This window comes from Tiliqua scincoides, chromosome 4, assembly GCF_035046505.1.
Source record: "Tiliqua scincoides isolate rTilSci1 chromosome 4, rTilSci1.hap2, whole genome shotgun sequence".
Taxonomy (NCBI): Eukaryota; Metazoa; Chordata; class Lepidosauria; order Squamata; family Scincidae; genus Tiliqua; species Tiliqua scincoides.
This window is the reverse complement of record NC_089824.1, coordinates 168420396-168645976: the sequence shown is the minus strand read 5'-3', so window position 1 is coordinate 168645976 and position 225581 is coordinate 168420396. Positions and strand designations below refer to the sequence as shown.

Here is a 225581-nt window from a genome sequence, read left to right as displayed (position 1 = left end):
AGCTGCCTTTGTCTTCATGCCTTGCAGTTCAAGGCTTAACAGTGAGATTGATCGGAGAAAATCTTGACATTCCAACTGCTTCCTGGATGTATTCTCCTGCAGAGCTGTTTGTCACGTTTTAGAAGATATTTCTTACCTAGCTAGGTATTTCATGAGTGTTAATGAAGTGCTGATTTTCTGTCTCTTACTTCTATCAGTGATGGACTGATTTCTTTTGAAGGGGGAAGGGGGAGTGGCAAAGTGAGCCACCTTAATATTGAGCACATGTGGTGTTTCTCAATTTCCACTCCAAAGTGGACTTGCCAAAGGTTTTCATTTTCTCAAATGCTTGGTGGTCATAATTTTGATTTTGCCCCTTTGAAGACCACAAAACACTTCTGACATGGTAACAGGCTAAAAATAAAAATCTCTGGTATTAAGAAGACTTGCACAAGTGGTGGCTGGTAAAATTAGATTTGCATTATTTTTTCCTCATCTGCTGCATCAAGGTTTCTAGAAGTATTATTTTCTACAGCTTCAAACCAGAAATACAATAGTAGTAGCAGACTCTTTCCATAGCGCTGGAAGACAAATAAAGAGATTTGACTCGCTGGAATACACCCAGGGTTCTGATGGGTGGAAGAAATGATTCTCCCTTCCATCAGGAAAATCTTCGGAGGCTGCCATGACAAAACCAACCTTTCTTCAATCTGTTCCAATCACAAGATGGCCATGATAGCAGAACTTGAATCTTACCCTCAGATGAGGAAAGGAGATCTATTCATCTGGGAACAGAAAAGTTTTTCCTCAGTTTTTCAAACAGGGTAAGAAAGGTATTTAAATGCCAGCTCAAGGGCATGGCAATACATTCTTACCTTCACACTCCTCAGTTGTGGAGCGATAAGACATTAAGGAAAATATATCTGCCCGCCACCTCTCCATTAGAAATACAACTTTTCTGGCCAAATCACACTTGAACTTGTATCATAATAGACATTCCCTGAGGAACCAGCAGGCGAGAATTGTCACTCAGTACTTCACTCAAACTTTCGTTGGATATTTTTCAACTCCCTTGAGTTTACCAGTGGATGCTGGCTTAGGCCCTGGGTGTTGACCTCACTTTGTGAGAGAAGCTTTCATCTGTTGCAACAGAGCAAGTTTGCCAGGCTTCCTTGGAGAGTTATCAATCACTTCTGAAATCCTTCTTTCCTTCACTTGGATGTTGAATACATTGTGTACTTGAACTCAACTTAGCATTGTGCTCTCTCACAGTGGTGATGGGCCAGGGGCTCGGTTTATATGTCATTCTGAGTCAGCAGAATTGGAGAAAGCAGCACAAGAGTGGACTAGTGTGAACGAATGGGCCAAAACAAATCTATCTCCTGAACCTTCTGCTCTGCCCCTGGTTTGGAGAAGTCCTCTGCTCTCATGAACTGGGTTATATTGGACGTGAACTTTGTTCACTTCTGTGCAGTGAAGCTGCTGAGTATTGCATCAGAGTAGGGAGTTGTACTGTAATTCTGTATGGGTGTTACAATGGTTCTGTGAAATGTCTTGTGCATTATTTTTGGGGGGCGGGGCAGGAGGGGGTGTGTGTAAGTGTGTGTGAGAGATTTGAAGAGGGTGAGGGCATATTTTAAGTTAACCTACCTCATGGTCCAAGGTGTGTGTTGCTTTTTTTTGGTTTGTTTTAATGTTAATGAAACTTGAATTGGTCTTGGGAATGCACATTCTCACGGACCCCGTTTCTGAGCTTGCAGCCCCAACAGCCAGCTAGAGCCAGGGTGAGAGCAGCTGGGGCTCTGTGCTTTGCCTTCACTGTTCATTATTCCATTCAAACCAAGGCTGCTTGTTCGTCAACCAGCTGCACTGTTTTCGTTGGCGCTTTTTTAATGTTACAGCTGATACTAATTGAATCGTGGTATCCTTTGCAGTCTTCTCTTGACCCAGCATTCTGGACCGTGTTGGGAGAAGGCTGGGCAAATCTGGATTCGGCAGAGGAGCCATCTTCTACGGGTGATGAAATCGGCACAAACTCCTTCCATTAGCCCCTTCAAATGACCACCTAAACTAGCTTGTCTGGTGTTTAGGCAAGACTGTAGTCACCTATGAATGTGAGATTTTTAAAAATATTTTTTTGCCTGCAAAAATCTAGGCACAGATTGTGAATTAGCTGCACACAGTTTGCCTAAGCCTTCCTTTGTTCATTCTTGTAGGAAGTCCGTGTAGAACAAAGCATATGAAAGTGAATATAATGTCTGAATCAGTCTGTCATGGAGGGCATTCTTCTCTGTTACACCTTATTGACCCTATTGCCATATGGTTCCATGAGCCCCAATACTGTTTTTGTGCTTTTAGGAATGGGATTAATATTTCCTCATATTGAAGAAACTCCCTTTTGACTCCTGATCCTATGGGTGTGTCAGAAATGGCTGATCTCTAGAATTGAAATAAGGTGCAGTCCAGGGGAGCCTTTTAATTGGAATTCTTAAATACAGTTTGCCCTCTCAAGGGCAATACTTTAAGCACACAGTGCAATGGGTCAAAAATAACAAAGCAGGAAGTTCCATCTGTTTGCAGTGGACCTTGGAATGAACATGCATGTTCATCAAGGGAACATTGTAGTGTGACTCAAAAGGAGATTTGCACTATCCATGTACTTCATCCAGCAGCACTGGAAAAGTCCCGCCTTGTTAGCGGTGTCCCCAAAGCTTGCAGCTTCAGTTCAGTTCAGAGAGATGTCTCAGTCCAGCTTTTTGCAGATATATGCCTTTAGGGCCCCTTGGGGTAGGAAATTATATGTTATGCTGACCTGTACTAGAATGCAGGGATAAACTCCAGTGAGAGTCCTGATGCACATAAATACCATAGTATTGGTACTATACTGAGACACTGGTCATCTCCTCTGCCAATTGGTCTGTATATATAACACATTGCTTCAAATAGCAGGTGCCTTTTCTTGCCCTGAAATGTCTTTTACAAAAAAGGCCAGTGCTTGTTTGGGGCTTCTGTGGGGCCTGTATCATCTGGCAAAACGGTGTGTGTGTTTGTGTGTGAGTGTGTAGTGCATGTGTGTATACAAGATAAGGTGTGTTAATATTTTATACCTCTGTGTAAATAATGTAAGTTATTTAAGGCTCCCGATGTACATGGTTTTCCAATGAATGTGTGTGTTCCTCCTCTTAATAAATAAGCTTATTAAAATGAAATTTGAGAATCAATCTTTTTTTATAAAAAAAAAGTTCACTAGTAATAAGATATATGCAAGAAAATAGAATGACAGTTAAGCTATTTAAGGCAGTGGTTCTCACACATTTAGCACCGGGACCCACTTTTTTAGAATGTGAATCTGTCAGGACCCACTGTCATGGGTCCTGGAAGTGATGTCATGAGCGGAAGTGACATCATCAAGCAGGAAAATTTTAACCATTCTAGGCTGCAATCCTACCCACACTTATCCAGGAATCTGTACCATTTACTATCATTGTTAAAAGAATATACATAGTAACTTGTTCAAAGTACAGATCTGTAACATTTCCCCAGATGCACATACCATGGCAGCATCAAGTCTAATATATTAAAAATAAAATATTGAAGTGAATGGGGACCCACCTGAAATTGGCTCATGACCCACCTAGTGGGTCCCAACCCACACTGTATTAAGGAATTGGGTTTTGATGCAGTTTGAGCAATTGACTTCAGATCTAAGGGTTGGCGGGGCGGGAGGAGAAAGAGTAGAATTTGGATATAATAAGGATCAAAATAGCTTCCTTTATAAACTAATTTTACCTCTTCTGTACTTGAGGCTGAGACAAAACAACTGGTGGCTTGCAAGAAATTAAACATGAGAACTCATATAATGCATTCTATTGAAGATAAAAATATTAAAAGATATAACACTTCAGATTTGAGTCAGGGTCAGCAGTTACACATAAATCACAGGATCTCCAGTGGCAAATCTCATACAAATAAGTTAATATCAAGAACAGAGTGTGATGCTGATGACATTGCACATATTCCTCTTACGGTACCATAATGAGAACAGAAATGCAGACAGGAATTAAAGATGCAATATTTGGTGCTTGGAAGTGGCACTGAAATAAGCAATAGATGGGAAGGCAGAAGTGTGCAAGAGGCAGGGGTTGTGTTCATTCTACCACTGCATCACACAAACACAAAATGCTATTAAGCATAAACTTGGCATCCTGAGAATATCTGTTTTTGTTTTTAGAGAACAAGTTTGTAGCCCTTAAGCCTGGGGCTTATTAAAGACTAATCCACATGTGGGCAATACAAGTGAAATCTGAGAAGCCACATGCCACATTTTTCCAGCAGTTAGGGAAACTTAACTTCAGTGTCCTGTATGCTTTTTACTTTCCTATAACAGAAGCAGAATGATAAACAAATTTGTTTAGCTTGCATAATTTATAACCAGTAGTTGCAGAATTCAGACTTATCTGCCTGCATAATTTTTAATCTTGAGAGTGTGGCATGTACCCAGCCTTGGCAGGAGTCTGCATCCAGACAGAGTGTGAATTGATGAAAAATGTATTGGGCCGGCAAGTAAACAGAGTTGCTCTGCCACGGTCAATGTGTTAGAGGCCGCAATCCTAACCAATTTTCCTGCACTGACATAAGGGCAATGCAATTCCTAGGTAAGGGAATAAACAGTGCCTTACCTTGAGGAGGCCTCCATGACAGCCCCCCAACTGCTGGATGCAGCACATGCCCCACTAGTTGGTTAGGATTGCACCCAAAGTTGCCTAAATTGACACTTCCAGAACTATCCTCATCACAGATCATTGCATCCGGAAAAAGGCTTTGAAAAGTCAGGGTTGAGAGTGTATGGGGTGATCTGACATACTGGTCTCAGAAACCCAGTTCACCATTCCAGAAAGCATTTCACCTTATCTCCAACTTATGTGAACAGACTTAAGAGGTATACCAAGATGCCAATTTCTGGTAGGGTTCCTTGTGCCTTGGATAATGGTTATAAGAAGCAGAAATTTGCTGATGAAAATTTTTCACAATGTAGGAACAAAGGAAAGTCACCTGCTGGACTTCTGCATGCCATGCAAATGTTCAGAGTACGGGAGGCCTGGTAGAAAAAGTAAGAAACCCTAACCAAGTACCAAACCTCAAGTGTATGCTGGGGTAGCCAGAAAATACTAGCAAACAGCTGCAGTAAGGGTATGGTTTAAATTGCTTGCGCTGAGTGAGAGAGGGTTCAGTAGGAAATGTCTATTGAATTCAAAATTAGAATGGTCAGAAACACAGGTCTGCTCCCAGACAGATGGAGCTAAGGTTTATGTAACACTGCAGGCCTGGGTCCTGCTGTGCTCTGAAGCTTCCCTGTGTGAGCATACCCATCCTGCTCCTTGCACTGGAGGTCAGTACAGAGCTGCTGTTTCCTTGTAGCAAACAAAGTGCTCTCCCCTACATTAAGAATACCTAGCAGTCTGGTGAACAGGAGGAATAGGTACCTCAACAGTATTGCAACACTCATGCAGAGAGAAACTTTACCCCTAACATGAAGTGATGAGAATTAGATATATAAACAATAGATCATGTTTTGTTTTGCCCATGAAATGGGGCCACTTCGTAGTATAAGTTTCCATTAAAACTGAAAATAAGGACTTTGGTTCAGATACAGAACCAAAGAGGTGGCAAGAGTTGTCAGTTAACAGCAGTCTCGGCAAGGTACAGTCCACTCGTAGTCATTCCCACGTCACCAATGCAGCAGTGCTAAAATAGTGACAGTTGCATCCTATGGTGGGGGACAGTCCAGGAGGTCTCCTCTGGGTGAGAGAACAATTGTGCCTTTAGTCAGGGATAAGCCTCCACAGCACGCAGGGGTATGTTCTACTCTAGTAAAATAGCTGTTCCAGGGTCTATGTGGACCCGTGCTGTGGGATAAGGTCCAGAAAGGGGAATAAGGCACAGGCAGCGCCAGCACCACTGATTCCACACCCTCCTGGGCCGAATCCACCCATGCCCTGCTTTGCCCCTGTTCTGCCCTCCCAGCTCTCCTGACTTGCCTGCTCCAGCAAGCAGTGGGAAAAGTACACAAGCAGATGGGAAGTCACAGGCCTTCTCAGCCACATGCTGAATGGCCTGCCATGGGAGTGCCTTTTGTGACTGATGCTTTATAACTGTCAATGCTAGTACAGGTAGTGCACATAAGATTGGGGCCTTAAACTGTGCCTAGGGAGACTTCTGTATTCTGATCTTGCCTGATCTGTGGACTGTTTGCTGCAACACACAACTTTATGTAAGAATACAGAACTCTAGCATACACCAGCTGGGAGGGCACATACATGCATACACATTCCATTTCCACAAGGGAAAGAAAATTCACAAGGTCAGGCTTGACTCCTTTCTGAGAAGCCCTAGAGAGGTCTCTAAGTTAAATGTACTTTTATAAAATACAAGCACTCCAAGCTGTTTCCAACACAGAGATGAATAAACAGGGAAATTCTATTAAGTGTGATGGGAACACCCTTGGGGGCTGGGGATAAGACTAGGCCCTCAGTTTGGCTGTACTTGTCGTAAGAGGTGACTAAACAGCCACCGGGTAGATGGGACTCATTAGCCTGGGAAGGCAGCTCATCTGAGAGAAGGAAAACTCTGATCCCAAACCTCCACTGCCTTGTGGCTACATCCAGTTATGGAAAAGGCTTCAGGAGTCAACCTCGAGGCAAAATCTGGAGCTGGAGTCCCTGAGGCAGTTCATGGCTGAACACAGTCACATTCTGGCAACTCCTGCAACGCTGCTGGAACCAACCGTATTGGCCTCTGCCTTTCCATTGGACCATTTCAACGACGTGGAGAGGGGGGATTTGCTGCATGGGTAACAGCCTATCCTCCATACCTACTTTACCCAGGCTTCACACACTGGAGAGGACACTCTGTTCCAGAACCACCATTCAGAGCGCGATATCATAGTCTTCCGAGACTGAAGGATGCCAACAACGTGGCGATGGGATCATGTTGTCTTCTGTACTCCGCAAAGTCCAGAGCACAAGAAACCCAACTATCATGACAAGTCTTTCACATCTGTTCATTATAGGAACAGTCTAAGTGAGCATCACACGTAGCTTTCAGCATTAGACCTGATGTGTTCTCTTCCAAATAGCAGAAAAAGCAGGCTGAAGAATATGAAGGCTTGGAAGCAAGAAACTAGGTAGCCAGCCCACTGGCAGTGCCAAGTTCTGTTAGGTGGATCAGTTCAGTAGTCCTCTAGACCTGAGTAATGATTTCTCCATTCTCTGGCACGTAGACTTGCACAGGGATTCCTTCGGGAGAGCGTTTCAGGATATGGACACGAGGTACCTGCGGGATTCAAAAGAGAACCTTTTAAATGAACTTTTATACTAGAGCACCATTCCACGCCTGATGGCACTACCACTAAGCAAATTCTAAAAAGGACTTGCTAAGGGTGACAGCCCTAACTGCCCTTGTTGCAACAAAACGGGATCAGTATGCCTGACTATAAAATCAATTCTACTCTCATCACTAAGCAAGGTTTCCAGGATCATCTCTGCTGCTGCTCCCATTCAGTACTATTAGACTAAAGCTGTTTAACATGTCCTTCATATTTCTGGCCTGGACAACTTCTGATTCAATCACTGAGCTAAAACCTTTACTGTTTGTACCTTTTATTCACGTTCATTCAGTTCCTTGTTGAAGCACCAGAGTTTTTGCTGGTTACAGTTTCACAGCTCAGCTTCCAGGCAAGGGGAGGAATCCAAGGGCAAGCTGCAGCTTGCATGGTGCGGGCGTCTGCTGCAGGCAAGGGAGACGGCCTAGAAAGGAGAGAACTGTGCACCCTATTGTGCAACAGTTTCTCACATCTACAGTACACAGATCTTTAAGTTGAAAACTGGATTTGCGTCATGCAAAATTTGTTTTGCTAAGTAGATTTCCTAAGGAGTTCAGGTTGTTTAAAACAGCAGACCCAGGTTCCAGAAAGAACTGCCCTCAGAACAAAGGTGTAGTTCAGCCATTTTCAACCACTATGCCGTGGCACACTGGTGTGCCGCAAGTGGTCCACAGCTGTGCCATAGGAAATTGGGGGAAGGTCATTTATTAATAGGGCCAATGGGAGATGTGAGGCCCCCACTGGCAGCATGGTGGGCCTTGTCAATTGTCAAAAACCTGGTGGTGTGCCTTGACCATTTTAGTGCCTTGTCAGTGTGCCGTGAGATGGAAAAGGTTGAAAACCACTGGTGTAGTTCATAGCACAAAAATCTCCACAAAAGCCACAACGAAGGACTTTACAAGTTGGAAAGCTGAGACTAACAGGAAAGGAGTCTCAAGAGAAGGGATGTGGATGTGCACCAGATGTCTAATCAGAGAACCTGGATCATTTTCCTTTTTGATGGAGATTTCAAACAAATCTACATTTGCTCTTTGAGGGCCTTCTCGGTGGTGGCCCCCGAACTGTGGAATACCCTCCCCTTAGAACTGAGAACTGCTCCCTCGTTGCTAACGTTTTGGCGTGAACTGAAGACCTTTTTATTTCAAAAAGCTTTTAATTGTTGACAGGCTGGCTGGCGTTCTTGCTTTTTATATGAAAATCCACGGGGTTTGTTTGTTTTTAGTTTTTTTAAATTATTGTAAATTGTTTTTTAATGTATTTTTAAGGTGTTTGTAAGCCGCCTTGTGTGCCCGCTGGGCAAAAAGGCGGGGTATAAATTAATAAAATAATAATAATAATTTGAGCAAAATTCTGCTACCCAGAAGGGTCCTACTCATGAGTAATCCTGGAATGGTACAAATGTGCATCTGGCAATTAAATCAGGAGGTGGAAGAAAACGGCTGGTGCAGAAGGACATCCCCTTCCTACATATGTATGCTCTTCTCCAGAGCTGCTTGCTTTTTAAAGAGCAGCACCAGGACTCCATTCCAGGTACTAACAATGTACCATGGAACTAGCCTGAGGTCTGTTCTGGATGTTTGACTGCCAATACAATGCTTTTTTGAGGAGGGCAAAATGTTCCCAGAAAGGACCTTGCTTAATTGTACCCTTTCATAACCTGTTGGTTCCCTGATCAGCTGCTGCCTCTGCACCATTTTTTCTAACAATGGTGGTGAAATTGATAGGGGCCTGGCTTAGACTACAAGCTTTTATCACTTGCCTTCAATACAAGATGCATTACAGCGTTGTGTGCTCCAGCTAAGTTTGTAATCTAAACAGGTAAAGAACTTTTTCTCCTTCTCCATTGACTTGGTCTGGCAACAACGGCAAGAAAATCTCACTGGTGGCCTAGCCCTGCCACCATGAATGCTGCCATAGCAGCATGCCAGGACACTTAAACAAATCATTTCCAGGGCACCTGACATCCAGACAAAGGTCTTAAGTGGTCTCACAAAACTAGAAGTCACAGGCTCCCTAGTGCCAATAGCCCCAAAAGGATTAGGATTGGCACTCACATGCTAAATTTAAGGATTAGACAGAGGCTCACATGCTCATTCGTCTATGGCAAAAATGTCTATTCTATTATGGCTGGCACATTAACCTGCTAGTTAACGCTTCATCACAAGCAGCTGGTTATTTAAAGGAACTCAAGGGTGATGCAGGAGGATGGAAGGAGCTGACTCCCCTCTCTCCCCCCCCCCGTCCTCCTGGCCTTGATCTTTACCTGAGTTTGCTGCCCCATTGAACATGAAGTGCGTGGCTCTCTGCCTGGCCCACTGCGCATGCGGAAAGCCCCTTGCCTGTCCAGAGAATGTGGCCGTGCATTGCGCAACCGGGTCCGTTCGTGCCATGATTTTAGCTCTTCTGTCACCACTGACTTGGAGAGTGCCCGAGGTCCCATAGAGGGACAGTCTTTCAAGGATGGGGTGCGCATCACCCTGCCGTGGGACACAATTGACCTGTGAAACCTCACAGGCACCACCTCTTCCTTGTAGGCAAAGTGAGCAGCATTGCCAGGGAGCAAAGATGACCTGCTGTGGCAAAGCTCCCTCCCAGCAGGCAGGAGGCTCTCAGACACGTACTCCATGACAGGGAAGTAGACTGGAGGGGACAGCGGCTTCTGAGGGCACTGGCACTGGTATTCCGCTTCATGCCCCTTGCAGATCTGAGTCTGGAATGGCAGCAAGGCTTCTTCCCTGGGCTGCAAGGCCACTGGCTTCGCAAAGGAGATGTCAGGGCTGCTGCTGCCAGCAGATGTGGTGTAGGAGATGCTGGAAACATCTGAGTTGCTGTCTTCTGAGGCAGAGTGATAGAGAGCTTTGTTGACTGGGTTGGGCTTGGGTGCAGAGAAGCAGTACTCAGGGACAGTGACTGTGTAGTAGGTGGGGCGCCGCCTTGGCAATGCACTTCTTCCACGAGACTCTAAGCCTTCCCTGGATGAGCACACCCTGTGAGACAGAAGGATCTAGTTAGACTCCAAACATTAGGAGCTCTCATGCAAAAGTAAAAAGTTTGGCACAATTGTCCCAAAATCTAATTCAGCTAAGGCCCAAATTCTTACCAACTTTCCAGCACTGGCATAGCTGTACCAATGAGACATGTGCTGCATCCTGCAGTTGGGTAGCACTCACAGAGGTCTCCTCAAAGTAAGGGAATGTTTGTTTCCTTGCCTTGGAACTGCATTGCCCTTATGTCGGTGCTGGAAAGTGGGTTAGGATTGCACCCTAAATAGAATAAGAAGAATACCAAGCAATGGGGCATGAATGTCAGAGCAGGCAATCAACTGAATTCTGCCCACTCTGACCAGCACTTCCTAATCCCATTGAGTGCCAGTTTGTAAGAGGTGCATTTTAAAGAAGAGCTGGGTATTGTTTCAAATGATTTTCCTCTTTCTGGAAAAGCACATTTGAAGTCTACAGGTCAAAAGATGCTCAGACAAAATCTAGCAGGCTATGTGTTAGAAGCAGAACAATAACAGGTACATTACTGGTAATTTCATATGTTAGGAGGAAGAAAATTATCTAAGAATGTATGAGGTTGTAGGTTCACACAGTGGATTAAAAACATGTCAGTGATAAGCTCTGTAATTTATCTGTGTAGTCAGTAAATTAGGATTACCCCAATAAACAATGCTCTAACCCAGTTCAGAAAACAAAAACAACTGGTAGCCACAAGGAAGTAATAGTCATGCACCACTGCTCCCATTCTAGTATGCCTTTACGATAATGGAGCTATACAACTTGTTACCCACAAAGTTAAACACAGGTCAGCAGCTGCAGATGCTTGCCCACCAGAAGTTAGACAAGCTGTTTCCGTTGCCTACCTGAGGCTGCAAGTGGGTGGGTGAGTGTTTGGTTGTACGTGTGTGTCAGACATTTGGCTGGCCACAATATGTGCTGAATGAGTTATATTCCTATTGGTGGATAATACCTTGCGCAGCTTCCATGCCACCTCCAGTTTATTCATCTCCTTCCATTCTTTGTCAATAGTCTCTCCACTTTCTTATGATATAGTTCATGGCCATGCATACTGGTGCTCTGCCTGCCACTTGTGGACAGTCACTTTTCACAGAGTCCAGTCTTTATGCACTCAAATGAGAGAGACATTTTGTGCTCAAGTCAGGGTTCTGTTTTTGCCAGCAACCCACCCTAAGGGATACTGCTGTTAATTAAGACAAAATGTTCTACACTAGTGACCCACATTCTCCAGAAAATAAAAAAACCTGTACAACTTGTACAGATATACAAAAGGCATGTTGCCACGTAGTAGTTTATTTTGCATCATTTAACCTGCTGCCAACAGAGAGGGAAAAGTAACAGGTAAGGCACAGAACTCCCAACCCTCAGTAAATCCTGTTCACATCTCCCTTGGCTTTTGACATTTCCACACCTATTTGCCAGCCTAGCTTCATTGCCACGAGGACTAAAATCTTTGAAATAGATGTTTTTAAAACAAAAGCTGAGGCTTTCAGGATGCCTCGTTCTGTCTAATATAAAATCCTGCATTTGTGAAACATGACCATATAAGTACAAGACTGTGACACAGCCTTGGTCATTGAGCTGCAATATCATGGTGCTTGTATTGAAAATCCAAGTCCAGAACAGGAAACAACAGGGCAAAGTCACCCAGGTGGATACACCTGTTATTGTTATGCTCGTTTAGTACCTTACAAGTTGAGATTGTCCTCTCCTTCCCATGAACTCTGGTGTTGGTGGGGCACTGGAACCAGCCTGTTTCCTGACTTCCAGCTTCTGAGGAGGAGCAAAGTGACATGGAGATGTCCTCTGAGCAGCAACAGGGCTAGGTGCAGGCTGAGGCATCAGGTCTGGACTGCTGTAAAGAAACACAACAATGTAACAAATAAGAAGCCTATAATTCCAACTGCCAATGCCATCACCCTTTCCTGAAAATCAACAAGTGAGAGACGCTAGGGACCAGAGAATTCCCCTCCCTGTATCTGTAAGAGATGAAAAAGAGCAAAGGAAAAGAACGTAAGACTCAAGTACCAGTATGTCAACCAGCTGTTCAGGTTAAGTTAACTAGACTGCTAAAGCTCTATGCAGCATTTTTCAAACTCTCTAGGAGAGTCTGCACTACTGTAAGTCCTTGCAGGGGTCAGGTGAGGAAGTGGGGCGGGGGGAAGGCAGCGACGCGATCCCCAGGATCGCGCTGATCTGAAGGGCTGCAGGGACTGGGATGTACTCACCAGTCCCTGCAGCAGCCTGTCGTAGGTGTGGAGAGCCTTGCGCGAGTATCTGCAGGGCTCCCCAGGTCCTCAGAAGTGAAAGTGGAGCGATCGCACTCCACTTCCGGTTTTGCAGAAGTGGAGTGCGATTGCTCCACTTTCACTTCTGAGGAACTGGGGAGCCTGCAGGTGCTCGAGCAGGGCTCCCCGCACCCCCGACCGGCTGCTGCAGGGACTGGTGAGTACATCCCAGTCCCTGCAGCCCTCCTGAGTGGCAGGATCCTGGGGATTGCGTCGCTGCCTCCCCCCACCCCTTAAGGGGAAAGAGGCCAGGGCCCTCAGGCTGGGGCGTCACAACGCCCCAGTCTGAAAATCACTGCTCTATGCCAATGGTTCCCAGAGGATATCTTGCACACGTGACACTAAAGTACTACTTACACTTATTATTTCTGTGGTGCAATTGAGAAATCTGTTGGTTGGAGTGTCATTTAATCTAAAATTGCTCTCCTCCATTTTCTGCCCCATTTTAAAATCATTCAGATTTGCACTGAAATAGCAGCAGGGATGCTCCAAGGCAGTTTATGTTCTCCTTTAAAATGTCCAAACTACAATGTGAATCTCTCTAATCTGAGTCACAGGAAGTGGTGCAGAGAAGCACATGTTTCTTTCTGAGTCTTCCATGTGCAGCAGTATCCAAAACTGAGACCGCTGCATGCCAGTAAAGGTGCAGTGAAGGTGTGCCCAGAGCCTATCATTCCACCCAGGGGCCGTCGCTTCAGCGCAGCTGGCTGGTACAAAGGTTGGAGGCAATCTGCAGCGCCAAAGAGAGGCCCCCCGGTGGATTGGTAAGCTCCGTCACCCAGGGGAAGGTTCATGGCAGATGCAGGATCAGGCTCGCAGGGCAGGGTTTGGCACCCACTGTCCTAGTGTGTGCCCTGATGGCGCCAGGAGGTGATCTCCTGCCTCTTGCAGAATCAAGTTCAAATGGGCCAGTTAGGCAAGCTTCCTACTATAAAGCAGGACCATGCAATCACTAACCCTTCATGTATGAGTTAGGGCACAATCCTAACCAGGTCTACTCAGAAGTAAATCCTATTTTTTCAATGGGGCTTAGGAAAGTGTGGTTAGGATTGCAGTCTTAGTTAATCCAGGTTCATTTCCCCTGGAAACAAGCGAGTCCTGCAAAGAATAGTAACCAGCGAAGTAAGAGTTCGGTTTCTGTCAGTAGAACCTAATAACATACTTTGCATCACTATAGCACTTTTCCCATGTGCTCAGAGTCTGGCACGTACTTTAAGCTCAGTGAACATCACACAGTCCAGTGTTATCATCATATTCCAGACTACATGGCTAAAACTAAGAGTTTATGACTGAGCTGAGGATTTGAATTCATGACTTTAAGCCAGCTCACAACAAACAGCTGAACTGGTGTTCATATTTTTTTTGCATGCAGTTTACCCTTTGCATGAACTTGCCTCCTGACCCAAAGTTAGTCTTTGAGATCAGACAGATATAGCCCAAGGACAGTGAGAAAACACAGGTGGCAGTGACCTAGCAAATGGCTCTGACCTTGGCACACTTTTGGGCTCAGCAGACTTCTTGGGTTTTTCATAGGGTTTATCCAAGCTGGTTTCTTTCCAGGGACTGTTCTGGATGGGTGAGCTCTCCACCTCAGCAGCTGGGTAGTGGGTTTGTGCATCCAGCAGGCCAGGATGAGGAGGTTGTGCTGAACAACTGTTTGGGGACTGGAGCCGAGGAATAGTTGTCAGCTTGGATGGAAGAGGAGGGGTCTGAGGTACCTGGGGTTCTTTCAAAAGAGAAAAGTATTACACCTCCACAACCTGTACAGCAGAGCAGTGGCGGACCTGCCCTTGAGGTGCCCTGGGGCAAAAGTTCATGAAGCCCGCCCCCCCAAATGAAGCTGCACCCCCACTCCACTCACCTGGAGTGACACGGAGCCTCACACAACTCCAGGACCGGCCGGAGAAGCTGTGTGAGGCTTCCCTGCAGTCTTAAACTGTGCTTCCAGTAAACCAGAAGCACAGTTTCTGACCGCGTCGGGAGCCTCATTATGGCTTCCCACAAGGTTCTGGAGGCGCACGAGTTCTGCACCTGGGGCATTTGCCCCATCCAGGGAATGGGAGGTCTGCTACTGCAGCAGAATCAGTGAGTGGTATTTTAGTTCCAAGGTTTGTTCACCATCCACTAGATCACTTATTACACATGAGCTCCCTTCTCCTCTCTAAGTTCAGCCAAAACAGGATGTTTGAATTCTAGCAGTTTTCCAAGGTCACAGGCACCCTTGTATTTAATCCTCAGTGTTTGCCTAAATCTTTTGATCATGTAGACAAAATCTATTAATTACTCCCTCCCTTCCCTCTCTCCAAGCTTGGCTGAATGCCAAACGAGATGGTAAATTGGAGAGCTGTCTCTTTGTCTCTTTACAAACCAGTTGTGGAGGACAGGGATTAACCCTCTTCCCCCAGCATTTGATTTGCAGCATGAAAATGACATGGGGGGAGGGTTAACTCTCCAGTGCCAGGTTTCTGATGCAGTTCTCCTCTGCCTCAGATGTTGGTTTAAAAGAGGGAGAAACAATCACAGCTTTCCAACTTCTTTTCTAGTTTAGCCCTCAGGTACAGATGGTTAACAGCTTTCAGGCTGACCTTAAGCTGGCCAAGTTGAACTGCTGAACCTACTGCTGGTTGATTGGAATCTGAAAACTACGGTGATACTTGGGCCCAATTGGCTATGCCTCCACCAAAAGACAAGCAATTTGATTATCCACAGTGGAATATCCCAGCTCCTATAAGATACAAATCTATTTTGGAAGAAGCCCTTTCATTTTTTCTTTTTTAAATAAGCACACTTCTCTCTGAGCCTCATGCTAGTGAGACTGCCTTGAAAGTACGCTTCAGTTTAATCAGAAGCATCAGTGTGCTCTACAGAACAGGTGGGCTTAAAAGAGCAACTCATTTGGAGGCTTAGATTGCAGAGCCAGGCAGTGGCGTAGCTAATGATCACGTAGTCAGTGCCAAGCTCAAAATGTTGCTCCGGAAGTGATGTCACAACTGGAAGTGACATCACACCCAGGCTTTTTAAAAAGTGAAAATTGGGAGGAACCCACCTCCTCCCCCTAGCAGCTCACCACCCGCTTGCTCTGCTGCCTCCCCCAGTCAGTGGCATAGATAAGGCATCTATCTACAACCTGGAGTCAAAGAACATTTTGTAGCCCCCCCCCCCCCCGCATGACAAAATCAAATTTAATTAAGCAAATAAATAAAATGTTATTGATTCCATGCTGTATCATAAAAACATCTCATTGGCGCTCAGAACAAACAGTTTCATAGGTCAGTTTGGAGTTAAGCAAATCCATTTTTTGTTCCACAAGGCAGTTTTCATTTTCTGGTTAATTGGCCATAACTTTCGATAGAAAACAGATATTTCAGTGCTGTTTGTTTCATTGCATTCTGCATTGAATTACCTTTCCAATGATATATAACATGATGGTATTATTCATACATACCAAGATTTTCACAATTTTGGTCACTAGTGTCAAGCTCAGCTTGTTGCCCCACCTAAAGCTTGATGCCCAGTGCAACTGCCACCCCCTGCACCCCATTAGCTATGCCACTGTAGCCAGGAAATCTACTACAGTTTCAGGGTGTTACAAAAGTTCACAGAGTGCTGACCTGCAGGGAAAGGAGGATCACTCACAACAAAATGATTAAACCAAAAGGGTGACATAGAGATCTCCAGGCTATCCCTAAGAGAGAAGTTCCACACATTGTGCACGTGAAGAAAAGGCACAAGCCTTTTGATGATGATGATGGTGTTATGTAGCTTACCTTCTTCTACCAGGGCAGCATCTGACAGGGAGCTCTCATCAGAAGCAACTAACCCTACGGAGGAAATGCAAGGAGGCTCTGATAAGGGCCAACAACCACACACTTCATTTAACAGATTTTTCAAGCATTTACTGGAACAGACTGATGTTCCCTAGAAATATGCACTCAGAAACCCTACTGAGCATCTCAGATGGGGGAAAAAAGCTACCCCTTTCTTAGTAATGAGACAGTTCCCACAGCCTCAAACCACAGCATTCAAGGTATTCAAGAACACACACTGACCTTCCTCAAAGATATGTTCCTTGATGTTGTGAATGAATAGTTAGCTGGGGGCTTGGGACTTGCACTTGAGATCACCTCTTCCCACACAGCCACAATACTTAATTATGAATGAAAATGTACAAATTCCCTGCATTCTTGGCATGCAGCACAGATGATTCATGCTAGCCATCATCCAACACAGAGGTAAGAGCCAGTAGCAGCCCAAACTTATCTAAAACCTAGCTCGGCTACACAGTGGCTCTGGTGCAGCTATTGTTGTATCTCATGGGGATCTTCAGGTGCTTGAGGTCTCCTCAAGGTAAAGACATTTGTTCCCTTATCCCAGGATAAGCCCCAGCAGCTGCTCTGGGTCAACCCAGAGCTACGCCAGACATATTCGCTGGTACAAGTTCGCACTGACCTGGGAAGGTGGTTCAGGCCCAGGAAGGGGATGAGGATTCAGCATATGTCACCACCGCTGAGCCTGACCCCCTCCCAGGCCAGATCATAAGAACAGCCCCGCTGGATCAGACCATAGGCCCATCTAGTCCAGCTTCCTGTATCTTACAGCGGCCCACCAAATGCCCCAGGGAGCACACCAGATAACAAGAGACCTCATCCTGGTGCCCTCCCTTGAATCTGGCATTCTGACATAGCCCATTTCCAAAATCAGGAGGTTGCATATACACATCATGGCTTGTAACCCATAATGGATTTTTCCTCCAGAAACTTGTCCAATCCCCTTTTAAAGGCATCCAGGCCAGATGCCATCACCACATCCTGTGGCAAGGAGTTCCACAGATCAACCACATGCTGAGTAAAGAAATATTTTCTTTTATCTGTCCTAACTCTCCCAAAACTCAATTTTAGCGGATGTCCCCTGGTTCTGGTGTTATGTGAGAGTGTAAAGAGCACCTCTCTATCCACTCTATCATTCCTCCTCAGGCGCCTATTTTCTAGGCTGAAGAGGTGCAAACGCCATAGCCTTTCCTCATACGGAAAGTGGCCCAGCCCAGTAATCATCTTAGGGTGCAATCCTAACCAACTTTCCAGCACTGGCATAGCTGTGCCTGTGGGGCATGTGCTGCATCTTGCAGTTGGGGGGGGGGCAAACATGGAGGCCTCCTCAAAGTACGGCAATGTTTGTTAACGTACCTCGGAGCTGCATTGCCCTTATGTCAGAGCTGGAAAATGGGTTAGGATTGTGCCCATAGTCACTCTCTTTTGCACCTTTTCCATTTCCACCATGTCCTTTTGAGATGAAGCGACCAGAACTGGATGCAATACTCCAGGTGTGGTCTTACCATCGATTTGTACATTATAATATTAGCCGTTTTGTTCTCAAACCTTTTCTAATGATCCAGGGCCCAATCCTATCCAACTTTCCAGTGCTGAAGCAGCTGTGCCAACATGGCGCACGTTGCATCCTGCAGTGCTGAGGTACTCACTCAAGGTAAGGAAATGCTTGTTTCCTTACATTGGGGCAGGAAATATGGCTGCATTGGCGGCAGAAGGTTGGATAGGATCGGGCCTCCACTCTCCTCCCCACTCCCATGACTGCCCTGTTCCACCTACACTCTCCCCTGTTCTGCCCATCCCTGCCTCCCTGCACCTCCTATGCAGGCTTACCTGCTTCAGTGGGTCTCTGTGGGTCCGCTGACACATGAGAGGCCACTGTGGCCTCCCTGTCAGCAAGCCCACTGCATGTGTTGGCAGAGGTTGTTTTGCAACTACTGTAAAGCAACCTCTGCCAGTGCAAAACTAGTTACGCTATTTAGGAGGAGGATAGGATTGGGCTGTAAGCGTCCTTAGCTCTGTGTTGGATTGTAAACTACCAAGTTTATTTTACTGCTAATATAAGATAATTCTGTGTGAAAACTTGGGGCGGGTACAGATTTTATGCAAACTTATTTAGCAGATTTGAGACCTCGTGCACAAATCTCCTGGAGATGTTCTCATTACAAGGGTAGGGACCAGATCTGGCTGTGCACCACGGCTCTTTGGGTGTGGAGAGGGGGAAGAAGGTCTAAATCTGTAGTAAAGGAAGAAAAGATTCAGAGCTACCTACTTCCTTGGCCTTACTAAGAGTTAATCTGGCACTAACAGATCTTTGCGTCATCCACTGCAGGTTTGTACAGGCTTTCGCCTGCAGCTGGTTCTCCCTGTTCTTTCTTGAGCTGTCTTTGGCAACTGCTTAACAGAGAATTGCAGTCTCTGTAGAGTATTAGAACAGGAAAAACCCATAAAAAGTCAACTTCCTGTCTTGGGATGAGTTCCAACTAAACCACGCCTGTCAAAAGTTCATCGGACCAAATTCTTGCAATATCCAGGAACAGGTATTTAACCCCAACCTCTGCCTCATTTCCATGCTATTTACACACACACACAAATCTGATATCTGCTCCTTCAGTGTAAATGCATATTTAAAACACTGGTCCTGTTCCATAGTGCCTACCCAGGATAGTCTCACCATTCTTCTCTTACCTTTATCCTTTATTACCATAACCACATCTCTCCCTCCTCGAGCCTTCTGTCCCTAGGCAAAATGGGCCCAGTTTTCCAGGCCCTGCTTTCAATATCTTGCACTTTAAGCCCCCTCTGAGGTATTTTAGAGCCTTTCAACCCAGTCATTTGACCAGTTAGGACACTGGTCTTGGACCTTTTCTGGGCCATGACCCCCAATAAATAAATAAATACAGTATAAGCTGGGGACCCACCATTGGTTCCACCCACTCCCTTCCCCCATCACCGCCCACTCCCCACCCCCTGTACTGTTCACTGTAACCAAATATTCTTGTTACAGGAAACAGAAAAAGTTACCATGAAGCCTGGCACAAGTGAAAACTATTTTAGCACAATTGCCAAAAACTTGAGCAGGATACAATCTCCTGACTCCTAAAGATGCCTCCCCCTTTATCTGGTGGTGTTCTGGTCCAGTGGTCTTCAAGCTTTTTCATTCCTGCATATTGCTGCGACCCCACAACTAAGGCTTCATAACCTCATAGAGGTCCTGTTAGCTCTGGGTTCTGAGTGAAACAGAAACACAGCTGACGAATTGGTCCAGGAGCAGGTGCAGGCTGCTGAGTTAGCAAAATCAACAAGCACCTGTGACAGACACACCCTGGGTGTTACCAAGCCTGCAATGATTGGCTGATCTAACTACTTAAGGGTTAGTATGCTGAACCTCCAGTGTAGTAGTAGGGGTGTAATTGGAGATAACTGAGAAACTGCTGCCGGTGACTGTGGAGGTTGGATAGTTGTGTGTATATGTGTGATTACTGACTGTGGACTGGACCTTGACTTTGTATTGTGGGAAACTGATTGGGATTTGTTATCATTGGACTGACTGATCTTCGTGCTGACTGGGACTGTTTATTGACTACTCTGTTTGTGATATCCCTTGCTCAAAATATAACTGCTGCTTGAAAGTACTCTGCTGTATATGCTGTTTCTTGCAACCTGCTCACATTGGGACAAAATAGGGACCCTACAACATCAAACATTAACAGGTCCCATCCTCAAGGTTGAAGAACAGTGAGATAGGAGATCTGTACTTAGATACACTCAGCTCACCTTCTAAGGCTGGAGCGCTGGCTGTCAGTGGTGATGAATGCCTCCTGGCTGCCAGGCGGTACTCACTGAGGGCTAGCTCCAAATCCTTCAGCTTCTTTTCCTCCTTCAGCACCGCACTTTTCCGGCGCTTCCGAACCTGCTTGGCAAGGTTCTCTTCCCGGGACAGACACCGTGCAGCCTCAGCAATCTGCAGCTGCAGAGCCAAATCTCTTTCCAGAGTGCTCAGAGGGTCCTGTGGGGGAGGGGAGCACAGATATTATTCCAAGCTATGTACCAGAAAACTGTAACATTCAAGAAACAACATTCTAATTGGCACGCATTAGTATTGGAAGCCCAGGAGGTGGTCTTGTTTTGCATGGGATGGAAACATATAATGAACACACTTCTCCAAAGACTGATACTCAGATTAACCCAGACTACAAACTCCTTCCCCAATGAATTTTAATCTTCCTTTCACACTCACAGTCCAGATTATTAAAGAACAATAAAGAGGTGGGAGATTTCCCACTCTTTTGAGGCATGCATATAGCAGTGTGGGGATGCTAATCCAGTTTAGTGATTTAGGAGCCCTGAGCCAGAGGTGGTAATTATTCTGGATTTCAGTAATCTATAGTTAGAAGAGAATATTCTTTTGTGTGTGCTGTAGGACTCTGAAGACCTGGGCTCAGTTCCCAGCCCTGTCCAGAGTCCAGGATTCTGGATATGAGGAAACCTGTTCACAGACAAGCAGGGACATTCTCTGTCTCCAGTATAATGGCTTCCTAGCTGGGGAAGAGGGACAAAGAAGTCTCTCTCAGAGCACTAAGCAACATCTCAGTGAAGATGAAGGTTAAAGACCAAGCTTTCCAGTATTAGAGTCATGTGTGCAAGAGAAGCCATGGTCAGCAAAGAACAACACCAGTCAGCACCCACACCCTATGCCACCCACTGTGGGCACAGTGAGAAAGAATAAGGGAACCACACCTATGCCACCTCCTATGAAGATTATTATTAAAACAGACCACAGCAAGGAGAGAGAGAAATTGCATAACCTAAAAGGCAATGGATCCCACGCCTTGGATGGAAATGAGGCTCTGCTTTGTTTGTTTGCTTGGGGCTTGAAGCTTCCACATTCCTTTGCTTTTTCTAACACGGACTTAAACCTGAACCACCCTCATGTCCCCCAAAGCCCTCTTTGTGCTGACAACACCTTTCCAATGTTTTATCTTCACAGCTACCAACCTCCTGTGCAAGGTACATCTTCTCTACACACAAGACTGTGTTTTGTTTTTCTAGATTACTTTAATCTGGTTTCAGAATGGGGTTGGGCTTATTGTGTGTTTTTTTTAATCATATAAAGGCTGGCTGCCTCCTAAAAAAAGTAATTACAGCCAGTGGTGTCACTAGGGTTCACGCATTACCCCCCATGCAGTGGGTGGGGCAATACCCCAGGTGGTGGGTGTGATGATGTACCATCACTCCGCCCCCACTGGTTTTTTGTCTGTACCTTTTGATAGAACATGGCTCTCCAAACCCTGGCCCGGGGGCCAGATGCAGCCCACAACCAGCCTCAATCCGGCCCGCAGCCAGCCTCTTGTATCCTGAAAGCCTCTGGCCCACTTGGCTGAACATGACTGGAACTGTGCTCTGATTGCATCTGGAGGGTATTCTAAGGGCCAGAGAGTTTGAATGGATGAGCCCATTCATTCATTCACTCATCTAAGTTCCATCTCTAATTTATTTATATAAATTTTATATTTAAATTTTTTTTTCCAGCCCTCAACACCGTGCTAGATATTTGATGCGGCCCGCTGGTCAAAATGTTTGGAGACCCCTGTGACAGAACAAGGACAGAACACATTCTGCATGAAATTACACATTGATTTATATATAACATGAAGGTATTGTTCCTCCAAATTGTGATTTTAGTGATATTGGCCACTAGTGGTGTCACACACCCCTCAGGGTGTCAACTCACTTATTGCAGCAGTTCTCAAACTTTTAGCACTGGGACCCACTTTTAAGAATGACAATCTGTCCAAGACCCACCAGAAGTGATGTCATGGTGGAAGTGACATCATCAGGCAAATTAAAATAAATAAATATAAATAATTAAAGTAAAACAAATAATTAAAAAAGCAGAAGCCAGCCCTGGTCCACCAAGTGAATTCCTCTGTAGCCTGCCTGTAATAACACCCCCCTCCCCCCCCAAAAAAAAATCAGTAAAGTTCTCAGCCCTACCCAGTGCCCAGTTCAATTTAAGAACTTCTGTTTAAACCATATCACTGTCAGGATCCATCTGGCTTTGCAAGTCTCAAAAAAGTTCACCTTATCAGCTGAAGCCTCTTTTTTGATCCTTTTTACTGGGGTGGGGGGGAGGCTGCCTTCTGGAGCATATGTTGAGCTCCAGTTCCATCAGATCAGGACCATTCTGGGTTTCACATTTCCCTTTTCCTGGCCTGACCACCAGCTAAGGCACGTTTGCTTACTCGCGAGTAAACACAACCATGAGCCTTAGTTTCGCTTTCCATAGGGCTCAATAATTCATCTGCTTAGAGCAGCCATTTTCAACCACTGTGCCATGGCACACTGGTGTGCTGCAAGTGGTCCACAGGTGTGCCACAGGAATTTGGGGGAAGGTCATTTATTAATAGGGCCAATGGGAGATGTGAGCCTCCACCAGCAGCATGGTATGCCTTGTCAATTGTCAAAAACCTGGTGGTGTGCCTTGATCATTTTAGTACCTTGTCAGTGTGCCGTGAGATGAAAAAGGTTGAAAATCACTGGCTTAGAGGGAGGGACTTTCTTCTCAGGTGTTTTTGGGGGCTTCACTCATTGAATCAGGACCATTCTGGTGTCGCTGGATTCCTCTCAGCCTGCCCTTTCCAATGGACTAAGGCAAGCTCGCCTACTCATGAGTAGACGTGTGATACAGCTCAGTTTCACTTTCCCTAGGGCTCCATGCATATTTGTTCTCCGGTTTTTTGGCCATAACGTTTGATAGAAAGGAGATATTTCACTCTGGTTTTTTGCATTGCATTCTGCTGGAAATTCCACATCCAACGGTATATAACATGACAGTATTACTCCTAACCACCGCAATTTTAGCATGTCACCCCCTGGTGCGTGTCACACCCCCGCACCCCCTAGCTGCTTGCAGCTTTTATGTCAATAACTTCAGAAACAAATTACTGGTGGAAAATTACAAATGCATACCTGCTCCCCACTAGGGGCAATATGCATCTCGCCCTCAATCCTTTGCCTAAAGAAATCTTCTACACTAGTGGTTCTCAAACTTCTAACACGAAGACCCACTTTTTTGAATGAAAATCTGTCAGGACCCACTGGAAGTGACATCATCAAGCAGGGAAATTTTTAACAATCCTAGGCTGCAATCCTACCTATACTTACCCAGGAGTAAATCCCATTGACTATCATTGTTAAAACCATATACAGAGTAGCCTGTTAAAAGCAAAGATCTATAATATTTCCTCATACGCAGTCACATACCAGGGTAGTATCAAGTCTGATATATTAAAAATACAATATTGAAATGAATGGGCTGAATGAATGAAATGAAATGAATGAAATCAGCTCGTAACCCACCTAGTGGGTCCTGACCCACAGTTTGAGAAACACTGTTCTACACAGCAGGGATCTAAGTTCTGTGGCTCTATAGCTCAGACTATAAAAACTCTTAGTCTCGGAAGACACCACTTTGATCCCTTGTAGTGTGGTTCAATGAAGATGTGATGGGTATAGGGAGTCCAACAGAGAACGGTCAATAACTCAGATGGTTCTGCACTACAGCCCCTTCACAGTTGTCAGAATGGTGGGCAACTATGATGACTGACATAGCCCCAGAATTATCAGCAATGCATACAAAGCTGCCTTTAACCCACTCGTATTACCAGTCTGCCTAGCTCAGCATTGGCTTCATTGACCTACAGCAATTCTCCCAGGATTTCAGACACAGACACGACCTGGCCTTGGGCTGATCCTGGGACCCTCCAAATGCAAAGCATGTGCCACTGAGCTAACGCTCGCTTTCTGCAAGTGCCTCTCTATCCCATTTGAGAAACATCTGTGCTTGGCAGCAAGGGTTGTCATCACAGGAACACTAACAACTACCACAAGCAGAATTTGGTGCAGATGTGGAGGGAGATGGCAGGGGCAAGATACCAAGTAGACCTTACAGAATTTCACACCCAATCTACCTGAGCTAAATTCCAAACTATGTAGTCATTATACTGTACCTGCATAGAGTTTTCTAGATAGAAAAAGGACCAAGGCTTTCACAGCTGCCAAGGAATCCCTGGCAAAGTCTTCAGCTGTGGCAGAATGCGAGTATAATCACAGCATTCAAACTAGGTATCAAACCAGCTCTAGAAATTCTGATGCCTGCATCCTTCATTCTCAGCCATAAGGGTTACAAATTTACAGTACTGTAAATTACAGTATCCCCAATGCACTATGGCTGTGAACACACAAGAGCATGCAGGACTATACTGCATTAGTTATACTGTCTGTGCTTTTGCACAATTCTGCAGGTAACTTTGCAGATACAGTCACAGCAATTCTGCACCTTCAGAAGAGGTCTTGAGGTATCCCACTACCCCTCCTTTTCTCCAGGTTCAGACTACAGATTCCCACCCATTGCTCACATTAGCACTATTCTACAAACGACCCTACAGTGTTCCTCTCACCAGCTGCCATCCACTAAATATCTTTTAGATCCTGTGGGATTCCATCTTATGCTCCATCTTGTGAAACTTTCCAAAGAACCATTTGCTATTCTTGCATTGTCTTGTAGGTATTGTAGAGCCCAAGAAAAGTTGGTTTCCTCCTGACATGACAAGCCACAGTTGGGCAGCTGCACTGAGACTCATGGAGCAGGTTCGTTTGTTCATTCATAAGAAACATAAGAACAGCCCCACTGGATCAGGCCATAGGCCCATCTAGTTCAGCTTCCTGTATCTCACAGCGACCCAATAAATGCCCCAGGGAGCACATCCTGGTGCCCTCCCTTGCATCTGGCCTTCTGACATAGCCCATTTCTAAAAACAGGAGGTTGCACGTACACATCATGGCTTGTAACCCATAATAGATTTTTCCTCCAGAAACTTGCCCGATCCCCTTTTAAAGGCATCCAGGTCAGATGCCATCACCACATCCTGCGGCAAGGAGTTCCACAGACTGACTACACGCTGAGTAAAGAAATATTTTCTTTTGTCAGTCCTAACCCTCCCAACATTCAATTTTAGTGGATGTCCCCTGGTTCTGGTATTATGTGAGAGTGTAAAGAGCATCCCTCTATCCACTTTATCCTTCCCATGCATAATTTTGTATGTCTCAATCATGTCCCCCCTCAGGCGTCTCTTTTCTAGGCTGAAGAGACCCAAACGCCGAAGCCTTTCTACATAAGGAAGGTGTCCCAGACCAGTAATCATCTTAGTTGCTTTCTTTTGCACCTTTTCCATTTCCACTATGTCCTTTTTGTGATGTGGCGACCAGAACTGGACACAGTACTCCAGGTGTGGCCTTACCATCGATTTGTGCAACGGCATTATAATATTTTCTTCTCAATACCTTTTCTAATGATCCCAAGCATAGAATTGGCCTTCTTTACTGCCGCCGCACATTCGGCTGACACTTTCATTGACCACCGCCACCCCAAGATCTCTCTCCTGATCTGTCAGAGACACCTCAGAACCCATTAGCCTATATGTGAAGTTTTGATTTTTTGCCCCAATATGTATGACTTTACACTTACTTACATTGAAACGCATCTGCCATTTTGCTGCCCATTCTGCCAGTTTGGAGAGATCCTTCTGGAGCTCCTCACAATCACTTCTGGTCTTCACCACTTGGAAAAGTTTGGCGTCATCTGCAAACTTTGCCACCTCACTGCTCAACCCTGTCTCCAGGTCATTTATGAAGAGCTTGAAAAGCACCGGTCCCAGGACAGATCCTTGGGGCACACTGCTTTTCACCTCTCTCCATTGTGAAAATTGCCCATTGACACCCACTCTCTGTTTCCTGGTCTTCAACCAGGTCTCAATCCAGGTTAGACCTGTCCTCTAATTCCCTAACTGGAGTTTTTCAGTAGACTTTGGTGAGGGACCATGTGGAACGCCTTCTGAAAGTCCAGATATATAATGTCCATGGGTTCTCCTGCATCCACATGCCTGTTGACCTTTTCAAAGAATTCTAAAAGGTTCATGAGGCAAGACTTACCCTTACAGAAGACATGCTGATTCTCCCTCAGCAAGGCTTGTTCATCTATGTGTTTTGAGATTCTATCTTTGATGAGGCATTCCACCATCTTACCCGGTATAGATATTAGGCTGACCGGCCTATAGTTTCCTGGGTCCCCCCTCTTTCCCTTTTTAAAGATTGGAATGACATTTGCTATTCTCCAACCTTCTGGCACTGTGGCCTTTTTAAGGGACAAGTTGCATGTTTTAGTCAAGAGATCAGCAACTTCATTCTTTAATTCCTTAATAACTCTTGGGTGGATGCCATCAGGGCCTGGTGACTTATTGATCTTTAATTTATCATGCGGTCTGAAACATCTTCTCTTTCAACCTCTGTCTGACTTAATTCCTTGGTCAGGAGGGGCCGTTCGGGCAGCAGTATTTGCCCGAGGTCTTCTGCCACGAAGACAGATGCAAAGAACTCATTTAATTTCTCTGCCATCTCTAAGTCTCCTTTTATCTCCCCTTTCCCTCCCTCACCATCCAGAGGGCCAACCGCTTCTCTGGCGGGTTTCCTACTTCTTACATATTTGAAGAAGTTTTTATTATTCCCCTTAATGTTGCTGGCCATGCGTTCCTCATAGTCTCGCTTGGCCTCCCGTACCACCTTCTTACATTTCTTTTGCCGCAGTTCATGTTCCTTTTTATTCTCCACATTAGGACAAGAAGCTTTATGGAAGGAAGGACATTTATGGAAGGAAGCTTTCTTGCCCTTTACAGCCTGTCTAACTTGGCTGGTTAGCCATGTGGGCACCCTCCTGGACTTAGTGGAGCCCTTCTTCTATTGCGGTATACACTTGCGCTGCGCCTGTATTACTGTTGTTTTGAGCAGCCTCCATGCACTCTGGAGAGATTGGACTCTTTTTACCTCAACCCTTTCAACCTCCTTCTAACCAGCCTCTTCATTTGAGGGAAGTCAAGGGTTTTTGTGAGAGATTTGCCCAGTATTCTTCCCCCGACGTGCATGTCGAAACAGATTCATTCATTCATTCATTCATTCAAAATAGTTAATTCCACCATGCCAGGTTTTGTTTTTTTTTAGAACTGCATATGGCAGTTAACATTTAAAACAGTTACAGTAAACATAGCATAAAATAAAGCTCAACTCCAGCATAACTCATCAAGCACATGGAACAAACTACAGCCTCTAGATAACTGGAGACTTCATTTTTGCCCACACAATCAACACAGGACAAGGGGCACCTCAGGCCCACAGCAGAATTCCTTACCACTCCTCTTAAGAGAATGGCCTTCTCATCCAACCTGAAAGCAGCACCAATTCGTCGGCGGACTTTTGGAGGCTTCTCCCCTTGTTTCAAAGGATACTCTGAGGAAAGCATGCCTGTCAGTTCCTGTCAAAGAAAAGTCAAGTGGAAGATTCAGTTCTCAGACTGTAGCCTAACTGTAGACTGTAGCCAGACTGTAGAACAAACCACCAGTAAGCTAACTGCTCAAGGTGACTTGTGGCCACATCTAGTTCAACTGTTTAGTAGAAATCATCAGACAATTTTTTTTTTGCAAGTATATCCTGCTACATGCCTGAAAAATGGATCTCAAGAAACCTTACAAAATATCTATTCATAATAATCTATCTCATTTCTTAGGGGGGCTGGGTTTTTTGTTGGTTTTGCAGTTTCTCATATTTTGTCAATATTCCATGATCTTGGGTTATCCTCATGCACAGAAGATTGCCATGGATAGATGAGATGCAGAATAAAATGGCTGAGTTCATTCCAGCCTTCTTTCCACTGGCATTGTCACTAGATTTCATTGTCCTTTCTTCATATCTGTGTGCCTTCCAAGCCTGTAGACCACTTTATTTTTGTGAACACCCCTTCCATTTCCTTCAGCAGCAGTGTCAAAATAAGCCCATCCCAAAACACTCCTGGCTTTTCTCTTATTCCAGCCCACAAAGGTTCTGCAGCAGTGCATGGATCTCGTGTTCCTAGCAGGGTGTGGCAACTCTAAAGCTCTCCTGACACCTTACCGCCTCACGCAAACACAGCTTCCTGAGCTCCTGTACGCAGGCCTCCAGCCGCTCCTCCAGCACCTTCTGCTGTTTCCTCATCGCTTGGGTCAGGTCCTTCATTGGAGGCATGGGGCTGTCTGGTCCTGGCCAGAGGCAAGACAGACACCAAATGACGTGTTAGTCAGTTGCTGTGGGAGGCGAGGGAAACAGTGATGCTTAATGAGCCAGACAGGGATGCCCTGTGGCAACTTTCTGGAGCCAGCTGCAGGTCTTACAGAAGTATCTCAAAAGACCCATGTCATTAACAATTACCATAAAACTGATGTGGAACTTCAAAGGAGAAGCCGTCTGGACAGCTCATCAGGTGGGGTATGGAATGTATACAGCACCAAGGACTGATTAGCCCCCATTCCACAGGCCGCAAGGCAGCTCAAGGTCATCGCAGATCAGATAAAGCAGAGACCCAGTGGTGATATTCTGGACTGTTCCATTTGTTAGACCTGCTACTCTGCCCATAGACCGGAAAAAAGAGACAAGCTTTGATCTTTGTAAGCCTTAAGCCAGAATTTCCAGAAGATCTTAGTTCTCACTTGGGAGCCATCTGCACAGGGATTCTCCCACAGATCAGATGAACAAAAACAGTTCATTGAATCTTCACAAGTCACACAGAGGCTTGGTCTCAACTCACACTGGCCCATGATCGCTCACTGTAAATGGAAGCAACAGTCCTGTTGCACATATGACTCAAAGTGCAAGTTTGATGCAGGATCCTCTGATACCATATTGTATTTCTGCACTAAATTACTAACTTGGGGGCAGTCCCTATTCAGATGTGCAATACGATATTTAAATAAGCACCTGGAATTGCAGAATAACTCATTTATAGGAGGTAGGTCATTAATATGGAACTCCCTTAATTAAGAATCTTGCACTTTAACAGCCTGCTTACTAGCGAGCGCTTGCTTTCATTTCGGTGTAAACCTTTTAGTGCAGTGAGACAAAATTAGCTCCCCCCTTCCAAAAAAAAGCAAGGAAGTGGGCGATGCAGCTAGAGTTAAGCACATAAGAAAAGTCCTGCTGGATCAGGCCAAGGGCCCATATAATACAGCTTCCTGTATTCCACAGTGGCTCACTAGATGCTACAGGGAGTACACAAGACAACAAAATATTTGTATTCTGTACTTCCTTGAACCTGGCATTCAGAGATAATGTTGACATTGAATAGTCTATAGCTCTAAGAGTGTATACTGATATAGGCTCACTACACTTGAGCTTTCTGTTGCTGCTTTGACCCAAGAGGAAGGTGGATCGAGAAGTACTTAATATCTGGGAAGCAGGAATGGTGTAGCATGGGGGGGGACGAGAGTGCAGTGGTGCAATCTCAATGACAACTGCACTAGTCTGCTCTGACACCCCCCCCCCACACACACACACTTCAGCTCTTGCTTGAAGCTGCCATGGATCTTGTGTGACAGCACAAACCTGGTGGACAAACCTGGGAGGATCTGGACGTCCAGTCCTCACTCCTTGTCAGCATGCACAGGTGCTTTAGAAACAGTAAGGGGCATTTCATGTGACATCTTTCCCTATGTCCAGTGAATCTCATGGCAGGCACAAGCATATAAATTGTCACCACTGGAGTGCAGCTTATTTACTCTTGCCACAGGTATGTTGTTCAGAACTTTGGGCATTTTTTAATGGCAATGTACTTTATAACTAAGGGCCCAATCCTATCCAAATTTCCAGTGCCGGTGCAGCTGTGCCAATGGGGTGTGCAATGCATCCTGTGTTGGGGAGGCAGAGGCCTCCTCAAGGTATGGGAACAGTTGTTCCCTAACCTCTGGGCTGTATTGTGGCTGCACTGATGCTGGAAAGTTCAATAGGCAAAAGTAGAGAAAGCTGGGCCCTAACTAAAGGATCAGCAGCAGTCATATAGAAAGAAAGTCACTTATGAAGAAGTCCTGGGTTTCTAGTGAAATACGTCCCCCCCCTCCCCAGGCCATTGGCTCATTGCAGTAAGGATGCAATTCCTCATTGCAACAACCTGCCTGTATTTTAAGGCTGTCTGGTGGAATCTTTGAATAGCTCTCTTCTGGTGGATGACCAATTATATTGCGAGTAAAGGGCATGATATTTTAAAGGCCCTATGACAAAGATGAGGCTACACCCCACCAGTCCTGAGAAATTAGGCAACACTGTTGATATCACTTCCTCTGACTAGGGGACCTATGCAAGATTGCAGTCTGATTCTGAAATCTTAGACATCTCTGTGTGAACACTCCATGTTGCATCATCGTCCAGATGGAAGGAAGCAGCACTGAAGCGAAGCCATCACAGTGCTAATCAGACAGGAGGTTCTTTTCACAGCTGCACTTTGATCTCACTGCCCACAAGTCTCAGCTGCTGTGACTGCTAGCAGCCTAATCTTCTGATTCCAGTCTCGGGTCACTCATAGGCCTAGGGCAGAAGGCAGACCCCCAACAGAGCCATCATTCTTCTTCAAGCTTGTTGACATAGGCATCAATCCAGGAGACAAAGCCAGCATTCCATTGGTACAAGCAGGAATTACCCCAATTACTCACTCACCTGACTGCACTATGATCCCACTGTCTGTGTCACTAGTCTCATCCTTGGTCTTCATGGCCAAGCTCTGGATGCTGGAGGATGACTGTATGACCACACCTGGGAAATGCTGTAGTGTCTCCTGTTTATACAAACAAGGGAAGGAAGACCGAGGTCTGCTTTACAAGTGCCTAAACCCCAGTTCACACAAGATCCTAAAACAGAGTCTCCACAGGATCAGAAGCCTCAATGTGACTATAGCAGCTAGAAGTCCTGAGATTTCTACACTGACTCCCTTATTTGTCTTGGCTGCAAGCAGCAACCATGTGCTACTAAAAGGCAAGAGAGATGGCAGATGGCAACAGCAGTATTGAGCAAGGACTGAGAGGCGTCTCTTTCTCCATAAATTGCTGTAGCACCTGTCAGAACCTACAGCTGCTACAATCATCCAGGAGCAAACATGCTCTCCACCACGTAGAAGAAGCTCTATTAGGGCTTCTGTGGGAACTGGGCCTTTGGGAACTAAATGCACAAATTCCCAGACCAATGCTTTACAATCCATGCTGGTCTCCCACCTGTCCAGCAAAGAGGGAAGACAAGCTGTGCTGTCCACATAATCCAAGAAGCAATAGCAGACCGAGCCACTCTAACTCATACCCTCTTTTGGGAAGATGACGACCAAGTTCTGATTTGATACTAAAGCATCTAAATTAAAGTTGGAAAATCTTCCATGCAGAAATCCCCGTAGATACAGAATTTTAAACATAAGCCTCTACTAGAACCAGGATGGTACAGTGCAGTGGTTCTCACACATTTAGCACCGGGACCCACTTTTTAGAATGAGAATCTGTCAGGACCCAGCAGAAGTGATGCCATGATTGGAAGTGACATCATCAAGCATGAAAATTTTTAACAATCCTAGGCTGCAATCCTACCCACACATACCCAGGAGTATGTCCCATTTACTATCGTTGTTAAAAGAATATACAAAGTAGCTTGTTAAAAGTACAGGTCTGTAACATTTCCCCAAATGCAGTCACATACCATGGTAGCATCAAGTCTAATATATTAAAAATAAAATATTGAAATGAATGGGGACCCACCTGAAATTGGCTCACAACCCACCTAGTGGGTCCCGACCCACAATTTGAGAAACACTGGTATAGTGGTTCTGAACTTACACCTGGAAGATCCAGGTTCAAATCCACTTTCAGCCATGAAGTTTCTTGGGTGACTGTCGGCCAGTCACTGCTATCTGTCAACCTAACCTACCTCACAGGGTTGTTCTGAGGACAAAAGGAGGAAAGGAACTAAGTACACTACCCTGAGCTCGTTGGAGGAAGGGTGGTATCAAAATGTGAAAAATTAATCCATAAATGTTGCATAGTCATAGATCTTCACCTGTAAACTTATTGCAACAGCTAATACTCCTTTGATGCACTCAAAGTATGACATGAATTAATCTGGAATACACATTTAACTGGAATATAAACGTAGTTCAAAATACGGCACAGAATTTGAACTACAATTCTTCACATTTACTGTATATAGCACTTTTAGCATTTAAACAACTTTATTATCCATTATCTTATAATCATTACAACAACCTGTAAGGTAGGTCAATGTTCTTATCCTATATTGCAGATGGAAGGAGTGATGAGCCTGAGAAAGAGTGGGTTGCCCAAGGCCATTTAGTGAGTTTGTGGCAGGAAGCAACCAAGGATTTCACAATTTATAGCCCTATCTCTTAGCCAGGACTTTCTACCATGTCTTTACATCTAAACCAGAAACCAAACTTCTGGTTTGGGGAAAGTTGTGGGGACAGATACACATCTGGCCTCAGGACAAGTCTTGTTTCTGTCATATAACTCTGACAGCAAATATTCATGCTGTCACAGTGAAATGTAATTTACGAGGGCTCCCAGAAAACAGCTTAAGGGGTAGTTTTGAGTAGCTTCCTTCCAAGATTCTGCAGCTTAGTGTTCCAATTTTGACAAATTCCATCTACCCACTCCTCTGCCTTCTTTATTTCAGTTAGGTCAAAGGAAGGTCTTTGAGAGCCTCCCCTTAATAATGGCAAGATGGGCCAAGGAAACAAATAACCAGTCCTGGCAATGCTACAAAGGAGCTCATCCATGCACGGCTACACCCCCACTTCCAGGGACAAAACTGACAGTTGTTTCAGATCCCAGAGCCAGGGTGTGTCACCCAGATGCAGGGGTGTCGCTTGGTAAGGACGTTCTTGCTGCTTCCCCTAAAGCTAGGGTGGCTCCGAACCTTCCTCCTGCAGCTGAGCTTGTGTTTGCACAGCACTTCCCTGCCCCCACCTGGATGAGTCAGTCTGAAAGTCATGCTGAGTTTCTGTCTGGGGCTTATCCTGGGATGACCAGTCTCCCAGGAAACAGAAAGCAGAGGGAGCCAGATGGACAAGGTTCACTGCCCTGGTGCTGAGCAAAGGTGTGCTGTATGGCCTAGGGTGACATCACTTCGACTGGTCTAGATCCCAAACAGGCTCATCCCAAACAGGCACAGGCAGGTGTGTGTGAGCTTGTCCCTCTGCCTGCCATAATAAGCCCACATAGCACTGAGATTAGCAGCATGGCTGAAACAGAAGAGTACTTTCTCTCCAGCTGCACAATCCCACAATTGTGCAATTATTGGCAGTGCAGTTACTGCTGCCTGTGCAAGGAGCATACTCTGGTGGGTAGAATGTCAGGCTCTGTAAGGCTCTAAGTGAAAGCCCAGAGATCAGACACTCACTCCCCACAAGCAGATCTACCAGCCAGAGAAGTCAGGGGGAATGGCAGGCAAGCCAAGCTGGAATATTGACAATATACAATCTATACTTCTGGCCTGGAAAATCAGGTGATATTGGAGGGCCAATCCAATGACACCAGCAAATATAAGGATACTATATGGCTGACTTTCTCAGTCTGAGCAACTTATCTCTGGGGCAGGCTGCCCAATTGTCCCCCTCCACACAAAACTACTACTGTAAGTCCATCTCTGTGCTGTCTGCCAAAAACCTGACTTTGACTTGCACACCTCTCAGATTGGAGAACCTGAAATGGAAACATTACACATGTTTTTCTTACAACGGTCTGTCATGGTAAAAGAAGTACATGTACATTTTGTTCCTCTGTTGTAAGCCATCTTGGAAGTCACATGACTATGGCATCACAAAGTGAACTCTGCCTAGATCCATCCACATTTTCACTGGGCCAGAAATGAGTGGGTGAACTGACCCTAACAATAGTTACAGTGAAAACAGTTACAGTGAAAACAGAGTGTCCTCCTCGTGAACGTTACCAAAATGATGCTCCCTTAATATGTTCCAGGAATCTTATGTTCATTATATACCAGTGACTATTTCGTCTCTAGCAAAAACAGAACAGATGTGAATTTGGGGTACCCAAAATATTTATACTGTACTTAGATCTTCTTATGAGAAAACACGGGGAAAATTCCTGTACACACAGAAAGTGGGAATAGCACAGAGGGAAGGCCCTAGTTCCTAAACAGCCCCTAATGTCTATCTGCTGGCGATTTCAGCATCTGTTTGTAGTTTTAATCAAGTAATTGGTAGAAGGGTGTGAAGTTTTTTGTGCTAGGCGTAGGCTACAAGCAAGACCTGGTTAGAGCTAGACGAGCCTGCTGCTCCAATAACAGAGACAAGTCTCGGCAGGAGGATTTAGTTCACCAACGTCACTCGCTGATTTCCCACAAGCCTACACTGTCCCTCTCAGGATGATATGATATCCCTGTCCAAAATAATTAGGCCACTTAAAAGTTGCATTTAAAATGTCACCCACGATTTTGTTCTTCTAGTTTTGGGTATCAGCAGTCACACATTCTGTCACACAGCAGTTTCATTCTGTAGAAAAAGAATCAGAATTCTTGTCAGTTTTTGAGAAGATTCCATAATCTAAGACCTGGATTAGATTTACCTGTGATAAAGAGCCAATTACCTGTGGTAAAGGCCATTACCACAAAAAAGGCATTCTGTGAAAATAAGCTAGCTATGTTCAATATGGCATGACAGCTGGATTCTATCCTTCTGTATTCCCACTTGGGCCTTTAGTTTGGGAGTAGACTATACACAGCAGTTCCATTTCACAAGGGACAGCACAGGCCCTCCTATGCATTTTTGGTTTTATTTTATAATAACCCAGCAAATATCTTTTTTGTTTCAAAGATCCACAGAAAGACCAGTTTCAAGATGACCAATGTTTTATCCCATCTGAGTTTGAAACCTTATCTCTCTCTCTAGTTGTGTCAAATTCAAGCCCTTAAGCTTGAGCCAAAAAGCACTACATAACAGTTTCCAAAATGGAACTAATTTCTAAAGGGTGTGTCTACACAGAGATGGACACAGGGCTTGAATGCAAGTCCAAACAACAGAATGGGGCAATTGCAAAGTCAGACCAGTTGGAACAGTACGGAAGGAAGGAAGGAAGGAAGGAAGGATATACAAAGTCCCTTGGTATCTCCATTTTTTAGGTTTTGTTTGCTTCACTGAGAGAGGGACAAACTAAGGATTTCAGAAGATTCATTCTTGAATATCCCACATTATTGTAAAATGATGAATGCATTTGCCATTTCTGTTTAAAGCAGGATCTCCAATTGTGGATCTTCCAATGTTATGTCTAGTTTGGCTTCTGGTGGTGAAGGATGAAAATGGCTGCACAAGATGGCCAATAATTCTTTGCCAGTCAGAGTCATGAAGGCTAAAAGAACCTTTTAGTTAAACCAATCAGTTATACATTTATTATACAGCTATGATATCACCACTACACTACACAGAATGGAAACAAATGGCAAAGCAGAAGCAAAAGCAGACATAGCAGGAAATTTGCAAAATTTCCATGCAGTATAGAGGGATGAATAAAGTAGTGCAATGATGCCTCAATTTCCCATCTGCTGCATGACACTGATCCTGTCAATTTATGTCATATGGGCAATGACTAGGGAGCAAAGCTATAGGAAGCCGAAGTGAAAATTCAGCGATACGCATCAGGACACTGATACTGAAAGTGGACGAAATTCAGTAGAGTTGCTGCCTTCGTTGGGAAGTTTGCCGCTGAGAATGGGTGCTGGGTTTGGGTCTTCTGAAGACAGTGATTGTTTAGTTCAATGTTTTTAATTGTATAATTGTTAAATTTTATTCCTTGTGTACTGATATTTTCAAGTGCACAGTTTTATATTTTATGTACTGGTCAGTGACCGCAATAAAAGATTCAATTCAATTCACTATTTCTACTTATTATACCTGAAATTGACCTTCCTGTCCCCATAAGGGAGCAGCTGTAGTGGGTCAACATCCCAAAAGGGCAGCAGAGTCATTCTAGATTAGTAATCATTTCTGCTTTGTTATTGTTGTTTTCTGTCTTCTTCTTTCCCAACTGTCAAGTAAACAAAGAACTTGGCTCATTGGACTATGACACCAGCCTGATGTCCTAGAGTAGGAAATTCAAAGGCGTCAGGTGACCCTAATCCAACAAGTAAATACAGGCAACATACATAGATTATAAAAATGAAGTATGGTTGGGGAAGAAAGATTCCACTTCTCAGTACTTGAAAACCTTGATTAGTTTTGGTCCCAGGCACAGATTGCATAGTTGCCATCAAATGGCCTTCACTGGGCCAGAACAACTGGGTTGGGGTATGACTCTCTTCTGTTTTGAAAGAATAACCCCTTTCTGGACCACATTGCCAACTCCTGGCACCCTGACACTGAGATGACTCCTAAAAACAAGAAAATCAAGTAGACGAATTTGCCACAAGTTCATGAACGTATCTTGGTAAACATGCAATAATGTTTGAGGAGGAACCATGGATGTGTAAACACCCAAAGACACCTGTGGACATATGCAGGGAAGCCATCATGGGCTACAGTTCCTCAGCACATTAGTCACTGTACATTTACAAATATGCAGTCCAGTTGTGGATGAGGTGGATGGAAGGAAGGGCCTAGGTGACAGGTTGCAGGGGGGTTCTGTGGCTGTGGCACATGGGTGAGAACTCCCCCCTTCCACAGGGCTCTGAGTGTTTTCTAGGCTCTTTGTGGTGGGGGGGGGGCAGACATGCATTATCATTGCTGAAAGTGGTGAGTGCCGCAAATTTAGACCCAACCTCCTATTGGCTCCAAAATGCAGCCCTTACAGAAGCAGGGGACAGTGTCAGGCACAGGCATGGGGTAGCGCATGACGGGCGATGTTTTCAAGTCACCATGTCACCTGGTCCCAGGTGCCAGGAGGCTCTAGGATGCCACTGAAGGAGTCTTCCTTTCAATCGTTAGGGGTCTTCACCAGGAGATAAGAATGTCTGAAGAGATTGCCTGAATCAGGCTAAGAGCTCATATAGTCCAGCTTCCTGTATCTCACAGTAGCTCGCCAGATGCCTCTGGGAACACAGAGACAACAAGATACCTGTATGTTGTTGCCACTCCTTTGCAGCTGGCATTCAGAGACAGCTATCTCAAAAACGTAGAGGTTGCACTCAGTCATCATAACTTGTAACCTGTAATGGACTTTTCCTCCATAAATTTGTCCAATCCCCTTTTAAAGGCTTCTAGGTCAGGTGCCATCACAATGTCCAGTGGCAAGGAGTTCTGCATATTAATTACAAGTTTAATTAATAAGCGGCAGTTATGTGGCAAAGCTGCATGTTGTACGAAGTATGAACTGGATCTTAAGAGACTGTCAGCCCAATCCTAACTTACTTTCCAGTGCCGATGCAGTCATGCCAACGGGGTGCTCATCACATCCTGCGATGAGGAGGGGCTGCCATGGTTGCCTCCTCAAGGTAATGGAATGTCTATTTGCTTACCTCAAGGCTGCATTGTGCCTACATCAGCACTGGAAAGTTGGTTAGGACTGAGTTGTTTGTGCACTTGGCACTAAGTGCAAGGACATCAGAGGGTGAGGAATGATCTTGGTATGCTTTACTGGGCAGGAACTGATAAGCCATGTATTCCATCCCTCCAAGGCATAGATAAAACACAGACCAAAGTGTAATAAAACAAAGCAGCACTCCAAAGGAATCTGGATTCAAGGAGGAATTTAGCTTCTCAGGTGTAAAGGCACAAAACACAGGATCAAACCTCCATTTTTATTGTGAAGCTGAACCTCTTATGGGGATAGCTAACAGGTTATTGGTTAAGGAGCAATACAATACAAACACACACTGTCCGCTTCTCTTCTGCTGTGAATACCCCTCACTGGGCAGAGGGTACACAGGCAATGCAAAGCAAGAAGCAAGAATGCTGAGCCTCCCTGATTACTGAACACAATAATCAATTACCAAACCCAGCCAAACTCTGTAGACTTCTACAAGTCATGATGGGATGCCATGTGCCTTTGACTTGAAATGGCTTGAAATCCATGCCTGCCCCACCCTCAGACATCTATTACCAGAGACAGAAGTATCATATACAGAAAGTAAATTCCTTTGCCCAAAGATACATTGCCACAACTTTTGCCCATGGCATAGAGAGCTCCGAAGGACTGGCTCAGGTCACTGAAAATAAAACCTAAGAGTGTAAGGTTACACTGGAGGTAAACATAACATCTGCCCAAGTCAGAAAGCCACAGTTCCTAAATCTGTCCCTGTTTCACAGGCTCTGGCCAAGAAAAATGGGTGCCAATGCTATCACTTACATATGGTGGGTTATAATCTCCCATATGCACAAGATGTGTATTTGAGGATCTGAAGGGCAAAACTACCCAAATGTGTCACTAGCCCAAACATGCTTCATTTTCATTAGTAAATGGCAATCAGATCAGGTTTCTCATAGCTTGGGAGAACTACAAATGATACAGGGCCTCTAACCCATCCCCCCAAAGTTCTGATAAAGGCCCTCCCCCAAGGCTGCTATTTGCAAAAGGAAACATCCTACTCCTACTCCTTCTTTTCCCATTCGTGTATTTCAGTGTTTCTCAAACTGTGACTTGGGACTCACTGTAATGGAAGATCCGAAGATCATCAGGTGGATGATGTGGTGTTGACAGCGATTCCATGTTTTGACAGCTGGCTGACAGCTCTGAGAAGGGCAGGGCTGGCTCCACAGCTGTAATCAATCAAGGCCAATGGAGACTCTGATGGATACCTGAGCTTCATTTGACCTTGATGGGATTTTGAATGGACATGGACTGAAGAGATGGCTCACCTGAGTCTAATTTGGACTTAACAAGGGGCTAACAAGGTAGCTCACAGGTGAACTGCATTTTGGATTATGAGACATTCAAGGATAAAAGGCAGCTTCAGAAGGAGACAGAGCTACCCTGACCCAGAGGGAAATGTTACCTGACCCATACCTATGGGAGAAGGGGACTGCCAGGATCCTGCTGGAGGACACAGAAGAGAGGACTGCCAGGATCCTGCTGGAGGAGACACTCTGTTGGAGAGGACACTGCTAGAGAGGAGGGACTCTGCTTCAGAAGACTGGACTGTGCTTTGGAGATTGGATTGGACTTGGCCTGGAGACTTTAGACCTTTACACACCTTTAGACCTTTACTCCTTTAAGTGGAGTTTTGGGGAGAGAGAGCCTCTGGACAAGAGGACTTGCGTGAGTGTATGTGTTTGTAGCAATAAATTCTTGTTAATTGCTCAACTGATAAGGAATTCTGGTCATTTCTTTGCACACCACAGCTGTTTTTGGTAAAGGAGGCTGTTAATTAGCCAAAAAGTGGGCATTATAAGGGAGTTGGAATATTTGAATGGGACACCCACTAGGTGGGTTGTGAGCCAATTTTAGCTGGGTCCCCACTTAATTCAGTATTTTTTAATATATTAGACTTGTTTCTGCCATGGTATGTGACTGCATTTGGGGAAATGTTACAGATTTGTACTTTGAACAAGCTACCATGTATATGCTTTTAACAATGATAGTCAATGGGACTTGCTCCTGGGTAAGTGTGGGTAGAATTACAGCCTAGAATTGTTAAAAATTTCCCTGCTTCCAGTCATGACATCACTTCCACTGGTTCCTGACAAATTCTCAATCTAAAAAGTGAATCCTGGTACTAAAAGTGTGAGAACCATTGGTGTATTTGAAAGTAAAGACAGATACCTGTACATCTATTTACATGCTAGGGCTATACACTCCTAACCTGGTCCTTCCTGAAAGTTCCAACCTCATAAATAAGTCTGAGCATGCTTATGAGAGAGAGGCATAAACTGTTGAACAACCAGCAATGGATGCAGTCTTAAATTGTGTTAACACTTGAAAGCAAAAATAAGCAGTGCTGTTAGTAAAATTCCAAAAAGCCAGCATTCCTTCTTGCTCTCTTGACTCTGCATTCACCTATCCTAACACTCCTCACCATCACCCTCCCATTTCTGCTTCCTACACTGGGATATTGCTCCCTTACTGACTGGTCTTCCAGAAGGTAACATATTATAATTTTATAATTACATATTGGTAATATTTTTTCAGGCCCAACCACAAAGACACAAAATCTTAAGCTGGCTTTTGAGTTATCCAGAAAGCTGGGTGTTAGGAAATGTTTTTAAAGTGGGGGGTCTGGTGTGATGGTCCCAAAAGACCTGTAATGTTAAAAAAAAAAAAAAAAAAAGCCTTAAGATGGTGTCAGAATGAATCATGCAGTCTTGAGCTGACAGACTCACCAGGTGTTAAACATGATGTCTGGATGCACCCAAAACCTCTAGGGTGAAGATGACTCCAGAATGGTTGTAACCCATTTCTACAAGGTGTAAAACACAGCATTTTACTCTATTCTAGACTAGAGGGCAACATGCAGGCTCGGGTTCTTATAAGTAATGAATGGAATCTTGTGAGAACCAAGAGATTACCTTGCTTTCATTTCTAGCACTCTTGGTTGCAAAGGAAAGTTTGGGTATGGCAAAAGTTTTCAGCTTGGTCCTCAGTGCCAAACAAGTTTATCACCCTTGGATTAGAATCGTGCTGCTTATTTGTTAGCCAAGAAAAAATTGCTCAAGGCAGCCAATGGAGAGTCGCATAGCCCTTTCTCCATGCTTTTCCAAGAGAACAACTAGTTTCCCTGGGCACAGAGCCCAGTTTTTATTTAACTTCTGTGCATGTACTTAATATCTCAGATACCAAGTTAGGAAGCACGCTATGGATGTCAGCCTGGGAAGGATGTAGGACTGGAATAGGAAGCCTTGCAATTGGTGGACCTACCCCTCAAAGCTGTTCTCCCTCAGGTTCTCCATTTCAATTTCAGTCCAACTTTCAAGTATAACTGCTAGCAAGCTCTAAGCAAGTCCCAGTAAAATCTGGAAGGTTTCTGTTTCATTAAAAGCATACTGAATCCTTAAAATCATTATCAAGTTTGTCCCCAAGCTCTCACTCTGTACTCATACCACAGACTTGGCTTTGCAGTTTATGATGAACCAAAACCAATTTGGAGCATTTACACTTCAGTCATGATGCAGTGAGTAGTGTGAAATGACACCTCTTCAAGGAACAGAAATGGCAACAGAGACGTAAGGGACGAAACTACACATTACATGCAAACTTAAACCCTGGCACCCAAATGGCTGTTCTTAAAAAAGGAAAGCAGGGTTCAGAGAAGAGAGAGAGAGCAACTGAGAAGAGAGTAGTAGCAGGAGAAAGAGGTGCTTAATCTCTTTCTGGTCTGACGTTCTTACACACCAAATCCTCACTCCAGGCAGTTCACCCACCCAAGCGAGAGAATCCATGTAAAACAGTCCAGAATCAGAGCTCTCTTACACATGTTTGTGTAATAGCCCTCCAGTGCTAAAGCAAAGAAGGGCACTATAGCGGTATGGGAGCCAATTCCTCAGGGCACAGTCCTATGCAGCTGCAGTGTCGGTTTGAATCCTGGAACCACGTAGGCAAGCCTAATTGAATGAGGCTTTCCCACCCAATTGTTGGTCTTGCTCTTGGCATCAGCACACAATTAGCTCAACCTCTGCAGCAGTTTCAAGTGGATTTCCAGCAACCACTATGCAGCCAATGGTTATGTGAATCAGTCTAAGCGTCCCTTATATTTCTGCACTGTTCCCACTTGAATAGTTGAACACAAGAACAGCTGGCCCTGCCTCCTCAGAGAAAGCAAATTTAGCATTGGAGCCAGACTTCCAAAGTGTGGGTGGTATATCTGCAGTCTTGAAAAATAAATCTCTCCTATGAATTTCTGGCCCAGCTACTCAGCCTGCCAAAGCTCCCTCCAGGGTGTGTCTGCAGCCAGCACAGCTTTCTGACCTACTGACATATTCCGAGTCTTTCCAGACGACAATAACAAAACGATTTGCTTTGACATATTAAAGTGCTATAATAGCACTAATTGGACTCAGTACGAGCAGGGCCAATATCCTGACCCTGCACAACGGATGGGGGCTTAGAGGGAACCCTTGCTGGGGAGCAGGAAGGGTTGGTGATTGTGATGCAAGGAAAAGAACACAGTCACTGCTTTTGTTTTTTTCTGAACACCCAAAATCAGCACTCCAGTGCTAAAGCAAAGGAGGGCACAGCTTAGAGACAGATTGCAATGGGTAATTATGGAAGGTTAAACAAATTGGCAGGGCTTTACAGTGGAGCACGGCTCCACTGTATGAATGGAATTTCATGCGTGGGGGGGTGGGGATGGAATGAACTCAGAAGGCTGCATTTGAAACCATGTAGTACTTTTGACCTTTAGTTTAAAATACAAACTACATAATAAGGCAATACAACAATACATTTATTTCTATATCAAATGTGATTTAAAGAGCTGGGTTAATTTGTACTGTCTTTCTCTCATGCAGCTTTGATAACTGGAGAACCTTTATGGCTTTAGATTAGGTTCAGATTTAAGGAGTTACATAACATAACACCAGAACCAGGGGATATCCACTAAAATTGAGTGTTGGGAGGGTTAGGACTGACAAAAGAAAATATTTCTTTACTCAGCATGTGGTTGGTCTGTGGAACTCCTTACCACAGGATGTGGTGATGGCGACCAGCCTAGATGCCTTTAAAAGGGGATTGGACAAGTTTCTGGAGGAAAAATCCATTACGGGGTACAAGCCATGATGTGTATGTGCAACCTCCTGATGGGCTATGTCAGAATGCTAGATGCAAGGGAGGGCACCAGGATGAGGTCTCTTGTTATCTGGTGTGCTCCCTGGGGCATTTGGTGGGCCGCTGTGAGATACAGGAAGCTGGACTAGATGGGCCTATGGCCTGATCCAGTGGGGCTGTTCTTATGTTCTTATGAGTTTACTATGGTACCTTGCAACAACTATTCTTGTTGAACAAATTTCTTCATCCGCTCTCACACTACTAGCAGTTGGAAGAGCCCTTTTCTCAAAGTCTTCTTTGTTTCCTCTCTATATTGTCAACACAGTTCCCAGGCAACATGCCCATATTTTCCCCTGCCTTAAATAATTTCCAGTACTGGTGGTATGTACATATGTATAAACAACTCTATGTCTTAAAGTAACAGGTTGTTTTTCATTCATTACCCCTTTTGTAAAGCTCTACTGGTCAGTTTTTATAGCTATCTTTCTAGTAATACTGTAATTCTAGTTCTTGCTGGGGAAATGGTTTGTTCTTTTAATCAGGTGTTCTGTGCTTGGTTCTGAGCTGATTCACTCCTCTCTTATAAATCCAAATGGTCTTTCTGTGAATCCATAACGGGCTACTCAACAAAAATACTTGTGAATCTGAGACATCTTTGCAGCAGTTACTTGTATTTCTATATACTTAAGAAATACATAAAAAGCCCTGCTGGATCAGGCCAAGGGCCCATCTAGTCCAGCTTCCTATATCCCACAGCAGCCTACCAGTTGTCCTAGCACTCAAGACATCAGGATACCTGTGTATCTTGTTGCCACTCCCCTGCTTTTAGCACTTGCCACACATCTGATTCTCCTAGGCCTGCCTCTTAGACTCACTCTGAGCCTTCCTTTCACTTGACTCTCCCCAAGACACAGTAGTTGCTTATTTACAGTTTTAAAAAGACAGAATTGGACCCACTATCCTCCCCCCACTTCCTTTCCCTTTGAGGATCAGGAGGTGCAACAAAAGCTTAGGTGGCTGGATGGAAAGGCGAGCAAGAAGGAATTTAACTGATGCTCTCCCCAGACAGAAGGCAAAATGGGAGGGAGTTCAAGTTTCCTCGGGTTTTCATGGCACTGCACATTCCAGATGGGCAGAAGTGCACATGCTCCTTATGGAAAAGACAGAGTCAGGAAGGGCAGCTTTATCTCTAACCTGTCTTCCAGACAGGGCAATCCTGCCTGCGGAACTCCGAATGATACATTTGGAAGAGCCAAGCAGTGTGAAAACGACATGGGAGGGGGGAGTTGAATTTACTGAGAGTGTTCAAGACAGGCAGAGGAGCAAATGAACCTAGAGCCTCAGGTTGAGGAAAAAGGCACTTTACAGGGTGGGAATTCCTGTGGGGGGAATTTACCTCTCTCTGTGGAGGGGATTTACCTCTCTCTCTTATACACTCACACGAGAATGCATGCACACAAACAATTAAAGTCCACACAGAGCACTCCCAAACTATACAAAAAGAAGCATACATTAGGAGAAACACACCTTCCCAGTTACAAAGCACTGAAATCATTATCTGCATTATCCCTGCAACCAGGACCAATGCAAGACTTCCCAGCACATGAGGTAGTGTAGACAAATGCTGCCTCCCCTTTACTTGATGATGGACAAGCCTCTGCTCCTCTAACTCCCTGGATTGGTAAAGGAAGAGTGGGCAGATCAGAAGAGGAGGTTTGGAGGAGAGCACTGAGCTACAGCATTGGAGTCCACTCTCCTACCATTTTTTTTCTTCTGCTCCATTTCCCCTCTTCCTGTTCCATTCCAGGGGACAGAGGAATGGAGGCAACTGAGTGGGGGTGGGTGCCCCCATCAATCTGTTGCCTTAGGCAACAGCCTCAGCCAGCCTTATGATGGGCCACAGAACTGTCTGCCACAGAAGCATCATTCAAGAAAGACATGTCAATGATCATCCTTCCCCCATGACTCCTGATTAACAGCTACATATTATTGCGTAATAAAATGATCACCTGGAAAAATCCTCAGGGCACCCAATTCAAGACCATGAGTCAGAACGCCACTTCTGGCCCCACCAAAATTGGGAGAATGTGCAAACAACTTCCTGAACAATTAAAAAAAGTAACACGCTGAGTGAGCTCTTTTTCATCTGTCTTTTCGCCAGTGAGGCAGAAATAAGACTGCCAACTGGTTGAATTATGATTATTATTTTTAATTAACTGTGCTGCTTTAATTGACTAATTGAACAATTAAGAGATTGCTATCTCAGCACTAAATCAAAAGTATTACCACCTTTCCCCAGGACTCTCCCATATACCCCAAACCCTGGAAGCTCTTTTTTCCCCCATAGTGAAGGAAGAATTCCTCTCATGCCCATCTAGGCACTCCCACCACAGCACACCCTCCAACTGTACCAAGGAAGCTCTATTCTCAATATGTGCATCAGATACTGATGTGTAACTCTGTCTTAACATACATTTTAATTTAAATTCAAAACTGAAGCATTTATTCATGTAATTTTTATTTGACTTGCATGATATTAGTGGATTCACATGGAGCCGAACAAGGACAATGTTGTCCCAGCAAATGCTCCCACAGTGGAGAGAGATAGCAGGGAACTAAACCAAATTCCAGAAAACAGTAATTCTTGCCTCCCATCAATGAGACCTGTACACTTCCTTCACTGCAGAGAAGCCCATGTGGCCACACTAATGTCACAAGAATCAACTGGATATCGATTGCAACAGGAAAATGAGGTTCAATTCCATAAGGCTCACTGCGCTATTTTGAACTGCTTTGTCCATCAGAAACAATGTTCAGTTATTCCACCCCACTAAGCGGCTGTGCATTCAGATTCCGTCATGTTCAAGAGCATACTTTCTCTACTTTAAAACAGTGGTCTCCGAACATTTTGGCCAGAGGGCGAAATATCTGGCGAAATATCAAATATCTGGCGAGGGCCAGAAAAATAATTTAAATATAGAATTTAAATAAATAAATTAGAGATGGAACTTAGATGAGTGAATAAATGAATGAATGAATGGGCTCATTCATTAATAATAATAATAATAATAATAATAATAATAATAACAACAACAACTAGGTATTTATATACCGCCTTTCTGGTCATCAGATTACTCCTCTGACTTTATTCAAGGTGGTTTATATAGGCAGGCGTTTCTAAATTCCTCAAGGGGATTTTTGTAATCACAGAGGTTCTTTCTTTCAAGAACCAACAACATTTCAGAATGGATCTTCCTGGTTTGGTCTCACTTCTGGCCTCCAGTTCTCCCACGCAGACTGACAAGCAGTTCCATCTCTCAAATGGAGGGCAGCCAAGATGCTTCTTGCTCACACCAAGAGCAGGTGGAATCACTCAGCTCGGATTGTCAGCTGCTTCAAGGTCTTGCCATTCTCAGCCATTCAAGGAGCTGCCAGTGTCCTCGAACTGGCGACTTTCTGATGTTATCTTTGGACTAACGGAGGCTCTACCCTCTAGACCAGACCTCCTGCCCATTCAACCTCTCTGGCCCTCAGAACAACCTCCAGACACAATCAGAACACAGTTCTGGTCATGTTCAGTTGAGTGGGCCAGAAGCTTTTAGGGGACAAGAGGTTGGCTGCGGGCCAGAAAGAGGCTTGCTACGGACCGCATCTAGCCCCCGGGCCGGGGTTTGGAGACCCCTGCTTTAAAACACACAGCAACATAATCCTGGCACATATAACACAACCACAGCAAGGTTATCTTCTGACCTCAAGGTTAGCCCTGCCCAGTTTCATAATGTGGAGATGGAGATATTGCCACATAAAGCCAGGACTAGTAAAATGTTGGAAGCAATTGTGTCTGGTGAAGTGGTGCACTGGGAAGAAAGAGGTCACCACTGATGACCTAATGCCCAGTGGGTGTTGCAAATTGGTGGGAGAGGCAGGAAGGGGCTAAATCAGTACTATGTAGGCACACAGCAGCTGTCTGGTTTGTAACTCCCAGCATGCACCACTGGTATTATGGCCAGCACTTGTGCGGGAAGCTGATAGCCAGTCAGCAAATATATGTCTACACAGCATTGATACAGGTGCCTACACTTCTGCCACTGACTCATGACACCAAGGTTGACTCAAGACCTTCTGGCACCTGAGGCAGTATGCCAAATGCTGCTTCCCCACCCCCTTACCTGGTGATGTGCAATTCTCTCCTGAATTGGAAAAGAAAGATGGGAATGCAGTGGAAGAGGAAGTGTGAAGGAGAGTGTCAGGGATGCTTTCTCCTACTCTTCTCCTCTCATCCAATTTCCAATTCTTCTCCAACCCTCTCTTCCTTTTCTAATCCAGTGAGTGGGAGAAGGAACAGCAGGGAGCCAAGTGGGCAGACAAAGGTGGATGCCCCTGTCAGTCTGCTGCCTGCCTCAGTTAACCTCATGGATCCGTAAAGTGGGTGGGTTGTGGGTCCTCAACGGAGGTGGGTTCGGCCGCAGTGGCAGCCACTGAATTCTAATCCCCTTCCCTGGCTCGATCTTCCTTCATGGTTCAATGTGGTCTTGCGCCAGTGATATCACTGGTGCAAGTCTGATCCAGTCAGCTGGCAGGGGCTTATTCTGGGGGAAAGGAACAAATGTTTGCTTCCTCACAGAGGCCCTCGTGGGATTCTGTTGGCACCACTGCATCGCTGTGCAGAGTTAGGTAGGACTGGGCCATTGCAAGGACCATTGCATTGGGCCAGTGCCACTGCAAGGAAATTATGTATTGTGCAGTGGTGCCAACTGAATCCCACGAGAGCGTTTTGGCCTCAGGGAGCCACATATATTTGGCAATTGTAATTTTGATTCTGAAATTATGCCACAATATACAGTATTTACAAGGAGGTTAGAAAATTAATATATTCTTCAAGTTGTTTTTATTTCTGTGCACGTTATTGTTTGTAATTTTTCTGAACAATACAAACTTAGAAGAAAGAATACCTTATATTTCTTGTCCCCTCCTTTCTAAACAATAGGGTTATTTCCAACATATATATATCTCAGTCACTAGATCCCAATTAAATCTTTCCCTACACTGTTAATGCACTGTCTTTCTATGATGAATTATTCTTTCAAATGAGGCAGATAGACTTAATTGTGAGGTATGCCATAAAGTCGCAGATTCCCAAATTTGCAGGTCCCGACATTCCTACACCCAGAAAGTTCCTGTAAAGTTCCCGTCAGGGACCTTAGAATGCTCCTTCTTCTCCATTTCATGAAAATCCTAAATAGGGAAAATGGTTTTGGCTTGTGTTGGTCTTTCTCCCATTCCTCCCCCCCGTTCTATTCTGCCTTCATTCTCTGGGCTGCCTTCTCACCCTGTAGCCATCAGTCCAGGAAGGCTCCCTCTGGTGCCATCCTACCGAAACAAAAATGGAGAGGACAGGGATTGCGTGGCCTAGCACAAACCTGCTTCTCAGATTCAAGGTATCCTATACAAAACTCACTTCTGCCACCGGACAACTGCTTGAAGATTATATCTGGCAATCACATATGCTGAGAAGTCATGCCTGACCACAGCAAAAAGCTTGTGTGTGTGACACAGCCTTGCTTTCTGTTGTATTAACTAGTCTTTTTATTTTGGTTTTTTGGTGCATTAAAAAACATTGTAAGCCACCCAGAGTCTCCACTCTGAAGGGCGGGATATAAATGTCTCAACTAAATAGGTAATAAATATATTGGTTTTATGTAGTTTCCTGCACAGAAGTAACTTCCATATAGGGAATCCATGCACATGAAATGGGCCATGTAGAGACAAGCAATCACAGCTCCATATTTCATCTACAACAAAGTATTAATGGATTCATCACAACAATTAACTTATTCCGTTCCATTTTTAATTTTCTTTGGAACATCAGGAAGCTGAAAACCCACATATTAATAAAATGAAAGATGATATAACAAATTTGGTTTTGTCCATCTTTCATAAGGAACAGCCCTCCCTCTTCTTTGGAATCAAAATCCACCTAGGTTCCCTTACCTGCCGGACCGGGTCCCTGATCCAGAGTGATATCAGAAGAAAAATTGGTGGAAGGAAGCTATGCCAGGCTTGTTTCAGCTTTCCAATATCCAAGTAGCTGCTGCCGCCAGATTTTGCATTGAGTTCACACTTCCGACCCCTTCCAGGCACCGTCTTACTCTGCCTGTGCCCAAGAAACTGTGTTACTTGTTTTGACTTGAGTCAGAGGGGAGGGGCAGGTGAGCAATACCTTCTCAGCCCCAGAAGAATCAGCACAGCCAAATCCTTCCAGGCAGAGAAGAACAAGCTCACACATGGCATCAAAGGAGGAGGGACTAAAGAAAAAAACCTCTTGCAAAAGACAGCCAGGAATCCCCCAGTAACTGATCCTCAGCAAACAGACGAAGCAGGCAGATTGTTGCTGTCAGGAGATCCAAGCCAATGCACATATTGCAGGCTAACAATGAATGAGGATATTTGCTCCACTCATAACTTAGTACATGCAAACACTGTAGACTTTTGAGTTCTGCCTCGATTAGTGAAACTTCTTTACTACTTAGATACCAACACTAAGATGTTGACAAAATGATGCCAACACCCATTGCTGCTACTATGAGGGCAAATCAGCTGTAAGAGAAAGTGAACTGCAGCACAGAGAAGCAGTGCTTATCCTTTTCATTGCCTGTTTCTTTTCCATAGTAATGGCTTCCTCCTCCCTACAAACCATTTAGTCCCCATGGAGTTCCAGACACGTTATACTCACAAGTACACATTGGGAACCCTAATGGAGTGGGGGAAGTGATCTGTCAAAGTGTGAAAGGGGTGAGCAGGGAAAGAGTTAAACATCCAACTTGAAATCTGTGCTCAGCTGTGAAGCTTCCTGGATTATCTTGGGCCAGGCACTAACTTTCAGCCTCGCCTATCTCACAGGATTGTTGTAAAAACTAAAGGAGGGAGCGAGCCATGTACACCATCCTGAGCTCCTTGGAGGAAGGGTGGCATAAAAATATGAATAAATACATGAATCGCCCCTCCCTTCTGTTTCCACTTTCTCCCAAAGCTGTTTTTCCCAACAGATTTTGCCATGCGCATTTGCATACACTGCACAATTCCACCCAGACAAGTGCAGTATAGCTTTGCATCTACTATGAATGGTTTAAATTACCTCTTTTTCTCAAGAGAATAAATTGGAGTGGGGGGCGACATCCCTTCTCAAATGCCACTTCTATGTATGTGGTTGAGAAAAACAGCAATGGAGAGTGGCAGCCCCAGAACATAACATCAAAATATTGGGTGGGGGTGGTTTCAAATTTTGCCACAGTGGGTCCCCTCTTCTCAAAAAAGCCCAAGCTTCTACTTGCATATGAATAATAGAACTAGATAGTAGAAATGTAACCAGCAAGGTAAAAGGTTTACAATCCCTCATTCAGCCTTTGTGTAATGGAAAGTCACAGAACAGGGATGAGGTAAAGTAGTGTGCACAGTTGGGGGAGTGAGGAAAAAGCAGGATGCTGTTTCCTGGATTCACTGGATTGGGATTGTTCTCCTAATAATCCAGACCAAAGGGTGTGGAGGCCAAGCCAAACATCCTCATAGTCAGGAGCCTTTAATCCAGTCCCTGCCATAAACACCTTGTGGCAGGGCTGTGTTGATGTCTGTGCCTTCTGTTCTCTGAGCTCTTCAGCCTTGCTCATCACCCAATGACTCAGAGCAACATTGTCTATGTCTATATGATATGCAAGAACAAATCTAGACTACAGCACCATCAAAGCCTTGCTTTGGCTTCCAGATACTGGCGCAATGCAAGGTGTGACAACTACTGTCAGAGACAGTCAAGCTGTTCAAAACATGTTGTCCCTTACACGTGTCGCAAGGGTTAGCAGCACAAGAGTCATGAGGGTGGAAGTGTGCCTCTAAGACCATTCCATCGACCTAGAGCGGTGGTTCCCAAAGTGTGAGCCTTGGCTCCCCAGGGAGCCGCAGAATCCTCACAAAAAACCAGCTGCCCTATACAACGTATGGGAATGTGGCCCTGGGGTGCTGCAGCCAATGGCCCAGTAGGTCAAGGAAGCCACCAGTCAAAAAAGCTTGGAAACCACTGCACTAGAGCAGTCACTGTAGCACCATCTTGGGGGCACCACTTCTACTACCACCACTAGAACGGTCGCTCAAGGGCCAGAAATGTGCCTTCCCTATATTCTTTATCGCACCTGGTGAAAACATATTTATTTGCTCAGGTCTTTTAGATGTTGATTGAATTTTCTAACTACTTCTGTGTTGTAATTCATTAGAAGATTCTTCGGTTTTTATTCATATATTGTTGTTCTATTCTATTGCACAGTCAGAGGGCCATCTAAGTAATGGTGTCATAAATAGTGAACATATGTGTGCATAGAGTCCCTTCCCATAATGACACTTTCCCTGCACCCAAAAACCACCATCTCCTCCACTTGAAATGCAGCTAACATCAATGCCAATAAAGAACCAGAAAATCAGATAAATATTCAAGATGGACTATGGCGGGGTGCATTAGCTGTATTGTTCAGGCAGTAACCTGGCTATATGACTTAGCTGAGAGCACAATCCTATGCCTATCTACTCAGAAGTAAGTCCCATTATAGTCAATGGAGCTTACTCCCAGGAAAGTGTGCATAGGATTGTAGCCTGAGGGCGCAATTCAGAGGTACCCTTGGATCAGCGCAAATCCTTTGCGCTGGCCCAAGAGGGCTGCCTCCTCAGGAGGAAGCCAGACCAGTGCACGGAGGTGCGCCAGCCTGTGGAGGCTGACACAAGCCTCCATGCTGGCTTCCGTGGCCGATGCAAGCCTCTGGGGTGGGTAGGGAGGAGGCAGGAGGGAGGTGTTCCAGGGTGGGGTGAGGGTGGGCAGTGGGTGGCCCCAGGGCAGGTGGGGAGTAGGAGGCAGGGCTGGGATCCAGCACTTATGCTGGATCCCAACCCTCGTTCCTGGGGAGTTCGGAGAGACTTGAAGCTGCTCTGCTCTCTTCGAACTTGTGCCACCCAGGAGGTGGCACAAGTCCGAGGAGACCCATAGGGGCAAGGGTGCCTTACCTGGAGGTAAGGCAAAAAGTTTCCCCTTGCCTCTGGTTGAGCAGCCTTGGGCCCCTATCCTGCGCTGGATACAGCGCAAGCCTCTTGGCCTGCCTGTCCCAGCGCAGGGTAGGCTTGTGCCCCAAGATGCAAACAGGTGCAAACAGAAGTACATTTGCTCTGACTTTCATGCACTCCACTAGGATTGTGGAGGATAAGCCAAGAAGACTGTCACCCCACTGGTTCCCATTTAGTCTTCCTTACTAGCTCCACACAGAAGCTGGCTGCAGCCTCTGATAAAATGGAGAACACGAAACCTGGGCAACTGCCCAGATGAGAGGCACTGGCTCTGTCCTAGTTCACTTTTAAGACACCTGTTCCAGTTGTGTCATTCTGCTAGAATAGGGCCTAGAAAATCAATTATTTCCTGTATGGCCTAGAACCACTCCTCCTGGTGCAGCTGTTTCCTCATTCTTTGTCCATCAAACATCAGAAACACAAACTGTGACACTGGTGTAGACGTCCCTCCCTGCGCTTTGCAAACAAGTAGATACCACAGTCAGGGCTGCTTGTTTTTCATATTCTGTACTTTAACCACAGTTACACATGCCCCAGTCACGTCCAGCTGGACTGCTGCTGCCACCCACTCTGCATGCCAGAGCTTCTGAAAAGTGTCTGGAAACTTCAGCTGGTGCAAAATGAGGCAGTGAGGCTGCTGGTGGGAGGACAGATTTGACTATATTACACCAGTACCATGTCAGCTGCCCTGGCTCTTCATTTGTTTCTGGGCCCAATTAAAGGCGCAGGTTCTTACCTTTAAAACCCTAAATAGCTGGGGATTAGAATATCTGAAGAACTGTCTTCTCTCGCCTCAACCTGTCCAGATGATGCAGTCACCAGGAGGCACCCTCTGCCTAGTGAAATATGGAGGCCAGGAAAGTGGGATTGAGCCTTCTCAGCAGCTGTGCCTAACGGAATTCACTCCCCAGGAGATCCACCACATTGGATATGCTCCAAAGGCGAAGACCATTCAATAAAATGTGAATCTTGACCCCTAGAAGACCCAAATTCAAACTTCTGCCCATCTGTGAACTCATTGGATGTCCTTGAGCAAATGCCTACATTCAGATCCAACTTCCTATCTGTGAAACAGGAATATCCTGCCTCGTACCCGTTGTCCAAGAGATTAAGCTAGTGATTGCAAAAGCCTTTCCATTTAGATACTGTATACATTAATGTATGTAATTTATTTTACTCATGTATGTAATTTATATCACTCATCAAAAAACTGCTCCTACTTGGTCCACCCTGGGCAAATAATTTGCACTTCAAGCAAGCACCCACACCAGATATGCACCACAGCACAAAAATCTCAGCTCTGAAAACCTTTTCTCTCTGGTGGTGCTTTGATCTGTTATGTGCAACAGAAGAAAAACTGAAAGATGATATTTATTCAGGTGAACAAATCCTCAGAGCTCCTTCTATACCACATTGCTGTGGTAATTTTCCCTTCAACTCTTGGTTGGTTGGCAACCTTCAGTCTCGAAAGACTATGGTATAAGCCTACAGCACCTGGTATTCCCAAGTGGTCTCCCATCCAAGTACTAACCAGGCCTGACCCTGCTTAGCTTCCGAGATCAGACAAGATCGGGCACGTGCAGGATAACAGTTGCTGCAATCAACCACATATATGTTATTATTCACCAAGCAGAGTATTATCTATGTTATACAGCAACTGGAAAAGAATTGTTAAAGGCAGTTGGCTTTTTCATTATAAAGCCTGAACATGTTATTCAGCATAAGAACATAAGAAGAGCCCCGCTGGATCAGGACATAGGCCCATCTAGTCCAGCTTCCTGTATCTCACAGTGGCCCATCATTCAGAGAGCACACAAGACAACAAGAGACCTGCATCCTGGTGCCCTTCCTTGCACCTGGCATTCTGATGTAACCCACTTCTAAAATTAGGAGGTTGCACATACGCATCATGACTTGTAACCCGTGATGGACTTTTCCTCCAGAAATTTGTCCAATCCCCTTTTAAAGGCATCTAGGCCAGATGCCATCACCACATCCTGTGGCAAGGAGTTCCGCAGACTAAATACACACTGAGTAAAGAAATATTTTCTCTTGTCTGTCCTAACTCTCCCAACATTAAATTTTAGTGGATGTCCCCTGGTTCTGGTGTTGTGAGAGAGGGAAAAGAGTATCTTTCTATCCACTCTATCCATCCCCTGCATAATTTTGTATGTCTCAATCATGTCCCCCCTCAGGCACCTTTTTTCTAGACTGAAGAGCCTCAAACACTGTAGCCTGTACAAGAGGGATGGGCTTCACTTGAACAAGAATGGAACCAGACTGCTAGCATGTAACATTAAAAAGGTGGCAGAGCAGCTTTTAAACTGACCCCTGGGGGAAAGCCGACAGGAGCCAAGGGGCATCCAGTTCGGGACTCCTTATTCCTATGGATGAGTATGCGGAGGTTAGAGAACAAGGTAGTGACAGAGTAGGAGAAGGAATTGGGAATGGAAGTGTGATGGGATGCAACAGACAGTTCAGCACAATGAGAGGTTGCAGGGATAAAGGAGTTAATAAGCAGCCCACCTTGGGGGATTCTATGTACAAGTACTTTTATGCAAATACTGAAGTCTCCAAGTGAAGATGGGAGAACTGGAATATTTGATGACTAAGGAAAACATTGATGTAGTGGGCATAAAGGAAACTTGGTGGAATGCAGAGAATCAGTGGGATACTGCAATTCCAGGCTATAAACTCTATAGGAGGGACAAGGAGGGGTGTGTTGGAGATGGGGTGGCTGTTTATGTTAAAGAAGGGGTAGAATCCAACAAAGTAGAGACTGAAGGCTGGTCCGACTCCACCATAGAATCATAAAACCAAGACAATTAGCCCTGCCAGTATAAAGTCTGACATGGAGAATGTACATCACGGGGAAGGGTGGTGCAGGAAAGGACCATTGCTCAGATGAACTCATGCTCTGCACAGCCAAATTTCACAAATTTCGAATGAGCAACATCAAATTGCTGTGTGTGTATGAAAAGAACACCACTCAGCCCAATCCAAAACTGCTCTGGAAGGGGGGGGGGGTGAAGGGTGCCAGCTGGTCTGCCATGTATCCAGAACAGGGTTGGGGCTACCTGTGGCTCAGAGCAAGGGGAATGTATTTTCCTTACCCCAGGTAACGGCGCACCAGCCCCAATGGGGCTACTCGGATCTGCGCCACCTAAAGAAGTGACTGACAGATTACTTATGCCTTTTCCCAGCAACGATTTTAAGCTTTCTTAGATCACCCACATTCAGATAGTAGGTGGAAGAATAAAAGCCCAGCATTTGCCTATGGCAAGAATCATCATCTTTTTGTCAGACATAATTTGAATGTTTGGTAGTGCTCAGAAATGTGTTATTGCCTGGATCCACTCCTGTATTTGTAGATTAATTGCTAAAGGTAACCTTCACTCATTTTTCCAACTTAAGAGTCCACTCCTATGCATTACTCAGAAGTAAGTCCCATTATCATCAATGGAGTTCACTCCCTCGTAGGCATGGATAGGATTGCAGCCTAAATGTTTTACATGCACACCTAAAAATGTGGAATATAAGGGCTAAGGATCCAAAACATATTCAGGCAAGAAAAAGAATTACCTGAAATAATAATAAGAAGTACCATTTTGGACCCTTTTTGTCCATTTGGGGAAATGACACAGCAGCTGCTCTTGCTGTGTTCTACTATGCAGAGACCAGCAACCAGTCCGAGATATTGATCTGTTGCTTCATGGTCTTACCACAATTAAAAATATTAACTGAACAAAGCAATGGAGCAAATATTTTCAAATTCCAATAGCTTAGTTCCCTGAAACTTTGTATTTAGTACTGTTGGAAGAAAAGACAGGCAAAGTGATGGGGGGGGGAGAGAAAACTTCACCTTGTTAAAATATTTGCTGGTAATGCAGATGGTTATAGACAAAGGAGCCCTGCCAGGAAAATGTGGCAAGTGCCCTAGCAAGATAGGACCTCTGCCTCTAATCTTCATTGTTTCACTTATCCAACGCTGACATTTCCCACTTACCATGTATTCCAGGGTGCATTCAGGAACAATGCCTATGATCTAACCAACTACTGACCAAACAAAATCAAGGTCTTCTGAAAACCATTTAGATAAGATTCAGCTCTCACTTAAGGATCCTTCTCTAGATCTCTGATCCACACAAGGAACAATGATTGCATAACAAACAAGTGAGAAACCTTGCTTTTAAGTTAATAGTAACTGTGCACTCAGGAGTGCATAGCACATGGTGCCAAATCACCAAATATTGTAGTGTATTTTCCCATAATTATATTTTAAGTGGCGTCACTAGAGGGCGCTGGTATGCAGCATCTTCTACTTAGCCAGCAAGAAGGAAATGGAGATAATTAAGTGCTTCTTATTATTCCCAGATAGGTGGTAAGCTTTTTCTCCAGTAAGTACACTAGTTCAGCTTATCTTTTAACCTTTTTCTCAACCTGGCAAATCCCCCCCCAGCTTTCTACTGTTGTTCACTGACTAGTATTTTTCCCTTGCATTTTTCTATCCATTATTTTGATTCTTCCATCTTTCTTGTATTTTTTAATTTTTTACTTGCCTGGTACAAGTTCACTTGGGGAGGGGGGAGCAGTTTTGCAATGCCTCTCCGACTGTCAGAGTTCACTGTGATCCACCAGGTTGCTTTGTTCACTTCTCTTGTCAACATGGGCACATGCACCCATCAGGACTGCTTGCGCCAAGAAGAAATAACTGTTTCAGCTTTCCCTACAACCCTTTCTCAACCCCAAATTGTGTTCTCACTGAACAAAGAGGCAACAATCATTTTGAATGCCAATTAGCAACTACTGGCATGTGCTCAACCAAATCCTGCTGAATAGTACATGGCCCAAGCTAGCTGAGATTTTGGTTTATCTCCAAACAGTGGCCTTTTCTTTAATGCTTTGGCCCCTCATTCCTGAGAACTGGGCTGGCTTCTACGCCAACTGTGCCTCCCTCCTGCTTCAGCTGCCCCTTGCCAAAAGAAACACTGTACAAAATAACCTGTGTTACACTGCGCCTTCCGGATAGTCTTTCCCAGCCATGCTACAAGGAGGAAGTTTATCATAAATACTCCAATCATCCCACTTGGCTTGAGTCCCAAAGAGCCAGGGTCTATCTCCCTTCTCCCAGGCTCTGTCATAGACAGCCACACAGGAGGGAACTTCGTAACACTGAAGGGATTCATCCCACTCTCTCCGTTAGCTGCCACACGTGCCCTCGGAAAAGAAAGAACACTGAAGGGACAAATGCCCTTTTAGTGCCCCCTGCATGCAGGCCATCCATCATTCCTTCAAAGCCAGGAGAAGAGGCCAACTCCCCTGCTCCAAAAAAGATAAAGCCCATCACAGTTGTACATTCCTCCCCCTTCCCATCCTGTAGAGAACCTGACACATTCCATCTACAACCTAAGTCAATAGTAGAGGTTTTGATGTGTGGTTGTTCCCCATGCAATGGGTTTTAAAAAAAAAGCTGGAATGGAAGGGAGTAGGGCAGATTTCCAGGCTAATAATGTGACTGTATGGATCACTACCCAAGTGGCTGCCAAACTTCGCCACCAAAGCTGTCCATTTATACTGTTAAGCCAGTGCTATAGTGGGAAAGGCTTTCGCATATCCATGGTACAAAATGGAAAAATTAGGTTAGGGTTACTCTAAAGCATGTAGACCGAGTGGCCATGAACCTCCAAACCATGCTCCCTGCAGTGTGGAGCTCAGATGATGATGATGATGATGATGATGATGATGATGATGATGATAATAAATTTTATTTATATCCCGCCCTTCTCCCCGAAAGGGACCCAGGGCGGCTTACAACATGTTAAAAACAGATTAAAAACGTAATTTAATAGCGAATAAAAACGTATTAAAACACATTAACAGATACCATAAAAACAGCTACCAGGAAGTTTGGCAATGACATGATGATGTCATCACCAAATGTCCAGAGACAGCATTGCGACACAGTTACAGCACTGTGCAGCTACAGAAGGGGGCTGCATACTGGCCACAGACCCCTCACAGGGAATATTAGTTATGGAAGAGACAAGGTGAAGAAGGCCATAGTGCAGAAGAGAGAAAGCTGAGCTTTGATCTGAGAGATTCAGACTTGTCTCACCTGTGCCACAGATTCTTTGTGGGACATTGGCAAGTCACTAACTCACAGATTCAGTGCCATGACTTTCCTATCAAACTCGTTAAACCAGCTGAATCTTGTGAGGAGAGTGGGGTACCAATTTTCAAAATAAATAAAATCCCAAATGCACAGTGGCTTGTTCAGCACAGTGGTTCTCACACATTTAGCACCAGGACCTATTTTTCAGAATGATAATCTGTCAGGACCCACCGGAAGTGATACAATGACCGGAAGCGACATCATCAAGCAGGAAAATTTTTAACAATCCTATACTACAATCCTACCCACACTTACCCAGGAGTAAGTGTCATAGACGATCATTGTTAAAAAATATACCTAGTAGCTTGTTAAAAGTACAAGTCTGTAACATTTCCCCAAATGCACTCGCACACCATGGTGGCATCAAGTCTAATATATTAAAAATAAAATATTGAAATGAATGGGGACCCACCTGAAATGGGGTCGCAACCCACCTAGTGGGTCCTGACCCACAGTTTGAGAAACACTGCCTTAGCAGGTACAGCATGCACCTCAGCGAGTAAGGCTAGCTGGGATTATAACATTACTTCATAAACAGGTATACAGTGTGTTTATGTCATATAATGAACTTATCTGTAGTAGATGAGGCAATTTACTCTTGTACATAGAACAAGCTTTCTGGGTTCTTTGGGCCACACCAAAACAGTGCAAGTGCATTTCCTGCCACACTGATGCTTGATGTGCATGGTAGAAAGTGCATGATTTTCACGCATCATGTTTGTAATAATGAATTAACTCATTAACAATGCAATATTGTAAATGTTTACTCACAAGTTAACTCCACTGTGTTCAATGGCCTTTATTCCTGGGTAAATGTGCATATGGATGGTCTGTTAAAGGCTTGTTTTAAGTTGTACCGTGCCGGTAAAAGCTTAGACTAGAAAGCAACAACTTGATGCATTGGTGCAATGCTACAAAACATGACAGTACTCCATTGTTGCAAGGACAATGTACCACTGACACAGGCAAATAGACCAAGCAATACATCAATGGCACAGGTCATAGAATCACAACACTAGAAGATACATCAAAAGTGACATGATGCAAGGAAAGGTAGTTTGAAAATGTGAAAGTACCCTGAAATTTAAAGTGATTCTTTTCCCACTCACTGAAAGTAATTTTGGATGTTAGACTAAGGGCCAAATTAAGCAGATACTTAGTGTAAAGGAAAACAGGAGAACTAAACACTGCATCTCTGACCCAATTTTATGAAGAAAGCACACAGAAGGAATGTGTGTGATTCCTGTGAGAGACCTCATGACTGGATAGCTTTCTTTCCTTTCTTCCAGATGTGCACAGCCTTCTTGTAGTAACGCTTCAATAAGAAAATTGCACTTTGTACATACTCACAGATACTCTTTTGCACATGTTCTTGAGCCTCGAACCTAGCTGTGACATGCAACTATGGCCTAAATTAAGGGTGCAATCCTGAACCACCCTTGCGCTGGCCCAGATGTGTTGCAAAAGTGCTGTAAGGCTGAATCTGGTGCCATTGTGCTGACAGCAGTGAGTTTGCACCAGCCAAGTGAGGATGGTGCAAGGGTCTGGGGAGGGCAGGGGCAGATTGGAACGGGGGTGTTCTGAGCCAGGGGTAGGGAGGGCAAGTGGCAGGCAGGCCCATGGGCTGCCCAGGGCCAGGCAGGGAGGTGGGGCCAGGATCCGGCACTTAGGCCAAATCCTAACCCTACTGCTGGGCAACCCAGTGCAGCACTAGGCTGCTCAGATCTGCATCACCAACTTAGGTGGTACAGATCCAAGAAGCCCCATTGGGGCTGCAGGCACATTACCTATGGTAAGGGGAATTAATTCCCCTTGCTTGGGCTGAGCAGGAGCCAGCCCCAACCCCGCACTGGAAACAGCACAGGCCGGCCAGCCAGCCTGTTCCAGGACAGGTTAGAATTGAACAGTAAGATGCTTTGCTGTGTAAAATGAACGCATTGCTCTAAAAAGGCCTTCACCTTTTTGCTTGCTTTAATGTACCTGTTTTCACAGCCACCAGCTGAAGATCTGACCCTCACAATCTTAATTCCCTTGAAAGACAGAAGCCTGTAGAACTTAAGCAAATACAAGTCCTTGAAAAGAATTAACCCAACGAAGGTGTTTCTTGCGTCCCCACTACCCTTTATTCTCTTTCCTGTTCTTAAAGCAAGGGCCCAAATAAATCCCTGGCTCACAATCTTGCTTCTGTTCAATAGGAGCCAAAGACAGAACAACGGATGTAAAAATGGAGGCAATTTGGGACAAATGTTTAATCAATTCTGGCATATCACAGCTGGCTGGGTTTGTTTGTTTATATAAATCTCAGCTTGCGTTTTTCTCCAAAATCCAGAAAATGTTTGACTGATTGCTGGGCTACATTGGAAATGTTTTTGGTTGTTCAGGTCCTGAAACTCTGGAAGTGGTAGGAACTCTTGAGTTTGCAGCAAAGTAGCTGAAATCCCAGCTTTTGTCTGTGCCTTCCTTGAACTCCTGTGCCAGTCAAAAGAGTTCAGAGACCACAGATCACAGCCGCACATAACTCCCAGCTCATTCAGAAGTGATCTCTTACTTAGGAGGAGGAATCCCTAACATAAACATGCATGCACACATCTAGCTTGGTTGGCTGAAAGCCTTCCTTTCACAGTTGCAACAGGTTTTGCTCAGTTTTCCACTTACCTATTAAAGTGATTCTGTTTCCTAAAGTTTCTCAGTTGCGCTCGGGAGTGAGCCTTTGGCTGTGTCCATGCTTCTGGTGCTCTTGCGAAATTCCCCACACCACCTCCTTGAGGTCTTTCATTGAACCTAGGCATCAGCAACATCCCAAATGTTAACAGATCTGAAGACATCTGTCCCTGGGGCATACCAATTCCTCAGTGAAAACAGGGGGAGGAAGGAATGCCTTGTCCCAATCCTTTTCAAACATCTGTGTTAAATTCCCTAAGATGGCACACTGAAATGTGGAATAAAACCACCACGCAGTCCAAAGTTGTTCTCATGTGGCTATTTTAGATTAAGTTCCCACTCCCAAGGAACAGCCTTCCCTTGGGTCCCCTTTTCCTTAGCCTAGTTGTTCTCAGCCCTCCTGGTTAGGAAAGAGTCCTTTGGCTGAATCAAAGAATTCCTTCCCAGTCCCACACAATGACCCCCCTGTGGCAGCTTTTCTGCTGCGAGACCCAGGGCAAACGGGTGGAAGAATGGCATCAGAGGGAGCGTGGGCCTTTCTTGCCATCAGGAAAGTGTGCATGGCAGCTGGCTATTAATGTCGTATTAGTGATGGATTAGCAGGATTCTGCCAGCGAGGCCAAACACACAATGGCAGGCTAATGAGCAAGTGAAGGGATGGGGGATGCTTCTGCGCTACCTGGAGTCCAGGACAGATGAGATTACAGCAGACTTGAAACCTCAAAACACGGACAAGGGCCGTGGCACACTGGTGTGCCGCGAATTGTCTGCAGGTGTGTCACAGGAGTTTGGGGGAGAGTCATTTATTAGTAGGGCCATTGGCGTATATGAGCCCCCCACCAACAGAATGGTGTGCCTTGTTCAGAAATCGACAGTGTGCCTTGACCATTTTAGTGCCTTGTCAGTGTGCCACAAGATGAGAAAGGTTGACAATCACTGGCTCAGACCTTTGCTCTGTGACCTCAAAGTACAATACTTTAGTTCACCTTTCCCAGTGAATGATTGAGGGCATCAACCAAGTATGCCTCATTTATTTTATTTATTTTTCACATTTTTATACCACCCTTCCTCCAAGGAGCTCAGGGCAGGTGTACATAATTGCTCCCCACCTTTTTTCTTCACAACAACCCTGTGAGGTTGGTGAGACAGAGAGATGGTGACTGGCCCAAGAGGTCACCCAGGAAGCTTCATGGCTAAGCAGGGATTTGCCATGATTTTCCAGGTCTAAGTCCAACACCAGAACCGCTATTCAACATCCTGGCTCCATTGCTCCACAGTTCATTTTCACTGGCAACAGAGTAACTGTCTCTATGAACAGCAACCAGGAAAGATGCAATTTTGAGTCCTGTCTTGCAAAAATAACATTTTTTGTTGTCATGGTAAAATCTTTACTGAGAGAACTTCACGGCATAATTTTTGCACGGAAAGGTATTTGTATCAGTGTAAAAAAAAATTCTGATTTTCAAGCAGTTTCTTTGACATTGCTTTTTCCACATGAGGTCTATAAGACTGAGCAAACTTACCTGGGTATTCAAAGAACACCCATACAAGAGTTATTGACATCTTCTTCACCCTTTCTGCTTCATTTTACTAATTTGGTTCCCTCCTTTCAGTTATGCATTTTTCCCTTCACTCTGTCACCTCTCTCTGTTGCATAAGATAGAGGACTGTGGTGGGCGCTACGGATGCTGTGGGTGGAGAAATTTGCTTTGTTTCAGACTGGGCAGCAAGTGTTCAATTTACCCTGGAAAAGCAAGTGTACATTTTGGGAGCGGTTTGGGAAGGGTTATCATAGTCAGGCCAAGTATGGCTCCAAGGGCCCACTGAAAGGACACCCAGCCAACCTTAAAGCCCCTATGATTCATTGCTGCTGCATGGAAAGCCTCCCACTGGAGCCTGGTGGATGCCAGTAGGTCGAACTCTCTTCTTAATGGTCACCCACCATTGCCTGCTAAATCTGGGCACAACAAAGATGTTTACCAGGCTCTGGTGAGCAGCGGTGGCCACAAAGGCTCCTCCTTCAGCATTGCCCACAGCAGCATTAAGCCCTTGGGTGTTTTCCTTTTACCTTTCTTAGGTGACTGGACACCATCAGGAGGGAGTAATCCAGTATCTCCCTCCAGTTATCTAGGCCCTGTAATTAGTTGCATTTCTGTTTTCACAAAGGTGTTTGCTGGTGGCAGTCCTTGCTATAAAAACACTGTGGAATCAGAGGCATGCAGTTGGACGTGTCCCCTTCTCTCCAATCGGTGTATTGCTCCTTTATAGACAGGCTGATTCATGTGACTACATGATTATTAGGGTTGCCATCATTTTTTTTCTGGTAGGGCTCTTGTGCTTCTAATATGATGAAGCTGTTTGTATTTTTGCTTTTGAAAATAGTCGCAATTTAACAGTATCCAGTTACCTCCTGCAGCTAACACTTTGCTGTGGGCAACAGCCAGAATGAGATCAACAGAAGCCATTGCAGACCAGATTCCTTCCTTCCCAAGGGAAGCTTTGCAGCTTCTGAAAAAGCTGCTGCTGGGGCCTTCTGCTCTGTGGTTTTCTGGGACTTCTGAATTTCCTCCTTTCCTCACTTGCAGCCAGGAAGAGCTGCATAGCAACCTGTTGCCAAGGTTCTCCCAACCCCCAGCAGCAGCTTTTTTCCACTGCTGAGCCTGCATGGCTTCCCTTGCGCTTCCCACCCAAATTATTTATAACAATGCTTATGGTGTTTATAATTTTTGTAGCGCCTTTTCATACTCAGTAACGTTGGCTCAAGTTTAAACTGTATTCTGCCGATTTTTACCAAGGACAAAGGACATGACTGTGGAAAAGAAAAAAAGAAACATACGTTAAAGTGAATGGGAGGAAGTGCATTTTACTTTGTACCCCAACAGCCTTTGTTACATTGCAAAAAAAAAAAAGTTTAAAGCATTGTTCTTTGTCAATGTTCGCAGCAGGCACTATATTCAAAATACACTCAGCCAAGATACACTGAGCCCAGCACCCCTTGGAGTTCAGCCAGCTGGGTCTTCCAGGCGGCCGCCTGGCTCACCCACCCCTAAGGACAGCCCTGCACTCATGCAAGAAAGAAATTCAACAGGCGAAACTTTCCCCATCATTGAATCGCCATACCAGGAAAAGCTTTATCTGACTTTATTTATCTAACTTCTGCCTGTCCTGCAGCTGCTATAGATACAGGATTTCCCATCAGCCTGCTTGTATTTTTCTCTTCCCCCCCCTTTCCTCATTTAGCTTAATTCCCTTTCTTTGGGGTTCTTAATAAGCTGGTTACATTTTGACTCTGCTTGCCTAGCCCATGCTCATGGGTAATTCAGTGGGTTGTCAGGTCTGATTGCTCTCACAAACGTTCCCATGGTTTTGATTTCTAATAAAAACCCATTGGTTTTAATGTTTGGGGGGGGGGATTTCCCATATAGTTCCCTTCTGCCTGGTCTCTGTAACCTGAGATGATGGAGACAGATAAAAACTATAAGATTCTCTTCCCCCCCCCCCCATTCAGCTGCTGATAAAGGGAAAATGGAGAGCAGGAAGGGGTGTTTGAACACCAACCACTAGACGCTACTCCCCTTGGTCATCCTGCTTTTCCCCAGTATAATCCCTGACACCCTGCCAAAAACCAGGGACAACTAGATATTTCTACTAGAAGGCAGATGTTCAGGCTGGCTGCCAGTCAGAGAGGAGACCCCTTCCACAAAACACACACACACACACACACACACACACACACACACACACACACACACACACAGGAGACCAGCCAAGAGGAGGGTGCCTTTTCATTTATTGTTTTTTGCCTTTTTTTTTTTTTAAGAAGCTTGGTTCTTGTGCAGATGTTATTTTGTATGGTTTTTCTAGAGGTAAATGTTCTATGGGATAGTGCAGTGGGCAGGGAAGGGAGAGAATTCATTACTTGGGGCAGGGGCAAAATGTGAGTTCTCACCATTGTTTTGGGGATTGGGTGTTCTTGGAACTTGTCAACACAACTCTGGGGGAGGGAGAGAACTGGGTGAGGGATTTGTGTCTGTGGAAAGGAACGAACAACTGGGAGCTGAACCCACACGTACAATTTTAAAAACGCATACACTATTTAAATAAACCCACTTTTTAAAAAGAGGTATACCTTTGCAAATTTGCAGGCAGTCCCCTGCTGCTTCAAAATGCAACAAAAAAAATTCTGTCTTTCATACATACATGTGAAAAAACTCTGATACAGACCCTGAACCAACAAACTCATATCCACAGTTGTTGATTCTCCAAAATCAGATGCATTGCCCTTCTTTCTCTGCTAGTGAATCCTAGTACAAGACTGCTTCTTTTTCCGCTTCTTAATCCTATTTATGGAGCATAAAGTCTTTGAAGGATTTGTGCAATGGTCTGAACAATTGAAGTTAGCTCCAACAGTAACCTCTGCAATAGGTTTTATAGTGATAGGCAGCCCAATTCTAACCTGCACCAATGCAGCGAGGCCGCACTGCACCCTATGCATGAAGTGAGCAGGCTAGAGGTCTCATCAACATAAGGGGACATTTGAATCCAGCCTCAGCCACAGGTCTACTTAGACCTCCACCAGCAATCCTCTTGGCACAAGTCCTAATGGAGCCATGTCAGCAGATCTTGCCCAGGAAGGGGGATAGGATACAGCACGCATTGGCTCTGAGCAAAATGTGGTGCCCTCCTTTACTGAGCGTTGGTTGTTTCCTCTCCTCTCATGTCACAGTGGTAGTCAAAAGTTTGTGGTTTTGCTGTCAGGGTACAGCAAGGTTGCCCTGTCTGTGTACCTCATGGGAAAATGCTCTTGTAGATGCCCGCAGGTGCCCAAGATGAATCACAAATGGAGCGTGGGCTTATGTTCAGTTGACCACATCCTTTTCTAGAGGCTGGCAGAGTAAGAAATAGTCCCAGGACATTTCCTGACTTCATTTGAACTGATCAAGCCACACATTTGCAAAAAAATTAAATAAAACCGGGAGACTGAGAACCTTTCTGCCTTTACATGCTATAACTCTTCAACATGCATGACACCGTGATGGTGCTCCAAGGAAAGCAGAGTCTCATATCCTTGCTGCAAAATGGTGAGTTTAATTTTGACCATACGTTTTCCCTGCCCCGGGTTATAGCAGTTTGGGAAGGCATTTTAAGTTGCGGAATTGGCACGGGGGCAAAGAGATGAAGATCCCCACGATTCAGTGGCATCACTAAGGTTTGCATCAACCAGTGCAGCAGGCCAGTGTGTCACCCCCATGATGGACCACCGACCATGCAGTGGATGTGGCAACATGCAGTGGGCATGGCAACATGGATGTGCCAACATGCAGTGGGCATGGCAACACATCATCATCCTGCCCCCACTGGTTTTTTTGGCTATAACATTTGATAGAATAGAAATATTTCAACACAGTTTGTTCATTGCATTCTGCAAGAAATTACACAGCAAATGATGGTATTATTCCTGAAAACCATGATTTTAACCATTTTGGCCAGTAGCAGTGACACTCCCCCTGTGCTTGTCACCCAGTGTGGCCAGAACCCCCCTAGCAACACCACTGCCACCATTGCATCCTTGATCCAAATTCTCCATACCACCACCACCAAAGGTGGTGAAAAAAAGAAAACAGACATTGGGAGTTTCAGTCAGAGAACGTCCATGTCAGATGTTGGAAGCTCAAGTGCTAGTTGGAAGCTCAAGTGCTTTCTATTTCTCACTGGTTTCGGCAAAAACAATTAAGAGTCTTGGGGCACCTTTGGTTGACTGTGGCCTACAAGTGTTTATTCTCAGTTGGCAATATATAGCTACAAAGAATAAATTTTTAAAAAATGGTAGTGGGACCAAATGAGAAATTGTTGGGTCAGGTCTGTGTGGATCTGGGCCATGGAAAGGCCAATGGCCTTGCTGCTGGTGCTCCAGTAGCATGTGCCTCTGGAAGCTGTGAGAGTGTCTTTTGCGACTGCCATAAGGCAGTTGCTGCCAGAACACTCGTTTCCAATAGGATTGGGCTGTAACTTATTTCCAATACCGCAAGCAAGTTTTCATGCAACAGGCTCACAAGGAGGAATTTTCTTCAAAGCACAATTTGATAAAAATATTCTTGTTTTATGTCTACTGATAGGAACATGAGGATGGAACTAAAGCAGGGCTTTTCAAACTGGGGTGTCACAACACCCAGCCTGTGGGCCCTGGCCTCTGCCCCCTTAAGGGGCAGGGGCAGCAAGGAGGCAGGGAGGAGGCAGCGGCGCGATCCTCAGGATGACGCTGCTCAGGGGGCTGCAGGGTCTTGGCTGGACTTACCAGAGCCTCCTGTAGCCTCTTGGGGGTGTGGGGAGCCCTGCGCGACTGTCTAGAAGGCTCCCTGATGCTTTAGAAGTGAAAGTGGAGCGATCGCGCCCTGCCTCCCCCCTGCCCCCACTGCCTCCCCCCGCCCCTGAAAGAACTTAGTGTGATTTCCAAACTCCCAGAGAGTTTGAAAACCACTGCACTTGAGTAATCTGGAGAACTGCAGTTCTCAAAAGGGACTTCGGACATATGTATCTCTTCCAGTCTGCAGATGAGCTGATTGTGCTCTATAATAGTTTTAAGTGACTCATATTCCAATTCTATGCCACACCAAAGTAGTGATGCCATGGAGGCATGCACTGCATCCAGTTGTGGGGGAGGGATGATCAGGAGGCTTCCTCAAAGTAATAGAATTTTTGTTCCCTTACCTTAAAGTAAGCCCTTTGTTGCCCTATGGGTCAACTCAAATCTATGCCAGCTTTTTAGGTGGCGCATGTCCAGGTAGGTGTGATTAGGCTGGGCAGGAGGTATAAAATATCAGCAGCTCTACTGCCACCAAGATCCACTCCCTGCCCTCCCCCAACACTCCTCCCAGTGGCCCCAATCCTCCCCCTCTCCAACCCATTACTCTCCATTCCTGCCCACCACCTTCCCCCTGCATCAATTTACCAGTGCTGCAGGATCTAAGAGTGCCACTGCCAAATGGTCAGCAGCACTTGCCATTTATGGTAATGGCCCAGTGGCATGTGAAAATGCATTCCATTTTTTGATACTGCAAATGCTGCTGCACTGTCAGAACACAGATTCAGGTAGTGCAGTTGGGGGATTGAATTGGGCTCTTAGCCTTTTTTTTCCCTTGGAAACATTTTCCTCTGAAGCTTTCAGTGTGGGGGGCCAAAATCCTTCACACATTCCAGAGCAACTGCCTTGGCACGTGAAATACCTCGCTCTGCATGAGTTGTCGACACTGAATCATTTACCATGGCAAATGACAGTCCTCAGGCCTCCTTATATGGCTAGCAAGGGTGAGCATAACTCAGGTCATTCCTAGACCACCTTGCCTCCCATGGGCAGAGGTTTCCCATACATCATGCAGTGATCCAGGGAAATGAAATCAGCAATCCCCACAACATGCCAGAGGCCTCTGCACATCTCCACATGTTCAAAGCGTAGCCTCCTGTGCCTGTCAACAGTTTCCCACGAGTCCCTATTCTAGTTTTCTGCTTCCCTGCCTCCAAAGCATTCACATTTGTGCATTTATGTGTCACTTTCCTCTCTATGACTATGGCACCAGAATTTGTTTCATTATTCTTATGTGGAAGAGAGGGGGCAATGTTGAGATCAGTACAATTGTGGCCCATTTGCATGGATTACAGGGCTGAAGCATCCTTTTTCTCATCTCATCACACATGCCTATTAAATAAAATTCAGCACTGGGCCTTCCTCACAATGCCTGTAAGTGGTACTCTGTACTAATACAGTACATACTTATGGTGCCTGCTTCTCCAATGCTTCTTCTCCAGATCCTTCCTTCTTCTCGCAGGAATTACATATAATAAAGGAATTACATATAACAATTCAGGAATTACATATAACAAAGCCACCAACATAAAGACTGAATAGCTGAGGTTTAACAGGTCCATGTTGCACACACCCACATTGTGGACCCACTAAGATTAACATTTGAAGTGCGTTTGAACCTTTGAAAGCAAACCAAAAACTCTCTTCCATATTATAGAAATATTCTGCAAAGAGAAGGGATGACAGAAAGGTCTTTAACAAGCTTTCCCATAAAAACATTACTGTGTAAAGCAATCCTAGGATTCACCAAGAGAACGTAAAGACTAATCAGTGTATTGATACACTGGATTTTTTTGGATTTCAGTCAACTTCATTGAATACCTGAAGTGAAATCCACAGTAGATAGTCATACCCACATACATACACATGTGTGTCAAATCCCCAGGATTTTCTCCACTGTACATTAATCTCAAGCTCTGATGATTCATGCACAGACACAGAAGCAGGCCTATGGCCATTCCTGCCAGCTTTCTTGCAACTTTCAGAATGCAAGCTGGGAATTTGAAGGAGGTCAGTATTTTTTTCCTGGAGAGGAACATGTCTTTTCTCCCTAAAACCACAAGCAAGGGAAGGTCTACCTGATAAAGAGAGATCAGGTTTAGCATTAGATTGCAGCATTAGGGAAATCCAATAAAAACTGCATGGCAAGGTCAGGTGATCCTTTTCAACTTCGGGAGGTATGAAAGAGGAGAGAGAAAAGAAGCAATTTTTAAGTTGTTTTGTGCCAAACTACATGAGTACATGCCAACCAGAAGAACTCCTTTTCCCTCTAATTACAACCAGAACCGGGATGCACAAGAAAGGGGTAATTCATTTTTTCCCCCTTTGCACTGTTAATAATCTGAAAATCGTTCTCCTAAAGCAGGGATCTGCCCCTGAAGTGGCAATTTGGCTTTTCAAACAAATTGTCACTTCAATGGATTCTCAAAATCAGACAGCTTAAATTGCTGTCTGATTTAAATTGCTGTTCTCAGCCTAAAAATATACTGCAACAAATCAAACCAGCTCTCCTGTTCTCTGGGTTGCAAACTGACCACCTTGTGCAGGGGAGGGGGAGCCTGTGCAACTCTTTGCAACTTACTGAGACCACAATAAGTTCTATCTCCACACTAAAGAAGCCCATGCAGAAACCCACTGATGAACTATTTCATGTACAAATAGTACAAATAGTCATGAACTATTTCAACTCATACCATCTTCCCTGGCTGTTTATATTCTGTTGTGCAAGGAAGCTAGAACACACCTGAATGCTGTTTTCTGGAAATTCAGAAACTGCAAAAAGCAAGCTACCACATGTTGAATTGACTCTAGTGTGGGTAATTGTAGTTTTAGTCTCTGTTTTAATTGATTGGTATTGGTTCATTTGAGAAATACCTGTTTTGTTGTTTCTTGGATTACGTAATTCCAAGATTTCATTCATTCTGACTTGGGCAGTGTGTTCTTTTTAGCTCATGGGATGCAACAGGCTCTGGCAGTTCTCTGGGGAAGAAATCAGTTGATGATAAATTAGGGCTGCAATCCTATGCGCACTTACCTGGGAGTAAGCCCCATTGACTGCAATATGATTTCTGAGTAGATACTCATAGGATTGGGCTGTAGATCTTAGCAAGCTGAACATTCTCCCAAGAACTTCCTACATCAGTGGTTCTCACAAATTTAAGCACCAGGACCCACTGTTTAGAATGAGAATCTGTCAGGACCCACCAGAAGTGATGTCATGACTGGAAGTGACATCATCAAGCAAGAAAATTTTTAAAAATCCTAGGCTGCAATCCTATCCATGCTTACCCAGAAGTAAGTCCCATTTACTATCATTGTTAAAAGAATATACATAGTAGCTTGTTAAAAGTGCAGGTCTGTAACATTTCCCCAAATGCAGTCACATACCATGGGAACATTTTCTATTAGACGTAAACTATTGAAATGAATGGGGACCCACCTAAAATTGGCTCGTGACCCACCTAGTGGGTTCCAACCCACAGTTTGAGAAATATTGTCCTGCATATAGGTCTGTGGTATGTCCTTGAATTTTTTTCTCAACATATGCAATAAATTACACCTAATTCTGGAACTGACCTAACTGGTTAATCTAAGTGGCAAACACAATGTAATCAATGCACTTTGGAAAAGGATATCCCAGATTTGTTGGAGTCCACTTAACTTGAAAATTGAATGATTTTAGGATTTCAAACTTGTGCATGATAATACAGTACAAACCTGCAAACGCCTTGCATCTTAATGTGATACCGAAGTTAATATTTTAGAAATTTCTTGACCAGTTACCAGACCCCAAGGAAACAGGGTTTAGCTTGTTGAGTACCATAAATCCCTGTTCAAATCAACAATAACAATAACAATATAGAAAAGATTTACAAATAGAAATTGAGAGGCTTTGGCAGAAGACCAAAGTGATTCCAGTGGTGATTGGCGCTCTCTGTGCTATTCCAAAACCCCTTGAAGAGCAACTGCAAAAAGCAGCATTACTAGGAACAGCTTACATTTTGCGATGGTATTTATAGGATAAAAACCAGGCATCCTGGTTCCTTGGGGAAGGACTCAATGTCTGGATAAAACAAACCAGCCAAAACACCTGACTGTGCAAACATATAATAATATGTTTTTTGTGTTTGTAAAAGCTTGCTGTATTATTTCTTGCCTATCCCAATTTCTACGTATTATAAGAAATACTGTGAAGGAAAAATACAGAAGAAAATTGTACTAAGGAGGCAGCATTTACATTTTTTTCAAAGTGATTTTTCACACTTTAGGGGTGAGTCCCATTATAGTCAATGAGGCTTACTCCCAGGGAAGAGTAGCTGGGACTGCAGCCCAGCAGCCCAATCCTATCCACACTTACCTGGGAGTAAGCCCCATTGGTTATCATGAGACATGCCTCTAAGTAGGCATGCCTAGGATTGGGCTCTCGGTCATTAAAATCAGTAGGGCGCTCAGTATTCGACTTCCAGCCTAATCCTATCCACACTTTCCTGGGAGTAAGCCCCATTGACTGCAGTGGAACTTACTTCTGAGTAGACATGCATAGGATTGGGCTCTCGGACGCGGAAACGAAGGTACGACCATCCTCGCAGGGGCGCAGTCCTGCGAGGGGCCAGGCGGAGAGGAGCCGGCCGGATGCCTCCTTGCCCGGGGCAGCGCTCAGCAGGCGCAGGCGCCGCTTTGCTCCCCCGCGGTGCTTCCAGCAGGCATGCAGCGGCTGGAGCGCCAGGGGCGCGCTGGTGGAGGACAGCCTGGATCAAAGGGGGACCAAGGCTTGTGCAAACGGATCGTGCCCCCTGATCAGTCCCAGCGAGTCTGTGTCCCCCCCCCCCAGCATAGCAAGCCTTCAGGATGTGTGTGCCTCCAAAACATCTGGGGATTCCAGCCATCTGCTGATGTGGGTGCCCCAAAGCTGGTCACAAGCATCTTCCAGGGCAACCTGCTTTGCTCGTTTGGAAGCCCCCCCCCCACCTTAGGAGCTTCTGTTTCTCCTCTGGACACCAGAATGAACGACACACACACCCTCCCACCAACCCCTACTTCAGACAGACTGACCAGATACCGTGAGATTATAATTCTTGATCATAATAGGAATGTTCTCTGTAGTTTCGCCTGCTGCTGCTAACTGGGCAAAGAGGCACCTTTTAAGAGGTGTGTTCTTACATGTAGCATGGAGAAACTGTCCGCCTTCAACCCAGCGTGGTGTCTTTTTCACTGGCTGCTTGCTGGTGTCTCTTTTGTATTTTGTTTTTTAGATTGTGAACTCTTTGGGGTCAGGGACCCATTTGATTCATTTTACTATTTAAACCGCTTTATGAACACATCTTGTTGAAAAGCAGTACAGTTTATAAGCATTCTTATTAATAACAATGATAGGAAGAGCCAACATCCAAGGATCAAAAGGCCACGTCAGTGAACGCTTGGCCGCCACAAGCCAGTTATCTCTGTGGTGACTTTGCTGACACCTCCTGCTTAAAATCCCAAAAGTCAGAAGGATCGTGAGGCCCCGCTTTCACGGTCTGTATTCATACTGAAAATCAAGATCAAGTGAGCTTTTGCCCTTCTGCTCCGTGGGAGGTTTCCGTCCTCCCTGAGCTCGCCTTAGGACACCTGTGTTACAGTTTGACAGGTGTACCGCCCCAGTCCCAATAACAATGATAAATAGATTTTCTGATTTACTTTTTTACTTTTTAACTTAGAAACTGTACCATGACATCATATGGCTTTTTCTCACTTTCCCTTGAATTGATCATGAGAACTGATTTCAGGTTTATGCCGCCTTTAAAGTCGGCACCCAATAGAACTGCCAATAACTTCTCCATAAATGGCTCAATTAAAAGAGAATTCTGCTCCTTAGGGGATTCCTTTGAAAATCCATATTTTTTCTGCAATTTCTCTCCATATTCATCTAAATTCAATATTGCTTGACTTTTCTGAAGTACAATTTTTGTTATAAGTAACCTTGTCTTGTTCCTTTGCCACAGTGTGGTTTATTATTTGGTTCCCACTTCAAGAGATTCCTTCAATTTTGTAAAGGTTTCATCCCCCATTTGGTTTTATTTTCTGTACAAAAGCACTATGTTTTCCAATTATTTTTCCTTGCTTCTATACTATCATATAGTTTAGCAAAAACCAAGTGAAGTTGGAATTGGTTCATGAAAATCTTAATTTTATTGGGTTTCAGGCAAATACTGCATTTCACTCAATAGGAAGTCAGGATAGTTCTTTCATCAGTGCATTTTCTTGGTTTCTGAAAGTATGTATGTGCTTGGTTATCATAATTAGGGTTACTACTAGTAACTTACCAGGTCTCAGGGTTTGACTTGACATTTCAGGGTATTATTATACTGCAGTGTTCTTCATCCTGTAGGTCGTGACCACAATAGGGTCACAAAGCTTCATGGGGGGAGGGGTTGCAGCAACCTTTCAAAGCCTGTGCAAGAGAGGGCTTAGATCCAATCTAATAGTGGTACTGCCTAATCAAAACTGAGTTCTTGATATAATCCTTCATAGCCTCTGCTCACTGTCTTGCCCTGCAGTACCTAAGGCTGGCCCTGCTCAGGTTGCTACCTTACAGGGTTGTTGTGAAGACACAAGAGGTAGGGGGAAACAGGGAGTAGAGGTTGATTAGGTCCTGGGAGAGGGGTGGAATCAGAGGTGGGTCCCCAGTATTTATTTATTTATTTATTGGGGGGCACGAAAAAGGTTGAAGACCACTGCTATACTGCAATCCTATGCATCCTTACTTCGAAGTAAACCCCACTGATTTAATTGGGACTTAAATTCCTGGCAAGTATGTACAAGACTGTATCCTAACAGCACAATCCTATGCATGCCTACTCAATGAATTCAAAGGGATTTACTCCCAGGTAAGTGTGTACAGGATTGCAGCCTAACCCTCTATTTTGGGGTCTCTGGGGAATAAAGTTAAAATCTGAAATGAGGAACCAGAAGGAAAGGGGCCAGCTGTCTGCCCCAAGGCCCATTCTTAGTCTTCTCTCTCTAGCCTAAAGTTTAAACCACTCTTTTTCCAGCATGTGCTTTCTGACTTGGAGGAGCCCATCTAAACATACAGGAGAGATGCATTTGTCTCTAGTTGATTTTTTTCTTTCCTAAAGCAGCAAAGGGGGAAGGAAGGGGAGCACTTTGAGTCAGCAGCACTGAAGGGTAGGATTGAATTTTCTTCCCTAGCACCACAGGCCATCACCCTCATCCAAATGGGGCTCCCACTGCTGCTTTTAGCAAAAGAAAAAGACCCCCCCAAGGAAGCAATAATGCATGCCACGTTTGGCCCTCACTATCCTCCAAAGGGGGGGGGCACCAATTCAGGCATACTGCATCTATTTGAAAATATGAGGAAAAGAGGATAATAATTGTGCATTGAAGCTCAGCTAGAAGGAGAGGCATGAGATTTATTTTTTTTTAAGTCCAACTGCACTTGGTAAATCCAGAAGAATGTGCTTGTGTTAAATTCAAAGCAATACGTACAAATGGAACTGTAAATCAAGTCCCTCTCAGTAACAGATTGTATTTCAGAATTAGTCAACTCTGGTTCTGTGAATTTTTTCCCTCCCTGAACCATAAGCAAGAAGAAAACTATTTTAAAGGAAACCAAACAAGCAAGCCAGACTATCGTAGTATGGTTTTAAAAAAATTAGCACGGAAAATAGCCTTCTTTGCTCTTAGTATAACAAAATGACTCCAACTTTACTTTTATGCCAGTATGATAGCCAGTAACCTGGGTGACTGAGATGTTATTGTATGGTGTTTTATGGTTTCTGTAGTAGAGATGTGCCATGTTGTTCTACATTTTTAACATTCTTGCCGGATATTATTGTGAAGGTTTGCTTTCTGTTTTTGTAATTAATATCATATAGTTCATGGCTGAGACAAATAAACCTCAAATTCTACTAATTGGCTGTGATTTTAAATTTTTACTAAGACCTAAACTCAGAAATATAAAATGTGGCGATTGCTAAAAAAAAAATATGGTGGTCAACTGTTAAATGCCTCACTTTAGAACAGGGGTCTCCAAACCCTGGCCCGGGGGCCACGTGCAGCCCGCAGCAAGCCTCTATCCAGCCCACAACCAGCCTCTGATCCCCTGAGAGCCTCTGGCCCAGTTGAGCAAACACAACCAGAGCTGTGCTTGTAGGATGGGGAAATGGGGGTCCATTTAAGTGTGTGCTTTATTTCTTGGTCTGTGTTGGTGCTTGGAGAAGTCCTGGACATTTGAGCCCATTCATTTATTCATTCATCTAAGTTCCATCTCTAAAGTATTTATTTAAATTTTATATTTAATTCTTTTTCCAGCCCTCGACACTGTGCCAGATGTTTGCTGTAGCCCTTCGACTGAAAAGTTTAGAGACCCCTGCTTTAGAACACTGGCCATGTGCATGTTTGCACTTTAGTGCATTGAATTATGCTTTAATTATAGGGGGAAATGTGGGGAGCCATGATGAAATCCACAAGTCCCACCCACCCCCAATTTAACCTAAATCAGGCCCCCATCCCCATTGCCTAAAACGAGTAGCTTAGGGAGCTGGTGCAAAAGGTGAGCTGCTGGAGCTGCTTTGGTTCTCTTGTGATTTGAGTGTGGGCACTGAGTATGATTCTCATAATGACTGCATGACATTGGAAACAGACAGATGAAAGCTTCTTCACCAGAGAGCTGAAGGTGAAAGGACAGAGGCATCCTTGCTTACAGTATACACACTATTGTCTCTGCTCACATGTGGTTTTCAAAACCTTGCAAAATCTATGTGACTAGACACTACAAAGGGGAAAAAATCAATGTCCACACACACAGTGGAAAGCAACAGGTGCATCACATCTTTTAAAGTTAGTATCAAGTTTCAAAATGTACAGGAAATGTTTATTCAATGTTACAACTTGTGTCACTGCTGTTATACTTCATTACAAGTATTATCCTTTAGATGTACATTTAATTGCTGAATAGTTTAAATGTGCAATTTCAAACATGTCTACCAAAGCCTTGACTTCACATAAGATTTTATTCAGCTGCAGAACAAGCCAATACAATCAGTCATTCTGCTTTTTGCAGACTGGGAAACTGATGGCCCAATCTTATCCAGGATTGGACTGTTCCACCGTCACCAAATGGCTGCCTATACTGTACACAGTGCTTCATCAGTGGCCATTTTGTACTGTACCCTTCCACCTCCTGCTGCCTCTGCCAGACAAGATAAGGCAGTGGCAGGAGCAGGGACAGGGCAAAACAGGGTACAGTGGGGAGGTGAAGGTGGATCCAGCAGCAATGGCACACATCAGATCACATCCCCTCTTTTAACAACCTTCCCACCGCTTTCTTCTCCTTGGATTTGCGCCAGTTAAAGAGCTGAGGCAGGTCTGAGAAGACCCATTGTGGAGTGGGAGACTTATGGAGGGGTAAGGGGAAATAATTTTCCTTTCCCCTCTGAAGACTCCCAATCCACCACCCTCTGATATAGCACACACTTTTTCAGTGTAGCTGCATCCACAGGGGGGAGGGGAGGATAGGATTGGGCTCAGTGGCGTAGCTAAACAAGTTGCTGCCCAGTGCAAAAACAATTCCGTAGCCCCCCTCCGCAGCAATGACATCAAATTTAATTAATTAAATTGGGTCTTTTTACTTGTTAAAGTGAGTGAGAAATGTTAGCTAACATTTTAAAATAACAAGCACTTGTTGAAAGTGCTTGTTGCACTTTTACAGCGCAATCTATTCATATCTACTCAGAAGTAAGTCCCATTGTATTCAATAGGGCTTACTCCCTGGTAAGTGAGGTAAGGTAGGAATTGGGATTGCAGCCTTACACAGTTTGAGAGGTGCAGGAGGGAGCTGGAGACAATCATAAGAGCCAGCAGCTGACCTTTCGGGAAGCGGAATTGAGGAATTATGTGATGAGGCCAAGCTACGTGCTGTTCAGTGCTCCTGCTGCAACTTGCCTTCCACGCTGCTGTGCCGTGCATGCTGCCCGCTTCAGGTTCCTGCACATGCGCAGGTAACCTATCACAGCCAACTCAGAGCCCAATCCTCTGCATGTCTACTTGGAAGCAAGCCCAGTCTAGTCAATGGGGCTTACTCCCAGTCCTCTGCATGTCAGAAGCAAGCCCTACTGGCTTAAATTGCCAATCGGGTGAGACAATTGGGCTGCTGCAGCCCTGCCAGGAACTCAGGAGGAGAGAGGAGGCTAGGGGAGGGCAAATAGAGAGAGGACGTGTGGAGAGCAGAGGAGAGTAGGAGGTGCAAGGGGGCGGAGCGATGAGCAGCTGGTCCTGCTGCACAAGGAGAACCCCCTCCTCAGTCTAGGGTCTCTGGGGGCTCCCCCTGCCTACCTAGCAGGGGCTCCACTCACACACACCCCATGTCCCAGCATCAGACAGCCCCCCCTCCTCCCAAGCACACTTCTTCCTCCCTCCCTAAACGCAGGCAGCAGGCAGGCACCCTCCCTCCCTCCTCTGCTCCCCACACTCGCTTGCCTTGGAAGCCAGATAGGGCTTCAGGGGGCAACGTGTCCAGCAGGACAGGCGGGGGAAATGATGAGGGAGGGAGGACTGGCAGGATGAGTGAAAGAGAGGTGCGCGTGTGCCTGAATGAGCACGTTGCTGCGACTGTTGCCCCTCCTCCCTTCGGAGTGCCTGGAACTGGCAGGGCTGCCAGCAGCAGCCCAATTGTTGCGCACAGGTGCTGTTGCCTGCAAGCTGTTGCCCCCTCAGCCATGTTGTTGCCCCCACCCACCTTTAGCCCGGTGCTTTTGCTACCCCCTGCACCTCCTTAGCTACGCTACTGATTGGGCTCTACATTTGGGAACATTATTTACCCCGACTTTCTCTGTGATTATTGCGTCCAGATCATGTTGTCTTTCAGCATAGGCTTGGCTTTTTTGCACAGGGGTAGTTTCATGTTGCAGGGACCCTGAAGTTCCATTATTTCCAAGCACGAAGGTGCTTAGTATTGCAGTCCTAGGGTATTCGTGGTCGAGGTGGTGCGAGGTTTGAAACAGATAGTTTTTGGACCATGACTTGCAACTCACATTTTTACCTACAACATCCCACGGCAGAAAGAAAAATTTTAAATGATGCAATGAAACTAACCATCTCTGAAATGAAACTAACCATCTCTGAAATACAAGTAGAGAAGATTCCTATTTTGGCTAGGAGATAAAAGTCATCTCACACACACACACATACATATTCAGAGCTACATATTTAATTTTTAATCAAGATTGAGGAAGTTCACTACGAGCAATCCTGGACTAAGGGAACACAAATGTTCTGAAAAGCAAACTTTTATACAGCTTCATAACAGCAACTGAGCAGTTTATCATTAATCTTTTATTGAATGTGCAAGATTTTTGAGGGTGACACTGCTTGCTTAGTATATTGCTTTTGCAAATATTTTTATACAACTAAGCAATCATTTTCAACCATTTTCCTTCTACTAGTTGTTCACATACATTATCAATGAGCAATCAGCAGCTATTCATCAAGCTTGCAAAACATGTATGAAATCTAAATGGGGTGGGGGAACGGGCAATGGGATAGAGCTAAAGCATTTTCCGTTCAGCAGTATGTATGATTCTAATTTCAACAATCTATTTTCAGATATGGAATGCTTCCATTTTAGCCAGCTGAAATAGCTTTATTTTATTTATTTATCTGAAAAATTTATATACCACCTTTCCCATGCCAAAGTAAATGCCCAAGGGGGCTTACAAAGTTTCATAACAAAAGTATAATGTATCAGAACAATAAGTAAAAAACATCAGAAACATTGATTTTAACTTTAAACACTAAAATAAACACATTTTAAACAAGGCAAAAGAAAGCAAACCCTTTATAATCATCCACATATTAAATTGTACTCCTGCTTATAGTAAAAATGAGTGACAATTTATGAAAATGGAGCAGGGTCTTTTTGTTTTGTTTTTGATATACACAAGCTCTTTTTTTGCTACAACAGGCATCAGATAGTCACAATCTCTATCTATACTCATTACTCAAGCAGATTTAATACAATTTCTAGCCATTCTCCTTCCCCTCCTACACATAACCAGTACAGCTCAGAAATCCCACTGGGCAGGCTCACCAATCCAGGCCAACAACACACACATCTTGGAGGCTTAAAAACCTGTCCCTTTGTTGTATGTGTCTTCCACTGGAGCAGAGCTGGCTGGTGTTAGCTTCTTCCTGTTGGCAAATAGGAGGCTTGACTCTGTAGATGTAAAAGACAGGGTTGAGCTTTGCGCATTTTCCCTGGTGCTACAGAGATCAGGGATATTCTTGGTGACCTGCTGTCGAAAATGCTGATCCATAAAAACATAGATGATCGGATTAATGCAGCTGTTTGTGAAGGCCAGGCAAGCACTGATGGTCATTCCCCACCTGAAAGTCATCGATGCCTGACAAGATAGAGTCACTTTCTGGATCATGATGAAGATGAGGAAAGCATTCAGGGCGTTGAAAGGCAGCCAAGAACAGAGGAATGCTCCTATGATGGCAAAGATGATTTTCAGGGCATTGTTTCTCCTCTTGCTTAAGCTGATATGGCCCTGAAGCTTGGAGAAGATAGAGCAATAGCAGAACAAGATGACTCCTAAGGGCAGTAGGAAGGTCAGGATGAGGAAAACCAAACTGTAAGCGATCGCGGGTTCCTCATCCTCACACAAAGACTTGCTGGTGTCTTCTGTGGGGATCAACTTTCTGTAGAACAGAGAGGGCATTCCCAGTAGAAAGGAGACCATCCAGATGCAACCGCAACTCACGCCTGTGATCTTCTTGGTTCCAATGGACCTGGAATCTTTTTGCTTTGTCACCACAAGAAAGCGTTCCACACTCATGCCCATCAGAAAAAGGATGCTGGAGCAACGGTTCACAGAAACGGTGTAGCTGCAGACCTTGCAGAGCCCTTCACCAAAGCACCAGTAGCCAAGGGCTTTTGATAGAGCCCAGAAAGGCAAGGTACATACGAAGACTAGGTCAGCCACAGCCAGGTTGAGAACAAAGGTGTCCACAAGCCTCTTGCTTCCTTGTTTTCGTGCCATTAGCAGGATCACAAACAGGTTTCCAAAGAAACCAATGAGGAAGTTCATGAAATAGAGGATGGGGATAAAGATATATGCAAAAGGTAGCTCTTGCAGGGGGCAGCTGTCATAATTCACGTATCCAGAACCATAATAGTCTGGAGATAATGTGATCCAGTTTTCAGTTGTCACTGATCCAGCCTCCATCTCAGCAGGTTTCTGTCCAAGACCTACCAAGGCGTCTTCAGCACTACTGTTGTACTAACTGGTCAAAGCACACTTGGTCTTATGACAGGTTGGGTAGTTTTTAAATTCAGTAGTGGTTTTCTTGTTGTTCTTAACTTTTTTTTAAAAAAGACCTGGGGTAACTTCCTCTTGTTTTCATGAAGGGTAGGAGGGAGGTGCCAAACAACAACTCAGCAGATCTGTGATCAACCTCGTTTTGAAAACCATGCAGGAGTGTAGAAAGTGCATAGTGGCATCCTTGGGTGTGGCTGGTGGGTTCAGGCATTCTTGGTGCTGGTTGTGCTGCTCTGCAGTGGTAGTTATAGTAGGATATTTGCACCCATGACACCTGCTTTTCCGTTGCAGAATGCTTTTTTTTAAACATACATATCTCAGGCCATAAACATTTGAATAAGGGGAAATGGCTTGTCCTTTCAGATAATACAGATGTCAAAACCTGTCTCTCAGGGTGGCTTCACCTGCGCTCTCAACTGCAAATGTTCTCTGCAATCACCAGAAAACATGGCCATCCTTCAACAAGAACTTCTGAATCCATTCCTCACCCTTTACACTTTCTCCAAAATGTTCCACGTATGTATAGGAAATTTCCCCCCCCCCCAGAAACCTGTGAGCATCAAGCATTCAAATTTACATTCTAGCAATTTAGCAATTGATTAACTCTTAGTCTCTTTATTAAAATATTATTAGTCTCTTTATTAAGATATTAGTTCTGTAAGAATGGAAAGGGCACTCTGTAACTCTAGTGAGCACAAAGTAGGTAGAGAGGCTGATGGCTGGCTGAATGATTTGCAATAGACCTGTGATGGTTTCTGGGTCTGAAATATTTTAACCATAGCAGTACAAAAGGCTTTAGAAAATTAGGCACTTGCCAAAATGTCCCCCTTGTACACAGCTATTAAAGGTACAGGAGGTCCCCTGTCTGGCACAGGAATGGTCAGTTCCCCTGCTGCAAGAGGCAGCAGGATTGTACTTGTCTTGATCACACCTAGATGCAAATTCACTAACAGACTGCAGTTTATTTTAGAACATGGACTCAGAACACAGTACAGAAGGAGATCAGTCAAGGAAACTCTTTTATAGTCTACTGACAGGTACACAAACAAACAGACAACACTAATATTATGCAAATTAACTGTTACTGCAGAGGGTTGACCTTGTCAGCCCCAGTGGATGGAAGGCGAGAGACCCCAAACTCACTTGCAAGCCCCTTTTCAGTCATCCAGCTACCCCCTCCCCCCTTCTATCTACTCTTGACCTGTCAGGAGTGAACAGGTGGGTGTAGAGAGGGGTTTCTCAAGGGTAGGGGCTTATTTGAAGGCTAGAATGCATTGGTCAATTACCATGTTGATTTTGGGTCGAGGTGTGCTCCTTTATCTCCTTGCCTCCTCTGATTTCCTCTATGACATGCCTTCCCATTTGCAGCTTTGTCTTGTTTCTGCATCCCTCTCAGCTCTTATCAGGTTGCTTTATTCAGCTCACAAGAAACTCACAAAGCAAAGCTACAAGCAGGCTAAGAAAGGATTACCAAAAAGCAGTGGCCAGGCTCTGGCTAGGTAAAGTTGCGGCCTCGATTTTGAGTTCTGACAAAGTGCTGAGGAGTTTACATCTCAAAAGCATTTAATGTTCTCAAAAAAGAACATTTTGGTGGCCATTGAGTGCGCACAGTGGGCCAAATGCAAGTTCTAAACTTCAAGAAAGGGAAATTATAGTCATATGAATTGGTTTTAGCTGCCAGAGCATAAAACTTCAGTCATGCTGTTAACTTCCACTTTTCAACTTACTCTGCTCTTGCGCATGAAATATTATACCAAAGATGAGTCAGTACTGCAAGAAGAGTGCTCACACAGATCCAGGGCACAGACCATAAAAGATAACATCTGCAAATGGTACTAGCTGCAGAACTCACTAAAGATAGAAAAAGAGGCACTGGGCAGGGAGTAGAGGCTTCTTAGCTACAATGCTTCCCACTCATGCACCTGCTGAGTCCCATAGTGCAATATTGATTGTAGAACTCTATATAAAACATACCTGGACTATTTCTTTTCTTTCATAAAAAAAAAGGACTGGTTCACAACTTTCACATAGCTGGTGACCTAATAGGCATGTGTACATTCCCTCCCCCCACCAGTGTTGAACTACAGGACAAAGAGAAGCTGTCCCCCAACTTTTGTGTTGGGTGCCCCTAAGCTCCTATTTTTAAATGGGTCGTGGGGACCATGCTTTGGCTAAAATGAAAGGACTCAAGGAATCTGTGGATTTCATTAAGAGGTCCTACCTTTCCTCCCCAAAATTCAAGCACTGTGCCACTGTGAATGAAAAATGTGTGATGGAGTCCCACAGCCCAATTCTATTTTTTCCCCCAGCTGATGTGATGCCCAAGTGGCTTATTGCTCCATCCTGCGAGGAGGGGGGAGGGCAGTTGCAGAGGTCTCCTCTGGCTAACATTTGGATAACATATGGGGATCATTTGTTCCCTTACCCAGACGTAAGCCTCCACAGTGTGGAAGGGTCCACTCAGACCTGCATTCACAAATTCACTGGCACAGGTCCATATGGACCCATCACAGAATTTGGTCTGGGAAGGGGGTTAGGATTTGGCAGCCAGCACCGCCACTGAACCCACAACCTTCCTGGACCAGATCCACTCTCCTGCCACCTCTGTTGCCACCCTGCTCTGCCTTGTCCCACCTCCCCTGGCATCCTACCTGCCTTGGTGATCCACAGTGCTCCACCAGCAAGTAGGGGAAGGCTCCAGCCTTCCCACTAACACTCTTGCAGCATGCTACTCTGTGTGCAGTTGAAGTCTTTTTTATGACTGCCATAAGGGAATTGCCAGCATGTTCCACTGTCAGCTGGCCCACATAGGATTGGTCCGCCAGTTTCCACAAACATTTTCCCATATGTTGCCACCTCTGCCCGGGATGATCTGTGCACAACATGCCCTCTCCTGCACCACTGATACCAGGTCTTGTGTATAGGTGAATTTCAGTATTGGTCCTGCTATAAAAATTGAAAAATCCTAGTGAGCAGGAACTGCAAAGTTTATCCCAGATTTATGTGGAAAACGGACTTATAACATCTCCATATGAATGGGACAAATAGTTCAGTTCATGAACTGTAACCTTCTTCACGTTAGCAATTTCTTTGTGGTTATGACTGATAGTTTCAAGTAACGTAAAACATCATCCATCATTTGCCTTCACATCAGCACATTTGCCAGTTTGCCAACCTAAGTTTGATACCATATCAAAAGTTCTTATCACACCATCATTTTCTGTTGGTTTTTCTTCATTAAAAATAACTCTCCCTCCCTCCCTCTCTCTGTGTATGTGTGTGTTTAATATTTCCTACTTGTTAAAAAAATTTCTGACCAATTTTTTTAAAACTGAACTAGCGACGAGAAATGTTTCTCAGTGCTATGCAAATGAATAAGGGCCCAATCCTATCCAACTTTCCAGCGCTGATGCAGCTGCAATGCAGCCCCGAGGCAAGGGAGCAAATTTCCCTTACTTTGTGGAAGCCTCCATAACTACCCTCCCACCACAGGGTGCAGCACACACCCTATTGGCACAGCTACAGGACTGGAAAGTTGGATAGGATTTGGTAACCAGTAAATGAATTCATTCATTCATTCACTGCCCAGTCCTAACCCCCTCCCCACATTATAGCATGCAGCTGTGCCAACAGAGGGGGTTGGTGGTGGTGGTGGTGGTGGTGGTGGTGGGGAGGATCAGTTAGCCTGCAGGTGGTATTTTTTACTTACCCTGCAGTATGCTGCCCGATTGCCCGTCTCCTCAGACCTGCACAAGCTATATAATAGAAACTGGGGGGGGGGGTGTTGAGGCAGGCAGAAAAGTGGGGAATAAGATCTGTTTATGCATGACTGCTGCCAGATCCACCCTTTCCCAATTCCTCCCCAACACACACCTGTTCCCCCTTCCTGCCCCAGCCTTCCCCCACTGGCAACTCTGCTGAAAAAAAAATCCTAAGATTGGGTTTCAGCTGAAAAGTCCTCAAAGTGGCTTACAGAAATAAAATTGCATAAAATAAAACCACTGGCTGATTACTTCCTCAACTGTAGCTGGGTGCAATGGCTGCAGATGGAAACAGATGGTTTACATCTTCATTCAATCACTACCAATGCTATGATTCAATTAAAATCAGACTGCAACTTATTTACTTGTTTAAAACACATATACCATCACTCTTCTTTCTGTGAAGAATGGGTACTCAAGGTGACATAATAAATACATACATACATACATACATACATACATACATACATACATACACACACAAATCATGTAAAATACATAATCCATAAAGATTCATAAAATCAAAACATCTTGACTACAAATTTTACTCACAGATGCTAAACTTCATCATAATTTAATTTAACTGGGGGCCCAAACCTATTCAACTTTCCAGCTCCGGTGTAGCCACATTGCAGCCCCATGGTAAGGGAACAAACATTCTCTTACCTTGAGGAGGCCTCTGTAACTGCCTCCCAACTGCAGGATGCAACATACACCTTGTTGGTATGGCTTCATGAGCCCTGGAAAGTTGGATAGGATTTGGACCTGGGGCTGCAATCCTATATACATTAACCTGGGAGTAAGTTCCATTGTACACAGTATACATGCTGAGTATGCATGCGTAGGATTGCATGTTAGTGCTATTTACAGAGAGGTGAGTATAGATGCTGTCAGACTTTGCTGAATAATCTAATTGTAGCAAATGGAGCAAGTACTAATCCTATTGAGGGAATGGAGTGTTCACAAGCAGAAGGGCCTTGAGCTAGCTTCCAGATGAACATTTATGCAATCAAGTATACTGTGCTCTTATTTTTATAGCTGCAGATGAATCAAGCGTGGCAGGCCCTGAATGTGGTCCCTTCCAATCCTCTGAAGTCGGCACTTGTAGCTCACTATCATTACCAATTCCAGCTCCATGTGGTGGGCCATTCTGCCCACCACTGCCCACCTTCAGGAGTACATCTGAATGTCCCACTAACTTTAATGCTTTCCCCTTCATGAAAGCAGAGGACGATCATCAACTCTTCATTTTATAAGAAACTGAGGCCAACAGAAAACATTGCCTGACACCAGCCTAAACAAATCTTCCTCATTGCAATTATACATATCACTACTAGACCACTCATGTTTCTCCATACCAGTTGTTAGCTTTGATAGTAGATTCATAGTATATATGCCACCTTTCTAAGCCATCAGGCAAGTTGACACTAGACCTAATCAAGGAATTAACATGCACAACTTTTGTCTAAAGAAGGACAAAAAGGAGAAACTCAGCTGAGGTTGGGGGGAACCTGCTAAAGACCGGGGTACGCTCAAAAGTGGTGATAGTTTCTTTGTAAACATGCACAGTGGTTAAATAGCAAATACTGTATTTTAAATAAAGCTATGCCCACACACAGCCTCAGTGCAGCTTGCAAGATGTCCATCCATCCTTGTATGACTGTCCCCTTCGAAGTCATGGTGGAATAGCAGAATCTGTTTGATAGTCCTTGCTTCTGACAATATCCTTCTGCCACATTCAGCCTGTAGTTAACATGAGCAGTAGCTCCTCAGGCCAGCGAGACAGGCCCATGGTTGCTTCCCTCAAAGACACTCTTCTCTCACTTAGAATCCTCCGTACAGTCTGTCAGGAAGCCATTCGGAAAGAAGCGGCATTGACAGCTCACCACTCATGTCTGCCTTGTTTCTGTTTCCGTTGACAGTTTAATCTTCCTCAAGCTTTCTTTGACAAGGATAAACTCAGGCCTGCCATCTTGCTCCCTTGTCATGACCAACTCTTGCTCATACTGTCAAGGAGAGGGAAACAAAATGTTGGACTTCTGACCATTCATTCTAGCAAAACTGGAAATTCTAACCAAATGCAGAAGTCAGCTGTAAACCAAAATGGCAAAGCCTTCAACTGAAGCTGAAAGTATTAAACACCACACCTGGACTGACACAGGATTTAGCAATCATTTGTAGGAGGGGAAGGGGACAAAATGAGCTGGCGGTGGCTGCCCTGTTTCATGCCATGGCAGACATTTTGGCGCCGCAACAATCCCGGTGCAATCGGCAGCTCAGGATTGGGCTGTAATTCTTTAACATTTCTGTTTACAGTTTTAATTCTTTCTGTGTGTGTGTGCGCACATGTACACAGATGCCAGTTAAACATAGTCATGCACCTGATGAAGTGGGGTCTAGGTCACAAAAGCTTCTGCTGTAATAAATGCATTTGGCTTTAAGGTATCACAACACTGTGGTTTTCCCCACAACAGAACTTCCAGGTTACCCACCTGGAAGTTGTTTCATTGTTATTTATTTATTTGATAGATTCAACACATAACAATATGGTACAGTGATATGGCAAAAATCCACAACCTCATTTTAAAAAAATGCTTCCAATTATTGAATTTGCCAGCATATCACAGCTAGGTCCAAAAGAATGGGAACCTGAAAGGATGAGCAGTGCTAGCAGAAAATGAAGTGATGGAAGGGAGAAGCAGTAAGTGGTGGGGTGAGGGAACTGAGATTAGGTGGATATTGTATTAGGAAGGCAATTTATCACAAGACACAGACAGCCATTGATGTGTTAGAAGAATGAATATGAACATCATGCCATCACTGAACCTTTTATGATAGCAGGATTGGGGTTCTGCTCTTGTAAATTAGCCATAGGATTGAGCCGTAAATCCATATTCATTCTCCTAACACATCAATGTGGATCTCAGTGGCACAAATTTGCACCAGGATCCTACGCTTTCTTTTTGAACCCATCCCTCCACTTTTCTCTCCTTGGACTTACACCAGTTATATAGCTGGTATAGGTTCAAGGAGACCCATAGGCCACCAGGAGGTCTATGCAGACGTAAGCAGTTAATAGTCTGGCAGGCCTCCTGATAGCCACCACTACCACTGGCTGCAGCACACACCCTGTTGTTACAGCTGCATTGTTGTAAATGGTGGGGGACAGGATTGGGCCATTACTGTAGTAGAACAAAGGTAAGCTGTGTGGTGTTACTGTGATGGATCAGAAGCTATTTAGGGAGTGGGTGAAACAGACCTCATCAAGTTTCTGCTGTCGTTTTCTCAGCTCTTCTTCCAGATCTGTCAGTGGCTTTTGCATCTCTTCCTGCTGTTTCAGCTGCCTGATTCTTCTGGCTTCTAGTACTCTTAGAAGCTCAGGCTTGTGTTCTGGAAATGTCCCCCTGCAGCACAACACAAAAGGAAGGGCCTCTGATTCTCCTCTCTTTGCTTCTTCTTCTGTTATGCTTCATTCCCCTCTTCCCACTCTCTCAAATTTTACTATTTCTGTCTTCACTAACTGCTAGGTAAGAGTCTCCGAAAATTTCCTGACAACATAAATGAATCATATTATGTGTGGAAACTCAGCTCCTCCTGCTTTTCTTAGGGAGGTTGACTAGGAATGACTGCAAGCTTTGATTTCAAGCTTTGATTCTGCCTTTCCCCAAAGCCTTCTTACCCAGTGCCCAGGCAAGCTGACTGAAAATCCCAGAAGATTTCTCTTTCATGTGCATATAGCAAAACTAGGCAGTTTTTCCTTCCTTCCTTTCATCCTTCCTTCCTTCCTGAGTCAGCAAGGATCCCATTGCACCTACCACACAGGGAGCTAGATTTGGGTATCTTCTAGATATGTCTTATTGGCCCATATCCAAGCCAAAAGACTTTAAACTGAGGCAGCAGGTCAGGTTTAGGGGTGAATTGCAAAGTTCTCAGCATGGCTACGTAAAAGGAGTGCCAGCTCCTTTGAACAACCTATTACACCCAAGTAAGAATAAATTTTTTTATATTAATAACTCTCACAACTCTCACTGAAGATTAGACTCACCCACCTCCTATGTGTGAAAAGCAACTCTCGATGCATTTCCTGGTGGGGTCTGGATTCCTTCACTGGGTTTGGCAGCTTCTTAGGCTCAATGAGGCCTTCAGTTGACTGGTAGGTCCCTCGCTCAAGGCTCGTGCTGTCTGCTTCTGAAACACATGAATGGTATAATAACAGAGAGGCTATTACAGTCTCCCACCTGATTTCTGCAGACTAGGAAGGGTCTGAGGTCTAGAAAGCTCCTTTGTAGAGTTTCTTCATGATCCTGGTTCACTCCGGCAGCAAACTATGGAAAGTTTCAGTTTTCTAAGCTGTTGCAGATACAGTTATGGTTTAGATGACCATATCTCTGTGGAAGGCTTCTAAAAACTGGGGTTTACTGAATGACTTAATTGCAATCAGGATGGGTGCCTTCAATCATCTTCAATTTTGGAGACTTAGGACAAGGGGATTTCTCTTTGTCGTGCAATTTTCACAGCAGATTAAACGGATGGTCCATCAAGAGCTTGGTTAGGTTTTCCACAAAATTATATACAGTATATTATAGTAGTTCCCAACCTGGGGTACATGTACCTCCAGGGGTACTTAACAGGACCTTAGGGGTACTCGAAAAAGAATTGAATAATGGCAGAAAAAGGTAGGTCTGTATTAGAATGCCTTGCAAGGCAGGCAAGAAAGTAGCTAGCTGACTGAGAAAGCCCTACCTAAATTGCTGGTTTCTGGTCCTCGAATTGTATATTATCAATGTGGATCAGTAGTTGAAAAAATAAATTTGAAAGAACAGCAACAATATTAATTACAACCATTTTGCTAATATGAAGGATACAATATATGTAAATGGCATGCCAAGGGGTCACAAGTGAAAAAGCATTGGGAACCACTGGTATATTATATAAGTGTGCCCCCCTGTGGTGAAACAACACATTCCATGAAATGTGCCTGAAATCCATAGTTCACCTCAATTTTCACATACTGGATACAATCATTAACCACAGAAGCTTTGCAGAACATTACACCTCTGTTTAATAGGTTGTAATAAATCACCATATACTGTATAATCGCCTTCAACAGATGGCGAACAAGGACAACCAGGGTCAAAGCAAAACAAAGCCATTCTGGTGTAGTGGATAGAATGTTGGACCTGTAACAGAAACATGAGTTCAAATGCTCCCTGAACCAGGAATCTCAGTAGGTGAACTTGGATTGTGAACTTTTCCTCAGCCTAATCTTCTCTGCATACACTACCCTGAAAGGTAGCGTACAAATTGTGATAAAGAAATACAAGGAGATCTCAAGTCCATTCAACACAAGGGGAAAAGGAAGATACTGATGTTTGGCATTTCCCTGGGACAAAACAGGAAGGCACTTACTAGTCATTATGGGGTGGAAAGTGTATATATTTGTATACAATACAGAGTTGCTTAGGGAGGCATAAGGCTGGGAGTACGGTTGTCATACTATTTCCTGTCAGAGAGCTTGTGCCTTTAACAGAAATTATTTATTTTTATGTCTATCCTGCTGTGGGAAATAATTTAAGAAGAGGAAGAGAACGTCCATTTTCATCCCACAGAAGATGAACTCCCCAAACATATTTCTGCATAATTTCTCCCAATCTTTATGCCCGCTCCCCTGCCTTTTCTTCAGGAGTGGAATATTCCTACCTGGGTTCTGCCTGGTCTTCTGGGTTCTGTATTCACCCTAGAGCAGAAAATGCTGAAATTAGGGAACAGACAACCATTTTAGGAAAGCAATGGATAAACAAAAACCTGAGATATCTATATGTCTAGCAGCCCAATCCTATCATTGGCTTAGGCAGACCAACTAACCCACACCATATCGCGCAACTCAGAGTAAGGGGATTTATTTCCCCCTACCCCATGTAGCACAGCAGCCACCCCATGAGGCTACTCAGATCTGCGCCAGTGAAATCGCTGGCACAGTTCCAAGCAGCCCAGAGTAACACCAGATGGAGGTTAGGATATGGCCTAGGTCACCCAGGCTGATTGCATTCCCCTCCTGGGCCCACCCACTGGTTCGCCCTCCCTCACCCCATAACACCCCTGTTCTGCCCTCCCACCATTCTCCCCAACCCCAACCCCCCCCCCACACACACACATCAGACACCCTTGGCTGCCGCAAACTTAGCCCCACCAGGCTGGGATCCAGCACAGGGAGGTCAGTGTGCATCTTCATGCCAACCTAGCCTGCTCGCAAGGAGGTGCAAATATGGCTTATGGAAAGATTGCAAAACTCCTGGGCTGGCATGAGGGACTTACACCAGCCCATCTCAGCATCAGGATTGTGCTCTAAATATTTCAACTGGTTGCCAGAGTAGATGGATTGAGAAATGGTTGGCATAATCCATCATCTTTCCCAGTGGCTGTCCTGGCCCCTGTGCCACCCCAGGCATTACTGGAAATGCCATCCCCCCAACCAGAAGGAACTGTGATGATGTAATGACATCACCATAATTGCTTCTGGTACAGTTCTGTTCCAGTATCTGTGGGGGTTCCACTCCCAGAGCCCTTGTGGATGCCAATGCCTGCAAATAAACAAATCCGCAGGTCAGGGCCCTGCCAGATCTCCGGACACAACTGGAGGCACCCTCCAGTCATGTCTGGAGGTGTTCTGAGGGCCAGAGAGGCAGCAGGTCTGGAAGGATTCCCTCCTTCCAGCTGTGTGCAGCATAGAGCTGGCCCAGCCCCTGACATAAGACTAAAGAAGTGGTATAAACCTGTTGAACTGTTACAGTTCGATCTTATACGCTAGGGCAGGGGTGTCCAAAGTTTTTGGCAGGAGGGCCACATTTTCTCTCTGACACTGTGTTGGGGGCCGGGGGGAAAAAAGAATTAATTTACATTTAAAATTTGAATAAATTTGCATAAGTTTATATAAATGAATATATTAAAGATGAACTTATATGAATGAATGAAGGTCTTGCAATAGCTCAAGTCGTATAAAAGGTCTTGCACAAAGCAAGGGTGGCCTTTCCTTTGCTGCCACTACTGCATCACAGACGTGAAACAGCAAGCAGTGGAGGGAGCCCTCATCCCTCAGCTCACACAAGAGGTAAAACAGTCTCCCTCACGCTGAGAGCAGTTGCATCGGGCCAGCTTGGGCTCCAACAAATCTCTGGAGGGCCAGAGGCTCATTGGAGATTGGGGCTCCCTGAGGGCTGCATTGAGAGGCCTCGAGGGCCGCAAGTGGCCCCAGGGCCGGGGTTTGGGCACCCCTGCGCTAGGGCCACCGCTGGAACTATTGCTCTGAGAGCGCTCTTTACAGCCATCTTTACAGACATCACAAATGGCCTGCCAGCAGCGTGTGGAGCCGTGTGCTAACAGGCTGCCGGGGGGGGGGCACTTGCATGTCTGTGGTGAGGCTCTGTGCAACATGTAGTGCTTTGCAAGCCAAGGTGAGGCTCCCTGTAAAACTTAGTGCTTTGCACCCCCTCTAACTACATTACTGGAGCCCACAGGAGTCAGCCATGCAGTGGGAAAGTGTGATCACTACAAACTGCCTCCTCCCTCTCCATGGGCTTCTCCAGCCAAGGCAAGAATCCCCTTGGGCTCCTCCTTCTGCCTTACCTCAGCCAAAGAAAAAAAGCCAAAGACCGTCCATCCTTCATCCAATGATCACTTAAGAAAAAGAGAGCCCACTCCCACCTCCGCTTGATGCAAAAGCAAAACATTAACCTTTCCCTGCCTTCTGGCTGGAACTTCCCTGCTGCTCATCCAGTCCAAATGATGGCCCCACAAGGTCTTTCACATCACAATACAAGTAAGCAAGTACAGAGACAGACAGACTCAAGTCTGCATGCGTGGGTACTGAGTGCTCAGTCAGTGGCCTCAACTTGAGTCAATGCCCAAGTCATCGACAGGTGACTTGAGTCTCCACAAGTCAGCAAAAAATGCTGATTTTTGTGACTCGGACTCGAGTCACCTGATTCAAGTTTCCATCCCTGCTTACATCCAGGTAAAAGAACATAGGACTGCAGCCTTAGTACCTTATTTATGTCAGTCAACAGAGCAATAAAGCATGCCCTCCAACTGACTGTAAAGTATAGAACAAAGAATAATGCTAATAATCAAATGTCTACCTGCTATTGGAAATCATCCATACAATAAAGTTCTCTTTGGGTTCTGGAGTCCTTATCTACCACAGACAGATTTATTTCCTTTATAAAAATTCAAGCTTTTCCACTGAAGGTTAACTCACAGGTTAACTCAAGTACTCACTAGTCTGTGCTATGCAGCTTCATGCACAACAATCTTTCTGTTCTGCTTTGACCATTCACAAGATCATCTCAATCTGACAAGGCTATTCTGGATCTGGCTGGCTCTTTCTGCAGAACTGAAAGATTAGGTTTTCCATCTCCTAGCAGATTTTCCTTTTAATCCACTGCTGATTAGCCCATTATCTATCAGGCTGATGTTCTGTCCCCCCAACCAAAGAAAACCATGCAAAAATATTGTCATGGCATAGATGAGGGGTGGTGTCAAAGACTGACCAGCTTGGGTGCTGGCCAAGGGATCACGAGAGCTGACCCCCCACCTTGCTGAGCTGACCTCTCAGCACTCAATCGCAATGGTAGTACTCAGTGCACCATCAGGGAATGGGCATGGGTGGCCCAGTGTAAATTTTTGCCCAAGACCTCAGCAACTTGGTGCTGGAACTGGCATAGATACCAGCAGATCCACCCTGTACCCAGACATGTAATGATATGAGAAGGGGCTAATGATACAAGGCCAAATCCTATCCAATTTTCCGGTGCTGGTGCAGCCACGCCAATGGGGCGTGCAGTGGGGAGGGGAGGCAGTCACAGAGGCCTGTGGGAACATTTGTTCCCTTACCTCGAGGCTGCATTAAGGTTGTACTGGTGCTGGAAAGTTGAATAGGATTGGGCCCACACTGAGGAGGGGCATCGCACATCAGAATACTGAGTTTCCACCCAGACTCTCTAGTTGTATTTCCTCTGGGTGGACTTGAGGAGCTCCCCAAGATAGGCAAATGAGACCTGCTGAAACCTGTTTCATGCATGGCTTTGATGGAACATTACTACACTAACATCTTTATTGGCCCAAATCCCAGAGTACAGACAAAGAGTACACACTAAGAGGCAGCAGGCTGAAGCCATCACTCCAGATAACAGTGGAATCCAGGCTTTGTATAGTACTAGGTTTCAGCATACAGTACACAGCCGCCTTGAGTCCCCTTTGGTGTGGGAGAAAGGCGGGATAAAAATCCTATAAATAAATAAACCATACAGTACATCCCTCAGATGGCATGATGCGCTGGTCCCCTTCCTCATTTGACATTGGTCTTTCACTAGAAGTTCAGGAATGGTGACTGCAGTTTCAGTTGCGCGCATTTTGCCTTCCACCCCAGTTGATCTCACCCAGGCCATTTATTGGATTTGAAACTTCAATTAGCATTGCTTTCCTATGCACTGAAGACAATCAGGAAAATGTGAGAGCCAAAGCTTCATCCTGCTTCATCTGTATGGGTGTGCAGGCTATGTTTTTTTCTGGTAGGTCTACTGGAACCCCTTGGCTTTGGGGTGCTTGGTTGGGCTACTATGGAGAGGGGGAAGAGGTCCAGTGGATCATTGTAAGAGTGAAAATGATGACTAGGCATAGAAACAGGATCAAGTATAATCTAGGAGCTTATCTCTGCAGGAGGCTGCTTTGCAGGGGCAAGAGCTTGTTCACCTGTAACAAGCCAGGTGCAGCATCTGAGGGGCTTATGCTCTTTGCACCACAACACAGCTTTGGGCAGAAGATTAGTCATTGTTGCAAGGGAGTTAATACCCAATACAGGTGACATCACAGGACACTATGCACAATGCTAAATACAGATGACACCTATACTATGCACAATCAGCTGTTAACCCTTTTTACCCTGAGGTAACCCTTTTTACCCAGGTTTAACCCTGTTTACCCACATCATTTTCTAGGTCAGAGGAGGCTACAATCTTTAGATATACTCCAAAATAATTGAGAAATTAGTCAGGTGCTGGAAAAGGTAAGGTTTGGAAAGGTAAGGTAAGGAAAAGTGACAGAGGGAGGACGGAATGGGAGCAGATTGGGCCCAAGAGGAGGTAGGAATGGCAGTGCAGGTCTCCGCTGCATCCTAACCCCCATTGTGAGCCTTCCAGCATTACACAGGGCTACTCAGTTCTGCACTAACTAAATAGCTGGCACAGATCCAAGTAGTACCATTGAGCAGACTGGGGAACTACATGGGGTAACAAATGTTCCGTTTCCTGGAGGAGACCTCCTGCCTGCTCAACTGCAGTGCTGACCACAGCTGACCACACAGGTGGTCCCGCACGGCAATGCTGCACAGGACTGGTCTGCCCCTTCCCAGCAGAGATGCATTCAGCACCAATGAATTTTAAAACTCTCCTTGCGAGTATTCACAAAATAATGCAAATATAGGAGGAACTTGTGTTGCACTGCATGTCATCACTGTTGCCTTGGGTGCCGTCCATTGAGTCCCTTTGACAGTTGCACAGTCACACTTTCCACAACAGAAGTACTGCTTGAAGGAAGAAACCTGTTTCTGCTGCAGCAACTGAATAATCATCACACATTCAGCACTCCAAAACTGAAAAAGCCATAACTGGTTTCTGTGAAGCTAGTGCTGCTTGAAACAGGACCTGTTATATTTATTTAAGGGCGCAATCCTATCCTGTGCTGGAACAGGCAAGCCAAGAGTCTTGCGCTGTCTCCTGCGCAGGATTGTGGCCATAAGCAGCTCATTAGAGGCAAGGGGAAACTTTTCCCCTTACCTCCAAGTAAGGGCCGCTGGCGCCTATGGGTCTCCTTGGACTTGCGCCACCTCTTGAGGTAGCAAAAGTCTGAGGAGAGTGGAGTGGCTTGAAGCCGCTCTGTTCTCCCCAGGAACGGGGTTGGGATCCGGCATAACTGCCGGATCCCAGCCCTGCCTCCCACTCCCCACCCACCTGCCCCTGGGGCTGCCCACTGCCCGCCCTCCCCCACTCAGGAACGCCTCCCTCCTGCCTCCTCCTTGCCTCCCCCCACTTACCTTTTTTTGTTGCGTTGGCCCAGCTGGGCTGATGCAACTCGAAAGGAGGAAGCCAGCACAGATGCTTGTGTTGGCCTCCTGCGCTTCTTTGAGGAGGCACAAACATGGTATGTTTGCAACCCTCCTGGGCTGGTGCAAAGGACTTGCGTCAGCCCCTGGGCGCCTTTGGATTGCACCCTAAGTCTTTCTTTCAACCTGCCCTGTCTTGCATGCTCCAGGTAGACAACAGTATTTATTTATTTGTTTACTGTATTTGTATCCCACCTTCCTCCTAAAGGGACCCAAGGGCGGCTTACAACATAGATAAAAACATAAACACAATTAAAACAAATTTAAAACTAGATGAAATTTATTTTATACTAGAAATACAATGAAAATCTTTCAATAGTCCATGTTACACACCATTCATCCAGCCATCACCTTAGCCTCAGCTAACTTAAAATAATGTGGGATTCATTGAGCTCAAATTTAATAGTACCCCCACCAGAAAAGCTCAGGGTCAAACTGTCAAGAGTTTCCAGAGGATAAGTATTCTACATAGGGTTGCCAAACTCTACTGAAACCCGACACGGTATAATGTTGGAAAATCCTGGGGGCCATGTTAAAATTTCCAGAACTGCTTTCAATAGTCACTTTTGGAGATTGGTGCTGATTCCTGGAGATTCCAGGATAAATCCTAGAATGTTGACAACCCTAATTCCTTAAGGTTGACAATCAGTTATGCTGACCTACAGACAGCCGTATTGTCATATAGACACTGTAAAGGGAGTAAGGCTGGGTAATGGGATTGACTGATCCATAGGATCAAATTATAACATGTCTTGGAGGCAAAACAGATCCAGTTCTTCAGAGCAGACAATGAATGAGAATGCTACTCACCCGTTTTGACTGGGAGGCCCCCATGGCCTCAACTTGGAGGAAGCAGTTTTCACTTTTCTTTCTCCTTGATGTTACCCTCAATGCTTAGAATGTTGTCTCTGAAACACATCAGTTGTGCTAGAAGAGTCTAGCACTGGGGCTCTGTCTCCTTTAGAACAACACCTGTGCCAAAGATCTCTGTGCCTCTGCAAGAACCAAGTCCTTCCTATTTGTTTTTCTTGGCAGAGCTGACCATAATGTGATTGCGGACGGACCCTGCTTCTTTTAGCAGGCTCTTCACAAAACCTATTAAAGCCTTTACTAATCCCTGAGTGTGTGGTTGCGGGGGTGGGGGTGGGAAAAGACAGGTGTCATGTGACATGTCCCTTTAAGAACCTTGGACCGTTTAAGCAGAGGATGTCATTTTCAGAGTCTGGAGCTCTGAAACACAGCCAAGAATGACACAGGTTCAGCAGGACATTGAGGATTTAATTATGTACCTTCTGGGCGATTGCAAAACAAAGTTATTTGGACTGCTATCTGATGTGTGCATATATTCTGGAAAATGTGATCCTGCTATCTTTAGATCACACGAATTTCTGCAAAATGTTGAAAAAATAAGCAAATTCTGTAAAAAAGAAAAGATCAGGTCTCGGTAGAGATCTTCTTTCTCAGATAGCTTCCTTGGTTTCTTTTTTTTTCCTACCAAAAAATTCAAAAAATTTAAATTTCTGGATTTAAAATTTAGATATTATGGTATGTTAAAATAAACACATGGCTCTTTTTATTTGTACTTTCAGGAAATCTTCTCACAGAGGTTCACCAAAGTCTGACCCTGAGTACAGAAGATGTGTAAGACTGGTAGCTAAGCATTAAGCCAATATGTGGTAATTTTTGGCACACGTACAAGTCATATTTTACCTCTTTACAATTCATGTTTTGTCACTCTCCAGGTCTCTTCAAGACAGGGTGGGATACAAAACTAAATACACATGTTCATAGTTAATCACGCACTATAAAAAATTGTTTTGCTTGAACTCCTTACCAACATGATGCCTGGTACATTCCACTATGCCAGGGGTGGGCAAACCCCAGCCCGGGAGCCATTTGCGACCCTCCAGTCCCCCAATCCAGCCTGCAGGGAGCCCCCAGTCTCCAATGAGCCTCTGGCCCATCCAAGACTGTTCGAGCCTATGCTGGCCCATGACTGTCAATCGCGACCGCCAGACGCAAGCTGCAGACCTAGTTAAAGCAAGGCCTTTTATAGTCTCCTTGTGTTTTCTGCTTTACCCTGGGCAGTATTTTAATCTTCCACCCAATGCCTCTGAACAACTTATGTCTCCATGCAGTGGCATAGCTAAGGGGTGCAGGGGGTAGCAGTTGCACTGGGCATCAAGCTTTAGGGGGGCAACAAGCTGAGCTTGACACTAGTGACCAAAACTGTGAAAATCTTGGTATGTATGAATAATACCATCATGTTATATATCATTGGAAAGGTAATTTAATGCAGAATGCAATGAAATAAACTGCACTGGAATATCAGTTTTCTATCAAACGTTATGGCCAATTAACCAGAAAATGAAAACACAACTGCCTTGTGGAACAAAAAGTGGATTTGCTTAACTCCAAACTGACCTATGAGACTGTTTGTTCTAAGTGCCAATGAGATTATTATGATGCAGCATGGAACTAATAACTTTTTATTTATTTACTTAATTAAATTTGATTTTGTCATGCAGGGGATTACAAAATGTTCTTTGACCCCAGGTTGTAGATAGATGCCTTAGCTATGCCACTGACTGGGGGGAAACAGCAGAGCAAGTGGGTGGTGAGCTGCTGGGAGGAGGACATGGGTTCCTCCCAATTTTCACTTTTTAAAAAGCCTGGGTGCGACGTCACTTCCAGTTGTGACATCACTTCCAGGGTAACATTCTGAGCTTGGCACCGGGCTATACAAGCATTAGCTACGCCACTGTCTCCATGTGTTTCTGGCTTGGTCTGTATGTTTTCACTGTGCAAGAGGTGTGTGGCAAACAGTTCATGGTTCTCATATGATTCTACATGCCTGTATTATAGTTCTCATGTGTATTATAAATAAGCACAGAAAATTCATTCAAGTTCTGTCTCCAATGTAAATTTAAGTAAAATTATGTAAATGTATTCAAATTTGAAATGTAAATGAATTCTCTCTTTCCCCGGTCCACTACACAGTGTCAGAGAGATGATGTAGCTCTCCTGCCAAAATGTTTGCCCACCCCTGCACTATGCAAACATCACATGTTAACAGTCACACTCGTTATCATGGGACCTCAGTGGTCCTGCTGCCAATTGACACAGGTGCAGGTAGTTTTATTTTTAAAGTAATACTGTTTCAAAAAAGCAGTGACAGTGATAACCAAGTAAGGGCTCAATCCTACCCAATTTTCCAGCATTGGTGAAGTCGCAATGCAGCCCCAAGGTAAGGGAACAAATATTCCCATACCTTCAGGAGGCCTCTGTGACTGCTGCCCCACCACATGATGCAGTGCATGCCCCATTGGCACAGCTGCACTGGCACTGGAAAATTGGATAGAATTGGGCCCTAACTTATTCTGGAGCAACGTAATTGAATTAGTGGAATAGTTCCCACTTCAGTAGACTGAGGCTGACATGTAGGGGTTAGCAGCTTTTTTTCTAACAAGACTCTTGTGCTTTTAACAGTTGCACAACGTGCAAAAATGAGATGGAGGTGGCTTTTCCCAGCATTCATTCTGCAGGGTTAGAAGGAGCTGTATTTGCTGCATTTTTGTCTACACGGTTGTTGTGATACAATCAAGGGACCTGAAAATGTGGCAGAACTACCAACAGTCAATAGTGCATACAGATCAATAGTGCCTCTTGGTGGCTGAGGCAGTAGACCAAATTCCACCCTTCCCTACCTGGTGATGCATCAATCTGTTCGTCCTGCCTGTGAATTGGGAAAGGAAGAAGGGAATGGAAGAGAAAGTAAGAAGGAGAGGAAATGGTGACCTAGATTGACACTCCTCCGCCACTTTCCTCTGGACTTCCTCTTCTAGGGTCCCCCTCTTCCTTTCCCAATCCAGGGAGCAAGAAGAGGAGAAGCAACAGCAGTGAGTGGGTGAACATAAGAACATAAGAACAGCCCCACTGGATCAGGCCATAGGCCCATCTAGTCCAGCTTCCTGTATCTCACAAGAGGTGGGCGTCCCAACCAACCTGACTGACTGTGGCAACAGCCATCTTGCAGATGGTGGTTTTCACTGAACAAAGGAGTCTTGAAATGACCAGTTTGCTAAACCTTTGTGGATAAGGTTGCTCACATCCTTCACAGCTTGAATTATATGTTAACATTTTCACTTTGGCCTGCTTCCTTCTGAGTGACCATGGAGAGAGTGGCTGTGGCAGTGAGCAGGAGAACCTGTTTGCCCCCACAGCCATTCTCAGTGGAGTAAAGCTGGCCACTTTGGAAGAAGTTACTGGCCTCACTCTGAGCGACTACACTGCAAGGGGGCAGGTTCTCTGCCACTTAGAGCATTGGCATACCTGGAAGGGTCAAAGGGGCAAACACCCTGGATGGCACCTTGCAACCCTTCCCCTTGTTGACATTTGTGTGTGTGTATATATGTTTTTGGTCCTTTTGGGGTCCATTTTTAAGGCCTTAGAAATTCTAGCCCATGGCTGCCCCAGTCTCAAGAAGGCCTCCTGAGGCCTACAAAATGCCAAAAAATGGCACTTGCGGTTTCCACAGAAAACTGTAAGTGCTGTTTCTTGGGTGGGGAATACAACATTTTGCAGTCCAGTTCCCCTGGGCAGCACTGGGGCCAGGTCCGCAAGAATGGCTCAGAATGAGGCTAGCTATAGTGTGGGTGACCTCACTCCAAGTGGCTTGGCTATGAATGGGGGGGCAGGACCTCAGGGACTGGTTTTGCCATGGCAGGGGAGCATTGCCACCCCCAGAAGAGTACCACGAGGGGTCACAGCATTCCTGTGACCCCACCTCAGCTATGCAACTGTGAGGATATGAACAGAATCCTGTTGAGTGTGAGGACATCCAGAAGAACACAAAAAGAGCCCTGCTAGATCAGGCCAACTGCCCGTGTAGTCCAGGTTCCTGTATCTCATAGTGGCCCACCAGATGCCTCAGGGAACACACAGTCAACAACACACCCATGCCTGTTGCCACTCCCTTGCATCTGGCACCAAGAGATAGGCTACCTCTAAAACCTCAAGGTTGCATATAGTCATCCACTTGCCCACATGATCCTTGCCCAGCATGGCTTATTAGATCTGCCCAGGGGGGGTCCAGGCATGGTGAACAGGAAAGATTGTCAATTAATCTTTAAGGAAGAGGGCGTTGTCAATGGCTTTGAAGTTGGTTGTGGTTTGTTCCCTTCTGAATTTCTTCCCAGATTCCACTGTGCTGGATAATTATCACTCTCAAATCTCCCATTTCTGGCCAAAGTAATTGAACAGGTAGTGGTGTCTCCACTCTGGGGTTTCCTAGATGAGACTGATAATCTGGACCCCTTTCAGTCTTACTCTAGGCCAGGTTCTGGCACAGAAACAGCTTTGGTTGCTCTGGACCTACTCTGGGAGTCAAACAGGGGGACCATGTCCCTGTTGGTCCTGCTAAGCCTCTCAGTGGCTTTCAAGGACAATGAGTTATTTCATTGTGTTACAGGGGCTCCAGTCCTTTCTGGCTGACAGATCCCAGGAGGTGATATTGGGGAACTCCTGCTCTTTCCTCAGGACTTTGGCCTGCAGTGGGAACTATTCTGTCCCCCATATTACTTAAAACCTACATGAAAATGCTGAGAGAGAATATCCGGGGGTTTGGTGTCACCAATATATGGATGACCATTCCACTTCTCTACTACACCAAAAGCTGGGCACGCTACAGAAATCCTGAATCATTGTCTGGTGTCCGTGGGGGGCTTGGTGAGGTCCTGTTAGTCCTAACAAGGGTCCTGTGACTCAGAATTGACCTAAATGGGGTTGTTTTCCCTCTGCAGGAGCGGGTTTGCAGTTTGGGCTTCTCCTGAACTCTCTGCTGATCCTTAGTAACAGTGGCCACATAAGCCTTTGCCCAGCCTAGGTTAGTGTGCAGCCTGCAGCCATACAAGAATCTATCAGACCCAACACAGTGGTCCATGCATGCACTGGTGACATTCGGGCTTGACTACTGTGATGGGTTCTATGTGGGGCTGCCTTTGAAGACTGACTGCCCAATCCTACCCACACTTTCCTGAGAGTAAGCCCCATTGACTTAATGGAACTTACACCTGAGCAGACATGCAGAGGCTTGGGCTCTCAGGCTGCAGTCCTATCCACACTTTCCTGGGAGTAAGCCCCATTGACTCTAATGGGACTTACTTCTGAGTAGACACGCAGAGGATTGGGCTCTCAGGCTGCAGCCCTATCCACACTTACCTGGGAGTAAGACCCATTGACTGTAATGGGACTTACTTCTGAGTAGACATGCCTAGGATTGGGCTCTCAGGCTGCAGCCCTATCCACACTTTCCTGGAAGTAAGCCCCATTGACTCTAATGGGACATACTCCTGAGTAGACATGCAGTGGCTGTAAGTAACCAGACAAGCCAGCCCAGACATCAGCATCCTTCTATTCCGGTATGCCTCAGCCAGAGCCAATGAATCGCTCGGCACTCGGCTGCTACTGTCTGAAATAGAGAAGCCCGCCCTTCTAGGAACTGGCAACCATAGAGCGCGCCTCAGCATCGGGGCTCCGCTGGCGCTGTCTGGCGGTTCCGCTGCCGCGCTGGCCGTTCGTTCATTTGGAGAGAGATGTGGTGACGGGGCCCTGAAGTGGGCCTTGCGGGCTGCCGTCATGGCTAACGGTGAGAGGGGGTGGGGGAGGTGAGAGGCGGCTGTGCTGCCTCAGGCTGGGCGGTTGTGGGGGGAGGGGGCGGGCTCTCGCGCTGGCTGTTCTTCACAGCGCTCCCCCACCCGGGCGGGGCCCTCGGAGGAGAGCCGGGGCTGTGCGAGGCGCTTTCCCCCCCCCCGCTTAGGGGGTGGTTGTGCGCGCGCAGGTGGTAGTGACTCCCCCCCTTTCTTTCAGTGTATTCGCTGGACGGGCTGCTGGTCTTCGGGCTGCTCTTCGTGTGCACCTGCGCCTACTTCCGAAAGGTGCCTCGGCTGAAGGTCTGGCTGCTCTCCGAGAAGAGGGGGATCTGGGGGGTCTTCTACAAAGGTAAGGCTGAGCCAGGTGCCCTGGCGGGGCGGGGCGGTGGCGTAGCTGGAGGGGGGCGGAGCAGCCAGTCTGGCGGGGAGCCTCAGCGTTGTGGGCGAGCGGCTCCTCCCTTTGGAGCTGTTCCTGGCGGGCTCTTTTTGCCCCCCCCCCGTAAAGTCTGGCTGCTCCACCCCCTCCTCCAGCTACACCATTGATGTGGGCAGAGCAAGGCAAGGGCTGACCAGCCTTGACCAGGGGCCACGAGAGAAGGACTTTGGCTGCCTGCTGGAAGGAGGTGAGTAGCTGGAAGCTGCTTCCAACCACACGACCACACCAGGAAAGTGTCTTCCCTCTGGATGCTCATAGTGTACGAAATGGGCCTTGAGAGCTGGCTTAGTGCCACCAGTGGTACTTGCAGTACCCCTGCCCCCCAGCAGCAAGACCAGGAACACAGCACAACAAGCAACAGTGTGAGGTGAGGCTCAGCGGGAAGAGCTCCCAAGCGTTCTTAGCTGTGCTCAGAAAAGCCCTCCCACCCATCCTGAGCCTCTGGCTGGTGTTGAATGTGTCACATCTGGCCTCTCCACCCAGAAGTAACTGGTAGTGATGTCCTTGCCGGTTTCTTTCAGTGGTACTTCAGATAGGTGGACCATGTTAAGTGGTACGGAGGACACTGTGCTATGTGTTCCCATCGTGGCTTTGGTTTGTCTACATCAATGGTCTTCAGCTTTTTTCATGCCTTGACCCCAATATATAAAGTATGGGATTGGGGACTCCACTAGCAGTCCTGCTCCCTTACAAGAACTGTTGCCACCCAACTCAGGTCTGTTCACTGTAGCCAAATATTCATATTAGAGAGAGCAGAAAAAAGTTACCATGAAACCTGGCTCTAGTGAAAGCTATTTTAACACAGTTGCTAGGAACTTGAGCAGCACTGGAACATAATCTCCTGGTACCTGAAGGGGTACACCAGATGCCTCCTCCTTTACCTGGTGGTACTGTTGTCCAGCGATTTTCAGCCTTTTTCAATCTCCTTAAATTGCTGCAGCTGAGCCTTCCTGACCCCTTTGGGATCCCTACCCCAAGGATGAGGAACATTGGTTTACCTTATCAGTCATTTCAGTGTTTGTAGGTTGATTCTACCTCATCTGCCAGCCTTTGCTTCTATGTGAAAAGATACAAAAAGAGTGTGTCCTTTCAGCCCTGCCTTATTGTTTCTATGCAACCTTAGGCATGCCATAAAGCCCTTGAAATCAATGGGTGTGGGTGCAATTGGGCTCTTAGTTCTTTCTCAAGCCACTGATCTTACAGTGACTTCTGAACTCTGTATACACTCTGCCTAATATTGATCATGCTGCAGTCACTTTCATTTTTCCTATCAGAAAAAGTAAATTGAGGCACACCCATGAAAAACTGGAAGCTTATTTACTCTCATTTCCTGGTAGCCTCTGACTCCTTGAATGAAAGATAAATCAGGGGCTAGAGTGAGCTAAGGGATGGTCATTGTAGAATAAATGATTGTGTAAATAAGGCCCTGCTTTGTCCTTTGGATTCTGAATCTGTCATGACAAGAATTATAGTACTGCCCTGTTTGGATAGGTTGGAAATGAAGTGCTTTCATGCACTGTTTGAGGGCTGCCAATGATAAGTGGATTACCAGTGTTAAGTGGAGCAAAAAGGTTGTTACAGCTGCAGTTACTCTTACAGCCCAATCCTATGCATTTCTACTCGGAATAAGTTCCCCAAGTCTTACTCCCAGGAAAGTATGGACAGGATTGCAACCCCAATAAAATAATTGGTAGGAAAAATAAGGCTGCAATCTTAGACATACTCTGAAAGTTTAAGAACAAATAGCTAATTGTGCTGTAACCATTTCTATTTTTCTGAAGTTATTGTCCAATTATGAGGTAGAACTGACAGTTTTATGTTGAATGCAGACATTATATTTTTCAGTGAACATTTAGAGGCATGGTCTCTGGACAGCCACTTGGTAAAGAATCTGGTCCTCTAATAAATTGACACCCTGTTTTAATGTATCTAAGCTGTTGTGTTTTGGGTTCTTACCTTGCCTGCTTAGTGATCCCTCAGACAAGGGAAGGGGGTTTACTCTCATCTGTTTCTCCTTGGCAACCTCAGCCTTTGCCCCAGAGGAACCAAGCTGTGTTCCTCTGCAATTTTGCCCTGCTGGCTCAAATTGGGTGTGGCATCCCACACGTGCAGAAGAGCCCAAATTGCTTTCACAAGAGTTCAGTTGTAGAAGGAAGCTGAGATGTCAGTGCAGCTGTCAAAGCAGTTATGGTGCCATCCATCTCCATGCCATCCATCTCTTTCAGTCTAAGCTAGATGCCTGTCCATTACACCCCTTCCCAACTGCAGACATTGCTGCCATCACAGCTGGGGTCCCTGATAGCTCTGGTTGATCCCAAGCAGTAGCAATAAAACATCTAGTGATTTGCCTTATTCTTACACAAATAGTGACAAGGAATATGTGCACTGACTAAATCATGTGTACTAACTGGTAAATGTCTTTCGGTCTTCCAGCTGCAGTGATTGGTACCAGACTTCATGCAGCAGTGGCAATATCTTGCGTTGTCATGGCTTTTTATGTCCTCTTCATAAAGTGAATTCCAGTGCTTCAGATGGACAGTATTTGAAGATGCTAAAGAAGGCACATCTCTTGCTTCAGTGGACAATATTTCTTCAAGGAATTGACACAGCACCCTGCACAGATGTCAAGAAGAAATTACTCTATGATCAAGTCTTGTTTGAGACCAAGGGAGTGGCTTTTGTAACAACAACCATCCTCTGTGCTTCTAGTAGATTTTGAATGTAATCAACAACTATTGTTTTATGTGCAGATTATTAAAATCAATATTAAAATCTGCACAAGGAAAACATCACAAGCTTGTGTTGCTAATAGAAATAAGATACTTTGTGGCAAGTAGAAATGGGTAAGACTTTTTCAGTCTTGGCAGGGTTGGCATTCCTGATGTACTAAAGGGAATTGCTTTAAGTCCCACAAAGGTAATTACGAACAGTAAAGGAGGGGTGTAGATTTGTTTTCATTTACTGTTCTCTTTGATGCACTTTTAAGGTTGGGAGTTAAAACTTAGGTTGAAAATTAGTGGCTGGACATGGTAGACCAGATAGCAGTAAAATCTTCTTTGCAGAGTTCAGAGTAGTGCTCATGTGGCTGCTTATCCTTGAAGAAAAAAGGATCTGGATCACAAATAAAAACTGAATGCTGTTTTGTGATATTCACATCTCCCTTGTAGTGACTCTTACCACCTTTTACAAATGGGTTAAAGTAGCTGAAAAGCCGCACATTCTGTGAAGCATAGCCAATAAATTAGAATTGCCAACAATTAAAATATAACTACAATTTTTGGATGTTAATTTGTGGGAGAAACCAGTGGGGACATATGCTGTTACATAAGTTAATAGATGTTAAAATGTTTAAATTGCATTTAAAGTTCATAACTTGTATATTTTGAAAAATGTACAGACTTTAAAGGTAAAGACTCATGTTTCCTTTCTGTATTTTTAAAGATACACTTCTCAGATATATTCCCCTTTATCTCCTGACTTTAAATTGTTCTTTCCCTCCCTCACCCCCTATGTTTAAACCATAGGAAATAATCTCTTACAGTTGGAACAGTAAAAGAGCATGTTTTAATTTAAACTATGTAAGTTTATAATGTTGAAAACATTTGCAAAGATCTGAAGTTCACAACTGATTTCAGGATTGGGGCCTATTTTTTTTAAATCCATTATTTGTATGATACCTGTTAAATCTGAAAAGGAAAGTCAGTTTCTTTTTCAATTTTGTATACTTTGTCACAGTTAGGAACTGTCACTTTTCACATATTTATAAATCAGCAAGAAGCATACTGGAGTCCTAACTTGACCCTTGGATATTCCAGCAATAGATGTTTGAATAAATCTGCCTTATTTTTCTTCCCCATATCTTATAGCCATTGCAGCATTTTATCTATTTCCTTTTTTTCATGAGTGTAATTCTTGCTGGTTGGGATTTGAAGAAATAAGAGTGAAACAGACTTCATCTTTTTTCAAACTTAGGAGTTGTGTGTAAAAATATTCTTTTTTTTAAAAAAAAAAAAAGTACATATCTCCATATTTTAAGCAGACAGGCAGGTGGCTTGCACTATAGTCCAGTTATTTTCATGGTTTTATGTGTGGTGAAGATTGGGAATACAGAAGTTAGCCATTATTTCAGATTGCAGGAGCAGGCACCAATACTTTAGTGTGTGAGTGGCAAATCTATGATACACTTGCCCAGTGTGATGTCCCTTGAGTCTTTAAGCCCCACCCTAATAAGAATGTTTATATACAGACCAGGGACAGACTGCACTTGCTCCCACTGTGGAAGGGATTGTCACTCCCGAATCGGCCTTTTCAGCTACACTAGACGCTGTTCCAGAACCAACATTCAGAGCGCGATACCATAGTCTTTCGAGACTGAAGGTTGCCAACATGACATGCTTAAAATTTCCATGGGCATGCAAGATCATTTTTAGAAGATTATTGTTAATTCAGGCACATGCTGTAAAAATGTTTGCTACCCCTGCTGTAGTGTCTCCAGCTACTCTCAGCAGCAACTCAGCTGGCCTGCAGGATAGTAACTAATGCGGTTGTCAACCTTCAGTCTCGAAAGACTATGGTATCGCGCTCTGAAAGGTGGTTCTGGCACAGCGTCTAGTGTGGCTGAAAAGGCCAATTCGGGAGTGACAATCCCTTCCACGCTGGGAGCAAGTGCAGTCTGTCCCTGGCCTGTCTCCCTGGCTATGGGCCTTCCTTCTTTGCCTCTTTGCCTCAGACTGTTGGCCAAGTGTCTCTTCAAACTGGGAAAGACCATGCTGCACAGCCTGCCTCCAAACGGGCCGCTCAGAGGCCAGGGTTTCCCACCTGTTGAGGTCCACTCCTAAGGCCTTCAGATCGCTCTTGCAGATGTCCTTGCATCGCAGCTGTGGTCTACCTGTAGGGCGCTTTCCTTGCACAAGTTCTCCATAGAGGAGATCCTTTGGGATCCGGCCATCGTCCATTCTCACGACATGACCGAGCCAACGCAGGCGTCTCTGTCTCAGCAGTGCATACGTGCTAGGGGTTCCAGGACTGTGTTGTTTGCAACTTTGTCCTGCCAGGTGATGCCGAGAATGCGTCGGAGGCAGCGCATGTGGAAAGCGTTCAGTTTCCTCTCCTGTTGTGAGCAAAGAGTCCATGACTCGCTGCAGTACAGAAGTGTACTCAGGACGCAAGCTCTGTAGACCTGGATCTTGGTATGTTCCGTCAGCTTCTTGTTGGACCAGACTCTCTTTGTGATAGTAACTACAGAACTGGATTACAAATTGATGGACCTTGTAAACCATTTGCTGGAATACAGGCACTAACTTCCACACTCACAGCATAAAAGGGGGGAGGGTTTGTACTCATGGGATGGATGGCTCTAAAGGTTAGACTAGAGCAGTGTTTCTCAAACCAAGTTGGTACCTACTAGGTGGGTTTTGAGCCAGTTTCAGGTGGGACCCCATTCATTTCAATGTGTATTTTATAAGACCAGTGTGTCTCAAACTGGGTCAGAACCCACTAGGTGAGTCACGAGCCAATTTTTGGTGGGTCTCCATTCAGTTCAATATTTTAATTTTTAATCTATGAGACTTGATGCTCCCATGGGATGACTGCATTTGGGGAAATGTTACAGACCTGTACTTTTAACAAGCTACTATGTATATTCTTTTAACAAGCAAAGTAAATGGGACTTACTCTTGGATAAGTGTGGGTAGGATTGCAGCCTAGAATGTTAAAAATGTTCTTGCTTGATGATGTCACTTCTGGTCATGACATCACTTTCAGTGGGTCCTGACAGATTCTCATTCTAAAAAGTGGGTCCTGGTGCTAAATCTGTGAGAACCACTGCATTAGACTACTACCATGGTATGTGACTGCATTCAGGGAAATGTTACAGATCCATACTTTTAACAGGCTAGTAGTTAATATGCTTTTAACAATGATAGTTTTCCTCCTGGGTAAGTGTGTATAAAATTGGAGCCTTTGGCATGTTTGGATAATTTGTTTTAAATAGATTAGCAACTTCTTGGGAGGCATAGTAACTAAGAGACATGGCACATTTGAAAAAAGAGGGGGGGGTTGTTCCTCACAGGAGAAAGGTTCTCTACATGCGCCCTTAACTTTAGAACAACAGCTCTTACTGTGGGTAGTAACAGGCCAATTTCTCAGCCTTTTCCAATGCATGTCCATTGGAGATGAGGAGCCCAATCCTATGCCTGTCTACTCAGAAGTAATTCCCATTATAGTCAATGGAGCTTACTCCCAGGAAAGTGTGGGTAGGATTGGAGCCATACTTGTTGCCTTTGGCAGCACCCCACTTAAAGCTTGCCTAAGGCTGAAGTCCTGCCCCATTTGTAACCAGTGGCTCCAACATAAAGTTCACTTTGGCTGGTTGCTCCCCATTTGTCTTTCTTGCTTTTTAAAAAATCTCCGCTGAACAAGATGTGAGAAGAGCAGATTTTCCATAGAAACTAATGGGGGTGATGGGAGTGGTGGTGGAGCCTCTTCTGCCCTAAAGAGCTATCATTGGAGAACCTGTTTCTCTTTTATAGTTCCCGGTGCGCGTTCGAATGCGTTTCGCAGCTCTGGTGCATCTGCCTCTTTTTTACATCTATAAGGAAGAGGAAGAGGAGTGGCCGACAAAGAGCTGGGTGCTTCCCATAGGGCAATGGGGGAAAAGTAGTTAAAAGGGAGGGAGCAGTGGCCATTTGTTTTAGTAGCCAGGGCAGTGTACGTGGTGTGGTGTTTGCAGTGCATGGGTGGGATGGTTGCTTGCAAGGAGTGGGAGAATGAATGAATCAATGACTGGGAGAGTGCGTGAGTGAGTGGCTGGCCCTGCGCTGCTTTGAATTCTCTTACACATTGATCTTATTTGATCGGGCTGGGAAGCGGCCGCCTTTCCCCCACCCCGAAATGAGAAGAACCCCCCTCCTGTGAAGCCCTCGGGCGCTGTACAGCGAGGCGAAGCTGGTGGCCCTAAGCCGGAAATGATGAGTTGATCAGATAGACGAGGCTAAAGGAGCCGGGCAGCAATGCTTCTTTCCTTGGCCAATGTGTATCGAGGCGATTCTGATCCGGCTCAGATGTAGCAGTTGCCACCCGCCTCTCTTCCTCCTAACCTTCCTCCCCCCTTTTCCCTTGGATGTGCTTTCCAGGGTTTGCTTGGTCCCAGTTTCCCTTGGCCAGCAGTTTTGGAATGTGCTTCTTGAGAAGCTCTTTCCTGTGAACCCCCTTTTATCAATCCAACAAAAAGCACCAGGTTTTAAAGTGCCTGTCTGCTATTTCTTCTAGGGAGCCATCTTATATCTAACTTACGGGCCCAATCCTATCCAAGTGTCCAGTGCTGATCAGCCCCAAGGCAGGGTGACCCAATGTCTTAACTGCAAAAGAGGACAAAGCATCCCAAAATGCAGGACATCCAAGAAAAATGTAGGATATGATAAAATAAAAGCTAAAAACACTTGTATATTGATTTGATGTGGTTAATTTAAACACTGTATTACATAAATTTATAATATAGTTTAATACATATTTATTAATTACAAGAAGGTTATGCGCTGCCTGCAGGGCCTGCTCACAGGGAAAAGGAGGGCATTTAAGTTCTTTTCCAGAACATAAGGCTAAAAACAAGGACATGTCCTGGAAAAAGAGGAAATCTGGTGACCTTTTCCCAACATAAAGAAACAAACATTCCCTTATCTTGAGGGGGGCCTCTGTGACTGCCCCTCTACTGCAAAATGCAGCACACGCTCATTGACACAACAGCACTGGTGCTGGAAACTTGGACAGGATTGGGCCCGGAGTCAGGGACTTGGTGCAGTGTTGAGATACTGTTCTGCTGGTACCGCCATGCCCTGATGCGGCAATCATTCCATTGGCCTCTGGGTGGCAGTAAAAGCACAAAATGTTCAAACTGGAAGGAACCAGTTGGGGAGTAAAACTCCTCCCTGCCACAAACATCATTCTGTGTGTGTGAATGAAATCAAGGGAAGAAAGTCAAATGCCTGTCTGCCTACTCTATTTTGGTAGTGTTGAGACTAAATGGTGAAAATTTTGTTGCCTTGGCCTTTCTTTGGGTGGCTGCTCCTCTCTTGGACCTGAATGCACCCATGGCTTAATTTGTGCTCAAGTCCGGTTCTTGAATTTCTTTCCCTGGCCAAGTCGAGCTGGTAATAACTACTGTGCCCCTGATTACACAGGCCAACACACATTTTGCTTCCTTAAACGTTCCACCAATTCCTGGGTATATTTGGGGTGGTGATTCAAAAAATGACATCCATTTTGCCCTATCATGTCTAGTTTTGGAGACACGGCATAGCCTCTCTAGTGAATGGTTCAAGCAGCTTCCTCATGAGGAAGCCTACACCATGGCTTCCTCATGAGGAAGCTGCCTGAACCATTCACTCATGAGGCTATACTATATCTCCAAAACTAGATGTGATAGGGCAAAACAGATGCCATTTTTTTGAATCAGCACCCCAAATTCATATCAAACCATCATAAAGTTTGGGGAAAACTTTTCTGACCCTCAGTTTTGTAGGCCTGTGTTATGTGTGGTGCCCATTTCCAGCCAGAGCAGAACGGTATCCAGCATCCAAATGTCTGGGATTAGTGGGGAAGGAGTGTTTCTGGAGTAGAAAGCGTGGGAAGCAGGGCGCTTTGGTAAGCATGAAGAAGTGCTTGCTGCCCATGAAAGTGCACAGTGTTTGTTAATAGGAACAAGCTTGCACTTAAAAATAAACAAACGGCAGGCTTGATGAGCTAATTAGAATAGTGAATCTTGACTTTGAATACATGGGCCCTATTGTATTGTTCAAAGAACCTCTGCGCTATATAACCTAACCAGGCTTTTTCATTTTTAATCTATGGAAGACAATATAAGTGGTGGCATGACAACATTTGCACCCTCAAGTGCTTTTCAAAACAGAATTGCCGTTGGGATGAATGCCTGCCCCTTTCAGATTAGTACTTCCACAAGCCCGCTGGAATGTGCCATAATGGGTTTGTGCCCTTCAGTGTAGATTCTTGGAATGGTTTTGAAATTGCAACTTTAGTTAGACCTCCTGCAATATGTTCTCTGAGTCTAGCACAGCTTAATATATTTATGAATGTCTGAAATTTACCTGATTGGCTTAAATGCTGTCTGGTGTGGGCAGGGGCTCATTTTTTTCATTCAAACTATGAAAGTGAGATTCAAACACAAACCAAACATGCAAAAACCCTTGTGGAAGTGGATGCTTCCCACAGAATAAGATGTTTGAATACATAACAGTTTCCTTAGGCACATGACATCTGAGTGTCTGTGTGTGTGCTTTTTTACTATGGAACATCCAAGTACTTTTCTACTTTTTCCCTTCTTATGCTGTGAGTTTTGAGTCTTCCACCTGGATTTTTGAATGTAAGGTCACTAAACTTGGGTGGTTTCCAATTATCTGAATTTGGAGTCCTTGGAGGAGGTGATAGGCCCTCTTTCACTATAGCTCCCGTTCTCCCTCGTCCTCTAAAGAGCAGCCATTTCCCCCTTGTTTACTGCATTGGAGAGCAGTGAAAGCAGCTTTTGCTTGATTGTTTGCTCTGATTGGGAACCAACCAAGCCTTGTCTCAGAGCTCTGGTCTTCTTCCTGTTGGAGAGAGAAGGGGGAGGGGCCACTGTATCTTGCCCTATGTATGCCTACTCTGAAGTAAGTCCCATTGTGTTTAGTAGGGCTTACTCCCAGGAAAATGTACAGGAGTGTAGCCCAAGTCACATAGTGGTGAGACAGAGGATGACATTGAAATATCTTTCAGTGTGGGTGTGGAGGGGGCCTTATTTGGGGTACAATCAGTTGTCTGTTTGCTTGGACACTCCAAGGAGTGGCCAGCAGCTTGCTCACACGCAAATAGGTCATACTAATGACCCTAGCATGGAACCTGCATTGACATTTTCCTTGTGCTGTTTACTACAGCCCCAGAATCTCTTTCATGAATTGTCATTGCCAGTTCAGGCCCGATCAGAGTACTATATATGTGAAATTAGGATTATTTTTGTACCTTGTATGTTGCTTTACGTTTACCTACATGAAACTTTATTTACTATTTTGTTGACTGTTTACCCAAGAAATAAATCCTTTTGAAATGCTTCATAGTTCCCTTGGAATTTCATCATCTTGCATAATGCAGTGTCATTAAACAACCCAGCCACATCACTCTTGCATCTAAATCTATGAAAAAGTTAACTAGCACCAGTCTTTACAGATCTGTAGGTGATCCCATTTTTTACTTCTTTCTACTATCCTCTCTTTACTCCTGCTCTCAGTTTTTTAACCAGTTACTAATCATATGAGGACCTGTTTTATCCCATACTCCTAAGTGTGTTAAAAAGCCCTTGGTGAGGAACTGTCAAATGCTTTTTGGAAATCCAAGTATATAATGTTGACCACAACAGAAATAACAGGTGGTGAAGGGATGGAGCTGAAAGAGGAGGAACCAAGTACAGGATGGGCAAATCCTCCCATAGGCTTAGAGATGGGCATCTCTGTGCTGTTGGCAGGAAAGAAGTGGGCAGGCAAGGAAGGGTAGTATAGGTCTGCTATGTCAGTCAAAAGAAATTCTGCAAGTTGGTGTACTCGTAGACAATAGAAGCCACATCTTGCTCTTAAGGGGTGACAGAAACTGACAATAGAGCTGAATTTTACATTGAGTGGAACAAGTCAGTTATTTCTGGAACTGCAGGTTGCTCCTTTTGTTCTTGTTTGCACACAGTCATTAAAGTCTTCAATGGCTCTGGCCCTTGATCTTTTATTGTTCTTGCAGAGCTCTTGTTTTAAAGAGTTGTGTGTTTTGGCATACAGCTTATCCTAGTTCCGGGTTGGCATTTTTGTTAGTGAGTTTGATTATCATTATTACAGCCTTCAGAGACTCTGAACACTTTGTCCTTGTGGAGAGTCATGCCCTGAAGTAGAATACAAGCAGTTTGAAAGGTAATAGGGCATCCAGGAACCAACTTTAGGATTCACTGAAACTGGTGGGCAGTTTCTTCAAATGTCCAACAAAGGAAGTAATGCATTGGATTATTTGTCATATGGAAAGGGTGATACGCTATTTCCAGTGAAACAGGTGAATGTCCAAAGTCTATACAGTACTTGTAACTTAGACTAGAATATGGATAATATTTTGTTCTTACGCCATAAGTTTTTAATTGTCCTTTTAAGGCACACATCTCATTCTTGGTTCAAATGGTTTCTGAAAACATCTTGCTTACTTCCTTATGTTTCTCCTGTCACAATGAAATTCCCTTTGCAGTTTTGATGTGGAACAGCAAAAACCGGTTTTTCAGGACAATTCAGTACATACAAATGTCCAGAAAAGATTGAGTAGATATATGACTCTGAGGTAGGCCATAAATGTGGGTTTTATTTAGCTAGTTTACTGTGGACATGGTTATTCCACATCTGATTGGGTAGATTAGAGTTTAATCAAACAAGTTTCGATTATTCAATCCAAAATCTTTTTTCCTAAGACCTCAGTGCAGACTGATTCAATCCCTATTCAAATCTCAAGATTTACCAGGCCTGTTAATGTTGGTCTTTCCCGACAGCAATTTGCAGCTTTATACTTTTACTTTGGTTCACTACCCAATAGGAAAGAGAACTAAAAAAGAAGCAGGCATGGAAATGTTTGCCTTCTACAGCTAAGCCAAAAGTTCAGTGAAGCTGGATGGTTTTAATGAAGGGTCTAAAGGTGAAAGCAACACAGACAGTAAAAAGTGAACTGAGGTGTAGAGGAATGAACCTGAAGCAGCATGATCATGCAGAATCTTTAGTGGTAAAAGATCCCACCATTCTCTTTGCGGGAAAATCCACTGTTGGTGGCCGCAGTATGAGGACTCTCTGTGAAAAGAAAAACCACACCGTTAACTTGTACTAAATATTGCAGGTATTGAAAAGCCTCCTGATCCAGAACTGCTGGCAATGCCATGCACCTCTTGCTTTCTTAACCTGAACTGAGAACTACCCACTAAAAAATGTATAGAAGAAAAGACAGAAATTCAAGTGGATCCATACAACCTACCAGAATTTTCCACAGCAGCTAGACAAATGGTTGCATTTAGACAGTTAGAACAAATTATAGAATTGGGATAGAACAGGCTGGGGACTGGAGTGGAGTAGAATGTTGGCAGAGCTCCTGCTTAGCTCTTGAAAGCTTTTTCTTTTTTATCTGGTCCACCTGGGGTGGGGGAAATTAAGTACCCAACAAGACTAGTTTCTAAGCACTGCGAATTACTCTTCAGACTTGCTGATTCTTAGGCATGAGCTGCTCCATTTGCAATTTGCAAACCATCTGACTGTAAGCAGCTATAACGTTTTGTGTCACCCTACTAAGGGCGCAATCCTAACCTGCTTTCCAGGGCAATGGAAGCATTTTCCACCGCATAAGGGCAATGCAGCTCTGAGGTAAGGGAACAAACATTCCCTTACTTTGAGGAGGCCTCCATGAGTGCCCCCCCCAACTGCAGGATGCAGCACACGTTCCATTGGCACAGCTATGCCAGTGCCGGAAAGTGGGTTAGGATTTGGGCCTAAGTCTATTTACTCTGTGTGTATAAACCTTTAACATAAGTTTAGGCTGAAGCATTCTTTCAAAAAGGTGTTTGCTATTCAAAGAAATATGGAAGCAGTAACATAAGGGCTGTCTGAGAAATGGATCTGCTGAAAGTTGGGGTCAGTGCTATTATCCTGGTTGTCGCCACCACCCTACTGCTTCAATAGGAATAGGTTACTAGCAGCTGTGCTTACCAATGGCTCCCTCAATGCTGTGGATTGACTCTTTTACTGGGTTGACCCAGTGTCTCACACAGAGGCCCCTGGAAGCTGGATGCTCAATTGGAGGAACAGCACGTTCCTTCACAGGTTCTAAACCCTTCAGTGCTCTGCAGTGCTCAAAAACAAAAGGAGAGACGTGTATTAGCAGATAAGAAAAAATGAACTCCTGGATAGAGACAGTTGCATCCTGTTTTTCTGTGTCTCAGCATAGGAATTATTTCTGTTCAATACCTGTAACCTTTAAAGGACTGCCCTTTTCAATATATACCACTCCATGCTCTCTGGTTAACATCAGAGGCTGGGGGTCAGGATCCGCCACTGAGTAACATTTAGTGGATATCTACTGTGAGCAGGGCCTTCTAAATAATGGTACCAGCTCTCTCAGACCCCAACCTTGAACATCTTTTAGGCATCAACTCAAATTTGGCTCCTTAGAAAATCCTTTTCAGTGGGCTGGCCCTATTCTCTGTGCTGTCTGTTTTAATTCTTGTTGCTATTGCTGTCCTGAATGTTTCTTGTACTGAATTGTGTTTCAAATGTAGTGATTTGTACTGCTTATTACTGCTCTGGGTTCATTCTTAACAAAGAAGCATGGAACATAATTTTATAAAATAAACTGTCCTTAAGTGCATGGTTTATTGTCATTAAGAAGCTGGGAGAAAAAGGTAAGTTGTACACCTCTAGTAAAACAAGTCTGCAAAATAAGGAATATATCAATGAGAATTAAACGATTAAATGATTTCTGCTTGCACTGGCCATATGTTTCTACTTGGTGGCGCTGAAATGGATGTGGCATGTAGCATGACTGCAAGCTATCAGCTTGTTTTTTAATTTGTGCTCCATCACTTTTCTGCTCACATAATAAACATTACACTATTCATGCACTAGCATGAAAATGTAATTCATGCTAATTTAAAATAAGACTTTTAAAAAAAAGAACTTGGAATCAGGGAAGCAAGAAGTTAAAGGGTGGACAGGATGGGAGGAAATGTTAAAGAGTACTTTCAGCTTGAGAAGCTGGAACCCCTTTGCTGACTGAAGGCTGCAATTCAGTTAAACTTGCTTTTGTGAGTGCTTAAAAACAAGAACTACTGCTGTGCAGAAAAGAAGAAAGCAATATTTGCCATGTCGTGCCCACTTATATGGATTGAACACATCAGGACACACACAGAAAGGGCTCTGTCACCAGAAGTGTGGAAATTCATTTGCAATTTTGGATACTGCTGAAAATGGAAAAGCATCCATTAGTTCATACCAACAGCCCCTCATCTGGAAGCACCCTGCATCTGTGAAGGTTAAGAGCAGTGTCTCCACTCTGTTCTACTGAGCTTTTTTAAACAGGTACATGTTTCCTCAGGACTAGCTGTGACAAGAAGAGCCAGGAAAAGACTAGTGCAAGATGGTCAAGATGGATTTGACCATTGTTTATTATTGTAACTAGTTACAGGCGGCAATTCTAAAACTTCTGTGTTTGGACTCTGGCGCAGCGCTATAATCAGGTGCTCTGAGGCCCAAGTGTGAGCTGGGCCAACGACAGTATAAGTGCAGCAGTAGTGAACAGGTGCAGTTGTGTTATCAGTCTTGTCATTCCCAATAGCCAATGGGAGAATCTCCTTGAGAATGACACAGAAACCTTTGGAGTCAGTTCTCATGTGCAGGTGGGGGGGATACTTGATAGTGTAGTGATGAAAGTTACAAAGTGTGAGTTCTTGGGTGGGTGTGGTCCATGTTTGACTTGCTCCACCCATTATATTCTATTCCTCAATAAGGTGCAGTGGAGTGCTGATGATTTATTTCAACCTCATTTGCACTTGATTTTTGTAAATTCTCATTGGAAGACAATCCAGGCAAACACGGTTAAGGTAGAAGCATCACTTCCATGATAACATTGTTATATTCTGTGATATAGCAACAATGCAAATGTGCTCTGGGGGAAAACCTAGAAATGTGTCCCCTGTAAATATGATATGAAGAGAAATAATGGGACTTTGTAAAGAAGGACAGTAGGGTAATGGTTGCTCTCAAAGTTGTAATTGTGTGGTGTTACTGAATTGCACACCACAGATGGCCCTGTAGGGTTGCTGCAAAAGCTGCAGCTTTGTTTGGGTACATTGGGGGCCACAAATCCTATGGCAACATATTCTGCTTGCTGCAATCAGGAATGGGTTATGCTTACCCATGTTCATCAAAGATGGTCTCTCTATGGAGGACAACTTCACTCTTGTCTTTCAGCAGGTCTTCATGGTGATTGTACAGGGAGGTGAGATGAAAATCCAGGCTGTCTTTGGAAACCTTGGACATAAGATTTAAAGAGGAAGGGAAAAAAACTTTAGTATTCTTTTAAACTGGACTCCATTTCTGTGTAACTGGAATGACACCACATTCGAACGCCAGTCAGTATTTACATACATACTGAGGCTTTCATGGCCGGAATGCCAATAGTTCAATTAAAAATGTCCATGCTTGAAGGCCATTGTCCGAGGTACATGACGGTAGTCTGTCAGACTATGGCCTTCAAGCCCTGACATTTTTAATTAGACTGCCAGTCAGTATTTATTTAGATGTATCCATTTGAGGATCTATGTAAAAGATTGTGCTTTTAAAGTACGTGTATTGCTTTCTTCAATTTATTTTGTGTGTGTATTATTTTGTCTCCAACTCTACTACTTTTGTATTACTATAAAACCAATAAACAGAATTAAGAGGAAAGAAAGGGCAATATTAACATTTTTATAGGTATATACTGACAGCAGTTTATTATGGGTTGTGGTGATAGGTGGGGGGGAGGCCTGGGGCCACTGCCAGAGCTGCCCCTACTGGTATACTTTGCTGCCATCACAAGGACAGAGCCAGGCATAGAGTGATAGAGCAACCATCCTCACATATCCCAGTTACAAGGATAATTCTCCCCAAATATGTCCAACTGCATGTAGCTCAGGGGCCAGGAGGACTGGGGCAAAGTTCTTGCTGAGTTAAAATACAAAAGGAATTTATTAAAACCCAGAAAAAGATGGTTGTGGCTGGATAATACAAGAAGGAAAGAACAGAACAAGTGGGCTTAGAAAATGGCCTGGGCATTCGAAGTGCCCAGGTGCAGACTGTAGCAAAAATACAAGCAGGTGATTATAAGCAAAAGCAAAAGATTCCTCAATGTCTCTTGGTTCACAGGTTCACAATTGTTTCACAATTATACTTAATCAAGTCCGCAGCTTTCCAGCTATCCTTACACTTCTGTGATTTCCAGTTAGGTGGGCGGAATTGGCCATGTACAGATTGAGAGAACCTGATCAGAACACAAATGAACATCCCTGCGCTTGACTTTGAGGAACCCAGGCTCAGTGATGTCATTGCTCAGCCTGATTGGTTTTATGAACATTTCGGCATCTCTACCTGTCCTCTGACCTGGTTAGGTAGGGCAGGATGCCTATGGCTGGCATATGCAGGTGTACTGGCTAAGGTCTATTGTTCTGGCTAGACCCTGATGGAAATGTTAAAGAATACACAAAATAACCTGTCTGCTTAATCATATGGCCTTTCTGCAATGGTACTGATTTTAAAGTCTCTCAGGCAGAAATCCTATTTACTCTTACCTGAAGTAAGCCTCATTGACTATAATGTGACTTACTTTGGAGTATACATGCATAGGATTGGGTCCTCAGGGAAGCTGACTTCTCATTGTATCTTATTTCGATATACTTTCTTCAGGAAAACATGAGTAAAAAGACATGAGCAAGGGGTGCTCAATCACATGAGTAAACAATGAAATGACATGCTTATGTTGTGGTTTGTCTAGTTAAATAAAGATAATACTAGCACAAAAGTGAAGCCTAGCCAATTTTGACTGAGTGGAAGGCAAAAGCCTTGTAATAAATGTTAGTGTGTGTGCTCATGATGTTTTAAGGCAAGATTACCTCAACCAAGGTGGGAGGCATGGAAAAAGAACGCAGGCTGGAGAACAGAATGACACTGACAGGTTACTATTTTTACCTGAGGTTCTGTGTACCAGACTTCCCTTCTGATGCTTGCTAGTGTTGGTGTTGCATGCAGTCTATTCCAGGGATCCCGCTCTTGGGCAAGATGGGCAGGCACACCATAAGGGGCTTTCTGGATCAAATAAAGAGAAGCACAAAAGATTTAAAGTAGTGATTGCCAGCTTCCCCAGCCTGAAAAGGTGGACCCTTCCTGTAAAGTTCCTTGGGTCATCCCTGACCATAGTGCCCTTACCAGGGTAGAGGCATCATTATCAGGGTTGAAATCAGTGAGAGTGTCACGGGTGGTTGTTGGCTACCCAGGTGTAGTGTATCAGTAATTTAGAGAATAAAACCTGGGCGTGGGTGCCTGAAAAGAGCAGACAGCAGGGGGGGGGGTTAACAGCTTTTACACTGAGAGACCTGTAAGGTGGTAATTTTAGCCTATTTTAGTTATATGATCTTTTCTTGTTTTAGCTGCTATAATTCATGTAAATATGTTTTTTGGAGCAATTGAAGCTCCCTTAAAGTTATAATAAAAATTTTATACATGAAAATTGAGTACAATAATTGACCAAGGAAATGTATGTTAATAGGACCTGGGGCTTGAAGTAAGCAAAATAGAAAACATTGGGGAGGGGGAGTTGTGGAGGATGGTGTAGGGGAGGAGGATTAAATTCTGCTTGACTTGGGAATCTCCCCTGCTCCTTCCCTATCCCAACTGTGATGTTTGTGACAGAGAGGATGACATGAGGGGAAAAATGTGTCATTCTCTTTTACCATCTTCAGCCAAGATTGAACAGTTCCTCTTCCCCGTTCTGTTCTAAGCCCCTGCTGGCCCTTAGCATTTTTGAAGTAGAGAGGTGACACAACAGCAGAATAAATGATAGGCATGTCCACATTCACATCACCCCTAGTGAAACACTGGCAGTTAGTTGCAGGGGGCTGGGTCATATCAGGCTGTGCATCTCATACTTGCACACCACCAGCTAGAAATTTTTGGCTTAAAGAGAAACTTGACTACTACTGAGTCCATGTTTAATATTTCTGGGGCTGCTGAATGCTGATTGTGAGGAACAGAAATCTCAGTCTTGGGATTTCAAGTTACTTCTAATAAAAGATGCTTGCTTTTCTAGAAGGTGTACAGTTTGTGCAAAGCTAGTGGCCTCTTTAGTTTATATCATATTGTATTATGAGCAGGGTATCTACATTGTCTGGGGAAGTCGGTGATGTCAACTGCCTTTTCTCAAATGCCTAACAATTTGAAAAATGCAGTCTATTGGGGAAGCCTTCAGTTTGTGTCTTTCCCATTTGAAAATAAAAACAGCTATAGTGTAATGAAAGGTGATTTCCTCACAGGCTACAGTGGAAGAAAGGGAAAAGACTGATCATGCCACTGGGCTCTTTATTTTGGTTGCTGCCACTCTCCACCTCAAGTTATATTGCCTTTTGTTCTTCCGTCCTCCTCTGAAGAAATCTTCCTTGAGAAACTATTAGGAAGAAAAGTCTGTCCTGGTTGCGGCTTCTTCCTCATCCACCTGTCAGAGGCATCTACTAGAGGCTGTAAATTCAATCCTCAGAACAAGGCTATTTTAGAACAGGTTTCTAACCACCATTGTTCTCATGTGCCACTGGACTTCTGGCAAGTCTTTATCCTCTCTGCTAAAGGTTGGCCCAGCCTTCCCTCTGTAGTCTTAGTCTGCCACACAACCCTTCCCAGCAGATAAAATTAAGTATGACCATAAAACTGTCCCTCCCATTCAAACCAAACTTTAGAGGAGTGGTTCCCAAACTGTGGCCTGGGACTACTGGTGGGTCATGACCTGTTTTTTAATAGGTTGCCAATGGGTGATGGAAAGATGTCAGGAATGCTAGGGGTATGCTGGTTTGCCCCCACTAGCAGAGCAGAGTAACAGAGTGAAGGAGAGTGTTTGAAACAAGCAGTCCCAAGAAGAAAAAATACAGCTGCGCGTTCCTTTCAGCAAACAAACTTCTACTGAAGAAAAGTTCAGCAAAACTAAAGGCTTATCAGGAACACATCTAAAGAAAATAATAACAAGCAGCAGTAGAGTACAAATGGCACAATATCGCACACCAGCAATGACTCCAGCAGCACCTCTCCCAGTCACCATCCACAAAAGGACCCACACTCATAGCTTCCAGTGTCAGTTTATATATTGGAGCCAGCCAATCACAAACCAGGTGACCTCATTGTCTTGTGATCACTATTTCACAGTATTGCATCAGCTAATTTACACAGGTGCACAATCATAGTGACTCAGTATTTTTCTTTTGTCTTGGTCACATGGCGCAAGCACAGAGCTTTACACAAATTCAGCACAAACCTTGACAAAAGATCAGATAACTAATTGCCTCAAGCCCTGAGGCTACTCAAAAATCAGATACTGTAGCTGCTAATTACCCTGCAAAGAGCTCAGCTCCTGCAGTTTGCAAGATAGCTGCTAACTGCCTTGCAAGGAGCTGAGGGCCCAATCCTATCCAATTTTCCAGTGCTGGTGCGGCTGTGCCAATGGGGCATGCACTGTTCCCTGTGGTGGGGAGGCAGTCACAGAGGCCTCCTCAACGTATGGTAACATTTGTTACCTTACCTCAGGGCTGCACTGCAGCTGCACTGGTGCTGGAAAGTTGGACATGATTGGTCCTGAGCTCCTGAAGTTTGCAAACATGGGTCAACTTAGGAAGATAAATGTTTGAGGGTTTTTTTTCTGGTTATTATGACTTAAAAATAAATAAAATATTATTTCTTCCTAGTTTTCCTTTTTTAAAGGCTGGTAAACCTGGGTGGGTCCCAATATAGAGTTTCATTTTAACAAGTGGGTCCTGGTGCTAAAGTTTGGGAACCACAGGTTTAGAGTGTTTAACTTTGCATGATTTGGGTTCTAGTTTTTGCTCCCTCTCCGTTTCCTGTGCCCCACTTGAGACTTGCTAGAACAACCTAAAAAGGCTCCCATAGAAATGTCCCACACTCAGAAATGGGAGATCCCAAAGCGCAAGGCTTTTTTTGTGGTGTGAATAAGATGCTTCCATAGATCTCTATCTAAAGCAGTGGGTCTCTCTTACCTCGGAGCTCCTGGCCTTGCCAGTGTAACTGCATTCGTTCTCATAGTTGGGGAATGGAAAAGGCTCCCTGGTGGGTGGCATCCTGCAGAAGGGGACAGATCTACGCGCAGTGGGCAAGGTCCAGACCAGGCAGCAGCAGCAGCACAGCGCGGGTTCTCTTGTCGCGTGTCGGCTTTGTTTAGAATTCGGCCGTGGTTGCTAGGCGACAGCCTCCCAGGGCTTCCAAAAGCATCTGCCTTATTATCCGCAGCGCCCTCTAATGGCTAGGAACGATAGTGCAGTCTATAACGGCAGCGGGATGCAACCCCTCGCATTTGCCCTGTGGATGCATAAGAAAAACCTCGGGATTAGGGAAGGGAGAACAGAGCAGAGGGAGGCTATTGGACTCCTCAGATAGCCACGTGGGAACTGCTGACTAGTCAAGAGAAGATCTGGGCGGGCAGAGGAGAAAAAGTCCCCACACTTTCCCCCCCAATAAAAATACCTTTCCAAGAAATTATGGTTACCTGTTTCTTTATTAGTGAAAAATAGTCTATAATTTGAACGAATAGTTAAGTGCATTTGTCATATTCTGTACTGCCTAGCTATTTTTCCTTCTCATTAAAAAATATATTTTTAAATAAGCGATCTCCCTTGTTTGTTTTTCAAAGTCTATACGTTTAGGAAAAGAGGTACAGTTCAGTTTTTCAATGAAATTCCAGCAGAAAAGGCATATTTTGAAAAAGCTGCTTGAATATATTTCTTCTCTAAAACGTTATGTTTTGGGATAGGAAAGTTTGTCTTTTAAATTGCCATTTTTGCCTGGCCCACAGGTGTTCACATTTGGTCCCTGTTGTGTATATGCAACGTTGGGCAGAGATGGCTTATTAAAAAGAAGCCTCTCTCCCCTCCCCACCTGCAGTCCTATGCACCCCCACCTGGCAGCAAATTCTATTAAACTCAGTGGGGCTTACTTCTGAGTAGACACGCCTAGGATTGCAAGGTCAGCCTCATTGCAGAGGAGTTGGAGATAAAGCAAGGGGATACTTTATGGCAGGGGTGCTCAAACTTTCAACTTTAGGGTTGCTGGACCTTTAACAAGTGTATTGAAGAGAGAATTTCAGCAGGTGCAGCTTGTCATCTGTGGGACGACAAGTTGCACCTGCTGAAATTCTCTCTTCTATACACTTGTTAAAGGTCCAACATCCCTAAAGTTGAAAGTTTGAGCACCCCTGCTTTATGGGTACAAACAGCCGCTTTGCAGGTGAGCATGAAATAGCGTCGAAAGCAAAAACTCCAGAACCTCTGTGTGTCGGCGCTCAGGGCGGGATCGGCTTTGATGTGCAAAGTAAATATGGGGTCAAATGGGTTGGTAACCGGACAAGCGATCACATGGCTAAGAATGACACAATCCACAGGCCATTTGCTATTTACACTCCTTGTATATGCAACAGATTGCCAATGGAGGTGGGGTACTTTCCCTCCCTAGGTATCTTCAAGCAGAGGCTCTACAAGCACCTGTTGGAGATGCTGTAGGTCCTAGTGTTTCTCAAACTGTGGGTCAGGACCTACTAGGTGGGTCATGAGCCAATTTCAGGTGAGTCCCCATTCATTTCAATATTTTATTTTTAATATATTAGACTTGATGCTACCATGGTATGTGACTGCATTTGGGAAAATGTTACAGACCTGTACTTTTAACAGGCTACTACATCTATTCTTTTAATAATGATGATAAATGGAACTTACTCCTGGGTAGGACTGCAGCCTAGGATTGTTAAAAATTGACCTGCTTGATGTTGTCACTTCTGGTGGGTCCTGACAGATTATCATTCTAAGAAGTGGGTCCCAGTGCTAAAAGGTTGAGAACCACTGCTCTAGGGGGATTTCCTGCTATAGGCAGGGGGTTGGACTAGCTCAGGGGTGCTCAAACTTTCAACTTTAGGGATGCTGGACCTTTAACAAGTGTATAGAAGAGAGAATTTCAGCAGGTGCAGCTTGTCATCTGTGGGATGACAAGTTGCACCTGCTGAAATTCTCTCTTCTATACGCTTGTTAAAGGTCCAACATCCCTAAAGTTGAAAGTTTGAGCACCCCTGGGTCACTAGATGACCTATTAGGTCCCTCCCAACTCTAGGATACTATGATCCTCTTTCAAAGTTCCACATGCTGGTTGTGAGATTCAATGGGGCACCCAATTCGCAGCCCTAAATGTCAGAAGTGCGAAGTGAGGCTGCAAAGTGAGACCAGATCCAAAGAGGGCACAGTGCCTATACATTTAACCCTTGTAGAGAAGAAGGAACTTTGGCAGGTGCAGCTTTTTAAACCCTTCCATGCTGAGCTTCACCTGCCAAAACTCCTTCTATACCAGGGGTGCTCAAACTTTCAACTTTAGGGATGTTGGACCTTTAACAAGTGTATAGAAGAGAATTTCAGCAGGTGCAGTCATGTCATCCCATGACTGCAGCAGATGACAAGCTGCACCTGCTGAAATTCTCTCTTCTATACACTTGTTAAAGGTCCAGCATCCCTAAAGTTGAAAGTTTGAGCACCCCTGTTCTATACAATGATGAAAGGTGTAGCCACTCTGGGCCCAATCCTATCCAATTTTCCAGCACCTGTGCAGTTGCAATGCAACCCGAAGGTAAAAGAACAAATGGCCTCTGTGACCGCTGCCCCACCACAAGGTGCAGTGCATGCCCCACTGGCACAGCTGCACGGGCACTGGAAAACTGGATAGGATTGCATCCCCAGTCTCCCTCTGGATCTGGTCACGCTGAGGCTGCTGCAGCACTGGCTTCATTTGACTCTTGAAACGAAACCAAGTCACTGGGGGTTACTGTTATTTGGAACCCAAACCTATGCATGCCTACTCAGATGTAAGTCCCATTATAGTCAATGGGGCTTACTCCCAGGTAAGTGTGGCTAGGACTGCAGCCAAACAGCCCACTCCTCCGCATGCCTACTCAGAAGTAGGTTCCATTATAGTCAATGAGGCTTACTCCCAGGTAAGTGTGGCTAGGATTGCAACCTTACAGCCCAATGCTATGCATGTCTACTCAGAAGTAGGTCCCACTGTAGTGAGTGGGGCTCACTCCCAGGTAAGCGTGGACGGGACTGCAGCCCGGCGCCGGTGGGGTGGGCTGGGCTTGCAGCGGCTGGAGCGAGCGAGCCAGGCCTTCCTCTTCCAGAACCCGCGCTTGAAATCGGCGCGCGCCAGCCAGCAAACGGCCTGCCAGCCTTGGGCGCGCACGCGCGCCCGCGCAGGAACTCCCGGGTGCATCTTTCAAGCTTCAGGTGCGCTTCAGCCAGAGGCGAGCGCGCGGCAAAGGCAGCTGTGGTTGCTAGGCAGCGAGGTGTGGGCGGCGCGGGTCTGGCAGGGGGCGGGGCCGGGCGAGGCGAGGCTCCTGCATCCCTCTGCCCGAGAGAGCTGCTGGTGCACCTGAGCGGCAGCGGGGCTGCCTTCGAGACGCGCGGAGCGGCGGCGGCGGCTGCTGCGCCACTATGGCTGGGGCCGGCGGGCTCCATCCGCTTCCGACTGCAGCTGGCTGCTGGGGGCGCCTGCCGCTCCTCCTGCTCTCCCTGCTGCTGCGGCTCTGGGCAGGCGCTGCCACCCAAGGAGAGGAGCTCCACGCCTGCAAAGAGGTACCAGGCAGGGTGGCAGCATCCTCTGGGGTGGGGGAGGCGCTCTGGGCGAGGATAGCGCTGGGGGGACTAGCAGCTACAGTGCGGTGCAAGGACCACTGCCTCGTCATGGTGTTCACCAACACAACTCCCTGCCAAAGGCAGCTGGGAGCTGGCGGAGCAGGAGGCACTTTGGAGGGGTTTTTGTTGTCTTGGCTTCTGCATGGATGAGCACAGAAAGGTGACATCTTTTGGTCACCGGTGGCACCTAAATACACTCGCCTGCCTTGGTGCTCTGGTGCCCTGGGGTGCCACTGTGGTGGTGTGCTGGGAAAGAGCAGGGAGCAGAAGGCTGTGTGGATCCCCCCAAAAGGCAACACCTCCTCTTTGGGGTTAGAGGCGTGAGTGTTTTAATGGGATGGACGCACACAACACCTTCTGTAGACAGGACACACACACCTTTTTTAGACAAAACACATACCTTCTGTAGACAAAGCACGCTCTCTCTCTCTCTCTCTCTCTCTCTCCAGGCCACTACCTTGTCAACTGATGTGGATCAGGAACATATGGAGTTGTTTTTAGTCTGAGTTGGACACATCAAGTTTATTGTTGTTGACATCAACTTGTGATTCTTTAGGATTTTGGAAAGAAATGTTTCTGCCTGAAGATTGAACCTTCTGCAGGCAAAGCATGTGCTTTACCACGGTGCTACAACCCCTCCTGTAGGGTTGGGTGGGATATATGAGCACTGGAGGAAGTCTTTAGAACAGGGTGGCCAGCCTTTTGACTTTAGGGCTCCTGGAGTCCAGGATCTGGACCTTTAACAATTGTGGAGAGGAGGAAATTTCAGCAGAATTTCATCTAACAAGCTGCACCTGCTGAAATTCCTTCTTCAACACAATTGTTAAAGGTCCATGAACTGTAAAGGTGAAAGGTTGGCTGCTCCTGTTGAAAGGTTGGCCACCCCTGCTTTAGATTTTTTTGGGCCACTAAAGTGTCATTATATGGCTAGCTGGTGATTTTCATTTGTCCCATTCAGTTCCCCATGTGCTAGACCTGATAAATCCTTTTGTTACCCACTGGAAAATTGCCCAGTGCCGACCAATTCCAGAGGTTAACATCTACGGTAGCAAAAACTACAACCATATGGCACTGTAAAGAATGACCAAATTCCCTGTGGCACAGGTATATGCCACCATACATGTGTTAGTAATTAAGAAGTCACGAGCATCTCTGTTGTTTGACTGGCTGTGTATACTGGGTTCCAAAGTCTCCCTAAGTCTTTCCATCTGCAGCACTACCATCTCCCTTGTCTTTAGCCAAGAGTGATGGTAAGGACACATTTCACTAAGCCAGCATTTCTCAAACTGTGGGTCGGGACCCACCATTTCAGGTGGGTCCCCATTCATTTCAATACTTTATTTTTAATATGTTAGACTTGATGCCGCCATGGTGTGTGACTGTATTTGGGGAAATGTTACAGACCTGTACATTTAACAAGCTACTAGGTATATTCTTTTAACAATGTTAGTAAATGGGACTTACTCCTGGGTAAGTGCGGGTAGGATTGTAGTATAGGATTGTTAAAAATTTTCCTGCTTGATGTTGTTGCTTCCGGTCATGATGTCACTTCCAGTGGGTTCTGACAGATTCTCATTCTTAAAAAAATGGGTCCTGGTGCTAAATGTGTGAGAACCACTGCACTAAGCAAAAGAGAAACCCTGCTTGTCTTATAATCAGAAAATTCACATGCTTCTCAACCTGTAGTACAGTTCTTGCTCACCTGCCCCATGCTTCCATTAAATGCTGTCTCTACCTGGTGTGCTCCCTGGGGCATTTGGTGGGCCGCTGTGAGATACAGGAAGCTGGACTAGATGGGCCTATGGCTTGATCCAGTGTGGCTGTTCTTATGTTCTTATGTACCTTGGAAAACTGCCTTTGTGTGTTTTCTGTGTCACCTGTCAGGTTACTTGTGTGTCAGAAGCCAAGAGCTTCCTCATAGGTCAACAAGGAGTGATTTTAACTTTTCCTGTGCTTGTCTGTTTAACTTGTTTCATTAAAAAAACAGAAATTGATTTGGATTGAATTAATGGATGGAGACAAAAATCAAAGACAAATGAAATGAAGCGTAGGAAATTGCTTTTAAAGGGCTGCCAAGTACATGGGAGTTAAAACACCTTTGATCTCTGTCTATTGTGCAGCCCATTGTTGCATTCCATGGGCTGAAGTGGGCAAGGTGCTTCACATCTCTTAAGGTGTGCCATGATGTTGGGTGTGTTTTTTTTTAGTTTTTGAAATAGTATTCCAAATCTAGGTTGACTAGATTTAACATGTAACCTGTAAATACTCTTCCTCTGTTATAGTTTTATGATAGGCATATCAGATTTTCCCCTGCCTCATTACATTCTTATATCTGAAAAAAATCTTTCACAACTGCCGGAAAATAGTTTCATTTCTTTTCCAATTTTGTTGTGGACTCTTGCACTGAATGGTGCATGGTATGTTATGGGTATAATTATTTCTCTGAGCCTCAATCTTATGGTTCCTTCTGCTTGTTGTTATGGCTTAAACATCAACCTGTGGTTGTATAGTGCCATTGTGATCTTTTTTTTTTAACTGTGACTTGTGGTTGTATGCTCATGCATAGAAGTACAATGTGGTGTAAGGGGTTGCTAGCAAAGTTATATTGGTGCCATGCTATGTATAGTCATTTGTGCATGCAACTCCTATGATTTTTAAATGAATGAGACTGTTAGAGTTGCCTCCCTTACTTTCCCTTTTCCAAGTTACTATTGCACTAAGGCTGCAATCCTATCAGAGCCTTGCACTGCTGGAACCAGCATTCTAGCAGTGCAAGACCCTTTACGGCAGTGTGAAAGTGGACTGTTGTTGCATGCTTCTTGCCTCTGCCGCACATGGGCAGCAGTGTGGCACATGCAGCAATGGCTACCAAAGCCTCCATCAGTGCTGGGTAAGTTGATGGCAGAGATGTGTTGTGGGTGCGGAGGGGGTTGGAGAGTTTTGGCCAGATTGGGGGTGCAGGGACAGCGATGGGGAGAGAGAGGTTGGATTTTGGCTATACTAGCATGTACCAGATTTTATCCCCTCTTTCCCAGACTGCTCCACCCCTTTTCTCTCCTCGAACTTATGCCAGCAAAATGGCTGCTTGTAAGTCCAATGAAACCCATAGGCAATTGGGAAGCCTAGTGGGGGTGGAGTAAAAATATTTTTACTTACTGTTCTTCCTGCTGGCTGTCTGATCCTCCCTAACATTGGATGCAGCGTGCACTCTATCAGCGTGGCTGTATCAACACCAATGGTGAAGGATAGGATCAGTAAGTAAGTCCCCAACATGTGTACTGGTTCCATCCCAGAGGTATTTCTGGAAATCACAATGTGCATACTTTGAAATAGCCAGCTCTTGCTGCCCCAGTGCTCTCGCGCATATTCAAAAGCACCACAAACTAAGTACTGTGCCTGCATGAAAGTGCTGTTGCAGCCATCCATAACTTGGATGTCAGTAAGACAGAACTCAGGGAGCCAGTGTACTAAGCAAAAGGGCTATGGTTGTAGATAAATGGGTGCAGGGCACAATGCCTAGCAACCAGAAACACTTTCCTGCCCATCTCATCTTGAAACTGGGTTCACTGGGTCAGTGAACTGACTGGGTCACTGCCACCACCCAATTGCAGAACAGTAAAGGACAGTCCAGGTAGAGTCGGGCAAAGGTGGCAAGGATTCTGGGGACTAGCTGGGTACTTTCTTCACCAAAAGGAGTCATACCTGTCCTGGATTTTGGTCCTTGCACCACACCTTGCTGGGCAAACAAGTGGCCCTTGCCAATGCAGTTGATGCTTGGATGAGAGACCAGGGCAAATACACCAAGGGAGGTGCATGACTCTACTTTTTATAACATGTGTTAACCAGGTTTTACTTGTGGAATTGAATAGGGGTGTGTGTGTTTGTGTGTCTGTGTTCTGAACCCTTGAATCTCCTGCTTTGGAGAATTGGGTGGGCTTCTATTGAGTTGGCTTAAAGCTATGTTCTTTGTTACTGGTTAGTTGGAGAAGCAGAAGAAGGGCAAACAATAGCCAACGGTTGAGCAAATGTGACTGTTGCCTTTGAATGTCTCAGGTGCCCCTTCAGAATACTGAAATAGTACAGGAGCATCCTTACAGAACAGGAAGGTCAACACTAGGAACAAAAAGAGCAATGTAAAGGATTTTCACCACAAGGACACTAGTCTATATTGCTAGCAGGCAGAGCTGAGTCCTGAGACATTGCTTAGCCAAGTTACCTGGAATTGACCAAGGAACATGACCCAAGAAGTTCTCTGAACCGAAGGCCTCCAAAGGCAAGTGGGCTGATGTGTGAGAGAGTCATGCCTTCCTTCTTGAGTTGATAAGGGAACAAAGGTCATATGAACTGGACGAGGTGGGGGGGGATTTGATCTCAGAAATGTTGGGATGGAAGCTAAGAGGAGCTAGAAGCTGCAGGCATGCTTAGAAAACTGAAGTTGTTGCAGCAATGAGCTACCTAACTTCATCCAAATCCTCAGACCTGTATACATTATTTGTAAAAAAAAGCCAAAATTACAAAGGCATCATAATTCTCACTGCTTGGAGAAGTGGGGCATAAGCATATACCAATCTGTAAAATGAGCATTTGCTGTCCCTCATGCATGTGCAGGGAGCCCAGATTGGTAAGAGGGAGAGGCATGATGGATAAAGGTATCTACAGATGGCAGACTTCTCCTATGGCTGCAATAAACTATTGGCAAGTCAAAACAATTCCCGCTTCCCCTACACCCAGAGCCCAGCTCTGACCATGGGTGGTGCCTCTGCATGAAGTTTTTGTTCATGATTTCAATTTTATTTTTACTCTGGCTTTTCTCTCCATATGGAGAGCCCAAGGCAGCTGACAATCTGGACAGCAGTATAAATAAAACAGCAATAAAAACATAAGTAAAACACATCAATTAAACAAATAGAGCAATCAAACAATGAGAAACAGTATGACAAAACTGAGTGCAATCATATACTATACACAGAAGTTGCACTGAGTACAGGGCTGTAGCTCAAATTAAGAACACCCCCTCCAAAAACAGTATTCATAAACCCACAGAACAGAAAACCAAATCAACTAAAAGCCTGCTGGAACGAAGAAGTGTTGATTCCTGAGCCATGTTGTTAATGTCGGAGCAGCGCTAATCTCACATGGGAGGGAATTCAATAGACTAGGCACCATAGTCAAGAAGGCCCTGTCACAAGTTATCACCAATTGCCATTCCAGTGGTGATAACACCTGCAAATAGGGGCCTGGGCCCTTGGGTGACTTTAGCAAGTGGACAGACTCCTGCAAGGAGAGAAAAGTAATCAAGTCCTAAGTTGTTAAAGGTTTTACAGTACTTTGACCAAGACTTTGAATTCTGCCTAGGAATGTGCAGGCAACTAATGAAGATGCTATGTTCCAGTTAACCACCTGGCAGCTGCATTCTGCGCTAACTGGAGTTTCTGAGCAGTCTTCAGAGGCAGCACCATGTAGAGTATTACAGTGATTCAATCTTGATATCGCCAACACACGGGTAACCATAGCCAGGTCTGATTATTCCAAGAATGGAAGTAACTGGTGAACCTGCTCAAGCTGGGCAAGCACATCCCTGGCCGCAATCACCAACTGACTATCCTGAAACAAAACTGGGTCCAAGAGTATCCAGAAACTGTGCTTTCAAGGGGAATGCAGCCCTTTTCAGAAGATGTTGATACTTCAGAACAAAGCAATGCTGACCAACAGTAACTGCTACCTGGATTTAATTTCATCTTGTTTGGTCTCATCAAGGCCATCACTGTCTCTAGGCAGTGATTCAGAACTTTCACATCTTCCCAGCTGAAGATGGGAAAGATAACTAGAACTGAGTGTCAAGCAAGCCCAAACTCAATAGAGCTGAGTGTCAAGCAAACCCCAGTGGTTTCATGCTGGGGGAGATTTCAGACTAGGGGATGCTAGGGAACATAATGGAACCTTGTGGGACACCAAATGCCAAAGTGCTGTAGAGGAGTCCCCTAATACCACCTTCTGGAGCCTGGCCAATAGAAAGGACCAGAACCATCACAGAATGGTGCTTCCAAGCCCCATTCCCACAAGGCAGTACAGAAGGATACCATGGTCCAGTATCAACAGCTGCTGAGAGTAACAGCAGCGCTAATGGACCTATTTCCCCTATCCAACTCTTGGGATAGATTACCCACTAGGGTTATCAAGGCTGTTTCTATTTCTAAGCCAGCCCAGAAGCCAGAATGAAAAGGGTCCAAGTAATCAATTTCATTCAAGAATTAATGAAGCTGGATCACCACTACACCTTGTCTAGGTATGGAATTTGGAGAGCGATCAATAATTATCTAACATGAAAGTATTAAAGGAGGATTCCTTCAAAAAAGAATTTATCACCCTCTCTGCCCCCTCCTCCAGAAAACGCAATGGTTGCAGATCCACTGCACATTGACAGCCACATTGACAAGATTCATGAGAATCTTGTCTACCTGTTGAGGCAGAACAAGCTGAAAAGAATGCAAAATTATTGGACAAACAGTTGCAGAGGGAACATTCACTGAAACCAAAGTCTATGCTGTGGCAGATTTGAGTGATTTGAACTGCAGTATCTTCTGCAGTGTAGGCACAGAAGGATACGGAGATCCTTCTCTTCATTCTGGGGACCAAGATGTGATAGGTTCCTAAACACATGAAAAACTCCTCTGGTTTCAGATACGAAGGTGACAGAAAAGTATCTCTGCCATGGAGTAGTCCCTACAATGGCTTCTAGCCCATGTTCAGCTGGATTTATCATGACCCAGTAGTCTTCTTCCCTTGTTGCTCTAGTCATTTTTCCTGCCATTTCACTGTTGACTACTGTGTACAAAACCAAGGAGCTGATCTGGCTGTATAGCTAATTAGAGGATGTTCAGGGGCAATTGTGTAAAAAGCCAGAATTATTTCTCCATCCCAGAAATGGAGACATCAGCAGGACATCAACAGTACCTTGGCAAAGGAGTCCAGAGAATCTTCCAGAATCGTCATGAAACCATTTGGATCCATAAACATTTCTAGAAGTTCTCTCACCTCAGCAGAGGCTAGATGGTACATTATCCTTAAACTGCCCAGGTAATGATCTATCAATGACAAAAAAGTGATGTTAGGGTGCAGTCCTTACCCACTTTACAGCACCAACATACGGGCAATGCAGCTCCTAGGTTTGGAATCAAACATTTCCCTTACTTTGAGGAGGCCTCCATGAGTGCCCCCCAACTGCAGGATGCAGCACACGTCCCATTAGCACAGCTATGCCAGTACTGGAAAGTGGGTTAGGATTTGGGCCTAAATCTCTTAACAGGTTTTAAAGGATCAGGATCTCCTACAGCAACAGGTTTGCAGCTTGAGGATGATGATGGATTCAGCACTGTCACTGGAGGTCCAGATGTCTTTGGTGCCAGGCAGTGCCATCAATAACAGAAGGCTACAGTCCTATGCAAACTTTCCTAGAAGTAAGCCAAACAACAGATGCACTAATCAAGATGCAATTCACTGTATATACACAAATAAAACCAATTTTGTTTAATCTTGTAAAAGCTTTTAAATGTGAATAACTGCAGTGTCCAGTACCCACTAAACTTGGAGTCCCAGTCAGTTGTTTTGGTCATCTGCCTATCAGTGCAGGTTGAAATGTTCTCTTAGACTGGATCTTAAGTAAACTGACACCAAGATCTTAAACATGTCTGTTCAGTTGTGGTTTCAATACCACATATTTCCAAGTACTATAAATGTGTGTACTTAGGGTGGCTGCCTTCCTTGAAAATGAGTTACTTTCCATTCCAAGAAAGATGGGACTTATTTTCATTAAATCAGTTTCGGTTGTGAGAACTACATTCTACTGATTCTACAGTCAAAAATACCATGTGTTGCCAAGCTAAAAACCCTACCCTGATCCTACTCCCTCCTGTGTTTCCTCCCTTTTTTACCTTACCAGTTCCCTGTTGCAACTTTCTCTCTCGGCAGTATTATTAACAGTATTATTAACAGTATTATTAACAGTATTATTAACAGTATTTATATACCACTTTTCAACTAAAAGCGGTTGAGTTCACAAAGCGGTTTACAGAGGAAAATCAAATAACTAAATGGCTCCCTGTCCCAAAAGGGCTCACAATCTAAAAAGATGCAAATGAATACCAGCAGACAGCCACTAGAACAGACACTGCTGGGGTGAGGTGGGCCAGTTACTCTCCCCCTGCTAAAAAAAGGAGCACCCACTTGAAAAAGTGCCTCTTACCCAATTAGCAGGGGTTCGGGTTATAACCCCTTTATATTTTATAAATACCATGTGGTTCATTCCTAGTGGAACTGAGTTCCGTGGATGTGAACAGAACTTGTTTCAAAGGGAGTATGCTTAGAGTCACAGCCAAACCATTCAGCAATGGTGCGGTGTTGTTGAGGCTATAAATCAATTAATTGCCTACTTTTTAATTAAGTGATTAAGACCACAATCCTATCCACACTTGCCTGGGAGGTAAGCATCATTGTCTATAATGGAACTTACTTCTGAGTAGACATGCATAGGGTTGGGCTCTAAAATTAAGAAAAAGAGTTAGTGGGATGAACCCTTGAATGGCACTTGTTGTGACCCACCAAGCTGAGCCCAGTTCTCCAGCTGGATGAGGTGAGCTTGACAACCCTTGATTCAGCTTGATTCTTGACAACCCTTGTGTTCTTGCAATTCCCAACAGGCAGCAAAACAGGAGTTTTAGGTTGCCTTAAGTGGTCTGTCCTATATGGCTGGTGGACTGTGCTCAGCTTGATGTGTCCCCAGTTGTGTAGCAGAGCTGAGTTAAAGGAATCAGTTATCACCTCTTTTGCTATTTTTAGCTTCTTTAGTCATTATTTCATGCATGTTTTATTTAAATGTATAATCTATCTCAACTGCGAAGTAAAATGGTATCATACCATTAGTGATGTGGAATGAAAAATTTTCTGCTGCTATATTTTTAAATGGAAAAATTTCCATTTCTAAAACTGCATTGTTTCATAAAAGTAATTAGTAATGTAATGAACAGCTACAGCAGCAGCCAGTTTGAAGCACTAGCTCTTCAGTTGTATGTGTGTATAACATGCATGGCTCCCTGAGAATGCTAAAATTAGTAAGTTAACAGTTTTCAGTGTATTAATTTATTTACTTAAAATTTAAACAGTGCAAAGGAAGCGTGTGCTATTGAAATATCATGTTGTATAATATACCAGTAAATTTCCAAATAAAGCTTTACATTTGTTTGGCTATAACATTTAAATCACATTAAGTGTTTTTTTGTGTTGTGTTTTTTTTGTTTTTTTGTAATCCAATGTTTCGATTCAATTATTGTTGGCTGGAGTAGAGATATTTGTACAGTATTCAAAATTAACATGGCTTACTTTTTAACAGTGCAAACCTATACACTGACTCCCCAAGTTATTGAAGGCTGCAATACTGTTCAGTATGTCCTTTGGTGTTTCCATGCAGGGCATGATAGTGTTGGCCAGCAAGAGTCAGGCATTTCAGGATACTGTACATACATTCTGACTTCCATACAGACCTCTGGAACTTAGCAATTGCTGGCACAGGTCTGAGTAGACCCTTTGCAGCAGTGGAGGCTTACCTCCTGGGCAAGGGAACAAGTGTTCTCTTACCTGGAGGAGACCTCTAGGATTACCCGCCCTGCGTAGTGAAGCACATTCTCTGGTGGTGTGGTTGCATCAGCGGGGGAGTTTAGATAGAGTTGGGTTGTCAGTGATGCAATGTGGAACCAGGATTAAACCATGGTTGCCTGCAGCACCTGAACCCGGCTTCTGTGTGGAAAGTGCGCTAGACTGTAGCCAGCCTTTGTGTGGGGGCAGGGGACAAATAGCACAGATATAAATGCAGGCAACCAAATAGATATAAAATATATTTTATTTCTGTAATGTGGCTAGTTAAAGTTAAATAAAGATCCAATACTAAAATCAGTTCATTCCAGCTTCCTCTGTCCTCATTGGTCAACACATTTATTTTCTTTTAATGTGAAAACTTACCATTAAGGGGAGAGGGCTTGGAATATCCCTAAACTGGGCTGGCCCTGACAGGCCTTCCCATGACTATGCCCCTGAGTAATGTGGGAATTAACATTATAACATTTATTCCACACTTCATTTCAGTCCCCAGAAGTAATTTGTGTTCCACCTGAAAAGTGCCTTTTTCATATTTCCGAGAGGCACTTGTTTCAGATGCTGCCTGCCAGGCACAGGGTGTTTTTTCAATAAATCAGTTATCGCTAGCTATCCATTTCAAGTAAGATCTTGGAGAGCTGGAGAAGGCAACATGCTGAAACTTCACTGTCCTTGTCTGCTTGCTGATTGGGAGCAGGAAGAGCATCACTGTATTTGATTTAATTTATGCTGATGTAAATCCTGACTAAAGCTGTTGGCTCCAGGAAAGTCATTTCTGTTTTTGACCTAAAGCAGTTAAGATCTGTTGATACTGCTCTTTTGTACTTTCAGCGAATGCTGAGCAAGGTGCTTTGGTCTATCATGAATTCTCCCCCCCCCCCACTGCTGCTCAAAGATAAATCCCTGCAGATGCAACTGTTCGCAAAGAACTCATTCTGTGTACACTGGGTCCCAAGTTATGGACATCCAAGTTACCAACATCTGAGTTACGGATGGTTTCATGCAGGCACAATCCATCCATTGTGGTGCTTTTGAGTTGACTGACAAGAGCCAACTGTTTTGATCTACATATGTTCTGAGTTCCAAACATCTGGAATGGAACTGGTATGTATCTTGGGGTCTTGGTGCATTTGTTATAAGCAGCAAGCAGAGCGTCTAAAGCACATGTACTATGAAAGCCACCTTTGCTGAAACAAAACCCTAAGTCATCTACCTGCCTGTCCCTTTCTACGAATAGTATACAAGCTTCTTTGCTCCTATTTGAGATCCTATTTGAGTTTTCCTTCTGTATTCTTTTTATTGGCTCCCGATTCCAACAACACCTTTTCTGGTCCACCCTCCTTTTCCTGAGAGCTCTTCTGCCTTCTCCTCTACTACCAAGAGGCCTTTTAAAAGCATTCTTCTTGCTAAACTAGCCTCCCCCCCCCCCCGCAGTCATTGTCACTGAATTAGAGTCAAGGGAGGATAAAGGAGTCAAGGAGTCAAGGGACGGTCTTCTAGGCTAGGCTATTTGCCACTCTCCAAGCTGAGACCAGCCACTTTCAACTTGGATGTGCACATTTTCCCTGTGTATTTATATCACTTCATCCTTTTCTTTTACAGTGTAATTGGAACTCCATTAATGTTACTACGTTCTTTGGTTTCCCCTTATTTAAGAAGCAGTTCACCGGTAGTATGGGGCTTATTGTCTCTAAACCTCAGATGAACAAGAGCCAGTCACCGTCTTGCTTCTGTGTTTTCTCAGGCATTGCACGAAATTTTGCAGTGAATCTTGCTCTGGGCTGCCAGGCATCCAGCACAACAGAATTTGGCTGGCCTCTTCCAAGTTTCAGGAATTTGTAGAGGCAAACCATAGTGACATTTTCAGTGGACTGTCAGATACAATTCTCTGAGCAAGAGTCCCCTTAGTGACATATTTCAAATAACACAGATATTTACACTCTTAGTCTTTGCATATGTCAGTATGTCTCCCTGTCATACTAACACTGTAATGCTGATGTGACATCATGATTTGTTGTGTTGTATCAGCTTGGGTACAAGCATTTAAATGCTGGTGCAAGATCAGGTAACTGGGCATAAAGAAACTCAGGGCCGCCCTTAAGAGCGGCAGGTCCCAATGCAAAACATTTTTGTGCGGGTTCCCACCCTCTCAGGTCCCCCTACTCACCAAGATGAGCTGCAGCAGCCAACTGCTTCTGGCAGTGGGAGGGGGATTTCAAGCCAATCTGATCCAGGGATGGGAGGGATGGAGGGCTAGCCAGCTGCACTGCTGTGCTCATTACACTCTTCTGATGACACCTAGGCATGGAAGATTCCATGCTGAAGTGTCTGCCACAGAGTGAGCTGCCGGCTAAAGCTTCAGGCACTCCACTGGCCACCCCAGTGTGGAGCCCCTCCAGGCACAGGGCCCAATTCCTAATTGTTCAAGGCCGGCCCTGAAGAAACTGAATGGAATAAGTTGTAAATGCAGCTTTACATATTACATTTTATGATTTGCAAGTGTTTGTAATAACTACACGGTGGCTGTTTATCATCTAGTCATGCAGATGCTGCTTCACTTGTGGAGCATGTTGTGTGTAGCAGCTCATCACATGGAACCTCCAATCTTTTATCCTTATTATGTCACTACTACTACACATCTTTGCAATGGTGAGCTGTTACAAATACAGCAGTTAGATTTAAAGCAGCCACTGTGTGATATGGCTTCTTGTCCTGTTTACATACACAGAGCCTGCCTACCAAATGCTTCTCTCTGCTGGGGTCTGTCACTGAATAGTGTGAAGAGTCTGATTAGTATTTCTCTTCCTGTTTTCCTGGTGTGAAAGTTAGTACTTCATTAATGAGGCTTTAGCTTTTCCATGATTAGTATCTGAGAATTAGTGAAGTTCTGACTGTGAAGCACTTAAACATGCTAAAGCACTACATAAATAAATGACTGCTTGTAATTTTATAATGAACTTGAGTGTTAATGTTTCTGGCACATGCTTTGGGTTCATTTGTGTGCTAAAAAACCAAAATAAATTTAAATTCATAATAGGTTTATTGTTTGAGCTGAAGGACCATAACGAAGTCAGGCTGCAATCCTGTGCACACTTTTCTGGGATTAAACCATACTAAGTGAAATGGAACTTCTGAGTAGACATGCATAGGAATGTGCTATCAATCTTCTTAAACTGCCCTGAGTGCCAGGCTTGTAGCCTGGAAAAAGACAGTATAGAAGTCTGATAGGTGAGTAGGTAATGCTTCCCATGGTTAAGTGGAACAAATCTCCGCTTGAACCACTTTTCTGTCCATGCCATTTCGCTGTCAGATATTTATTTCTTTAATAAAAATTTAAAAGTTGATCTTGTGCATATCTGCTCATTTGACTCAGATTTCTAATTCACTAATTTTTTCAGCAGGTTTCTTCTTCCATAGAGGAAAGATGGCTTCTGATTTTGTAACATACAGGTTGTATCATAACCCCACAGAGAGATTCCCCCCCCCCCACACACACATGCCACATCAAAATTATTGAAGTTTGTATGGGTGCACAGGTATGGGTGCACTTTTCCTTTTTAAAACCTGAGCCCACGGATGTATCTGCATATATGTAATGTAGATGCTAAAAGATTCAGTTAGTACCAGGACAAAATAAAGTGAAAAGCAAGACCAGGCTAGGAGGGCTTGTGTAACTTCCCATTGAAATGCAATGTTTGGGTTTTGCTTTTTAAAGTGAGATGATTGAAAACACTGAGTTTTGGCAGTTTATTTGCAAACTGAGTGAAACTGGAAAAACTAGCTTGGATTTGTAACTGACTAGGAGCCTGGTCTGGAAACTATTCGTAAATTAATGGAGTCAGAAAAGCCACTTTTAATCCTTAAATGTTCACCTAGGGGCTTAAACATTAGTTGTCAATGTTTGCAGAAGCAATTGTTCTCGATGCCCCTTCTTCATTTAAAGCAATGGTGCAACATCTTACATCAGAATGTTGTATCACCAGCAAAGCACAGGGTTCAGAAGGGCCACAGCATAGCAGTAGAGTGTGTGCAGAGTACATGTTTTGCATGTACCAGGTTCATTCCCTGCGACATACAATGATAAAAGCTGGCCTGAGAAAGCCATGTATCTGAGACCTCATAATAAATCATCCTGGGCTAGATGAACCAAATGGTCTGACTCAGGATAAGGCACCTGAACTTTCAGATGGAGATAGGGAAATTGATGAGGTCTGATTCTGATAAGTGGAGATTAGGAGAGTTGCCAGCAACAGCGTAGTGGAACCTGTAGATTGCATATGGAGATAATGCTTTCAGCAAAATTCTAGAAGCAAGTTTGAAGGTTTGATTCATCCATTCCTCCATCAAATCTTTTGTTTTATACTGTTTGTATTTTAAACATGCCAATAAAGGTTTTGTGTCTTGTCTAGTTTGAAGAACACCCATTTTTGCATTGAAAAAGATCAGTGGTCTCCAAACTCATGACCGCTGTGCATAGAAAAAGCATTCCCCGTTCAGTCCAGCTCTTACCATTATGGCACAATGCTTGAAAGAAGCCCACCCGATTTCTGCAATGCAACACCCTAGGCCAGTGATTTTCAACCTGTGTGCCATGGAACATTGGTGGGCCGCAAATGGGCTGCAGGTGTGCCATTGGGAGAGGGTCATTTATTAGTAGGGCCACTGGGGGATGTGAGCCCCCCCACCAGCACCATATCAAAAAACTGATTGTGTGCCTTGACAATTTTAGCACCTTTTCAGCGTGCACTGAGCTGAAAAAAGGTTGAAAATTGCTGCTCTAGGCAGTTGCATCTGTAGCCAAGTGCCCCGCAGGTTTTGCGCCTGCATTTCTGGACAGACGTGACTGCCTAGAGTGTTGCATTGCAGCAATTGGGTGGGCTTCATGTGAGCATTGAACCAGAATGAAAAGTGTGGTTCACAGTGGGCGGGGCTTCAGCATTGCGCCTGATGCAACTCTCAAGCCATAGATTGGCCAACACTGGAATGGATAATTTATCTTTTAATAGATCTTTTAATATAAACCTCATAATACTTGTCTGAAGGAAGCATACATAATATGAGATGCTGCTCATGTTGGTTCCTATGTCAGATTTAGAATAGAGTGGATCAGGAAGACCTTAGTATGGACACCGGCCAGATCTTCGTCAGTGACAAAATTGCTTTTACATTAGGGTCAAGTTCAGAAGCTGCTGATTATTGCAGTGCTATCTTCATGGGGCTGCTTTGAAGACAGTTGGAAGCTGCCGTTGGTGTAGAATGCAGGGATCGGAATGATGGTGGGCCGGAATGATGGTGGGCCACCAAGTGAGCAGTCCACATTACCCCTATTCAATGGTGTCCAAATTTACTGTGGTCATGGCTCCTTGTGGTCACAGAGCCCTGTTATGGCAGTTCAGTCGCCCTGCTGTCCCAGGCATTGTGTGAGGCAATCTTGACTCACACAAGGTCTTGCAAGATTGCATGAGATCTTGTGCAGTTCAACATGGCGGTGCCTGGGAGAGCCAGTAAGAAGCAGCAGCCAGGAACACCCTGTTTGCTGCATGCAGCATTCAGGAACCACTGCCCTACAGTATACAAGACTAGCTACACCAGCTGTCTCTTTGCTTCTTGGCTCAATTCAAAATGCTGGCTTTAGCCTTTGAAACTGTAGGATCAGAATATGTTAAGGACTGTGTTTTCCTGTATGAACCTGCTCATCCTCTTAGATCTGCATCAGAGCCCTCATTTTCGGCTGTTCTCTAACGGAGATTAATTTGATATGGAATCTAGACATGGCTCATTCTGTGGTGGCTGCACATTTATGTTCCTCCTTAGGAATGTGTGGCAGACTCCCCATCCCACCATTTGTAAATGGCACCTGAAAATGTTTTCAGATCTTTTTAAGTAATTTTAAAATCTGTAGTACCGTTAAATGACTCCTTTTTCATTGTATTACATTGTGTAGTTGTCTTATTGTCTTTGGTATTTTTAATTATTGTCAGCCAGAATGTGTCTACTTTTAACAAAGCTAAAAAAAACCCATTAAAATTAATAGATTGAAAAACATAAACCCTTTAGAAGGGAGGAAGGGATGCTGGAATGGCAAGGCCTACACACAATGCCTTTTCAGGCTAGCTAGTGTAAAATGCCTTGAGGATGTGGTAGGCACAGATAAGAGCTTCTTGTTCTTGCTCTACTGCTTTTTCCAACCTGTTTCTTACAGATAAAGAAAATGAGGCAGGCTAGGAGATTAGCCAATACTTTAACTATCAATCAGTTGGAAACTCTAGTATACTCTACTGTAGGATCCAAGGTCCAGCTTTGTGAAAATGGAATTACTTTGAATGCTTTAGAATACTTTAATTTCTTTCCTGAAAATTTCTACTTGTAATTTCATGATAAGTTTATCATTACATATGGCAACTAACTGACCTTACTAGTATGCAGCTTCTACTCCAAAGGTTCATGTGACAGTTGTCGGGGGAGAACTAGTACTGACCATGCTAGACCAAATCTGGGTGTCTTTTAGATGTACCTACAATCTATTTCCTATAGGAAGGAAATGTCTCCTTCCTTTATTTGGTAGTACCATGCCTTTTACAATATGCCTCTTCTTTGGTTCTTCTTCATGGTCTCTGTGCAGTCACGGGCAGTGGGAGTTCTGCACGTGAGCAAAGCTGGCCTTGGAAGCTTCCAGAATTTTGTCAAACATTTTGTCCCCCACTCACAAGTGGAGGAAGCTGTGTGTACACCAAGTACCTTGAGGCTGAGAAGAACCCCTAATCCTTCTGCTCCTTTCCGACGACCCATGAAGCAGTGTTGTGAGGAGCACTTCCCTTTGTCTGTCATCCTTCACAACATTTTAAGGGCCATCTGTTTCTGTTTTCATCTTAGTAGTTAGTTTTTTTAATGAAAAATAAAAAAAAATTTGGAACTTGGTAGATCAGTTAGCCTCATTGGTTGTGGGGCAAGCAGGGTAACCTTTAAAAAGTGTCAATGTTGTGGGGCAAAATTCCCCCCCATTGACAGACACAACACTTATCCCTTCGGTTCAGGAAATGGCTGTGTTGTAGAGGCCTGCATCTGCTGTAAGCATTTCTCCACACAAGTAGACAACAAAGAACAGGGAATTCTGCCTAAAGGCAGTACTCTTGCCACAGAGTTAGCTCTCCCTCTTGCCATAGCTATATTGGCCCCTCCTACCAACCTGCCTCCTTCTCCAACTGTTACAGTGACTTCTTCAAAGCAGGAGAGACAGACAGTGCACAAACTCTCTTCAGAAAGCCATTGAGATCAAGGTGATGCCTGCAAAGGGGCACAACAAATGCCATAAGTCCCACTCTGGGAAGGTGGCCAATACCAGGCATTCCCCTTCCTCCAAGAAGGTAAAATGTCATTCTGGAGTCAAGTCTTCCAAAATGCTTTCTAGTGCACCAACATCAACACCTTCCATCTTGGAAGGTTCATACATCAACAGCATACTTTACTTTCTTGAACGGTGAGGTATCATTATAGTCTTTGAAAAGCAGCATCTCTGTTTTGGAACAAGCTTCCATAAGATGTCTGGAAAATCACCAGTACCTTCCTATTTGAGGCTCCTCAAGTGATGAAAAAGAAACATATCAATGCAGTAAACCATGTTGTATAGTTTTCATCAAAACTCAAGGCTGGTTCCATAGCATTTAGGAGGCATGTGTGGATATATTCTGCTTTTCTAATCCCACAAACCAAGATACCTTTGTTGGGCCTTTGAAAGCCATTCGGTACCACCACCAATGATTCCCTGGAATGTCTGAAGCTGACTTAATTCAGAGGATCTGACCTCTGTTGGTATCAAGAAGGAGATAATGAATTTCTTAGCTCACTTGAGGAAATTCTCAACCCACGAAATGTAGTGATCAAAGTGAAAATGTGTCTGTCTCTATGAGGTGTCTAAAGATTTTCAGCCAAGGGATGCTTCTAACCAGGACATCCTACACTATAGTATCTGCCTCAAGTCTACAAGTTACGTGAACTCTTCACTTGAGAATTCTTTTTGTTGCCATCTCCACCTTCCATCTGACAGTAGACAATGTACCTGTTTTCTCACATCCACCAATTAGGAGGTTATTCAAAGGTCTGTATAATCTGTACCCACTTATCAATCTTCTGGTTCGATCATGGAATTTGTCTTTGTTCCCATCTCTAATTATGGACAAGGTTTTCAAGCCTATGATGAACTTAGATCTGCCCATGTTCAAGGTGGTGTTTCTGATAGCTGTTACTTCAGAACTAAGAGCCAGTGAACTGCATGCTTTGTGTTTTGACCCTTCATTCATCAGATTTCATCCAGACAATGTGGTGTAGAGACCTGATGCTACCTTATCTAATGCACAGAGACCACAAAGAGGGACAGGTTGCTTATCTGAAACTATCGTTCTTCAAGTAGACATTTGTGCAAACGTGCATGCAACACAATCATCCCCTCTACTGCTCTGGCTCCAACTGTTGCATCTTTTTTCAGATACCACAGTTTGAACTTAGGAGTGATCCTCAAAGAGACTAAGGCAATGATTCCCAAATCTTTTAGCACCAGGACCCACTTTTTAAAACTATAGTCTGTTGTGACCCACATAGCAATAATAATAAACAATTAATGCTCCCAAGGCTGCTAGAGACCTTACATGTAGCATCTGTGTAGACGTTTCTTAAACTCTTCGTAGAAATGGAGTTCAAGGACTGTTTCTCCAAACCTTTTTATAGTCATTCCAGGATATCCAGAAGTCTGAACTGGAGCGCAAGATGTGCAGTTAGGGAATTCCAGGCCGGACAAAAGGCTGAAACTGAGTTCACATGTGATCTACAGCATGCCAATTACTAGAGAAAATTGGAAAATGTGACATTTTAATTTGGAGGTATGAAGATTACCTCATACCACAGGTTAGCATTCCAGCCATGAGAGTGGTCACTCCATTCAGACTTCCATCTGCTGCAATTTTTTTCTGCAAACTGAGCAAAGATGCATGCAAAGTTTAAAAAAAAAAATTTCAGAAACTGTTCACAAGCCACCAAAAATTTGCTTGCGACCCACTGATGGGTTCCAATCCACAGTTTGGAAAACACTGGACTAAGGGAATGGGAGTTTTTTTCCCCATACTCAAGACACTTGGTGTACTTGGGGGTTTCCCCCACTCAAGGGCAGGGGAAGAACACTAGACAAAGCGTTGAAGCTTCTGAGATTGACTGTGCACATACCCAGAACTCCTACTGCTTGGGTCTGCACAGATTAACACTCGAAGAAGTAGTTACAGGTAAGCAACTGTCTTTTTTCCAGGGCTCCTTTTACTCTGTGTTCTTGTTTGGAAAGGTGACTTATCAGTTGAAATCTTGTTTTTTTTCTTTTAACTTTTGCTGAGTTACTGGTATTCATTACTCTCAGGTGGATTATCCTGCTAACATGTGCCAAACCAAGTAAGGAACAGCTCAGACAAGTGCTAGCAGCAAATGTCAGGCTCGTGTCAGGAACACAAAGGGAACAGATCTGAGCAGCAAACTTGGGTCCAGGAATCTCATGAATTTCCAACAGCCCTGCTCTTTAAAAAGGCATTTCCTTAATTGCCTGAAAAAGTATCAAAGTGTATTCTTTATTTTACAAACATTGTCTTTCACTGGGTTTGTGTTGGTAAGCAGTCACCCTTGCCTTACAGAAAGAGGTCAGATAGTGCATAGCACAAGGTGCTGTGTATGGATTCTGCCCAATGGCTTGCAGTGTTTGTCAGGTGAAAATACATGACATTTGCACTTACAGGCACAAGCCTAACCAGGTCTACTGGTTCTACTGGTCTAATAGAAGTAAGTTCTATTTTGTTCAATGGAGTTTACTCTCAGGAAAGTGTGGTTAGGATTGCAGCCTCATGAACAAAACTTCACCTATAGGTGGGTGGCAAAACCTTCTAAAGGATATGTACATCTTTCATTTTAAAATGTGCAGTTCTATAAAATCAAGCTAACAAAAGTTGAAACCCAGTAAGTGCCAACAAAATTCATGAGACTTATGCCCCAATCCAGTGGGGGATTTAGGGCAGCAGATCTAGTGATCCACTGCCATAAGTGGCCTTGTAATGGTGCAGGTGTTGAACTGCTGTTGTGCACTACAGAGGCAATAGCAGAAATGGCCAGAAACTCCATGGACACACCAGAACTGCCTGGACACTCCACTGGCATTAGGTAAGGTGGCAGAAGACAAGTTCTGGGTGATTCTGGGCAGGGAGTGGGCTGAACCAGGGGACAGTTGGAAGATGGGAGGAGGTGGATCTTGGCAGCAGTGATGCGCATACAATCCATGCAAACATACATACAAAAAGGAAATGTTACGATTATACCAGGCAAATAGTTCTGGAGAATGTATTCCAAAAGTAGATATGTTAAGTACATACCAGCAACTGGTACACTGGGTGAGCAGTGAAAAATGGTCTATTAAACAGGTACAATTGGTGACTGTGCAATGGTGCATCTCGTTCATCACTGTTAATCATGTCTGGGAGTTTCTCTTTGCCAGAGGCCATTCTCCCTTGCCTCCTGAGATCTTGGAGCTATGTGCCTGCAAAGCAAATGCTCAACAATTCCTGAGCTGCAGCCGGCAGTGGCTCTTCCCAGTAATGCAGAGGCTGTGTGACACAGGGTAGGTGCAGCTAAAGACTGAGAAGGTATTGTTGGTCTTCCATCGAGCCTCAACCTTTAACTCAGTAACTTGGGATCTATTGTAGTTGATTTACAGTGGGTCAGAGTACCTGCTTCCTTTAGGACAGGGGTCTCCAGACCCCGGCCCGGGGGCCAGGTGTGGCCCGCAGCAAGCCTCTATCCGGCCCGCAGCCAACCTCTTGTCCCCTGAAAGCCTCTGGCCCACTCAACTGAACACGATCAGAACTGTGGTCTGATTGTGTGTGGAGGGTGTTCTGAGGGCCAGAGAGGTTGAATGAATGAGCCCATTCATTCATTTATTCACTCATCTACTCGTAAGTTCCATCTCTAATTTATTTATTTAAATTTTATATTTAAATTTTTTTTCTGGCCCTCAACACCACGACAGATATTTGATGCAGCCATCTGGCCAAAATGTTTGGAGATCCCTGCTTTAGGACATCAGCTGGAATTGAACTTGTTAACACTTTTTAAAAATGGGTCCTACGCTATCTCAGTGTAATGTTCAAAAATCCTTGGCTGCAAGGAATTGTTTAAACAGGCTGAACGGGAGCATAGTGTTTCTTCCTTGTTCTCTGGTAATGTTCTGCCTTGGGCTAAGCCCACATTATTGTCCTTTATACTTTTATTTTATTTTGATTAGTCCTTCTCTATTCCTGTGCTGCACTTCACATACTTGCAGTGTAAATGTGTAGTGGTCCCAAGAATGAATAAAATGAAATATAGGAATGTACAGGAATGAAGATGGACAGGAGATACAGCAAGGGGTATGTGGCAGGTTGTAGTCCTTACTCATGAGCAGATCTACTTGCAAGTAAGTTTGCTGGTCTGCTGTTCCATGTATCAAGGTTGAAGACATAGTGGCCCAGATATGAATCATGTGACTATTTCCTTTCATCAGAAGGAAGTGGATTTCGGTTTCCCTAACATTACCTTTCTATGTTGCACCACCCCTGCACTATACATTTCTTAAGGTCATTAATCATTGATCCTGAGATCATGCTATGGTATACCATTTACCCTGTAAATGATATCTGCAATGATATCCATGATATCATCTGTAACATCTGTAACATCACCAAGATTTTTTGAGAGAGAAATAAAATAATCAATGAAGATGTTTTTCATAGCAATAGTTACATCTTTGCACCTTTGCACTCTTTGCAGCATTTCTACCTGCACAAATATGTAGAAGGGGTGACTGCTGCTTTCTTGTTTAAAGCTCAGAATCCAGGGCATTTTCTACCTGTTCAAAATACATTTTTTTTTCCAAAAGTGTGCTGGTTCTCCTGTGATCAGCTGCCATATACTGCTCTAACAGAAAATTTGTGTGGCTGCATCTTTCCCTAACAGCTGAAATTCTGGGAGTGTTGTGAGAGATCAAGGGGTTTCAGAAACCTTCCCTATCAAACAGACTTAATATAAAAAACCTCCCTTCTTCCTTCCCTAATATTGAAGTGCTGTGACACTTCAAAAAGCACATGCATGCTTTTTCCAATAGCTATTTTAAACCAGCTCTACATTATATTTTTCATCTCAGAAAAGAAACTATAAAGGTTTCCTACACACTAGTTTGATATAATAGAAACGGTGTTCGTGAAAGGCTTTAAACTTTCATGAGACCCTTCATTTAAGAAGAATGCTAATTCAGCCAAAATATTATTGCCTAACATAAGCCAGGAAATCTTAAGAGCTGGTTTTGTAGCAAAAGAAAATCAGTGTTTCAAATTTAAGATAAAGGAGAGAAATTATATTTTTATAACAGAAGGAACATTCTACTTGTGCAAGAAACCTCTGCATGGACAGGACAGGACAGGACAGGACACCCCTTTCATTCTTCCAGGGAGCATCCACAGAGTGTGCTTCTGTTCTTAGAAGCATTATTCTGGATGCCAGCCATAAGCAACAACCACTAGGAGATTATCTGAGCTGGAATTTGTAGGTATTGTTCCTCTCCTGCTGCAAAATACAGGGGATATATACAAACCTCCACTTTTGAAAGGTGCCCGTTTGCCCATTTAGCATGATGTGTTGTAAAAAGGTCCTCCAGCGTTTAGAGCCAGGATCAGAGAAACACCTAAGTACACAGCCCAAGCTCAAGTCAGACCTCCTTGATAGGTGATAAGCAAACAGACACACCCAGCCTCTGGAACTTATTGATAAGCATTCTTTTGTGGTCTTACCTTGCCCTTCATTGGTACCTGCAAAATTGCCAGATTTATTGACCACAAAGGAGACCAGTTTTTGTAAGACTAGCACTTTTTGGAAAGCACAGCACTGAATTGCTCTGAAATGGAAAAAGAAGAACGTTATTATAGTAGGAAGTGATGAAACTAAACAATAGATCAAATTCTTTTCTCCTTTTATGAATCATCTTTGTGCTCCCACAGGGCTTTTCAAGAACCAAGAAAGGTTCTTCATTCCCCAACTAAAATTAAAATGTTCTCGTTGTACCTCAATGGTTCACCAAACACTTGAAAATGTCATTTTTACTAAGAGGTTTCTCTTTGTATTTTTTATTCATTTTAAAAATTCATTTCATTTGTTAATTTTTTTTGTGTGACTAGCCATGTTTCTCTTACCAGTGTCTTTCACCCCTTTTTTGGTTGAGGGATTCCTGTAACATAGTGCAACATCCTGAGGAACCCCCAGTCAAGCCACACCTCATACCCAAGCCAAGAAAAAAATTTCAGAATACAAGATTTTCACCAAAAGCCTTCACTACAAGGAGACTGAATTTCTTGAAAGTTAAATCTTTCTTTTTATCCCCTTCTTGATGGAGCCCATTTCATGCTAATTGCTTCAATTTGGATTGCTGATATGTAATTTAAAGTATTACAGTGCACACAGGGGCATATTGTTTTAAACACAAGGCACACCTTGAAACATTCAGAAGTGGTTCACTTTTGCTTTTGTTTCTGGTTCTACTTCCCATTGTAGTGAGAGTGCTCTTCTATGGAGAAGTATATATATAGAGGATATAGAGTGCTCTTCTTTTCTCCTTTTATGAAGCATGCCTCCTATCCCCAAGTGTGGGTTGGAAATGTCTGCATCTATCTGCCATGGTAGAGTGCTGTCAGCCAGTGTAGGCAATGCCAGATGGAGCAGAGAGTTCCATTTGCAGCACAAGTCAGTGCAAGTCTACTCAGAAGTAAGTGCCATTGAAATATATGGGACTTAGGGCGCAATCCTAACCAACTTTCCAGCACTGATCTAGCTGCAATGCAGCCCCAAGGTAAGGTAACAAACATGCCCTTACCTTGAGGAGGTCCCCTTGACTTCCTCCCCACTGCAGGATACAGAGCACACCACATTGGCACAGCTAAGTCAGTGCTGGAAAGTTGGTTAGGATTGTGCCCTTTCTCAAGTAAGTCAGTCCCATATATCCCAAGTATGTGTATATATAGGATTGCAGCCTTGGGTATGGAAGTCCTGGGAGGTTCTGTCCAAATGACTGTCTTGAATGGAGGTAGCTTGGAGAAATCCAGATTCTTGTATGGTGAAACAGGTAAAAATAACTTGGGTCCCTTTGGGGAGAAAGGCGGGGTATAAATAAAGTGAATAATAATAATAATATAAAAATCTGGCATTTCCTTTTCTGATGAAGAACAGTGTTCTTTGCAATCGGATCATGAAAAACCTTCCATAGATAACTGCTATACTAGTTATGGGAAGGTTGCAAGCAGCCTTGTATTATGGCAGTTTGAGTGTAGCAAAAACATGCTGGTTCCCCAAGTTATGCACTCCTGTTGTGATGCTTTTGCACCAGTGCAGTTGTGCTGGACTGGGAAGAGCCAGCTGTCTTAACCTACGTGCATTCTGACTTCTGGACAAGAGCTCTGGAATGGAGCCTGCACATCCATTGGGGAGTAAGTGTTCCCCCGAAACAGAAGCTCTTCTCTGAGGGAAAATGTCTCAACCCCTCACAAAAGATGTGTTGTGCATCTGGAAAGGCCCAAATGTGGGTCACAGGTGAATTTTTTTCAGATCGTTGCAGGTAGTATGAAAGGGGGATCATTGGGCATGGTATATGTAGTCAAACTGCTTTCACTTTGGTTAAACTGGTTTTTCAAGTTTGCATATTACAGTATTTAAAACCCTGCAAAACCAGTTATACTGGAGGCAATAACAGGACAATATAAATATGTGTACAGTAGTATGTATGCCATGGGAAGCAAAGGCGCTCTCAAGCCACTCCAAACACCCTTCAGAACCATTTCTGTTCTTTCTATGGGGTTTGTAGTACAGACAGGTGTGTATAGCAGTGTGTATAGAAATAAGGACCTCCTTATGGTTCTTAAGCTATCATATTTGTGCACGAAATCCTCCCTCAGCAGCATGAGATCAGATTACGATTGCAATCCAAAGCACCCTTATCAGCTCCTACTAAACCCAGTGGGGTCTACTTCCAGTTAAACATGTTAACTATTTGGTTGTAAAGAGCATTGATTTTTAGGGTTAGTAATTAATCATGAAAGAGTTCTATGGGTGAATTTCATGTTATAGGATTAAATGCAGCTTTGTGTTTTCATTCTGTAACTTGTTTACTTCAATATGTCTTTCCTACCTCAGGTGTCTGTATAAAGAAGTAAAGAAACTACAATTCATAATTTCACATTTAATGACTCCTTTCGTGGAGAAAGATGAGGAATCTGTTTTCCTTAAGGAAAGCCTCAATCTAAAGTTACATAAGAAAGAGGATCTCGAGTGCAGTGTTTCTCAATGTTTTTCCTCTGCCGTGCCACGTCACATGGTCCACCTATTTGTAGTACCACTGGAAGTAACTGGTGATCAAATCATCTCCAGTTATGTCTGGGTAGGGAGGCCAGATGTGACACGATAACACCAGCAAGAGGCTCAGGTGGACAGGTGGGCTTTTTCGAGTGTGGAAAAGCATGCTTTGGAGTCTGCCTGCCGCGATGAGCTTCCTACTGCTGTTTTGTCACGTTCTGGGCAGCAGGGGTTCCATAAGTACCACCAGACACCACTTCTCAAGTACCACTGGTTGAGAAACACTGCTCTAGTGGCACTGTGAAATGAGCTCCATTACAGAAAGATCACATGGGCACACAGACAGCTTGGTGGATTGTCTGTCTCTTTTGTCTGGGTTCAACCAGGACAATACCTCTATCCAGCCCATCTACTGTGATTGGCATGCCCTTCCCCAACCACTTTTTGTGTTTTAAATAAATTCTTTTTATGTTTTATCTGCCTGTAGTTGATTGAACTCCCTCAGGGCCTTTCCCTAATCCACCTAGATCATGGACTAAAGACTACAACATAAATATGTTGAGAATCAGCCATGTGAGTGGCTTTTGAGGACTGTCTCTTTCTGCTTGGCTTTGTCCTCATGTTTCCAGTGGAATCCTCTAATATGGGCAGATTAGACAATTGTCTTAATAGCTTTTGTCAGACCCTTCAAAATCTTCTGTAGAAATAAGTACTGGAAAAATTCTGCACTGTTTCATGCATTTGCCTTATCTTACACTTCTTTTTGTGATAAATTTGTGCCTATGTCAGAAACCTCATAACATACTCTCATCTATTGTGAAATTTGACATTTATCCTAATACTCTGTTTTTTTGAAATGATTTTCAGAATAATTAAAAGATCTAATTTCTACCCTTTCTTATAAGCTTCAGAGTTGGAGTATTCTTCTGATTTTGCATGTATCAATAGGACATATGCTTGTTGGGCTCTGTGCAGCCAGATCCCTTATGAATATTCAAAGGATTCTTATCGTGAGCCAGTCCTGTATTGTCTACTGACTAGCCATAGTTTGAATGCCTGCAGAGGTCTATAGCTGGACACTAAACGGGTTGTTAAAAGTGGTTTCTCAACCCCATTATTGCATTTTTGACCATTTTGGGGGGGAGGGGGTCCAAATACACTGCTTGTTCTCCAGTATCCATAGACTTTTGGTAGAGATAAACAAGTTCAGAAATAAGATGCTGAAATTCCTCATATAAGGATCAAGATCTATTCCCTTACTCCTAGGACAAAAGGGAAAAATGTAAGGAGCTCAATTTTTAGCTTAAGTTACCTGTGTGACTTGCCAGACACTTGAGCAAAATGTTCCAGCTGGCTGTATTTGCGTTCGGTGTTAGCTTAACTTCAGCATAAACATCCTCCCCTCACCTCTGTTTGGAGGGTATCGGCTTTCAAGGTGATTAGCTCCAGGGAACACCTTGCCCATGTAACAGCTGCTCTTCCATATGGATGTGTGTGCTACATTCAAAGATAAGTTAAGGTAGTCCAGAAGGTTTTTGTGGAAAGCAAAGATGCTGGTTTCATGAATTCTGGTAAAACTAACATCTGGCAAAGATTGCTTTTAAAAGGCTGCCTGTTTCTTGCTTCAGTAATAGAGCTACTTTGTTTATTACTAGAATGATCTCTGAGACAGAGAAATGTGTGCCTTGTGGTGTAGAACCTGCAGTGAGTTTTTTTATCTTAGATAAATATTGCAGGAATCTGATGCACAAGGTGGCTTACTGCTGTATCTACCTTGATGCAAAAGTGTGTGAGAGAAAAGTCTACCTCTTATTCCTCCTTATTTGTTCTTACAGAATAGGAACTTGTCAAGCTGAAACCCCAACATCTCAGTTGCAAACTGCAGTTAGCACCTTTGAATTGGAAATAACAAGTGGGGACTATTAAAAAATGGTACAATGTATTCACAGTCTGAGAGTTGAACCAGGTGTGGTGAAAGGGGGCATGTGAGGGAAGTGCATGGAGCAGGCTAGACACTGCTACTAACCAGTAGCATGTCTATTGGTTAGTAACAGCCCTCGTGACCCTTCTTTCTCCCAGCAGGTTAGTTTTGAAGGGTATTTGGGGAGTTCATTAGGCAGTGGAGTCACTAGGGTTCACATCACCTGGCGCGGGATGCCAGCGTGTCACCCCCCATGCAGTGGGTGGGGCAACACTCCGGGTGGTGGGCGTGCTGATGTACTATCACTCCACCCCCACTGATTTTTTTGTCTGTACCATTTGATAGAACAAAGATAGAACACATTCTGCATGAAATTACACATTGATTGATATATAACATGATGGTGTTATTCCTCCAAACTGTGATTTTGGTCACTAGTGGTGTCACACCTCCCCCCAGGGTGTCAACTTACTAACACGTTTTTGCAGCAGTTCTCAAACTTTTAGCACTGGGACCCACTTTTTAGAATGACAGTCTGTCCAAGACCCACCAGAAGTGATGTCATGGTGGAAGTGACATCATCAGGCAAATTAAAATAAGTATAAATAATTAAACTAAAACAAATAATTAAATAAGTAGAAGCCAGCCCTGGTCCACCAAGTGAATTTCCTCTGCAGCCTGTCTGCAATAACACCCCCCTCCAAAATCTGTAAGGTTTTCAGTCCCACCCAGTGCCCAGTTCAATTTAAGAACTCCTGTTTAAACCAGATCACTGTCAGAATCCATGTGGCTTTGCAAGTCTCAAAAAAGTTCACCTTATCAGCTGAAGCCTCTGCTTTGATCCTTTTTAGTGGGGGTGGGGGTGAGAGGCTGCCTTCTGGAGCATTTGTTGAGCTCCAGTTCCATTAGATCAGGACTATTCTGGTGGCTTCACATTCCCCTTTACCTGGCCTGACCACCAGCCAAGGCATGTTTGCTTACTCGCGAGTAAACTTGACAGTGAGGTTTAGTTTCGCTTTCCATATGGCTCAATATATTCGGCTGCTTGGAGGGAGGGACTTCCTTCTTAGGTGTTTTTGGGGGCTGCATTCACTGGATCAGGACCATTCTGGTGGTGTTGTATTCCTCTCAGCCTGCCCTTTCTGATGGACTAAGGCAAGTTTGCCTACTCATGAGTAAACACTTGATACGGCTCAGTTTCACTTTCCATAGGGCACCATGCATTTTTTGTTCTCTGGTTTTTTGGCCATAACATTTCTATCCTTTCTATCAAAGGAGATATTTCACTCTGGTTTCTTGCATTGCATTCTGCTGGAAATTCTGCATCCAACGGTATATAACATGATGGAGTTACTCCTAACCACTGTAATTTTAGCGTGTCATCCCCCCTGTGCATGTCACCCAGTGTGGCCCACACCCCCTAGTGACGCCACTGTCAGTAGGTCTCCACTGCTGCCACGGAGGCAGGGAAAAGCCAGACAGAGAGAACACCTTGGACACTTCACAGCTTGAACTGTAAAGGGTTCCCAAAATCTCGAGCAGTGGTGCTCAGAGTGGTGGGTCATAACCCACCATAGGAACAAAAAACAGGTCACTTCCCCCTAAGGGGAGTGACCCAGTAATGGGTGTCCTAGTGGTGCCACAGTGATCCTCTGCGGGTCTCCCCCAAGCTTCTTTTTGCTCTGATCTGAAGATCCAAGCGAGTAGTGGTAAACCGGAAGTCACACTGATCTTCAGATTGGAGCAAAACAAAACTTGGGGGAGACCCGCAGAGGGGGCTGCGGGTCTTCTGGACTCTCTCCAAGGCTTGCAGACCCTCTCAGGTAGGCTGGCAAACCTCTGGGTACCTGTGGTGCCACAATAGCTGTGGTGCTGCTGGGGCACATCCCCCCTCCAAGTCCTCGCCTTCCCGCAACCACCTACAAGTGATTGTTGGATTCCCAGTGAGTTTGAGAACTGCTAATCTAGAGGATTCCCACTTGTACAAAACCCAAAACAATAGCAAGGACTGGGACCAAGCAGGCAGCAAAGAGCGAGCAAAGGAGTGTATTAAAAGACTGAATAAACAATTCAAAATAATAGAAACTCACCCCAGCAGTGTCTGTTCTAGTGGCTGTCTGCTGGTGTTCTTTTTGCATCTTTTTAGATTGTGAGCCCTTTTGGGACAGGGAGCCATTTAGTTATTTGATTTTTCTCTGTAAACCGCTTTGTGAACTTTTAGTTGAAAAGCGGTATATAAATACTGTTAATAATAATAATAATAATAATAATAGAAACAGAAAGGATACAGATTATTTGGTCAAAACATTATTGTGAGCAGGAATTATTAAAATAAATATGCAGAAGAACTTTTGTTAATATCTCCACCATAAATACCCAGAGATAAGATTATTTGACAAAGACCACATAGAAAGCTGGGACATGAGAAGGATGGTTCATTTCAGTATCCTTTTCCTCTGGTCCCAGTCAGCCATCTGAACTAGCGGGGAGATAAAAAGTCTAGTTATGCTTCCATTAGCAATGCCGCTTCTGCTTAATTTACTTTGCATGTTGCCTTTCTGGTTATGATGAGACAAGCAAACACTCTGGCTGTCCATCCATTCAGAGCAATAAAGAAATGTAGTCATTTTGCATCTGGTCTCCCCGGAACTTGATTAATGAACAGTGGCCATTGTCAAGCTAATCTATGTAACTGCTGGCTTAAAACCAGTTCTGTTTGCTGACCGTTTAGGAATTAAAGGGACCTTGTCAAATTGAAACAAGCCAATACTATATTTTTGTCGAGTCATATTCCAATCACAGGTCTCCATTTCCCCATTCTTGAAGTGGAGTATTCAAAGGATACTACTAAGGCCCGAGCTCCTGGCTTTCATCATAAGGCAACTGTGTAACTACCAAGAAAAGTGTGGGAGTGACAGAGGGTTATTGCTAGTTTCATTGGGTACAAAGGACAAAACCATACATCAGGGATGTTCGGTCATTGGAGGCGGGTGTGGTAGAGCCTAACCTGGGCTCCCAGACACAACTGGAGGTGTTCTCTGGTCGCATCCAGAAACCCTTCTGAGGTCCACATAGGCTGCGCATGGTCTCTGCGGGGTTCGGAAAGCCCCCAGAGGTGTTTTAAAAGCACTTCAGTTTGCTTTTAAAAAATCTCCGGGGGGGGTGCAGCCACTGTGGGTTTCAGAAAGACTCCAGACACAACCGGAACAAGGTTCCAGTTGCTTTAGGAGGCCTAGTGACCCAATGTTACGTCACTTCTGGGTCACGTGACATTCTGTGCCTCACCAGCCTTGGTGTGCCTATGGTTTATTTCCTAAATAGCCATGGGGCAGGTGGAATTCAGATAAAGATTGCACTATGAAGGCTACAAACCTTCCTTCCCTGCCAAGCTGGGCCTCTACGGCTGCCAGGCCTTTCCTGCCAGGTGGGCCCTACAACTACTGTTTGCTTTGGGAGGAAAGGGAGATTCTTTTTGAGGTAAGTAGTAGACACAGGTTGAGTCCGTAGACTGGAATTGCTGTGGAGGTGAAGGGTTAAAGTCCCCTCTCCCTCTCATGATCCTAATCCATGGGGGTCTGTTAGGAGCAGCTGGGCCCAATGCAGTGCATTTGCATGGGGGGCACCCCCTGTGCGTGTCCCCTACTCACAAGCAGTCATGGTGATCCCAGTGCTAATGTTTACTCGTGCAAATCACGGCACCCAGAAATAGTTGGCTGTGACATGATGACATCACCACCAGCTGCTTCCAAGAGGCCCACTCTGTTGCAAGGGGTCTCTGTTTAGGATATCTTGTCACATTTTAAGGCCAGCGCTGTTTACACATATACTATGCTTTACAGCACAATGGCAGCAGCTTTGAAACTAATTGTGCACATACAAGTCCTGTTCAAATTGATGCAAGTTTTGAATTCATGAGTGAGTTCAGGGCTTTAACATTTATTTTAAAGCACACATCTGTAGACTATGCAGAAAAGTAACTTTGGCCCAAATCATAACTTTGGCTCATAATCATAACTTTCCAGCACTGGCACAGCTGTGCCAATGGGACGTGTGCTGCATCCTGCAGTTGGGTGACACTCATGGAGGCTTCCTCAAAGTAAGGGAATGTTTGTTCCCTTGTGTCCAAGCTTCAATGCCCTTATGTCGGTGCTGGAAAGTGGGTTAGGATTGCGCCCTTAGTGTCTTTCTTTAGATATTGTAGGCATATGCATGGGATTGTAAAAGCCTGACTTCTTTCACTTACCCTCCTAAAATGAATAAATACAAGCATGGTATGTGCTGCTCTTCAGACAATTGTCAGCGAGGCTAACCAAAACTGAAAATAGTAAAACAATAGAACAATGAAACAATAGAACAATTGATCACATTAAAGAGTAGCAGAGAACAATAAAATCCAGATTAAAATCATGCACAGAAACTCAGAAACCAATAGGACTTAGTGCACTGTTTCCCTGTCTGTGGGTTTGGACCCACCAGTGGTCATGACCCATCAACTCCAGAAAGCTGGCAGGCATTATTGCCTGCAACACGGAAGCCACTTCTAGGTTGCATTGGCGTGTAACACATGCTATTGGCCATGTTGCACTGTGCCCTGGACACAGCGGGCGCCATGACCAACTGAAAATTGGCTGCAACCCACCTGTGTATTATGACATACAGATTGGGAACACATCACATTATTTGGCACAACACGGCCAAAGACACAACATGGAACTAGCTTCCACATATGTGCCATATTACGTACCTTGCAGCTTCCTGGGATCAGGCCCGGGACCCATTGCAGATGACAAAGTGGGATGTGAAGGTAAGGAGTTTAGTGGATAAAAAGTCCTCACCCAGCACCAAGCCTCCCTGAGGAGATCATTCTGGAATCTGGGTGCTGCAATTCAAAAGGTCCTGCATGGATAGTTATCAGTCTCACTTGTGCAGGAACTCTTAAGAAGCAGTGGTGACATCCAGGGATCAGTCAAATTGGGTATTGGCTCAGGGTCCATGCCAGGTCAACTCCTGAACCTTCAGTACTGGTGGCAGTAGTAATGTCTACTGTGCCGTGGGGGTGGGCAGGGGGACAGCACAGGGGCCCAAAGTGGGTCTCTGCCATAGTGCCAGAATCAGGATGTTGAAGGCCCTGAATGAGAAGAGCCATTGAAGATCGTAATAGTTGAAAATGTCCATGTGAGAGACAGTGGTCCTTAAGGCTTCCTGGGCCCTAGCTAGTCAGGGCTTCAAAGGTCAGGAACTGGCACCTGGTACTGAACCTGGAGATAGGAGTAAGAAGAGTAGCTGTTATAGATAATGGAATACCTTCATGTCAGAGCTGCCAAATTCTATTTTAACATTTTTTGACACCCTACTGTTTGCCTGTTGTATATGTTTCTCTGGATCAGAACATACCAAACTTCTCTTATATTCTGTGGAGACATAATATTCTGTAATAAGGGGTGGGGGGAGCATCTGTCATCTGTGCTAAATGACACAGTGTTGTTTTCATCCTCTGTGTTTTCTCTTCCAGTCTGAATACCATTATGAATACACAGCATGTGACAGCTTAGGCTCCAGATGGAGGGTAGCTGTGCCACACACCCTAGGACTCTGCACCGGCTTGCCAGACCCCGTCAAAGGCACAGAATGCTGTAAGCCATCATTTCTGGCACTCCATCTTTCCTGTCCACAGCTGTTTCCACCACATCAGAGATTCCTGAGCTACGTTGATCCATAGGGCTTGAGATATTTGTCAGATGCATGGGTAGCACTATTATTTCAGCAAAAAATAAAAAATAAAAAATGACATGCTTGTTATGGAAGCAGGCCTGATTCCCCACTCCTGCTAATAACCGAACATTCAGAAGAAAGATTTTAAGGTTACATCTCTTGATCGAGAATTCATCTCTGCCACTCTTGCCTCTGACCCTTTAGCCCATGAGGAGAGTGTTTTAATATTTGCAAGTTGAATGTAAAAAGGTTAAGAATATTTCTGTATTTTATGACTGGGTGGAGGGTTTGAATGGGTGTTTGTTCTTCGTTTAGTCTTTTTGTACACACAACTGATATTTTACTGAGGTTATTTTACTCAGCTTACGCAGATCGATCTGGTGGCTTTCAACTGTTTAATAAACCTGTTACATGAATCAATGAAAACATTCTCACTGACTGAAAAGTGGCCCTTCTGCCATACTTTCAAAAATCAAAAATTCCAAATCATTGAAAAAATTTTTGATACTCTGGTCTTTCTTTAATGAGCCCAGAACACCTGTGGTTACCAAGTGGTTTCCCACCCAGGTATTGTATAGGACCTAATAATGTACCTTTAGATTATTCTCTATTTTTTTAACGTGTACACATGCGTTTAACGAATTAAAGATAGCATGATCCCTAAATGCTCATTGCCACTCTCATCCCCAAAAAGGTAGAGGGAATTATTCTGTTATTTTGCCAATCTTACTGTCAGATATACTTTCATTGACAGCAAATGATGCCTATCAAATTCTGGATGTAATCAGAAAGAGGGTTTACCTTTCTGTTCATCAGCAAGAAAGAGACTTTGGGTGCAATCCTCACCCCTTATGTCAGTACTTTCCAGCAATGGCATAGCAGTGACAATGGGACATGTGCTACATCCTGCAGTTGGGTGTCACTCACAGAGGCCTCCTCAAAGTAAGGGAATGTTTCTTCCCTTACCGCTGTGCTGGAAAGCACTGACATAAAGGGTTAGAATTTCGCCCTTTATTGTTGAAAGGAATTCTCAGCATTTGATAGCTGTACCTGTAGGAGAGCTGAACTGTGGCAAGAAGCATTGTTTTACTCTAGAATCTCAGCTCTTGCAAAGCTTAATTTGAATATTATTGTTAAGGAAAATCAATGAAGAAATAAACACTATTTTTAATCCAGACTGTCCTAAAGTTGGGACAAGCTATCATATTCAGTAAACAAGCAGAAACTTAAAAGATTTAATAGTTCTTTTGATATGATGGATCATAATAGAAGTGAGGCATTAGCAGCAATTAGAATGTCTTCAAGGGCTTAAAACAATTAATTGATTTTTAATTTTGTTCTCCATTCACATTTTGATATACTGTAAATCAGAACTGACTTTGGCTATGGTTCTTTTCTTCCTTAAAACTTGGCTCTGATCTCTCATTCCTCCTGAAGGAACCCCAGAAATGACTCCATTGCAATAAAATGACATTCAAAACCACATGATCAATGTGGGTCAAGAGATGTTGGCTTTTTATTTTTGTTTCTTTAACACTCCTCTACCCGCAGAATAGAGTAGAAACAGCAGACATATGTAGTATTTTTTTCAAATCTAGCTAAGTTATATTTGTTTTTCTCTCACAGGAGATACAAAAAGAAGACTGGCAAAGGTTATGAAGAAGACCCTTAAGTGTATGATGAAAATACACTCAGTTGTAAAACCAGTTTGATTAACTAGATCCTACCGTGCATTCAAAGATATAATGAGATGCCTTGGAGCTCCCCTGCCCAATTTCATTATTTTTTTTAAATCCAATATCTTGCATACTTCCAAAACGATTGGGAAGTTATTTCAAATAATCTCCATTTTGCCTCCAGATACTTCATTACATCTCTGCATGCATAGCTGGATCCAGATAAGTAGGGAGAAATTAAAATTTAATGGCTGGTTTGGCTAGTAAAAGAAGAACCACCAGGATCTGACAGTGACAAATTCTTAGATATTTCCCTCCCAGCTTTGTTTCAAAATCTTTAAAGCTTGGCAGATGTGAAGAGGGAAGCAATATTTCCTTAATCTTTGCTGAATAAATAGTTCTGTTGTTGGAAAGCACCATTGTGGCACAGCTGCATTGTGGCAAGTAACACCAGGAATCACTATAGAAAGTCTGTGCAAGGTTTTCATTCATACTTTCCTTTTTTGGTGGTCTTCTATATTTCAGCATTTTCCTGCAAAGCTGGTGAATTCTTGGACATGAAAGATCAGGCTTGCAAACCTTGTGGAGAGGGCACATATTCTCTGGGCACTGGCGTCAGGTTCGATGAATGGGATGACCTGCCCCATGGCTTTGCCAATATTGCAACCAACCTTGAAATCGATTACAGCTTCACAGATCCTGTGGAAAACTGCAACATGTGAGTCAGGTTGTTGGTTATCCTTTATGCTGGAACACATCAGTCTTGAAAACCAGACTGCAGGACTTCAGCCATTGTCCATAAGCTGCAGATTCAAAAAGCAAAGCACTTTGTTTGGTATGCTGATGAAAATCTCCCGTCTGAGTTTTTATGTAATTAGGAAGCTTCTGAACTACACATTTTTGTTTCCAGAGCAGCTCATGTACATTGGCTGTCCATCATTTTTCAATTTTTTTTCTAGATTTTGTGCAGTTACCTGCACATGTGTGAAATTACATCTGGTTTCAGTTCTCTCTCTCTCTCTCTCTCTTGTGTTCGCACACAATTTCTTCCCCTCCTCTTATAGGTAACAGATACTTAATAAATCAGAGTGCAAAAAGGAATCCTAATGTCATTCAATGGTAGCAAAATTCCTTTTTACACTGTGATTTAATGAATGCTCATGAATTCATAATCAGTAGCCTGTTTAAAAAAAATGAATTAAAAACTATGGCAAAATTGTGCACATTTCCAAAATTAAATTCAGAAATTTAAGAGTTTGAAGCAACAGAGCACAGTGAGGCAAGGCGGGGGAGCGGAGAGGGTTTAGCTCAATTACCTGCGTGTTCCTTCTCATGTAAGCGTTCAGCCCAACTAATATAACCAAGCATACATTGGAATAGTTAATTGTATATTGTCTCCCACTTATTTCAGTGGAACTTTCAAATAAGAGTTCTTAGGGTTGCCCTTACTACAGTGATTTGTGGGTAGCAGCAACTCAATGGCAAACCTACACTGCAAACATAAACTGACTTTATTATTCCAGTTTTAAGGCCCAATCCTGTGGGCCAGTAGTGCTGGTGCAGGAGCTCAGCGCTGGTGCTAGGTGTCGTAAATGCCATAAAGCACGTTTATGGCCCCTTTGGACACCAGTGCCTGGAAGAGGATGCTGTGTGGCCACTGGAGGTAAATAAAACCGCCGGGCAGTGGTGCAGCCTTTTGGGTGGGGCAGAGTGGAGCAGGGGGAGGAACCGGCCCGAGAGAGGGTGGAACCAGTGCATGCCTCCTCCACTGGATCCTGTCCTCCGTGTCAGGCTGGAAAGCCCAACATGGAGTTTCTCCAATCTGCACCAGCAAAATAGCTGGTGCAGACTTGAGGAAGCCTATTCCAGGGCCTGCATCCTTACTTGGGGGAAGGGAATGAATGTTCCCTTCCCCCAGGGAGACCTCCGCAACCTCCGGAGGGCCATTGGATGCAGAGGTAGTCCTTTTGGCGCTGTTGCACACAGCAGCGGTGAGGTACTTATGATTGGGCTGCCAATTAAGTTTTTTTTTTAAAGGAATCTGGAATTCTTAAGGCCCATATACATTGGTGCAAAAACCTAAAATGGCTATGAACACCCATGCCTGTGCACAACCTGTGTGTAGAATCACAGTGTGTTTTGCCCAGTTTTTTGTGATGGGTCGATGACTGGTTAAATGGGTGATGGGTGATCTTCTAGATTGAGCTACTATGGTGGTTTTTAAACTGGGGTGTCGCGACGCCCCAGCCTGAAGGACTTGGCCTCTTTCCCCTTAAGGGGCAGGGCAACGAGGAGGCAGGAGAAGCTCAGGCGGGCTGCAGGGACTGGGATGAACTAACCCACGACAGCCACTAACCAGAGCTTCCCACCTCATTAGAAGTGAAAGTGGAGCATTCACATTCCACTTCCACAAAACCGGAACCACTTTCACCTCTAACAAGCTGGGGAGTCCTGCAGATGCTCGCGCAGGGCTCCCCGCACCCCAGGATGGCTGCTGCAGGGACTGGTGAGTGCATCCGAGTCCCTGCAGGCCCCCCTCCGGGGCGACGCGATCCTGGGGATCGTGTTGCTGCCTCTCCCCCCCGCCCCTGCAGCCTCCCTCCCACTGCCCCTGCAAGGACTTACAGTGGTGCAAACTCTCCAAGAGAGTTTGAAAACTGCTGGCCTACTAGATTAGCACATCTAGTTGCTGACCTGGTCTGTTAGTTAATGCCTATAATCATCCCTGCTGCTTATCTACTAATGGAAAGTAGTGTGGGTCTGCACCAGACACCTATACATTACATCCTGCTAGCGCATGCAGTTTCCTGTACTGTCAGTTTAGTTCTACAGCAGATACACAGGAGAAGACCTTGTGCTGGCCCATTTTTCAAGGCTAGGAGCCTACACATCTCCTTCACTTTAACCCAGCCACCTGTCACAACTGTCCAAGCAGTGCTAGCAGATTTCTGCTGCAGTCTGCTTCAGCTGCATTTCATCATGCACTCTAGCCAAAAGTCTGAGAAAGATGAGACACTGCAACTATTTCATGACATGTCCCAGCACACTTTTTCGGTGGCTGGCTGGTGGATGACGCATGGGCCATGTCCAGCTATGCAAGCTCAAGCACTATTGATTTTAATCATCCCTGTTCGATACTTGTACTCCTGATCCACACTTGGACAGTTTTTAATGTGGCTGTTTTATGAACTTTACCCTGGATTTTTAATGTGTGCTGCAGTCAAGGCTCCCAAGCTCTACCCTGATGATTTGTCTCTAATACCTGCTGGAGTCCAATGCCTGCCTGCTTGTTTTTCCATCCTGGTGCTTTGATCATTTTGATGCCAAGGAAAAGCAAGCTCAGACTCACCAGGCAGGAGGCATCTTTTAAAGATTATTTTTTTGCTGAAAAACTCGACAGCCTGGTGCTGTGAAGTGTTTGTGCAACTTGCAAATGTAACCTACTTCCAGTATCCCTTAAATTATTCTTCTGAGCATATTCGAAGACTGCCATTGCCATCTTTTTCTCATTACGGTTGTCTGGATCAACCAGCTTGTCTTAGATCAGGGGTACCTTTCATGGGGTGGAGGAGGGTGTGTATGTGCAAGTTATGTGTTACTTTCTCTGGTAAGAGAAAATGATCTATTCCTTGGAGCAAATTGCTTTTTGTTTCCATAAATGTTCATGAAATCCCAAAGTATTGGGTTTATAATAGGTATTTTGGCTTTTATCTCCATTTCTTATGTTGGAAAGAAGAGATAATACAGTGCCTGTTTTTCAGATGGTGAATAATGAGTTGAGGGGAAAAGGCAGAGTTTAAATACAAAAGGTGCTTCTGGCATAATAAGGTTTTAGATTTGGAGAGGATGGTATGGAGAACAGAGACAGGCATGCGAGGATAAAGGAAAGGAGATCAAAACACAAGATGGGGGAGAAGAGCAGAAATGGATTACTTTGTTCATGTTCCCCCTTTCCCTGTCAGCAGTGGTGTCGCTAGGGGACTGCGGGGGGTGCAGGCTGCATTGGATGACATACATGGAGGTGTGATACCACTACTGGCCAAAATTTTTTAAATCTTGGTATTTTTGAATAATATCATCATGTTATATATCAATCAATGCAGAATTTCACGCAGAATGCAATGGGACAAATGGTATTGAAATATTTCTATTCTATCAAAAGTTATAGCCCAAAAACCAGCAGGTTGGGGCAATGGTACATCACCATGTCCACTGCATGGGAGGAAGTCCATCATAGGGATAACGTGCTGGCCTCCCGTACTGGGTGACACAAACCCAAGTGACAGCACTGTCTGTCAGAGTTACTTTCCTTTCCTCCTTGTTTTGCATTTTGTCCCCTGCTAACTGCCACCTTTTATTTGGCGGTCCTCTTATATCATCATGGCCACCAGGGAGATGGTAACTGTCCCTATTCATCCCAGGAAAGCTGTTGATGTGGTCTCCATTGTATCTTAAAATAAAAAGAAAAAAAAGAAAGAAGAAATGGGGCAGCCCAATCCTACCTAACTCCCTGCATGACCATGCAACGTTGCCAATGTGGTGTCCGTTGCATCCCGTGGGAGAGTTTTGACCTCAGGAGGCCTTCTTGGGGTAAGGGTCTGTGTCTGGCTGTTGGGTCTACTTGTATCAGCGATATTGCTGGTCCATGTGAACCTGTGAACGCAGCCTGGAAAAGGGGTCGGTTTTTACTGGGCACTGCTGCCTCCAAATCTGCCCCCTTCCTAGTGGACATGATCCAGCCTCCTCTTAGCCTGTCTTCTCCCGTCCTCCTCCACCTGCTTCCACCCCATCCTTGCTTCCGTCCCTCTCCTTGAGCAGCCTTACATCAGACAGCAGGTGTCCCCAGTCCATCACTGTGTGGACCCAGCCACTTACTGTTTGTGGTGGCGGCCAGGCCACACTCTAGGGTTGTTGCATTTGTGACAGCCAGAAAGCATGTTACACCTCTGCAATGTGTGTTCCAACTGGATTTGTGCAAGACTTTCTGGAGAGTTAAGTGTCCCAAGGTAGGGAAAAATAGACAAAATGTAGGGGAGAACAGAGCATTTATCTCAAGAGGTATAAACTGAATCTCTGAATCTTGAAACACTCATTAATCTGTAGTGTCGATACAGCCTGTCCTTTTGTTTAATGAGCCATCAAAGCATGTGGCACAGTGTTAAGGGCTGGATAGATTTGAAGTTGAAGTTTCAGCTCATTGTATGACCTTGGACAGGTTGCTGTCTCTGAGCCCCAGTTCTCCATGCGTTTACTGAGAGAGCAAACTCAATAAAAATAATAAAGAGTTTGGCATATTAAAAGAGCTAGATAAATCATGTGTAGTTGTAGTCAGGGCTGGCCCATAGATGAAACAAATGACTCGGCTTATGCTGAGCAGCAGTTGTGGGGACAAGTGAACAGATTTGCGATGCCCAAGTTGTTGGAGGAATCTTAAAAATTGGTTTCCTCTTTGGGGGGAAGCAGAGTAGCTTCAGCAGCAGACACCCCCCCTTGCTGGGTAGCAACCCAGGGAAGCTCCCACACCCGGCTGACTGCTAATTAAGAAAGACAAATGACAGTGGCTGGTTGAAGTTGCAAAAGAGAGTCATTTACTCACAGTTCCATAGAAGCATGTTTACAGCATCTGATTATGATCAGAGGTTCACTAAACTTGAGACAGCAAGGCCCTAAAGCTGCCTCGCCCTGTGTGTGCCATGTGGCCAAGATGGCAGCACCAGCAGAGCCCTGCTGGGTGCGACCTTGTCAGGTCAGTGTGGAAGAGAGGCAGAGAGCAAGAGAGGGCGTGCACGGAGCAGAAGGGAAGGTTATAGGGTCTGGGCCACACCCCCCACATAGGTCACCAAAAGGGGACAGGTAAAGAGTCGGGTTACTGGGCCATGGCTTAACCCTTTCAGGACAGTATCCTGCCACCTCCTGGACAGCAGACGGCGTTGCTGCAAACTCCAACACAAGTTAGCCTCCACCGCCTCCGTCCAGCTGCTGTGGACAGAGCCACTAAAAGCGAATGGGAAGTGGATCAGCAGGCAGTGAACCACTTCCTTATCCCTTTACCTCAGTCCTTTCTCACGCATCCTTTTAAGTAAAACAGAAAGTCTTAGATGCACTGGGATCATGGAATATCTGAGATAAGTGGATAGGAAACTGGATTCCTGCCATTGTGCACATGCATGTCCTCAAAAACCTGCACAGGAGGTAGCAATTCCTACCACATTCCTTGTATTGTCCTTTTAAATAAAGCAGGAAGTACAGAATGCAGTGGGATCACTCCCAGCACATCCCACACTTCCTATTTTATTCAAAGGGACCACACAAGGAATGTGGTGGGGAAGCAGATTGCTGCCTTTTGTGTGTTTTTGATGGTGGTGCCACCACCACTGCCACCCTGCTTGGAGGTAATGCGATGGGGGGTGGATGAGGTGGTGGCAGGAGGCAGCAGCAACAAACTTTCTCTACCTTAGCCATAACCTGCTCTCAGGCTCTCGCTGGTTGTAGCAGAGATGATCTGGAGGCTTGAACGAAAGCCATGGGTGGCATGGACCATTTGAACCTTCCTGGCAATGTTACCTACTAAGTCATATTAACAGTGTTAAGCCTGTTGAAGGTCACATCTGAGAGCAGGGCTCTTCTTAATTAACAAAAGAAAAAGAAAAACTGGAAGGATTCAGCATACATTTTATCATATACTCTCGGTGTCTCTGCTGGAAGCCAGTAGCAATTCTGTGGAGTGGATTGATCTGTTGCTAAGGAGAGTGGGGATTCTCTTTCTCCCACCACACCACACCACACCACACCCCATTCCTTGCAGGACAGAACCTTTAGTTGCCCTTGTACAGAATGTGCTTTGTCCCCTGCAGCAGTTTCTGATATTCTACAGTGCCATGTTATGTTCCAGCATATAATGAAAATGAGTGATGTGGAGGGGATACACTGAACTTAGCGCAGCAGACTAGAATGTTGCCATTTCCAAGGCCAGGAGAGTTCACCTCAGTGTAGTCTGCTTGCTTTAATTAAGTGCCCCTGGATTTCAGATCCAATTGAATCTGGCATGAACTCATCTGGATATTGTATTGCTTCTGGGCATTTTTGTATCCTGGCTAGGATGATGGTGTGAATCCTTCCTACACTCCATATTTCAGTGGAGACATCACATCTGGTGTTGGTGCTTTTAGCTTTCTCATCTCTCATCAGTTAATTGAACTCTGTTGTAATGTCTCTGGAGCTATGCACTAGCACTCCTGTAACTGCAGGCTTCTTGCTCTTCCTCTCTTTCTATTCTGTTCCAGGTCAACATGGGTTCCTCGGGGAGATTACATTGCCTCCAACACGGACGAATGCACAGCCACTCTGATGTATGCTGTTAATCTCAAGCAATCTGGCACTGTCTCCTTTGAGTACATCTACCCAGACAGCAGCATCATCTTTGAGTTCTATGTATGTTTTCCATGACTTGGTTAGAGCAATCTGTCTAGCTTTCTGTTACTGTGCTGTGTTCCAGAATGGGTTTCTCTTGTACACTATATTACAAAACTTATCCACCTTGGCTCCAGCATTCACCTTCTAACTCCACTTAGAAGATGGAGTATTATCCTCTGTACTAAGAAAAAGGTTTTCTGATATTTAAAATAGAAGCTATGGAAGTTTATGTCCAGCTTAGTCTTTCTTGCTTGTACAGCACTTGGGAGCACTGCAAATGAGAAGGAATGTGCTGATCCCTGGAGAAGGGGAAAAATGCATCCCTTTAAAATCACAGTTTAAAAAACTGCTTTTCTTACTGATGTAGAGAGACAGTCAGGCAAGCAATTACAGGGATAACCTAATTATCCCCAGATCTTTAACCCATGGAAAAATCCACTGATTTTATCATTTTATCATATACCTGCGGTTTTCAAACTCTCCGGGAGTTTGAAACCCATGGTAAGTCTTTGCGGAGGGGGGGGGAGGCAGCAGGGGCAGGGGGAAGGCAGCAACGCGATCCCCAGGATCACTTCGCTCAGGGGGCTGCAGGGACTGGGATGCACTCACCAGTCCCTGTAGCAGCTGTCCCGGGGTGCGGGGAGCCCTGCGCGAGTGCCTGCAGGGCACCCCAGGTCAGGGAAAGGGAGAGTGGAGCGATCTGCTCTGCCTCTGCAAAGGCGGAAGCGGAGCGCGATCGCCCCACTCTCCCTTTCCCTGACCTGGGGAGTCCTGCAGGTGCTCGCACAGGGCTCCCCACACACAGGGACAGCTGCTGCAGGGATTGGAGGGTGCACCCCAGTCCCTGCAGCCCTGTCAGAGGGGAAAGCGGAGCGATTGTGCTCCACTTCCGGTTTTGCGGAGCTGGGCGCGATCGCTCTGCTTTCCCTTTTCCTGACCTGGGGAGCCCTGCCGAAGGTTGCGCAGGGCTCCCTGCATCCCCAGGAGGCTGCAGGAGGCGTAATCCCATCATGTTATATACCGTTGGATGCAGATGGTTAGGCATAATCCCATCATCTGATATACTGTTGGATGCGGAATGTCCAGCAGAACGCAGTGCAAAAGACCAGTATGAAATACCTCCTTTCTTTCAAAAGTTATGGCCAAAAAACCGGAGAACAAAAAATGCATGGAGCCCTATGGAAAGTGAAACTGAGCCGTATCACACATTTACTCACGAGTAGGCAAGCTTGCTTTAGTCCATTGGAAAGGGCAGGCTGAGAGGAATCCAACAACACCAGAACGGTCCTGATCCAATGAATGTAGCCCCCCAAAAACACCCAAGAAGGAGGTCCCAGTGCTAAAAGTTTGAAAACTGCTCCAATAAGGTGTTAGTAAGTTGACACCCTGGGGGGAGATGACACTACTAGTGACCAAAATTACTAAAATCACAGTTTGTAAAAATAATACCATCATGTTATATATCAATCAATGTGCAATTTCATGCAAAATGCAATGAAACAAACTGCGCTGAAATGTCTTTATTCTATCAAAAGGTACAGATAAAAAACCAATGGGGCAGTGCTATGGTATATCACCATGCCCACCACCTGGAGTGGTGATGTGCTGGCCTCTCGCACCAGGTGACACGAACCCTAGTGACGCCACTGCTTAGAATGACTTCACTTCACAGCCAGTGACACCCCATTCTCCCTGAGCATGTGAAAGAGATATATAATCACTGTGCATTCTTTCCCAGCTCTGGGTAAAGGGAGGGATAATGTCTGTTCTTAAATTGCCTAGCAAAGGAACATTGTTTTTCAAATGGATTAGCAATGCAATTTTTGCCATCCACTGAGTTGGATGGTGAACCCAGGAATAATGAGTCTCAGGAATAATGAGACTCAACCTGTAATACCTGTAAGAGTATTTGCAGCTGTAATACTGCAAGAGTTTACCTTACAGGTATTACAGGTATTACTGTAATACCTGTAAGAGTTTTGCAGCTCTTTAAGAAACAATTATCTCTCTTCCTTTGCATTACAAAGATATTTCAAGCTCTTTTTAAAATTTAAAAAGGTTACTTTGGTATCTCCTCTTTCCTTGTTCAATGTAGTGCTTGTGCAGTGGCCAAGACCTTCACAACTAACTTTTACACCTCCTGCTGTTTAAAGCACCTTGCAGTAAATTGAACAGCTCTGACAAGTTTAAAGTTGCATTTTATGGTTGTTTCTTTAGCCACAAATGATTCTGCTCCTTTATATTGCTTTATCAATGTGTTTGTTGCAGGAACTGCAATCCTAGAACACTAAAATTGGTAAAGAAAGAAGTCATCTGTGTAACCCTAGTTGTTGAAGGACTTGTTAGGGCACTTTCCCCAGCCTATATGTATTCTATAGTATAGAAGTTGTTTTTTTTAATCGCAATTGATCTTTCTGTTCTTAAAGCTATGTCTATATTCCCTCTACTCCATTAAATTTACCACAGACAGAGAGCTTTGTTTTCCAGCAGCAAAAGTGGGGTGTGTGCAAAAAGTTATGTTTACTAAGATACTTTAAGCCACAGAGAAGTCAATCGGCTTGTTTCCCCATGAACAGAAATGGCATCCTCTTCCTGAGTTCTTATCTGTTGCAGGTTCAGAATGACCAGTGCCAGCCAACTGTAGAGGAGTCACGGTGGATGAGAACGACAGAGAGAGGGTGGGAGCTGCATAGTGTAAGTGCCAGAGTTCTTTCACAGGCCAGGTGGCCACAGTGCTTCTATAGGCTTACAGCCAGCAGTGGCTTGGGGAAGGAAAGCTGCATGCACTTCTGGGTGCCAGCACTAAAGTCCAAGTAGGCTTTCAATATCTGCTGAGATTTGATTAAATTGAATATTAATTTGTAGGTAGAGCTGAGTCGCGGCAACAATGTCTTGTACTGGAGAACAACCGCTTTCTCTGTGTCATCCAAATCTCCCAAGCCTGTGTTGGTGAAGAACATTGGGATCACAGGTTTGTGTTTGCTTGGTTCTTGCCTTGTGTCTGGTGCCACACTGTTAGAACAGGTCTTGTGCTGCTGGTGGACAAAGGATTTTTCTCTCTCTCTCACTGTAATCCACTCTCTGTCTTTCTCCTGTTCCCTAGGAGTGGCCTACACTTCTGAATGCTTTCCTTGTAAGGCAGGCACCTACGTGTCCAAACCTGGTTCTTCTTCCTGCCGACAGTGTCCTGCAAACTCCTTTTCCAACAAAGGAGCAACTTCTTGCCACCCGTGTGAGCCAGCGCAGTACTCACGTAAATACCTCCAATAGCTAAGTGAATCATCTGAAAATTTTCAAAGGGAGGTGGGGACTACCCAACGTCACTAGGTGACATATTCCTACATACCCAACCTTAGTCTGCCTTACACTTCATTGCATCTGCTCTGGCAAAGAAAGTAGAATGTTTTGCCTGGACCTATCCAAGGGCCCACACACAGACCTGGACCTGCAGGGTTGGAGCTGCCTATAGAGATAAGAAAGTATGGAGTAACCTTGCAACTCTATATGTTCTTATTAGTCTGAATGATACCATGACTCAAATGGCAGCAAATGGCTTGCTCCCAGGGCCTTCCTGTGATAGTGCAAGAAGTGAACTTGATTGGCTGGTAGGGAGAAAGAAAGAAATGCCTGCATGATCTTTACTTGGGCACTTCTTCCACCCCTCTGGGGATTCTAGGAGCAAGTCAGGGTGGCAGCAAACAGCTCCTCCTCTTCCACCCTGTGAAAGTAGGAAAGGATAAACTACCCAATGAGTCAGCCTGGTAAATCTGGGATGGGGGAGAGTGTGAAGCCACACAATTGGGGGGGGGGGGGCTGTGTGCATGCATGTGCAGGGACACAGATCTTTCCTTGTGCCAAGTAGGGTTGCCAGCTCTGATAGAAGCTATTCTTGGATATTTTTCCAGCATCATATAACGTTAGAAATTATTAGAATCTCCAGAATTGTTTTCAGTTGTCTCCTGAGATTGGTGCAGATTATTGGAGATTTCATGTAAATCCTGGAGGATTGGCAACTTCAGCCTCAGAGCCTGGCACAAGATGGCCCCAAATCTACTGACAGGCATGACACTCTTTAATGTGCTGTGGCCATGTTCCTATGTTAGTTCCTTTGTACTCACATGGCTTTAACAAATGTGTTTGTTTTTGTGATAAAGAACCAGGTTCTGCATCATGCGAGACTCGTCCAGCCTGTACAGATCAGGATTATTTTTATACTCACACAGCCTGTGATACGAATGGAGAGGTATGGAATACCTGATTGTTATAGCTGTGAATACTGAAGTTCTCATTAATGGCCTATCCTGTCCTGGGCCGGCCCAGAACATGCTTCTGCTGCATGCTGTGGGCCAGCTTGGAATCAGGCAGTAGCGGAGAGGTAAGTAAAAACACTTTATACTTACCTGCTCTGACACTCCCTGGTCCCAAATGGAGCTACTTAGATTCACACCACCACGTTTTTGCTGCCACGTTGGACCAAGGAGTTGGTCCATTGGGTCTGGGTTGGAATGTAGCTTCTCAGCACTGCTACTGCCACTAAGATTTGCCCACAGCCCAGCCTAAACACATCCCTAGCTCAGCCCAATTCCTGCCCTGATTCTTCCCCAGACTTCCCTCTCCACCAACCTGTCTGTTCTGGCAGGGGGTTAGTTAGCTGTTGGATGTAGATCCGTCAGTGCAAGGTCAAGATAAGACTGGGCCATTAGTTCCTTGAGCTATTACTCCTATGCTTAGCACATTCTTAACAATGCCTGTTTTCAAAGCATTAAGAATTTCTGCCTGATTTTTCTATGTGGGAAGCGCTCTCTTGTGAACACAACTTCAGAGTGAAAGTTAATTCGTGAACCAGGAGAGGGAGTCCTTGACTGTGTTTCCACCAACTGGTATTTGTTGGTGGAAGGAGGGAGGGTTTTCCTTCTGGTATATTCTCCTGATGCTTTTTGCACATGTGCAAAGAGCAGGCCATGAATTATTCAGAGAGTCAGCACTTCAACCTAACATGTCAAGAGACAGATTTAGGGTACTTTCACATGAATTGTTCATCTGCAAGGAAACCTCTCCAGCTCATCCTTGGAAGGAGATCTCCCATGGAAGTGTTCACGATGTCTTGCTATATCATTCCAGACATTGTCAGGAACACTGCAGGGAAAGCAAGCACTGCTTGACCATTGACTGCATAGTGCATATAGGGCATAAGGGTGCAGCCGAGTCACCTGCAGCTTCCATTCACATGACTAATCCAGGGTTTAGCCATGTGGAGAAGTGCTAATTCTGGGTTTAACTGTGCAAGCCAAAGCTACGTTGATGGCTGCCTCCTTGTGAAATACATGGTAAAACAAAGCAATTACTTTACTGTAGATTGTAACTGTCAGTTTTGGAACTCTTCAGTCTAGAAAGAAGGTGCCTGAGGGGGTACATGATTGAGGCATATAAAAGGGGTTTAGACAGATTTATGGAGGAAAAATCCATTACAGGTTGCAAGTCATTAATGTATGCAAGCTCTGGATTTTAGAGGTAGCCCATCCTCCACAGCCAGATGCAAGGGAGGGGTAACAGGATACAGATACCTTGTCTTGTGTGCTCCCTGAGGCATCTAGTGGGCCACTGTGAGAGATGGGAAGCTGGATTAGATGGACCCTTGGCCTTGTCCAGCAAGGCTCTTCTTATGTTTATACGTGAATAGAATGATAGATTTGGACCTGAAAACTGGGTTTCGATCACAAACAACAAGAAAAACCACTGCATATACTTCTTGTTGATGTATAGGTGTGTACCACTTAAAGAAAGGGATGCCTTCTCCTATCCCAGTTGTTATATGATTAGGTCATTAAATCCAATCTATTGCCTTTGTTGTGTAAACAGACACTCCCTGCCAGACACTAGCTGGCTGCACAGGCTACTGGAGATAGATTGCTTCATCTTTGCATTAAGAGCCTCTCTGTTGTGTGAACAGACACTCTGCTACAGGCTATGGGAGATGCGATGGCCTCATTAAGAACATCTCTGTTGCGCTTTGACCACCATCATATATGTTGTTTAGCTGCACAATCCTGTATTGTTAGATGTATTGTATCATTTTTTTAACACAAGATTTTTTTAAAAAAACACTATAAAACGATTCCAGAGAGGAACAATCAGAATTATCACAATGGCACAGTCACCAGCCAATTGGTGCTGTGCACAGCTGGCTGTGCTGCAAAACCTGCAGAAGTAGTTTCTTCTGGCTGGTTCCTGGAGGGGGATGAGTATGTCTACTGACAGCATAAATATGTTTCCAGAATTCAGTTACTGCTGCTTTTTATGTACTTCTGTACACACCCTTAGTGGTCTGTGTACAGAACTACATAAAAGGTTTTGGTGTAGATGAATGAGATGAGGATTTTTGAGCTTTTTAGCGTATTAAACTGCTCTAGAAATGCGTTATATTTATAATACTTTCCCCCTACCTTCACAGACTCGGCTACTGTATAAATGGGCGGAGCCAAAGATCTGCAGTGAGGATCTCCCCAATGCTGTAAAATTGCCTCCATCAGGCATAAAAATGATGTGCCCACCATGTAACCCAGGATTTTTCAAGACAAACTCCAGTACTTGTGAGCTCTGCCCGTATGGGACGTATTCGAATGGCTCTGGTAATGTTCTTTTCTTTTGCAGGGAAATCATCACAGGGCTAATGTTCTTAATGCTGGGAGGAAGCTGTGTTGTGATCAGTGAAAGTGAAACAGTGCACTTTTTATCTCGGAGCCCATTACTTGGGGGTTGAAGCCTCCATGTTAACCACGCTTGCTGGATTCAGAGGCGACATAAAAGGGAGTCCAGCCTTGCTTTGTGTATGCTCTGCTTCAAGCTGAGCTTTTCCTTTTCTCCAGTCCATGGTTACTTTTAATAATTCCATATTTCTGCTAATGGCAGCAGTACAATGGAGTCAGCTACAACACCAGAGACTGGTGGCTTGGTAAGGAAGATGATCCTTCCTCCTCCCCATTTATCTGATTAGCAGAAACGAATGGTGAACGGAGCTCTCCTGTGTGAAATCATATTGCAGATTTGCAGAGGAGGCTGTCTGCTTTTTTGTGGGACTGACTTACCTGACCAGTTTGGAGGTGGAAGATTCTTCCCCATCCATGTGGACCATGTGGAAGAACATGTAGAAGATTCTTCCCCATCAAAGCCTGGAAAGTAATATGATCGTGTGAAGACAGTGCAAGTTACTGTGTTCTGAAAAAATGCTTATTTTCTAGCATATTTCTACATAGGCTAGGTAGAGATTTTGCCATGTAGGGAACTATTTCACATAGATATTGAGTAGTAAATGGAGCACAAGGAGATTATTTCTGCTGGAAAAGGGGGCACCATAGATGTTTGGTAAGTGTTCACATGAGCATATTTGAAATACACTGTACCATGACTTTGCATCTGTACAATAATAATTCATTTTGTTTCTAGGCTGCATCAACTGCCCTGTTGGGACCGAGCCAGTGCTAGGCTTTGAATACAAATGGTGGAATACCTTGCCAGCTAACATGGAGACTACAGTCCTCAGTGGAATCAGTTTTGAATATAAGGGAATGGCAGGTATCTTCATGGACATACTCCTACCCCAAATGCTTCTATTGTTTGGAGGATTTGGTATTCACATCTCAGCTGTGAGGCTACTTGTGTGATCTTTCAATCAACCTCACATATTTGTTAGAAGGATAAAATAGAGAATAAACCCATATATGGAAAACCAGGCTTCTTGAAGAAAAGACAGGATACAAACTACCACAGACACTCCCCTACAAGCTGATCCCACAGATAAGTCGATGGCAGGTTTTGAGCCAAAAAAAATTCATGGAATTTTCTATGACCCTCCGATATGTCGGGGGTTAAACTTAGGGGGGTGTCTGACTATCGTTTTGTCTGATTTTACCCAAGGCCAGATCCTGAAAAATAATCTACCAGTAATTGTTACCTGTACTAGAGACCAGTACAGTCTCTAATTTATTAAAAACATAGTAAAAGATCATAAGATACATTTTTATTCTTTTTAAATTGTGGTCTTCACCACCTTTTTGTAAGCACTATCAGAGTAAGTGCTCTGTAAACAACACGCCAGTAAAACATTGGTTCCCAACCTGGGATTCATGTACCCCCAGGGGCACTCAACAGGACCTTTAGGGGTACTTGAAAAAGAATGGCATAATGCAGGTCATGCTCCAGAATGGCTTGCAGGGCCAGCAAGGCAGAAAGGGAGGTAGCTAGTTGGCTGTGAAAGCCCCACCAATAGCTAGTTTTGGGTCATCAATTCATGTATGCACCAGTGATTGAAAACCAGCACAGTAAAAAGTTTGAAACATAATATGGAAAGTGATCAATCACCCAGAATTTCTCTGCACACTTCTAGTGCAAAACAGTGCAAAGACAGAGTCTTCTGTTCCTCAAACAGATAAAAAGAGAAAACACTGTGATGAAATACATGAAGTCTGGGTTTTCATATGGAGGAGATGAGGGCTTGTTTTATTAATTACAACATTTTGCTAATAAGGAAGGGTACAATTTATGGAAATGGGCTGCCAAGGGATATGCAAATGAAAAAGGTTGGGAACCACTGCAGGAGAACCATGAATCAAATCCACCTTTAAGGTATCTGGTGTGTTAAACCCAAAGCTCTACATACAACATGCAACCCGTAACACATAACTGAGAGTGTGCAATTCAGTTCACAGCAGAGAGATGAGCTGTATACATTTGCAACCCTTTTTACTCTGAAGTAGACCCACTGCTTTCCATGGGAGTTATTCTTAAATAATGGTGCACTGAATTGTAGCCTATGACTTAGTATTTCAAATGGAAAGGAGGATCCCATCTTGGTGTTGAAAAAAAGAGACCTCTGCCAAATGCCTGCATTTGCATAAAGGAACCAGGTTATGGGAGAATAAAAGGTTAAGTTTGGCTGGAATTTTCCAGCAAAGTTACTATAGAAACGGAGGCGCAAAACTTTTCAGAGTTGAAGGGCTTTGCCCTCTGATTGACCCGGAGATAAGGCGAATTAATAATTTGAGCTTGATTACTTGACAAAAATTTTACTTACGGTAAATACTAAATTTATTTATTTATTTAAAAGATTATTTATTTATTTATTTAAAAGATATTTAAAAGATTTTTACCCTGCCTTTCCTCCACCACAGCAGATGCCCAAGGTGGCTATTTAAATGTAATGCAGGAAATGGATAATGCAGCTATACAGAAATCTCCTTTCATCGGCCTCTGAGCAGCTAAAAATACCAAACATGGAAATTATTATTAAAAATATTTATGTTCCACTTTTTAAAAAGTCCACAGAATGGTTCATAGAGAATCAAATAACTAAACAGCTCCCTCTCCTAAAAGGGCTCATAATCTAAAAAGGTGCAGATGAAACACCAGCAAACAACCACTACCAAAGGCAGAGTACTAGGGTGAATAGGCACAGTTACTGAATATGAATATGAAAATATGAATATGAGAGGAGCACCCTCCTGAATATGAGAGGAGCACCACTTGAAAAAGTGCCTCTTTGCTCAGTGAGCAGGTAATGAAATGACCTGAAAGGGGTCTAGACCAGGGGTCTCAAACTTGTTTCATACCAAATAGCATTCATGATGCCTGCTGAGGGCCGAGAGTGATGTCATTAGGCAGGAAGTGATGTCATTAAACAGGTCATAACCAAAAATAAGCACCTTTTCTCACGTAGGAACTCATTAGCTGCAAATCACAGAAGAGAAAACACATAAACCTTCATCATATTTCAAGACATGAGAGAACCCTATTTTCATGTGGGCTGCCTTTTCAGCAGTGCCACCTCAGCACTGATTAGCAGCTGAGAGCCCAAGGGCCTGATATAAAGCTTCCACGGGCTGTATCCGGCCCAAGGGCCTTATGTTTGATACCCCTGATCTAGCCAACAACAACAACAACAACAGTATTTATATACCGCTTTTCAACTAATGTTCACAAAGCGGTTTACAGAGAAAAATCAATTAACTAAATGGCTCCCTGTCCCAAAAGGGCTCACAATCTAAAAAGATGCAAAAAGAATACCAGCAGACAGCCACTAAAACAGACACTGCTGGAGTGAGGTGGGCCAGTTACTCTCCCCCTGCTAAAAAAAAGCACCCACTTGAAAAAGTGCCTCTTACCCAATTAGCAGTATATTAGTATTTGGGTCTATGCCAGTATAAGAACAAGAGAGATTTCTCTAACTTCCTCTAAATCCTTGCTGAGAAGTGAGACAGTATTTTGGTTAACTGTTGTCTACTGTTATAGGGTGGGAAGTGGCTGGTGACCACATCTATACAGTAGCAGGAGCCTCGGACAACGACTTCATGATTTTAACATTGGTGGTTCCTGGATTCAGGTGAGTGTGTGACTGCTGATGCTGGCAAGGCTATGCATCCCAAATGGAAATGATGCAATAGGGCATTGTGGCCTGGTAATGGGCCCTTACCCCGGCAACCATGCACTGCTTACATTATTTGCACAATCCCTATGTGCCCTTCTATGAGCCCCAGAACAGCAGCAGAGAAAGGTGGATTTAGAACTATGTTGGTTCTTCAGGTCAACAGACATTTGAACACCCAAGAGCTCTTGGTAGCCATAGTTTCAGTGCATATGGATTAATGGTATGCTGATCAGTGGCTTACCTGGGGGGAAAGGGGTGCAAATGCCCCAGGCACTAGGCTTGGGGGAGACAGCGATGCGCCACCATCCACTCCCTGGCGGTACCCCCCTGCAGCACTCAGTCAGTGCGCTGATCTGAGGGCCGCCCCCCAGAGGTGTTCTGAGGGCTGGGAAAGCCGTGCGAGGCCTCCATGGCCATTGGGAGGCCTTGTAAGGCCTTCTGGTGGCTGAAAATCGTCATTTCTGGATTTCCGCCAAAAACTGGAAGTAGCTATTTTCTGCCCTCAGAACACCTGGGCATGGGGCATGGTGGGGTGGCACCTCACGGTGGGGGACAGCACCCCTGGGCGTGTGCCCCAGACGAGCCAGTGGCCAGGAACACTACTGGTGCTGTTTCTAACAGGATGGGCTTCTCTGAGATGAGAATCTGAGGAACATGTTTTGATACAAGCAAGCTTATTGGTGTGGTTCATCTTTAGCAATTCATGCTCTTAATACTGTCACTTTTTACATTGTCACTGTCCTCTTAAGTAATAGATACTACCTGAATTTTGCTTATTCTCTTGTAGTCCACTACAGTCGGTGACGGAGGACTCTGAAAATAAAGAGATAGCAAGAATTACATTTGTCTTTGAAACTATCTGCAGCGTGAACTGTGAGCTTTATTTCATGGTGGTAAGTTTGCCCAGTTAGTTCTTCCTCCTTCTAAAGTGGATTGGCTTTCACCTGCTGTGTTTTCCCTGGGGTCCTCTTTTCCCAGCCATGGAACAAGGCAGGGTGTGGAAGGGACAGAACCCTTCTTCTTCTGCAGATTATGCCCGGGTTTTGCCTTTAGAAAGGACAGGCAAGTTTATTTGCTTTTTTGCAGGTCTGGAAGCTTCCAATCAAAGCCTGTTACATCCTAACATACACCATTTTGAGCATTTGTGGCTATGACTCTAAGAACATTTTAAGATATTTAAGACAAAATTTTAAGATATTCAGAAAAATGACAGTAGTGTTCAGTGGACTGATAAATTGCACCAGAAAATCTTGGGTTCAAATGCTCCCTTGCATTAAAAGTTCCCGCATGTTTAAGCCATTACTGCTCAATGCTGCATATATATAACAGGGACTAAATGTTTACACCTGTGGGCCAGGCAAAAATGGGTTAAAGCTGGTACCCTTAGGAAGAATAGTTCTTAGCATGATCATGCTGTTGATATGTTGACTTTCATTTGCAGAGACATTTTGGTGAGGGGAAGCTTTCAAAGGTGTGACATAGCCCATGTTTTGAAGCAGTACGATTCTGTTAGAAGTCTCTGTGTTAATACCACCTTTTCAAAGACTGAGTCCAATCCTGGTTGAAATTTTGAGTACCTTTGTAGTGCTCCTAGAGAGTTTTACAAGACAGAGTTGTTGATCCTTGAATCCCAATATGTAATCAGTCACTAAAATGCTTCCTGAGCATTTTAGTGACACATTGTTAAGTAGACAGTATAATATCATTGGTTTAAGAAAGCAACCAGGACAGATTGGAAAGGTTAAGGTTGGTTAATAATCCATCAAGTATATGTACTCCTGGGACCAGTGATGGACTCTGTCTCATATTACCAGGTATATAAAGTTGGGAAAAGGCATGTTTGCCACTTAATGGAAAACACCATGTATGGTTCACATAGTGTACCTACAAATGTCATAAAAGATGTGAAGCAACATTGAATCAGCTAACATGCATCTGTGTAAACACCAGCTTTCTATGCTACAACTCTTATGAGTATGGAAATCTGTCCTAGATCTAGCAGCCCTTCCTTCCCAACTTCAGTGTTTTCTTTCCTCTTAGGATGGTGCATTCTTCTCAGCTAATCTGTCACATCCACTCAGTTTCAATTTTTTATTTTGCCTCTCGCACAACTAGCTGCCATGGTTGATTCCCCTATCTCATTCTGAAGTTATGAAAATACTGTATGTATTGCTATTATGTATCTGCTGGAATGACTTTTTTTAGTAGGTTGAAATCATTGCTTGCTCTTTATTCACTGGGTCTGTATTACTTACTCTTTGTTAGGGTCTGAATTCCAGAACCAACACACCTGTTGAGACCTGGACTGGCTCAAAGGGAAAGCAGTCCTATACATACAAGATTGAGAAGAATGCCACCATGAGCTTCACATGGGCCTTCCAAAGAACAGTGTCCCATGATGCGGTAAGACACTTACACTTCCTGGGCACTGTCCAAAACCAGTTCCTTGGGTCTCCTGAAGAATCTGGGATATATATTCAGTGATCTGCAAATAAGAGAGGTCACAGCTTGGAATTAGGCATGGCACTCCTTGCAGCATCACACCTTCCTGAAATGAGACACATTTGCATTTGCAGTTTTTTTGTGTGTTTTGTTCCAGGGAAGGAAATACACCAATGATGTTGCCAAGCTGTACTCCATCAATGTGACCAATGTCATAGACGGTGTGGCTTCCTACTGCCGGTTATGCGCTCTGGAATCCTCTGGCTCATCCTGCACTTCCTGCCCACCTGGGCACTACATCAACAAAAGCTCTGGTGGTTGCCACCCATGTGCAGCATATACTTATCTGAAAGCTCACCAGCCCTATGGCAATCAGGCCTGCATTCCTTGTGGGCCTGGCACAAAAAGTAACAAGGTAACATAGTCTTCCTTACTGTTTCTTGTTCCTGGGCAGTAAAAGCTGAGTGCTACACCAATCTAGATTATTATTCAAATTGATGTTTCCTGAATGAAATCTGTGAGTAAATGAATGTTCAAGAGCTGTGCATTAAAATATATAAAAACATTAGGGTAATTTCTTTGTTAAGAACAACTAGAATATCACTATTGTGATATTGTAGTTATTGTGATATTGTAACCGTGCTTGTGTTCACTATTTGTTCCCTACTTAGCGAAACTTTTGCTGGTTCTGATAAAGTTATTACCTTACTGTCATTTTTGGATCTAATGAATCAACACTTCTGACTACAGTTATTTTATTTATTTATTCACATTCATTAAATATACAGTTATTGTGTATTAAAATGTGTGATTCTATCAGTGAGCTGAACACAAAAAAGTGGTCAAGATCTTTACTCACAAAGAGTTGCAGCAGATTTGTTGCTTAGAAAGAGTTTCCTTTCAACAGGCAATTAGAATCCCTCCCTGCCAGAATGACTTATGAGGAAGAAGTCCAGCCTGTCCCTTCGCATAGCATACAGGGAGAGCTGTTTATATAGGTTAAGTTCTCCTGATGATCTTTGTGGGTGCAAATTGTGAGGCACACACCCATGGAAAGCAGCAGCAGAAAGTTCAGAAAAAGGTGAAAAACTTCCTTCCTCCTCCATCCAGAAAAGAGCTGCCTAGTTGCAGCCTCAGTCTTCACATAAACCATTCCAAAAACTGCCCCCCCCTTACACCAAGGAGAGTGAGTGTTTTGCAGCAAATGGCACACTGCAAAATTCTAATGCTGTTCCCAGGTTCATGGAATGGTTGAGTCTGAAAAGCTTATAAGATGATATTAAGCTGAAATGGTAGGACGATATTAAATGATGGCAGATGTCTTAAAAATTCCTTTCATTGGTTCTAAAGTCAAATTATCACTTCTCCATCCATGGGCCCTAAGCAGCTATTATGAGTAACTCTGGCAACAGCAGTAATTGTTCTATAGAAAGGCTGCTTAATTTGTGACTAGGGGCAGACTACACTTTAACCCATATCTGCCCAGCTCACAGGTGTACACTTTGATCTCTGTTGCGTATATGCAACATTGAACAGAAATGGCTTAAGCATGTGGTTTGTAGTTGGTGGCATGGTTGGAGGGAGGGGACTTTCAATCCTCTTCCCTCTGCTGTGGTCCTGATCTGGATCAGAGCCCACGTGCTATTTGACAAGGATGAGAATTCCCTTCCCTTAACAAATATATGTGAGGCTGCAGTCCACATCAGGACCACTGCAGAGGCAAGATGGTTAAAAGTGTCTCTCTGCCTTACCATAGACCTTATCTGTGGGGACTCCCTTTGGCAGCTATTTTAAAAAAAAAGAATGTGCCTAAAATAATATGTACTTCGGCCAGTAGTCTTCATGTTTACTGCTTGCACTGTCAAGGGAAGGTCACAATACTTACCCATAACAGCTGGAAGACAAGAATTCTGTGTCTACATTTTAAGAAAACAAATGCAACTGTACATTGGGCAGCCCAATCCTACCTAACTCTTCATGCAGCTATGCAACGGTGCCAACATGCCGTCCTCTGCATCTTGTGAGGGAGTTCTGGCCTTCAGAGGCCTCCTTGGGGTAATGCAACATTGTTCCCTTGCCCCAGGGAAGGCTCCTGCTGCACTCATGGGTCAACTTGGACCTATGCCAGTTATATTGCTGGCGCAAGCCCTCCTAGATCTGTGAAGGTGGATTGAACCTGGGAAAGGGGTTAGGATTCAGCAAGTACCGATGCCTGAACCTGTCTTCTTCCTGGGCGCCGTCCACCCTCCTGCCTGCCCCATCGCCCCTCTGTTCCACCCACCCTGTCCCATCCTATCCCCTCCCAGCCTCCTCCCAACCCCCGTACATAGTCCTACCTATGGCAGCAGGCATCCTTGGTTCGCTGCCTTGTAGGCCTGACTGCTCACCACTTCTGGCAATGGCCAGCCAGCGCACTTCAGTGTATTGCATTTGCAACAGCCAGAAAGCACATCACGCTATTAGAGCGCATGTTCCTGTGGTGTAACTGGGGGATGGGATTGGGCCATTAATCTCTCCAGCCAAATGTTATTAATTTTGGTCAACAATTTGTGTTTATAATTTTATTTCCCATATTTTTCAGACTGAAAACTTGGAAAATGCAGATTGAAAGGGAATTTTCCCTTGCTCAGAGATCTCTGGGTTTTACTAAACATTTATATTTCCTCAGAAAGATGAAAAAAGTTATTTCCTGCCGAAATGGAAATAGCACAGCTTTGCAGTTTTCCCTCCACATATTCTGTTTTGTCTAATTAGCCACACAGTTTCATGGGCAACTGTACAATTGGCAAGCCAGACCCCTTCAAGCCGAAGCAGATGGGATTCCAGTACAGTATGGTCCTGGCTGGCAACAGCATAGTCAGCCATTTTGGACCCCCTTCTAAACTGGGTTTTAAGTGCTGCTTTAGAAGTTTACAATTTTTCATCTTCTCAGCAAGGAAACAAATTAGCTGTGTAATATTCATTTCCGCAGATTCATTCCTTGTGTTACAACAACTGCCACTTCTCAGTCAGCTCAGAGGGCAGGACTCTGGAGTATGACTTCTCAGCACTTGCCAATAGCACCTCCTTTTTAAAGGGGCCAAGCTTTACATCAAAGGGCCGGAAGTATTTTCACCACTTCAACATCAGCCTCTGTGGAAATCAGGTAAGCATGATGTGTGTGTACTCCTATGAGGAAAGAGCCTCTTCCTGTGCCACCCCCAAAAATACTTCCCCATGGAAGCAGCATCTTCACCCTGGGTCATAACATGTGTCAGTACCTTGCCATAGGGATTGCCCCAAATCAGGGGTGCTCAATAGGTGGATCGCGATCTACCGGTAGATCGCGGAGTGCTGACCCCCCCCTTCATGTGCCTCTGGGAGGAAACGCCGGGAGTAAGGCCCATTGTACTCAATGGGGCTTACTCCCAGGTAAGTGTGGCTAGGATTGCAGCCTCACAGCCTAATCCTAGGCATGTCTACTCAGGAGTAAGTCCTGTTATGCTCAGTGGGGCTCAAGGTACACCAACATACATTGTACACATAAATGTTATATGTTATGATGGCACGAACATTGTAAAAAAAACTCTGGTAGATCTCTGGGCCTTGCTGGGTTTCAAAGTAGCTCTCGAGCCAAAAAAGTGTGAGCACCCCTGCCCCAAATACACTGATGGTCTCCAGGTGCAAGTGCCATCGAGGAGATGCTGCACACAGAACAACTTCTTAGTAGCTCTCCCCCATCACCCCATGTGACTACTGAAACTTTTATGAGCATCTACTATATTGTTTGCATCCTAGAAAGGCTGGAGCCCTTACCTCAAGGGAATCTCCACCACTGAGAAACAGGAGCCTTTCTCTGGCTTGGTGAAGCGACTGGTGCTAACTCCATGATTCTTTTTAAAACCTCTTTCTTTAATGGCAATGAAAGACAAGGCTGCTGAGTTTGCTCGCTCTCTCTTCTCCCTCCCTCCAGGGAAGGAAGATGGCTACCTGTACAGATAATGTCACAGATATCCGGATCCTGGGCCAGGACTCAGAGTACTCTAAATCAACTTCCTCCTACGTATGCCAGTCTGTCATTGTCCCCTCTGATGTGATGGGTTACAAAACAGTGGTGTCCTCACAGCCTGTCAGCCTGGCAGATCGCTTTGTAGGTGAGAACTGCAAGAAGCATTCATGTGTGGTCTGACAGAAGGTTTTGGGGTCTCCCATGTGCTGAGGCAGGTGATTGGTCCAATCCTTGACCTTATGCCTGGAGATTTAACAAGATCAGAGTGAGTGCTGCTTAGTACCCTATAAAGGCCATCTGGATATAAGGCACACCAAGTGATACCTCTTCCCTTTCCTGCTCCCACCCAGCTGTTCTATTCATTCATTCATTCTGCTTGTATGCATGCTTTTGTGTGTGGGGGGTCCCCTCTCAGCTTTTATGTTTGGCTCCACCCTTGACCTATCTCAATCCTAATCCTGCCTTCTGACCTCTCCTCTAAGGCCCAGCAAGATACCAGATTCTGATCAAACCTTGTGCTCTTCTGATTCTGGTCTGAGTTTATAAGGAAGACACTGAAAAAAAAAACAACACAACTTGTTTGCTGGAAGTAATGAAGAGGTCTCTATATGCAATGTCCTTCTCACTGATTTGGTTCTAATTTCTAGGTGTAACAACAGAATCCACCCTGGACAACATCACCTCTTTGGCAGACCATTTCCCTACTCCAAGCACAGGCTTACCAGATGTCATATTTTTTTACAGGTAAATAGCAGGGCTGCCAAGCTTAAGTAATTGCAAGTTTACCAATTTTCCTCTGCAAACTATTTGGGAATGAGTGTCTTTACTCATCAGTGATATTTCGACATCACAGGGAATTCTGGAAGCTTTCGTCTTCTGGAATCTAATTATGGACACAGCCACAAGGGATCATGAGAGAGCAAGGCAGGAAATTCAGTTGCTCCTGTGATGTTGGGCAGGATGAAGCCTCCCAGCTTACTCATACCAGATATACTGTACTGCAGTTCTCACCCTTTTCAGCCTGGGACCCACTTCTGAGAATGACAATCTATCTGGGGCCCACCAGAAGTGATGTCATAGTCAGAAATGACGACATGAAACAGGAAGTGACATCACTGTGATGTCAGAGCCGGAAGCGATGTCATCAAACAGGAAGTTCCTGCCTAGAAACTCAAACTGTAAATGACAAAAGACAGTATTTCAGCTCAGAAGCTTCTTCCAATTCTCCCTGCCCTTGCTACCATTGCTTTCAAGCAAAAAATAAAACATCTGGAACAAAATATTTGTGTATTTATTTACTACTGTTTTTATTTCTGTCTTTATTTACAAAATCTCAAGCTACTTCTTGTATTGCGCTTGAAACTAACAAACATTGATGTGGCTATTGATACTGTGCACAGCATTAGCCAGAAACAAGTGCACCCTACTCATGCACCTCTATACAAGAAGTAGCTTGAGTTTTTATTTAAAAAAGGAAATAAAAACAGTAGTATCCCCCTCAGAAGGAAGATAAGCAGGGACGCTTCTTCTCATCTACCCCAAGCCCAAGCACATCTACTCAGAATTGACTCCCATTATTGGCAATGGGACTTACTCCCAGGTAAGAGTAGACAGAATTGCAGCCTAAGAGAGAAGTAAGAAGAGGGGAAGGGTGCACATCAGAGAAGCAGATGGGGGAGCAGCACTCTCCCTGGGTGCTCCCCCCACACCCCAGGCTTGCCCTCCCTCCCCCCCCTCCTGGCTGCTCTCGTGGCAGCCAGGCAACCAGGGATCCCCCCTCACCCCAGCAAAGATATAAAGAGAGGACGTGCCCACTTCCAAAATGGTGCCGCCTAGGTCTTTTGCCATCTTCCAAGATGGCTGCTGTCAGCTTCTTGTGACCCACCAGAAATCGGATCGCGACCCACCGTGGGTCCCAAGCCACAGTTTGAGAACCACTGCTGTACTGTATATATAATGCACCACTGCTAGTAAATGCAGCTTTTTAAGCTATAGCAGAGATTTCATGGCACAATGTATTTGCTTCACTTGCAGATCCAATGATGTGACCCAGACTTGCAGTGTTGGGAGAGCCACTGCCATACGAGTGAGATGTGATCCCCTGAAGTCCAAATATGGAGCCCTCTCACTGCCAAGGTAAATTCCAAGAGTTCGTGAGATTTTTATCTCTAGAGGAGAGATAAGGCAGCATTCCTAGATCTTAGGTTTCTTAAATGTAGAAGACTAGATATCAGTATATCTAGATATCAGTATATCTAGAACCATATCAGTACAAGCCATGCTTTATCAGTATCTTCAGGTGCCAAACTCTAGGCTCTCCACAACTTCATTAACTTTTTAAAATGCAGAGGTGTACTGGAAATGAAGTTAATATTCATAGTGGAATAGTGAAGTGGTCTAAAGATGTAGCCTCTTAGAACTGTTTGGATTTTGAAACTTGCTTCTGGGTGGGTTATTTCTCAATAGGTAACTCTCCTTGAATGGCTGCATGAACTGGACACTGACATTTGATCTAGTCTAATTGATATATAAGTCCATGTATTATATGCCATACGCTAAATAAAATAAAATTGCTCAATAGCAGAGTGTGCACCCTGTGCAAATGAGGCAAATAGTGTTGGCCACAAGGATCTCTGGTAAAGGGCCTGGGAAAGGACCTAAACATCACACCCACATTTTGAGAACTGTAAATAGTACTGGGCAAGTGGGCTACTGCTCAAGCACTACCTAAAATGGCTCCTTTGTAACCTCTTAACAGGAAGTGCCCTGAAGGAACTTGTGATGGATGCACTTTCCATTTCCTGTGGGAGACAGTTGCAGCTTGCCCCCTCTGTTCTGAAGATGATTACCATGCTATCATAAGTGCCTGCATTGGAGGGATTCAGGTAGGGATTCAAAATCAATCTTGGGAGCTTCTTTTCTCCCCAGGGTCAACTGCTGACACATTTTTGTACTCAGTAATATGAATGTTGAAATGAGCCATTCACAGTTCCTGAGCTCCAGTTATGGATCTTGGAAGGGACAGAGAGATGTAGGGTCTTATAGGATTGGGCCGAAAGCCTTTGTAATAACTCAGCAACAATACACTTGTTTGTTTGTGAAGAGAATCTTGCATCCTTCCAGTTTCCTCTAGAGGGGTGGTGGAGACAGGAGCGGCTTGAGAGGCAATGACACTCCTGGAACTCTAAACCCAGCCAACTCTCCAGAAGACCTCACATGTGTGCATTCCACCACTCCTCTTGCTTTTTCTGCTGCCTCTTCATCTGCTTAGGAAAGTTCCTTGGGTGGATGAGGAGAGGAAAAGAAAGTGAGACCTCCCTGTCCCCTTAGCTTGAGCTTCTGGCAGCACTTCTTTCCTTCATGGCTTCTTGTTTATTTGAAACAGGATGGGATGGAGGAAGGAGGCAGTGCCAGGGAGCAAGGTTAAGGGGATGGGGAAGGCTTCAGGTAGCCACATTCCTCTGGGTGAGCAGGTGGTGATAGATGTTTTTTTCTTTCCTGTTGGAGAAAGAGGTGGGCTGCTGATTCTACTCACTCTGAGAAGAGGATCCAAGAGTTGATGGAAGTAGCTTGGTAGACAGTGGGCTGGAGGGGGCAGTGGTCAGATCAGGTTGTGGAGCACCCCTCATCAGTTTGCCATTCCCCCCTCCTCAACTTGCTGCTCAGAATGGTCACAGTATCCAGCCTCTTTGGTGGTATAACTATTTCTGCTTCTCTGCTACATGATGGTGTCAATTCCACTTTTGCTGCACAAGCACTGACTATATAACTGAGAGAAGTACACATCTGCTTTTGCTTCTACAGAGAACCACATACATATGGCGGAAGCCAAAGCTGTGTACAGGAGGCGTCCCGCTTCCAGAGCAAAAAGTCAGCATTTGTAAAACCATGGATTTCTGGCTCAAAGTGGGCATCTCGGCTGGTACCTGTGCTGCTGTCCTGCTGATGGTCATGACTTGCTACTTCTGGAAGAAAAACCAGAAGTGAGTATCTACTTCTACAGCTGCCCATTCCTTGCATTTGCTTATCATTCCTATTTGCTTGCTTCACAATTTGCCGTTTAAATCAGGTGACAGCCTTGAACAGCAGAGCCAACAAAGGTGACAATACCATCATTTCAGTTGTTAAATATAATTTTATTGGGAATAACCTATACCTACACGTCAATGCACATCTACACTTTATTCATCATTTCCTTAAAAAAAATCCCAAGCAGAAAGAAACCAGCTCATATTTGTCATGAAACCCCCTTAGGGGTGTCTCATGGGACCTGTTACAGCTAGAAAAAGTTTCTAGCTGTAAGCATGAAATGCAGTAAAGTTGACTTCAGTTTATTTGTTAACCAAGGCAAGGTGTGCTCACTTCTGACAGCAGTACCTAAAATAGATCAGACAGTTACTTATATACTTTAACACGGACATGCAGTGTCTGGAGTCAGCCCCTGTCATAGTGCACAGAACAGAGTCACACCCTCCCTTGTGATTGCCCACGAAGAAATCAGAATGCACAGAGTCAGAAAGTGGGTGGAGCACATGTGCAATCACAGGGGAGGCTGCAGTTCTTTTCTGTGAACTATGTCAGGGTAGGTCTGCCTCCCCTGCCTCCCTTCACCACGTGTCCCTGTATGTTAAGTGCACACGTAGGTGACATATGGGGAAATCCAGGCCCAAGACACACAAGGAGTTCTGATTACTGAGGGACTGTCTAAGTTAGGAGCTTTTCACAATTTTCCCTGACCTTTGAGAATCTTCATGGATCGGACACACCAGGGAACCTTGCACTTCTCATTTTATCTTAAGCAGTTTCATGCCAGCAAGCATTATAGTGAAACATGGTGACTTCTACTTAGCTATTTTGTTTGGCCTAGGATTTTAGTTGGCCTGCCCCATGCCCTTCCACATCATGTTCCTCAGAATTGCTGAGTGCGTAAGACTTTAATATTCATTCAGGTGAATGCATAGCCCTGTGAGCAACAACTGTGTATTCTGGGAACAAGTGAAAATGGTGAGGAAAGTTTGTCTCCTTACTGGAAAGTATGCACATGGGCCTTAGTCAAGGAAAGTAGGATTCCTACTCATTTGCGTTCTAGAGAGAAAAAATGTCCCTCCTGCATGCATTCTTTTGTGCTAATTTCCCCAGGATTTCAACTGATAAACCTGCCACAATGTGTTTTGGTAGTCTAAGAGGCATATGAACAGGACATGCTGAGGCAGGCCATTGGTGCTCTGGCTCAGTATGGTGTACACTGACTAGTAGTAGCATTTCAGATAGGGATCTCTCCCAGCTCTGCCCAGAGTGCCAGGGATTTGTGTGACCTTCTCTCTCTCTCTCTCTCTCTCTGTGTGCGTGTGTGTGTGTGCACGTGCGTGCTGCATGCACTCTTCTATGGAGTTCTGCCCCTGCCCAGGTGTGTGTTTGGGGCAAAAACAGTTCTCAAGAATTACCTAGCTACAGTGGTTTACCTGCCTTTGCTATCCCTAGAACTGAGCCAAGGTTAAGCATCTCCAGAGTTTCCTTTTTTCTAAATTTTATTTATTTATAATAGGGAAGGAAAGACATAAAAAAATAAGGAAAATATTAAAGATATATAAAAAATTTAAAAAAATAAGTATGAAGAATACTTCTAATAGTGTAGCACAGGTGAAGTTCTAATTATTTACAGTTTTGTATATTAAAAATCTAAATTAACACCATATATACGTTATATCTCCAAGAAGTTTCTCCAGAGTTTCTCATGATTTTTGCCACTATCCTTCTCAGGGATCCAAGGTCTGTCTGTCCCTCTAGCTATTGATGTCTGTTTATTTGTTTAAAGGCTAGAGTATAAATATTCCAAGCTGGTGATGAATGCCAGTGCCAAGGACAGTGAGCTGCCAGCTGCTGACAGCTGTGCCATCATGGAGGGGGAAGATGCAGAAGACGATCTGATATTCACAAGCAAGAACTCTCTCTTTGGCAAAATAAAGGCTTTCACTTCAAAGGTAAGGAAGCTGTGACACCTGGCCTTTCCCAAAGGGCAAACAAAAGTTATGACCTTGGGCTTGGCTCCAGTATTTATCTAATCTGAGAGTTGTCTGACATGTCGTGTTTAACTTTCCAAGCCACGTCTGAATAAACAACTTTCTGGCAGTACAAGACTATGCATATCTACTCAGAAGTAAGTCCCACTAGGTTTAATGGAAATTACTCCCAGGTAAATGTATAAAGTTGCATGCAATCCTAAACACAGCTACAAGGGAGTAAGCCCCATTAAATACAGTGAGACTTATTTCTGAATAAACATGCATATGTTTGCAATGCAATTCACCAAATATGCAAACTTTTCAAAAGACATACGCGTGTCTTTCTTTAGTAGTCATTAATCTTTGATTTTTGACTGGGGGCTGTATAAGTCATGATCCTGGATAACGTGGAGTGCAGCATATATGAGCCTCATGGTTGTAGCTTGGGAGCGGGACTGATTAGGAGCCTCATTCTCTATCTCTGTCCTACTGCAACAACAAAAACTGTTTGCCAGGGAGGAGCAGCCAAAATGCAAAGAACGCTCCCCCGGTCCGCTTGAAACATTTCCAATACAATTAAATCCCAGAGTGCAGAAAAAGTCAAATATGAGAGCATGACAGGCTTAAAAAATCATTGCTACCCTTACCTTGAGATAGATTTGTGAGCTTCCTCCACCCTCAGAGTCTATCTGCATGTGCTGTTCTGTTTTACTGCTATTTCACTGACTGTTAATGGCAAACTCTTTTCTTTGTTTCCTCCTAATGTGGCTGTTTGTTTTTCTGTAGGCTTCTCTTAGCTACAGTCAGGCTTGGCAGGACTCTGTGTGTAGGGATGTTCTCAATAAACTAAGAGGAAGAGTCTTCCAGGTAGATAGAGACCAAATATAGATGATATTGTCTTGTGTCCCTGTGTCTTAAAACAAGCCGACCGACTGCTACGCTAGAATGGGTGCTATTGTGGTCTAGTGATGTCTGCCAGGGACATAGGTGGCTTGTATTCTTGGGAAAGCCAAGCTGTGCTGCCATCTGCTGCAGCCCCTCTCCCCTCAACAGTGGAGACTACAACCTTTACATTACGTTGAGGGGAGAGGCAAGAAGGCTGCAGGTATACTGGCCACCTGCTAATGGTTATTAGTTATGTCTGCAAGTGCAAGGTCAGAATCTAACACAAAAGGTTCTCCAGCCCTGGCTTGTCTCTGGAACGGGAGTAATGTATGGCTGGTTCTGCATCATCTGTCTGCATGTTGCTTCCCATTCATCTTTTGAGATCGGGGATAACCATTGTTTCTCTGATGCGGGGCAGTTGGGGAGAGCCAAGGCAGGGCCCTGGAAACCTAGGCATATATACGTATATATCCCCATTTTGCAAATGCATAATTGAAATAATTGTTTGCTCAAAGCCACTTTTAAGACGATGGCGGAAGCTAGATTTGAACCAGATCTGCCAAATCTAAAACTTTATCAGCTCATATAAGTTCAATCCTCATGGACTGGTGTGATGAAAGGTGATGGTTCTGAGAAGAATATGAAGCCACTTTGTCTAGTCCCACTCATGCTCTCTTTTATGTTGTTTTTAGAGAACATCTGATGGTTTCGACTCTGTCCCACTGAAGACCTCCTCTGGCACCACTGACATGGATCTTTAGGAGTGAACTGCCCGCCTCCCATGCCTTTCTTTCAGGATGATTTGGGAATTCTCCTTGGTCGATACCTGCACTTTGATGAACTTGCCATGTGGCCTTATTGGATATACTTTTAACTTCAACTTCTTGTACTTTTTTAAGCCTAAAATTTTAACATTCCCTCCAAAACTGAAACCATGCCAAATACAAGTGTGCTTTTTAAATTATATGTAGATATATTTGTATGTCTTTTGCACCCCACTCCTCCTCCTGGCACAATGACCTGCAATGAGCCCCAAATCTGAGCTTGGAAACCCCTTTGTGCCCCCTTGATATCAGCTATTTTACCTAAAGTAAAGGCAGTGACAATATATGCATTTTCTCTCTTCTCTGCCACCCTGAGATACCATTATCATAAAGTCAGTCCACTGAGAAAGCCTCCTCGCCTTTCTGCTCAGCCTCGTTGCCTCCTTCTCCTGACTTGGTGCAGGAGGCCTGTCTTTGCAAAGAGTTTCCCTGAGTTCTGGAGCCACAGTTCCTTCAGCCAATGCTGAAGCCTGTCTGCCTCATAAGAACTCTTCGATACTGGCATGGTCTTGATAGTATGCCAGCAACCTTCCTTTTCATAGGTTGAATATTCCCTTTTGGTAAGAGAGAAGACCAGAACAGGGTGCAGGGACATGGAAAGGCTTCTCCATTAAAGCTGGCTTTTTTTCTGGTTCTCCAGCATTCCCACCAAAAGATCCCTAAATCCTAAAGGAGTCCACATTGTCCATTCCGGAGACAGAATGTTCCAAGTTGTGCTTGGAAGAAGTATGCTTCAAGTGTTGCCAAGTATTCTAGTGCAGACAGCAACAAAAATTGTCCTCACCTCACAATAGGGATGATGACATAGAGAGCAATCCAGTGTATTTGTGCAGCCTGCTTTCAGTTCCTTTAGCAATAAGGAAATAATTTATCCCCATTCTAATCTTTTCCAAGACTTGCAAACTCTGATCTTAGGTGTTGTTGGCAACCTTCAGTCACGAAAGACTATGGTATCGCGCTCTGAAAGGTGGTTCTGGAACAGCGTCTAGTGTGGCTGAAAAGGCCAATTCGGGAGTGACAATCCCTTCCACACTGGGAGCAAGTGCAGTCTGTCCCTGGTCTGTCTCCCTGGCTATGGGCCTTCCTTCTTTGCCTCATTCTGTTGGGCAAGTGTCTCTTCAAACTGGCAGAGGCCATGCTGCACAGCCTGCCTCCAAGCGGGCCGCTCAGAGGCCATAAGTAAAAAGGCGAGTGCGCTCCATAATTGCCATCCTTTCTAGTTGCCACCCAGGAAAATTTTTTCCTTCTTTACTGCAAGCCTAGTGTGTATGTACCATTAGGAAGTTTTCCTTTGAAGGGAGAGAATGTAAAGTTTTTAACAATGTCAAGGATTAGCTGGAATGTCTGACAATGGCATACCTATTCTGCGTGACCCCCTACTTCAGGTTAAAAGCTACACTCCACCTATAAACATGATAAGGAGAAAATCCACTCTTTTCCTTGATTGTGAGTGCAGTAGAGGGGCAGTTCAGATGATATTGCTAACCCAAAACAGTTGCGCATGGCAAAGGATGTCTGCACTCAGGGTGTGTGCCTGTCCTTACTCCTTTCCTTACATTCAGAGGAATTCTGGGCATTATCTGTAATTGCATTGAAGCAGCAGCTCAGGCAAGCCTCCCCATGTGATTACATAAAATGCCCCAAATTCCCCTGGGTAGGAGAGGAGGAGGCAGACTTAGAAATATCAGAACCTGTTCAGTGTGTTACATAAGTGACAAAACTCCCTGGTGACACTGCTGCTTCATTTAAAAAAGGAAAACAAATTATTCTCACCTAAGGAGCTAGCAGCAATTGCTGTTATTACAGGAAAGGAATCTTATCTTATAGCCCAAAACAATCCCCCCCCCCCCGCTGGTACAACCATAACAAAAAGGCATACACTGTATTTAATGGGGGGAATGGGTGGATTGAGAGACTTCAGAAGGGTAAGGGAAATTATTATCCTATTCCTCTGTTAGCCTCCTGCTCCACAATGGCTCCTTGCCTGCAATTTTGCTGTTGCAAGTCTGAAGACAGAAAGAGGGGCAAGGAGGCTGCTGCTGCTGGAGGGGATAAGATCTGGCGCATGCCATTGCTGCCAGATCCACCCCCTTCTGCAGCCTCTCCACCCCATTTCTCCCCCTCCCAGTTTTGCCCCTCCTCATCCCATTCCACACACCCCACTCCCACCTCCCCACTGCCTTGGTAATGTATGCGGTAAGACTCCGGTCTTCCCACCGGCATCCTGGCAACATGCTATTCTGCACATTGCTGGAGTGCACTTTATGGCTGCTTTTCAGCAGCCAGCACTGGCAGAATGTGCCTTCTGCCAGTGGGGCAGCTGAATAGGATTGGGCTGTAAATTTGGTGTGGCTTAAATTTTTCTATTTTAAATTTGTTTTTGCAGTTTTTGGGTGGTTGCAAAGCACGGCTGTGGAATGCGTGTTTGGTTTAAACATGGACTCAATGAATGCTTTTATGCTGTAAATTAGAACTCTTACAGCATACTAGGCACCGAAAAGAAAGACAGAAGGCCCCAAAACAGCTGCTACCGAGTGGTTAGAAAGAGCTTGTGACTGCTGTATCCTCTTCTCTGTCCCAGCCTGGAATTTCCAAGAATTGGGAGGGACAAGGAAAACCTTTGGGGTACAGTGGTCAAGGGCTCTTCTTCCCTATGTGAATAAAGAAGCCAAATACAAGGAACTCTAGCTAGCTAGGAAGTGATGTTTCTGTTTCCATTATTTAAGAATGCTCTGTTTTAACAGGGCTGCACAACCTGTGACCCAAGCTGAGCGCAGCCTTGTATCCTTGTTTTCAGAGTCCTCGGCAGGCTGCAAAAAGCATGGGCTTTATTGGCACCGGGAAAGCCATTCATGGCAAGTGGGCTTCATGTGCCTTAGTGTGTCACAAGTTGTGCTGGCCTGAGTTTTGAGCATTATCATGTCACTGACAGAAAATGCAACTGAAGTTGAGGATTGCTTTAGTACCACAAACCTCAACATGTGAACATGTAGTCACCTTTCTACAAGTGGATTTCAGATTGGTCCTTGGAAGGAAAAGAGTGGAAGCTTATTCCTGCACCAGTGCATCAAAGCTGGTACCAAATCAGCTCAGCATCAAATTTCTCTTCAAAGTCCCAGGCATTAGGTGAAATTGCTACTTATTTTCAACCAGAAGAAAAGTAGGTTAGCAGGAAAAATAGACACTTTAATATTAGTACAGCTGGCAACCTCTGGATCAGCAATTCTCAAACTTTTTAGAGGCCCTGGAGACTGCTGCCTGATTTATAAATGCTAAAGGGTATGGCTATAATGGTGATTGGGTAGCAGTGCTCCCCCCTCTAAGTAGCAGCTTGTTTAACCCTTGATGTACGTAGCCTAATCTGCCCTGTCAGTTTCATGACTGATCACAAACTGGGTCATTACCAACTGGTTAGGTCCTGGACTCACAGTTTGAGAACCACTGCTCTGGACCATTCTGGCATTATTTGCGGTCCCACTATATTTTCAAAAAAGCAGAACTTTCTGGTAACATCGTTGTGATTAACTCATTTCTGCCCAGCCCACAAGTGTACACATTTGATCTCTGTTGTGTATATGCAATGTTGGGCAGAAATGGCTTTAAACTGCAGGTGAAAGTAGCAATAGTGAATAGGAAGACTCATTTTCGATTGGGAATCTCAGGCATTAGCCTTAGGGCACAATCCTAGGCAGGTCTACTCAGAAGTAAGTCCTAATGTGTTCAGTCAGACTTACTCCCAGGAAAGTGAAGATAGGATTGCAGCCTTAGCCTCATAATGGTTTGACCTAGGGTGGAACTGGGAAGGGCGTCCTTCTGCTCTAGGACAAATAGACCATAATGAAGAGGGTGGTATAGGGCAGCTTCCTGCTGCTCAGTTCAGTTAGGACAATGAGAATCCAAGGCTCAGAAGCTCATATGCAAACAGGACAGTAAGTGCAGAGTTAGCGATAGACTAACCTAGTATAGTCCAGCATTAAAAAGATATGTGTGAATGCATGCAGAATCTATTGTGAAGAACTTGTGTGAACCCAGACTTGCCTGGTGGAGGTGGGAGCATTCCTCAACAAACCTGGTTGTCTGGTTGAAAAGGCACCATCTTCTTAAAATAAAGGAAATGTCTTGGATTAAAATATCTCAGAAAGCAACAAATGCCTTGGGATTATTCCATAGCATTATTAAAATGCAGGTTTAAAGTGTATATTCATGCAATTTATCCAGGAGTGCAACTACAGAGGGGTAAGAGGGAGACACATCTGCATCAGCTAGACAGTGATGCAAAATGGACTTCAATTGTCCATTTTAATAAAATTATTTTATTAAAGTAATATTAGTAGGTGTAATGTTTTCTTTTCATTTTGGGAAGCTAGATGTGTGTTCAAAGTGCTAGATGAAAAGCCAAGTACCTTCCCAACTTGCGGGACTGTAGCTAACCTTAATCCTACCAGGTGTCCTACATAATTCAAGTTTTTTTACTTTTTGATATGTGCCATGGATGCAAGTTTACAGTGGTGGCCCTTTTGTAATTCACTTGATCCTAAGTTTCATTCAGCTTCTTGAGTGAGATCAGAAGGATACCCGTGATTATTGAATACCATCACAGCCTCTATGTTTTGTTTCAAGTTGTGATTTATTCTCTTTTTTTTGTCTTTGCTATATTTTGTACATGCTTAAAATTGTTTTTGGATGAAACTGTAATATTTGTAGTATACAAACCATGTACAAGATATTTTAGTGTTCTAGCAGCAGTCTTCAAGGACTTTGTATGTGTGTGCTGAGAGATCATAAAAGTACTATTCAGGGACTACAATGGGATACCTTTCATATACAGATGACAATGAATTTTTGCAACTCTCTATGTAACAGAATTGACATTATATTTATAAGACTGTGGGGGGAATTCAGCTTTATGATGACAAACTCCAGTTTTCCTTGTTCTATAAGCGAAATAGGCTGGGTTTCTTTTATATATAATTTTCATAGAATTTTGTAGCTTCTGGAGGCAAGAGTTGCATGTACAGTTTTGGTTCCAAACAATGTACATACACTTCTGACTATTTAGATGTGAGTGATCTCTTTTTGGGGGACAGGGGGTGAAAAAGGCAGAGATGAAGGAAAGTTACAGATTTCTAGACTATCCATTATTTGTATTATATTTATGTACCTTTTTTTTTTAACAGAAGTTATCAAAGTGATTTTACATAGTAAAGAAAGGAGAAAATTGTTTCCGGAAAAGATGCTGTGCTGGGATGAAGAGGTTACTCTTCCCTGCTAAAGATAAGAGACCCACTAGCATTATTGCACTTCATCTATAAAACAATATAGGATAACGATTTGCCAACTTTTGGACATCCAACTTATAGATGTCCCAACTTAAGGACAGCCACATTGTGCTTTTGCACAGGTACAGTCTGTCCACCCTGACATCTTGGACACTACACAACAACAAAAATGCAGGGTTACCACAGAGTGTACATTCACTAGAGAGTGTATTACCTATTTTATAGATAATTATTTATAGAAATAAATATTTCTACATTGTTTGTTCGCCACTACAGAAAGTTGTTCACAATTTTGTTTATGCCACCTACAGTCAGTATTTTTCATGTGAATTTGCTGTGTGTGAATTTGCTTATCTGCGAGAGGGAGAATTATCACCTCCCTCTCATTATCTGTGATTCTGTTCTGGATTGGATCAATTTGCTGCAGCAGAGGGTATTGGGATTTGCCCGTGGAGAATCCTTGGACACACTTGTATCTGCTTGCAGACTTGCCCCACCCTCTCAAGCACTCTACCTGACCTTCACAACCCTGGTGATGATGAGAGGTCTCTGGAAGGTTAACTGAGAACTGCTTTAAGAACATAAGAACAGCCGCATTGGATCAGGCCATAGGCCCAACTAGTCCAGCTTCCTGTATCTCACAGTGGCCCACCAAATGCCCAGGAAGCACACCAGATAACGAGAGACTTGCATCCTAGTGCCCTCCCTTTCATCTGGCTTTGGGACTGGGACAAACCCAGGAAAGGAGCCAAGACATCAGTGGAGGAGGAAGAAGGGTGAAACAACCCCTTCCTCACTGCTGAACTCAGGGGCCTTGTGGTTGGGCCAAGCAACCTTCAACAGGTTGAGAGAGAGCCAGTACTAAGGAGGAAGCATCAGATGTTGATGAGTCCTCACTATCCCCTAGCCCCACAGACTTCAACATAAGACTCAGATTCATAAGGTTCATAGAATGTATGGTGGTCCCCTAGAATGCAACCCCATTTTTCTCATAGGCTCAATGATTCAGTGTCTGCTAATTTGGTATCCACTAATTTTCCAGGAACATAAACCTAGTGGATAATGAGAACTGACTGTAAATAATGTTTCAACTTAAGTACAGACCTCTGGTACCTAACCTGTACTTAATCAGGTGACCTCCTGTATCTGCCAACATTTAAGTTCTAAATGAAACACCATATGTGTTTGTCAGGAAAGAGGAGAGGAGATTGCTGGGGGAAGGGAAGGTAACCAAGCGGAGGAGCAGCTGGAAGTTAGTGTGCACACATTCATACCTGTTTCCTGCTTTCCCTACTGGATCAGCAGTTCATGGGGAAGAACCTTGGTAGTTGGTGTTTGCTGCCAGTATCCCAGACTTCAGAGGCCAGGCTGAGGGTGGTTATCTGGGTAAACCCTTCCTAGCCAAGCACTGGACCACAGGGGTTCTTGTTAAAAATCAAACTCACAGTAGTGTCTGTGGAAAAATGAGATGTGGCAACTCAATGAATTACCTGTGAACTAGGCAGAGTCAAAATATAGTGACTTTTAAAAGGAAAAGGAAAGTCTAAAAGGAAAAGAAAGCAAAGGGAAAGGAGGAGAAAAGCTGGGTAGTAAAAGTACAAACAGGTGAAGGAAGATGCCTGAGTGTGTGGAAAGCACAAGCAAAAGGATTGATCAAATGACTGCTGTAACTAGTATCACCCAGCAGATGGAGATAGGGAACTACTCAAAAAAAAGTCAGCCCACAATTCCCTGCCCCCATCCCTTTGTTAAACCAGGTGAAGCTTGCAGGCTGGCTTGGAGAAAAAAGGGTGAACATGGGCAAATGCAATTAATCCCCTGATCACCTCTAGCTAGAAATGGTCTCTAGCACTAGCAACTTACATTTGTCCATAGCCTTACATAGCCTGCATCTGCCATTTGAGTAGCAAATTTGGCTGTTGAAGTTCTGCCATGGCTACCTAATGCTGGTACTTGGAAGCACACCCACTTACTCTTCCATAAATGTAGATGCAGATGCAGGCTATCCCTAGGCAGAAAAGTTGCTCTAGTCTAGGCAGGAATTTTTTTGAATCTACAAAGCCATGTGCTTGCTAGTAATGGAGTTTCAAACAAAGGACAATGGCTGCCTGCAGAGAGATTTCCCAGCAGCCTTTAGCTGCTGAAACTGCTCAGGATCTTCTGGGGAGCTGAAAGTGTCCAAAATTAAAATACAAAATAGGGGACAAAACAGCATTCATCACAGTGCTCTATTCCAGTGTTTCTCAAACTGTGGGTCAGGACCCACTAGGTGGGTTGCAAGCCAATTTCAGGTAGGTCCCCACTCATTTCAATATTTTGAATCTATTATTGATGCTCCCATGATATGTGACTGCATTTGGGGAAATGTTACAGATCTGTACTTTGAACAGGCTACTCTACACTTTTAACAATGTCAGGCTGCAATTCTAACCACACTTTCCTGAGAGTAAGCCCCATTGAACAAAATAGGACTTACTTCTGAGTAGACCTGGTTAGGATTGTGCCCTCAGTCAATGGAGCTTACTCCTGGGTAAGTGTGGATAGGATTGCAGCCTAGGGTTGTTAAAAAAAATATCCTGTTTGAAGATCTCGCCTCCGGCCATGACATAATTTCCAGTGGGTCCTGAGCAAATTATCATTCTAAAAAGTGGGTCCCAGTGAAGTCAGTGAATCTGACTTCATTAGCTTGCCTTTGCTTTGGCATCCTCCTTAAAGGTGCTGAAGAGCTGGAGTACAAACAGCATTTTAAAATAAAGATTAGCAGAGCACACTGTATTCATTAGGCCTTGTTCAGAGAGATGGCTGAGAAATAAACCCTTTAATGAAAAGCTGTACAGGCTTAAAAGAGAGCTGGAGAATCAGCCCAATATCCATTAGCTTTGGCAGGCAACAAAATCTGTTTGTTTTTTATCCATGTTTTAGCTACATTTGTTTTATATGTGTGATGAATAGGGGTTTTTTTTTCTTTGAAGCTGCCTTGCAAAATCATAAGCAATTGTTCCAGTATAGGAATTTAATTTGCTTTTATATGTCTCACTTATAATTAATACAGTGTGCTCTGCTAATCTTTATTTTAAAGTGCTGTTTGTACTCCAGCTCTTCAGCACCTGTAAGGAGGATGCCAAAGCAAAGGCAAGCTAATGAAGTCAGATTCACTGACTTCACTGCAACAGAGTATAGAAGCAAGTACAGTAATTACAGCCAGGGGCAGCCCATCCATGAGGTCAACTGAAGTGACTGCTTCAGGCAGCATAAATTGGTAGAGGGACTCAGTTATGTCTGCTTACTGTACTTTTCTCCACTGCTGTCCCTCCCCCTTGCATTCCCTGGATTAGAAAAGAAAGACGGGGACAGAAAAGAGGAAGAGGAACTGTGGAGGGGATTGTTGAGCCAGTAGTGGCATATCTAGGGTGTGGTAAGTGGGACATCTGCTCTGGGGGCCACTTGTAGGGGGACTCTGGGCACAGACTTACCCATTTTCTACTGATGGTCATTAGCAATATTGTGGTATTTCTCAAAATAAATATAAATTGTCAGCTGCATTTTTACATGAGTTTAAAAAAATACTAAACTGTATAAAATCATGTCCCCATAAGGTAGTGATTTTCAACCTTTTTCATCTCACGGTACACTGGCAAGACACTAAAATGGTCAAGGCACACCATCAGTTTTTTGACAATTGACAAGGCACACTGTGCTGTCAATGGGGGGGGCTCACATCCCCCAATGGCGCTACTAATAAATGACTCTCTCCCAAATTCCCACAGCACACCTGGGGACTATTTGCGGCACACCAGTGTGCCATGGCAACAGTGGTTGAAAATGGCTACTCTAAGGTCTGTACCCTAGGCAGCTGCCTAGTTGCCCTCATGATAGAAACAACCTTGCACACATACAAAGCAGCACCTGGAATTCCTACTAGCTCCAGTTAAGAGTTAGTAGTAGTGCTAGCTGCCATTTCTCACATCTGTGGAGCACTAGTTTGAGCCCAGTCCCTCAGTGGCATAGCTAGAGGGGGGTGCAAAGTGCTACGTTTTGCAGGGAGCCTCACCACAGCATGCAAGCGGACTCTCCCCCTCCCCTTCAGAGCCCCCAGAGCAAAACGGAGGCCTGCCTCCGCGGTTAGGCTCCCTGCAAAACTTAGCACTTTGCACCCCCCTCTAGCTACGCCACTGTGGTCCCTGCATGTGAATGACCCACTGCAAGCTCTGGTGGTGCTTCCAGTCGGGCCCTTGACAAGGAACAGGGGCCTTTTCCGCAGCCTTCGGCAATCAGAAAGCCAGTGCCACGGAAATTGGCCCTGCGCTGCATTCGCCTTGTGTCAGTCAGTGAGCAAAAATCCCAGAGGGTGGCGACTGGCTGATACATGCTCATCAGACCCAGATGCCGCGGTAGCCAAGAGCGTGCAATTCCACAGGTCGCCGCTGGAGGGGGCCGCTGTCACCCGCTCCCCCAACCCGACCAGGCGCATGCGCAGTGAAGTACTTCCTTGCCTCCGCAGTGCGCGCGCGCGCTTCTCCCGGCTCGCCTCTTGCCTCCTCGCGCGAGTGGTGTCTCTTCGTCCTCCTGCAGGCCGGCGGCGACGATGGTGCTCGACCTGGACCTCTTCCGCGCCGACAAGGGCGGCGACCCCGAGCTGGTGCGCGAGACGCAGCTGAGGCGCTTCAAGGACCCCGGCCTCGTGGACTCGCTGGTGGCCGCCGACGGGGCCTGGCGGAGATGTAGGTCTGGGGCGGCCGGGGGGGGGGCGAGACCACTCGGCTGAGGGGCTCCGCGCCCCGCCGCCACTCCGCGCCCGCAGCTGCATCACTCCGCGCCCGCAGCCGCGCCGCAGGGCTCTCCAGTGTGGCTCTCCCCGCAGGGGGGCCTGGCTGCAGTCCTGCCCACGCTTTCTTGGGAGTAGCCCATTGAGTCTGATGGGCTTACTTCTGAGCAGACAGGCAGAGGGTTGGGCTCTCAGGCTGCAGTCCTGTCCACCCTTTCCTGGGAGTAAGCTCCATTGACTCTGATGGGCTTACTTCTGAGCAGACAGGCAGAGGGTTGGGCTCTCAGGCTGCAGTCCTGTCCACACTTTTCTGGGAGTAGCCCATTGACTCTAATGGGACTTACTTCTCAGTTGATGGGGGCTCGGTAGGATTGGACTCTGCCCTGTGGCAGCTGGAGAGTCTGCCCCAATGGGGGTGTCTTATTCAGAACCTACAAGAAGGTCCAGGGGGGGCACTCCCTGTGTCATTAAGCGGCTCAGGTGGTGCTCCCTTCCTCCTCAGTTATTTTCTGTGTTTCTCATTTATTTTCTGAAGGTTTCTTGCTCTTCTAATTTATTAGTAGTCAGCAAACAAGTGGAGGGTTTGGGTTTCATTTTTTTTTAATATGAAAGGTATGCGGAGAGGTGAGGGATTCCCCCTCTCATCCACACACCCAGCAAATAAGACTTTCACAGTGTTTCAGAGCCACATTGCCCTTTAAATGTGCAGGCTCAGTCTTTGGCAGGACGCTGTTGAGGCATTGGTCCTGCCTTGCCTGATGCAATCTTGCTGTAATCATCGTCACAGAAGATGCATGTGGAAGATTTAAGAAAAGGCGTGTCTACAGCAGCATTTCTCAATTTTTATCCCCTTCTGTACCACTCAATTCTGTACCACCTTCTGTACCACCCTTCTCAATTTTTATCCCCTTCTGTACCACTTTGCACTATCCACGTTTTGGAAGTAACTGGCAATGATGTCATTACCAATTACTTCTGAATTTGGAGGCCAGAAGCAATAAGATGAACACCAGTAAGAGGCTCAGGGCAGACAGGAGGCCTTTTTCAAGCACTTTTCCAAGCATTTGTAAAGCACACACTGGAGCTTTGTCTGTCAAGCAGGGCCTCCTACTGCTGCTTGTCGTGTTGTATTATTGCTCGTCTCGCTTCCAGGCAGTGTGAGTTCGGGAGACCCATGAGCACTGCCTGACACCATCCCAAGTACCAGTACCACTGGTTGAGAAACTCTGGTCTATAGTACACTTTCATTTTCTTCCTGGAAGTGTTTTCTTATTTTTCAGAGAGAGAGAGAGAATGTGATTCTTTGTACTTTGGAGTTGTTTCTGTGTGCTAAACACAATCCATGGCCAATTGAATTAAGCAACTGAGAATAATTTTGTTGAATAACTGGTGGTGGGGCTCATGCTTTGAACTGCAGTATTAGTGACATTGTACAAAATGCAGACAGTGTATTCCATATGCATTAGTTGGGACAGGTAAAAAAAGAGTCATTTTGTCACCTGATGTGTTTGAAATATAAATTAGGAAAAAATATTGCCGAGTACTGTGGGCGTAGATGTAAATGCCAAAGTACTGCAGTCACAGTCACTGTAGAATGTTTCCACCATCTTAATGAGAAACACAGGGCTCATGCTAGATTCTGCCTTCCTTTCCTTTGTATGTCCTGAAAGTAGAATATTGGGAAATAAATATGTCGGAGTTTATTAAGATTACTGTCAGAAAGATGAGAAACATTTATGCTATTTTTTCTTCTTTCTGAACCATGCAACTATGATAAGATCAAAATCCAGAATTGGTAGATGCTTTCTTCAGCAGTGAGAGTTATGTGAATTTATGAATCTCTAAATTAAAGCCTTTTAACCTAATGATCAGCCCAATCCACCAGGACAGCAGTGCAGTTCTCTGGCACACTGCACTTGCAATGGCCATCACATGTTGTAAAGCACTTCTAAGTGGCTGAGCAGAAGCAGGTCAGTGCAGAGGCCAGCACAGGCAGGCACTGCACCTTTGCAACTGTCAGGCACCAGGCGAAGGTGGCTGTAAGTTCTCTATTGTGTGACAGGAAGGCATTCTGGGGCAGGGGAAGGCAGGAAGGGGGCAAAAGGGAAGGGTGGTGTAGGGTGGGCGGGGCAGTCCCCCCTCCTGGATCTGTCCCCCCTCCGAGGCCCAATATACCAACAGGGGGTTGTACATTCCTGTCAGTGATTTTGCTGGTGCAAGATCTAGTAGCTCCATAGTGGCTGCTGGAACTTATCCTGGAGCAAGGGAACAAAAGTTCCCTTACCACAGGGAGACCTCCAACAGCCTCATTGCCAATTCTGGATACAGCGGCAACCATTTTGGTGCAGCTACATCATGGTACGGGCAGTTCAGTTAGGATTGTACTGTAAATTTAGAAAAGTATGTTCCATCACTTCCAAGTATTCTTGACAAACAACGTATTACAGTGTTTCTCAAACTGTGGGTTGGGACCCACTAGGTGGGTCCCCATTCATTTCAATATTTTATTTTTAATATATTAGACAATGCTACTGCCATGGTACGTGACTGCATTTGGGGAAATATTACAGATCTGCTCTTTTAACAGGCTATTGTTTATATGATAGTAAATGGGACTTATTCCTGGGTAAGTGTGGATAGGATTGCAGCCTCGAATTGTTAAAACTATTCCTGCTTGCTTATGTCACTTCCGGTCATGACATCATTTCTGGTGGGTCCTGACAGATTCTCATTCTAAAAAGTGGGTTCCGGTACTAAAAGTGTGAGAACCAATGATGTATTATCTTGGCTCACAGATTGCTAATTCTTTGTAGCTTGGTGTTTAGCTTCACAGAAAATATTAAACATACAGTACTTTAATTAAGTGATTATATTTTAAATGGAGAATAATTTTTATTTGCAAATGAGTCTATATATCAACACACTTCATAAACTGAGAGCATTTCTCCCCACCCCAGCAGATCAACACCAGTTGTTTGTGAGGAAGAGAATGAGGAAAATTCAGCTCCCCACTGCCCTGATCAGCAGTGTGTAAGCACTTTTGTTGATGCTTCGGTGTCAGACTGTGAAGCTCCTCACAGAACCAGTAGGGAGCTTAATCTGTATACCCATGATTGAGCCTGTGCACAAGGTTGTATTGCTCTTGCAGCTTTCTGTATTGGATTTGATACATATAAGTAAGCTGACAGCTAAATCTGCTGAAGCTCTTTCATTTCTGTAGCACCACAGTAAACACCTCAGTCCCGAACTTATTACAAGGGAACACATTCCACTAAAGTAAGTGAGCCTTCTTCTAAGAAAGTGGGCTTAAAGTATGGTGTGTGAAATAACATCCAGCTGTGATAACTGATGAAAAATAGATTACAGTAGGAGAAGGGTTTTGTCTAGGGTTGTATAATGGAAATGGAGGGAGAGAGGCAGAAATGAAGTCCTGCAGTTGCTAGTATTCAGTATATTTGTATGCTTCTGTCCTTGTAGTGTTGGCTGAAAATTTATTTTCTTTTTTCAAAGAAGCAACTGTTTGAAGAAAAAAATGAATGTATTTGAATTGTATGCCGTACTAGCAAATGTGGTTAAATAGATATATGATTGCATTAAGAAGCGTATCTTTCTAATACAAAGGTCTCTTTCTACCTTTCCCATATTTTTCTTCTAGGCAGATTCCGTGCAGACAATCTAAACAAACTGAAGAACCTATGCAGCAAAACTATAGGCGAGAAAATGAAGGTGTGTTTTATTGATGTCACAGCTTCTGATTACTTGCTCATCTTCTCATAACCACTTTAATATATGCCATTTTACTTCATTATTAATTGCTCTGAGAAAAATATGAAGTTTGATCAGTGGCATGAAAAATGACATCTAAGAAATTATTAGTTTGACAAAATGTGAGATGCTGTGATACTGAAGGATGGAAAAAATATGCCTTTACGGGTTACAAACCATGGTGCATATGTGCAACCTGATTTTAGAAATGGGCTATGTCAGAATGCCAGATGCAAGGGAGGGCACTAGGATGCAGGTCTCTTGTTATCTGGTGTGCTCCCTGGGGCATTTGGTGGGCCACTGTGAGATACAGGAAGCTGGACTAGTTGGGCTTATGGCCTGATCCAGTGGGGCTGTTCTTATGTTCTTAATTGGGTCCATTGTCATATTTGGACTTGTATAGCAATGATTTATCATTCAAGTGGTAAAGTGACTGCATGCAGTGTTTCCCTTGCCCACTATGGTAGAATCAGATACAGTTGCAGCCTATTTACCCATGGATTTTTAAGCTTCGATTTGTCTCAGTGAGAATGGGGTGGGGGAACCAAAAGTCACACACACACCTTTGCTTCCTTTGCCCTGCACTGGTGTCTCACTCCATTTCCAGGCAGCCCAAAACACTGCAAAAAGGCTCTGCCTTACCCAGGCAGGGAAATAGCCCTGGAGCCCTAGAAGAGGTTCCCCTTGCAAAGGAACAGTAACACTCCTGGAGCCCCTGAGCCAGCAAAGAGGCTGAAGAGGGGAAGGTGGGGCCAAAAATCTCTGTAGCCAGAACACGTGCAGCAAGGTGGAATGCTCTCTGTCACTCACTCACTCACACACAGAGGCAGGTGTGGTAGCAACAGAGGGGATTGCTTTAAAAAACCCAGGGAGTGTTTGCCAAATTCCCCCCCCCATTGAGATGGTGCAGGCAATCACCGACACAAGCAAACCCCCCCCCCCATGGTGCAGGCTATCACTGACACAAGCAAGCCTTCCCACCAAGCAAAGTATGAGTTATAGCCTACAATCCTCTCCACACTTTCCTGGGAGTAAGCCCCATTGACTGGAATGGGGCTTACTTCTGAGTAGAAACGCATAGGGCTGGACTCTTAAAAGATCAGTATCCCGACTGTGAAAGAAGCCGGGCACCTGGCAACAGGGAGGGCTGAGTACAGAGGGGAGGGGGTGGGATTGATAACAGCTGCCATAGTTTCCTTCCATCCAAAAGTGTCAGGCTGCAGTATATTTGTGTAACTCTGGAATTTAGCACAGTGCGTTTTTTGTTAATCTTGCCGAGTCATGGAACGGAATTAACCTGATGTGGCATACTAGGTGCTTTATAAATAATATTTATGACAGGTAAACTCATTTATAGTAACATTATTTTATCTTTAACTTCCCAGACTTAACCAAGATTCCATGTCAGTATCTCTTAATCTTGGAATGATTTCATTTTTCTTTTCATTTTTCCAGAGTTTGAGAGGGACATTGTGACCTATTTATTTCAAAACATCTTAATTGTTAGAATTTATATTACAAGCTCTGTGTGCAGATACAGACCAGTGTATCTGGTCTGTATCAGGGGTCATGTCCTGCAAATCTTTGACAAGTATTCTTCTTGCATTGCTTTGTCTTTTTCTGATGTGTTTGGTTTTTTGTTTTACATTGCTCATCACAGAAAAAAGAGCCAGTGGGAAATGATGACCATGTACCAGAAAATGCACAAAATCTTGATGAACTCACAGCAGAAATTCTAGCAGTAAGTTATTTTTACTACTTATCACTTGCTTATTGGGGGCTTACACTCTGTTTTATTTGTTGAAATTCATATGCTGGTGTTTGCTTTCAGCTCTGCCTACATGTCATGGTTTTAGTTTGTGGGAGGAGTTAGAAAAGTTGTTAATCACATTCCCTTACTTTTATACCCTTGGGCTGCATTAATTGTTAACTTGCTGGCCTTTCAGGCTTCAGTTGTGGTCATCTTCTTCTATGCAGGTGGCTCATGGTCCCATTTATTGCTGCTTTTTTAGTTCAGAGAAGCCTGAGTGCAGAGGGAGCTAAGCTACTGGATATGGTATTTAACCTCCCCCCATGCTGCTTTTCATGATCTAATTTCTACACAGCTTCGTTGATTTTTCTAAAACAAAAAATGGCAGCAGTTCTGATTAAGGAAAACTTGCCATCTTAATTAGTTTGCCTCTGTTTATTGACATCTATAGGAGATGCAATCTGTAGCACAAATTCTTGAGTTTCTCTTCTATTTTTCCTATTTTGGGGTCTTCCTTAACACACCCCCTCCAAGCTTCTGTGGTGTCCCAGCGTCTGACAGCCAGTGACCTTCCCTGTGGGTTCGGTTTGGCCCAACTGGGCACCACTCTCCTCTTCTCCTCACTTGTTAAAGGAGCAGCAGGAGGAGGAGGAATGCGTTTCCTGGGAAGGTCAGCTCTGGTATAGCAAAAATTTTGGAGCTTCCCTCATTTTTACCTATTTTGAGACCTTTCTAACTCCGCCCACGCAGGAGTTTCTGCATAGTCTTTTTTAATCCAGTGTCATTCTAGAAGAGCTACATACCATTTGAGACAAACTATGTGAACTGGTTGTCTTTGTGTCAGGGCTTATTCAGAGACAAGGAATGCTGGACGACCCTCCTGCTGAGATTGGCATGTGCGCACCAATTGGGCAGTCAAACCAACTTGGCTAGGTAAAAGGATAAATGGTAGGCGCTAGGTGACTCACCCTTCCAGTCAGCTGACCCTGTGGCAAAGGCAAATCTTTTCAAGTTCACATAGAGATGCATTGGATTGTTGCTTCTTGTTTGACACTTGTGTGTCTTGTCCATGATTTAGCAAAAGGCTCACCTGCACCTCACAGGGATGCTGGAACTTGGAAAATAACTAGCAACTTGTGTTCACATTTTTTCTTGTCTTTTCTGCTAGTCTTCTAAACTCTGTGCCACCTTGTTGCTGTTTTGAGACAGCCCTGTTTTGTTTTGACCTATGTCATGTTTTTGATTGTCTACATACCCTCTCTGTTTTGTTTTACCTTGTTTAGTTAGTGTTTTCATACTTTCCTTTATATTGCTCCTTTGTTGCAGTGGTCTGCTTGGTCTTAGTTTTAAATATTGTATGTTACCTTGCTTTCCTGGACTGCTTTGCCTTTGTTATTGTTTGTTTTGGTTTTTGCACCAGTTAGGAACTCTGCGATGTTGGTAATCTTTTTTCAGATCAGGGAAGAGGTTTTCGAAGATGGCCACTCTCTTTCTGGCTTTTTCCTGCTGTTGGTGGTGGCAGTGGATAACTACTGGACTGCCCCCGTCCACTCCCCACCCTCTCCCCCGATTCCCAGTTAAGAAGTGGTAGAGCTGTTGCGTTTTGTCTATTTTGCTCTCTGCCAGTGATTTCCAGCTTCCTTTCGTTTTAAGACACAGTTGGAACCTGAATGAGGACCTGTAGGCAATTGGGCCCATCACTCCAGGGTTGTCCTTGCTGCTGCTGCTGACTACAGGGAGGTAAGAAGCCCCATAAATAACTCCCTGTAGTTTTTGGCAATGACAGGGAGAACATGGAAGTCACTGGCACTGTTGCCTACAGTTCTCTGCCGGTCGCTATCCCCCTTAAAAGGGAGGATTTTGCAATCTGGGATAGAGGGTGACCCTCTCCAGGTTGGGAACCACTGTCCTAAGCTGTTTAGAGGTTTATAGGTAAGTACCAGCTCTTTGAATTGTGCTCTCAAATGTACAGTCAGTATAGGTGTTTAAGAGCTGGTGAAGTATTTTATATAGTGGAATTCTACATATAGACTATATTCTATAGTCCCAGTTATTACAGATTGCTATGGTTAGATTACTAGTTGTAATTTCTGAAATGTCTTCTAAGGTTACATGCATTTTCAGAGTGTAACCTAGAGCAGCAGTTTCCAAACATCACCTACTTGGACGTTGGGATCGCTGTGAGTTGTTGCAGGGGTGGAACAGGAACAGGAGGGTTACCCTGACAGCTCTGCAGCAGTCGCAGCACCGTGGGAACCCAGTGACATCCCCATGCACCTGGGGGTGTCCTGCAGCCCTCCAGGGGGTCCTGGAGGCTTGAGCCACCTCCACAACCCTCTGTATGACTGCAACAAACTCCGTTCTGCTCTTGGAGCTCATGTGTGGTTTGCAAGTGCGCAAACCAAAAGTAAGCTCTGAGAGCAGAACGGAGCTCATTACAGCTGCACGGAGGGTTCTGGAGGCAGCCACAAGCCTCCTGGACCCCCTGGGAGGCTGCAGGACACCCACAAGTATGTGGGGATATCCCTGGGTTCCCGTAGCGCTACGATCTTTGCGGCGCTGTCAGGGACACATTCCCAATTTTTGTTCCCGATGGTGGGTTGCAACCCTCACTTTGGGAACCACTAACCTAGAGAAACGTGGATAACAGTGTTCGTGAGGGCTTGTAGCTGGCCCAGTAGCCTAACGTAGAAGGCACTTCTTACAGTGTAATCTGGCTCACCCTCTTCATTCTTCAGAGGACCCTTTTAGATGTGCTGCTGCCTATGGAGGTGAGAGGAGCAGCGGCAAGGAATAGGGCCTTTTCTGTAGTGGCACCAACTCTGTAATTCCCTCCCTTTTGATTTATGAACTGCTTCCTCTTTAGAAGCCTTCCAGTGGGACCTAAGAATATTTCTTTTTATAGTTTTTGGATTTTATTATGGTCATTTTAGTGCTGGAATGATCTGTGACTCTTCTAGTTATGTTTTATTGCTGTTTTTATATATTTTGTCATGCTGGTTGTCTCGTTAGTTGTTTTATAATTTTCAATTATATTTTAATGTTATGAATTATTTTTATGCTCTTAGTTGTTTCTGTTTGTTTTTATTGTTTTGAAACGTTTTATGTATATTTTATATGCCTCTGTAAGCCTTCTTGGGGCACAGCTGGGAGAAAAGCAGGATAAAAATTGAATGAATGAATGACTACCTTGCAAGCCTCTTGGGCCTCCAGTGACAATGCTGGATTTAGCTGTTCCCTCAAGGTACAATCTGGGTCCTTTGGGGGAAGGGATGGTTGTGAGTAAAACAAGAAGAATAAAAATACTTTTTCACTCATAACTGCCCTGGTTTTCCATCTGGCTGCTGACATGGGGTGTTTGCAGCTGTTTAAGCAGCTTCAGTTTTCTTGATGGTTATGTTGTATTTAATTGAATTGTTATGTGTATTTGCATAATGTTATAGAGCAGGGCAGAACCATTCCTTGTTATCTGTGTGATCCTACCTGAGCTTGCATTGGCAACAGACTGGTTGTTGCCTTTTCCCTTGAATCCCCATAGGACCTCTGTTGGTTTTTGGTTTCTTAGTAGTGATAAGCCCTTAGCTGAAAAGTGATACCAAGGGCCCAATCTTATCTTGCCTGTGAAATGGCTACAGGTGTATTCTGCGAGACCAGAGCAGCATCCAGAGATCCCCTCAATGTAAGGGAACATCAGAGCTCCAGCAGCCCCAGTGGGTCTACTTGGATCTGCACCAGCTATTTAGCTGGCATAGAACTGAGGAGACCTGTGTCGGGGTCCAAGGTTCAGTAGGGGAGATAGGATTTGGCTGCAGCCCCCTCCTGGGCCTGAACTGCCCTCTGTTCCGCCCTCTTCCCCACCCCCCAATTTCACCCCACTCTGCCTCCCCATTCCAAAACACCTCCCTCTCAAGCAGCAGATCCATCACCGCACGCACTCCTCTTAGGCATCCTGTCTGCGTGGACACCCAGCATCTACTGGTGCTGGCCTCTCTGCCAGCACTGCTTCTTTTCCACTGGCAGCAAAGTGCCTTATTGCACTTTCGCGGCAGCTATTGCCAGGCCAGCACATGGTCTGCCTGAGCTTCCCCAGTGTTGATCGAGCTGCCCATCTGTCAGAGTATGTTTGCTGAAGGATGTCGTTCTTCACATGCTGTTCTTTTCCTCTTATTTTTCATGTGATGGGTCCAGTGATTCCTTTGTGTTTCAGGGTCTTCAAGTAAGCCAAATAAAGAAAGTCCGTCTGCTGATTGATGAAGCAATACTGAGGTGTGATGAAGAGCGTTTGAAACTAGAAGCAGAGAGATTTGAAAACCTCAGAGAAATTGGAAATCTCCTTCATCCCTCTGTGCCGATCAGCAATGATGAGGTCAGAGCAAATTCCTTGTCTTTTCAATAAATATGCAAGGCAGCAGTATATGGTCTGCTTGTACCAGTCTTATATAACTATTGTAAACTATTCTCCTGCTAGGAATTTGATGCAGGGTGTGAGAAAATTGAGGTGAATGCAATTTGCATTATAAAGGAGTATTTCCTGAGCAGGAGGAGGTTGTGGTGGCTACAAATGTGGAGGATCCCAAAAAAGCACACCATGCTGATGTTGCATAGGAATTGCACATTTGGCTTAGAATCAACTTTTTTTGTCCAACCAAACAATTTGTAATTGATGTTATTGGATAGGGCTAGTACAAGCTTGGGCTGACTAGATATTGCATTAGAATCTTTAGCATTGTCATTGCCTGAGACTGTTGCTATGGAGACAGTATAGTCACTCAAATGGTTGGCAAGTAGCAATTTTGCCCACTTGCGCAGGAGAGCTGTCAGTTGCTCCTGTGAGAAGAAATGACGAATTACTCTTAGAATGTCAGTGCTGCAGCAAATGAAAAGACTATCATCTGGTTCTTGTTTCCTCTGCCTCTCCCCCCTTTTTCAGGGCAGAGCAGCTTACACACCAAATTAGCCCTTGGGATGCAGAACATTGTACGTATCAAGCAGAGAGAAAATGCAAACCTTCTGGTGGTTGAATTAAACTCTGCATATGCAGACAAATACAGAGGGTCCCCAACTTACGTAAGCCTTGACTTGTCCTGTCCTGCTGGCAGGCTCTTTAAACAAATGAAGATATGCAGAGCACGCTCCTCTTCTTTAAAGAGTCTGCACAGAGGAAGGAGCAGCTAGAAGGCCTGCTCTGTCTGTAATTGACTGGAGGGCTGCAGCGAGCGCTGTTGCCCTCCCCATCTGCCACAGATGCCAACTGTACTCGAAAGTTGGGGTCTTGCTGTAGTAGCAGTAGAAGTAGTATGTCTTCCTGTGTTTCTCCCATTCCTCTTTGCTGCACCACTGTGTGGACTGGGAAGGAGATTCTGACTTACGCGAAACTCAACTTTATTCTTACGTAAATCAGGGGCCTGTTGTGTTCATACTCAGCCAAGATTGTGCATGTGAACAAATAAATCAAGGAGTGGGTGCTCCTTTTTATTTAGCAGGGGGAGAGTAACTGGCCCTTCTCACCTCAGCAGTGTCTTTCCTAGTGACTGTCCGCTGGTGTTCTTTTGTATCTTTTAGGTTGTGAGCTGCTCTGGGAGAGGGAGCCATTAGTTACTTTGATTTTCTCTGTAAACCACTTCATGAACTTTTTGTTGAAAAGCAGTATATAAATATTGTTATTAATAATAAAGTGATGCAGTTTTGTTCAGTAAAACTCTCTAGAATATACTTTTTTTCTCTTCGTTTGATCACATGGGCAGGATGCAGATAACAAAGTGGAAAGATTGTGGGGAGACTGCACAGTAAGGAAGAAGTACTCTCACGTGGATCTGGTTGTCATGGTGGATGGCTATGAAGGGGAAAAGGGAGCTGTTGTAGCTGGAAGCAGAGGGTACTTCCTGAAGGTGAGTACATAGAATCTTAATGGTTCCCATCATTTTGAAACACTAAAATTTGAATTGAGAATCTAAGCTGTAAAAGACAGTTGAATACAAAGTTCTTATTGGTAACAGTTCAAAATGTGTGTTCTTAGGAGTCTTTGTGGAACAGAATATTGAGTTCTCTCCCCCCCTCCCCGCTTTTGTTTTTGTCTCTAGGGTCCCCTTGTTTTTCTAGAGCAAGCTCTTATTCAATATGCCCTACAGACGCTGCTGACCAAAGGTTACACCCCTGTTTATACTCCCTTCTTCATGAGAAAAGAAGTGATGCAGGAAGTTGCCCAGCTAAGTCAGTTTGACGAAGAGCTGTACAAGGTAAGGTGCAGTGACAAAACAATTCTTTCCACAGAGACTGGCAGCTTCCTGAGGTTTAATGGTGCTTAGTCAGGTTATTGGTGAGGTTGCATAGAATTGTTCAGAGGCATAAAATATTTGTAAACTTTCCATAGGGTCATAATGGAGTTGTGTTTCAATGTTTTCCCTCAGTTTAAAATTCTGACACATTCTACCCTCAACCAAGACTTGTACTAATTTATGGTAGTGAAAAACCTGGTATATTGAAGGGATTCCTCCAAAATCCTGACTCTGAGCCTTAGGCAAGATGGTCTTGGCTAAAGACTTTAAATTTATGGGATATCTAGTTGGCTTAAATAGAACCAATTATACCTTGGCTGCAAGTAATGGTGCATGCATGTGAGCCGTTCTTCTGATTCATGAAAGCTGCTGTTCCTTTGAAATCAGTAATTCTGAAGTTGATGGACTTAATGTGAGCCTCCTTTGGCCTAATCCAGGGGTGTCTAAACATTTTGGCAGGAGGGCCACATCATCTCTCTGACACTGTGTTTCGGGGCCCGGGAAAAAAAAAAGAAATAATTTAAAATTTAAAATTTGAATAAATTTACATAAACGAATATATTAGAGTTGGAACTTGTGTGAATGAATGAAGGTCTTGCAGTAGCTCAAGGCCTATAAAAGGCCTTGCACAAAGCAAGGCCAGCCTTTCCTTCACTGCCACTGCTGCATCACAGACGTGAAACAGCAAGTAGTGGAGGGAGCCCTTGTCCCACAGCTCAAGTGAGAGGTCGAACAGTCGTTCTCTTGCTGAGAGACCAGCATGGGCTCCATCAAGTCTTTGGAGGGCCAGAGACTCCTTGGAGACTGGGGGCTCCTCGAGGGCCTGATTGAAAGCCCCCAAAGGCCGCAAGTGGCCCCCGGGCCAGGGTTTGAGCACCCCTGGTCTAATCTAATGCACTAACTTCTTCCACTTTTCAGGTTCTTGGCAAAGGCAGTGAGAAGAGCGATGACACCACCATTGATGAGAAATATCTCATTGCTACCTCTGAACAACCAATTGCAGCTCTGCACAGGGATGAATGGCTGAAGCCAGAGGATCTGCCCATCAAATATGCGGGGCTGTCTACCTGCTTCCGCCAAGAAGTGGGCTCACATGGCCGTGATACTAGAGGCATCTTCCGGGTACACCAGTTTGAAAAGGTAGTGCAGTGGAAAATCTATCAGCTAACTTTGCTGGAAAGATTGTCCTGGGTAGTGGTACAAGAAAGAAATACTACTGTCTTTCAGAATGAATATGGAACATAATAGCTTGAGCCTGAGGGCCCCTGCATTATCCAAATGAATCCACTTCAGGGCTTTGGTGTTGGAACAAGTAATTATACATAATCAAGATATTCTTAGATCGAAGTTAGTTTTTGTCACCTTTATGAAGGGTTGCTTCTCTGTGCTGTAGACGCCCCTATAAGGCTGCAATCCTATACACACTTACTTGAGAGTAATTAACATTGAACTCAGTGGGGCTTACGTCTGAGTAGACATGCCTAGGATTGCACTGCTAGTTAATCTAGAGTGAGGGGATAAAAGTATTCAGTCATTCATTCCTAATGTTTTTATCCCTTCTTTCTCCCCAGAGGGACCCAAGATACCTTACAAAAAACAGATACAAAGAATTTAAAAAAATCACAAATTAAAAAAGCAAACACAATAAACTGTGTGTTGAACTTGGGAGTCAGACAGTCCTTTTAGTATTTTACGTATTGAGGGGGGCTAATAAGTAGTATTTTTTTTCTGTTCTGTGCTCATCCAAGTTTGTCTTTGTTCATTTTGACCTTTTCTAGATTGAGCAGTTTGTCTATGCATCACCCCACGATAACAAGTCTTGGGAGATGTTTGATGAAATGATTGCAACAGCTGAAGAATTCTATCAGTCGCTGGGCATCCCTTACCATATTGTGAACATTGTCTCAGGTGTGCACATATCTCTAAGTAATTTAGAGTCAGACAGATCCTGTGCTTATTTACTCGGAATGGAGTCCAGTGGGCTTACTTCCTAGTAAGTGTGCACAGAGTTGCAGCCTTACTCTAGTAACTTTATCATGTTGTTTCTTGTATAACTGTAAGGTCTGTAGTGTCTAAGCTGTTCCCATATTCTCAAATTGAATTACTCTAACTTGGGAAAGTAAAAGGAGATCATTATGTTGCTCTTTTTGTTCTGAGGCTCCAAAGCTGTTAATGGGGTGGGCGTAATCTTCACTACTGCTGTAGTGAAGCAATGCCTGAATGTTGCCTCCTTTTGTTGCAGGGTCCTTAAATCACGCTGCTAGTAAGAAGCTGGACCTGGAGGCATGGTTTCCAGGTTCTGGAGCTTTTCGTGAGCTTGTTTCTTGCTCAAATTGCACAGATTACCAGGCGCGTCGGCTACGAATTCGCTTTGGGCAAACCAAGAAGATGATGGACAAAGTAGGTTCATTTTATCTTTTAGCTGTAAAATGATCCCAGAGCATCTTAACATAACAGAACATCTAACATAACATTCAAAGTTAAGGAAACCTTGCTTTAGCCTTATTTTGAGGTTTCTAAGAGCCCAATCCTGAACTCCATAGTGCCGGCAGTATGAGTATACCACTGGAGCTGGGTGTCGCAAATGTGCCATAAAGCACATTTATGGCACCCAGAGAGAAAGGACTGTTGTTGCTGGGCTTCAGAACCAGGAAGAAAACTCCACGCAGCCAGTGGTGGTAAGTGGTACTGCCAGGCAGCAAGTTTTTGGGGACGGGGAGGGGAGGATCAGGCCCAGGAGGGGGGTGGAAATGGTGGCAGGCTCTGCTGGTATATCCTGTGCTCCATCCCGCCCAGACAGCTAGCTTCTGCACCTGCTCAAAAGCAGGCACAGATCTAAGGAGACCCATTGGTGCCATGCCAGCATGACCCTGGATAAAGGAGCAAATGCTCCCTTATCCCAAGGAGACTCCTGGCACTAGCCTGGCACTCAGAGGATACAGCGGTTGCCATGTTGGCGCCTCTCTAGCCCTGAGTGCCAGTGAGCATAGGATTGGGCTGCCCATTGAGGTGGCTCCTTTCTACCAAGATGAGTTGACATTATGGATGCCTCTTGGAGATTCAGCAAGAATTTGGAAAACTGATTTAATGTTGAAATGTTTCCTTAAGTCGCCAATCAGTATATATTGTTTTTTCACTGGTGGTCCTTCTGTGGGAATATCCAGCCTGACAATGCTCCACCTGCCAGTTGAGTGTTCTGGCGTACTGATGTGATTGAGAGTTCCAGGATTGCCAACCTGAAAAAATTAAAAAATACAATATTTCAGAATTTATAGAGAGTTAATAAAGGTTAGATAATTCTTATCCATTTCTACATTCCTGAGCTTTTAGTTCACATTGGGCGCAATCCTAACCCCTTATGTCAGTGCTTTCCAGTACTGACATAAGGGCAATGCAGCTCTGAGGGAAGGGAACAAACATTCCCTTACTTTGAGGAGGCCTCCATGAGTGACGCCCAACTGCAGGATGCAGCACACTTCCCATTGCCACCGCTACACCAGTGCTGGAAAGCACTGACATAGGGGGTTAGGATTGCCCCCATTGTTTCTTTATTTTTTTTAGTTTTAGTCACTGTTGTGAGATCTAGGAATATCACTTTGTTTAGATTCTCTGCAGTTAAACACTTTCCTTATTGCTTCCAAATGTATTAAGCAACTGTGATGCAGAATGATTGAACAGCCAGAGAATACAAGCTCCTCTGTCCTTAATTGGAGCAAGTTAGTTAAGCCATTTCTGCCCAATGCTGCATATACGTAGCAGGGACCAAATGTGTACACCAGTGGTTCTCACACATTTAGCACCAGGACCCACTTTTTAGAATGAGAATCTGTCAGGACCCACCAGAAGTGATGTCATAACCAGAAGTGACATTGTCAAGCAGGAGAATTTTTAACAATCCTAGCCTGCAATCCTACCCACACTTACCCAGGAGTAAGTCCCATTGACTGTCATTGTTAAAAGAATATACATATATCATTGGCACCCTTCAGTCTTGGGAGACTATGGTATCTGCTCTGAAAAGTGGTTCTGGAACAGCATCTAGTGTGGCTGAAGAGGCCAATTCGGGAGTGACAATCCCTTCCACACTAGGAGCAAAGGTAGTCTGTCCCTGGTGTGTCTCCCTAGCTGTGGGCCTTCCTTCTTTGCCTCTTTGCCTCAGTCTGTTGGGCAAGTGTCTTTTCAAGCTGGTAGAGGCCATGCTGCACAGCCTGCCTCCAAGCGGGATGCTCAGAGGCCAAGGTTTCCCATCTGTTGAGGTCCACTCCTAAGGCCTTCAGATCCCTCTTGTAGATGTCCTTGTATTGCAGCTGTGGTCTACCTGTAGGGCGCTTTCCCTGCATGAGTTCTCCATAGAGGAAATCCTTTGGGATCCAGCCATTGCCCATTCTCATGACATAACCAAGCCAATGCAGGCGTCTGTTTCAGCAGTGCATACGTGCTAGGGATTCCAGCTCGTTCCAGGACTGTGTTGTTTGGAACTTTGTCCTGCCAGGTGATGCCGAGGATGCGTCGGAGGCAGCGCATGTGGAAAGCGTTCAGTTTCCTCTCCTGTTGTGAGCGAAGTGTCCATGACTTGCTGCAGTACAGAAGTGTACTCAGGACGCAAGCTTTGTAGACCTGGATCTTGGTATGTTCCGTCAGCTTCTTGTTGGACCAGACTCTCTTTGTGAGTCTGGAAAACGTGGTAGCTGCTTTACCGATGCGTTTGTTTAGCTTGGTATCAAGAGAAAGAGTGTCGGAGATCGTTGAGCCAAGGTACACAAAGTCATGGACAATCTCCAGTTCATGCGCAGAGATTGTAATGCAGGGAGGTGAGTCCACATCCTGAACCATGACCTGTGTTTTCTTCAGGCTGATTGTCAGTCCAAAATCTTGGCAGGCCTTGCTAAAACGATCCATAAGCTGCTGAAGATCTTTGTCAGAGTGGGTAGTGACAGCTGCATCGTCGGCAAAAAGGAAGTCACGCAGACATTTCAGCTGGACTTTGGACTTTGCTCTCAGCCTGGAGAGGTTGAAGAGCTTTCCGTCTGATCTGGTCCGGAGATAGATGCCTTCTGTTGCAGTTCCTAAGGCATGCTTCAACAGCGAAGAAAATCCCAAACAAGTTCGGAGCAAGAACACTGCCCTGCTTCACTCCGCTTTGGCTGTCAAAGGGGTCTAATGTGGAGCCATCGAAGGCAACAGTGCCCTTCATGTCCTCGTGGAAAGACCTGATGATGCTGAGGAGCCTGGGAGCCTTCTTGGGGAGAAGCTTGAAGAGGCCGTCCCTGCTGATCAGGTCGAAAGCCTTCATGAGATCTATGAAGGCTGTAAAGCCTGGCTGTCGTTGTTCCCTGCATTTCTCCTGCAGTTATCTAAGGGAGAATACCATATCAGTAGTGGACCTGTTGGCTCGGAATCGGCACTGCAATTCTGGATAGACGATCTCTGCAAGTACCTGGAGCCCCTTTAGTGCAACTCGGGCAAACAGTTTTCCTCCAATACTAAGGAGAGAGATAATAATAATAATATTATAATGCAGGTATTTATATACCGCCTTTCTTGGTCGTCAGATTTCTTCTCAGACTTTATTCAAGGCGGTTTACATAGGCAGGCTGATTAAATCCCCGTAGGGATTTTTACAATTGAAAGAAGGTTCTATCTTTCAAGAACCACAACAGTCCAGATGTTTCACTCTGATCTGGTTTCACATTCTGGCCTCCATCCTCCCACGCTCAGAGCAGATGGAATAACTCGGCTCAGCTTGTCAGCTGCTTCAAGGTCGCACGGTGCCGGTGGCCTCGAACTGGCGACCTGTGGATGTTATCTTCAGGCAAATGGAGGCTCTGCACTCTAGACCAGACCTCCTGCCCTGTGAGGTCAGATGCTGTGAGAGATGTTGTGGTAGTTATTTCAGTTATGTCGCCTTTGCTCTTGTACAGCGTGACGATGTTTGCATCCCTCATGTCCTGTGGTACTCCACCTTCTCTGCAGCAGAGACAGAGGATTTCATGCAGCTCAGTGGCAACGATCTCTTTGCAGCACTTTAGGACAGCCATTTTCAACCACTGTGCCGTGGCACACTGGTGTGCCGCAAGTGGTCCACAGGTGTGCCACAGGAATTTGGGGGAAGGTCATTTATTAATAGGGCCAATGGGAGATGTGAGCCCCCACTGGCAGCATGATGTGCCTTGTCAATTGTCAAAAACCTGGTGGTGTGCCTTGATCATTTTAGTCTGCCATGAGATGAAAAAGATTGAAAATCACTGATTTAGGACCTCAGCAGGGATGCTGTCTTTCCCAGGTGCCTTGCCAGAGGCAAGGGAGTCCAGGGCCACGTGAAGTTCTTCTAGGGTTGGTTCACTGTCAAGCTCCTCCAGCACAGGCAGGCACTCAGTGTTGTTCAGCGCTTCTACGGTAACTACGTTTTCTCTGGAATATAGCTCAGAGTAGTGCTGCACCCAGCGTTCCATCTGCTGTGCCCGGTCCTAGATGACCTTGCTTGTTGCAGACTTCAGAAGGGCAATTCTCTATTGTGTTGGACCTAGGGTCTGCTTGATACCATCATACATCCCCTTGATGTTGCCTGTGTCAGCTGCTATCTGCATCTGGGAACAGAGTTGGAGCCAGTAGTCGTTAGCACATCTCCTGGCAGTTTGCTGGACTTCGCTGTGAGCAGCTCAGAAGACCTGCAGTTTGCGCTCACTGGGACAGGCTTTGTATGCTGCTAGAGCTCTCCTCTTTTCCTCAATGACTGGTGTCAACTCCTCAAGAGTGGTCTTCAAACCAGTCTGCCGTCTTGTTGGTCTTCTTGCTGAATACAGACAAGGCAATGTTGTAAACAGCATTCTTGAAATGTTCCCATCTGTTGGATGCATTTGCATTGGCCTGGTCCTCAAGCGCTTGTGCAAATTCCTCCACGTTTCCCTGATCCCGGGTCTTGCTGGTGTCAGTGCGAGGTCTTCCTTCCCTCCTAACTACATACCTACCTACCTACTATGAATATACATAGTAGCTTGTTAAAAGTACATATCTATAACACTTCCCCAAATGCAGTCACATATAGTGGCATCAAGTCTAATATATTAGAAATAAAATATTGAAATGAATGAGGACCCACCTGAAATTGACTCATGACCCACCTAGTGGGTCCCGACCCACAGTTTGAGAAACACTGGTGTACACAATTGAACCAGGCTAAAATAGGTTAATCTTTCTGACAATCTTCAGGAGTATTATTCTAGTTCTGGTGACTGAATAAGAAAATGGCAGACAAGATTTCTTGGCTTGTGGTACAGGCAGTAAGCCTCTTCTGCTTGCTGGGATGGGGGTGTATTAGTAAAAATTGATCCACCTACACCACATCAAATGCCATTCCAGAAAGTACCTAGAAGGTATTTTTTGGTAGGTAGAGGGGGCTGCAGTTGGAAAGGCAGGAAAGCCACATTGAATGAGTGGAAGTTGGTAGGATCCGACCTGGTGGAGTTGATAGTCTGTGAAACCACCTTGCAGAGTCATTGGTCCATCTAGCCCAATCTGTATTGCCTAGCCTTGCCACTCTAAGGTTTCAGAGTTCTAATTTTACCTGGCAATGCTAAGAATTGAATCTGGGTCCTTCTGCATGCAGAGCATGTGTGGTCTACCACTGAACTATGCCATTTCCCCAAATACTTTAGCATAGTAATGTAGATGGGGCAAAGCAGGAGAGAGTCAAAATCACAACTTGTCAAAAGTATGAATTGGTTACTGATTTCCCAGGACCTGCAGGAAAGGAAGCTATAGGTAAAATTTTGATGCATGAGTTGTATACAAAGACGAGAGAATAAACAAACCATATTTAAGTGTTTACCCTTGGTTTTGAAATGTATTGGATGTACTATGTCTTGAGCAGGATGGTAAAACTGCTAATTTGGAGGTGTTGCTTAGCCTCCCAAAAGATGTACTTGTTTGCAGTTGTTTGGGAATGCTCAGAATGTAATAGAATTTGGTCTCATAGGTGGAGTTTGTACATATGCTCAATGCCACAATGTGTGCTACAACACGTGCTATTTGTGCCATCCTGGAGAATTACCAGACAGAGGAAGGAATCATCATTCCAGAGAAACTTAGAGACTTCATGCCACCAGGTAATAAATAAAATAATAGTGACCCATGCTGCACAACTACCCATAATTTGCCTTACTTGGTGCCACCCACTGGTCTGGTCTTGGAGATATTCTTTTCTCCTCTAACACTGTCATGCTGACTGGCAAATAAACCAGTAAAGTTTGAAAACCTGTATTGCATTCTTGAGATCCAGCTCTCTGCCCAAGGACATCCTTAGCAATTCAGAAGTGGTATGTGAAAGACTGAGGACATCCCTTAATGGTTGTGCCCTACCCTGCTATTCCAGGACTTTGGTAGAAAGGATAGGGTTAAGTTTCAGTATTCCATTCCCAACCTTCCTACATCTGAAATCCAAGGACATGGCACAAACCTTAATCAAGATGGGTTTATGTGTAAAGATTGTGGGGCTTGTGTGAATAGAGAAATGAATCATTAGTTCTGCGGACTCTAAAAATTATCCTTGCCAATGCAAATTTTGTGGAAGTTTGGTCCAGTGCTTCTGTATTTAATCAGCTTTTCACTCTGTAGGTCTGAAAGAAATGATAAAATTTGTGAAACCTGCTCCAATTGATCAAGAACTTTCGAAGAAGCAAAAGAAACAACATGAGGGAGGCAAAAAGAAATCAGCGGGAGGGGACTGTGCTCTGGAAGGGAAGATGCAGAATATGGACATGAACAGTTCCTGAAACGACTCCTTGGGTTACTTTTAATAGAGATTGCATCATTTAGCTGGTAGAGCTGTTGGGGCTTCTGGATATGAGTTGCTGCTTTGTCTAATCCCTCCTATCGTCATGGGAAAGTCACTTTTTTCCATCTTGGCTTCCTCTCTCTATGGCACAGAAAGATGAATCTTCCATAGTGGCTGTGAGAATACACTGATGTTTGTCTTGCACTTTGAATGTCAAAAGCACTAAGGTGCTGACTTTCATGTCCCCAGCAGTTGTATGTCTTAAATTATGATAATTATCTGTGGAAACAGTTTCTTTTCAAACCCCTAGCTGTAGATCTAAGCAGAGCGAACAAAGTACCATATCATGTTCACTTGCTGAAAATCTCTGCATGGCAGAAACAGTAAGGGGTTAAAGCAAAGATCAAAAGGGAAAACAAAAATAGGCACAATATTACTGTCAAGGTGGTCTGTCCACATAGTCATAGGGTTTTACCTGATTTGATGGGACTCAATGAATAAAGCAGTTAAGAAATGGATTTTTTTTCCAGTTGTGTGTTATGACTCCCTTTTGTATTTCTTGGATTCCTGAGATTAAGAGCATAATTCATGTGTTCTTAGTTGCAGAACAAACTGCTGGCACAGACATATGTGAGGTTGGTTTTGTTTGGCAGCAAATGAACTCCAGGTTAATAGGAGTTGCTAGTATTAATCTTTCAATATACTTCCTAATACACGTTTGTTCAGTATTTCTCTGTCATCGTTTTAAGTATGATTGATTACCTAAGGTATTCTGCATTACTTGATTTAAGTATTCTACATTACTTGGCCTGCATCTTTAGTTTACTATTGTTATTCATAATTTTCTGGGGGAAAAAACATTTACCTTGATAAAATTGTAGTATTTCATATGTATCTGGAATTTTTGCAACACAGTTGATAGAAAGCCAACTCTTCCTCTCTCCCACTTTCCTGGTGTAAGAATGTAAAAGAAAGTAGTAGAGCAGGGGTTCTCAAACATCTCAGGAGTAAAACTCAGAAGGTAAGTTCTTGCGGAGGAGGGAGGAATGGAGCAACACAATCCCCAGGATCCTGCTGTTGTCAGGAAGAGGGGAAGGTGTTACCTTTTACCTATACAAGGCAGCAGCGAGCTCCCAGGAGTATGGGAAGCTCCATGGAAGCCTCCACAGGGTTCCCCAAGCCTCAGAAAATGTAAAAAAAAAAAAATGATTGTGACCCACTTCTGGTTTGTAATTGCGAAACTGGAAATGGGTTGCGATCCTTATTTTTTCATTTTCTGAGACTTGGGAAACTCTGTGAAGGCTTCCCCAGGGATCCCTGCTTCCCTGGAGAAGCCTGCTGGGTGCCTTGTGTAAATAAAAGACAACCTTTGCCCGCCCCCCCAGCAGAGGCACGATCCTGGGGATCATGTTGCTGCATTTCCCCCTCCCCGCCCCTTAAAGGAATACAGGCAGAGGTCCTCAGGCTGAGGTGTCGCAATGCCCCAGTTTGAGAACCTCTGGAGAAGAGTAAATGTTGGTAGTTTTGGATGCTTAAATCCAGCAATTCCACCTTAAAATGATGCCCAAAGTGGCTTACTACAATAAAATACACTGGACAATTGAAACAAAATAGGTTGTTTATTACACTGAACGTCTCCCCATTTAAAAAAACCTAACAGCCCTACGCATTAAAAAGTTGTTTGAAATAATGTTGTCTTCACTGCCTGATGAAAAGCTGGCAAGTATGGGCAAGACCTACCTTTTAAGAGGAGTCCCAGAGTTTGGGCATGACTGCAGAGAAGGCTGTCTCCCAAGTCCCAGCCAAACACATGCCTGATATTGATGGGAACACCCAGAAGGCCTTCCCCATAGCTTGTGGGCCCATTCATGTATTTAAAAGATTTCTCTCCCATCTGTCACCTCACAATGGGTTAAACCCTGCGGTTTTCAAACTTTCCAGGAGTTTGAAACCTGCAGTAAGTTTTTGCTGGGGTGGGGGGAAGGCACCCTCCAGTCCCTGCAGCAGCTGTCCCTGTGTGTGGGGAGCCCTGCGCGAGTGCCTGCAGGGCGCCGCAGGTCAGGGAAAGGGAGAGTGGAGTGATCTGCTCTACCTCTGCAAAAGCGGAAGTGGAGCGCGATCGCCCCAATCTTCCTTTCCCTGACCTGGGGAGCCCTGCAGGTGCTCGCGCAGGGCTCCCCACACACAGGGACGGCTGCTGCAGGGACTGGAGGGTGCACCCCAGTCGCTGCAGCCCCGTCAGAAGGGAAAGCGGAGCGATCGTGCTCCGCTTCCGGTTTTACGGAGTGGGGTGCATTCTCTCCGCTTTCACTTTTCCTGACCTGGGGAGCCCTGCCGAAGGTTGCGCAGGGCTCCCCGCATCCACGGGAAGCTGCAGGAGGCTTGGGCAAGTGCACCCAAGCCCCTGCAGCCCCCCTGAGCGGCACAATCCTGCGGATCGCACTGCTACTTTCCCCCTGTCTCCTGGCTGCCCCCGCCTCATAAGGGGGCAG

General features: G+C 44.5%; 6 protein-coding genes, 1 non-coding gene and 1 pseudogene across 11 annotated transcripts; 4 read left to right on the top strand and 4 right to left on the bottom strand.

Annotated features, from left to right (window-relative positions):
- Positions 1-7218: 7218 nt before the first annotated feature.
- On the bottom strand, positions 7219-31127 carry INAVA (innate immunity activator). Its single transcript, XM_066626162.1, has 9 exons — positions 31058-31127; positions 28490-28614; positions 27732-27854; positions 20267-20498; positions 16433-16486; positions 14154-14391; positions 12065-12232; positions 9624-10347; positions 7219-7311 (listed from the first exon to the last, which is right to left on the bottom strand). Exons 1-9 carry the CDS (start codon positions 31110-31112, stop codon positions 7219-7221), a joined length of 1812 nt encoding a protein of 603 aa, XP_066482259.1. The 5' UTR covers positions 31113-31127.
- Positions 31128-53619: 22492 nt separating this feature from the next.
- Positions 53620-53739, bottom strand: LOC136650167 (5S ribosomal RNA; annotated as a pseudogene).
- Positions 53740-79450: 25711 nt separating this feature from the next.
- GPR25 (G protein-coupled receptor 25) lies at positions 79451-80557 on the bottom strand. Its single transcript, XM_066624641.1, has one exon. It carries the CDS (start codon positions 80555-80557, stop codon positions 79451-79453), a length of 1107 nt encoding a protein of 368 aa, XP_066480738.1.
- Positions 80558-102101: 21544 nt separating this feature from the next.
- TMEM167B (transmembrane protein 167B) lies at positions 102102-105252 on the top strand. The gene is made up of 3 exons (XM_066625726.1): positions 102102-102212; positions 102434-102565; positions 105086-105252. The coding sequence occupies exons 1-3, from the start codon at positions 102203-102205 to the stop codon at positions 105166-105168; spliced, it is 225 nt and encodes a 74-aa protein (XP_066481823.1). The 5' UTR covers positions 102102-102202; the 3' UTR covers positions 105169-105252.
- Positions 105253-109330: 4078 nt separating this feature from the next.
- LOC136650668 (small Cajal body-specific RNA 2) lies at positions 109331-109708 on the top strand. Its single transcript, XR_010794481.1, has one exon. It is a non-coding gene; the product is annotated as a small Cajal body-specific RNA 2 (non-coding RNA).
- Positions 109709-114427: 4719 nt separating this feature from the next.
- CFAP276 (cilia and flagella associated protein 276) lies at positions 114428-122561 on the bottom strand. Its single transcript, XM_066626559.1, has 5 exons — positions 122481-122561; positions 119419-119535; positions 117608-117723; positions 115405-115538; positions 114428-114498 (listed from the first exon to the last, which is right to left on the bottom strand). The coding sequence occupies exons 1-5, from the start codon at positions 122559-122561 to the stop codon at positions 114428-114430; spliced, it is 519 nt and encodes a 172-aa protein (XP_066482656.1).
- A 3480-nt stretch (positions 122562-126041) lies between these two features.
- Positions 126042-192419, top strand: ELAPOR1 (endosome-lysosome associated apoptosis and autophagy regulator 1). Of its 5 annotated transcripts, XM_066624965.1 has the most exons (23): positions 126042-126104; positions 158633-158753; positions 161034-161226; positions 167792-167939; positions 170535-170619; positions 170791-170892; positions 171025-171174; positions 172076-172164; positions 174373-174550; positions 175365-175493; positions 178206-178296; positions 179129-179234; positions 180607-180744; positions 180941-181198; positions 183755-183928; positions 184736-184916; positions 185419-185515; positions 186806-186907; positions 187530-187656; positions 188576-188754; positions 190587-190752; positions 191560-191640; positions 192351-192419. In XM_066624965.1, the coding sequence occupies exons 3-23, from the start codon at positions 161066-161068 to the stop codon at positions 192417-192419; spliced, it is 2811 nt and encodes a 936-aa protein (XP_066481062.1). In that variant the 5' UTR covers positions 126042-126104; positions 158633-158753; positions 161034-161065. The 5 variants fall into 5 exon arrangements, with proteins under 5 accessions (XP_066481062.1, XP_066481063.1, XP_066481064.1 ...); XM_066624966.1 differs by lacking the exon at positions 191560-191640 and having other exon boundaries at positions 126051-126104; XM_066624967.1 differs by lacking the exons at positions 126042-126104; positions 191560-191640 and having other exon boundaries at positions 158639-158753; positions 170535-170615; positions 170787-170892.
- Positions 192420-202288: 9869 nt separating this feature from the next.
- Positions 202289-223612, top strand: SARS1 (seryl-tRNA synthetase 1). The gene is made up of 11 exons (XM_066623832.1): positions 202289-202482; positions 206182-206252; positions 207952-208032; positions 212249-212407; positions 213786-213929; positions 214122-214277; positions 215235-215456; positions 216095-216224; positions 216559-216716; positions 222292-222421; positions 222930-223612. Exons 1-11 carry the CDS (start codon positions 202347-202349, stop codon positions 223085-223087), a joined length of 1545 nt encoding a protein of 514 aa, XP_066479929.1. The 5' UTR covers positions 202289-202346; the 3' UTR covers positions 223088-223612.
- The last annotated feature ends 1969 nt before the right edge of the window (positions 223613-225581 follow it).

What these genes read in the sequence shown, in the direction of transcription:
- ELAPOR1 (XM_066624965.1), top strand. Translation starts at nt 161,066, where the DNA reads ATGAAAGATCAGGCTTGCAAACCTTGTGGAGAGGGCACATATTCTCTG. An exon ending in GACGTATTCGAATGGCTCTG is followed by an intron (nt 174,551 to 175,364) that starts GTAATGTTCTTT and finishes TTTTGTTTCTAG; the next exon opens with GCTGCATCAACTGCCCTGTT. An exon ending in TTCTGGAAGAAAAACCAGAA is followed by an intron (nt 188,755 to 190,586) that starts GTGAGTATCTAC and finishes ATTTGTTTAAAG; the next exon opens with GCTAGAGTATAAATATTCCA.
- CFAP276 (XM_066626559.1), bottom strand. Translation starts at nt 122,561, where the DNA reads ATGCCACCCACCAGGGAGCCTTTTCCATTCCCCAACTATGAGAACGAA. An exon ending in TCTGGTACACAGAACCTCAG is followed by an intron (nt 117,724 to 119,418) that starts GTAAAAATAGTA and finishes CTTATGTCCAAG; the next exon opens with GTTTCCAAAGACAGCCTGGA. An exon ending in ACCATCTTTGATGAACATGG is followed by an intron (nt 115,539 to 117,607) that starts GTAAGCATAACC and finishes TGAGCACTGCAG; the next exon opens with AGCACTGAAGGGTTTAGAAC.
- TMEM167B (XM_066625726.1), top strand. An exon ending in CTGGGGGGTCTTCTACAAAG is followed by an intron (nt 102,566 to 105,085) that starts GTAAGGCTGAGC and finishes TCGGTCTTCCAG; the next exon opens with CTGCAGTGATTGGTACCAGA.
- SARS1 (XM_066623832.1), top strand. Translation starts at nt 202,347, where the DNA reads ATGGTGCTCGACCTGGACCTCTTCCGCGCCGACAAGGGCGGCGACCCC. An exon ending in CGACGGGGCCTGGCGGAGAT is followed by an intron (nt 202,483 to 206,181) that starts GTAGGTCTGGGG and finishes TTTTTCTTCTAG; the next exon opens with GCAGATTCCGTGCAGACAAT. An exon ending in CTATAGGCGAGAAAATGAAG is followed by an intron (nt 206,253 to 207,951) that starts GTGTGTTTTATT and finishes TGCTCATCACAG; the next exon opens with AAAAAAGAGCCAGTGGGAAA.
- INAVA (XM_066626162.1), bottom strand. Translation starts at nt 31,112, where the DNA reads ATGAAGACCAAGGATGAGACTAGTGACACAGACAGTGGGATCATAGTG. An exon ending in TGGGATCATAGTGCAGTCAG is followed by an intron (nt 28,615 to 31,057) that starts GTGAGTGAGTAA and finishes GCCTCTGGCCAG; the next exon opens with GACCAGACAGCCCCATGCCT. An exon ending in AGCTGTGTTTGCGTGAGGCG is followed by an intron (nt 27,855 to 28,489) that starts GTAAGGTGTCAG and finishes TTTCTTTGACAG; the next exon opens with GAACTGACAGGCATGCTTTC.
- GPR25 (XM_066624641.1), bottom strand. Translation starts at nt 80,557, where the DNA reads ATGGAGGCTGGATCAGTGACAACTGAAAACTGGATCACATTATCTCCA.